The sequence below is a fragment of the Spea bombifrons genome, chromosome 8, assembly GCF_027358695.1.
Source record: "Spea bombifrons isolate aSpeBom1 chromosome 8, aSpeBom1.2.pri, whole genome shotgun sequence".
NCBI classification, from domain to species: domain Eukaryota; kingdom Metazoa; phylum Chordata; class Amphibia; order Anura; family Pelobatidae; genus Spea; species Spea bombifrons.
The window spans coordinates 19518508-19806865 of NC_071094.1; the positions used below are offsets into that span (position 1 = coordinate 19518508).

The window sequence follows — 288358 nt, forward strand, 5'->3', positions numbered from 1 at the left end:
GGAAAAGGTTGATGTAGCCTTTGTACAGGAAACGCATTTTTACGACGGTAGAGCCCCTAAGGCTTTCTGACCGGTTCTATCCTACTGGTTTCTTTAGCTCTAACACTGCCGCGAGGATGAAAGGAGTTGCTATCCTTCTCTCTAAATGTCTCCACTTCCGGGAGCTGGGTGTCTGCGTTGATCCGGACTGGCGTTATTTGTTTCTCAAGGGGACTATCGCGACCCAAACATACACTTTTGCTAACCTTTACCTTCCTAACCAGGGGCAACATCTATCTTTGAAACGGATCCTAGCTAGATTGCAGGCCTTTACTGAGGGCACTCTGGTCTTGGGGGGTGACTTTAACATGGCTCTTCATCCTTTTATGGACACTTCCTCTGGCCATTCCCGTGTTCCACGCCGCGTCCTGCGCTCCCTTCTTTCTCTTCTCTCCACTTATCGTCTTGTTGACTGTTGGAGGGCTCTTCACCCCTCCGATAGGGACTATACTTTCTTCCCCACCCCTCATAATTCCTATTCCCGTATTGACTACTTTTTCCTCCCCTATGATCACGCTGTCCTTCTACGTCGGGCTGCTATTGGGCTGATGACGTGGTCCGACCATGCCCCGGTGATACTCTCCCTGGCCTCGCCTCTGATTCGCCCCACGGAACGCTTGTGGCGCCTGAACGATACTGTCCTTTCTGATGAAGTGGTGTGTGCTGAAACCTCCCAAGCTTTATCCCTTTACTTCAGTGAAAATTTGTCCCCCGATGTCCCAAAACTCACAGTCTGGGAAGCCCATAAAAGCGTGATTAGGGGTCACTACATACGGCTCTGCTCCCAGCGAAAGAGGGCGGCAGGGAAGGAGATCAGCTCCTTGTGCGCACGCATTGCTGAGTTAGAACGGGCCCATAAGGCCTCTCTGGCCGGAGACATCTTGCAGCAGCTTACGCTTCTTCGTGGGGAGCTGGCCAAGATAACGATAAACACCACTACTCATACTTACGCAACAAAGCGCTGTTCCGTGAACACGGCGATAAGCCTGGCAAGTATCTGTCTCGTGCCCTCCGAGGCTCCCGCCACCTCACATATATCCCGAGGGTTCGGTCGGCTGATGGTCATCTGCACCTTCTCCACTCCGGTATTTCGCGGAGTTTCCTTGATTACTTTACGGGCCTCTACAACCTCCCGCCTTTGCACGGTTTCCCCTCTCCGACCGTTGGCCGCTCGGCGTTGCATGATTATCTGGACCGCACAGTCCGTACGGGCGTCTCTTCTGCTGCTGCGGAAGCGCTGGATGCTCCCATCACACTGCCTGAGTTCGCTCAAGCGGTAAAAACCTCTCAAACTGGGAAATGCCCAGGGCCCGATGGTTTCCCTTTGAGGTACTATTCTCGCTTCCGTGACGTCCTTGGCCCGTTCTTTGTCTCTGCCTTCAATTCAATCCTAGAGGGAGGCCAGATTCACGAGCATACTTTGATGGCTTCTATCTCCCTTATACCCAAGGAGGATAAAGATCCGGAACAATGTGGCAGCTACCGCCCCATTTCGCTCCTTAACTCTGATCTGAAGCTCTTTGCAAAGATCCTGGCTACGCGCCTGAAACCGTTGCTGCCCTCCCTGATCCATCCGGATCAAACCGGTTTTGTGCCGGGCCGGGAGGCTCGAGACAGCACCATTCACGCGCTTAATTTGATGCACTATGCGAAACGCACCTCGCTGCCTACCATCTTCCTCTCAACTGATGCGGAGAAAGCTTTCGATAGGGTTGACTGGTCATTTCTGCTGGCTACTCTCCGCCATATGGGTTTTGGTCCTGGGTTCCTCACCTGGGTCCGCTCACTCTATACGCGTCTCCGTATAAACGGCTCTCTATCTGATGCCTTTCCCATTCGCAATGGGACCCGTCAGGGCTGCCCTCTATCGCCAATGCTGTTTGTGATCTCCCTGGAGCCCTTGATGCAAGCAATCAGGTTGAACCCCAATATTATGGGCCTGCAGGTGGGTCGCACATCTCATAAACTTCTGGGGTATGCGGACGACCTCCTTTTTGCGGTTTCCCAGCGGGAGCTCCAGTTGTACGGTTCACTCTCTCATTTTAAGATAAACATGACCAAGTCAGAGATTCTTAATTTCACCTTGCCTCCGCAGGATTGCAGTGCCCTGAGTGCTCTTTTCCCTTTCAAATGGTGTAGCTCGAATCTGGTTGTCTGCTGATCTTCCCCAACTTTATGCTCACAATTTCCTTCCCCTTCTGACATCTTTGCGATCTGATCTGCGGAAATGGTCTGGGCTTGCGATCTCTTGGCTTGGACGGATAAATACCTTGAAAATGACTGTTATGCCCCGACTATTGTACTTATTTCAGACTCTCCCTATTCACGTACCTCTTCCGTTCTTTTCTGCCGTCCGCTCTGCTTTTCTTTGGTTCATGTGGGGGCGACGTTCCCCCCGCATTCGCTTCAGTACTTTGATCCTCCCCAAGACAAGAGGGGGCCTTGCGCTCTCCTGCCCCCGTACTTACTATAGGGCCTACCACCTCCTTCGGATCTTGAAATGGGTGCATAGCCCACCTCAGAAACAGTGCATTGGCGTTGAGGATGCTCTCTTGGGCTTTCCTGCCAGGTCCCTGCCCTGGTTGGCGATTCCTACGGCCAATAAATGGGCCTCCCACCATCCGTTTCTCAAGGCGACGTTACGTGTCTGGCACTCCTTGTTGCGCAGCACTACGCTGTCTACCATCCCGTCGCCGCTCATCCCGGTACGGGATAATCCGGATTTCCCGCCGGGTATGGATGTTGACCTCTTCCCTGTTGTGACCGCAGCGGCTCTGGTATTCGTGCCTACTTGTCTCGTTCCGGTCTAAAGCCTTTGGGGGACTTGGTGGCTCCGGGTCCTCCGACCCTGTTGGCCCGCTTTCGTTGCGCGCAGCTTTGCCACTTTTTCCGGTCTTTGAGACGGCCCCATCATGTCCTCAGGAGCCTCACCGCGTTTGCGCGCCTCTGCGTTACCACCTCACTCCCTGCTCATGGCATCTCCCTTCTCTACGGCCTCCTCCTGACGGTCCTGCACCCTGCCCCACCATCCTTTATGGGCAGATGGGAGTCTTCTCTCCACATGGTCTTCACGGAGGATCAGTGGGAGAAAATGTGTGTTCTTGCACACCGCTGCTCTATCAGCAATAGGGACCAAGAAATGTCCTACAAGCTGTTCGCCCAGTGGTACCTGTCTCCTGCTTCAACTGCGCGCTACACCTCTGCTGGGTCGGATGTGTGCTGGAGATGCGGCTCTTCGCCTTGTTCCATCCTCCACCTTTGGTGGGAATGTCCTAGCATACGCCCTTTTTGGACGTCTGTACACTCCTACCTTCAAACCCTGTCGGACAACACTATCCCCTTTACCCCTGAGTTTCTGCTCCTCAACCACATGCCTTATCCGATCTCTTGGTATAAAACCTCTGTGATCCTCTACTTGGTAACTGCGCCGAAGGCCCTGATCCCCCTGCACTGGGGAGATTCTGCCCCCCCCACGATTCGGGAATGGTTTCAACGTGTTGAGAGGGTGCGGACCCTTGACGAGCTTATATGTTCTGCCTCGGATGCAGCGTCTAGACATCTACGTACTTGGTTCTATTGGATGCAACTCCTTTCTGATTCTCCGGTTAGCTCCTTGTTTGACACGCCGCGTATATGACTGTTATGGACTTATGCTGGGACTTTTGTTTGTTTGTTGCCTGCTCCATCTGCCTCCCTTTCCCCTGATTCTGCTGGTGTGATCCTATGCCTTGTTTCTCTGTCTACTGGGATTCCACCCATTCTGTATTAACGTTGCCTGCCACCACTGGGGGTCACGGTCACGTGACTGTGCTCATTTGGAATGTCTTGGCTGTGCTTTGACTGCTTACTGGTCTCCCAGGTTATTGTGCTATTGTATGTCGCCGGCTGTAACCCCCCTTACGTGGTGTATTGGTGTATGTGTTCCCTAATTTCCCTTCCCTGATTTTTCTTTCTGTACCCATACAAAATTTGAAAAATTTCAATAAATATTGATTTACCCTAAAAAGTGTTCGGACAGGTTATATATTAGCATTACCTCCTGTGTGGAGGGCGTCCCTTGCCTCTGTAATTTACCTGTCCCTTGTCCCCTCCTTGTGCATCTCCTCCTTTTTCTTTTGTTTGGCTCCTGGTTAAGGTGCCGTGTGTGCCTCCCCCCTGTACCCCTAAAAAATCACTAGGAGCCATCTGATTTTCATTTTCCGATGCTGATTCACCAGATGTTACGTCTATGGTAACCACCATAGACGTAACATGGTGGTAACCACCATAGACGTAACATGGTGGTAACCACCATAGACGTAACTCTAGGTTTCATAATGCGTCTCCGGGATCTATTAGGTCTTACCCGGTCGCCTGACAGCCACCTATAGATGCGGTGGTCCTGGTAGTCTTGTTTTACTTTCTCCAATTTCTGTCTCTTAAATCGGATAAGCTCATTTTTATATCTGGTGGCATCATCTGTTATTTTTGTAAAGTGAATAACCCCTCTGTAGATGAAAGTTCTACTGCATGTAGACCCTCCAGTTCAGCTATGTTTTTTCTTGTTACTATGAGATCAGCTCTCACATCCTTTATAATTATAAGCATTAAATCAAATGAACACTTATTGAGAACTGATGTCCACTCTTTGCATACACCAGGCTTTAATCTGCCAATAGTTGGAATGTTATCCACTGTGGAGCCTCTAGGGATTTGTTTGACAAAGGCCCTGTTAGGCCGAAACGTTGCTTTTGTTTGCTTTCTCTTAATAAAGTATCCTAAAGATTGGAAGCTGTTTGGAGTGCTGGGATTCCTTTTCTCTGTTTGTGTGCTTCAAGAGGGTTTATGTTGTCCCTTTTTTTCCTGCTTGCACCCAGCTTCCTGGGAGTTGAGTGCAGAACCATTTTTTATTTTTTCTAGGGATTTGTTTGGCCTTATAGTAATCAGAGAGAAATAAGCCATGCAGATCCAGGTTGATTTCCCTCTTTTTTAACCTAAATAATTACACCCCCACATCTTTAGAGGTGGTGCTATTAGGTAAATCTAGGTTAGTACAATCCCATAAAATTTCTTTAGCCTCTTCCTTTGTAAATTGTTTCATGTCCGCCTGTGAGGCCAATGCCCCTGCTTGTAGCAAAAAGTCCTCCATATTATATCACAGTAACTTTATTTAAAAAAGTTCACAAAATAAGTTACATCTAAAGACAATGTCCCCTTCTGGATTGAATGAAAAGCTCAGGTATACATCTTTTTTATGATTTATCTCATGAACTGTATATAGTTAGTGTCCAATGCCTTCATGCATTAGGCTTTTTGAGTAGGCAATTAGGGAGTAGAACACTGTGTGCGACTTATATGTTGCCCTTTTGTTAAGTTTAGAACATATTAGTGGATACTGTGCAAACTCATACAGTATAATGATTTGTATTATATGGATGGAGTTATACCAGTAGAGATTACCTTGGTCTAATTGTGGTATCTGGTGCTATATTAAATAATAGATACCCATGTATCCTGAATTAAATTGTGTATTATATAGTGTCTTTATGTTGAATTTAGATATATACACGAATAAGGAACTATATTCAATTGCTAATAATGGACATATCAAATTATTAAACATGCCTTATATTTATGCATATTTCAGTAGCGTACCTAGCGGGGGGCGGGGGGGGCGGTCCGCACCGGGTGCCGCTCATCAGGGGGGTGCCAACTTGCCGGCACCCCTCCAGAGACGGACAGTAATGTCCGCCGCTGGAGGAGCAGGCTTGCAAGGGAGCGGTATCGGAGGTCTTTAACAGACCACCGGCTCCCTTGAGTGATTTTAAGCCGGTTCAAGGATCTCCCTTGAACCCGGCTTAAAATCACTCAAGGGAGCCGGAGGTCTGTTAAAGACCTCCGATACCGCTCCCTTGCGATCCGCGCGGCAACAGCTGTTGTGCGCCGGGGTTTGTTGTCAGATCCCGGCGCACAACACTGAAGCCGCGCCCACCGCTGTCCGTGCCCTCTGACCCGGAAGAAGACAGAAGAACTGAAGAAGAGGAGCGAGGAGCAGGAAAAGGAGCTGTAGGAAGAAAAGAGGAAAGGTAGGAAAGCATTCAGTGAGAGTGAAAGTGACAGTCAGAGTGACAGTCAGAGTGACAGTCAGAGTGACAGTGAGAGTGGATTGGTATGTGTGTGTGGATTGGTATGTGTGTGTGGATTGGTATGTGTGTGGATTGGTATGTGTGTGGATTGGTATGTGTGTGTGGATTGGTATATGTGTGGATTGGTATATGTGTGGATTGGTATGTGTGTGTGGATTGTTATGTGTGTGTGGATTGGTATGTGTGTGGATTGGTATGTGTGTGGATTGGTATGTGTGTGTGGATTGGTATATGTGTGGATTGGTATATGTGTGGATTGGTATGTGTGTGTGGATTGGTATGTGTGTGGATTGGTATGTGTGTGGATTGGTATGTGTGTTTGGATTGGTATGTGTGTGTGGATTGGTATGTGTGTGTGGATTGGTATGTGTGTGTGGATTGGTATATGTGTGTGGATTGGTATATGTGTGGATTGGTATGTGTGTGGATTGGTATGTGTGTGTGGATTGGTATATGTGTGGATTGGTATGTGTGTGTGGATTGGTATGTGTGTGGATTGGTATGTGTGTGGATTGGTATGTGTGTGTGGATTGATATATGTGTGTGCATTGGTATATGTGTGTGGATTGGTATGTGTGTGTGGATTGGTATGTGTGTGGATTGGAATGTGTGTGTGGATTGGTATATGTGTGTGGATTGGTATATGTGTGTGGATTGGTATATGTGTGGATTGGTGTATGTGTGTGGATTGGTATATGTGTGGATTGGTATGTGTGTGGATTGGTATGTGTGTGGATTGGTATGTGTGTGGATTGGTATGTGTGTGTGGATTGGTATATGTGTGGATTGGTATATGTGTGGATTGGTGTGTGTGTGGATTGGTATATGTGTGGATTGGTATGTGTGTGGATTGGTAAGTGTGTGAGAGTGATGGGTGTTATGCTGTACCATTTCCAATGTATTTTTCATTATATAATTATGCTCTAAAGTACATCATAACTCCCATCACTCTATACTGTTCCATACAGTGGCAGAGCTGGGAGACAGAGGCCTTGCACCCCCACTGCAGGACTCCTGAAAGGTAAGTGAACTTCAAAGAGGGAGATGGTAGATAGTTAGGAGGGGTAGATAGGGAGAAGGGAGTGAGAAGGGGTAGATAGGGCAGAAGGGAGCGAGAAGGGGTAGATAGGGCAATCATACTCCTATCATGCCAAGTCTGCGAGTGCCTCCTGGAATCTGGGTATGCCTGGGCATGATAGGAATGTGATTGCTGTTAACAATCATATATATATATATATTGTTATTTAATTGTTTTGTCCTATTTTGGTGTGTTACTTACTTTAAATAAAAGTGTTAGATTTTTTTATGGTGTGTGTGGGGGGTCATATTCAGTTTCGGCCAGGTAGTTTTAAAGTGTGTGGGGGGGTGCCACATAGAGGATCCGCCCCGGGTGCCAAATACTCTAGGTACGCCCCTGGCATATTTGAATTAGGGACTTTGGTGGATTGAAATTCAACTGGTTTGTCCATTTAAAAATGAAAATAATACCCAATGGTGATTTAAAGTGAGTTGGTATTGCATGATGCATTTGCAGGCACCTTTTAGTGCTGCATCTGCAGACATGCATGGTTTTTAATGTGATTTGTTTATGCATTTTAATAATAAAAGTATATACCGTATTGGCTCGGATATAGGCCGCCCCCGTATATAGGCCGCACCCTAAAAGTTTGGTGCTTTTTTAAAGAAAAAGTTTTTTTCTTTAAAAAAGCATCAAAAAAAAACATGCTGCCACTCTGTCCCCCCCCGAGATATGCTGCCACTGTCCTCCCTCCCCGAGATATGCTACCGTTGTCCTCCCTCCCCCCCCCCGAGATATGCTGCCACTGTTCTCCCTCCCCGAGATATGCTACCACTGTCCTCCCCCCCGATATGCTACCACTGTCCCCCCCGATATGCTACCACTGTCCTCCCCCCCCGATATGCTACCACTGTCCTCCCCCCCGATATGCTACCACTGTCCCCCCCCGATATGCTACCACTGTCCTCCCCCCCGATATGCTACCACTGTCCTCCTCCCCCCCGATATGCTACCACTGTCCCCCCCCCCGATATGCTACCACTGTCCTCCCCCCCCGATATGCTACCACTGACCTCCTCCTCCCCCCCCGAGATATGCTGCCACTGTCCTCCTCTGCCCCCCCCTCCTCGACTTACCGGAGCAGACTCCCGGGTGTCTTGCGGGGCCGGCGAGGGACATCTACGCAATACGCGTATTGCGTAGATGTCTCCCGCCGGCCCCGCAAGACACCCGGGAGTCTGCTCCGGTAAGTCGGGGGTGGGCAGAGGTAAAACGCTTAGACAACCTCCTGTGCCGGCGCCCCCCCCCCGTGGGAAGTGCTGGCAGGGGAGGCTGTCTGAGCGTATCAGACAGTAGGATACAGGTCCCCTGCACCGCTGCGGGGGATCTGTATCCTAACCCCGCTGCCTGCCCGGCGCCCGGGACTGCATGTCCCGGGCGTCGGGCGCTAGACCCCGAATATAGGCCGCACCCCCACTTTAAAAACTTAAAGTGGGGGAAAAAAGTGCGGCCTATATTCGAGCCAATACGGTAATATTTATGTTAGGGGTTAATACTTAGGAACATACTTGTACTGTCACTTTACATTTTGCACTAGTTTTAATTTTGCACATTTGCCATTGGCGCCATTTGCATTATTTGCACATTTCACTTTAATTGCACATTATCAGCACTCTTTGATACTGTATTTGCTTGATTATAAGACGACCCCCCAAAATCTGAATATTAATTTATAAAAAAAGAAAAACCCTGAATATACGACAACTCTATAAAAAAATTTTTTCTAGTAAATGTTAATTCATGTAAACTATTTTTTTTAATAAAAGCTATGATTGAGAAAAATATTTTTTTTGTTTTTATTTCCTTTTATTTTCCAACCTGCCCTCCAGTTATGCACATCTGCCCCCAGAAATGCCTTATACCCCTATATGCCACTGTGCCCATGATATGCCTTTTAACCCTCTAAATGCCACCGTGCCCAATGATATGCCTTTTAACCCTCTATTTGCCACTGTGCCGCATGATATGCCTTTTGACCTCCTATGTGCCACCCTGCCTCCAGAAATGCCCTATACCCCTATATCCCACTCTGGTATTTAGGGGTTTAAAAGGCATATTACGGGGCAGAGTGGTATATAGAGAGGTATAAGGCATTTCAGGAGGCAGAGTGGCATATAGAGGATTAAAATGCAGATCTGGAGGAAGAGTGACATTAAGGGGGTTAAAAGGCATATCATAGACAGAGCCGGCCTTAGGCGTTGTGGCGCCCTGTGCGGACTACTCCTCTGGCGCCCCCCCTCACTACCCCCCCTCTCTGCCCCTTCAAACTACCCGCCCTCTCTGCCCCTTTAAACTACCCCCACTCAAACTACCCCCCCCTCTGCCCCTTCAAACTACCCCCCCCCTCTGCCCCTTCAAACTACCCCCCCCACTTACCTTGTTGCCGGAGTCCTGCGGTAAGAGCGGGAGGCATCCGTCTTCTCGCTCTGCCGGCATTTCATGTTGAGCGCCGGTATAGTCCGGCGCTCAACATGAGATGCTGGCACCGCGACGGAGTCACGGAGAGTAAGGGGCGCCGAGCGGTTGCCGAGAACTTCACGAGCAACCGCTCGGCGCCCCTGACCGGGACTTAGATTAAAGCATCGTTTTTTTTTTTAAACTTTATTTAACATCAATGATGTTAAATAAAGTTTAAAAAAAAAACAAAAAAAAAAACCGATGCTTTAATCTAAGTCCCGGTCAGGCGCCCCTGCAACTATGGCGCCCTGTGCGGTCGCACAGGTCGCACACCCCTAAGGCCGGCCCTGATCATAGAGCACTCTGCCTACAGAAATGCCTTATGCCCCCCACTTAACACCCCCCCCAAACTTAACCGTGCTTCTGACTCCCCGGTGTGTGTTGTCTGAACAGCGGGTAGACGTCTACGTAGGCAACTTTCGCTGCAGCCGGAAGGAGGTGCCTTTAGCAGCGGGGGTTGTCTGCGTCCATCGCGCATACACCCTCCGACTGTCAGAGAGGATTCCCCGCAGTGGTGTAGGGAACTCTCCTCTCTGACAGTCGGGGAAGGTCTGCGTGATGGACACAGACAACCCTACTACAATGTTACTACACTGCACATTGTAAATATCTATAACATCTAAAGTTAGTCCCCGATCATGTTTGCACATTATAGCAGTTTAAATTTAATACAATGAGCTCTTAGGAGCCTTAGAACATATTTTCTTAATAAACCGTGTTACTATAGTAACCGGAACACAATAATGTTACACTGCACTTCTGGGCATTAATACGCCGATTTCGGCACACACCCACCCACCCACTTCAGATTGGTGAGTTGCTATTTTAATATAAATATGTGTTTGTTTCGTTTCAAATGTATGTCCTGATGAAAGTCAGCAATGAGTGAAACATCGACTTGACTTTGAATAAAGAAAAGTTGTTAACTTGAAGACCTGGAGTGCTAACCATTCTTTAAGAGTGTTTTATATGCTGCCACTCTGCCCCCCCGAGATATGCTGCCACTCTGTCCCCCCCCCCCCCCGACTTACCAGAGTCTCCCGGGTGTCTTGTGGGGCCGTGGGGGACATCTACGCAATATACAACTTCCGTATACAACTTCCGGTGCCGGCACTTCCGTTTTCGCGGCACAACCGCCAAATTTTCAAACAGGAGTGAGCTGATGCTCGTCTGTCCAATCAGCTCGTTCTTGTGATGTCACGCTAAGGGTCTCGTCCAATGCCTGTGCTGCTGTTTTTTGAATTCAGAAACCGCCTTTATAAGACCAGAGCTTGCCTGAGAGATCTATTCATTTTCGCTGTGACTGCTTTGGCAACACTGCTGTGCTGCATCCGAGTGTTACAGAGAGAGATTGTTCTTTGTGAGACTGGTAAGCCTCAGTCTGCCATTTCTCACAGTGTACTCGTCTTCAGTTCTACTGAATAAATAGTTTAGTAATTTTTTTAAATTTTTTTTTTCAGTGCTTCTGTCTGTCATCAACTGTGTAGAGCTGTTCAGTTGACAGTAAACACAGTGCCTCACTGGCACTGGGATGCCCTTGCCCTGGGCTGGCAGTGCGTACTGCCCACCCTGTCTTCATTTAGTTGCTGAATTGTTATTAAATAAATAATAGAATTTATAAATAATAATTTAATATAATCATAAATATATAATAATTTAATACATTAATATTATTATATATATTGTCATATATGATATACTAGTGTAGAGTGTATACAACTACTAGTGTGTAATCTAAAATCATTAATATTTAGTAATAATATTATTATAATATATTTTAACAAGCTTAATAATGTATTAGCTATATTAATATATTAGCTTATTTTGCTTGAGACAGTCTGTCAGGAAAATGTTACTCACCTGTCCTCGGTTCTCCACCGCACGGCCACCTCCGCAGCATCCGCCACGAAGGAGAGGGAGACCCCCCTCCACCGCACGCCCACCTCCGCAGCAGCCACCACGAATGAGAGTGAGACCCCCCTCCACCACACAGCCACTTCCGCTGCCGTCATCTGAAGTGCCGAGCAGGAGAGGCAGACCTCCTGGTGCATGGCATCCTGCTTCAGCTGCAGGTCTTTATGAAGGGAGATTATGCCACACTCAAAAGGGCCGCAATTCCCGGACACCGGAAGTGATGTCATGATGGTTCTGCGGTGCCCTATTTAAGCTCCTCAGTCCAGCTATACCTTGCCTTCTGATCGTTGTCTATGCCTTGTGCTAGTGCCCAGATAGTGTTTATGTTCCTGTTTTCCCGTGTTTTGACCTTGGCTTGTCTGACTATGTTGATCTCCTGAATCCTGACCTCAGCTACGTTTATCGTTTCTCCTGATCTCCTGAATCCTGACCTCGGCTACGTTTATCGTTTATCCTGCTCTCCGGAATCCTGACCTCGGCTTTTCTGAACTTGTTCTGTCCTGGAGTCCTACCTGACCACAGTGTCTCCTACTACTTGTACGTGACAGTAGAAGGGTTAATAATTTATCCCACATAAAGATTAACCAGTCCACTACTACCATTAAGATCAATCTAGAATTTGATAATTAATTTTATTATTAATTATATTAATATAAGAACCCTAATTAACCCTAATTATTAATTACTTACTTAGTTAATAATTTAATAATTTTATAGTTAAGCTAATCTTATTAGTACTGGTGCTGCAGCTCTTTAGTTTGTGCTTTGTTTTAGCAAAAGCAAGAGACCAAGTCAATTTTTCTTAATTAATATTTAATTTAATTTGTTTTGCTCACCTCAGTCCATCAGTGAAGTGAACTTGTTGGGCTAGTGAGTGCAGCCGCAGAAGTGCTGTGCTCTTTTTTGTTCAGCAAGCAGCTAACTGTTTTGCTGTTACATTTTATTTTCTAATTTATTTTCAAGAAAGATTGATGAATTCTAATTTATAATCTATAACCTATAACATAATATAATAAGTAATTCTAATTTATAATCTATTAATATTATATAAATTCATATTAATTAATAAATCATATACTGATCTAACCTCACTTTAGCTTAGTGGGCTTGAGAGTGTCTGCGTTTGCCTAGAGGTAGACTTAGAATAGTAAGGAAATATAGCTTTTGCATAGTAGTAGGCTCTTAGGCCCGTGTAAAATTAAAATAAAAATAAAATACAGCTAGTTAATAGTTAATCTTGAGTTGATAATTTAAATAACTTGAACACTTTGGCAGATTGCACACAACAGCACAGTGCAGTTGTGCATATTTTTCAGCAGTAGCACTGAAGAGAAACTTCCTCTAATTGTTTTGTCTTTACCAAGCAGAGCAAAATTAAAAGACTCAGAGGGGTTTTCCCAAACCAAAGCGATGTCATTCCTTCGTAGGGAAAACCACCACCTCTACCACCACTAGTGCTGCGCCTACTGTTCCCACCGGTACCGCCATGCCATGTCCTCCTAGCACCTCTAGCAAGCAACCAAGTCCTTACAATATTTTTGTAAAGACAGTTAGAGAGAGGGCTACACATAGTGGAACTCCACCTAGCAAGGTACCAGAGGAGCCTGAGACTGAGAGGCCAAGTGCAGAGTTAGGCTCTGTTCTTCCTGCTCGCACTACTACTAGTCATGATATCAGTCTTAGCTCCAGCCTAGCAGGAATTCCATTTGATCTGGCTAATGAAGAACTTGACTATGAGCCAGAGGAAGTAGAGGAGATGAGTGGTCAGGAATCAGATTCCTCAGGTAGCAGTGTACAAAAGACTAGTGCACAATTTTTCCCTGAGCCTCCACCTTCTCCGCTACGATCATCACCACCACCAGCAGCAAAACCTACCAAATCTTCTAGAGTTAAAGCAATTAGCAGTCCCACTATGGCCAGTACTGGTACCACCAGTGCCACCACCCGTTCTGTAACTGTGCCAATAAGACTAACCACTAGTTCTGCCGCTGTTCATCCACCACGAGCAGTAGAAGCAGCACCCAAGGCACAGTCCAAGGCTTTCCGCGCCCCAATTTGGGAGCACTTTAAAAATGTAGAAGAAGGGCGCTATGGAAAGTGCAAACATTGTGAGAAGCTAATAAGCAGAGGGAAAGTGTCTGGGCATTTTACCTGTGCTAGCATGAAGTATCACCTCAGCACACAACGCTGTGCTATTGGGGAAAGATGCAGAAAAACGTAGTGCAGGCAGCATATTTGGTGGCCGTGGTACTAAAACAACTAGTACCATCTCCAGAGAGAGCGGAAAAATCCCAGCAGCTGCTTCTGAGCCAATAGCAGCAACAGCTAATGCTGGCAGCCAGAGACCAAGGCAGGTTGGAGCACTGCATGTCCAGCCCACCCTGGAAGAATTTGGGGCATTCCACTCCAAGAGGTCAATGTCCAAACAGCAGGCCAATAAAGTAACCGGACTTATTGGTCAGTTCGTTGCTGTTGGAGGGGCATCCTTCTCCATGATTGAAGGAGAGCCTTTCAAACAATTGATGGCGGCTGTGGCTCCACAATACACAGTTCCGTCACGTTCCACTTTCAGTAGGAACATTGTCCCCTCACTGTATCGGTCCTGTGTTTCAGCAGTGAAAGCGGAGCTTTCCAAGGCTGCTGGTCAGTGTGTTCATTTCACAACAGATTTGTGGAGTGCACCTAGTGGGCAGCATGCCTTTCTTTCTTTGACAGCACACTGGTGGCAGCCCGGTGTGTCTAAGGAAGCTGCTGCAGCAGGCTACCGATCATTCCTTCTCCATGCATAAGTGATGGATGAAAAGCACACTTCCGAAAATATTCTGCGTGCAATGAGGACAATGTTTAGCCTTTAGGTGGGAGCAGAGGCGGGCACCAATGTTAAAGTTGGTTTTGTGGTAACTGACGGAGGTGCTAATATGGTGAAAGCGCTGCGAGATGGTCATATTGTTGGTGTGCGCTGTGCAGCCCACATCATCCATCTTGTAGTCAAGCAGCAATGGCAGAAGGAACTAATGTAGCAGCAGTAGTTCTGTCATGCTGCAGAAAGATCGCTGGGCACTTCCACCATAGTGTTAACTTTTGAGGGAAGAGCAAGAGAGGGCAGGTCTTCTCGTATACTGCCTACGACAGGATGTCAGTACGCGGTGGAACTCCAATTTAGAGCTGCTGGAGAGGAGCAGCAGAGGGCAATCCATAATCTTGCCTCAGAGCATAATATTGGGATTACAGCTAGTGGCAGAATTTAAACCATCCAGGGATGCCACAGAAAATGTAAGATCAAACACTGCCAGTCTGGCCCAGGTAATCCCAGTGTTCTCCCATCTAGGCAGCAAGATGGATGTGTTCCTTGAAAACCGTGAGGCTGTTCAAGGTGGCACTCTACATCCTGACGTAGCAGCCATAGTCAGGAAGCTGAAGGATCTGCTAAAAGTATGCCTTCGCAAACGCATGGAAGAAAGTGCCGAAATGATGCTAGCGTGCAGGAGGAGGAAGAGATGATGATGTCTGCTACTCCTAGCAGCAGCATCAGCAGCAGTGCCACAAGCAGCACAACACAGCGGAGTGGAGCAGCTGCTTTTGGGAAGAGGCACTTGGGAGTATAGTTGGACCATCTGACAGAGCTAGCAGCAGGAAGGAGAGTAGTGCTGCTGAAATGGTCAAACTTTACCTCTGTGAAGTTCCTTCTGCACCTAATGTTGATCCTCTTAGCTACTGGGATGAAAAGAAGAGTGTGTGGCCTGCACTCTCATGGGTTGCTCAGCAGCTACTATCATGTCCGCCAACCACTGTTCAAAGTGAGCGCGTGTTTTCGATGACTGCAAACATACTGAGTCCACAGCGCTCACGCATGGCACCTCGTCTGATGGAGCAGATTGCCTTTCTTAAATTCAATTTCCCCAAGTTAGGGTACCCAGCTCTTAGCTTGGAAAGTTAATTTTCCCTAATGGTCAAGGTAGTTTCTCCCCCTGGCTGCCTCTGTTTGCGGTGTGGCAACGCCTGCTACCTCCCTGCCGGAGTCGCCAGCTTACGCTAGGGCCTATTGTCTGAGCTCTGAATGTCCTCTGCCAAACGTCTAGGACTGACAGTGTTTGGATGCTTTGCCCTGGGGTGAAACAGGTGAGTGGGTCGCCAATTGCCCACTCATTCACCTTTTCCATTTGCAATGCTGCTGGTGGTGGTGCCAGCGTCTCTTCTCTGCCAGTTCACTTCCTGGCTAGAGTCATGCCCAAAATGTCCCTAATGGTAAGGGTAGTTTCTCCCCCCTGGCTGTGTCTGTTTGCGGTGTGGCAACACCTTCTACCTCCGCTGGAGTACCCAGCTTACGATTGGGCCTAGTGTCTGAGCTCTGGAAGTCCGCTGCCAAACGTCTAGGACTGACAGTGTTTGGATTCTTTGCCCTGGGGTGAAACAGGTGAGTGGGTCGCCAATTGCCCACTCATTTTTATTATGAGGAGCGATGTTATTTTAAAATTAGAAAGTTTCCGGTAATCAGAAAGCTCCTTCAGGACGACCGGCAAGGACAGACGAGGCCGGGTGATGGTGAACAGAAGGTCGTCGGCATAGCCCAAGACCTTGTGGCTTGACCCCCCTGCCGTCAGACCCTGGATGTCCGGGTTTAACCGAACGGCCTGGAGCAGGGGCTACAAGGAGAGCACAAACAGCAGGGGCGACAGGGGGCACCCCTGCCTAGTGCCGTTAGATATAGGAAAAGGGTCCGATAGAGATCCATTGATACAAAGGCAAGCCGTAGGAGATGCGTAGAGCGACTGGATCCAAGTCAACAGGCCGGGGCCAAAGCCCATATGCCGGAGGGTAGCTAACATAAAGGTCTAGTCGACCCTATCAAAGGCCTTCTCGGCGTCCATGGAGAGGAGGATAGTGGGTAGGTTTGAGCGCTTGGCAAAATGGAGGAGATTCACAGCGCGAATGGTGCTGTCCCTTGCCTCATGACCCGGGACGAACCCCGTCTGGTCAGGGTGCACAAGCTTCGGCATATAAGGTTTGAGACGGTTGGCTAGAATTTTGGCAAAAAGCTTGAGGTCCTGGAGTGTTGGTAGGCCTGTTGGTGTTTGGCGTTCAAGATCGAAGCCCCCTGCAATGACACAAGCAGCTGCAGGTCTTCCCCCGAGAGAGAGTCCTTGTGGGCCTTTTCCGTGTCCGCAATGCGCAGGCAGAGAGAGGCTATCTTCTGTGCGTCACGTTTCTTGCGCTGCGAGCAAATGCGGATAAAGTGACCCTGAAGCACACTCTTGTGGGCCTCCCATACCGTAAGGCTGGGAACGTCACCCGTGAGGTTCTCGTCAAAATAACTGGTGATAGCCCAAATCGTGTCGGCACACACCAAATCGTCAGATAGCAGAGATTCATTGAGGCACCAAGAGCGCTGAGAAGGATGGGCGAGATAGGAGCACCGGGGCATGGTCCGACTAAGTGGTGATGCCGATGTGGGCACGACAGACGAGCGCTGTATAGCGGTAGGGTAGGAAAAAGTAGTCGATACGGGAGTAGGAGCCATGCGGCGTCAAGAAAAATGTGTAGTCTCTAGTCGTAGGGTGGAAGGCTCGTCAGCAGTCTACCAGGCGGTGTGGTGACAGCAAGGAAGAGATTTTTCCCAGTATATGTCGAGGGATACGGGAAAGTCCCGTAGAGGTGTCGAGAGCAGGGTGTAGAGGAACGTTAAAGTCCCCACCTAGGACCAGGATGCCCTCCTGAAAGTCTTGTAGTTTAGAAAGCACCTGTCGGAGGAGAACGTGTTGTCGCCTGTTGTGGAGGTATAGGTTAGCGAAAGTGTATTTTTGATTGGCAATGACCCCTTTTAACAGAAGGCAACGCCCCTCGGGTTCAGAACAGACGCCAACCTCCGAGAAGGGAAGATATTTGGAGAGGAGAACAGCCACGCTCCTAGTTTTGGTGGAGGGATTGTTGCTGAAATAGCCGGTAGGGTAGAAGCGATCTGAGAGCCTGGGGGACTGCCGGAGAGGAAGTGGGTCTCTTGAAGGAACCCTACGTCAACTCTGTCGCGACGTAAGTCTCGGAGCAGGTGAGAACGCTTCTCAGGGATATTAAGTCCACGGGCGTTAAGGGACAGGAAGGTGAGGGGGGAAAGCGTGTGGTGGGGGCGACATGCCCGAGGGGGGAGGATGGGAGGAGGAGAGAGGGAGAAAAAAAAAAAAGGGGACAGACAGTGGGGAGGGGGAGACGGGGAGATGTACGAGGGAGGGGAAACCTGAAGGGTAAAAGGGCCGGGAACAAAACGGTCAGTAAAGACCGTGAGACGCACTGACACGCCAGCCAATAGGGCACTAGGTTGCCCAAAACGACCCTAACAGACAGGGAGGTCGATGGCAGAACGAAGGCGTGAGCGTGAGGGAGCCGAGGCAACCAAACAAGGAAGAACAGCGAAGTGACAACAATTAGAACAACGAGAACAACTGCCGCCCGTAGCAGGAGCATTAATAGAGTAACATACACTAGCCGGCTAAACTAGATCGAAGGAGAGGGAGGGATGGCCTAAGTTATTTTTAGTTCTTGTCCCACATTTTTCCATCCGCATACCTGCCAACAGACCCAACTTTTCCAGTCCTGTCCCGTAAAAGTTGGGTTGTTGGAAAGTATGCCATTGTAAATAGGTAGCAAATGTTAGGCATGTACCGTATTTGCTCGATTATAAGACGAGGTTTTTTTCAGAGCAAATGCTCTGAAAAATACCCCTCGTCTTATAATCGAGGTCGTCTTCTAATTAGACCTCAAAAAAATGTCTGCTGGGGCCAGGCTGCTTACCAGTGCTTTGGTCCCGAGCAGCGTCTCTTCTATTAGCAGCAGGAAGCTAGCAGAGTGTCACATAATTCTGCCTCCCCCTCCTTCCTCTGGGGGCGGGGCCAGAGAAGTTGCTCGCACAGCCGGGCCCCTGCAGAAGTGTGCGAGTGGGAGATCTGCAGTTCAGGTAAGGGGGTGGGGGGTTTGAGTGTGTGTGTGTGTGTATATGTGTGATTAATGGAATGAATGAGTATTTAAATGTTTGTGAATGAGTGTGTGTGTGATAGCATGGATGTGTAAGGGGGGGGTGGTAGCATGGCATAGGGAAGCTGTACTCAAACTCCTATCATCCCCAGGTTCCAGCATGTACTGGCTGCCTTGGCTTGATAGGAGTTTGATTGCTGTTAGCAGTTTTATATATATATATATATATATATATATATACCTCCAGAAATGCCTTTTAACCCCCTATATGCCACTCTGGCATATAGGGGGTTAAAAGTCATATCATGGGGCAGAGTGGCATATAGGAGGGCATAAGACATTTCTGGAGGCAGAGTGGCATATAGAGGGTTAAAAGGCACATCATGGGGCAGAGTGGCAAATAAAGGGGGATTAAGGCATTTCTGGGGCAGAGTGGCAACCTTGGGGGCAGATGTGCATAACTGGGGGGGGCAGGTTGGCAAATAAAAGGAAATAAAAAAATATATATTTTTCTCAATCATAGCTTTTATTAAATATGAAAAAATTGTTTACATGAATTAATATTTACTAGTAAAACCTTTTTTCCTATAGGGTAGTCTTATATTCAGGCTTTTTGTTTTTTTCCTAAATTAATATTTAGATTTTGGGGGGTCGTCTTATAATCAGGGTCGTCTTATAATCGAGCAAATACGGTATTTAAAAGTGGTCTAAAATCAAATTAAAAATGTAAAATCCCTATTCTTTTATTAAACATCTATGGATGTGTGTGTATGATGAATAAATAAGCCCCGTTTGTCCCAGGCCAAGTTCCTCAGAGCGTTTGTCTAAGTCTCAGACAAGACAACTGCTCAGAGCAACTTGGCCCTCAGTTTAGGGCAATGTGTATTGTGTACACCTCGGATTGCACCATGAAGGTATGTGTGTGCGACTGTATTGGTCGTTGCGGCAGGGGGCTCGCCTGCCATCAACTAATTCTGCAGTTCTGCAATTCATTCGTTGATGCCAGACGAGCCCCCTGCCGGCGACCAATAGAGTCGCACACACGTACCTTCATAGCGCCAAAGCATCTGCTGCTGCTGCTGCTGCTCCGATGTGTTTCTTAACCCCGTATTAACCCCTGCTAGGAAAAAAACGAAGATAAAATGAGCACGAAGAATGTCCATGAATATTCGCCCAAAGAGAAGACAGGACCGGGCGAATATTCGCCCAAGGAGAAGACAGGACCGGGCGAATATTCGTGAAATATGAAGATTTTTTTTTCTCCGAAGACGAACACGAAGATGACCCCCCGGCGCCCAAGTCTCATATATATAGTGTATTGCCCGAATATAGGCCACACTTTTTCCCCCCACTTTAAGTCTTTAAAGTGGGGGTGCGGCCTATATTCGGGGACTAGCGCCCGACGCCGAGCAGGCAGCAGGGTTAGGATACAGATCCCCCGCAGCGGTGCAGGGGACCTGTATCCTACTCTTGGATACGCTCAGACAGCCTCTCCTGCCAGCACTTCCCACGGCACGGGAGATTGTCTAAGCGCATCGCGCAGACGTTCACCGGCTGCGGCTATGAGCGTGAACGACCTCCGCTGCCGGCACGTCTGCTCGATGTGCTTTAACAATCTCCCTTGCCGGGAAGGGAGAATTTAAACCACATCTTGTGAACGTCTGGGCGAACAATCTTCCTTGCCGGTACTTCCCACGGCGGAAGTGCCGGCACCGGAAGTTGAATACGCGTTATGCGTAGATGTCCCCTGCCGGCCCTGCAAGACCCCGTGGAGTCTGCACCGGTAAGTCTGGTGGGGGGGGACATCTTGGGGACAGAGTGGCAGCATATCTCGGGGGGGGTAGAGTGGCAGCATATCTCGGGGGGGGTAGAGTGGCAGCATATCTCAGAGGGGGCATAGCGTGGCAGCATATCTCGGGGGGGTACATCTTCGGGACAGAGTGGCAGCATATCTCGGGGGGGGTTGAGTGCCAGCATATCTCGGGGGGGTAGAGTGGCAGCATATCTCGGAGGGGGCATAGCGTGGCAGCATATCTCGGGGGGGGTACATCTTCGGGACAGAGTGGCAGCATATCTCGGGGGGGTAGAGTGCCAGCATATCTCGGGGGGGTAGAGTGGCAGCATATCTCAGAGGGGGGATAGCGTGGCAGCATATCTCGGGGGGGTACATCTTCGGGACAGAGTGGCAGCATATCTCGGGGGGGGCAGAAACTTTTTTCTTTAAAAAAGCACCTAGCTTTTAGGGTACGGCCTATATTCGGGTGCGGCCTATATCCGAGCCAATACGGTATATAACATTATTTTTTTTTTTGTACAATTTTGGTGTGTTACTTACTTTTATTAAAAGTGTGGTCTTTTTCAGTTTCGACTAAGTGAACCCTGAATTTTCGGTTACGGTCCAGAACTTTAATTTCGGTGCATGCCTAGAATAAATAGAACTATTTAATTTTTACTTATCCAGAATCCTGAATCTGTAGTCACTTCAGAGGATAAAACTTTCTAGGCCCAGAAATCAGTGAAAGGAAAAGTAAAAGTTTTGTGTCATATACTTTATTTCAATCTGCATATCTTATTAAAGGCCATATTTTCTCCCAGTGAAAAATGAGTGCGGCCCACGCACGTATACAATACTGACGAGGTGGCCCACTGCCGAAAAAACGTGGACACCCCTGGTCTAAGGCAAAGGAAAGGGCTTTTACAGTAAGAACAATAAGGATGTGGAATTCTCTGCTTGCAAAGGTAGTTTTATCAGAGTCTGTACAGATGTTTAAACAACAACTAGATGAATACTTCCAAAAACAATAGCCAGGGATATAATTTTTGAAATTATGAGGCAATAGCTTCTTGATCCAAGGAGAGATCTGACTGCTATTCTGGGGTCAAGACAGATTTCTTCTCCCTATTGTGTTGCAAAATTGGAAAGAGCTACAAACTGGATTTTTTTTTTAAAATAATTTATTGATTTTTAAATATATAAAACACATACCAATAACATACAAAGTATGAAAAATATGTACATCAATTCCGATCCATTATGAATCCGAAAAACAAATTTGTACTTATAACTTCAATTTCATATATCAAGAATTAAAATACCTACTTATACAATAGCCTAATAATTGAGCCATAAAGTTTACCAATCAAACCTAATTTCGAAATGGATCAAGACTAATTTCCTTATTCAGTTATAAATCATACTTACTGATACACTAAATTCATACAGGACACATACATTCAAGGGTGGTGGTAGGAGGAAGGAGTAAGAAGTTAATTATCAGTGACTGAGATATATTTCAAAGACACTATACCCATTGGGGTCTTACATTGTGTGGGTAACAGGTACAATCTGGTATAAGAAAACTCAAGGAAGTTAAGATTTATACCAAAATGAAAGGATATCTAAATGGTAGAATCAAAGTTATTTGGCTAAATATTTAAACTACATTGGATGGGTAACAAGTGCAAGCTGGTATAAAAAGACTCAAGGAAGTTAAGATTTATACCAGAATAAAAGGATATCTAAGTAGTAGAATCAAAGTTATTTGAATGAGTATCCTTAATATATTTAAACCACAGAGACCATATGTGATTATATTTGGAAAGATTTTGATTCACCAAATAAAAATATTTTTCCATTTTAGCTTGATGCGTTATTTGATCTGTTATCTCTTTCCAAGTAGGAGCTTCATCTTTCCTCCAAGCTCTTGCCATGCATATTTTTATAGCTAATAAGATGTTAACTGCCAATAGTTGACATGCGCTATCTGAGGGAGGTAGGGTCAGATGAAAAAGCCAAGTATGAGAGTAGATGGAAAAGTTGCATTTAAATATATATATGAGAGAAGCTTAGAAGTTTCCAGCTTAATATTATCCAGTTTGCAGCAAGCCCACCAAATATGGAATTGGGTCCCCTCATCATAACCACATCTCCAACATAAGTTAGAGTTTAAATTAGAAAATTTACTGAGGCGGGAAGGAACTAAATACCAGTGGTGTAACAATTTAAAGAACATCTCTTGAATATTAATTGCATGCACCGCGCTCCTGACTTATGACCAAGTGTCAGCCCAACTTTCCATAGGAAATGTAACCTCGCAATCTCTTTGCCATTTTTCTACAGAAAAAGGTATTATATCATTTTTTTGCGTATCAAGATAACATGATATCAAAGAGATTAGTTTTTTTGTGATGTTTATTAATAATAAGTCTAGTTCTAAGGGTGGGTGGACTATCTGGAGGTTCAAGAAATGTTTCAATCTAAAGTAGGAAAACAATTCTTTGTCAGGAAGCTTAAATTTAGATTGTAACTCTGAAAAACTGAGAAGTGAATCATTTGGTTTTAAATCTCCAAGTGTCCAAATGTTATTTGAAGTCCAATTTATTAAGTCAATGTTCTGCATATCGTATTTAAGGGCCTTCAAAGGTGTAAAGGCTGTAAATTCCACATCTAAGCCTTCTACTATTCTAAACTTATGACTTGTTTTTAATGCATCCGCTATAATTGGATTCATAAAGTTTAATTGTTTCGAAATAGAAGGCCTAAGCCAAAAAAGGTTAAATAAATCATACTCATTTGCCTGAATACGTTCGCAATACAACCAACCCAAATTTATATCCTTTTTTAATGTCCCAGTATAAGACGTGTGTAAGCATTACAGCTTCATATAACATTCTGATGTCTGGAAACCCCAGACCCAGATATCTATCTAACTTCTTTTAATTGTTTTCTGACTTATTCTTGATTTACCTGATTTCCAAACAAAGGAAAGAAACAATTTTGAAAATGTATCCAATATATAACCCGAAACTCGGAGAGGTATTGTCCTAAAAAGATATAAGATTTTAGGATTTAAATAAGATTTTACCATATTAACTCTACCAAGCCAAGATAACTCTATTGATTTCAATTTTTCTATTAAAGAGGCAAGGTTATTCAATACAGTTTCATCATTCAAAAAAACTATTTTTTTTTAAGTTAAACAATAATTTGATCCCAAGATAGTCCACCGACTCTTTTGAGCAATCAAGATGGTAATGCTCAGCGAAGTAGGTCTTTTGCACAGGGGAAATAAATGCTGACATCGCCTGTGTCTTTGGAAGATTTAATTTGTAGTTGGAATATAAACTAAATTCTCGAATAGCTGACTTCTTATCAGGGACTGATACCTCTGGATTTGTCAAAGTGAGGATAATGTCATCTGCGTATAATGTTATTTTAAAAGATTGTTCCTTAATATTAATCCCTTCAATATCTTGCAGTGATCTAATTTGGATCGCCAAAGGTTCAATTGTTAACGTGTAAACCAAGGGGGCCAACGGACACCCCTGTCGAGTGCCATTGGCGATATCAAAAAATGTAGAATTCAAGGTGGGCCCTGTGACCTTAGCAGTAGGAGTAGTGTATAAAGCCATTGTACTTGATTTAAAGAATCCCATAATCCCTACCGCATCCAAAGTCGCACTCAAGAAGTTCCAGCTAACCCTATTGAAGGCCTCTCGGCGTCTATAGCCATGAAGACAGAGGGGGTGAGAGTATAATGCACCTGCGAGATCAGGTCTAATAATTTCCGAGTATTATCGTCTCCATTTCTGCCGCTAATGAATCCTGATTGATCTGGATGAATCAAATCTGTTATTACTTTACTCAATCTCTTTGCTTAAATTTTAGAATAGATCTTTGCATCTACGTTTATCAAAGAAATTGGTCTGTAATTAGAAAGGAAACAGGGATCTTTCCCTGGTTTTGGGATTTGACAGATGGACGTTTGGAGAAAATCTTTAGTGGCAACACCTTGTTCTCTGATCTTTTTAAAGACCCTCAACAAAAGAGGAGAAATCAAAGGATCTAATATCTTATAAAATAATGCTGTGTACCCATCTGGGCCAGGTGATTTCCCATTCTTTAGATTTGAAATAGTTTCTCTTATTTTACTCAGTGAAAAGGTCTATTAATATAGTCTACTTTTTCTCTAGATAACTTTGCGAAGAAAACAATGCGAAGAAAACATTCAATACGGGAGAGCGAAATATCTCTTGATCTAAGATTAAAGGCTTCTGCAATTTCTTAAGGATCCAAAAGTACTTTATTGTTTAATATTAATTTCTTTATTCTATGTCTTTGGTGTGTTGACTTAATTTTATTAGTTATCCACTTATTCGGACGGTTTCTTTCATAATACCATCTCTGCTTAGAATAGGAAATGGCTTGCTCTAATTTCTCGTCAAGTTTTGATTTAATCTCCGTCTGAATTGTTGCTATTTCTTTTATAAGATCCGGAATGGGGTTTAATTTATTAATACGTTCGACCAAACTGGATTTTTTTTGCCTTCTTTTGGATCAACAGGAACAGCAATTAACAGATGTGGGAAAGGCTGAACTTGATGGCTTTTTTTCAGCCTAACTATTTATGTGTTCTGCAGCAAAGTAACATAAGTATTCAAAGTGCCCGTAACGGCTTCGGAAAGCAGACTAGATTGTTGGCCCCTCAAAGATCAATTTTAGTGAAGATATGAGCCTGTCCAACAATTCAGGGATAATAGGTAATGGTTATCTGTTTTTTATAGTAAATTTTGTTAAATTCACGATAATCTACACAGGGTCATAGACTTCCATCTTTTTTTTCCCACAAAGAAAATCCCCGCACCAGCTGGAGATGCGGATGGGCAAATGAAGCCTTTAGCCAGATTCTCCTGAATGTATTCTTTAAGGTAACAAAGTTCAGGTTCGGAGAATGCGAATATTCTCCCAAATTGAATAAGAGCCCCAGGAAGAAGGTCAATGGGACATTCATAGGTTCGTGGAAGTGGTAGAACGTAAGATCCTTTTTTGGCTAAAACATTGCTGAATTCCATATACTGCATGGGAAGTTGCTGGTTAGAGTGGGGATGAGGTCTCCAGAAGTAGCAGGAGTGATTAATGGTCTTGGAGGCACCGACTGCAGCAGAAGAGTGACTTGAAGGAGATGTTCTGTGATTATATATAGCGATGTGACATCCACAGTAGCGCATATTATTTCAAGGGACCATTTAATACCTTTAAGTGTATTTAAAATATGTGTGGCGTCCTTTATGTATGCAGGGCATCTAGGGGCATATTTCCGTAAGAAATGGTTCACGTACTCTGATGTTTTCACAAATTAGTGAGTCAATCTCACTGATAACAGGCCTGCCAAGGGGGTTGTTTTAGGTTCTTACGTATTTTTGGGAGAAAATAAAAAACTGGAGTCTTTGGATGCTTCATATTTATATAAATTCATTTTTATTTAAAATACTTTAAAGCATTTAAGTAAGAATCAAAATTTCACTATACTCTTTGGTAGGATTTTGTATAAGCTTTTTATAAGTGATTTAATTCTTTAATATTCTATTTGCTTTCTTTAAATAGTACATTTGCTTTTTTAAGTTTAAGTTCTTTTAAGGCTTTTTGTTCCTGTCTCGTAAAATTTTTGTTCGTTTGCTCTAATTTTTCAAACTCTTTGAATACCAGTAATTATCTGTAAATACTGCACTCCTATCATTCGCTGAAACATTTTTTGAGAATGGCTTTAATGTTGTATGATTGTATTCTTCATTTATATCTTGTTTATCTTCCAACTAATTTGATTTGACAAAAAAATCTTTTTACCATTAAGTCCCAAATTACTTCTGTGCATCCACAAACAAATTAAATGTGTTAGGGCCTCTATTTGGAGCACATTTAGGACCTTGTATTTCCATTTCTTTTAGCCCCCAAACAACCCAACAAACCCATGCATGGGGATATCATTGTACTCAGGAGATGTTGCCAAACACATATCTTTATGTTGTTTGGCAACGGCATATACCAGTAAATTCATACCTGAAGTAAAATGTGTGTGAAAAAACACAAAAAATACTAACACAATTTGACAAAGGCTGGTGGTAGAATTAGTGCATGGAAAGCATTAAAATACTAGCATGCGTCAAAAATATCAGGTTTGATGGGGTAAAATCCATTGGACGGCTTCAAAGATGTTCCAAATAGCACATGGAAGCAGAAAGACCAGATTTGGGAAAAAATGGTTTTGAAATAGCAGAAGGCTACTTGTACTTATTGCCCTATAACGTGCAAAAAACCATTGGGTATTTCATTAAAACATTGTGTAAAAGATTTCTCAAGTAAAAGTCAGAAAAGGTCCTTTTTTCCCCAATTTTCACCATATTTTATACTTTTTATAGTAAATTATATGATACGATCACAATAATGGTATCTAAAGAAAGTCCTTCTTGTCCTGAAAAGAACAATGAGCAAAACATGAGCACTGCAGAAATGTTAAAACAGCCATTGTCAAAAAGGGTACAAAAAATACACGTGTGCATTCGGTTTTGTATAAACCTTATTCTTAACAGGAATTGCCCGTTTTGTGTATTCGTACAAATCAACAAAAGGGCAACCTCCGACTAAACCAAAGAAAACGAACTGCAAAAAGTTCCGAAAATGTGTTTTATTTGTCCATTTGTTGTCATCTGTAGCCTCCATTACAAGCCATTTTGGTGCTCCTTGATGAGGTAAAATTAGGGACTGTGTCTAGGAGGATACATCTTAACGACTGATAGGTAGCCAAAAAATAGCGGGTGGTCTCATTGATTGTTATGGCTGTGATTAATGGGTCCAACAACCTTGGCTAATCAGGATTTGCAAAGTAAAATACAAGCATTAGAAATTAGACATGTGCATGGCAAGCAAAATCGCTTCAGACAAAATTTTTGTTTTGCTTTTGCTGTGTTCCTTTTTGGGAACCGAATTTAATTTTGCGGTCGTTTGTTTAGGATGGAATTCGGAGGTCAGGTCCCTGACACCTTCTGGACTCACTTTTTTATTATAAAAATTTTAAAAGGTCCCCCCAGAGTTAGGACAGTCAACAAGGTGCAGCAGAAGTAGTAGAACACAAGCCCAATATTATAGAAAATGTAAAAAAAATAAAAAAATTCATTTAAAATAATTTAATAAACAAACAGGATGTTAAAAACAAACAGCAGAATAAAAAAAAAGTTTGATAAAAATGCATTTCTTGTTTCCCAACCTGCCCCCCCAGTTATGAACATTTGAGCCCAGGCTTGCCACACTGCCTCCCAGATATGCCACATACCCCCAGATATTCGACCCCATCCTCCCCTGATAAGCCTTACATAACCTATATGCCGTATACCCCCTGATATGCCACAAAGCTACAAGATATGCCATAGTGCCCTCATAGATTTACAGACTCATTCACAGCACACAGACAATACTTTTATAAATAAATACAGTATTAATCTTCACCACCCCCAGGATTTAGATTCCCTTCAGGTTGCACCCCGTTACCTCTAACTGTAAATTAAGTTAACCTTAGTCCTCAGCATTAAATTAACCCTAAAGACCCCATAAACCATAACTGCCCCTAAATTAACCCTAAAGACCCCAACCATAAAGACCCCATTAACCATAACTGCCCCTAAATTAACCCTAAAGACCCCATCAACCACAACTGCCCCTAAATTAACCCTGAACACCCCATCAACCATAACTATCCCTAAATTAACCCTAACGACCCCATTAACCATAACTGCCCTTAAATTAACCCTAAAGACCCCATTAACCATAACTGCCCCTAAAATAACCCTAAAGATCCCTTTAACCATAACTGCCCCTAAGTTAACCCCCACCTCCCCTAACTTTCAGCAGCCCAAATATAAATTTTATATGTACTGTTAGATGAGTCGGAAAGCAGACTAGATTGTTGGCCCCTCAAAGATCAATTTTAGTGAAGATATGAGCCTGTCCAACAATTCAGGGATAATAGGTAATGGTTATCTGTTTTTTATAGTAAATTTTGTTAAATTCACGATAATCTACACAGGGTCATAGACTTCCATCTTTTTTTTCCCACAAAGAAAATCCCCGCACCAGCTGGAGATGCGGATGGGCAAATGAAGCCTTTAGCCAGATTCTCCTGAATGTATTCTTTAAGGTAACAAAGTTCAGGTTCGGAGAATGCGAATATTCTCCCAAATTGAATAAGAGCCCCAGGAAGAAGGTCAATGGGACATTCATAGGTTCGTGGAAGTGGTAGAACGTAAGATCCTTTTTTGGCTAAAACATTGCTGAATTCCATATACTGCATGGGAAGTTGCTGGTTAGAGTGGGGATGAGGTCTCCAGAAGTAGCAGGAGTGATTAATGGTCTTGGAGGCACCGACTGCAGCAGAAGAGTGACTTGAAGGAGATGTTCTGTGATTATATATAGCGATGTGACATCCACAGTAGCGCATATTATTTCAAGGGACCATTTAATACCTTTAAGTGTATTTAAAATATGTGTGGCGTCCTTTATGTATGCAGGGCATCTAGGGGCATATTTCCGTAAGAAATGGTTCACGTACTCTGATGTTTTCACAAATTAGTGAGTCAATCTCACTGATAACAGGCCTGCCAAGGGGGTTGTTTTAGGTTCTTACGTATTTTTGGGAGAAAATAAAAAACTGGAGTCTTTGGATGCTTCATATTTATATAAATTCATTTTTATTTAAAATACTTTAAAGCATTTAAGTAAGAATCAAAATTTCACTATACTCTTTGGTAGGATTTTGTATAAGCTTTTTATAAGTGATTTAATTCTTTAATATTCTATTTGCTTTCTTTAAATAGTACATTTGCTTTTTTAAGTTTAAGTTCTTTTAAGGCTTTTTGTTCCTGTCTCGTAAAATTTTTGTTCGTTTGCTCTAATTTTTCAAACTCTTTGAATACCAGTAATTATCTGTAAATACTGCACTCCTATCATTCGCTGAAACATTTTTTGAGAATGGCTTTAATGTTGTATGATTGTATTCTTCATTTATATCTTGTTTATCTTCCAACTAATTTGATTTGACAAAAAAATCTTTTTACCATTAAGTCCCAAATTACTTCTGTGCATCCACAAACAAATTAAATGTGTTAGGGCCTCTATTTGGAGCACATTTAGGACCTTGTATTTCCATTTCTTTTAGCCCCCAAACAACCCAACAAACCCATGCATGGGGATATCATTGTACTCAGGAGATGTTGCCAAACACATATCTTTATGTTGTTTGGCAACGGCATATACCAGTAAATTCATACCTGAAGTAAAATGTGTGTGAAAAAACACAAAAAATACTAACACAATTTGACAAAGGCTGGTGGTAGAATTAGTGCATGGAAAGCATTAAAATACTAGCATGCGTCAAAAATATCAGGTTTGATGGGGTAAAATCCATTGGACGGCTTCAAAGATGTTCCAAATAGCACATGGAAGCAGAAAGACCAGATTTGGGAAAAAATGGTTTTGAAATAGCAGAAGGCTACTTGTACTTATTGCCCTATAACGTGCAAAAAACCATTGGGTATTTCATTAAAACATTGTGTAAAAGATTTCTCAAGTAAAAGTCAGAAAAGGTCCTTTTTTCCCCAATTTTCACCATATTTTATACTTTTTATAGTAAATTATATGATACGATCACAATAATGGTATCTAAAGAAAGTCCTTCTTGTCCTGAAAAGAACAATGAGCAAAACATGAGCACTGCAGAAATGTTAAAACAGCCATTGTCAAAAAGGGTACAAAAAATACACGTGTGCATTCGGTTTTGTATAAACCTTATTCTTAACAGGAATTGCCCGTTTTGTGTATTCGTACAAATCAACAAAAGGGCAACCTCCGACTAAACCAAAGAAAACGAACTGCAAAAAGTTCCGAAAATGTGTTTTATTTGTCCATTTGTTGTCATCTGTAGCCTCCATTACAAGCCATTTTGGTGCTCCTTGATGAGGTAAAATTAGGGACTGTGTCTAGGAGGATACATCTTAACGACTGATAGGTAGCCAAAAAATAGCGGGTGGTCTCATTGATTGTTATGGCTGTGATTAATGGGTCCAACAACCTTGGCTAATCAGGATTTGCAAAGTAAAATACAAGCATTAGAAATTAGACATGTGCATGGCAAGCAAAATCGCTTCAGACAAAATTTTTGTTTTGCTTTTGCTGTGTTCCTTTTTGGGAACCGAATTTAATTTTGCGGTCGTTTGTTTAGGATGGAATTCGGAGGTCAGGTCCCTGACACCTTCTGGACTCACTTTTTTATTATAAAAATTTTAAAAGGTCCCCCCAGAGTTAGGACAGTCAACAAGGTGCAGCAGAAGTAGTAGAACACAAGCCCAATATTATAGAAAATGTAAAAAAAATAAAAAAATTCATTTAAAATAATTTAATAAACAAACAGGATGTTAAAAACAAACAGCAGAATAAAAAAAAAGTTTGATAAAAATGCATTTCTTGTTTCCCAACCTGCCCCCCCAGTTATGAACATTTGAGCCCAGGCTTGCCACACTGCCTCCCAGATATGCCACATACCCCCAGATATTCGACCCCATCCTCCCCTGATAAGCCTTACATAACCTATATGCCGTATACCCCCTGATATGCCACAAAGCTACAAGATATGCCATAGTGCCCTCATAGATTTACAGACTCATTCACAGCACACAGACAATACTTTTATAAATAAATACAGTATTAATCTTCACCACCCCCAGGATTTAGATTCCCTTCAGGTTGCACCCCGTTACCTCTAACTGTAAATTAAGTTAACCTTAGTCCTCAGCATTAAATTAACCCTAAAGACCCCATAAACCATAACTGCCCCTAAATTAACCCTAAAGACCCCAACCATAAAGACCCCATTAACCATAACTGCCCCTAAATTAACCCTAAAGACCCCATCAACCACAACTGCCCCTAAATTAACCCTGAACACCCCATCAACCATAACTATCCCTAAATTAACCCTAACGACCCCATTAACCATAACTGCCCTTAAATTAACCCTAAAGACCCCATTAACCATAACTGCCCCTAAAATAACCCTAAAGATCCCTTTAACCATAACTGCCCCTAAGTTAACCCCCACCTCCCCTAACTTTCAGCAGCCCAAATATAAATTTTATATGTACTGTTAGATGAGTCGCTGAGCAGTGTGGACGCTATAAGGAAGGGGACGGGGCGAATAGTCAGAGTGACTGCAGGGAGGGACTGGGAAGTAGTAACTGCTGTAAGTGACATTGAATAAACCGGATTATAAAACGAGGGGTATTTTTCAGAGCTTTTGCTCTGAAAAAACCCTCATCTTATAATCGATAAAATCGATTCAACTAATCGATAATGAAATTCGTTAGCAACTAATAATTCATTATCGATTAGTTATTGCAGCCCTAATATATATATATAATAATGCCTGGTTTTTGTCACCAATATTGTCACCTGCAGTCCCTTTAATACAATACAGTAGTCACACCACAACAGTACATTTTCTGTACCAAAATAAACAACTTGCAGTATGGTAGGCGAGCAATGCGTATCAATCACAGCCTCTGCTAAACTAACTGTAACAGTGACTGTAACTGTTGGAGTGTGACAGTTAGCTTAGCACTCATTATTCTTATACAATAGTATAGCAATACAGAAAATGTTCTGTTGTGGGGTGGATTGGAGAAGCTGTGGTGACTACTGTAGTGTATTACAGGGACTACAGCAGCCATTTTTCAACCTGTACCTGAGTGGAGTTTAGTCGATTAAGACAGTTGCTCATTTATGTTACTAGCCGAACCTCTAATTTGTGGACAAGTCTTTTTTATTATATTTCTATCATATCATCTATTGTTCTTATTGGTCAGTAAATATTGGTTAGAAAACCAGGCATTATAACACATAATATTGGGGAAATAGTCTTGCTCCACAGGGCTGCATGTGTCTATGATGTACCAGTATCTGCCTGCCCAGGCCCAGTTCTCTAGTATTGCTGCTGCACCTCTTTGGGGGAACCTTTTTAAAAAAAAAAATCTATAATGAAAGGTGAGACAAGAAGGTATCAGGGACCTCCGCTTTTAAGGAACACCCCCTGAATGTATTGAATTAAAAAGACTTCCGAATTTTGTCTGAAACAATGGCCTGTAATTGATTTTGCTCGCTGTGCGCATGTCTAGTGTATATTTACTGTAGTGTCAGTGTGTATGTGTGCTACATGTATAGTGCTACAGCCAGAGTGTGTAAATGTATAGTTCCAAAAGTTGGTATGTCTACTGTATTGTAGTGCCAGATTCAGTGTGTATGGTGTTTATGTTACAGTATGGCATTAGCAAGTGTGTATGTCAGCATATAGTGTTACAGTGTGTGCAATCAATACGTATCCGGAAATTAGACAAACTCGGACACTATTTAAAACGGACTTTTCTGACTGCTAAACGCACATAACCACTGCGGATTGCTTTCCAAATTTCTCCTGAGGAAGCCCCTTAAAGGCGAAACGCATTGAGAAAAGAAGAAGAAAATCGCAGTGCTACATTATTGGAGAGAAGCTGATGAGGACTGTTTCCCTTCTCTGGTCTACGAACTTTTTAAGTTGAACGCTCCATTGACACCTGCTATCCTGTAAGTGCATTCTATTTGCCTATACTAACCACAGGAAGATGCTGCACTATTTGATATGGAGTTATGTGCAGAAAAGTTCATTTATAGTTATATCCCAGGTTTTTTATGGTTGAGTTATAACATAACTTTTGCTTTAATAGAAGTGTTTTGCAACATAATATGTATATTATTGCCATAGTGAGGAAAACTATCCAGGACACAGGTTTCACCAATAAATATTAGAGACAGCTATGTTTTACATGAAATGGAAATGTATGCATTAGTGACAAGTTTGTAAGCTTGCGAGCAGGGCTCTCTCCACCTAATGTATCGGTTTGTCTTAGTCTGTCATTTCTCATCTTGTCATACCCCTTGAATATATGTATTGTATTAAGTGCTGCGTAAATTGTTGGCGCTATATAAATAAAAGATCATTCTAATAATAATAAAGTGAATGACTTTTATGACACCTTAAAATAAACTTAACAGTTATTAATATGTGAAACAAAGACTTTTCTGTTATCCTGACTTTCCAATTATAATTGGTTCTTTGTTGGATTTCTTTTCCAGTCTAGGAAATAGTACCCCACAATCAGGCCCAAGAGGGTGACCCTGAAAGCAACAGTTCTCTCCCCATGCAGCTGCCAGAAAGCTACCTCCTTTGAGTGTCCTGTGAACAGGTGGAACACCAAGGCGTTCCAGGAGAGCTTTAGAGAGACCAGGAACAGCAGGCTGTAGAAGGGTGGCGTAAAGCCTTAGTGCCTCAAGTGTTATATAAAGTACAGAGTCACCCCATTCAGACTCTTCTTTTATTCCTCCGCACAGCTTCCAAGGAGCCTGACTCTGGAAAAAAGCATTAGTCTGACGTACTCTGGCATATATTGCCTCCAAGGCCTTGTTTACGTGAAATGTCTTCACTCGTTGCTCCACTTCTGATGGAAGCTCCTGCAGTGACCTCAGTAAATCATTTAACTGGCCATGAGCAGACAACGGAATACTGTTTGGGTAGTATTTTGGAAAGTGCTGCATGGGATTTATAGCATGTGCTGTACATCGGTTCAGTAGTCCCCCCAGAGCATCTGCAAGTTCGGCATTCAACAGTGCATGGACAGCATGATGATTAAAATCACAATCCCGTTCCGGGGCACCATTGCGCAGCAAGTAATAGCGTAGGCCATCTCTTGTGTAGCGTCTCATGCATTCAATTGGGTCCACAACATTCTGTAGGCTTTTGGACATCTTAACCCCTTTACAGGTCCAGTGTGAATGTACAAATAATGTCCGTGGTGGGGGCAGGCCTGCAGCAAGCAAGAATGCTGGCCAGTATATAGCATGAAAGCGGAGTATATCCTTTCCCAAGATGTGGGTGGATGGGCCCCAAGGTGCCAAATGTGGGTCAGGATATCCTGCAGCAGTCAGGTAATTGACCAGAGCATCCAACCAGACATAGATGACATGTGATGGATCAGAAGGCACAGGGATACCCCATGATAGACGGCTACGGTGGCGAGAGACAGACAGGTCTGGAAGATCATCCTCTAACCAGTGGTGTACCACACGGAGGAATTTGGTAGGGCGTATAGGATCGGACTGCAGCCAACGCAACAGCAAAGGACGTAGGGAAGACAAGCGAAACATATAATTCTCCTCGCTCATCCAATGCACCTAAAGGATAAAACAGAATAAAATAATTACTGCTTCTAAAGGTTCAAGTAAAATGATAAAAACACAATGGGGTGAAACCCCCCCCCCGAATGTTCACCTTTTTAGGTATACTCCGATCTGAAAGAATTCCATCACAACAAAGGGTATATTATGCCTTAGATCTGACCTTATTGTGTTTTTACCCAATCTTGGTTAAAATTACTTTTTCGTGTTTAATGTATCCATGTATCAACTACAGAAACAAAAAGGTAAGGAGGCCTTGCTTAAACAAAACGTGCAAACTGAATGTTTCTTGTTTTTTTTATTTTTAACTTTCAAGTACCTGTGAAACAAAAGTTTTGGGAAGTATATCTTTGATACAATTTTATTTATTGATTTGTTTTTTTGTTTTGCCCCCCCCACAACTTTTTCTTTGAACGCTGTCACTAATTACCTTTGTTATTTCACATTACTTTTGGGGTAACTGGAGTTTTACCTTCAGTGATTCAGCAGCGCTTATTACGTTTGTTCAGCGCTTCAATAAGTCACTTATTAGTAGAATGTGCAGGGGAATATTACACAGAAAGTAAACCTGCCACAGGCTACATAAGTATAGCCTCAGTATAAACACTAGATGAATAAATAAATTAATAAATAAATTAATAATATTGCCAGACATAAGTACAGTTATATTGAAGTATGACACACACACACACCCCACTTCCCTCACGCCCCTGCTTTTACCTGTGGTCCAGGTTGGAAGACCTTTGTAAACCATTTTGAACTGGTACGAGGAGACCCCTGTAGTTATGCCAGAGGCTTTTTGAGACCGGATGTGCGGGGTTAATTTAAGATCTCAGTCAGGGGTGACACCTAGGCAGTTTTTCGTATGAAGATTGCTATAAAAGCTATATATTGCTGTAAAGTTGATAAAAACAACCAACAATATATTGGGTCTTGATTTAGGAGAAACCAGATCACAATTAAAAGGAAATCTCATATCTTACTTAATTACAGGGCTTCTCTTAAATGGCCCATTCCCTCCAGCCTCTCACCCCCACAAACACCTCCACACTGCTGCTGTTTGTTAGGATTACCAGAGCAACATGTGTTCAGTTACACCTCCAGTTTAAAGAAATACCCCACACATGTATTTTGGCTTTGCATAGCAGAGAGAAAACTATTTCTTTATTTGCCTTGACTCCAGTGGTGACCTTAGAGAAATTAAATTAAGAAGATTGTCAGATGAGCAGAGACAGGGAAGGATTGTACACTAAGATTTGTGTTTAACAGCACAGCAAGAAATTTCCTATTCCAATAATGCTCCTTTTCTTCACCCAATCCAACAAAAGCAGACAAATAATTCTGGCAAAGAGGACAGTAATTTAACATAATCATCCTAATCTGTCATGTTTTTTCCTGTCCACATCTGTCAGATTAAAGCTTCTCATATTTATAAACACCCCTTGTCATTTACAGCGACAAAAGAACGTCTCTAAAATATAAAAATCAAAACATTATGGACTATCAATATAAAAAAGGAGGCACATAAAAGATACCCATGGCGGGTGTCTTATGTGCCTCCTTAATCAAGAATTAAGAAAGCACCACCTCTCACAAGTGTCCAAAACCAACAAAAGTAGAATCTTCGGCTGCCAGGGAGCAGAGCAGCGCATAGTTATAAGATATCACTGCATACCATACTGGCATGGTGCTACTTTTACATATTTATAAAAATATAGATGCTGTAAAAAGCCTGAAAATAGAGAAGAACGATACCTTGCTGTGTGGGAACTACTATTCTGAGAACTTTAGATTAAAAAACAAGCACAAAGGTTTTAGAATAGTTTTTATACCGTATTTGCCGGAATATAGGCCGCACTCCCCCCCCCCACTAAAGTCTTTAAAGTGGGGGTGTGGCCTATATTCGGGGTTTAGCGCAAGAATGCACAATTCCTATCGTCCGACGCCCGGGACATGCAGTTCCGGGCTCTGGGCAGACAGCAGGGTTAGGATACAGATCCCCCACAGAGCTGCAGGGGACCTGCATCCTACTCGCCGATACACTCAGACAGCCTCCCCTGCCAGGCGGGGAGTGCCGGCACGGGAGATTGGTAAAGCACATCGCGCAGACGTTCACCGGCTGCGGCGATGCAAGCGTAAACAACCTCCGCTGCCGGCACGTCTGCTCGATGCGCTTTAACAATTTCCCTTGACACACGGAAAGTGGTAAGTCTAGGGGAGGGGGGGGCACATCTTGGGGGCAGAGAGTGGCACAGAGTGGCAGCATATCTTGGGGAAGGGCACAGAGTGGCAGCATACGTATTACAAATGTTTCTTTAAAAAAGCACCTAACTTTTAGGGTGCGGCCTATAATCGAGCCAATACAATAAATAAGGTTGCAATATTTGTTAATGCATATGACACCTCCATTTTTTATATTTTTGTACCCTTCATGACCAAGGCTGTTTTTAACTCCCCCGCAGCGCTGCAGGGGACCTGGACCCTCTCTGGCAGCCGGTGGACGTCTGCACTATGCGCACAGACAACCCCGCTGCTGCCGGCATTGGCATCACATGACCTTGCTGTGCTCATTCATAGAAGCCCCGGCGGAAGTGCTGGCAGCAGCAGCGGAGGATGTCTGCACGCATCCAGAGGAGGCAGAGTGTCAAATAGGGGGTATAAGGCATATCTGGGGGGCAGATGTGCATAACTGGGGCGCAGGTTGGCAAAAAAAAATAAAAACAAAAATGCATTTTTCTCAAATTTTTTATTAAATATGAAAAAATAGTTTGCATGTGAATTCATATTTACTAGTAAAACTTTTTTCTTATAGGGTAGTCTTATATTGAGGCTCAGATTAATATTCAGATTGGGGGGGTCATTTTATAATCGAGTATTTGAATGTTTCCATCATATCCCCGTCATGTCTTTCTTCCAGACTATATATGTTAAGATCCTTTGACCTTTCCTGGTAAGTTTTATCCAGTAATCCACCTTAATATTTTTTATTAGTGATATTGCAGAAGGTCTTGATGGTAAGGTATGTCTTTTTGCTGAGAACACAAAAATGTGCAAAAGGGTTGATGTTCCTGGAGGGATAAGCCAAATGGCAAATGACTTGGGTAAACTGGAAAAATGGTCAGAACTCTCGCAACTGGGATTTACTGTGGATAAATGTAAAGTAATGCACCTGGGGCATAAAAACCCAAGGGTAGAGTATAGAATATTTCATATTGCCCTAACCTTAACATGAGATTAAAAGGATGTAGGAGTAATTATTTCAGATGATTTAAAGGTAGGTAGACAATGCAATAGAGCAGCAATGCTTGGTTGTATAGGGATAGGTATTAGCAGTAAAAATAGGGAAGTGTTTATGCCGTTGTACAGAGCACTGGTGAGACCTCACTTGGAGTATTGTGTACAGTACAGACCGTATCTCCAGAAGGATATTGATACGTTGGAGAATGTACTGGTTAATGTACCCATGTGTATTGCCCTTTGTGTTTTAATATATGTGATGCCCCAACCACCCTGCTGTGTAGTTATACCCCCTAGCCACCCCATTTGTTGTATTTGTTGTCCCAAGGGAGCCCTCCCTTTGAATATACCCATACCCCTTCGACCTATCACTCCAACATTTTTTTTTTAATACTTACTTTTTCGCTGCCTTCCTTCCCCGCAGACTGCTCTCCTCCGAAGTGTCCTATTCACTGTCACGAGGAGCTGTTTCGCGTGAGCCCGCCCGCCTGAGCGTCTTCAAAGGGGCGGGATGAAGAGCCTCAAGGAGGCACTGGGCAGAATTGTGCAGGAACCCAGGCCGCTTAATGATTTTATGAACGATAATGATTTAATTCCCTGCATTAAAGATGAATCGGCCACCACAGTGGACGGCCGCGCGCGTTAAATTTATATTAAGGGTGACCGGAGGGGGAGGCAATTGCCCCCCTGCCCAGTTAACATATATATAGCTTGGAAGAAATACGTGACAGGGAGGATTTGATAGAAACATTTAAATACTTAAAGAGAATCAACATAATAAAGAAAGTTTATAAGTTTATTTAAAAGAAGAAATGCTACCATGACAAGGAGGGCATAGTCTTAAGCTAGAGGGTTCTGCAAGCTAGACTGGAACTTGGCTGAATTCCTCTGGCAGGGCCCAAGGCTGGAACTTCTCGGGCAGGGCACACATCTGGAAGCCCTAGGTAAGGCACACAACAGGAAAACCTTTGGAATCCCACACACAGGTACTGGACTCATGGCAGTGAGTACTGGAATCAGCAGCGGAGATCAAGGTCAGGACGAGCTGGTTCAAAACAGGTAGAATTCTACTTTTTTTTAGAAACTGTTTAACAATGAACCGTAAATCAAGACCGAAGGGAAGTCTAACAGTCAGATTCACAATTCCATTAAAGACATCTGTCCCCTATAGCTGTCAACTGAACTGTAACCTTGCAAGCGGTAACCTGTGTCTCAGCTAGAACCCACAGCTAGAACCCACAGTGTGAGCCATCCAAATGGAGAAATTAATAAAGCACAGTGGTTGTCAGTCAAATCGTCAGCGTATGAGAGCAAAACCATTCCGTAATCGCAAAAAAAAAAACAAATGAATTTGTTGTTGTAAGCTAAGTCTTTGTGTATGGTTTCCAAATTTCAAAAAAAAAAAAAAAAATCCCCCTGTCTTTCTTTATCCTATAAGACTAGGGTCCACTCCAGGAACATGATCCTGGTAATTTTATTTCTCCAGTACTTAAAATGGCCTTTACTGCTATCAGAATTAAATGATCTAGTAAATTAATGTTTGTTCCTCTAATACCCAGTGCATCATATACCCCCAGCATAAAGGTCTACATCGCACCAAGTCTCCCATTATTGGGCCTACTATCTCCCAGAAGGCCAAGACCTTGAGACAGGTGAGTAAGCAATACTCCAGGCCAAGTTGCATTTTGAGCAGAGACTCACTTTTTGGGGAGGCTAAAAGTTGTTTATTTGAAATGTACGCCCTATTAAGAAGCTTGAAAATAGTGTAATGAAACCAAGAAGCTTGCTGGTTCTTTAATCTACATGTATATGCTTGTAGCAAAGATTGGGAGATGTCTTGAGAAAGGTCGTACCATCTCAAAAGGCTCTTTGTACATGTAGAATAGTGTTGGGTTGGTGTTGGGTTGGGTGTATATTGTGTAAAGTTTGGTGTAAATAGAGTTTAGCTTGCATTTATGGCCAGATATGAGGAGGTAGTGAGTATTTCTCCCTAAGGACTGGAAAAGGGTAGTGTAATGTCAATTCATGAATTGGCATTTGGTGTGCAACATAATGTGTTTTGTGTATGTTGTTATAGTCATTATTCTGGGCTTTGATCAGTAAACCTCTGGTTTGTCTAACAGCTTAGGCCATAAAATGTACTTAGACAATAAGGATCACCAGAGCTGAATGTGTGTGTGGGGGGGGGGTCGTAAAGTATATTGGGACATGTCCTCTGAATAACCCAAAAGTCAGCATAACCACATAAAATGTGAACATGTGTATGTACAATGTGTATGTATTGTGAGAGGGTCCAATATGAATGTATATTTGGATTGCCCAGGTTGTATCGTTTTGTTGGGTACCAAACATGCCCAGCTGGTTTATTTCTCCCCTGAGAGATGAGAATGGCTACTTTCCAAACCTAGTGTGTTTGGTGTCTAAAGATTCAAAGATATGAGGAATATGATCATATCAAAATTAAAATGGTATATTGTAAGTTGCTAATTTTTGGAAGACTACTACATTCTCAGGTAGAAGTCTGCACTGGGCTCTTGACAGGTATGATGGAGTGGACCATAAACTGTCAAGGCCAAATCCCTCTGGTCATTTAGGATTCAATATATAAACCAGGGTTCAATATATAAAGATTTTAGATCTTGAGAGTTTTTCTTTTAACAACTGCACAGAGAACCTTTACCATCTGAATCACCCACAAGGATTATATATATTGGTAATTATATATAAGGATTTCATTTACATATAGTTACATAGTTCATAAGGTTGAAAAAAGACCCAAGTCCATCAAGTTCAACCCTTCTACCTAACCTTCCTATTCTTGATCCAAAAGAAGGATCAAGGATGTTTTCTCCTATTTGATTTTATAGACTGTTTTGTAACTTGTACTCTGTATGCCATTTATTTCTGTATGTTTGTACACAGCACTGTGAAGTCTTTTGTCAGATTAAATGTTAAATGTTTAATCAGCTTGTGTCTTTGCTCTCTAATTAATATAAACTCACTCTTCTGCAGAATACATTACCAAAGGGTTAATATATATATATATGTGTATATATATATATATATATATATATGTATATGTATATATATATATGTATATGTATGTATATGTATATATATATATGTATATGTATATATATATATGTATATATATATATATGTATATGTATATGTATATGTATATGTATATGTATATATATATATATATATATATGTATATGTATATATATGTATATATATATATGTATATATATGTATATATATATATGTATATATATGTATATATATATATGTATATATATGTATATATATATATGTATATATATATATATATATATATATATATATATATATATATATATATATATATATATATATATATATATATATATATATATACACACACATATATACATATATATACACACACACGTGTCTCGGGCAAGTGAGAACCAAAACACTTTTATTTAAAGTAAGTAACACACCAAAATAGGACAAAACAATTAAATAACAATAATTATATATATATATATATATATATATATATATATATATATATATATATATATAATTAACAGCAATCACATTCCTATCATGCCCAGATTCCAGGATGTACTCGCAGACTTGGCATGATAGGAGTACAATTGCCCTATCTACCCCTTCTCACTCCCTTCTGTCCTATCTACCCCTTCTCACACCCTTCTCCCTATCTACCCCCTTTCCCCTGTCTCACTCCCTTCTCCATATCTACCCCCTCCTAACTATCTACCCTTTCCCTCTTTGAAGTTCACTTACCTTTCAGGAGTCCTGAGGTGGGGGTGCAAGGGTGATGGGAGTTATGATGTACTTTTAGAGCATAATTAGATCATGAAAAAGACATTGGAAATGGTACAGGATAACACCCATCACTCTCACACACTTACCAATCCACACGCATACATACCAATCCACACGCATACATACCAATCCACACGCATACCAATCCACACGCATACCAATCCACACGCATACCAATCCACACGCATACCAATCCACACGCATACATACCAATCCACTCTCACTGAATGCTTTCCTACCTTTCCTCTTTTCTCCTTACAGCTCCTTTTCCTTCTCTTCGCTCCTCTTCTTCAGTTCTTCTGTCTTCTTCCAGGTCAGAGGGCACGGACAGTGGTGGGCGCGGCTTCAGTGTTGTGCGCCGGGATCTGACAACAAACCCCGGCGCACAGCAGCTGTTGCCGCGCGGATCACAAGGGAGCAGGAGATCCTTGAACCGGCTTAAAATCACTCAAGGGAGCCGGAGGTATGTTAAAGAGCATTACTGTCCGTCTCTGGAGGGGTGCCGGGTGCCCCCCTGATGAGCGCCACCCGGTGCGGACCGCCCCCCCCCCCCGCTAGGTACGCTACTGGCAGCGGCGGACCCCGCAGCGACGTCGTCGGACCGCACGGCGGCGGCAGACCCCGCAGCGGCGCCCCCTGGTGTGTGGCGCCCTTTGCGGTCGCACAGGTCGCACACCCCAAAAGCCGGCCCTGATTTTGGGACAATGGCGCTTAACATTTTTTAGTGTTGTGGTTTAGCTGTGATTTTCTTCTCTCATTTTGCGTACCCACACATATTATATATTGTTTTTTTCAGGACAAACAGGGCTTTCTTTAGATACCATTATTTTTATCATATCATCTCATTTAGTATTAAAAAAAAAAATGATAAAATATGGTGATTTTTTGTTAAAAAAAAAATGACTCACTTTTCTTTGAAACAGGAAGTTCCACTTACCAAGAGCTTCTTTTCCCTGCCAATCCCTGGTGACACTCAGGATAGACTCCTCCTCCGTACCCGAGATAGGGCAGGACTCAAAACTTTAAAAGCCCCTCCCCTCCTACTAACCCCAGTGAATACCAAAGACCACACAGGAAAAACAATCTGATGCAACAAAAGTTTATTGAAAGGAAGGGAGGGAACAAAAACGTGAAAAGAAAAGAAGCTCTCGATAAGCAGAACTTCCTGTTTCCCTGCCATCCCAGATGACACTCAGGATAGATGTACCAGAGAAGAAGGGTGGGTAAACTTAAGGAGACAAAACAGCCTCAAGGACCTTCCGACCGAAAAGAGAGTCCTCCTGAACCATCTGGTCGAGACGGTAATGCTGTACAAAAGCGTGGAGAGTTCGCCAAGTAGCCGCCTTACAGATCTGGTCAGGCGAAATACAACATCTTTTGGTCCAGGAAGTGGAGACTGCCCTAGTAGAGTGGGCACGGATCCCCACAGGAGCAGGTTGGCCGACTGCAGAGTATGCCAAGTTGATGGCCGCAACAATCCACTTAGAAATGGAAGACTTGGAAAACTGGAGAAACTGTTCCTTCATAGACAGAAACCAATAGAAATCGGGGCGCATATGTACATGGGAAGAGAAAATATATATAATAGTGTAGTATGATCAACAAAATGGAAATATATAGATGTGTAAAATGCACTCACAAACGGTGCCAGCACAAGAAGCTCTTCTGAAAAAACTGTTCTTTATTCTTTAAAAGCTCTATAGGTATAAAGCAGAGACAACAACCATATGGTGCAGTATTTTCCTAGGTGATGTATGCGCAAGTCAGAAAACACTTACAGAATGGTTGAGTTCAAACGGGTCAAATATTTAAAATGAAGAGTCCAACGAAGTGGATCAGGAACAGGAACTTCGTTGGACTCTTCATTTTAAATATTTTAAATAAATACAGAGAAATCGACTGAAGAGGCTCAAAAGGAGGTAGTGTGAGTCTTCGAAGGACGAGATTCAGGTCCTGTTGAACCATCCTGGTGACAGAACGAGGACGCATCCAGACGATGGCCTTGGCAAAACGTCTGACCACAGGCAGAGATTTAAGCTCGAACCCCAGGACAGCACTAATGGCAGAATTATGCACCCTGATAGTAGAAGGTTGAAGTCCACTGTCGAATCCCTCCTGGAAGAAGTCCAGACTAGAGGCCGAGGAACAGGAAGACGGCAAAATTCCCTTGGAACAACACCAACCATGAAATCTCTTCCAGATCTTGATGTATCGCAGAGAGGTAACCTTCTTTCTACTCTGCAGAAGAGTCTCAGCCACAGGAAAAGAAAATCTCCAGGCCGTCAGGTGGAACACGGCAGGGTTTGGGTGCAGGAATGAACCCTGACGCAGTAGGTCTCTCCAAGTTTCAGAGGGGGAGAGAGACCTAGAGTGATCAAGTCCGAATACCAGACGCGCTTCGGCCAGTCTGGTGCCATCGAGATCACGGAGGCACGGTCCTTCTTGATCTTCTGTAGGACCCTGGAGAAAAACATAGGCGCAACGAAAATTCCACACCTGGGCGAAGGCATTATCGCCAAGGGATGATCCTGAGGCTTGAGGGAAAAGAAGACAGGAATTTGAGTATTGTCTCTTGATGCCATCAGTCAATCTTGGTTAAGCCCCACTGTTGGACGATGAGGTCGAAGGCTGCCGGATGCAGACCCACTCGCTGCTCAGCACAGGAGTTTTGCTCAGGAAATCCGCTTGAGAATTCAAAGTCCCTCTGAGGTGGACAGCGGACAGAGTCATGACATGGGACTCTGCCCAAAGAAATCCTGAGCGATACACCGAGAAGTCGAGGACTTCTTGTGCCCCCTGTCTGTTGACATAGGCTATGACTGCCTGATTGTCGGAGCAAAGCAAAATGTCCTTGCCGGCGAGCAGATGTTCCCAGTGATGGAGAGCTCTTTCTACTGCAAGCAACTCCAAACAGTTTGAGGGAAAAAAGTTTCGTAGTTGGAGACCAGAGTCCATGCACGAACAGGTTCTGATACGTAGCTCCCCATCCCCTGATGCTGGTGTCGGTGGTAAGAAGTACCTTGGTGACAAGAGACCATCTTCTCCCCGCAGCAAGGATGTTCCGTTGAAGCCACCAGGTGAGGGATGCTCTGACATGCAGTGGAAGACAGACAAGCCTGTCTAGAGCCAATGGGTTGTCTTCTAGTTGGTTGAGGACAAATCTTTGAAAAACTCATGTGGGCCATAGCCCAGGGCACCGCATACCTTGCGGAGACCATCTTGCCCAGGAGAGACATGCATAACCTCAAGGAGCTTCCGTGCGCAGAGCGAACCCTGCGTACTAGGAAACAAATCACCTTAATCCTGGCAGGAGGAAGGAAAGCTTTCCCGGAGCAGGAATCCAGGTGAAGACCCAGAAACACTAGCTGTTAAGAGGGAACGGTGCAGGATCTGTCCCAGTTCAGAATCCAGCCGAGATCTTGTAACGTGTCGACCACTGTGGATAGTGAGCCCGAAGAATCGGCACCGACCGGGCATGGATAAGCTAATCGTCCAGAAAAGGAATGGCTGAAATTCCCTGAACTCGGAAATGGGCCGCCACGACAGCTAAAAGTTTTGTGAAGACTCTGGGGGCCGCCGACAGTCCAAATGGAAGGGCTTGAAACTGAAGATGCTGGACAGCTGAACCCTGAGTTATCGTCAAAAAACGTAAGTCTATCATTAGGCGAGAACCTCCCGGCCTCTTGGGGACCAGAAAAAAACTATAAAAATCCCTGGCCCAGGTCTGGCCAAGGGACAGGAACCAGGACTCTGAGGTCCGTCAACTGCTGAATGGTAGATAACAGGACTAAGCGCCTTGCCTGGAGGAAGGTGGGAGACCATAAAACGGTCTGAAGGTCTGGTCCGAAATTGAAGCCGATAGCCGTGCGAGACAATGGCTCTCACCTAAGGGTCTCGGGCAAGTGAGAACCAACTGTCCCTGAAAAATCGGAAGCCTTCCTCCCACCAGAACGGAGGCGTCATGCAGAGTTCTTGGGGTCTTGAAACGCTTTGGGGAAGGCAAATCTGTCAAATCTCCCCCTTCCTCGAGGGAATCTGCCTCGGAAGCTCTGTTCTCTGGACAAGGGGTTGAATCTAGAACTATGGCCTCTAGATTGTCCCGGGAAGAATGGCCGAAAGGACTGCCGTCTTTTCGAAGGAGGCTTTCGATGGGGCAGCCAATGCTTTTCCTCTGTGGTCTTCTCCAAAAGGGACTCCAGCTCTTCCCTGAATCAAGTCTTACCCTTAAAAAGGGATATTAAGAAGCCTGTTCTTAGAGGCATTATCTGCCACCCAGGCCTTAAGCCACAAGGCCCTTTTAGCTGCAAAAGAAAGCACCAAAGCTGTGGCTGTCATTCTGATGTTTTCAATGGAGGCATCACAGAGAAAATCCACGGCCAATTTCACGGCAGCAACATTCTTGAGGATAGTCTTCCTTGAGGTATTGGCAGCAATATCCTCTTCAATCTGGGAGAGCCAAAGCTTGACTGTTCTGGAAACCGAGGCAAAAGCAATTCCCGGTTTAAGGACAGCAGCAGAAACATAGAAAGTGATGGCAGGTAAGGACCAGTAGGGCCCATCCAGTCTGCCCAACCTCTGAGTACTTTCCTTTAGTACCTGCCCTTATCCTATATCTAGCTTGGCCTTATGCCTATCCCATGCTTGCTTAAATGCTACTGTATTAACATCTACCACCACTGATAAAAGGCTATTCCATGCGTCCACTACCCTTTCCGTAAAGTAATATTTTCTGATGTTACCATTAAACCTTTGCCCCTCTAGCTTATGGCTATGTCCTATTGTTGTGGTAGTATTTCTACTTTTAAATAAACTATCTTCCTTTACCTTGTTGATTCCCTTTAAGTATTTAAATGTTTCTATCATATCCCCCTTATCACGTCTTTCTTCCAGGCTATATAGGTTAAGATCCTTTAACCTGTCCTGGTAACGTTTATCTTGTAATCCATAAACCATTTTAGTAGCCCTTCTCTGAATTTTCTCCAATATTTCTATATCCTTCTGGAGATACAGTCTCCAGTACTGTACACAATACTCCAAGTGAGGTCTCACCAGTGATCTGTACAACGGCATGAGCACTTCCCTCTTTCTACTGCTGATACCACTTGCTATACAACCAAGCATTCTGCTAGCATTACCTGCTGCTCTACTGCATTGTCTGCCTACCTTTAAATCCTCAAAAATAATTACCCCTAAATACCTTTCCTCACACGTTGAGGTTAGGACAGTATCAAATATTCTATAATCTGCCCTTGGGTTTTTATGCCCCAGGTGCATTACTTTGCATTTATCCACATGAAATGCCAATTGCCACAGCTCTGATCATTTTTCCAGTTTACCTAGATCCTTTGCCATTTGGCTTCTTCCTCCAGGAACATCAACCCTGTTGCAAATTTTTGTGTCGTCAGCAAATATATACCTTTCCGTCAAGACCATCTTCAATATCACTAATAAAATATTAAAGAGAATGGGTCCAAGTACAGATCCCAGAGGTATCCCACTGGTAACAAGACCTTGTTCTAAATATACGCCATTGACTACAACCCTCTGTTGTCTGTCACTCAGCCACTCCCTGATCCATTCAACAACATTGGGATCTAAACCCAGAGATTGAAGTTTATTTATAAGTCTTCTATGAGGGACAGTGTCAAAGGCCTTACTGAAATCTAGATACGCAATGTCTACTGCACCACCTTGATCAATTACTTTACCCAATCCAAAAAATCAATAAGATTCGTTTGGCATGATCTTCCTGAGGAAAAGCCATGTTGTTTTTGATCTTGAAACCCATGTAACTTCAGATGTTCAACACTCCTTTCCTTTAACATAGTTTCCATTAATTTCCCCACTACAGATGTAAGACTAATTGGCCTGTAGTTGCCCGACTCCTCCCTACTGCCTTTTTTGTGAATGGGTGCAACATTTGCTACTTTCCAATCCCCTGGGACGACTCCGGTTACCAATGATTCGTTTTCGGTTTTGCTAGTACAGCCCCAATTTCTGCACCGGCACCGGGAACTCTGATCTCTGACAGTCGGGGAAGGTCTGCGCGATGGACGCAGACAACCCCCGCTGCTAGCCACACCTCCTTCCGGCTGCAGCGTAAGTTGTCTACGCGGATCGCGTGGACGTCCAACCGCTGCCCCGGTATACAGCAGGAAATTTGAAACACCGGTGTGTGTGGGGTGGGGAGTGTTAAATGGGCGGGGGGGAGACGGAGAAGGATCCAGGTCCCCTGCAGCGGTGCTGGGGATCTGGATCTTAGTCTCATAGTCAGACCTCTATTTGAGGACCTCTATTAGAAGACAAGGGGTATTTTTCAGAGCATTTGCTCTGAAAAAAACCGTCTTATAATCGAGAAAATACGGTAGATTCTACTATTTGTCCTGAGTTTAGAAATACCCAATGTTTTTATGTTTTTTTCTGCACGTTATGGGGCAATAAGTACCAGTAGCGTTTTGCTATTTCAAAACCATTTTTCCCCAAGTCTGATCATTCTGCCCCATGTGCTATTTCGGGTATTTTTGAAGCCAGCCAATGCAATTTACCCCATCAAACCATATATTTTTAGAAAATAGACACCCCAAGGTATTTCAAATGCTGGTATTTTAACCCTTTACATGCACTAATTCTACCACTAGCCTTTGTCAAACTTTATGGTAGTCAAAATCTTTTGTATTTTTTTTCACACACGTTGTACTCCAGGTATAAATTTACCGCTCCTGGTGTATGTCCCTGTCAAACAACACCCAAATATGTGTTCAGTAACATCACCCAAATATGTGTTCAGTAACATCTCCTGAGCGCAGTGGGTTTGTTGGGTTATTTGGCAGGTAAAAGACCACCTTTTTTTGCCGTTTAGACATCCGGTCAGTCTGTGCCCACGTCTCATATTTGGGACATCTTTGAAGCCGGCCAATTCAATTTAGCCCATCAAATCATATATTTATTAAAACTAGGCACCCTATGGACATTTATAATGCCAATATTTTAACTCTTTCCATGCAGGAATTTTTTGGGAAGATATAACGCTAATTGTAGGACATGCTCGTAAAAAAACGATATACACACACACAATTTGTACTTTTTTGGTGACAGTGGGGAACTATTTTTACATGTATATATATATATATATATATATATATATATATATATATAAACTATATATTATATACCGTATTTGCTCGATTATAAGACGACCCCGATTATAAGACGACCCCCCAAAATCAAAATATTAATTTAGGAAAAAAACAAAAAGCCTGAATATAAGACGACCCTATAGGAAAAAAAGTTTTACCAGTAAATATTAATTCATGTAAATATATTTTTTAAATTTCCTTTTATTTGCCAACCTGCCCCCCCCAGTTATGCCACTCTGCCCCCAGAAATGCTTTATACCCCCCCTATTTGCCACTCTGCCCCATGATATGCCTTATACCCCTATATGCCACTCTGGCATATAGGGGGTTAAAAGGCATATCATGGGGCTGAGTGGCATATAGGGGGTTAAAATGCATTTCTGGAGGTATATATGCATATCATGGGGCTGAGTGGCATATAGGGGGTTAAAATGCATTTCTGGAGGTCCAGAAATGCATTTTAACCCCCTATATGCCACTCAGCCCCATGATATGCCTTTTAACCCAGCATGTACTGGCTGCCTTGGCTTGATAGGAGTGTGATTGCTGCTAACAGCAATCACACTCCTATCAAGCCAAGGCAGCCAGTACATGCTGGAACCTGGGGATGATAGTAGTGGGATTACAGCCTCTCTATGCCATGCTACAACCCCCACCCCCCTTACACATCCATGCTATCACACACAAACACACATTCACAAACATTTAAATACTCATTCATTCCATTAATCACACATACTTCACACATTAATCACACATACTTACCCAAAAACCCTCCCCCACCCCCTTACCTGAACTGCAGATCTCTCACTCGAAGACTTCTGCAGGGGACCGGCTGTACCAGCAACTTCTCTGGCCCCGCCCCCAGAGGAGGGAGGGGGAGATAGAGTTCTGTGAGGAAGCTACAAGCTTCCTGTCCTCCTGCTTCTAACGGAAGAGACGCTGCTCGCGACCGGTAAGCAGCATGGCCCCAGCCATTTTTTTGGGGTCTGATTAGAAGACGACCCCGATTATAAGACGAGGGGTATTTTTCAGAGCATTTGCTCTGGAAAAAACCTCGTCTTATAATCGAGCAAATACGGTATATTATATATATATAAATAAAATCCAAAGTACACGATTGCACACCAACCTTAATTACTCTGCCCGGTGCCTGGTAACTGAAGCAGTAGTGCATATAGATTCCAAAAATAGTTGCGGGCACTCCTGGGACTTGGTTTCAATAAATCTCTCAAAGCTCTGTATTACAATACTTGTATTTTACAGACCAGACCAGTGATTTCAGTCACTGGTCTGTCTTTTAACCCACCGATTTCCACGATTCACTGTGATTCACTGGGATCGGGAGGGTGTGAAGCCTCCTCTGGGGCATTGCAGGCTTGCCTCAATGAAGAGGCAGCCTGGAATAACCCACACCCGGGCTCGGGGGCGTGTTAAACAGACAGATGATTTGCATCACTGGTCTGTTGTTTAAACCGCCGATCGGAAGGCCTGAAAAACTTTCTGGTTTGCCTGGACAGCCTCACTTGAAAACGCTGCGATCAGCGCCAGATAATGACAATGCCCTTACATTTACGCGGTAACGTTATCACATTGCATCGTCACCCCGTACATGTACGTGGATTGTGGTTAAGGGGTTAAATATCACCGGTCTTGGTCTCCCCTGCTCTAATTGAGCAAGATGGTTGATCCTGTGTGCTCTATCTTGAAGCAGTAAGTAGGTTTGCTTGGGAATAATAGCATGGGAGGTGTTTAGAAAAGAAAGTCGGAAAGATCTTTGCCTCTCAAGGACCCCGGAAATCCGATGATTCGTAGGTTATTGCGACGACTCTGGTTTTCAAGGTTGTCCACCTTATCTTCTAGTTGACAATTGTATTTTGGAGGTCTCAGCGTTTGGATTTAATCTGTATGGAGACAGTTTCCTGGTTAGATACTCTCTCCTCCGCTTCATCCAACCTATACGTCGTTAGCTTCAAGTCTTGTCTGACAGCCTCCAGAGTGTTTTTGCTCGTTGAGCTATGGAGTCTCCTTCATCCTGTGTGGCAACATGTTGGAAGATATCTACTGAATTCTCCTGATCTGTATCCATGAGGACTAGTTTGGACTTTTTCGAAGACTTCTCTCTTGTTGGACATTGTCGTTGCCCTATCTAGAAATCTCTCCATGCGTGGATGGACACCGTGTCTTTCCTCCTGCACAAAAGAACACTGTGAAGTTGGGGAAACCCACTTGAAGGCACAGGAGCGCAGACAGGAGTTGTAGTGGGAAAAATAATTAAATAAAGAGAGAAACAAAAAATAACAACAGTACTTTTGGATAGTACAGTAGAGCTAAATTATATAGCAGGATCAGGGGCGTAACTAGACCCCTCAGGGCCCGGGTGCGAGAATCTGTTAAGGGCCCCATAACAGCCCGCCTGTGGCATCTTTGGCCCCATAACAGCCCGCCTGTGGCATCTTTGGCCCCATAAGAGCCCGCCTGTGGCATCTTTGGCCCCATAACAGCCCGCCTGTGGCATCTTTGGCCCCATAACAGCCCGCCTGTGGCATCTTTGGCCCCATAACAGCCCGCCTGTGGCATCTTTGGCCCCATAACAGCCCGCCTGTGGCATCTTTGGCCCCATAACAGCCCGCCTGTGGCATCTTTGGCCCCATAACAGCCCGCCTGTGGCATCTTTGGCCCCATAACAGCCCGCCTGTGGCATCTTTGGCCCCATAACAGCCCTCCTGTGGCATCTTTGGCCCCATAACAGCCCGCCTGTGGCATCTTTGCCACCATAACAGCCCTCCTGTGGCATCTTTGCCACCATAACAGCCCTCCTGTGGCATCTTTCCACCATAACAGCCCTCCTGTGGCATCTTTCCACCAAAACAGCCTGTCTGGGGTATCTTTGCCCCCCCCCTTACACATCCATGCTATCTCTCACACACACACATATTAATTCACAAATATTTACTCACTAATTCACAGAAAATCCATTCAATCATTCAGATATTCATACATTGATACTCATTAATTCCCTCATTCAGATACTCATTTACATATACTCATTCACAAACATTCATTCACTCGCTCCTTCACAGATACTCATTAATTCTCTCACTCAATCTCAAATACTCCTTCATGCAGCCTCCCCTTACCTGAACAACCGAAGATGTAAAAAGTATGTGCCGCTCGGCGCTCGCAGACCAACCTGTTCAGTGCATAGGGGGAAGCAGATGCGCAGCAGGGTCATGTGACATACGTCACGTACGTCACGTACGTCACGTGACTATTGGATTCCTGTGTCCCCCGGCTCGCGCGAGTCTGCCAGTAAGTAGCGGCCCCCCGCGGAATTAATCGTGGGGGTTGCCCGGGCCCCCTAGAGTGGTGGGCCCAGTCGCAGCTGCTGCAGGGTTAAGGGGCAAGTGCCCCTTTTGCCCTGAGTTATAGACGGCCGTAGAGGCCGCATAGGCCCAGTCAGTCCAGTCCTGACTGGGCCTATTTTAAGGTAGGGGGCTGGAGCTTCAGCTCCATCAGCCCCTGCGTGAATCCGGCCCTGGGCTGCCCGGCCCACCGATGGCCAGTCCGGGCCTGACTCTGACCGTGAGGGGGAGGGACGCTGCATCAATGACTAGGCGGCCGTCGCCAGCTCCGTGGCCCGGCTTGCCTTATTTTAAAAAAAAAAAACGGAAAAAATATTTAGGCCGGCCCCTTGGCTTGGGCCCCCCTGCCGCCGTGGCCCGATTTCAGGCGGCCCCTTGGCTTGGGCCCCCTTGCCGCCGGGGCCCGATTTCGGGCGGACCCTTGGCTTGGGCCCCCCTGCCACCGGGGCCCGGTCGCAGTCGTGACCCCTGCGACCCCGGTAGTCCGGCCACTGAGCAGGATTCCAATTACGCAAGACTTTCACAGACTCTGTTGTAGCTACTCTGTTGTAGCTATTCTGGTGATGCTAAAATTTGGTTGTACGCTGCATAATTCCTCTTAACCGTGGTCCTCTGGCCCCTGAACATAGTGTCAACCCAAGATCATTTAAGATGCAGTGCAGATGAGGAAAGCATGTCCCAAGACTCTTATAAAACAGGGGACTAGTACATAAAAAACCCAAAGAAACAAAATATAGAAATTAATAAAAAGTCCACCAGAGCGATTTTACTATTGAAATATTCCTCCAGAAGGAGAGAACAAGGCAGCACACTCTGTGATGAAAAGCTTGTTCCAGATAGATTAGGTGAGTATATGTTTACTGTAAGCAAAAGATAGCTGGGTAATGCTCCACCGTCGTACAGTAGCTTAGGCAGGAACCAGATATAGATCAATATGGCCTTTGCGTGTTCCTGCTCTTACCAAGACCTTTTTGTCAGCAGATGCTATTAAGTGTTGTAAGAATCGGTGTGCTGCTATGGTTGTGTGGAGAAGGTCTCAATAGTCGAAGCTTAGGGCACAACTTGCAGCGTCCCTCAGGAGTGTGATAGGCCAGAGAGGAGCACCAGTTTCAGATAAGATGCCCCGGCAAGCTGTGGGTTTATACCAGTAGTGCTCCAATGACCGTTCTTCCATTGCCTCTAAAGCCCCCCCGGGTACTTTTTATGTCGCGTTTACCATTGTATAGTGCTTTGGAATATAACACCACCATATATATATAATAATAGTCACCGATTATTGAACGGTCTCAGTGGCAGTAGCCTCAAAGATTTTTTTTTTATTTCACAATATTTTTTAAAAAAAATTTAACATAAATTGCCAATACTGATTAATGGCCCTTTAGGTCACTGATCATTTTAGTTGATCAATTGCCAGCAACTTAATCTGATCCTTTCTATTGATAACACTATATGTTGATTATAACTGAACACCAACATCCAACCGTACCTAACACTTATTATCCACAAACAGGACTCCATCGCTACACCTCACGCTATCCCCTAACCTCTAGATATAATTACTAAACTGAGACACAAAACCCTAAACCCAGGGAAGCACAGAGACCAAAAAACACTTACAAAATTGACCGATCGCATTTGGAATGCAAGGTGAGGTGGTGAATACTTGAACCCAGCCACTACCAACAGGGGATCAAATTGTTTGGGAGACAAGTCACCTGGACGCCATACTAGCCATTCACCCCATCACATTATTAATATGTAAGAATTATAAATTAGAACCCTTCTCGGAGGAAACATTAACCTTGTTATAGGGCCATTGTGGACACAGAGATATCAGCGCCACCTTACTACCAATCATTTTCTCATATCATGAAATAAGGGACTGTGCTTGAGCAAAACACATTATATTGCTAATCTGCCATTTGTGTTATAACAGCTTGATATTACATTTGACCAAAGCTTAATTTATTCAAGCCAGGACCCTCGAAGAGCATTCTTTGGTTACTGCAATTGTATCTGGAGTTTCATCCAAGAACAGCTCACAATAGAAGTAATAACTTTTGCAATAGCAAACCTCCAATGATATTGAAGTTGACCCTTACAGGACAGAAAAAAAACACTTGGGCCAGAACCCCCACCAGGTATCATCTATCCTTCTTTACACCACTTGTTGAAGACAATCATTATTGCTCACTCGTACTCACAGTGCCACTTCATGGAAAAAATTTTGGTCAGTCTGTGAGCAAATTTTGCATAACTGACACTGGCTACATCGTCTGCAATTTCCTTTGGTACAACACTTTGTTTCATCAGCCCTAGCTACACCAATGGTCACCAATTCCTTCTCCCATACTGTGAAACTTTTTCCTGAAGACATCACTCCAATGCACCACACTTGCCACTGGAAACAAATCACTCCTCTAATATTGGCACCACTTTGTCTTTTACTCTGAAGGTAAAATTCTCCCTACTCATCAGGTTGCTGAGTGACCTCAACTGATTATACTCTGACTGTGCAAATGGTACATAGGCTTTATTTAATAATAGCATTAAAAGGCTTTCAAATAGCTTTCAAAAGGCCAGCAATGATCTCTTCATAAACGAAACTTCCTATACTGGTACATTTCACTTTGTTTTTCCTTTACACTCTTCTTCATCTACATTTACAACAGATGTTAGTATTTTTGTCTTTTCAGCTACTGCATTGCATTTAGCACATTTTGTTTCCCCACATACCTGATGTCCACTCTCTACAGAGACTCTGATTTGGTTTCCGTTAGGGTCTCTTCCCTCTGCAGTTTGTTCTTCACTCAAGAATGCTTCATCAGAAGTGCAATACCACCCCTGGTATATTCCCTTGTAAATGTACCCCTTTTCTTCGAGGGTCAACCAGAATCTTTTTACAGCTTGTGCATGGTGGGACTCAGAGGTACGCACAAAATCAGTATAAGAGATGTCAAGAGAGTCAAATACCGAACGGAACTGATGAGAGACCGATGAACAGAGAGTGTGCAGGTCTGCACCCAGAGCCACTGCTGTCTGCTGTACCTTCATGCCATGCTCATCTGTACCTGTTAAAGAGAGGATAAGCCTTGTTAATACGTACAATATCAATTGACTTATATGTAGAGACGTATGACTCAGCAGTGCAGAATAAATATTTATCTACAATCGCTTCAATAGTAATTTTTTACCAATTTGCCAGTGCTAGCCTCCTCATCTGGTTTTCCATGTGACCTCTTCTATACTAGATCCTATGTGTTGTAAATACCTTATTTCCCCATGTATAAGACGCACCTTTATTTTGGGGCCCGAAAAAATGTACTATCATAAAATTCATACTCAATCCCATCCAATAACTGCCCCTAAATTCAACCTAAAGACCCCATCAACCATAACTGCCCCTAAATTAACCCTAAAGGCCCCATCAACCATCACTGCCCTGAAATTAACCCCCACCTCCCCTAACTTTCAGCAGCCCAAATATTAATTTTATACTTACTGTTAGATGAGTTGCTGAGCAGTGTGAATGCTATAAGGAAAGGGGCGGGACCAATCATCAGTGTGACTGCAGGGAGGTACTGGTAAGTAGTTACTGCAATCTACAATCTACAACCACTGTATAAGACACACCCAGTTTTTAGACCCCAATTTTTTTTTTAAAAAAAGGTGCTTCTTATACATGGGGAAATACGGTACTTTTTGACTGTACATATTAATTTATCAAAACCACATATAGAATGTTTTTTTTTTGCTATATCGAAAAAAGGCTTTGATTTACAAATAACCTCTGTCATGTCTCTGAAGAACCCCTCATTTCCTGCTTTAAGACCCCTATTATGCTTGGTATTTTGCATTTCCTGCTGGTTTCTATAGCCTGCTGATTTCAAAGTGTTAACTATACCCTCATACCTATACCTGGGAACTCTCTGGGTTTGCCCGGAGATTGCCGGGTCAAGACCCGAATCCTCTGGGTTGCGGGGTCTTGACACGCCCCGCTACCCACCCATTTTCCCTTTAAACAGGGGTATTTCCTGTCGCAGTCGGCAGGACTGCCCCCTGCTCAGTAGTTAGCAACTGGCATTTTTCAACATTCTACAATATATCTACACTACACATATCTCACACACACCCTGCTCTATAATATCTTACAATATCGTGTGATTTTACTGTGAAAACTTAAAGACATAGCACCCCATATATCAGCACAGAAGTTAGCAACTGGCGTTTTTAAAAAATTCTCCCATTGGGCCAGTATATTTAACCCCTTAATGTCCAATGACGGCACAGGCACGTCAGACACAAACGGTCAGGTAACGACCAATCACGTGCCTGGCACGTCATTTCATTAAACCAGGGCTTGACAAATTTGTATTGAATCTAGATGCCAGCTAAAAAAGTTAGGAGCCAGGATTTTTTTTTAAACTAACAGTTGGTCAGGAGTAATCTGATCGTCATCAGCCCACTTACTAAACTCACAGCATTTCACCTGGAAGCACCCTGGACTTTCAGGTCAGTGCTGTTTTTTTTTTTTTAATTATTTTAACTCTTTCAATGCTGATGTTCCATTGGAGCACAGCATTGACTGATATTTAGTCTCCACAAGCTTGTGGGGACAAATGTTAACCCCTGCAATGCCACGAATGTGTCATACACAATTGTGGCATTGAAGGGGTTAACGCTGCACGGTCACTCTCATGGAGCAATCAGGCAGCAAGGGAGGATTGGGGCTGGTCTCCACACTCATGTGGAGACCGAAGTACCCTCTCCCCCTGTCCCTGAATCTGCATCTGGCAGCTGGGACACAGACGGTAGACTGGCATCTGGTGGGAGGAGTCTCTTTGATCACTCCTGTAGGAGTTATCAAAGGGCTTGTTTTTGCCTGGTCTGTCTGGTTCCAGGTAGACCACAGAAGCAGAGCCCTGTACAAAGCTGGTATTAACCCCTAAAATGGATTGAAGGGGTTAATGCTGCACTGTCGCTCTCATGGAGTGATCAGGCAGCAGGGGGATGTTGTGTCAACACACAACCCCCTTCCCTGAAGCTGTCTGTGGCAGCTGAAAATGCAATTGCTGGTTTGCCAGCAATCGTGTTTTCAGCCTACAGAATCACTCGATCAAAGGCTCGGGGTGGCTGTGCTGGTCTGTCTTAGAAAGTAGAAACCTTAGAAAGTGATCTACGAGGCATTCAGCAACACCAAACACTCAGGACGCGCTCTGACCACTTGCAAGATGGCGGTGCGTCCTTTTAGGAAACTTAAGTTGGAAACGTTTGCTAAAGGGTCTTCAGACTCTCTTGAGAACTCTGGCATTCAACTAGGGCTGCAACTAACGATTATTTTCATAATCGATTAGTTGGCCGATTATTTTGTCGATTAATCGATTAAAAAAAATGAATGTAAATTTTTCATTTATTTAAAATAATTTAATAAACAAATGATGTTAAATACAAACAGCAGAATAAAAAAAAAACTTTGATAAAATGCATTTCTTGTCTTTATTTCCCAACCAGCCCCCCCAATTTATGCACATTTGAGCCCAGGCTTGCCACGCTGCCTCCCAGACATGCCACGCTGCCTCCCACATATGCCACTCCACGCTGCCTCCCACATATACCACGCCACCTCCCACATATGCCACTCCACGCTGCCTCCCAGACATGCCACGCTGCCTCCCACATATGCCACTCCACGCTGCCTCCCACACATGCCACTCCACGCTGCCTCCCACACATGCCACTCCACGCTGCCTCCCACATATACCACTCCACGCTGCCTCCCAGATATATAACACCCTCATTTTATAATCGATAATAATCGATTCAACTAATCGATAATGAAATTCGTTGGCAACGAATTTCATTATCGATTATTATCGATTTTTATCGATTAGTTGTTGCAGCCCTACATTCAACCATGCAAGTCATTGGAGCCCAGCTTTAGTAAAATATTTAAAAAAATAATAAAAAAAAAAACAGTCCTAAAAGAATAAAAAAAAATAAAGTTTATTGATATGAGCAAGTGCTAAAATTAGCGCTGTATAATTTAAAAAAAAAAAAAATTAATGGTTTGATGGGGTAAATGGGATTGGCCAGGTTTAAAGATAGGGCATAGGCACAGACTGACCAAAATGGGGAAATATGCGCACATCCCAAATGTGCCACTAAACACCAGGCAAACCTATGCATTGGTGGTATCACTGTACCCGGGAGATGTTGCTGAACACATATTGGGGTAGTGTTTGATAGTGACATATACCTGAAGCTATAAATTTATACCTGAAGTACAATTTGTGTGAAATAAATAAAAAAAATTACTACCACAAACTTTGGCAAAGGCTGGTGGTAGAATCTCATGCATGGAAAGGGTTAAAATATTAGCATTCAAAAACAGGAATTTTATACTCACCGTAAATTCTTTTTTCCTTAATATAGTGGCAGTACAGATGGGTGTTGTTCTTCCTTAGGGACAAGGATCTGAAATACAAAAAGAGTTAAAACCCTCCCCCTTCCCTAACTCCTCCTCCTCCTTACCCATAAGAGCACACCAGACCAAACACAGCCAGTAAGTACCAAGAATACAAATATGCTTGCAAAATATCTTTAATGGTAGACAAAATGAGGGAGGGAAACATGCACTGCCGATATATTAAGGAAAAAAGAATTTACGATGAGTATGAAATTCCTTTTTTTCCTGGCATATAGTGGTAGTACAGATGGGATATAGCAAAACAAGATAACCAATGGGAGGGGAATACTTAAGAGGCCACTGACTGGCGCATCCTGCACCCGAAAAACGCCACAGAGGAGGAGAAGATGTCAAGTCAGTAATGCTGGACAAATGCATCGAAGGAAGACCGGGTAGCTGCCTTACATATATTTTTTCAGGAGATGAGGTCGAATTTTCAACCCTAGACCCAGACATAGCTCTTATGGAGCGAGACGAAATATGGGATGAGATGACTTGCCGGCTGCTTGAGTGAGCTAGTAGAATGGTCTCTGTAAGCCACCTCGAGATGGCCTGCTTGACCTGAAGATCTACCTAAATAAATAAATACATTCGTATTGCGGAAAGCAGCGGTGCGATCTGTAGAAATGTCTTAGAGCTCTTCGGACATCCCATCTGTGCCTCCGGAAATACCCAATCACAATGGGGGAAAAAGGTGAATTCAGCAGCTGAGGACAGAGCTAGTAGTTACCCAGTTGCCTTGCAGAAGTGATAGCCACCAACAATGTCGTCTTCAGTGACAAACACTTGAGAGACTTCTTCCAGAGGTTTGAAGGGTACAGAATAGAGAGCTAGTAAAATCAAGGTACAAAACCCAAGGGGAAAAAAATGAGACTGTCTGGGGGGTTGCCGAATAGTTGCCGATTAAAGAAATGCCCGATCAGAACATACGAAGCCAAATCCGAAAGGAGAAAAATACAGAGGGACGATGCTTGCCCTTTTGAGGTTGGGACATAAAGACCTGCTGAGAATCCGTCTTGCAAAAAACACGAGCACAGAACTAGAAGAAATAAAAAACCATGCATCACCAGGAGAGAAATTTCCTCCAAGCCAGAAACCTCTGAATAAGGAGGACATCAGCTATGTCATGGGAGAGTCCATTATCTCTAAGGATAATCCAAAGCTAGGCCGTCTGAAGGAATTCTGTTCTCCACAAGATGGGCCGAAAATGGCAGCTCCCAAACTCTTGGCCATATTGTTTAGCTCTGAGAACTAAGTCTGTATTGGCCAATACAGATGTTAAGACCCTGGCCTAGTCCGTTAGAATCTTGAGGAGAACACGTGGGATCATCGCCACCGGAGAAAACATGTAAGCCATCCTGAATCTTCATATCACAGACATACTGTCCAGCACCAGAGTGTTGAACCATGAATACAGAGAGGCTAAAAACCAAAAGATTGCGGTTGTCTCTGGTTGCCATAAGATCGATTCTTAGAAGGCCAAAAAAAAGGATGGAGAAAATCCTTTTGTTTAGGGATCAATTCGATCTGCTGAGGTTGTCTGCAATACAATTGTCCCTTCCCCTGAAACGCGTGGCTGACAAATCTTCTTGGTTTTGTTGAGCCCATGCCATGACTTCTTCCGAGAAGGCCTGAAGTTTCGGAATCCGGGCGCCACCCTGTCTGTTGATATATAATATTGTGGTAGCGTAGTCGGATTGGATTCTTACAGCTTTCCCTTTTAGCCAAGGACTGAACTACTTGAGGGCCAGAAAAAAACGATTTCAGTTCTCTATAATTTGAGGACTGGGAAGATTGTTACACAAAAAGAAAGGTTGGAATGCAGCACTCAGCAGTGAAATGGTGCACGAGCCAGGGTACCACCAAGTCCCTCAATAAATCCAAAATAAAGAAGCAGAGGCTCAGCACTCAAATGATAAGGTGAGTTTATTTCACACAGGCAACGTTTCGACGCACAGGTCTTTCTCAAGCCAAGAAACGTTGCCTGTGTGAAATAAACTCACCTTATCATTTGAGTGCTGAGCCTCTGCTTCTTTATTTTGGGAAGATTGTTAGTGACCACTTGCCCTGCCTAAAGAGGTAACCAAAATGCGCTCCCCAGTCTATTTTTGAGGCATCTGTGGTCAGAGTGATCCACTAACATTGGTGAAAGCAAAGACCCTTGCTGAGAAGATCTGTCCTCTTCCACCAGTTCAATTGGGCTTGGAAACTGAAGTTGATGTCCGGATCTTCTTCTTTCTGGGACAAATGCCTAAGGATGTCCCATCGAAGTGGCCTATATGTGCCTTGGAGCAGCTGATACAAGTCGTCAGAATGCCCAAGATGCTCATATAGCTTTTCTGAAGGACCAGATAGGATTTCGTTGTAAAGCTGACACAACCCTTCTTACTTTTCTGATCTTTGATCATGGAATAAAGAGCCGTAAGGAGCTGGAGTCCACTATCAGCCCCAAGCACTGCATTCTTAGAAAGAAATAAAGTTGGACTTTTCAGTTTATGATCAAGAACATGTCTGTATGAACCATTGCAGCCGACCACCAATTCCCTCAGAATTAGCCTAGGCTCTTGTTTCTAAGGATGTTACTGAAACATTTGTCCTGGCCTTGTCTACAAAAATTCTGCACCTTATAAAAATGTTGAAAAGGCCTGGTGTTTTATATGGGCACCTCCTGTTCCATCTGGCCTCCTTATCCTGGGGAAGCGCACTCTTGCATTAGACATGTGCTTGATGAGTGCTGCAAATGGGGAAACACTGCCGTCTTCTTGAGAACAAAGGCCGGAGCTGAAATGGCTTTGATGAGCCAGTCCTCTAGGTATGGGATGACCCTGATTCCTAATACTCTGAAAGTTGAGAGACCCAAACTGGAAATGGAGAACTTTCGCCCCGTTTCTAACAGCGAACCTGAGGAATTTAGTGGATTCAACAGCAATAGGCACATGCACATAAGCATCCGTCAGGTCCATGGTCACCATGCAATCTCCTTGTTCAGTAGTTGGGTGACTGTGAGGATAACGTAACAAAGAACAAAAATAACTCCAGCTCACCATTCAGATGTTTTGCAGAGACGCTTCAAATGGCAGGGAGCACGGGATAGAAATCCGAGCCGTATTCTCGGTTAATCCAAATAACGATATAGATAGAAGATCCCGCTCCACAAATAAGGGTTTAAAACTTCAAAATTTTAATTAGACCAGTTAAAACATGATAGACAAAAAAAAAAAAAGAGAAAAAGAGATGTGCTCAAGTGATTGAAAGAAAATACGCCAACGCGTTTCAAACCTTACGGTTCTTAATCATGGCTTAAACGTATGTAGCCGCTACCGCACCTTATATATAAATGACTTTGTCTAGAGGTTGATCTATGTTCACGCCCCCTCGTTAACCCATAATTAGTCAACACAGGGAGCGGATGCAATTGATAGAACTCATGGCACACATGGAAATCCTACACCAGGTAATAATTACGGTACGTATGACAAATGAGAAACATTCAACTTAATAATAATAATGCATTACATATAATGCTTAATAAATATATGCTAGGTCATTTCTGTAGCTCATGCCCAAAGGAAATCTCGTGTCAAGACATAAAATCCAAAAAAGCTTCCCTTAGGCGAAGAGCACGGGACCAATCTCCTCCCCTTTTGGAGGGGTGAACGCGTTCTATGCATATCACGTCTAAATTTGTTGTGTTACCATTATGTATTTCACAAAAATGTTTGGATAAACCGGACATGGATCGTAGCGAAGAAAGAGCTGTGTCTAAGTTATGTATGTGTTCATATATATGTCTTTTAAACTTTCGGGAAGTGCACACGACATATTGTACATTGCATGAAGTACATGTTGCTAAAGTGTAAGTTGCAAAGCGTAAGTTGTCTATGTGAATCGCGTAGAGCTCTACACGCTGCCCCGGCTACATGACAGGGGAGTCAGAAGCACCGGTACGTTTGGAGGAGGGAGGGGTAAATGGGGGGCATAAGGCATTTCTGGAGGCAGAGTGTTCTATGAAATGCCTTTTAACCCCCTTAATGCCACTCTGCCTCCAGAAATGCCTTTTTTAACTCTCTATACGCCACTCTGCCTCCTGAAATGCCTTAAACCTCCCTATATGCCACTCTGCCCCATAATGTGCTTTTTACTCCCTTAATGCCAGAGTGGCATTTAGGGGTATAAGGCATTTCTGGAGGCAGAGTGGCACATAGGGGTTAAAAGGCATATCATGGGGCACAGTGGCATATAGGGTTAAAAGGCATATCATGGGGCACAGTGGCATTTAGATGGTTAAAAGGCATATCATGGGGCACAGTGGCATGTAGGGGGTATAAGGCATTTCTGGGGCAGATGTGCATAACTGGGGGGGCAGGTTGGAAAATAGAAGGAAATAAAAGCAAAATATTTTTCTCAATCATAGCTTTTATTAAAAGAAAAGTTTACATGAATTAACATTTACTGGTAAAACTTTTTTCCTATAGGGTCGTCTTATATTCAGGCTTTTTCTTTTTTTCCTAAATTAATATTCAGATTTGGGGGGTCGTCTTATAATCAGGGTCGAGCAAATACGGTATTACCTGGTGTAGAATTTCCATGTGTGCCATGATTTCTAACAATTGCATCCGCTCCCTGTGTTGACTAATTATGGGTTAACGAGGGGGCGTGAACATAGATCAACCTCTAGACAGTCATTTATATATAAGGTGCGGTAGCGGCTACATACGTTTAAGCCATGATTAAGAACCGTAAGGTTTGAAACGCGTTGGCGTATTTTCTTTCAATCACTTGAGCACGTCTCTTTTTTTGTCTATCATGTTTTAACTGGTCTAATTAAAATTTTGACGTTTTAAACCCTTATTTGTGGAGCAGGATCTTCTATCTATGACTGTGAGGATAGTTTCCATTCTAAAACGCTTGTATAGAATACAGGCCTAAACCATCTTTAAACTGGACTGAAGGATCCAACTGGTTCGCGACCAGGAACAGCCAGAGTAAACACTCTGAAAACTCCTGATGTTTGGGATTGATTCTTTTAGAAGGATGGAACATGAGACAAAGTTTTAGATATCCCATGTCTGCAGGTTTAAGATGGCTGAACCGGGCAGCTTCCCTCGCAACTCTTTCACGTTCACTAACTGGCTTGAGAAACAAAACGATACCAGGGATGATTTGACTGTCAAAGTTCTAAAAAAATAACGTTTCACAGGAATGTGGCTTGTGTTGGCCATTTAAAAAGCAAATCTGCACTTTGTTAAATCAAACATGGCCGACTAGAATTAGAAAGGCTCAATTTCCTAAATTGACTAGATACTTCTGTATCCGGTTCTCCCGACAGGAAGGCCTCCCATCCAAGTGCTAACCAAGCCCAACCTTGCTTGGCTACTGAGATCAGACGTGATCAGGTGCATACAGGCAGGTATGGCCGTAGGCTCTAATGCCTGTTACCAGATGCCTAGAGCTCTAGCCATTGAAGCGCTAGACAATGCTACTTGCACTGGAATCCTGAAGATTGGAACATAGGCCTACAGGATGTCTTTGCCCTCTTATCCATCGGGCTTTAAGACCAGACACTACTCCTATAGGGATGGATGTTCTCTTTGAAAGCTGAGCTATCAGGTAAAAGGTAAAAAGGTAAACATTTACCTTTGTTCCCATTTCTCTTTACCTTGAAGCTAAACCCCTAAAATGCTCAGAAAAAATCTCTCTCGTCCAGATAGACTATTCCCTATGCATCTGATCCTGTAGCTTAGGCAACATGCAAAATCCTTCGGATGCTTCTCACGGACTACCTCTTGTAACCGCCTGGAGAGTTCTTGGAAAATGTACAAAGCTCTTGTGAGGAAGGGGAGCTTTATCTTCTGAATTCTCACAAGACGAGCCTGAATTAGTAAATTTTTAAAACCTGGTATTCCCAGGTGGAAATTAACCAGGCCCAAGCTTTCTAGCTACCGAGACACGTTAAGGGTGTTATGGCCATAGGCTAACTCCCTGGAAATCTCCCCCGAGGACAACAGATTCAGGAACCAAAGTGAATGAGACTATCAAACTTGGGCTCCACAGCATAAACAAACGCAATCTTAAATGGTTATGTGAAAGGTTGTCTGGAAGCCAACCCCCAAAGACTGCATGTCCTGTTTTCTTTAGCAAAAAGTTAAGCTGAGCAAGGATTACATAACTCCTTTTTGCCGCTGTCCGGCAAGGGGGTGGCACACTCAGTGCACGAAATATATTTGGACTTAAAAGGAGCCTTTATCTTTTTAGAAAAAAATGTTACAGATAAATTAATCTTACCTTAAAACGCCTCAATCTGTGTGGGGGGTTGGTGCCCCGGATATTCAGTACTGACAAGCCCCACTGCTGTCAGACTGGACTGCACAGCTGAAATAACGTTTAAATTTTGTGCCCTGAAGATCGGATCCACGCATGTTCTAACACGATCAGATCTTCGGCGGAATGCAACGCCTCCCGGGTGTGCGTTCCACCGCTGTGCTTATGCTCCTTCCCTTGCCGGCTTGAAGAGAGAGAACTCTCATTCTGTTCCGTAACATCTGCCGATGCGGATGTTCCTACCTCACTCTGCTCACCACCCGGGGAGCAATCGGAGGAGGGATCCCCCTGGACACAACCCGTGTGCCCCATCAAACTACATGTCCGTCCCTGACAAGGGACAAGGAAGTACTGGCTGTGTTTGGTCCGGTGTGCTCTTATGGGTAAGGAGGAGGAGGAGTTAGGGAAGGGGGAGGGTTTTAACTCTTTGTATTTCAGATCCTTGTCCCTAAGGAAGAACAACACCCATCTGTACTGGCACTATACGCCAGGAAAAATATATAGTTTGATGGGGTAAATTGAATTAGCCGGCTTCAAAGACTGCCCTATTAGAACATGGGGGCAGTAGGACCAGATGTAAAAGTTCTAAGTTAAAAAAATGCACACTTCCCAAATGTGGCGTTTTACCTCCCAAAAACCCCAAAAAACCCATGCACTGGGGTATCACTGTACTTGGGAGACATTGCTGAATACATATGGGGGTGGTGTTTGACAGGGACATAAACCAGGATCTGTAAATCCATACCTGAAGCGCAATTTTTGGGATAAAAAAAAGCAAAAACAAAAAAAACACAAAATAAATTACTACCACAAAGCTTGACAAAGGGTGGTAGTAGAATTAGTGCATGGAAAGTGCATGGTAAAATACCAGCATTTGAAATACCTTGGGATGTCTAGTAGGGCTGCAGCAACTAATCGATAAAATCGATAATAAAAAAAACATTGCCAACGAATTTCACTATCGATTAGTTGAATCGATTTTTATCGATTATAAAATGAGGGTTATTTCAGAGCAAATGCTCTGAAAAATACCCCTCGTTTTGTAATCTGTTTCAGTGTGACTCACAGCAGTTCCTAGTTACCAGTCCCTCCCTGCAGTCACTGCCGATTGGCTGCAAGGAGGGAGAGAGAGAAAGAAAGGGGTGGGGCCAATCCTCAGTGACTGCAGGGAGGGACAGGGAGAAATAAAGGGGCGGGGCCAAACTGCTCAGATACTCTAACGGAGTATAAAATTAATATTTGGGCTGCTGAAAGTTAGGGGAGGTGGGGTTAATTTAGGGGCAGTTGTGGTTGATGGGGTCTTCAGGGTTAATTTAGGGGCAGTTGTGGTTCATAGGGTCTTTAGGATTAATTTAGGGGCAGTTATGGTTAATGGGGTCTTCTCTTCAGGGTTAATTTAATGCTGAGGACTGAGGGTTAATTTAATTAATTTAATAAGGTTAATTTAAGGTGCAGTTAGAGGTAAAGGGGGGCAAACTGAGGGGAATCTAAATCCTGGGGGCAGTGAAGATTAACCCTGCATTTATTTATAAAAGTATTGTGTCTGTGAACGAGTCTACAAATCTATGAGTGAACTATGGCATATCAGGGGGGTATACGGCATACCTGGGGAGGACAGAGTGACATATCTGGGGGTATAAGGCATATAGGATATATAAGGCATATATGGGGAGGGTGGTGTGGCATATCTGGGAGGCAGTGTGGCAAGCCTGGGCTCAAATGTGCATAACTGGGGGGGCAGGTTGGGAAATAAAAACAAGAAATGCATTTTTATCAAAGTTTTTTTTTTTCTGCCGTTTGTTTTTAACATCCTACGTTACTTTATTAAATTAGTTTAAATAAATGAAAAATTTAGATTTTTTATCCAATTAATCGAAAAAATAATCGGCCAACTAATCGATTATGAAAATAATCGTTAGTTGCAGCCCTAATGTCTAGAAATATGTGAAATATGTGCAGTGTAACTATATTGGTCCAATGGGGGAATTTTTTTTAACCCCAAGTAGAATGTTGAAAAATGGCAGTTGCTAACTACAGGGCTGATATTTGGGGCTCTATATCTTTAAATTTCCACAGTAAAAATCACACCATATTAGAGCTGAAACAACGAATCGATAAAATCGATAATAATCGATAACGGAAATCATCGATAACGATTTCCGTTATCGATTAATCGAGTGATCAATTCGTTGTTGGAGCACTCGGCTCCTTTTACTTACCTCCGCGAGCGTTCCCCGCTTCTGCTACACGCTCTGCAGTCTCCGCCTTCTTCTAGCTACGTGACGGATGTGACGTGTTCCGGTTCGCTCTGTGCGAGTGGCTCCACTCGCACAGAGCGGTTCGCTCTGTGCGAGTGGCTCCACTCGCACAGAGCGGTTCGCTCTGTGCGAGTGGCTCCATTCGCACAGAGCGGTTCGCTCTGTGCGAGTGGCTCCATTCGCACAGAGCGGTTCGCTCTGTGCGAGTTGCTCCATTCGCACAGAGCGGTTCGCTCTGTGCGAGTGGCTCCATTCGCACAGAGCGGTTCGCTCTGTGCGAGTGGCTCCATTCGCACAGAGCGATTCGCGGGGGTGGGGGTCCACGGCGGGGTGGGAGTGGGGTTTCAGGGGATGCAGGGCAGGGTGTGAGTGTGGGTGCAGGGCAGAGTGGGGGTGGGGGTGCAGGGCAGAGTGGGGGTGGGGGTGCAGGGCAGAGTGGGGGTGGGGGGTGCAGGGCAGGAGACTGGGTGCAGGGCAGAGTGGGGGTGGGGATGCAGGGTGTGAGTGTGGGTGCAGAGCAGAGTGGGAGACTGGGTGCAGGGCAGAGTGGGGGTGGGGATGCAGGGCAGGGTGTGAGTGTGGGTGCAGGGCAGAGTGGGTGCAGGGCAGAGTGGGTGCAGGGCAGAGTGTGAGTGTGGGGGCAGGGCAGAATGTGGGGGCAGGGCTGGGTGCAGGGCAGAGTTGGAGACTGGGTGCAGGGGCACAGTGCAAAGTGCTGGGTGCAAAGTGCCAGTGCTGGGTGCAAAGTGCCAGGGCTGGGTGCAAAGTGCTGGGTGCAAAGTGCCAGGGCTGGGTGCAAAGTGCTGGGTGCAAAGTGCCAGGGCTGGGGCAAAGTGCTGGGCGCAAAGTGCTGAGTGCTGGGTACAAAGTGCTGGGTGCAAAGTGCAAAGTGCTGGTGCAAAGTGCTGGGTGCAAAGTGCTGGGTGCAAAATGCCAGGGCTGGGGCAAAGTGCTGGGTGCTGAGTGCTGGGTACAAAGTGCTGGGTGCAAAGTGCCAGGGCTGGGTGCAAAGTGCTGGTGCAAAGTGCTGAATGCTGGGTGCAAAGTGCTGGATGCAAAGTGCCAGGGCTGGGGCAAAGTGCTGGGGGCAAAGTGCTGGGTGCAAAGTGCCAGGGCTGGGTGCAAAGTGCTGGGTGCAAAGTGCTGGGTGCAAAGTGCTGGGTGCAAAGTGCAAAGTGCTGGGGCAAAGTTTCTTGAACAGTAATAGTCCACCTCTTTTCAGAATGTTTGGGGTTATTTTGTTTCATAAATATTGTGTTTGGGTTCTTGTACTTTGAAAATATTGTTTTTTATTACATCATAACAAAATAAGAATGTTAATGTAAATTTTAAGTTGTTTTTTAACATCCAGTTCATTAAATTCTTTTAAATAAACGAAAAATTTGCATATTGTTTTTTTTATCCGATTAATCGATTAATCGAAAAAATAATCGGCCGATTAATCGATTATTAAAATAATCGTTAGTTGCAGCCCTACACCATATTGTAAGATATTATATATTATAAAGGAGGGTGTGTTGGAGATATGTGCAGCATATATGTGGGTATATGTGACACTACTGCACTTTTATTATTATTATTAATAATTGTTATATATAGCACCATCAAATTCCATAGCGCTCTACAATGGGTAGACAGGACATTACAAATTGACTTACAGAGGTGAGGAGGGCCCGGCTCCAACGATCTTACAATCCAGAGGGATTTTAGGTAAAAAGTGTCGTTGTTGGGGATAGACCAGCCACACTAGTAAAAGTATTGCAGAAGAGGGACTAGGAAAGGTGAGCTAAAGGAACATGGGAGAGCGTTAATGTGCTATGTGGTAAGCGTCCTTAAAGAAGTGGGTCTTGAGGGATTTTTTTTTAAGGAATAAAAGTGGAGTGTAGAATATAACACTGTACATAGGTTAATAATCAAGGTAATGTACTTATCTGCAAACACATTTCACAAGTGAAACACATTTCACAAATGTTTTTTTAATCATATTATAATCATAATTTATGGAAATAAGGTTCCCTTTTCACATATTTATTAATTACTAATAAGTATTGTGGTAACAACCACAGACTTCACTTATAATTTGTTATCCACCGATTTATTTCACTCTTTCTATCCTTATTTGTCTGTTATCACTTTTATCATGTTTAAGAACATAAACACACATTTACATTTTCACTCACCTAAGGAGATCTACATACCGTATTGGCTCGGATATAGGCCGCCCCCGTATATAGGCCGCACCTGAAAAGTTTGGTGCTTTTTAAAGAAAAAGTTTTTTTCTTTAAAAAAGCACCAAATAACAATGCTGCCACTCTGTCCTCCCCCCCCCCCGAGATATGCTGCCACTCTGTCCCTCCCCCCCGAGATATGCTGCCACTCTGTCCTCCCCCCCGAGATATGCTGCCACTCTGTCCCCCCCCCAACCTATGCTGCCACTCTGTCCTCCCCCCCGAGATATGCTGCCACTCTGTCCCCCCCCCGACTTACCAGAGCAGACTCCCGGGTGTCTTGCGGGGCCGGAGGGGGACATCTATGCACATCGTGTATACAACTCCCGGGGGCAAGAACTCAGCGGAAGTGCCGGCACCGGAAGTTGTATACGTATTGCGTAGATGTCTTCCGCCGGCCCTGCAAGACACCCGGGAGTCTGCTCTGGTAAGTCGAGGGGGGGGGTGTAAAATGCATCATGCGGACATTCACCGGCAGCGGTGCATCGCCGCTGCCGGTGAACGTCCACGCGATGCGCTTAGACAACCTCCCGTGCCGGCACTCCCCCCGTGGGAAGTGCTGGCAGGGGAGGCTGTCTGAGCGTATCAGACAGTAGGATACAGGTCCCCTGCACCGCTGCGGGGGATCTGTATCCTGACCCCGCTGCCTGCCCGGCGCCCGGGACTGCATGTCCCGGGCGTCGGGCGCTAGACCCCGAATATAGGCCGCACCCCCACTTTAAAGACTTAAAGTGGGGGGAAAAAGTGCGGCCTATATTCGGGCCAATACGGTATTATACACTGTAACAAGACATTTTTTTTTGTTTTTGTTTTCTCTCTCTTTTTATGGAGGCCCATGTGGTATACGTATATAAATATGGTATAGATTCGAAAATCCTATAGAGACTATTCTAAGATTTCCTCTCCTCCCAATACCTACACAAGGATTTTTATTGGGGGAGACTTTGGAGTGAGCGGAGAGGACACTAAATAGGTATGGCAATTAGATTTGCCTCAATAAACTCCTGTGGCCTTAACTCCCCACATACGTGGGCATTTTTATACGATTTGTTAATAAAAGAAAAAAAACGATATTTGCTTTATTCAAGAGACTCACTGGAATAAAGCATCAGCTAAACTTTGGAAATATAAAAAATATGCGCATGGATTTATTTCATCCTTAGATATTGCTTACAGAAAGTCTGGCTTAAAATACAGACACTTCAAAAGGGACATCTGATTATAGGGGGAGACATGAACCGTGTTCAAGATTATAGATTGGATAAAAGCACTAAGACTGGAACTAAATTAGATCCTAAGATAAAATCGTCTATAGCTTATTCAAGGTTTCTGCATGAGAATGACCTATAGGATCCCTGGAGAGTACAAAACCCAAATGAGAAAGATTACACATTTTATTCTGCAGTACATCACTCGTATTCAAGAATAGACTTGTTTTTAACAGATGGTAAAACTTTAAAAATATGCAAGACTTCTCAGATCACGCTCCAATGTTCCTTTCTGTCTGTAATAACCAGAACAACAAGCCCAGAACAAAATGGAGACTAAATGAATCCTTGTTGAGCTCAAAAGAAAATAAAGCAGAATTAATCAATCATGCTCAGAATTATTTGATAGAAAACGATACTAAGGTCGTGTCAGATGCTACACTATGGTGTGCCATGAAAGCCACTTTACGAGGCCATTTGATTAAATTAGGATCCCAGATCAAAAATAAAAGAGGACTAGATCTTGAAGACCTTTACATAAAGCTTGCACAATTAGAAAAAATAAACCAGATAAACCCACTAACTACTACAACAGAACAAATAAAAGCATTACAAACGTCCATTAAAGCCAAATTAAGATAAAAAATTATAATAGAGCCCTACTAATATTGAAACAAAAGTGGTACTATGGAAACAACAGAGTTGGAATAAATCTAACCAAAAGACTAAAACAAAAAAAATCTTAAAACACGGATAAATAAAATCGTAATAAATAAAGCCTTTTTATCACCTTATGATTTTAGTGTGGCCTTCAAGGGCTATTATAGTTCACTTTACAATCTTCCAGAATCAACTAAAACTAAACCCGAAATGAAAGATTTTTTAGCAAGATTAAATCTTCCAAAAATATCTGGGGATGCATTAACCCGGTTAAATAAACCTGTAAACTTAATAGAAATGAAGGATACTACCCGTAACCTAAAAAAAACCAAAGGCCCCGGGCCCAGATGGATATTCAGCCATTTTTTTCAGATATTAGAGCAGACAATTTCCCTTTTACTTCTTAGAGTATTTTTGGAGATAAATCAGAAGAAGAAATTTCCATTAGAGATGCTTCAAGCAACAATATCACCCATACAAAAACCTGGGAAAGATCCTAGTAACGTGAAAAACTATAGGCCAATTTCATTTATTTACTTAGATATAAAAATATTTTCTAAAATACTCGCTGAAAGATTAAAGAAGGCGTTGCCTGATCTCATCCATCCGGAACAAGCAGGGTTTATTACAGGCAGAAACGGAGAAGACAATACCCGTAAAATTTTTAATCTTATATAGGAGGTACGTCAAGGATCCAATATTCTTGACGTACCTTTGACCGGGTTAGCTGGCCATTTCTAGAAGAATCTCTAAGAGCTTTCAGTATAGAAGGCTCCTTTTTTAACAATACACTGGCCCTATACAATTCCCCTCAAGCTTAAGTATCTGGAAGATACTTGGACTCTAGTCTAAATTTTGATATAAAAAATGGAACTCGACAAGGATGTCCGTTAGCACCAATATTGTATATATTAACTATTGAACCACTTGCTGCAATGGTTCGCACGTCGAACAAGATTGAGAGAATAAAAGTAAATCTTCAGAACTATAAAATTACACTATATGCGGATGATTTTCTTTTAACTCTTACATCTCCACATACTTCAATCCCTGCTTTCGATAAAGAAAAAACTCTGGAGAAGTCGAGCACTATAGTAAAATGGGAACTTGATCTAGGGAAGATTATAGATCAACAGGCTTGGTTTACTGCTTGGTCTTCAACAAGAAAAGCAATACATTGTATCAATCTTCAGGAACTATATTTAAAAATTTTACATCGTTGGTATTTTGTTCCATCTAAGCTTCACAAAATGTATAAAACAACGTCTGATAGATGCTGGAGATGCCTTAGATCCAGAGGAACTTTGATACATATTTGGTGGGACTGTGAGAAACTTGTAACACTTAAACAAAAAACTGAGAATTTATTAAAAGAGATGTTCGGGTCAGAAATTGCCCTCTCTCCACTAACATTTCTCTTTCATTTAGAACTCCCCTATAAATCAAAAATTCAAAGAGATCTAAGTATTAACATCTTATTGGTAGTTAAGATATGTATAGCCAGAGGCTGGAAACAACAAAGCATTTTGAATTGGAGCAATATCATAACAGAAATAAACTATCAATGTAAAATGGAGAAATATTTCTTTATAATGTCAAAAAACTTAATACTTTACGAAAAGATATGGGCCCCATGGATATTATCACAAATAGACAAAACTAGATGTGGAGAGCGACCATAAGCCACAGTTCACTATACTCACTCCAATGATCTCCCTGTTGTATTTAACATCATCCCATTTGTCGATCCCTCCTTTAGGTAAGACATATGACTGCAACTAAATACCCCCCTCCTAGTGACGTGATCAGAATACATGTTGCATGAATGAAGAATGAATGGAAGTGGATAGCTTTACAACATGAACAACAATTTAGATCTAAACTATTATAATACAAATAGGATGTAACCAACGACGTGTTGCTGATATCTCTATTGTGACTGTTATTATAATTGTATATCAAGAAACTTAAAAAAAAAAAAGCCAAAGGATGAGATCAGTTTGCCAAGGGAGGAAGTGTAAAGAGAGAACAGAAGGGGTCCTAAAACTGAGCCTTGGGGTACCCCAACTGAGAGAGGGAGGGGAAGTGTTACTGGAGACAGAGACACTGAAGGTACGTTCAGAGAGGTAGGACGTGAGCCAGGAGAGAGCAGTGTCACGGAGGCCAAGATCATGAAGCATTTGAAGAAGAGGGTGGTCCACAGTGTCAAAAGCAGCAGAAAGGTCCAGTAGGATTAGCATGGAGTAGTGGGCCTTGGATGTAGCAGTGAGTAAGTCATTAGTAACTTTAGTAAGGGCGGTCTCAGTAGAGTGTCGAGGGCGAAAACTAGATCGAAGAGGGTCAAGCAGTAAGTCTGAATATAGAATAGGGCTGCAACAACTAATCGGTAAAATTGATAATCGATAATGAAAATCGTTGCCAACGAATTTCATTATCGATTAGTTGAATCGATTTTTATCGATTATAAAATGAGGGTTTTTTCAGAGCAAACGCTCTGAAAAATACCCCTCATTATATAATCCGTTTAGTCTGACTCACAGCAGCAGCTCCTACTTACCAGTCCCTCCCTGTAATCACTGTGACAACTGGCCCCGCCCCTTCCTTCTCCCAGAAGTAGTGATGGGAAGTTCGGATCATTAAAGTGAATCGGATCATTTCGACTCGTTCACTGAAACGATCCGATTCATGATCCGAATCTTCGGATCACTCAGTGTGACTCACAGGAGTTACCGTTTTCCAGTAACTCCATGCCGGCACACTAACGATTGGCCCCGCCCATTTCATTACTCAATGAATCCTCCCCCCTGCCTACTCCAGTGATGTCAATGAAGGCAGAGAGTCGTTCAAAGATTCGGATCTTACAGGGATCCGAATCTTACAGTCTGCCTTCATTGGGATTCGAATCAGTCAGATAATATCACCATACTGTTATAAATAAATACATTAATAATCACTGCCCCCAGGATTTACATTACCCTTTACCCGCAACTGCACCTTAAGCTAACTTTATTAAATTAATTAAATTAACCCTAAACACCCCATCAACAATGACTGCCCCTAAAATTAACCCTAAACACCCCATTAAGCATAACTGCCCCCAAATTAACCCTAAACACCCCATTAAGCATAACTGCCCTAAATTAACACTAAAGACCCCATTAAGCATAACTGCCCCTAAATTAACCCTAAACACCCCATCAACCATAACTCCCCCTAAATTAACACTAAAGACCCCATCAACCATACCAATTTATTAGGTAATTTATCTGGAGTACATGCAATTAATTTAGGGGCAGTTATGGTTAATGGAGTATTTAGGGTTAATTTCAGGGGCCGTTATGGTTAATGGGGTGTTTAGGGTTAATTTGAGGCAGTTGTGGTTAATGGGGTGTTTAGGGTTAATTTAGGGGCAGTTATGGTTAATGGGATGTTTAGGGGCAGCTATGGTTAATGGGTGTTTAGGGTTAATTTAGGGGCAGTTATGGTTAATAGGGTGTTTAGGGTTAATTTAGGGGCAGCTATGGTTAATGGGGTGTTTAGGGTTAATATAGGAGCAGCTGTGGTTAATGGGGTGTTTGGGGTTACTTTGAGGCAGTTGTGGTTAATGGGATGTTTAGGGGCAGTTATGGTTAATAGGGTGTTTAGGGTTAATTAAGGGGCAGCTATGGTTAATGGGGTGTTTAGGGTTAATTTAGGGGCAGCTATGGTTAATAGGGTGTTTAGGGTTAATTAAGGGGCAGCTATGGTTAATGGGGTGTTTGGGGTTAATTTGAGGCAGTTGTGGTTAATGGGGTGTTTAGGGTTAATTTAGGGGATGCTTTGGTTAATGGGGTGTTTAGGGTTAATTTAGGGTAGTTGTGTTTGATGGGGTATTTAGAGTTAATTTAGGGGTAGTTATGGTTAATGGGGTGTTTAGGGTTAATTTAATGATGAGTTCTGAGGGTTAATTTAATTAATTTAATAAAGTTAACTTAAGGCACAGTTAGAGGTAAAGGGGGGGGCAGACTATGGGGAATCTAAATCCTGGGGGCAGTGAAGATTAACCCAGTACTTATTTATAAAAGTATGGTGTCAGCGTGCTGTGAACAGGTCTGTGACTCTATCAGGGGACTATGAGGTATCTGGGGGGGTATAAGGCATATCTGGGGAGGATGGAGTGACATATCTGGGGGTATAAGGCATATACGGTATATAAGGCATATGTGGGGAGGGCAGTGTGGCATGTCTGGGAGGCAGTGTGGCATGTCTGGGGAGGATGGAGTGGTGTATCAGGGGGTATAAGGCATATCAGAGTGGCGTGGCATATGTGGGAGGCAGCGTGGCATATGTGGGAGGCAGCGTGGCATATGTGGGAGGCAGCGTGGCATATGTGGGAGCAGCGTGGAGTGGAATATGTGGGAGGCAGCGTGGAGTGGAATATGTGGGAGGCAGCGTGGAGTGGAATATGTGGGAGGCAGCGTGGCATATGTGGGCGGCAGCGTGGAGTGGCATATGTGCGAGGCAGCGTGGAGTGGCATATGTGGGAGGCAGCGTGGAGTGGCATATGTGGGAGGCAGCGTGGCAAGCCTGGGCTCAAATGTGCATAAATTGGGGGGGCTGGTTGGGAAATAAAGACAAGAAATGCATTTTATCAAGTTTTTTTTTATTCTGCCGTTTGTATTGAACATAATTTGTTTTTTCATTTATTTAAAATAATGTTATAATGTACATTCATTTTTTTATCCGATTAATCGAAAAAATAATCGGCCAACTAATCGATTATGAAAATAATCGTTAGTTGCAGCCCTAATCTAGAATATTAGTTAAATCGGATATAAACAATTCTTTCAAGAAGCTTGGAGGTTGTCAGATATTTTATCACAGAAAACATGTATTCTTTATATGTATTGTACATGAGCACAAAATGGAGTCAGAGCCATTTTATTTTACTTAATCATATAGTGATTATTTCTTTTTGTCATTGTTCCCTCTATAATTGAGAACAAAGAAGTATTCATGTATATGGATGTTTCAGTGTATATATGATACATTTAGTGTTATCTTCCATGAGAAAGTTAAGGAGTAGACACTGCATATCCTTAGGAATGTAAATTGGAATGGGGGATACATGGGAAGACTACCAAGACCTGAGTTACTATCTAGGAAGTTACACCTGGCGATAAGGGTGACCAAGGATAAATTCCAAACACATAGGTAATGGTTTTAAGTTAATTCTTAGACCAGAGCGTCTCTCACAGGTAAATTAAGAAATTACAACGGTGTAAATATGAGTAGAAATCCTAATTATAATGGGTAAAACCCACCGTTATGATTGGAGAATTCCAATCAAGAGGTGGAGGCTATGATAACAAGCTCCGTCTTTAAAAGCTTATGTCTTTAATAATTAAGAAAACGGACCTTAAAAGAATCGCACCCTGAAATAGACAGACCCTGACGGACTTATTCACCAAATTTACCATAGAGAATTGGAATCTTAAGATCCTGGCACCATATTTTACTCTTAGAGTTACTTTGAGTTCTAACCTATATAACTTGTAGAAAGTTATATTCTTGCCCACTTAATTTCTTGCCAATGAACCTGGATTAATTTCTACAAGGACCAGTTGGACAACAGCAACAAGTGGTGGTAATTATAATTGTTTTATTATTCTGAATAGAGGTGAATTTGGTCTTCTTCGTATAGAATTCCCTGTTTCTGGGAAATAGTATATTACATTATTGTATATGACGGCTTGTGAGACTGCAGCTTATAACCCGTGATAATAACAATAATGAAAAGGTATTTTTACCTATAGATGAAGTTTGACATTATTTGCATCTATTAGGAACTTCACTAATACTCTTAGACACAATGAAATTATTTTAATTTGTCATATTAGTTGAACTAATATTAGAGAGATAGTGATATCTTTATTACTGCCCTGATTATTATCAATTTTTGGTTGCTGAGTGGACTGGAAATTAATTGTGTGTTAGACTCATAAAATACCAATTCATATTGATAACTATCAATAATATACTGTATCTGAATTGATTCATTTTTGACATGTTTTAAGAATTTTGTGTTTTATATTATGCACTGTGTGACTCATATATATTTTATAAATTGTATTTACAATAAAAAATATTTTTGATTGATTATCGTGGTGATATATATCTAATTTGAATTATAATTTTGGCGATCTGAAAGAATGTAGGATCGGAGATAAAATATAGGGTATCTCCTTAAATTAATATTGTGGATGTGGTACTACAATATTTGGTAGCGTCATTATTTTGCGTGTGTGAGAAAATATTGGTTTTGCTTATTTTGTCTCATTAATATCCCTAACAAGGTGAAAGGAAGCAGAGAGATGAGACGGTAATTGTCGAGTCAAGGGAGGACTTTTTCAAGAATATAGAGTAATGGTAGTAGTAGTGAGGGAGAGGTTGAAGATATGAGTTAGAGTAGGGACAAGGGTAGATGAAAGAAACTGGGTGAGATGGAAAGGTATCGGGTCAAGGGGGCATGTGGTTGGACAAGAGGAAAGAAGAAGAGCATGTACATCCTCTTCAGTGATAGCAGAGAAATTAGTTAATGTAGTGAAGGGAGAAGAGGTCAGAGGGTAGGAGGGCGCATGGTCAGAGGGAGGGTGAGGGCAGGGTGGTGACTGGGCGGATATGTAATCTCTGATAGTTTGAATTTTATTATTGAAGAATGTGGCAAAGTCAGATGCATTAAGGTTAGTGGAAGGGGTAGTGGGAATAGGCCAAACGTTGTGAGGAGCGAGTAGTAACCGCTGCTACATGCTCAAGAGCAGATGTGAGAGTGGAGTTATAAACAGACATAGCGTTATTAGGGCACGACTTGTTTGAGATTGGAGAGGGAGTAAATTGATCGAGAAGTTCTGAAGGTTAATAGAGCTGAGGTCTCTGGTTACACTTTTAATGTATTAGTCCAATGAGGGATTTTTGTAAGGTATGCAGAAATGTTAGAAAATGTCATTTGCTGGCAATGGGCTGATATTTACCTTTAAAGGCAGAGGTGTATATAGGGTATGGCAGCCATGGCACGTGCCATGGGCACCATCTCAGGGGGGGTGCCGGTGAGCGGCTTTTAAATGCCGTTTTTTTTTTTTGATGCGGAGGAGAGAGAGGTGCCGGCATTTCGTGATGAGCGCCGCAATATGACATCATATTGCGGCGCTCATCAGTGAAGCAGCGGGCACCAGCGAGCGGCTTTTAAACACTGATGCGGAGGTGAGAGAGGGGCGCCTAGCAACAGCTCGGCGCCTCTCGTTCTCCCCCGCATCAAAAAAACAAACAAAAAAAAAAAGACAGCTTTTAACACCTTGATGACAAAGCCCGTACATGTACAGGCTCAAAATGCATTGTTTTCAATGGGTTTTGGGACCGCCCATTCTCCTTAAGGGGTTAAAAGCCGGTTGCTGGTGCCCACTGCTTCACTGCTGAGGGCCGAAATACGACGTCATATTCCGGCCCTTAGCAGTGAAGCAGCGCCGGGCAAAGTAGCAGACCAGCAGTGCAGGAGGAGGACACAATACTCGTCGTGCTCCCGTCTCTTGGTGAGGGGGAGAGGAAGAGGGTAGTAGGGAAAGGGGTTAGAAAGTGACAAGGGAGGGAGAGAGGGTAGTAAAGAGTGTGTGAAACTGTGAATTAATGTGTGGATGCATTGAGTGAATGAGGGAGAACATGAGTTAATATGATATTAACTCTTGCTCTGCCTCATTCAGACAACTCATGCTCTCACTCATTCAGACAATACATTCACAGTGAATGTATTGTCTGAATGAGTGAGAGCATGAGTTGTCTGAATGAGGGAGAGCATGAGTTAATATGGGGATAAGTGGAAGGGGAAAAATGGCACTAGCAACATGTGTGAGCCTTGGGGACCAAGATGGCACAGGCAGGGTGTATATGAGACAAAGATGGCACAGGCCGGACTGTTTGGGGACAAAGTTGACTTGTGCTGGGCTGTTTGGGGACAAAGATGGCAAATCTTATGTGTGTTATCTGGGTGCTGATCAGGTTCTATGTGGGCAGTGTGGACACCAGGGCTGGCTTTGGGGTGTGCAACCTGTGATCTATGCCTGTAGTTTAGGGGGTTTTAAATATACCCTTTAATGCCGTGTTTTTATGTAAATTCCAATTGATCTATACCTGCAAAGCTGGGTTTTTGTGTTATTCTGTAGATCCATATTTGCTATGCTATGTTTCCATACATTATTTATGTATACCTGCAAATAAAGGGTTAATATGTCTTATTCAGTTGATTAATACCTGCAATGCTGTTTCCATGTATTTATTTGATCTATACCTGCGATGCTACGTTTCATATATTATTATTGTATACCTGGAAATACAGGATTTGTATGTCTGATTCTGTTTATTTGATATATACCTTCAGTGCTGAGATCACAAGTGAATTTCAATTGATCTTGCGTGTTGATCTATACCTGCTTTTGGCAGCATGGTCTAATATATATATATATATATATATATATATATATATATATATATATATATATATATATATATATATATATATATATAGGCAGCAGGGGCTACTAGTAAATGGGTTTTAGATATTTGGACAGGGGTGCAATTTCAGTGCTTGCCATAGGCGCTATTTTCAGTAGATACGCCTCTGTTTAAAGGTGTTTAATAAAATTATATACATTTTGTAGGGACGTACTAAACAGCATATATCCCATCATCCCCAATATGCTGTTTAGTACGTCCCCATTTTGTATGGATAGAGAGGTGTGTGTGTGTGTGTGTGTGTGGTTATACACCTAATGCTAATCTGAAAACAAAAAGCGTCTGATGGCTTAACCACTGATTTGAAACTGTCTGATAGTTTGACTTCAGTGTCACGAAGGGATCATTGATATAACACCTAAAAAACTTTTTAAACAACAACACTGTTACACTAAACTACTATTATGTGGCAGTATACTATATACATAGGCACATCCACGCGAGTACTCAACTTGAAAGAGAAGGCAATTCCGGTGAAACAAGATATACAGATAATGCGAAAACGGACTTCACAAGAGACCGCCAAGAGCAGAATTTTGCTTACCTGTGCTCAACCGGGCGTCCTCTCCGCAAAGAGTTGCATACCGATATTGCACATCAGCTTGAACAGCAGAATACACATGTCCTAAATGTGGACCGGCATTAACGTAAAATATCGGCGTAGTAAATAGATGAGATCGTGACTGCGAGGCCTCTCCAAACATCGAGCTAGGCACCACAGACGTGGATCTTAAACTTAAGATCCTTTGAAAATAATTCAGAGTTCTTTGTAACCCCATTACGCAGATAAGCATTTGTGTTTTCAAGAACCGAAATAAGATTTTGCCTTCACACACACCACCGGAAGCTGTCGTATGAAAAGCAAAAAAAAAAAAAAAAAAAAAAACATACAAATGACATACTTCCGCTATTTCTTGGGGTCAACTTTTATGAGCCGCATGTTTTTTTTTGTTTCGACCGGACTATGAAGAAAAAACATTTCTTTCCCTGAATCAGTACATATTTCCATACATGTTTGCACCCATGGAAACCACTATGTATTACCCTTAGCAAACGTGGCCGCTTTTGCGCAAGTCAGAATCATTCAAAAAACGTGATCGAGGAGGAGGGGTGCGTGATCTGTAAACAATCATGGCGCTGTGCAGAGTGTCTGTTCAGGGGCTGCTTGCGGTCAGATGGGGTTGTGCGATCAGACACAAACTGCAGGGCAAAAGTGGTGAGAGGGACACGCTCTTTTAGTTGTTTTTTTGTGTAGCCCGTTGTGGTCCTTTTTAGCTTGCAGTAATTGACCTCATGTTTTTTAGGATGTGTATTCAAATCGTGGCTTCCAAACGCACATCACCGATTAAGTTCTGGGATTGCTAATGATGGCTCTCGACAAGGAAGGAATAGAACATTTTATGCACTCTTTGTGGGAATGAGTACATTTGGAGCTGGACTTTATGTAAGTGTTGGATTATTATAATTGTTTCATTAAAAACTCCTTGTGGCATGCTTATTTTCCAGAATCTAGGAAATCTTACCACACGTTATCACAGGCAATAATGTCAAATAGGTAGATCAATTTTTCTTATTCTATAAAATTAAGATACAACGACAGAAGAATCAGGAAGCATTGGTTATCTTTAATTAAATAAAATTAAAGATAGCCAATGCTTCCTGATCCTTCTTTTGTTGTATAATAAATGTTTTAGGCTAAAACAAGAGTAGAAAATAAATACAATTTAGTTATTGATAATATCCAGTGATATAACTGCAAGTATAAAAACTTGCATAAAACATAACATATCCTTTTAATATCTATCGGTCTGAAGGTCGCTAGAATGTCCTCCATCTTTCCTTCTCTGTATCTAATTGCTGATAAGCACATCTTTATTCTTCATCTCTTGTTTATTTTATAAAATGTCATAATTTGTTATTCTACTTTAGATATCTTTTTATCCAATTATTTATTTTTCGCAACGCCCATTTGTTGTTTACAAGCAAACCATCATGGGACAACCTGCCAAATCGTGCTTCCTGTTGGTTCTAGACTTTGTGGTTAGCCCCTTAAGCGCTAGACTAGCCTCGGGGACTAAGCAAGACAGCAATGCAATGGAGCCCTGTTGGCACTGTGGCTAGCCAGAGCATAGATACACTGTGCTAATATTGTCCTAAAAGGGACAATAAGTTATCATAGTAGCCCACCCCAAGCATCACAGAACTAATGTTGAGGTGAAAACAGTAGCTGAGATTATAGGGAGTAGCACAGATATTTATACATACAACATAATTAAATCAGGAGTGTTATCCCATCAACTACCAGATAGCACCATCGCCTCCAGCAATGCCCACCCGACACAGAGTCACCATTTCGGGGTGATTATGAGGGAGTAGCGTAAATCCCGCATTATACGAGTGACTGTGTTTGGAATGTCCATGGGAATAGTCCGTACGGTAGTTGAGCCAGAGTTCCAGAGCTTTATTAAATGCCCATCGGGTGTCTACTTTTAGAAAATGTATGAGTTTATGGGGTAAGTTAAATTGGCCGGGTTCAACAATGTACCAATTGACACAGGGGGAAGGATGGCCACCCATCTAATTTCCAATTAGAAAAATGCACACATCCCAAATGTGGCCTTTTAGTTCCCAAAAACCAGACAAACCCATGCATGTGGGGTATCGCTGTACTCAGCAGATGTTGCTGAACACATATTGGGATTTTGTGTGACAGCAACATATACCAGAAGCTGTAAATTCATACCTAAAGTAGGTGTGTGGGGGGGAAATGCTGGTGGTAAAATGCAAAAGAGTTAAAACACCAGCATTTGAAATACCATGGGCTGTCTTGTTTTCAAAAATATATGGTTTTATTGGGCACACTGAAATGGCCGGGCTCAGATATACCAAATAGGGCATGGGCAGTGGATCACCAAATACCAAAGTTCAGCATTGAAAAATGCGCATGCCCCAAATGTGGCCCTTTTGCCCCCAAACAGCCAGGCAAACCCATTCATGTGGGATATCGCTGTACTTGGGAGATGTTTCTCAACACATATTGGTGTTTTATGACAGTGACATATACCAGGACCTGTTAATTCATACCTGAAGTAAAATGTGTGAAAAAAAGACTGGTGGTAAAATTAGTGCAGGGAAATGGTTAAAATACTAGCATTTGAAATTAGGGCTGCAACTAACGATTTTAATAATCGATTAGTTGGCCGATTATTTTTTCGATTAATCGATTAATCGGATAAAAAAAATGAATGTAAATTTTTCATTTATTTAAAATAATTTACTAAACAAATGATGTTAAATACAAACAGCAGAATAAAAAAACTTTGATAATAAAATTCTTGTCTTTATTTCCCAACCAGCCCCCCAATATATGCACATTTGAGCCCAGGCTTGCTACGCTGCCTCCCAGACATGCCATGCTGCCTCCCCACATATGCCACGCTGCCTACCACAGCACTCCACGCTGCCTCCCACATATACCACACCACGCTGCCTCCCACATATGCCACTCCACGCTGCCTCCCACATATGCCACTCCACGCTGCCTCCCACATATGCCACTCCACGCTGCCTCCCACATATGCCACGCCACGCTGCCTCCCACATCTGCCACGCCACGCTGCCTCCCACATCTGCCACGCCACGCTGCCTCCCACATCTGCCACTCCACTCTACCCCCCACATGCCACTGTGCCTGATACGCCTTATACCCCCTGAAACACCACTCCATCCTCCCCAGACATGCCACCCTGCCCTCCCCACATATGCCACGCCATGCTGCCTCCCACATCTGCCACTCCACAATGCCTCCCACATCTGCCACTCCACGCTGCCTCCCACATCTGCCACTCCACGCTGCCTCCCACATCTGCCACTGTGCCTGATACGCCTTATATCCCCTGATACCCCACTCCATCCTCCCCAGACATGCCACCCTGCCTCCCAGACATGCCACTTCTCTACCCCCAGATATGCCACTCTACCCCCAGATATGCCTTATACACCCTGATACACCACTCCGTCCTCTGCAGACATGCCACACTGCCCTCCCCACATATGCCTTATATACTGTATATGCCTTATACCCCCAGATATGTCACTTCACTGCCCCCAGGATTTAGATTCCCCTAAATTAACCCTAAACTCCCCATTAACCATAACTGCCCCTAAATTAACCCTTAACACCCCCTTAACCACAGCATCCCCTAAATTAACCCTAAAGACCCCATCAACCACAGCATCCCCTAAATTAACCCTAAACACACCATTAACCACAACTGCCTCAAATTAACCCCAAACACCCCATTAACCACAGCTGCTCCTAAACACCCTATTAACATAACTGCCCCTAAATTAACCCTAAACACCCAATTAACCATAACTGCCCCTAAATTAACCCTAAACACCCCACTACTTTCAGTAGCCCAAATATATATATATATATATATATATTACATAAATATATACATACACATTATATATATATATATATATATATATATATATATATATATATATATATATATATATATATATATATATATATATATATATATATATATATACACACACACACACACACATTATATATATATATATATATACACACACACACACACACATTATATATATATATATATATATATACACACACACACACACACATTATATATATATATATATATATATATATATATACACACACACACACACACATATACTTACAGTTAGATGAGTGTCACAGCCATGTGGTTCTGGCCTGGAGAAGGAAGGGGGCGGGGCCAGTTGTCACAGTGATTACAGGGAGGGGGAGTAAGTAGGAGCTGCTGCTGTGAGACGGTGAGTCAGACTAAACTATTATATAATGAGGGGGATTTTTCAGAGCGTTTGCTCTGAAAAAACCCTCATTTTATAATCGATAATAATCGATTCAACTAATCGATAATGAAATTCGTTGCCAACGAATTTCATTATCGATTATTATCGATTTTATCGATTAGTTGTTGCAGCCCTATTTGAAATACCCTGGGGTGTCTGGTTTTCAAAAATATATGATTTGATGGGGTAAATTGAATTGGCCGGCTTCAAAGATACCCTAATTGGCACATGGGGGGGGGGGGATTACCAAAAAAGCGCACTTCCTAAATGTGGCATTATACCTCCCAAACAACTCGACAAACCCATGCACGGGGGGTATCACTGTACTTGGGAGATATTGCTGAACACATATTGGGGTGTTTGGCAGTGACTTATACCAGGAGCTGTAATTCCATACCTGAAGCACAATTTTAGTGATTAAAAAAAAAAAAAAACACAAAATAAATTACTACCATAAAGTTTGACAAAGGGTGGTAGTAGAATTAGTGCATGGAAAGGGTTAAAAAAACAGCATTTGAAATACCCTGGGGTGTCTTGTTTTCAAAAATATATGATTTGATGGGGTAAATTGAATTGGCCGGCTTCAAAGATACCCTAATTGGCACAAGAGGAAGAATTACCAGATTTGGAAAAAATGGTTTTGAAATAGCAAAATGCTACCAGTACTTATTGCCTCATAACATGCAGAAAAAAAGAACATTGGGCATTTCTAAACTCAGGACGAATAGTAGAATCTATTTAGCAGTTTTTTTTCATTACCTTTTTATAGATGAGTAAAAGATTTTTCAACTAAAAGTTAGAAAAAGTAATTTTTTTCTAAAGTTTTCACCATATTTTATACTTTTTTAAATAGTAAATAATATGATGCAATCAAAACAACGTCATCTAAAGAAAGCGGTTTTCTTGCCCTGAAAAAAGTATTTGTCACGATGGGGTTAAACATGTCAAAATGAGTCAAGCCAAAAATACAGTGTATTATTGATTAGTTATCAATTATTAATCAATGTCTAACACATACAAAATGCAACAGGTGAAAAAGCACATTGCATAAACATTTTAGCTTGATCAATTATCACCTTTATATAAACACCATTTGTTAACTTAAAACCAATTAGTTTCCAATCCACTCAGCAACCAAAAATGAAACACAAAAAAAATAATAATAATCAGGGCGGTATCAAAAAGATCACTCTATCTCTGTATGAGTCTGTATCGGTGTTACTAATACGCCCATTAAAAATAATTTAATGTCTAAGAGTATTAGTGAAACTTTTAATAGATGCAAATAATGTCAAACTTTAGTTACAGGTAAAAATACCTTTTACATCATTGTCATTATTAAGGGTTATAAGCTTCAGTCTCACAAGCCGTCATTTACAATAATGTCATATACTGTTTCCCCAAAGAAGGGAATAAATTCTTCTATATTGAAGTAGACAAAATGTATCTCTATTCATAGTTGCATAGTTACATAGTTCGTAAGGTTGAAAAAGACCTAAGTCCATCAAGTTCAACCCTTCTACCTAACCTTCCTATTCTTGATCAAATAACCCTAATTAAGCTAGTTCGAATTCTGCCATCAGGGGAAAAAAAATCCTTCTTGACGCCAAGAGGCAATTAGATTTCTCCTTGGATCAAGAAGCGCCAACATATTAGTGTTATTCTTTTTATATCCCTGTATTTAATGCCTTTCTAAGAAAATATCGAGGCCCCTTTTGAAGGTATCTGATGTATTGGATAACACCACCTCTCTTGGAAGTGAATTCCATACCTTTATTGTCCTCACTGTAAAGAATCCCTTCCTTTGTCATCTATGAAACCTGCGCTCTTCTAGTCTCAGATGGTGACCTCTTGTTCTTTGTATATTTCTGTTAATGAATAGGTCATATATATAGGGCATATATTTATATAATGTTATCATATCCCCTCTGAGACGCTGTTTTTCTAGCGTATATAATTTTAACTTTTTTAGTCTCTCTTCATAACTAGTATCTCCCAGTCAGGATATTGAGGATAGTAAAATCATTATATTTACCACCACTTGTTGCTTTGGTCCAACTGGTCCTTATAGATCAATCCAGGTTCAGTGGAAAGAAAAATAATTTTTAAAAGTTCTATATGTTAGATACTCAAAGTGATTATGAGAGTGAAATATGGTGCCAAGATTTTGTGATGTTCAAAATTCCAATTGTCTGGGGTAGGGCTGCAACTAACGATTATTTTCATAATAGATTAGTTGGCCGATTTATTTTTTCGATTAATTGGATAAAAAAATGAATGTAAATTTTTCATTTATTTAAAATAATTTAATAAACAAATGATGTTAAATACAAACAGCAGAATAAAAAAAACTTTGATAAAATGATTTCTTGTCTTTATTTCCCAACCAGGCCCCCCCCCCCAATTTATGCACATTTGAGCTTGCCACGCTGCTTCCCAGACATGTTGCGTTGCCTCCCAGACATGCCACTCCACTCTACCCCCATATGTCACTCCGCTCTATCCCCAGATATGCCACTGTGGCCCCTGATATGCCTTATACCCCCTGATACACCACTCCATGCTCCCTAGACATGCCATTCTGCCTCCCCACATATGCCATTCCACTCTACCCCCAGAAATGCCACTGTGGCCCCAGATATGCCTTATACCCCCTGATACAACACTCCGTCCTCCCCAGACATGCCACACTGCCCTCCCCACATATGCCTTATATACCGTATAAATGCCTTATACCCCCGGATGTCTCTCCGTCCTCCCCAGATATGCCTTATACCCCCCACATATCTCATAGTGCCCTCATAGAGTCAGAGACCCATTCACAGCACACTGACACCATACTTTTATAAAAAAAGTACTGGTCTAAGAAATAACTTTTAAGACAATTAGATATACATCTGAAATTTGTCCTTGATCACACAAATCTCTAGAAGTTACCTCCTAGGTAGTAAATCAGTTTTGGTGGTATTGCAATGTATCCCCCATTACAATTTACATTCCTAGACTAGCTTCCACTCCTTAAATTTTCTCATAGAAGATACACTAATTAGGAAATATTTTGCTGAAACAGCTATATTCATAAAATCTTCTTTGTTCTCAATATAGAGATTACAAGGACAAAAAAATCATTCATATGGTTGTAGAACACAGAATGGCTCTGACTCCATTTTATGTTCAAGTAAAATACTGAGATATAAAATACTTTATTCTCCAACCGAAAATATCCGACAATGCCTTTTAACCACCTATATGCTACTCTTCCTACGGAAATGCCCTTTAACCCCCTATATGCTACTCAGCCTATAGTAATGCCTTTTAACCCCCTATACGTAATTCTTCCTACAGAAATGCCTTTTAACCCCCTATATGCCACTCTGCCTAAAGTAATCCTTTTTAACCCACTATATGCCGCCACTCCTACAGAAATGCCCTTTAACCCCCTATATACCACTCTTCCTATAGTAATTCCTTTTAACGCACTACACTCCACTCTGCCTATAGTAATGCCTTTTAACCCGCTATATGCCACTCTGCGCCCATGGGGTGCCTAGTTAAAAAATATTTATAATTTGATGAGGTAAATCGAATTGGCCAGCTTCAAAGATGTCCCAAAATAGGACATGGGCACAGACTGACTGTACTCAGGATATGTACGATCACTTTGCTTAAACGGTGTTGCTGTAATGCCTCGACGTTGAGGCATTCAGCAACACTGAGATTGGCATCAGGGACCATGTCTGGCCCCGCCCGTTTTAAAAGAGTTTAGGAGGCGATCGTTAATCACGATCACGAGGCATTCCGCGACACCGAACGCTCACCTCAGGTGACCGCTCCGGACAGTCGTAAGTGGTGTCCCTCAGGGACATATTTATAAATGGTCTGCAATGTGTATTGAAATTCATGTTTATGTGTATTGCAGATTACACTAAACTATATAAAGTTATACAACATGAGCAGGATATTACTTTTCTGCAGAGGGTTTTAGATAGACTAGGCGACTGGCACGCAAATGGCAGAGGAAATGTAATGTAGATAAATGTAAAGTTATGCACAAACAACTTACACCCTTAATGTTAGTGAATTAAGGATAACAACAAATATAAAGGATTTGGGAATTGTTACAGACAAACAAACTAGGCAACAATGTGCAATGTCAGTCAGCTGTCGCTAAGGCCAGTAAGGTATTTTTGTGTATAAAAAGGGGCATCAATTCGCAGGATAAAAATATAATTTTGCCTCTTTATAAATCAATGGTAAGACCACACCTTGAATATGCTGTGCAATTTTGGGCACCTATTCTAAAGAAGGATATTATAGCACTAGAAAAAGTGCAGAGGCGGGCTACAAAATTATTAAAAGGAATGAAACAATTTAGTCATGAAGAAAGATTAACAAATTTAAATGTGTTTAGTTAAGAAAAACGTCTCAGAGGGGGATATGATAGCATTATACAAATATATTCGGGCCAATACAAACCATTGTCAGGAAACCTATGCATACAATGCATAGGACACGTGGTCATGCATTTAGACTGGAAGAAAGGATATTTAGTTTAAGGCAAAGGAAAGAGTTTTTTTTTTTTTTTTTTTTTTACAGTAAGGATGTGTAATTCTCTGCTTGCAGAGGTAGTTTTATTAAACAGCAACTGGATGAATACTTGCAAAAACATACTATTCAGGTATATGATTTTTAAATTATAAGGAAACAGCTTTTTCATCCAAGGAGAGATCTGACTGCCATTCTGGGGTCAAGAAGGATTTTTACCCCCTAGTTTGTTGCAAAATTAGAAAGAGCTACAAACTGGATTTTTTGCCTTCTTTTGGATCAACAGCAATTAACAGATGTGGGAAAGGGTGAATTTGATGGACACATGTCTTTTTTTCAGCCTATGTAACTATTAAAAGGCTTCTAATGCAGTCTATGGAGGCTGTGCTGAGTCGGTATCGCCTCTGAATGGAAAAAGTGCAGGGGAGATCAGAGATCTGGAACGTCTGATTAAGCAGCCACTGATGGCCCAGGATACGACACCACATACATAATGTAATCTATCTGTATTAAATATATAAAGTCATATTTGTATGTAAAAATATACACACAAACATACAAAAATAGTAGAGTAAGAGATGTTAACGGATATGGAGCTTTGGAGCTTTTTGGCACGTTTTGTTATGAGATGACACTCGGTATGTTTCCTTTTTATTACAGGTTTACCTAACACTCTCTGGAGACAAACAAAGATTTAAAGAAAGAATTTCATCTTTGTCAACTGGCATACATCATATAGACAGTGAGTGTGATTGTAGTTTATAGCGGAACTGGTTTGCACATATTAGGATGAATAGGGAATTTCCTATACTGTCTTGACAATGCTTCTCTTTCTTTACTACAGGGAAACCGACAATTTCTGAGAACATAGGTGAGTGGAAAATGTATGAGAGTTGGAATAAATTGATTACATGCAGCTGGCATGCTATCTTTTGTTTGCCCAGCATCACAGAACCGAGATAAGTAGAGCAACAAAGTAAGGTGTAAATATGCTGATGGATGTTTTATGTAATAAGCGTGGTTGCAAACAGAATAGTGCTGCCTTTCTGTTTTAACTATCATGAATGTTGAGTCTGTGCACAAACCCCAAAAAGATGGCAAAAATGTTTGCTGGAAAGCTAGAGTTTCATCTCACTGGCTTTACCTTATATTATGAGGGCTAGTGCCGGTGAGCATCAGCTTCAAGAATATCTTATGACGCCCTAAAAACCAGGGAAGCACCGAAATGAAAATTCTGGGCCGAATATTCAGCATTCACTTGGCTGAAACCGAAAATGACCCCCCCCAAAAAAAAAAAATCCCACACTTTTATTAAAAGTAAATAACACACCAAAATTGGACAAAAAAATTCAACAATATATATGTGTGTGTGTGTGTATGTGTATATATATATATATATATCGTTAAAGGCATGTACTGATTGCCTGGGCATGATATGAGTGTGATTGCTGTTAATATTAATCGTTATTGAATTTTTCTGTCCAATTATGTGTGTGTATATATGTGTGTATATATATATATATATATATATATATATATATATATATATATATATATATATATATATATATATATATATATATATATATATATATATATCATTCACAGATACTCATTCATTCCCTTAATCACACATACTAGTTCATACACCCCACCTACCCACTTACCTGAACTGCAGATCTCTCACTCGCAGACTTCTGCAGGGGCCCTGCTGCTTCCCTCTGTGTTGCTCGCACTTCTGGCGAACAACTTCTCTTGTCCCGCCCCCAGGGGAAGAAGGAACGGAGCAGAGTCATGTGACATACATTCACGTGACTCCACTGGGTTCCTGCTTCCCCTGGTTGCAGGAACCCAGTGGAGTACAAGAGACGCTGCTTGCCCAGGTAAGCAGCAGGGCCCCTGCGGACGATTATTTTCGGCCCTTATTTTGGCCTTTTGCCGATATTGCCCTTTCCGGCCGATATATTACGTCCACCGATTTATCGGTGCATCCCTACTAAGAACAGCTTGTTTCATCTAAAGTATGCTGGTAGGGAAGGATGCACCTAAACATAAATAAGGACCCCCCCCCCCCAAGAAACACAAAACAGGAATAGTTTAATAATTCTACTCGCCCTTAGTTTGCCAACGGGGACACTTCACAACGCTACTGGGAAAATGTTTTGAAGACTGAAGAAAATAAAGTTAGATTGTTTGTTTGGAAAAAACATGCAGTACTACGTATGGTTTTATTGAATAAAAAAAAAAAAAAACACCGCACCGCATACCAACATTAACCCCTTAATGACAAAGCCCGTACATGTACGGGGTCAAAATGCATTGTTTTCAATGGGTTTAGGGACCGCCCATTGTCCTTAAGGGGTTAAAACACGGTGAAGCACATTGTGTTTTTGTATATTTGTGACTTAGATGTATGCAAAAAACAGAAAGTTGCAGAATCTTGTAATACCTTTTTTATTGGACTAACAGTATTAAAATAATAGACGAGCTTTCGGGAGTCCTCCCTTTATCAAGTCAAAAGCATTTCTCAAGATTCGTATACACTGGACTAATACGGCTACCCCAAACTACAGTGACTTAGATGTAGATCAGATCACTTTTTACAGAAAGCCAGGTAGTTCCAGAGAGTTCATTTACTTTTTCTTGCCATAGTATGTTAAAGAGAGCTTGATCCAGAACTGGCATCTGAGGTTCCCAACTTGCACTCATAAGAGGGTCTGTGATCCATTTATACCCACTGTCTCATCAATCAGTTTTCAATGCAAGTGCCGTATACTAAACCTACCTCTTTTATTTTAAATGTTTAGCTTTCATAAGTCTGTGGATTTGTATGGCGTTATCTGTGCGGGACAGTAGAGTGGAGTCGATAACCCTAACCCTGCCTGGCACGTCATTTCATCTGCGATCACTTTCTTCACTTAAACAGCATTGCTGTAATGCCTCGATGTTGAGGCATTCAGCAACACAGAGATGGGCATTAAGGGCCATGTCTGCCAATCCCCCCCCCCGGCATCAACATCCGCTATACACTGTATGGCGGCGGACATCCGTTTTAAAAGAGTTTAGGAGGCGATCAATGGCGATCGCTATCGAGGCATTTCAGCGACACCAAACACCCACCTATGACAGCTCTCCACTGCGAAAGACTTTGCCACTCACAAGATGGCGGTGCATTCTTTAAAAAAAAAAATAACCAAATTGCGAAAGTTCGCTAGAGGGTCTCTCTTGAGAACTCTGGCCCCCCTTGCAGGTTGAAGCTCTAAACATCCTCACTTCTTTTGTTGTCTCAGGTCCACTGAAAGACAATATTCCATACAAAGATGTAATCACCAATGTTCCTTACCTTCTGATTGGAGGAGGAACTGCATCCTTTGCTGCTGCCCGCTCCATTCGTGCGAGAGATCCAAGAGCCAGGGTAAGTTAATTTGATTGGTTTAAGACACAACAAATGAGGCTAGGATTTAAAGAGAACTGTTAACTTAAACAGATATTAGCATAAATTATACAAGCTAGCTGTAAATTGTGAGTGCAACTTAGGAAGGGCTGAGAATCTGAATATCTTCTCTTTACTTCTTATATATAATATATATATATTATTGTGGCACGGTAATGGAGTCTGTGTATATCAGTGGCAGGTTGGAACGCTCATTATTCCCAGCATGAGGGGGTTAATTGCTGGAAGTCGGCAGGTGGAACCAATTAACCTGCACTAAGGTGTTTAAAGGGCTGCCGTTAAAGGCATTAGTTGTCTGGAAACGGGGAGAGAGGCAGTCAAGCCAGAGGCCCTCAGATTGTATTTTAGTCAATTTAAGTAGTTACAAGGCTATGAAATCACAATTTCCAAAATAGAAAAAAAAATTTTTTTTTGAGAGACAGTCTATGCCAAACAAAAATATTTCCTTTTTTCTTCATTTTGACACACATTGCAGTATTTCAGTACATTTCTTGTGTGCAAGTACAGAAACTATTGATTTGTAATCAGCAACACTCACGTAGTACAGCAATATCCTTGATGCATAGGTATGTCAAGGTTCAAAATTGGAACATGTGCATTTCAGTTTTCCAACTTGAAGCTTTGACAGATAATTGTATTAGGTCAGTGTTTCACTTGAGGCACCTTAATTTCAGCTTAACCCTGTATTTTTCAAATCTTGACAACCCAAGGTATTTTTCCAATGGATTCATGGACACGTTTCATGATGCCATATCCCTATCAATACATACTAGTTATGTTTGATAGGGCATGTTTGTCTTTTTTTGCATATTGAGTATTGTACTTTTATTAATATTTTTATTTACCACAATTATCACATAAGTACAAAAATACCATTTACCTTTCATGATATTTACGTTTTCACACTTTACCCATAGAACTAAGAATGAATCCGCAGTTTGAAAACAAAATCCAGTAAAATACGTGGAAGATGTAATAGCTAAGCTAGAAGTTGTAGGAACAGCAAAGAAAGAAAGGGAAAAAAGAAATTTGCCATATAAAAAAAAAAGCCCTAGGAGTGGAGCACCAAATCAACTAACCAACTGATTTGTTACATATCATCTGATCTGTCTCACCTACTTAAGGAATTTTTTTTACGTCAAGTACTTTGTCCTACATCTGCAGTTCCAGCCTCTCCCCTTCTATCTTGCCTCAGCTTCTAGGGTGTTTACCAAGGGTGTTTACCATGTCAGACATATTAGCCTTTTTTAGAAAGGAATAAGTAATGGTTATCCCGAATATGGACAACATTTGGGATCACATTTGGGATCAAGTTCTTCAGAATTTATAACTCTTCATATTGGGGCTGCAAAAACCGATAAAATTGATAATGAAAAACACCCCTCTTTTTATAATCAGTTTGTGACTCACAGCAGCAGTTCCTACTTACCAGTCCCTCCCTACAATCACTACCAGAGAAAGAAAGGGGTGTGGCCAATCGGCAGTGACTGCAGGGAGGAACAGGGAGGAAGAAAGGGGTGGGGCCGAATGACTGGCTCCTCCCATTTCCTGTAGCCTCCACATGGCTGTGACACTCATCTAACTGTGAGTAGAAAATTAAGGGGCAGTTATAGTTAATGGGGTCTTCAGGGTTAAATTAGGGGCAGTTATAGTTAATGAGTTAATTTAGGGGCAGTTGTGGTTCATGGGGTCTTCAGGGTTAATTTAGGGGCAGTTATGGTTAATGGGGTCTTCTCTGCATGATTAATTTAATGCTGAGGACTGAGGGTTAATTTAATTAATTTAATAAGGTTAACTTAAGGTGCAGTTAGAGACAAAGGGGGGCAAACTAAGGGGGATCTAAATCCTGGGGGCAGTGAATATTAACCCTGTATTTATTTATAAAAGTATTGTGTCTGTGAACGAGTCTGCAAATCTATGAGTGCACTATGGCATATCAGGGGGGTATATGGCATACCTGGGGAGGACGGAGTGACATATCAGGGGGTATAAGGCACACTGGGGTATATAAGGCAAATGTGGGGAGGGCAGTGTGGCAAGCCTGGGCTCAAATGTGCATAACTGTGGGGCAGGTTGGGAAATAAAAACAAGAAATGCATTTTTATCAAAGTTTTTTTATTCTGCCATTTGTTTTTAACATCCTACGTTACTTTATTAAATTATTTTAAATAAATTAAAAATTTACATTTTTTTTATCTGATAAATCGAAAAAATAATCGGCCAACTAATCGATTATGAAAATAATCGTTAGTTGCCGCCCTACTTCATATCCTGAAAACAGTCTATTCTGCAGATCCTATGCTGGATTGTCAACTTCCAAAAAATAATGTCTGTGACCAGCCAGACGTGAGATTTTTAAGTAATATGCCTTATACCCCCTCTAATTTTTCTTAGGTCGTGTGCGCAGAAAATTTCTCTTGTGCAAAAATGTTCCCAGAGCCAAAATTTTGTGTGCACAATGTTAAATTTAACCCCTTGGCTGCTAAGCTATTTCCCACCCTGGTGCTAAGCTGGTTTTCTGCATTTTGGTGCATCTCACGTTTAAACGCGTTTAGAAGTAAATTTCTTGGGAATATATATATATATTGTTTTTTTCAGCACACCCAGCAGATTCTAAATATACCATTTTTATATGTTTATGTCTCATTAAGGTTTGCAAAATAAAGCCAAAAATGGGAAAAAGTGTAATTTTCCCGGCGTATAGTGGCAGTACCGGCGGGCTTTGCTCTATCCCGGGACAAGCACTAAAGAAGATAAAGGGTTAAACTCCGCCCCCCCTTACCCTATAACCACACTCACCGGCGCCCGCAAGCCAGTTCTTTTTTGTCCCGCACAGGGACGAGCACGGGTAGTCTCCGGATCCGAGGAAGACGTTCAGCACACGGGTTGTGGCTGATAGGGGGTCCCAGGCAGTCCGTTCGCTGCCCGGGTGGAAGCTCGGCTGCCGCATCTTCACCGCGTTTACAGATTGAATCTGTAGCGGTTGTTTAAAGATGTCCGGGGGAGGAGCACGCGCAGTACAGTGGAACGCAAGCCCGGGTGGTTATGCGTTCCACTGATGATCCGACCGTGCTTCAACGCATGCGCGGCGCGGATCATCCGATTTTGGCGCCAAATTTGAAATTTGGATGCCTATTTAAACTGTGCAAACCTGTCTGACCACAAGAGTGTGTGTCAGGACTAGGGCTGAAACAACTAATCGATAAAATCGATAATAATCGATAATGAAAATCGTTGTCAACGAATTTCATCATCGATTAATCGGATCGATTTTTATCGATTATAAAAAGAGGTTTTTTTCAGAGCAAATGCTCTGAAAAACTCCTCTCCTTATATAATCCGACCTCAAACAGAGATCGGATTATAACACCGGAATCCAGATCCCCCGCTACACTGCAGGGGACCTGGATTCCCCTCACTGTCGGCCGGTCTCTCACTTCCGTCTCTCTCCCCCTCCCATCTGCCTCCTCCCCCCTCCCATCTGCCTCCTCCCCCCTCCCATACATCACTCTGCCTCTCTACCCGGCACCGTTACTGACAGCCACTTTCCCTGCAGCTTCATAGAAGCCTCAGTGTAAGTGAAGGTGAGTAACGGAGTCTGTCTGTGCGATGCAGACCCTCACCGGCTGACAGAGAATCATCCTCTCTGTCAGCCGGTGGGGGTCTGCATCGCACAGACAGACTCCGTTACTGCCCTTCACTTACACTGTGGCTTCTATGAAGCTGCAGTGAAAGTGCCTTCAGTAACGGAGCCGGGTAGAGAGGCAGAGCGGTGTATGGGAGGGGGAGGAGTCAGAGGGGTGTATAGGAGCCCCCCTCCAATACACCACTCTGGCTCCTCCCCCTCTCATACGCTACTCTGCCTTTCTACCCGGCTCCCTGGTGTCTTGTCAGAAACGGAGGTTCACAGGAGGCAGAGTGGAGTATGGGAGGGGGAGGAGGCAGAGTGGAGTATGGGAGGGGGGAGGAGGCAAAGTGATGTATGGGAGGGGGAGGAGGCAGAGTGGAGAATGGGAGGGGCCAGAGTGGAGTATAGGAAGGGGAGGAGCCAAAGTGATGTATGGGAGGGGAGGAGGCAGAGTGGTATATGGGAGGGGGAGGAGGCAAAGTGATGTATGGGAGGGGAGGAGCCAAAGCGATGTATGGGCGGGGGAGGAGGCAGAGTGGTGTATGGGAGGGGGGAGGAGGCAGAGTGGAGTATGAGAGGGGGAAGGAGCCAGAGTGGTGTATGGGTGAGTTATAGTGGTGTATGGGGGATATTATGAATTTCAGAGCATATAGGGGGTATAAGGCATATCAATATTAGGCATATCAGGGTGTAAAAGGTATATCAGGGGGCTCAGTTGCATATCACTGGCATATAAGGAGTATAAGGCATATCAGGGGCACAGTGGCATATCAGGGGGCACAGTGGAATCTGGCATATAAGAAGTATAAGGCATATATGGGGGCAGAGTGGCAAGCTGGGGGTCAGATGTGCATAACTGGGGGCAGTTTGGTAAATAAAAAAATTTAAACAAGGCTTTTTTCTCAGTTTTTATTAAATATGAAAAATAGTTCACATATGAATTAATATTTACTAATAACTTTGTATTAAAACCTAGTTTGAGAAGCACTGTGTTTGGGTTCTTGTAGCTTTTATTATTATGTCAGTAAAATAAGAAGGTGAATAGAGAGAGGCCATTGCAATAAAGAGATGAAAGTGTAAATTGTACGTTTTTTATTGCAATTTTTCTTCAATTTAAAATAATGTATTTTTTATCCGATTAATCGAAAAAATAATCGGCCAACTAATCGATTATTTAAATAATCGTTAGTTGCAGCCCTAGACAGGACAGGTTTCCGTGTTGTCTGACCCCCCACACGATTTTTGGTGATCCTTATCAACGGATACACCAGAATGTTAACCCCTTCATCACCTGACAAGGAGAAAATGCCTCCTGCTCCTCCCAAAAAGGCTTCATGTAAATCCAAACACTTAGCCTGCCTAGAGTGTAATACTCCTCTTCCAGACGGCTACAGGAGAAAGACGTGCCAGCAGTGTTTAGCGGATATCCTGGCTAAAGAGAAGCAGAAGGACATGCAGTCCTTTCTGTCCTGGTTCCAAGACAATTTATCCCAGACTTTTTCGGCATTTAAAGAGGCTGCCAAACCAACAGTTCAGGACAAGCCAAGTAATAAGCGTAAAAGAGAGAGGAATTCATCTATATCAGATTGTTCATCTGGAGAATGTTCTCGCCCTTCTATGGATTCAACTACTTCTGAAGATTCAGATTTTGAATCGGGGTTCCCACCTCAAGAGCTGGAAAAATTCGTTAAGGAAGTGAACCAGATATTGCTTAATCCAGAAGCAAAGAGAAAAGGTTTTCCCATTTTGCCGCAAATACTGGAGTTTATGCAGCCTGAGTGGGAAATATCCAACTAAAAGAGCATTTATTTCAAAACATTTTAAACAACTTTTTAAACTACAAGATGATGCCATGTGGGAGGAACTGCCTAAAGTGGATGTCCAGATTGCGCAGTTATCTAAAAAAACCATGTTGCCGATTGGAGAGGTGTCCGGTTTAAAAGATACCATGGACAAAAGAGCAGAGACTGCTAATAGACGGATGTTCCAAGCGTCAGGGTTTCAATGCAAAGCAGCATCAGCTGGAGCAGCTGTAGCTAGAGCTCAAGGCCTATGGATCCAGAAATTGGAAGATCAGGTTCTGGAGGAGGCAGATAAAGATGTTTCTCAGCTTTTAAAGAATTTTAAACTATCAAATGAATTCCTGATTGACACGGTGGATGAAGTGGTCAAACTCGCTGCTCGTAACATGGGGCTGTCAACAGTTGCTAGAAGAGCTATCTGGCTTAGATCTTGGAATGCTGACTCCGCATCAAAGTCTTCGTTATGTGAACTACCATTTGAAAGAAAGAAGCTTTTTGGTTCTCCACTAGAAGAACTGTTAAAACAAATGTCTGACACTAAGAAAGCTCTTTCTCAAGACATTAAGCCTAAGTGGAATCGGAGATACCCCTATAATAGGCAACGATATTCAAGACCTTCGGATAAATCTTCCTTTCGGAAGCATAATAAAGAATCCAGATTTCAATTTAAAACTACAAGACAAGAAAGGACGAGGAGATTCTGACAAAGTAGGAGGTCGCCTTCAGAGGTATCGGGAAACATGGTTCCACACTACCAACAACCCATGGATACGTCAGATAATCTCGGAAGGCTACACCATCACGTTCTCCAAGACCCCAAACGATTATTTCCTGATCTCCTCATACCCGTCAAGAACAAAGAATACGACACTGGGCAAGGCAGCATCAAAACTCCTAAAAAAGGGAGTGATAGAACACGTTCCGAAAAAACATCTATGTAGGGGAGTTTACTCTCGCTTGTTCCTGGTTCCGAAGCCAGACGGCTCCTTTCGTCCAGTTTTGGATCTGAAATCGGTCAATCAACATATTCCATACCAACATTTTCGGATGGAAACCATCTCGTCAGTGACTCACATGATTCACAAAGGAGATTTTATGGCGTCTCTAGACTTCCAGGACGCCTATCTGCACGTGCCAATAGCAGAAAGATCAAGAAGATTTCTCAGATTTGCGATAGAAACAAACAAAGGCTTAAAACATTTCCAATTCAGAGCACTACCTTTTGGACTCTCTACCGCCCCGAGGGTCTTCACCAAGATCCTTACTCCTTTAGCAGATTGAAAGGGATAGTGGTGGTGCCATATCTGGACGACTGGCTAATAAAAGTGTCTTCTTCGGCAAAGCTTTTAACGGATCTTCAGGACACGATTACTCTCATCAGAAACCACGGTTGGATTCTCAACGTAGCCAAATCAAACTTAATTCCAACTACGGAGATCCGATTTCTAGGTTTTCTGGTGGACTCACTGTCTCTACGTCTGTACCTTCCAGAGGACAAAGCCAAACGTATTCAGCGAAGCATTACACAGCTACAAACATACCCTCTCTGCACCAAAGGCTATGAGCATCCTGGGATTACTGACATCTACCATTCCTGCGGTAGCCTGGGCGCAAGCGCAAATGAGACCTCTACAATGGTACATTCTATCCCAATGGTCAGGAAGAGACGAACACCTAGACACAAACATTCTTCTGCCTCAGGATGTACTTCAACACCTGGAGTGGTGGAAGGTCAAAATAAACTTAACAAGCGGTCTATCGTTCCAGCCAAAGGAGTGGCTTGTAGTCACCACGGACGCGTCCAAAACCGGTTGGGGAGCACATTTCCAGTTTCGCACAGCCCAAGGACAGTGGTCGACACAGGAGGCACGTCAATCCTCCAATTTCAGGGAGTTGAATGCAGTCTTCAAGGCGCTGACATTCTTCAAACCGTGGATATCGGGCAAACCGGTGAAGATTCAGTCCGACAACGCCACTACGGTAGCATATATCAACAGACAAGGAGGCACGAGAATATCCAGCCTTCAAAACCTCTGTTCAAAAATTATGCGATGGGCGCAAGAGAATCTGGAAGCAATTTCGGCTGTCCATATCAGAGGGCGGAATAATATACTCGCAGACGACCTCAGCAGAAACAGATGCTCCCAGGCAGAATGGTCACTTCACCCGTCTATCTTTCAGGAGTTGGTTGCGAAAGTAGGCTTACCAGAAGTCGATCTTATGGCGACAAGATTAAATCGAAAAGTATCCCTTTTTGCCTCTCTGTACAAGATGGACTACCCTCCGTTTCTGGATGGTCTGGAGATCAAATGGAGGTTCAATCTGGCGTACATTTTTCCACCAATCTCTATGATTCCTCGAGTGATACTGAAGATCAAGACGAACAAAGCGAGGGTACTGGCAGTTCTCCCTTTCTGGCCAAACCGCAGTTGGTTTTCAGACCTTTGCCAACTTTCGATAAATCATTGGGAGCTTCCGGTATCTCCAGACATCTTGGAGAACAAGGGGATTCCACTCCACGCTCTTCAAATGTTCAAATTGACGGCTTGGCTGCTGCAAGGCTAATCCTGAAAAATCAGGGTATGGACTCCATCATGGCCAATCTTCTTTTAGGTCAGACCTTCCACGGCTACTATTTACCTAAGAACTTGGAGGAAATTTCTAGAATGGTGTCAGTCTCATGACGTTCAAGTTTCACCTCCCTCCATGCCGGTCATCCTGCACTTTTTAAATCAAGGATTTGAAGCAGGCCTCAAGGTGGCAACGCTTAAAGGTCAGATTTCTGCTCTCAGCCATTTTTTACTTGTCGATTTAGCATCAAATCGTTTCATTCGAAGATTTGTGAAGGCCATCATGATTAAAAGACCCCCGGTTAGATCCTTTTTTCCACCATGGGATCTCACCTTAGTTCTCAAAGCTATGTGTTCTGCGCCATTTGAACCTCTTCAAGAAGTCTCCATTAAGTTCCTCTCCTTAAAAACGGCGTTTTTGGTTGCTATCACATCAGCATGTCGTATTGGGGAACTCCAGGCTCTCTCAGCCTTGGAAGATTTTCTCATTTTTCATCAGGACAAGGTAGTTCTGTATCCCAGGCCATCCTTCCTTCCAAAGGTGTTGTCGCAAGCTAATATTAATCAACCTATAGTCCTTCCAACGTTTTACCCGAATCCTACGTCATCACTAGAAAAGGACTGGCACTCGCTGGATGTTAAGAGGGCTCTTTCTGTTTATTTGCAGCGCACTTCTGCCTTTCGTTCATCTGATCATCTCTTTCTTCAGTTCCATGGCAGGTCTGCAGGCCGCACAGTGTCAAAATCTACGTTAGCCAGATGGCTCACGGACGCCATCCGTCTGGCCTATGAATCCTGTGATATGGTTCTTCCGTCCCAAATTAAGGCACATTCCACGAGATCCATGGCGGTTTCCTGGGCTTCCAGATAATCAGTCTCTCCGGAAGAGATTTGCAGGGCGGCTACTTGGTCCTCCTGGAATACTTTCATTAGACATTACAGACTGGACATTTCCTCTGCCTCAGAAGCGGAGTTTGGGCGGCAGGTTCTTCACACCGTTAATCGCTAATTCCCTCCCTTTTTTGTTTTGGGGGATCTTGATATATCCCGCCGGTACTGCCACTATACGCCGGGAAAAACAGTAATTTTTACTTACCGTAAATTCTCTTTTCCCAAGTATAGTGGCAGTACGTGTTTCCCTCCCAAGTTGTGTTAATAAAGTAAGTTTTTTTGCTACTGAATGGTCCTCTTGTTATTAACTGGCTTGTGGGCGCCGGTGAGTGTGGTTATAGGGTAAGGGGGGGCGGAGTTTAACCCTTTATCTTCTTTAGTGCTTGTCCCGGGAGAGAGCAAAGCCCGCCGGTACTGCCACTATACTTGGGAAAAGAGAATTTACGGTAAGTAAAAATTACTGTTTTTTCACTTCCGACTTAATAAAAACTAGTTCGTAATGTTATTTTTCTAAACTCTAATATCAAAAGCTGTGTTGCTAAATATTTGTAGTAGGTAACCGGTCTAAAATAAACAGAAATTGAGAACAGTAGACTGTTTTTCTAATATTTTATAGCTAAAAGTTAAATTTATTAGACTATCACAAAAGACATCTTTAAATGTAATGCATGGCTGCCATCAATTAATCAGCTCTAGCTGCCTGGGATGTTAAAATATGCCAACAAAACTATATATTTTTGGAAACTACACCCCCAGCTGCAGCAAATGAGGTCTTAGTTGTATTTGTATCACAAATCTGACGTGCACAACAAATAAGTGAATATCACACTTCTAAAAAAAAAAAAAAAAAAAAAAAAAAAAAAAATACAATTAAATTAAAAGCGACAAGTTCATTTGTCTTGCGCACTCCAGTCTTGTTCTACGAATACATGCAGCCCCTCGTTTGATGCGCCAAGGGGTGTAGTTTCTGAAAATATATAAGTTAAATTAGGGTACATAAAGTATACATTTCAAGAAACTACACCCCTTGGCGTTTCAAATGATGGGCTACATGTATTTCTAGGACAAAAGTTGAGTGCACAAATGATGGAATATGTCGCTTTGGCTAGAAAATATGTTTTTTCTAACCATAGCTACATGTTCATTTGTGTCTTGTGCACTCCAGTTTTGTACTAGAAACACATGCAGCCCCTCATTTGATGCGCCAAGGGGTGTAGTTTTTGCAAATATGTACTTTTTGTGCCATAATTTAACTTCTTACGTGAGCAGTAATGCCACGTCAAGGCTTCAACCCTAATTACTGACCATTCACACGCCTTTCATATCTCCATTCACTCGCAGAAGCACACACTATACTTTCCATACATTCACTCACAGAAGCACACACCATTCTTTCCCCTTACAATCCCAAAGAAATGATTGTAAAGGGAGAAAAAAAATCACTTTTACAGCAAAAATAAATTTTGCAGTAAAAATGCAAGGCGCTCCAGCGATGAGATGGTTACTCACGTACCACACAGGCTAAATGGCTGATTTTAATAATATTTGCAGTTCATCAGGATTTCAAAAATTGTCTTCCTCTACCATTGGCTAAATTTAACCCCATGATCAAAGGGATCATGGGGTTAAAATTTAGTATTGGCCATTTTTAAAAAGGGAATGTGACTTTTTCATAGCTACATGATCACTGTGGTAACATTGGCTACCACAGTGATCATTTAGGTAGAATACTTAAACTTTTTTTTTTTTTATATAGTTAAACTAGTTTGTTTAGATAATTTAATTTGGGGGTCTCTAGGCAATTTTGATCTTTATTTATCTGCCTTTAGAGACCCCCAAATAATTTTTTTTACTTTTTTTGTATATTTTTATTTTTTTAACTTAATATTTTTTATTCTTTTTTCACAAGCATTATACCTTTGGAAAGGTGAGGAGTATATGTTGGGGGGCTGTAGCTGCTTAGATGACTGAGATACAGGCCCCCATAATCATCCTCTCTGTCAGCCGGTGAGGGTCTGCATCGCACAGACAGACTCCGTTACTGCCCTTCACTTACACTGAGGCTTCTATGAAGCTGCAGTGAAAGTGCCTTCAGTAACGGAGCCGGGTAGAGAGGCAGAGCGGTGTATGGGAGGGGGGAGGAGTCAGAGGGGTGTATGGGAGCCACCCTCCAATACACCACTCTGGCTCCTCCCCCTCTCATACGCCACTCTGCCTCTCTACCCGGCTCCCTGGTGTCTTGTCAGAAACGGAGGTTCACAGGAGGTAGAGTGGAGTATGGGAGGGGGGAGGAGGCAAAGTGATGTATGGGAGGGGGAGGAGGCAGAGTGGAGTATGGGAGGAGCCAGAGTGGTGTATGGGAGGGGAGGAGCCAGAGTGGTGTATGGGAGGAGGCAGAGTGGAGTATGGGAGGGGGAGGAGCCAAAGTGATGTATGGGAGGGGAGGAGGCAGAGTGGTATATGGGAGGGGGAGGAGGCAAAGTGATGTATGGGAGGGGAGGAGGCAAAGTGATGTATGGGAGGGGAGGAGGCAAAGTGATGTATGGGAGGGGAGGAGGCAAAGTGATGTATGGGCGGGGAGGAGGCAAAGTGATGTATGGGAGGGGAGGAGGCAAAGTGATGTATGGGCGGGGAGGAGGCAAAGTGATGTATGGGAGGGGAGGAGCCAAAGTGATGTATGGGAGGGGAGGAGCCAAAGTGATGTATGGGCGGGGAGGAGCCAAAGTGATGTATGGGCGGGGGAGGAGGCAAAGTGATGTATGGGAGGGGAGGAGGCAAAGTGATGTATGGGAGGGGAGGAGCCAAAGTGATGTATGGACGGGGGAGGAGGCAGAGTGGTGTATGGGAGGGGGAGGAGCCAGAGTGATGTATGGGTGAGTTATAGTGGTGTATGGGGGTTATAATGAATTGTTAGGGCATATAGGGGGTATAAGGCATATGGATATTAGGCATATCAGGGGGGCATAAAACAAATCTGGGGGTAAAAGGTATATCAGGGGGCTCAGTGGCATATAGGGGGTATAAGACATATCGATATTAGGCATATCAGGGGGGCATAAAACAAATCTGGGGGTAAAAGGTATATCAGGGGGCTCAGTTGCATATCACAGGCATATGAGGAGTATAAGGCATATCAGGGGGCACAGTGGAATCTGGCATATAAGAGGTATAAGGCATATATGGGGGCAGAGTGGCAAGCTGGGGGTCAGATGTGCATAACTGGGGGCAGTTTGGTAAAAAAAAAAATTTAAACAAGGCTTTTTTCTCAGTTTTTATTAAATATGAAAAATAGTTAACATATGAATTAATATTTACTAATAACTTTGTATTAAAACCTAGTTTGAGAAACACAGTGTTTAGGTTCTTGTAGCTTTTATTATTATGTCAGTAAAATAAGAAGGTGAATAGAGAGAGGCCATTGCAATAAAGAGATGAAAGTGTAAATTGTACGTTTTTTATTGCAATTTTTCTTCAATTTAAAATAATGGTTTTTTTTATTCGATTAATCGAAAAAATAATCGGCCAACTAATCGATTATTAAAATACTCGTTAGTTGCAGCCCTACATTATTTTAAATTAAATTTTTTTTTATTTTTTATCCGATTAATCGAAAAATGTTTCGTTTATTTAAAATAAAAACTTATAATTTACATTAAGATGTGCCATTAACACTTTTATCTCTTTATCACAATGGCATTTCACGATTTGCCTTCTTATTTTACTGACATAATAATTAAAGCTATATTTTAACAAGAACCCCAAAATAGCAAAAAAGCTTTACTAGTAAATATTCATGTAAACTATTTTTGCCCAGTTATGCACATCTCACCCCCAGCTTGCGCCTCTGCCCCAGAAATGCCTTATACCCCCTATATGCTACTCTGCCCCATATATGCCTTATACCCTCCTATATGTCAGAGATGCCACTGTGCCCCCTTATACCACCTATATGCCACTCTGTCCCCTGATATGCCTTATAGCCCCCTATATGCCACTGTGCCCCCCTGATATGCCTTATAGCCCCGTATATGCCACTGTGCCCCCCGATATGCCTTTTAGCCCCCTATATGCCTTTTAACCTTGATATGCCACCATGCCCCCTGATATGCCTTTTACCCCTATATGCCACTGAGATGCCACTGTGCCCCCTGATATGCCTTATAGACCCTTTATGCCACTGTGCCCCCTGATATGCCTTATAGACCCTTTATGCCACTGTGCCCCCTGATATGCCTTATAGCCCCTTAATGCCACCGTGCCCCCTGATATGTCTTATCCCCCCCCCGATATGAGAAAAACTGACATTGCTAAAATAGGTATAAAAATATATGCTTTAACCCCTTCAATCCCCTATAGACGTACCGGGACGTCCATAAAACGCCTATTAAGAAACCCCTTTGGGCGTCCCGGTACGTCCAGCCTTTCTTGCAGAGTCAGGGACACATCCCTGCCGCTGCACGGGAGACCAAGCTGTCGTTTGACAGCCTGGACTCCCCACTGACAGCAGAAGCCGGCATTGCCAGCTTTCTGCTGTCCGATCTGCTGTAACAGCTTCCGGCATGAAAGCCGGAAAGCTGTTACATTTCAAACCGCACAATCGGGCATTCCCTTCCGGGTTGCGTCACTGCTGACGTAACCTGGAAGGTCATCGGAAGACAGGATATCCCCTGCAGGGGATATCCTGTCTTCCGATGAGGCACAGACGCTGCGATTTCTGTGCAGGTCTGTGAGGACCTGCATAGAGATCACAGTGTGATCGGTGCAGGGGGATCGCGGGGAGGGGAGTGAGAAACCATGTCTCTCACTCCCCCTCCCGTCCTGAAACAGAAAAGCAGAAAAAAAAGTTTATTTAAAAAATAGTCAAAAAATCATTAAAATAATAATATAAATAATACTAAAAAAAATAATAATGTGAGCTGTGATGTCATTGTGACATCACTGGCATGTTCAGGAGGTCCCTAAGAGGGATATATATATATATATATATATATATATATATATATATATATATATATATATATATATAAAAAAAAATAACAAATAAATAAAAATAAAATAATATAAAAAAATATATAAAAACAAATATAATAAAAAAAAATATTAAAAAACCTTACATCCCATTGCCCTAGCATAACATCTAGCCAGTATAACCCTCCATTTATTGTACCCACACAAGTTATATATTGGTTTTTTTTTCAGGACAAGAACTGCTTTCTTCAGATACCATTTTTTGATCATATCTAATTTCCTATAAAAAATTTATAAAATATGATGAAAAATTGAAAAAAATAACTAACTCACTTTTATTTGAAAAATCTTTTACTCATCAAACAATTTTTTTTCCCCCAAAGCTGGTCATTCTGCCCCATGTACTATTTCAGTTATCTTTGAAGCTGGCCAATGCAATTTACCCCATCAAACCAAATATTTTTGAAAACGAGACACTTCAAGGTATTTCAAATGCTGTTTTTTAACCCTTTCCATGCACTAATTCTACTACCACCCTTTGTCAAACTTTATGGTAGTAATTTATTTTGTGTTTTTTATCACTAAAATTGCGCTTCAGGTATGGATTTACAGCTCCTGGTATACGTCACTGCCAAACACCCCAATATGTGTTCAGCAATATCTCCCAAGTACAGTGATACCCCCCATGCATGGGTTTGTCGTGTTGTTTGGGAGGTAAAACGCCACATTTAGTGCGCATTTATTAACTTGGAACTTTTACATCTGGTCCTACTGCTCCCATGTCCTAACAGGGCTATCTTTGAAGCCGGCTAATTCAGTTTACCAAACCATATATTTTTGGAAAACTTGACACCTCAAGGTATATCAAGTGCTAGTATTTTAACCCTTTCCATGCATGAGATTCTACCACCAGCCTTTGCCAAAGTTTGTGGTAGTAATTGTTTGGTATTTTTTCACACAAATTGTACTTCAGGTATAAATTTATAGCTCCAGGTATACGTCACTATCAAACACCCCAATGCGTGTTCAGCAACATCTCCCAAGTACAGTGATACCACCCATGCATGGGTTTGTCTGGTGTTTGCGGGTTAAAAGGCCACAACTGGGAATGTGCTTTTTCCCCATTTCGGTCATGTGCCTATGTCCTATCTATATATCTGTGAGTCCGGCCACTCCAATTTACCCCATCAAACCATTCATTTTTTTTAAAAATCCGACACCTATTTGAAATGCTTTTACTTTAACTTTTTCCATGTCACGAATTTTTGGGAAGATACAGCGCTAATTTAATAAACTTTATTTTATTCTTTTTGGACTTTTTTTTTTTTTTTTTTTACATTTTGCTGGAACTGGATGGTTCCTATGATGCATAATTATTTTTAAATGTTACCACTTTTTTTTTTTATTTTATTAAGTATTTTACTAATCACATTGTGATTAGAAAGCTGGGCTCCATTGCCTTGCATGGTTGAGTGCAGTACCTGTATTCAACCTGCAAGTGGAGCCAGAGTTCTCTAGATGGTCTGGAGACCCTCTGCTGAACTTTCCCAACTTTATATTTTTTTAAAGGACGCGCTGCCATCTTGCGAGTGAGTGTTCACTTAATTTCAGCGGCACCATTGAAGTTTAGGAGGCGATCATGACATTGAAGCAGTTGCTAGGAATGTTATTCCCTACAAGAAAGAGCATCAATCAATTCACCTGATCTAATTTCTAATGGTCTAACATCTGTTGAGCAGAGATTATGCGTCTCAGTTGTAGGAACTGACTGTGAGGTAAGTGTCGTAGCATACCAGTCGGATGAAATGATGAAGCATGGAGAAGAAGACACATGGTCCGTCGGCTTCCTAAAAGGTCAAAAATCTGTTCATGATCAGTCAGCTGCACTGTTACATCCAAGAAATGTATGCCACTGTTATTATACTCTAACGTAAACGAGATGGTTCCTGGCTGTCACCACTCCACGTAAAGAAGGTGTAATTGATATAGCATAGCCATATTCTTGTGTTTGTGTGTGGAAAATCTCGGATCACTGTATACAAAATCATTTTCAAATCTATCCCTTAATAAATTAGTTCTCCAGCATTAGCATATGATGTGGCCACGTTTGAGCCCATGGTCGTACCTACGGCATGCTTTAGGAGGGGAACCTTATTTAAATTTTCTCATGGATAAACTATTGTTTGTTACATATCCCTTTTAAATGGGTGTGATTCATGACTGTGAGTGTCAGTGCAGTCTTCCCTCCTTCTGACCCTACTGTGGCATTCAGAGGTCTTCTCATCCCCAGAGTCCCTTTGTCCCCCTCATTCAACAAAACATACCTCTATTTTACTTACTCCCTGTAGTTCAGGTATAAATAAATTAAACAACGCATGTAAACAGCACTTGTCCGTATATATAAACTGAATAATACATACAAACCCTATATTTCCAGGTATACATAAATAATGTACGAAAATATATCAAAGCAGCTATAGATCAACAGAATAACACACAAACCCAGCTTCGCACGTACAGATCAATTGAAATTTACATGTGAACTCGGCATTGAAAGTATACATCACATAAACAGAATCAGACATACAAATCCAGTTTTTGCAGGTATACATAAAGTATGGATACATACCATAGCAGAAGCAGATATAGATCTACAGAACACACAAACTTAGCACTGCAGGTATTGATCAACTGAATAAGACATACAAACCCTGTATTTGCAGGTATACATAATATATGTGAAAATAGCATATCAGATATAGATCAACTGAATAACACACAAAGCGAGGTTTGCAGGTGTGGATCAACTGGAATTCACATACAAACTCGGCATTAAAGATATAGATATAATCCTCTAAATTACAGGCATAGATGACAGGTTGAACACTCCTGGCGTCCACAATGCCAACATAGAATATGACAAGCACCAAGATTACACACATAGGACTTGCCATCTTTGTCCCCACGCAGCCCAGCCTACATCAACTTTGTCCACAAACAGCCCAGCATAAGAAATCTTTGTCTGCCCTGTACCATCTTTGTGCCATAAACATCCTGCCTGTGACATCTTGGCCCCCAAGGCCCAAGCACCTGCCTGTGCCATCTTTGCCTTTCCACAAAACAATTATACATCTGATACACACAAACATACAGTCACTCACTAATTCACACTTTCATTCACACAATCATTTTCTCACCCATTCATACAAATCATTTACATATATTCATTAATGCATTCTCACAAATCATTCAAGCAATTCATCCACACAGTTATTCTCTCACTCATTGATACAATCCATCCACACATTAATCATACTCATTCATTCACACTAATTCTTTCATTCTATCACTCATTCATACAATTCGTCCACACATTTTATTCTCTCACTTATTCTCACTCTTTATTTCAATATTCTAACTAACCCATTCCCACTATCTTCCCCCTCCCCCTTTGTAGTTTACTTACCTTGCTGAAGTCCTGTGGTGGGAGCCCGAGGTCTCTGTGTTGCTGCTGAGTGTCTGGACATGACGTCATATTCTGGTGGTCGGCATGAAGCACCGGCACCAAGACAGAGGCCTTGTGGAGGAGACGGAGGTTGCACCGAGTGGTTGCTGAAAACGTATTCGTAAGTGACTGCTTGGTTCCCCTCTTTCTCCTCTGCGTTAATCAGTGCTCCCTTGCGGCTGCACAAGAAAAAAACAAAGTATGGTGTTTCAATTTGGAGGGCACAGCATGACGTGTGGCAATGCCCCCCTGCCCGGCCCTTCCTTGCCGATGCCACTGCGAGTTGTATGCTCACATATGGTGGTCGTGCACTCTTAATTTGGTATCCAGTACTCTACCTTTTTTAGATTTAGTAAACCTATCCCTTTGTAGATATTGTTGTTCTCGAATCCCATGACTCTTACTAAAACTAAACTTTTAGTGCAGTTTAGCTTATTGTCCCTTTCTTTTTCTCTTTTTCTTTTGTTTACATATTTCCATGTATTTTTTTATTTAGATATACATTAATTTCTGTAAATGCACTATTAGAGATAGGATGCATTTTTTAATAAATATATATGTAAAAAATATTTGTAAAATATTAAATTATAGAATATAATAGGGCTGCAACAACTAATCGATAATGAAATTCGTTGGCAACAAATTTCATTATCGATTAGTTGAATCGATTTTTATCGATTATAAAATGAGGGTTTTTTCAGAGCAAATGCTCTGAAAAATACCCCTTGTTTTATAATCCGTTTCACTCAGTGTGACTCACAGCAGCAGTTACTACTTACCAGTCCCTCCATGCAGTCACTGCCGATTGGCCCCGCCCATTTCCTTATAGCATCCACACGGCTACTGTATAGAGTATAGAATTAATATTTGGGCTGCTGAAAGTTAGGGGAAGTGGGGGTTGTGGTTGATGGGCTAGTTAGGGTTAATTTATGGGCAGTTATGGTAATGGAGTCTTTAGGGTTAATTTAGGAGCAGTTATGGTCATTGGGGTCTTTAGGGTTAATTTAATACTGAGGACTGAGGGTTAAATTAATTAATTTAATAAGGTTAACTTAAGGTGCAGTTAGAGGTAAAGGGGGACAAACTAAAGGAGGAGGAGTGAAGATTAACCCCGTATTTATTTATAAAAGTATTGTGTCGTCTGCAAACGAGTCTGTGAATCTATGAGGGCACTATGGGATATCTTGGGGGTATAAGGCATATCAGGGGGTATAATCAGGGGGTTTAAGGCATATAGGGTATGTGACGGAAGCCTCCATCACTGGGGCCACTGGAGAAGCCTGACTGCCAGCCTCCTCCCTATTGACTATGGGCCCTGGGTTTCTAAAGACTTCTGTGGCTACCCCCAGCAGTATCATCTCATCACTAGCTGAGGGGATTATCTCCAGCAGACAGCCAGGATCTGCCACCAGGGAGTGACCACCATTGTTTTAGTCTAATGTATAAATCAGTCTCCCCCACCTATTGTATTGTTAATCCCGTTACTGCCCCTGTTGTCTCTGGGAGGCAGATTAAGGGGGCGGTTTGTGTCCCAATATCTTGTTTTATGTAAATATGTGTTTTGCTGGATATATCCAGCTCTGTGTGTGAGAAATAAATCAGTCTTCGTTTGGTTTTACCCTACACTGAGTCTCGGCTAGTGACTGGGGAACCGGGGAAAGTGTGTTGTCCCAGGCTAAGGGAGCACAAGACAGCGGAGGCAGTCGGTCGGACTAGCCAGCTCCGTGACATTGGTGGCAAGCGGCGGGATTTCTTCTTAGTCCGAGGGACGCTTACTTTCTACCGGGATTGACCGACAGGACGGCAGACTTCGGTCGCCTTGACGAGGACATGGATGTGGTATCAGAATTCCAGGGGCTGCTGCGGGTCATCCTCTCATGCTACACCACTGCTCTGCCTACAGAACAATACCAGAACCTGAGGCAAGTGGTTCGACGGTCAGTTTGGCAGAGGGCTGTTATATGCCGGTGTCAGTGTCTTCCAAGCTCCGAACAAAAGATTAGAGACCAGCGGGAACTACGGATGTCATTCCTGGGACAGCAAGCCCAGGAGCAATGGGTATCCGAAGTGGACAAGCTGGTCCAACAGGAGGTAGAGCTGGAAGATCACTACAGAGCTCTGCAGTGGTATACAGAGCAAGCATATTGGGGAACTGCGAAAGAATGTTCTCCAGAGGGCTATGATTTCGGTGGCCTGGGATTATTATGGGATAGTCTTCAGGAGGATCCGGACTTCGGCAGTACAGCGGAGTGGCGGATTGAGGATATCCGGGATTTCAGGGAGTGGGACCTCCCAGATGCACTAGGACTTAAAGGTGATTTAGACTTTTTAATTACACAGGAGTGGGAACTGGAGAAGGCATATAAAAAAACTGTTCGAACGCGTTCAACAGAATGCCCCAGTGTCCAGGGATTGTTTGGATTTTGTGGATGTGATTGAGTGGTCAGATGAGGATGTTGACCCAGGCGGGGTGGATGGGACTGTGGTCTCCACCCCTGAGTCACAGGGATACTGGGCAGCTAATCCAGATCCGATACTGGAGCTGTGCGACTTTACACCACAACCAGATCCAGAGACTGGGGATTTATTTGATTTATTGTCTGAGGATGTTAACCCAAGAGGGGTGGATAACACTGCGGTCTCCACACCTGAGTCCTCAGAATGCTGGGCAGTCTGCCCAGATCCCTTAGCCCCAGCTGAAGAGCTGGCAACAGGGCAGAGTGCTGCTGGCTTCTGCCCCACACCTGCAATGACTACAGGGATCCAGGGAGATGCGGCAGTCGGCCCATCTCCCCAGCGGCAGCTCACATGTCCGGGAGCGGAGGAACTTGTTTTTCCTCCCCTGCGGCATTGGGAGGAACCGAGAGATGTGACAGCCTTTCCATCTTCCCAGCAGCAGCTCACCAGCCCGGGAGCGGAGGAACCGGCCTTCCCTGCCAGGCGGCAGGCCGACCCACAAGATGCCCTAACCCCATCTGAAGTGCTGGCAACCGGGCAGAGCATCGCTGGCCTCTGCCCAGCACCTTCCGGGACTGCAGGAATTCAGGGAGATCCAGCAGCCGACCCGCATCCCCAGCTGAAGCAGGGAGGTGGAACAGCCGGTCCATCTCCCCAGCGGCAGAACCTAATTCCGGGACCGGATCAACCTGAACTCCCTCCTCAACGGCAGCAGGAGCACCCGGGAGGGGATGCAGGAGTTATCCCTCCCCAGCGGTACCCGGGAGATGGCGCAGCCGACCCATCTCCCCAGCAGCAGCAGGAGCACCAATTTTGGGAGGGCATTAATGGGCCAACTAAACTGACTACGGAGTCAACCCGTTTGGGGTCTCATCCTATGTAAGTCCAATTCGAAGGGGGAAGAGTTGTGATGGAAGCCTCCATCACTGGGGCCACTGGAGAAGCCTGACTGCCAGCCTCCTCCCTATTGACTATGGGCCCTGGGTTTCTAAAGACTTCTGTGGCTACCCCCAGCAGTATCATCTCATCACTAGCTGAGGGGATTATCTCCAGCAGACAGCCAGGATCTGCCACCAGGGAGTGACCACCATTGTTTTAGTCTAATGTATAAATCAGTCTCCCCCACCTATTGTATTGTTAATCCCGTTACTGCCCCTGTTGTCTCTGGGAGGCAGATTAAGGGGGCGGTTTGTGTCCCAATATCTTGTTTTATGTAAATATGTGTTTTGCTGGATATATCCAGCTCTGTGTGGGAGAAATAAATCAGTCTTCGTTTGGTTTTACCCTACACTGAGTCTCTGCTAGTGACTGGGGAACCGGGGAAAGTGTGTTGTCCCAGGCTAAGGGAGCACAAGACAGCGGAGGCAGTCGGTCGGACTAGCCAGCTCCGTGACATGGTATATAAGGCATATGTGGGGAGGTGGAGTGGCATATCTGGGAGGTAGTGTGGCATATCTGGGAGGTAGTGTGGCATATCTGGGAGGTAGTGTGGCAAGCCTGGGCTCAAATGTGCATAACTGGGGGGGGGGCAGGTTGGGAAATAAAAACAGGAAATGCATTTTTATCAAAGTTTTTTTTATTTTGCTGTTTGTTTTTAGCATCCTGTTTGTTTATTAAATTATTTTAAATAAATGAAAATTGTACATCTATTTTTTTATCCGATTAATCGAAAAAATTATCGGCCAACTAATCGATTATGAAAATAATCGTTAGCTGCAGCCCTAGAATATAATCAATTTCCATTGTTCCTTCATCCTATCTGTTGCAAGCATTGGTTGATAAACAGTTGTATATTATTATTATTTATTTATATTCTTCTAATCCTAAACAATCTACTGTTTGTTAAACTGGTAATGAGGCTGTTCCATTGGATGATCCTTTGTTGGGTGGTAGATGCAATCACTTTTCTGTGTCATGTGATATTTTGGTGTACATTGTGATCCCTTACATATTCTCCCTCATCAATTACTTTTTGACTTCTTCCCATTTTAGAGATTCTTATTTCCTTTTTTATGCTTTGAGACTGGAATGGGTCATCCTGTGACATATTTATTAAAGGTTTCAGCATCTCCAAATCCAATATGACCACTTTGAGAATATTTTCTACTTTAATTGTGCACCTTCCTTTCCTGTGGGTCTAGGGATATAGATACTTTTTGAAGGGTGGCATTTATGAAAGCTTTTGTAGTGTGTCAGGAGAAGGATATTCTTAATCGAGGGCAAATCTTCCCTCGTTAAACAAAGGTATGATGCCCTTGTTTAAGAGTTGCTAATAGTGACCTTCAGAGTTCCATCAGAAGGTGGGGCATACGGTATAGTCAATCCTGATTGTCCTCTTCCAATTATTTCAGTTAGGGTATTTAATTAATGCATTTCTTCCCTCAACATTTTTTTTTTTTGCATAATTTATTTTCCTCACAAGGCGAATACAGTAAGGATCTAGCTCATCCCCGTGCGGGTTTATATATCAGATGTGTTTGTGTCTATTATTGTTTCAAAGAATTATGGATGGTCATAGTTGCATAGATTTGAGAATATTGACAGATCTACTTTATATTTACTGTAGAAATGCTGTGTTTTCATGTTTTGTTCACCTTTTTTTGTAGGTCTTGATAGTATCAGAAGAGTTAGATCTTCCATACATGCGCCCACCCCTTTCCAAAGAGCTTTGGTTCTCCCAAGATCCTGATGTGGCTCAAACCCTGAATTTCAAGCAATGGAATGGCAAGGAGAGGAGGTGGGAGATATTACTTAGGACAAAAGACAATTCGTATGGGTTATTTATATACTGTGAAATACTCACGTATTACAAAGGGCCAATCCAGTTGAAATGGACAAATGTACTTCCAAACATATGACCTGTGAAAAGCACCCATGTCATTTGTGAAAGAACAGATAGAAAGTGTTAAGTAGGTAAAGTCATAAGAATTTTGCACTGCAAAAAAACTTGTTTTGGGGTTGTTGATTCCTGTTTTTTTTATAGTATCTTTTTCCAGCCCCCTTCCTTTTATGTGGCCCCAGACGAGCTGACGTCTGCTGAAAATGGAGGTGTTTCAGTGCTTACTGGAAAAAAAGTAAGGCCAGTAATCTAAAAATTGTATGCAAAATAATCGCTTTCTCAAAGCTATTAACCTATCAACTGTGGGAGACACAATGATATGTAGGATAAGATAGACTATTACGATGTACCAGAACTTCTTAACGTTTTATCTTCAAGCATGCCCAATAAATTATTATGGGGTATACCAGGGAAGTGAGAAAGCATTGATTTTCTTGTCTTGATGTCTTTATGCAGGTTATACACATGGATGTTCGAGAGAATAAAGTGAGACTAGATGATGGAACTTTTATCTCCTATGAAAAGTGCCTTATTGCCACAGGTAGGTAACTAAATTAATTAAAATGACTTTCTTCGCTCAGCTGGTGTTGCTGCAATGCCTCTATATAGAGGCAGTCAGCAACACCAAAACAAAATGGAGGGGCCCTAACGACGGCTTATAGGAGCGATCGTACTCACCATATTGAATGGAAGTATGCCTTTCAAATATAGCAGCGCCCGGCTGCTATAAAGTGCTTTGGATACGATCAAGTGATGTCTCCTAAGCTCATCTGGTGTCCTCAATATAGAGGCATTCAGCAACACAAAAAAGGAGACCCGTTTGATCTCTCCTAGGGGTGTTTCAAAAGGCCACCTGTTAGAGACATGCTGCCTCTAACAAGATGGCAGTGCCCTTTCAAAATAAGAGTTCCCATAGGGTCTGTCTCCCCTTGCAGGTTGACTGCAGGTACTGTAGCCAACCATGCAGTTCAATGAAGCCCAGTTTACTAATCACTATGTGATCAGTAAAGTAAACAAAAAAAAAAGACAATTAAAAATGCAAAATAGTAAAAAAATAGTGTATAAAATGTAAAAATAAAAAACACAGTGATGCCACCATGACATCCTAAGGGGAACCTTTATGAGCAAATCTTGAAATGGAAAGAGTTAAAATACTAGCATTTGAATACCATGGGGTGTGTAATTTTTCAAAAATGTATGGTTTGATGGAGATAAATTTAACTGGCCAATTCAAAGATGTCTCAAAAAAAAGGTATGGGCACAAGATGACCAATTGTCAAAATTTGGCATTGAAAAATACTCCTCCCAGTGAGGCCCTTTAGCCCCAAAACAAGGCTGGTCGTAGATTAGTGTATGAAAATAGTTAAAATACCAGAATTTTAAATACCAGCGGGTGTCAAGTTTTAAAAAAATATGTGGTTTGATGGGGTAAATGGAATTGGTCGACTTCAGAGATGTCCCAAATAGGATGTGGGTGTAGGCTGATCCGATTTCAAACCCCCCTCCCCCCAAAAAATAAAAATGCGTGACCTTTTAGCCCCTAAATAACCAGACAAACCCATGCATGGGTGGTATCATTGTACTCGGAGGATGCTGAACACATATTGGGGTGTTTTGAAGTGACATATACAAGAAGTTGTAAATTCACACCTAGCGTACAATGTGTGTGTGAAAAAAACACACACACAAAATTACTACCACTAACTTTGACAAAGGCTGTTACCACAATTTGAAATACCCTGTCATTGTCTAGTTAAAAAAATATATGATTTGAATTGTCCAGCTTCAAATAGGACATGGGACAGAATGACCAGATTAAGATAAATGGTTTTGAAAATGGTTTATGACCCAGGAGTCTGGGCAGACAGCACAGCCACTCAGAGCCCGCCCCGAGCCTGAGATCACTCCCACGGAGTGATCCTGTAGGCTGAAACCGTGATTGCAGGAAAACCTGCAATAGCGTTTTCAGCTGCCACAGGCAGCTTCAGGAAAGGGGGTTCAGTGTTGATTGGGTCCCCACACGAGTGTGGGGACCTGACACAACATCCCCCTGCTGTCTGATCGCTCCATGAGAGCGACAGGGCAGCGTTAACCCCTTCAATGCCGCGGCATTTAGGGGTTAATTCCCGTTTTGTACGGGGCTCTGCTGCTGGTGGTCTGCCTGGAAGTCCAGGCAGGCCAGCAACAGCAAAAACGAGCCCCCCCCACAAGCCCTTTGATGACTCCTGTAGGCATGGAAGCCTACAGCAGTCATCAGAGAGACTCCCCGCTGCAATGGCTGGTCTATTGCGTCCCAGCTGCCAGAGGCAGCTTCAGGGGGAGAGGGTTCTTCGGTCTTCACATGAGTGTGGGGACCTGATACCACACCCCTGCTGCCTGATCGCTCCATGAGAGCGACAGTGCAGTGTTAACCCCTTCAATTCCACAATTGTGTATAACACATTCGTGGCATTGCAGGGGTTAACATTTGTACCCACAAGCTTGTGGGGACTAAATATCAGGCAATGCTGTGCTCCAATGGAACATTTTTAAAAAAAATCAACAAAAAACAGCACTGACCTGAAAGTCCAGGGTGCTTCCAGGTCAAACGCTGTGAGTTTAGTAAGTGGGCTGATGATGATCAGATCACTCCTAACCGTTAGTTTAAAAAAAAAATCCTGGCTCCTGACTTTTTTAGCTGGCGCCTAGATTCACAACAAATTTGTCAAGCCCTGGTGTAAGAAAAGCAAAAAACCCACCAAAAATAATAAAACATATTTTTTTAAATGAGAGCAGAATGTTTTTACCATATTTTTTTATAAAATAAATTAGATGATATTGTGATGGAAACCTCCATCACTGGGGCCACTGGAGAGGCCTGACAGCCAGCCTCCTCCCTACTGACTATGGGCCCTGACTTTGTAAAGACTTCTGTGGCTACCCCCAGCAGTATATCATCCCATCACTTGCTGAGAGGATTATCTCCGGCAGACAGCCAGAATCTGCAAGCTGGGAGTGACCAACATTGTTTCAGTTTAATATCATATCCCCCCCACCCCATGGTGCATTAATGTGTATAAATCAGTCCCCCCCCAGTTCCTCCACTACAGACATTTACCCCGGCCATCCCTGGAACTGATTTGGGCCAGTAATAGATAGTGGAGTTTGGGACCCTATTGTATTGTTAATCCCGTTACTGCCCCTGTTGTCTCTGGGAGGCAGTTTAAAGGGGCGGTTTGTATCCCAATATCTTGTTTTTATGTGAATGTGTGTTTTGCTGGATATATCCAGCCCTGTGTGTCTAAAATAAATCAGTCTTTGTTTTGGTTTATACCCTGCAACAGGGGTGTCCAAGTTTTTTCTGCAGTGGGCCACTTCATCAAAATTGTATACGTGCGAGGGCCGCACTCATTTTTCACTGTAATTTTTAGCCTTTAATAAAATATGCAGATTAAAATAAAGTACCGTATTTGCTTGATTATAAGACGAGGTTTTTTCCAGAGCAAATGCTCTGAAAAATACCCCTCGTCTTATAATCGAGGTCGTCTTATAATCAGACCTCATTCTGCTGGGGCCATGCTGCTTACCAGGCTTTGGTCACAAGCAGCGTCTGTGCTACTAGCAGCAGGAGATCAGGAAGCTAGCACAGTCCTCACATAACTCTACCTCCCCCCTCCTTCCTCTGGGGGCGGGGCCAGAGAAGTTGCTCGCACAGCCGGGCCCCTGCAGAAGTCTGCGAGTGGGAGATCTGCAATTCAGGTAAGGGGGTGGGGGAGGGTTTTTGAGCAAGTATGTGTGATTAATGGAATGAATGAGTATTTAAATGTTTGTGAATGAGTGTGTGATAGCATGGATGTGTAAGGGGGTTGGTGGTGGCAGCATGGCATAGGGAGGCTGTAATCACACTACTATCATCCCTGGGTTCTAGCATGTACTGGCTGCCTTGGCTTGATAGGAGTGTGATTGCTGTTAGCAGTTATATATATATATATATATATATATATATATATATATATACCTCCAGAAATGCCTTTTATACCTCCAGAAATGCCTTTTAACCCCCTATATGCCACTCAGCCTCATGATATGCCTTTTAACCCCCTAAGGCATATCATGGGACAGAGGGGCATATAGGGGGTTAAAAGGCATATCATGGGGCACAGTGGCATATAGGAGGGTATAAGACATTTCTGGAGGCAGAGTGGCATATAGAGGGTTAAAAGGCACATCATGGGGCAGATTGGCAAATAGGGGGGTATAAGCCATTTCTGGGGGCAGAGTGGCAAGCCTGGGGGCAGATGTGCATAACTGGGGGGGCAGGTTGGCAAATAAAAGGAAAAAATATATATATATTTCTCAATCATAGCTTTTATTAAATATGAAAATTAGTTTACATGAATTAATATTTACTAGTAAAACTTTTTTTTTCCTATAGGGTAGTCTTATATTCAGGCTTTTTGTTTTTTCCCCAAATACGGTAAATGACACAAAACCTTTACTTTTCCTCTCACTGATTTCTGGGCCTAGAAAGTTTTGTGACTACAAATTCAGGATTCTGGATAAGTAAAAATGAAATAGTTCTATTTATTCTAGGGATGCACCAAAATGAAAATTCTGGACCGAAACTGAAAATTCAGGGTTCACTTAGCTGAAGCTGAAAAGGACCCCACAACTTAAAAAATAATTAAAAAAATCCCACACTTTTAATAAAAGTAAGTTACACACCAAAATTGTACAAAAAATGTCATGTTAATAATATATATATATATATATATATATATTATTATGATGATTAACAGCAATCTCAGGCATACCCAGATTCCAGCATGTACTGGCTGGCTAGGCATGATAGGAGTGTGATTGCTGTCAACAATCATATATAAATTAATATTGTTATTGTATTTTTTTTTTGTCCAATTTTGGTGTGTTAACCACACTTTTATTAAAAGTAAGTAACACACCAAAATTGGACAAAAAATTCAACAATATGACTTGGCATGATAGGAACTGTTAGCAAATGCTGGAACCTAGGCATGATGGGGCTGTGATTGCTGTTAGCAATCACACACCTATCGTGCCAAGTCATTCAGTACATGCTGAAACCTGGCTAGCTGTCCCCCTTGTGTATTGATGCTGCCAGCAGTATGGGGTCTGCACATCACTTACAGCCACCCTGTACGATGCCCCCCACCTACACATCCATGCTATCACACACACACACATTCATTCATATACTCATTCATTCACAGATTAATTCCCTCAATCACGCATACTCATTCAAACACCCTCCCCCTTACCTGCACTGCAGCTCTCTCGATGCCGCTCACAGACTTCAGCAGGGGGGCGCGGCCTCCCTCTGCGTTCTCTTGCTCCGTGACAGATTTGATCAACAAAAGGTATCTAAAAAAAAAAACAAAAACTTATCTTGTCCTGGAAAAAACTATGTATAAATTTTGTGAATAACCTAAATGAGAGAGAAGGAAATTACAGCTAAACAACAACACTTCATAATTTTAAACAGCCTTTGTCACAAAGTGTGTCACTTTTCTGCTTTCACCTATTAAAGGTTTTCACTGCCACCTTCATTGTACTATGTCCAAGTAAGTCTACTCCTCCAGGGAAAATGTCTCCCAAATGAAATCTATGTTCAGCCGAGCATTAAATGTAACAGGTAAGGGACTTTTCAGTGTAACCTGCTTTGAACTAGGGGACAGAATGACCTGTCATAATACCTCTACCCATTTTAAAAATAAATAAAAAAAAAATATACATCCCATTGCCCTAGCATAACATCTACCCAGTATAACTCTTCTGCCCCGTTCACAAACCCCTTAAGCCATAAGAAAAAAAAAATTCTACAAAAAATTTACACCTTATAGTATGTTCCTTGGTGCTGGGAAAGTATGGAAAATCTATAGAAATTAGGTATTTCTGAAATCAAGACACCTGAATTGATAAACTAGGAGGGGATTTTCCATCACTTTACCTAATTTTGTGAGGATTCAGAGGGAACATTTTTAAAAAATTTGTTTTTTTTTCTTTCTAATTTTCGATAGTTTTTACTAAATTTCTCATTCTAAATTTTCAGCTAATCATCCAACTATGGTATCAAAAGAAAGCTCTATCTCTCCTTGAAAAAACAGTATATAGTTTACATGGGTACACTATTCACAGGAAAGGAGAATAACATAGCGCAAAAATGGCAAAATTGCTTCAGGACTTGAGGTACCAAAAAACCCTGCGATTGAAGGGGTTAACCAGAGGCGTATCTACTGAAAATAGCGCCTATTGCAAGCACTGAAATTGCATGCCTGTCCAAATATCTAAAACCCATTTATTAGCCCCTGCTGCCCATATATATTTAAATATTAGTCCCTGCTGCCCATATATATATATATATTATATATTATATTATATGTATATTATTTATATATATATAAATATTAGACCCTACTGCCGATAGCAGGTATAGATCAACACACAAACCCAGATCAATTGAAATTCACTTGTGATCTCAGCACTGAAGGTATATATCAAATAACCAGAATCAGACATACAAATCCTGTATTTGCAGATATACAATAATAATATATGAAACGTAGCATCGCAGGTATATATCAAATAAATACATGGAAACAGCATTGTAGGTATTGATCAACTGAATAAGACATATTAACCCTGTATGTGCAGGCAGGGCCCGCCTTTGGGGTGTGCGACCTGTGCTACCGCACAGGGCGCCACACTCCAGGGGGTGCCGACGCAGGGTCCTCCTCCATGTTAAAGAAAGCTTTTTTTTTTTTTTTTTTTTTTTTTTTTTTTTTTTATAACTTTATTTAACATGGTTTGAAGGGCCAGAGGGGGGGGTAGTTTGATGGGGCAGGGGGGATAGTTTGAAGGCACAGGGGGTGTAGTTTGAAGGGGCAGAGGGGGGTAGTTTGAAGGGGCGGGGGGGGTAGTTTGAAGGGGCGGGGGGGTAGTTTGAAGGGGCACGGGGGGGTAGTGAGGGGGGGCGCCAGAGGAGTAGTTCGCACAGGGCGCCGGAACACCTAAGGCCGGCTCTGTGTGCAGGTATACATAAATAATATATGGAAACATAGCAGATATGGATCTACAGAATAACACAAAAACCCAGCTTTGCAGGTATAGATCAATTGGAATTCACATAAAAACACGACATTAAAAGGTATATTTAAAACCCCCTAAATTACAGGCATAGATCACAGGTTGCACACCCCAAAACCAGCCCTGGCATCCACACTGCCCACATAGAACCTGACCAGCACCCAGGTAACACACATAAGATTTGCCATCTTTGTCCCCAAGTAGCCCAGCACTAGTCAACTTTGTCCCCAAACAGTCCGGCCTGTGCCATGTTTGTCCCATATACACCCTGCCTGTGCCATCTTGGTCCCCAAGGCTCAAACCTCCTGCTAGTGCCATCTTTGGTTACACGATCTAAGAAAGAGGGAGAGAGATCAGGTGAGGATAGATAGATCTGGGTGTCATCAGCGTACAGGTGGTATTGAAAGCCAAAGGATGAGATCAGTTTGCCAAGGGAGGAGGTGTAGAGAGATCACAGAAGGAGTCCTAGAACTGAGCCTTGGGGTACCCCAACTGAGCAAGAGAGGGGAAGTGTTACTGGAAACTGAGACGCTGAAGGTACGATCAGAGAGGTAGGAAGTGAACCAGGAGAGAGCAGTGTCATGGAGGCCAAGATCATGAAGCATTTGAAGGAGAAGAGGGTGGTCCACAGTGTCAAAAGCAGCAGAAAGGTCCAGTAGGATTAGCATGGAGTAGTGGCCCTTGGATTTAGCAGTGAGTAAGTAAATAGTAACTTTAGTAAGGGCGGTCTCAGTAGAGTGTCGAGGGTGAAAACCAGATTGAAGAGGGTCAAGCAGGAAGTTGAAATCTAGAAACTTAATTGGATATAAACAATTCTTTCAAGAAGCTTGGAGGTAAAAGGAAGCAGAGAGATGGGACGGTAATTGGAGAGATCAGTCGGGTCGAGGGAGGACTTTTTCAAGATATGAGTAATGTTAGCATGCTTGAAGGAGGATGGGACAGATCCAGTAGTGAGGGAGAGGTTGAAGATATGAGTTAGAGCAGGGACAAGGGTAGATGAAAGAGACTGGGTGAGATTGGAAGGGATCAGGTCAAGGGGGCATGTGGTTGGACAAGAGGAAATAAGAAGAGCATGTACATCCTCTTCAGTGACAGCAGAGAAATGAGTCAGAGGGGAGGGCAGGGTGGTGACTGTGCAGAAACGTCATCTCTGATTGTGGCAAAGTCAGATGCATTAAGGTTAGTGGAAGGGGTAGTAGGGATCAGTTGAAGCAGGGAATTGAAAGTATTAAAGAGTCGTTTAGGGTTATGAGACAGGAAGGAGATGAGGGAGGTGAAGTAGGTTTCTTTAGCAAGGTTGAGAGCAGAGTAATAGGAACGTAGCATTAATTTATAGTGCAGAAAGTCAGACATGGAATGAGACTTTCGCCAACTACGTTCAGCAGGGCAGGAACATCGTCGTAGGTGTCGGGTTTACAGTCATGTGCCTGGGTTGGAAACGTGAACATCGTGAGGACCGAGTAGTAACTGGGGCTACATGCTCAAGAGCAGATGTGAGAGTGGAGTTATAGACAGGTATTGTTGTTAGGGCATGACATGTTTGAGATTGGAGAGAAGATAGGGAGTAAATTGATTGAGAAGTTCTGAAGGTTAATAGAGCTGATGTCTCTGGTTAGGCGGGGTTGGAGTGCAAGAGAGCGAGTATGAGGCAAGGTTAGAGAGCAGGAAAGGAAGTGGTGGTCAGAGAGGGGGCAAAGGGGAATTAGGTTAGTGAGAGAGCACATGCTAGAAAAAATAAGGTCCAGGGTCTTACCATGATCATGAGTAGGGGAGTTAATATGTTGTTGGAGATCAAAAGAGGAAGTAATAGAAAGAAATTTTGAAGCCATGGGACTTAATGGTGTGTCAACAGGGATGTTGAAATCCCCAAGGACAACAGAAGGAACATCAGAGGAGAGGGAGAGAGGAAGCCATGAGGAGAAGTGATCAAGAAAGATGTTAGCCGGGCCGGGGGGGGCGATATATAACAGCAATGCGTATGGAGATGGGATGAAATAATCGGATAGCATGGATTTCAAATGAGGAGAAAGAGAGTGATGGGGCAGAGGGAATAGGCAGGGTATGTGGACAAGATTATTGAGGTTTCTGGAATGTTGACTGGGAGAGGATGAGGAAGAGAGCACCAAAGGAGGCCCAGTGTTTGGGGATATATCCCCAGCAGCTAGAAGAAGTAGAAGAGAGAGTGAGAGGAGGTGGGAATAGGACTTGTGTGAGCGGAGAGATTTCTGGGAGTGAAGGGAGGTGGGGAAAGGGAGGAGGTGAAGTTGAGAATTGCTTGGGATGAGAGAAGGGGAGAAGAAAGTAATGATGGTGCAATACAGACATAGAGTGGGGTAGCTGGTGGCTGGAGAGAGATAATGATTTTACAAACAATAGAGGAAAGAGAAAGGAGGAACAAGAGGATTCTGAACATGGAATTGAAGAAAAATGGTGATGGGAATGGAGTGGAAGTGGAGCAAACACAGTGAGCAGTAGGTAGCACTTGATAAATCAGGTTGTTCTGTGGAGTATTGATTGCAGGGAGTCTGCAGGTTTCGGTATGTCCTTCCTTGTTGTCCTTCCTTGGTCAACTCCCAGATAGAGGCACTTAGTAAAAATTGGCACTTGGATGGAAAGTGATGCACAGAAGGAATGTGGCTTGTGCCTCCAATGTCATTACTGATATAGGGATGACTGCTTGTTAGGTATTTACCAATTGATTAATTACCCCGCAGTAAAATCAGACGTGGGGGAGAGGGGGGTTATAACTAAAAGGGTACTAAATGATGTGTTTTGGCTCCTGCCAACTGCTCAGAGAATAATACACCACATGGAATGCCAGCACTTTTACCTACCTTTTGTTACTGTGCTTTTTTGGATATATATATATAAATAACTATTGAATTAATATTTTGCATGTAAAATGAAGCTAGCTAACATAAAAGCTAGACCTATATACCCCAGCTGATTTGCATGCGTGTTTACGTGGCTTCCTGTTATGGACTGGCTGCTTTTCTGCTCACGGCCAGGGACACACTGCTAAAGCTAATTGCAGCCTGTCTGGGTTGCTATGGCTACACTCCTGTGACTCAGTCCATTGCCCAGCCCACAGCCAGACCCTTCTGGCTGTTTAAGCAGCTAAGTTCACTTCCACCTGGCCCTTGTGTTGCTTCCGGCTGCAAGTGCAATCTTTGTGTTCCTGAGTTCCTATGCATGACCTGGCTTTCTCTGACGTCCCTCCCGACACCTGATTCCTGGCTTGCTCCTGACTTTGCTGATCTCTGTATTCCCCACCTCGGCTTGTCTGAGTACCCATCTTGGTCCCTGACTCCAGCTTGTCTTTTGATATTTGTTATTACAATAAAGGTGTTTTGCATTTTATGTTTTGTGTACTTCTGGTCCCAGGGCCGATTCAAGGCTCTGGTGGGACCCGGGACTTAAAGTCCCATTGCTGGACTGTCCTGGGCAATCCAGGACATGTGGTCACCCTAGCCCTAAACCGGCAGTATGGCTGCCAGTGGGACCCTGAAGGTTAGTGGGCCCTGGGCAAATGCCCACTTTGCCAGTTGAATAAACTGGCCTTGCCTGGTCCCTAACACTTCCCTCCTTGTTTCAAAGACAGTCCAGTGATTATTCAGTCTACTTACTTTAACACCATACATTTTACATATACATACGGACACACAATTTCTCTCCTCCACTCCCAGATACCACTGGGTTAGGCTCACCCATGACAATCTATGCGGTAACATGTATTTACACACACTAACTTGTTACAGTAACACATAGGTGGGCACAAACACTCTTTTAAATACCACACGCTTACACATACATATGCACATTCTTTCTCCCACTTTTCTTTCTCTGGTCGCATTTACTAATTGCAGAGAAAACCTTCCTATAGTGTAGTAGGTCATCTGACCTTCCCTTCTCTGGACTGAGATCGCTTGAGTTATCAGAGGATAGCCACAAATTTACTGTTAAAAATGTACTGCTTCAGAGGAATGGCACACAATCAGAGAGACTTTCACTTCAATTCCTATGACTTTCAGCTAGGTTATTGATGTAAGAGGAACAGCCTCCCAGCAAAAGTGGTAGAGGTTGAAACTGTAAGTGAATTTAAATACGCGCAGGATAGCTGTATGGCAATTGCCCCCCCCCCCCCAGGCCGCCATAAATCTAAGATCAACGGCCATTGCACAAGGCCGGATTAACAAAGGGACTGATGGAGCTGCAGCTCCAGACACCTGCCTTAAAATAGGCTCAGTCAGCACCAGGCTGTCTTTAATGCGGGGCAAAAGCCCGCAGCAACCTCGTTGCTAACAGCCATCACACTCCTATCATGCCCATGTTCCAGCATGTACTGGTTGCCTGGGCATGATAGAAACGTGATTGCTGTAAGCAATATTGTGTGTGTGTATATATATATATATATGTGTGTATATATATATATATATATATATATATATATATATATATATATATATATATATATATATATATATATAATTTCATGTACATGGTGTCTTTTTTTGAAAAAGGTGGGGGGGGTCATTTTTGGTTTCGGCCAAGTGCATCCTGAATTTCCGTTTTGGTGCATCCCTACTTTAAAATCTTAAAGCTTCATATTTTGGGCGATCGTATAGGTAATGAGACAGTATGAAGTGGCTACCAGACCAATCAAATGATGGCCTGAGCAGACAGATAAATCCTGTCACATTGCCCTCTCCCCACAGGCAAACTAAAGATCACAGATGGTGCTGTAAAATCATAGCTGTATTGCTATTTTCTCTTAACTTCTACTTTATGTTGAAATTGTTTGGCCGGGGAAGCGACTCCAGTGTTGTAGTAATTGCCCCTTGACCACTGCTGCTTAATTTAGCAGTACCCATGGTTATGATGTTTTGATATCTGTCCCCTGTGTGACTGACTTTTTCTAAGGTGCCAATGATAACTACTTCTACATAGAAATGTAGAAATAAGCCTATTTAAGGAGTATCTCATGCTTGGGCACTATATCAAGCATTTTGGTGTGGCTAAGATACATTGGGATTCCTCTGTTGGAGTAGGGATGGTGGGCATGTCAAGGTCTCTTAGTCTTTTACTTGGCAGGCTCGTGATCCAGTGACAGCTACTTAACCATTTTCAAGAAGTGAGCTGATGGAGGGCAATAACCAAAATGGGGAGATCACTGCTAGAAAGTACTAAATGCCAGGCAGTACACCAACTTCAGGTTTGCCATTTCCAGCACTCAGTACAAAGAGGATAAATAAACCAGATGTGCCACCCTGACAGCAATTTTCTTAAAATTTACCTAAGCATCAGACCTTCTAGTTTTAGATTATGACCTCTTTCCCTCATGTTTTTCTGCCTTTTAAGTAATATTTCCCTGCAATGCTTTAACTTTGTTATATTTAAATGTTTCACATAAATTTCTTGTCTATACATATTAAAATTCAGTAGAATTGGCTGATTATTATCCTGCAAACCATTAACCATTGCAGGTTATGTCTAACTGTTGTACTATAGCAGCATATTTGTTGGCCTGATGTGGCTCTGTAGGCTAAACATTTGGGGGGTGGGCTGGGTCTTAATTGTAAGGTGTTTATTTTATGTTTGTGAAGGTAATATGTGTTCTTGTTGCCATTGTTTTCCCCAGGAGGAAAACCTCGGAATCTTCCAGCCATAGAACGTGCTGGTGAGGATGTAAAGCAAAGAACCACACTTTTCAGAAAGGTAACTACTGGAAACTGTATTCATGTATGGTAGCCTCATAATTTATCTTCAATTGTCTCCTTACTACCTTTACATTTGGTTATGCAGGTGTCTGATTTCCGTTACCTTAATAATCTCTGCTCCTCAGTTGGTTCCATCACCATCATTGGAGGTGGATTCCTTGGCAGTGAGTTGGCTTGTGCTTTGGGACGTAAAGGTAAGAATTTCGATATCACCCTGTGTGTTCATCACTAATTCATACAAACGCAAAACAAAATTTGCCTCTTTAACCACAGGAAAGCAAACTGGTCTTGAAGTTATACAGATGTTTCCCGAAAGTGGTAATATGGGAAAAGTTCTTCCTGAATATCTTAGCCACTGGACCACTGAGAAGGTGCGAAGAGGTGAGAATTAGATTTGTTTTTAACCTATTGTTCATGCAGGCCACCTAGGAAATTGTGAACTCTTACCTGGGAACTTATTTTCCAAGCACATCCCATTTCCACCCTGTAAAGTTGTGGTGTGTTTCTTTTAATTACATGAAGTAAAAATTTGTTTTTATTGTCCTACCTTTTGGAGGTGGAGTCTTTCTTCTGTAAGAACAAGACTTTATTTGCTATAGATCTTCATGGTGCATGCCGGCTATTGATGCCGAGCACAAGAATATGATGTTATATCGAGGCGCTCAGCACTGACATATGTAGATGCGTTAATGTGACTTAACACACACACAAACACACAACATATCAAGACACACAAAATTAGAATAAAAGCCCACATTTTTTAAAATTTTACTTCCACAAATTAGGTGCCAATGGTTAAAAAGAGAGCCGTTTTTCTTCAGACTTTTTTGACAGGTTATCCCTTTAAGGTCACAAAATAAAACGTATGGCTAGCACTCAAAGGAATACACAGTTGTATAGGGTCAGTCCTTGTAAATATATAGTGGAGCATATTATTTTAAATCTTTTGATGCAAGCAGGCTAATGTTCATGATACACAACCTTTATTGTTAGGTCACTGAGCATCTTGCTTTAATATTCCATTTTTCTGTTGCTATATCTAACTTTTTATCCAGAACTTATATCTTCCTCTTCTGTCTCTAACAGAAGGTGTTAATGTCATGACAGATGCCGTGGTTAAATCAGTCACTTATAATGGAAAACTTTGTATTAATCTAAAGGATGGACGACAGGTAACGAGGATAACAGCTATTTTTGTGTTTGGGTTTTTTTAAACTAGTTTTCATTGCATGTTTCCCAAATTAGGTTCCCCTAAGTGCCTTTTACTTTGCTTTTTCTGCATTTTATGATTCATAAGCAAGTGGATAGCTGTGACGGCCCGGAGTTCATAAGTGCCGTTTATAACAGCTATTATGACCATCCGGGGTTAAATAATGTGTCTGATCAAGTACCGTTTAATAATCAGGGGTTGTGATTGTTATATCTGTGTGAATGTCTTATGTGCTTTTGTTCTCCCTCGTGTGCCGCCCTGTCCGTGTTCCACATGTCCTGCTCACAGACTTTAACCCTTCGTATCCCAGACACCATCAGCCCCTTACCGCACCATTCCCCTGCTATTATGGGTTACGGAGCAGGAACGATTCGGGGAAGAAGCCTACCATGGATGCCTGGTCACTGGGACTTCCGGAGGAGCGGAAAACGACCGGCGCGGCTGCTGAACGTGCGCCGGCTATCTAGAGTCACAGTACCAGCTCCTGAGCCCCGTTCTGCTAGTGTTTGCTAGCGCTAGAAGCGGTTAACCCTTTCGATCCCGGCAGGAAGCATCGCAGGACCGCCGGGCGTACCCAGCTGGGTACAAGGCGTGCCCGTGACATTTGGTGACAGCGGTGGGATGCTTCCTAAGTACTGGGACATCCAAACCACCACCAGGACTACGTTCCAGTGAATGGAGCATCACTACGAGGGCTTGAAGATGCAGACGCTGAAAGACTTACTGGAAGCCCGTGAGCAGACAGCCAGGAACAAGTCCAATGCAACCCTGATCGCAGAGCTAATGGAGGGAGACCAGAACAGCCTCGCCTCGTCAGAGGGCAGTGGAACCTCCGACCTCCAACGACAAATCCAGTGGTGTATCGGCCTCCTGGGACCCGACCCGCCACAAACCCTCATCGGCCAGGTAATCGGTGGGGCCGACCAAGTGCATGCACAGACGGAAGTTCTGGAGCCTCAAACGTCGAGACTAGGAACCCTTTACCAAGTGGGCGCATTGTATGACCCGAGCGGCTGAGGGGTGGATCAACGGGTGTCAAGCCACCTCCGCCTCCGACGTTCTACATCCTCCTGGAGCAATTCTACGACTTAACCCCTACGGCCATAGGAGAATGGGTACGTGACCGGCGGCCCCTCGCTCTGGACCAGGCCGCCGTGCTAGCCGACCAGTATGTCGCCGCCCGAAGGACCACCCCAGTGGAACATCGAATGGTAGCCCGCTACGTGCCACCCCCGCTACGCACGCCGCAACCCTACCGCGCAGCAACTCGTCGCTCATCTGGCGTCCGATGCTACTGCTGTCACCAAGTCGGACACAAGAAGTCTGAGTGCCCCGCCAACCAGGCTCCTCGCCCGGGTGCATCTGCACCTACTGGACCAGTCCGAGCTGCGGCCCACTACCTAGAGGACTTCGGGGTAGAGCATGAGGCTGACCCGGTCCAGGCAGCCATCCTGGACAACCGCCACCATCATCGCCAGGCTGTGTGGGTTAATGGGCGCCCCGCTGAGGGGCTACGGGACAGCGGGGCTACCATCACCTTGATACAGCCCCAGATGGTCGCCCCGACCGAGCAGACCAGCCGTGCCATTGCCGTACGAGTGGCTGGAGGTAGAGTACACCGGATCCCCGGATACATTTATATTGGGGAACTGGAACTGGTGCCCGCTAAGTAGTGTTCGGGGTTATGAAGGATCTACCCGCCGAAGTTCTCCTGGGGAATGATTTGGGACACCTCACCACCATGTTCGAACCGGCTACCAACCCCGAGCATAGCACCCCTTACTACCCCCAGACGAATGGGTTATGTGAGAGGTCTAATGGAACACTGAAGCAACTACTTCGGACGTTCGCTGCCTCTCACCGGGACTGGCAGAAGTACTTGCCGCGCCTCCTGTTCGCGTATCGGGAGGTGCCCAGGAGTCCACTGGGTATTCTCCTTTTGAGTTGTTATATGGGCGACAGGTCCGGGGACCCTTAGACTTGATCAGGAACCACTGTGAGGGGGGGCCCGCTGCCGAGGGTATCCCGGTGATGCAATACGTTTTAACCCTCAGGGAGCGGCTGAAGGACCTAACCAAAACGGTTCGGGAGAATCTTTGCGCCGTGCAGGGAAGGCAAAAACAGTGGTACTATCGCACCACTCGAGACCGCACTCTGCACGTTGGACAAAAGGTCCTCGTTCTCAAGCCAGCTAAGGCCAATAGACTCCAAGCTGCCTGGCAGGGCCCCTATCAGGTCGTGAAAAAGCTGTGTGCCATTACCTACCTAGTAGCCAAATGCTCTAACCGGAGGATTCAATGAGCCTTCCATATAAATATGCTTAAGGCTTACCAGGAACGGCCAGGGGAGGTAGCCGCCATCTGCGCCCAGGCAGCCGAGGATTCGGAGGATCTTCCGCTGCCGAAATAACCCCGACAGGGGCCGAAGGACAATAGAGGCTATTCAGCTTGCGGATCTTTTAGGGGTGACCCAACGGGAGCAGGTCCGGCAGGTATTGTCCAAGCGTCGCCAAATGTTCTCCAATGCCCCTGGGTACACTACTGCCAAAGTGCATCAGGTGGAGACCCCGGGGCAGCCGTCCATGTGGCAGGCAGCTTACTGGGTACCCGAGGCCGTAAGGGAAGGTATGCGGTCCGAGATATGGGAGATGCTCGACCTAGGAGTGATTGAACCCTTTAACAGCCCCTGGGCTTCCCCGGTAGTGCTAGTGCCGAAGCTGGACGGCACGACTTGCTTCTACGTAGACTACCGCCGACTAAACGACAGGACCACGACTGGTGCGTACCCCATGCCCCTAGTAGACGAACTATTAGATCGCATTGCTCGGGGGAATTTCCTTACCACCCTCGACCTATGTAAGGGCTATTGGCGAATTCCGCTGGCCCCGTCAGCCGTTCCGAAGTCTGCCTTCATCACCCCCTTCGGCTTGTACCAGTTTAAGGTTATGCCGTTCGATGAAGAATGCGCTGGCGACCTTCCAGCGGATGATCGACCGGCTCCTCGATGGCCTCCAGGATTTTGCTTGCACATATCTGGGCGACATCGCGATGTACAGCCATATCTGGGACGAACACCTTGTTAACCTAGGGGCTGTACTAGACCGCATCAGGGCTGCGGGTCTAACCCTGAAGCCAGACAAATGCACGATGGGTGTTTCCGAAGTGTCCTACCTAGGCCACCGGGTGGGCAGCGGGCGACAACGACCCGAACCTGCGAAGGTAGAGGCAGTTGCCAACTGGCCCACCCCTACAACCAAGACACAGGTACTAGCTTTTCTAGGCACAGCGGGTTATTACCGACAATTCCTTCCTGTCTATAGCGCCATTGCCAAACCCCTGATGGACCTGACCAAAAAGAAATTACCCCGACAGGTCCTGTGGTCCCCCGAGTGCGAAGCCGCTTTCCAGCACTTAAAGAGTGCCTTAGTTTCTGCTCGGGTACGTGCCGCTTCTGCAGCTATAGAAAAGGAATGCCTAGCGCTGGTGTGGGCTCTCAAAAAGCTCCAACCGTACCTATACGGACAATCGTTCACGGTACTCACCGACCACAACCCCCTCGTTTGGCTAAACCGAGTCTCCGGGGACAACCGACGCTTATTACGGTGGCCTTGCAATTCTACAATTTCACAGTCCAGTACCGCCCAGGAAAGTAAAATGGGAACGCGGATGGTCCCATCGAGGATCTAGCCCGGTCTGCCGGGGTTATATAATGCTGTGTCTGATCAAGTACCGTTTAATAATCAGGGGTTGTGATTGTTATATCTGTGTGAATGTTCCTTTGTTCTCCCTCATGTGCCGCCCTGTCCATGTTCCACATGTCCTGCCCACAGACGTTCCTTCGTGATCAACCCGAGAACGACGACCAAAGTATACAGGCATTGCGGGGCACGGTGGCCTAAGCAGGGCAGGAAGATGTGTCCTGATTTATGACCTTTTTATCATCTAACCTGTGTAGAAGCCTGTGTGTTTCCCAATAAAGCGTGTTACTTCCCTGGAACATTAGTTTCGTCTAATGCTTCAGGGGCCTGCTGGATCACAAGTTGTCCTTGTCCGGACAACTACAGCACTGTACTCGGCTACGCCTCGGCGGCTGCGGTACCGTGAAGTTAGAGTCTCAGTACCAGCTTGTGAGCCCTGTTCCACTAGTATCGGCTAGCGCTAGAAGCGGTTAACCCTTTCGATCCCGGCAGGAAGCATCGCAGGACCGACGGGTGTACCCAGCCGGGGTACAAGGTGTGGCCGTGACAATAACACTTTATCCTATTGAATTGCGTCCTGGTTTTTCCTGTTAGGAGGTAATTATAGTTCCAAAAATGTATATTATGAACCACTTTCTCACCAAACTCTAATTGTATTTGATCTAGGTACACACAGACCACATTGTAGCTGCGGTTGGATTAGAACCAAACACTGATTTGGGAAAATCAGCAGGATTGGAACTGGATGGTGACTTTGGCGGATACAGGGTTAATGCTGAGCTGCAAGCTCGCAACAATGTATGGGTGGTAAGTTTACTGTGCATGTGTGCTGTCTACTTTAGAACAAATAAGGTAAATTATGACCTGGGACCATATAACGACACGGTCTTATGTTTGAAACACCACACAAGTTTGTATTTCTGATGAAATCTCAGCTTTTATTGTTCTGGCAAACAAAAACTCACAATTACCTGGTTGTATAAGTGTGCACACCGTTAAACTAATACTTTGAAGCACCTTTTGATTTTATTACAGTAATCAGTCTTTTGGGGTAGGAGTTTATTAGCATGGCACATCTTGACGTGGCAATATTTGCCCACTCTTCTTTGCAAAAGTGCTCCAAATCAGTCGGACTGCGAGGGCATCTCCTGTGCACAGCCCTCTTCAGATCACCCCACAGATGTTCAATTGGATTCAGGTCTGGGCTCTGGCTGGGCCATTCTAAAACGTTAATATTCTTCTGGTGAAGCCATGCTTTTGTGGATTTGGATGTGTGCTTTGGGTCTTGTGTTGCTGAAAGGTAAACTTCAGCTTCCTAAAGGATGCATGAAGGTTTTGTTTATAATTTTATTTATAATTTTTTTATAATTTCCTCCACCCTGTCTAAGGCCCCGGTTCCCGCTGAAGAAAAACAGCCCCAAAGCATGATGCTGCCACCATCATGCTTCACTGTGGGTATGGTGTTCTTTGGGTGATGTGCAGTGTTGTTTTTGCGCCAAACATACCTTTTGGCCAAAAAGGTCAGCTTTTGTTTTATCAGACCATAACACATTTTCCCAGGTGCTTTTTGGGGGACTTGATGTTTGTTTTTGCAAATGTCAGCTGGGCTTGGATGTTTTTTATTTGTAAGAAAATGATTCGGTCTTGCCACCCTACTCCATAGCCCATTCATATGAGGAATACAAGAGATTGTTGTCACATGTAGCACACAGCCAGTACTTGCCAGAAATTACTGCAGTTCCTTTAACCCCTTCAATCCCAGGGGTTTTTGGTACCTCAAGTCCCAGAGCAATTTAGCCATTTTTGCATGTTGGTTCAACGATTATTATCTTTTCCTGTGAATAGTGTACCCATGTAAACTATATATTGATTCATTTGAGTTTGGATGATTAGCTGAAAATTTTGAATGAGAAATTTAGTAAAAACTAGCGAAAATTAGAAAAAAATTTACCTCTGAATCCTCACAAAATTAGGTAAAATGATTAAGTTTATCAATTCAGGTGTCCTGATTTCAGAAATACCTAATTTATATGGATTTTCCATACTTTCCCAGCACTTATAGGGAACATACTATAAGGTGTAAATTTTTTGTAGAATTTTTATGCTTATGGCTTAACGGGTTTGGGGGTTGTGAACGGGGGCAGGAGGGTTATACTGGGTAGATGTTGTGCTAGGGCAGTGGGATGTAAGGTTTTTTAAAATTTTTATTATTTTCATCTTTTTTATATATATATATTTTAATTTTTTTATTTTTTTGTATTTTTTTTGTATTTTTGATATATTGTTTTTAAAAAATGGTTAGAGGTCCTCTTTGGGACCTCTTGAACATGTTATTAATGCCAGTGATGTCACTTTTATTGTTTTTTTTTAATTATTATTTATTGTATTTTTTTTTTTTAATTGTTCTTTTTATAAATTTTTAACAATCATCCACATCACAAAACATATCAACATGACGTCACATAGACAAAAAAAAAAATATATACCAGCTGGTGATATTTTTTTAAACCCTTTGCGTACCAGTTATTTATATCTAAGTCTCTAATATTTGTCTGAAAAATTTTTAGGGAGGCGGATGGTATCATAATGCATCCTACCTTTTTTAATTTTCTAAAACCTCCCCAAAATTTTAACAAATTCAATAAAATTAAATTATTTTCAACATCATTAATTTGTAAATTAGACGACAATAAAAAACTTAGGTCTTCCATATTTAATATTGAGGACTCTATACTCTATACCAAACCTCATCTTGATTTAAATCTATTAACCATTTTGAACAGTGGTAAATCATAGCTGTGTCATGATATTTTTTAATATCCGGGAAAGCTATTCCACCCAGATTTAAATCTTTCTTAAGTGTCTTCATGTAGATTCTTGGGGTTTAACACCCCCAAATAAATTTAGTGAAAACCCTTTGTGCCTCCATTAACCACGATTTAGAAAACGAAAGAGGAACCAATCTAAACAAATAGATCCATTTTGGAAGAATATAAGACTTAATGCTGTTTAACCTGCCCCACCAAGAAATCTCTAAATTAGACCAAGACCTCAAAATTTCTGAAGTATGGGTTAATAAGAATTTAAAGTTAGTTTCTATTAATTTATTAGGGTTTACTGTTATTTTAATACCTAAATACGTTATTTCCTTGGAAACCCACTCAAATGTATATCCATAAGGGGGGTATAATCATAAGGGGTGATTTCTTATATTTTGAGCAAGTGGCTCCAGAGAAAGAATATATAAAAGAGGAGATAGCGGGCACCCTTGCCTGGTTCCATTCATAATCGGGAACCACTGAGATGATATGCCTTGACCAATAATCCTCGCCGTAGGGGAAACATATAATGCCATTATCTAATTTAATATGTTGCCAATAAATCCATATTTTTCTAATGATGCTTTCATAAATTTCCAGTTAACCCTATCAAATGCTTTCTCAGCATCTAGAAACAAGGTCATCATGGGTTCACCACTCTTCTTATTTATATCCTTAATATGAATCAAACGTCTAATATTACTGCTGGAAGATCTTCCAGCCACAAAACCCACCTGATCTCTACTCACTAGGAAGCGAATTACCGTATTTGCTCGATTATAAGACTAGTTTTTTTCCAGAGCAAATGCTCTGAAAAATACCCCTCGTCTTATAATCGAGGTCGTCTTCTAATTAGACCTCATTCTGCTTCGGCTGTGCTGCTTACCGGGCTTTGATCGTGAGCGGCGTCTCTGCTATAAGCAGCAGGAAACAGGAAGCTAGCACAGTCCTCACATAACTCAACTTCCCCCCTCCTTCCTCTGGGGGCGGGGCCAGAGAAGTTGCTCGCACAGCCGGGCCCCTGCAGAAGTCTGCGAGTGGGAGATCTGCAGTTCAGGTAAGGGGGTGGGGGGTTTGAGCGTGTGTGTGTATGTGTGATTAATGGAATGAATGAGTATTTAAATGTTTGTGAATGAGTGTCTGTGTGATAGCATGGATGTGTAAGAGGGGTGGGGGTGGTAGCATGGCATAGGGAGGCTGTAATCACACTTCTAACATCCCCAGGTTCCAGCATGTACTGGCTGCCTTGGCTTGATAGGAGTTTTATTGCTGTTAGCAGTATATATACCGTATTTGCTCGATTATAAGACGAGGTTTTTTTCAGAGCAAATGCTCTGAAAAATACCCCTCGTCTTATAATCGGGGTCGTCTTCTAATCAGACCTCAAATAGAGGTCTGATTAGGAGACTAAGATCCAGATCCCCCGCACCGCTGCAGGGGACCTGGATCCTCCTATCGTCGCCCCCCCCCCCGCACGCACGCACGCACGCACTTACCGGTGCTTCCGGAGGTGAAGTTGGCAGCGGGGGTTTGTATGCGTCCGTCGCAAATACCTTCCCCGACTGTCAGAGATCAGAGTTCCAGAGTTCCTGATCGCTGACAGCCGGGGAAGGTATTTGCGACGGACGCATACAAACCCCCGCTGCCAACTCCACCTCCTCCCGGCTGCCGCGGAATGAGACGTCAACCCGCTGCCCCGGCAATACACCAGGAAATTGGAAGCACCGGTAAGTAAGTGTGTTTGTGTGTGTGTGTGTGTGTGTGTGTGTGTGTGTGTGTGTGTGTGTGTAGGTAGGGCATTTCTGGAATGCCTTACACCCCTATATGCCACTCTGGCACTTAGGGGGTTAAAAGGCATATTATGGGGCAGAGTGGCATATAGGGAGGTATAAGGCATTTCAGGAGGCAGAGTGGCGTTAAGGGGGCATTTAATAGAGCACTCTGCCTCCTGAAATGCCTTATACCTCCCTATATGCCACTCTGCCCCATAATATGCCTTTTAACCCCCTAAATGCCAGAGTGGCATATAGGGGTATAAGGCATTTCTGGAGGCAGAGTGCTCTATATAATGCCTTTTAACTCCCTTAATGCCACTCTGCCTCCTGGAATGCCTTATACCTCCCTATATGCCACTCTGCCCCATAATATGCATTTTAACCCCCTAAATGCCAGAATGGGATATAGGGGTATAAGGCATTTCTGGAGGCAGAGTGGCACATAGGGGGTCAAAAGGCATACCATGGGGCACAGTGGCATATAGAGGGTTAAAAGGCATATCATGGGCCACAGTGCCATATTGGTGTGGCAAGCCTGGGGGCAGATGTGCGTAACTGGGGGCAGGTTGGAAAATACAAGGAAATAAAAACAAAAAAAATATTTTTCTCAATCATAGCTTTTATTAAAAAAAATAGTTTACATGAATTAACATTTACTGGTAAAACTTTTTTCCTTTAGGGTCGTCTTATATTCAGGCTTTTTCTTTTTTTCCTAAGTTAATATTCAGATTTTGGGGGGTCGTCTTATAATCAGGGTCGTCTTATAATCGAGCAAATACGGTATATAGCTCTCCAGAAATGCATTTTAACCCCCTATATGCCACTCAGCCCCATGATATGCCTTTTAATAAGGCATATCATGGGGCAGAGGGGCATATAGGGGGTTAAAAGGCATATCATGGGGCACAGTGGCATAAAGGAGGGTATAAGACATTTCTGATATGCCTTTTAACCCCCTATATGCCCCTCTGCCCCATGATATGCCTTTTAACCCCCTATATACCAGAGTGGCATATATAGAGGTATAAGACATTTCTGGAGGCAGAGTGGCATATAGAGGGTTAAAAGGCACATCATGGGGCAGAGTGGCAAATAGGAGGCATAAGGCATTTCTGGGGGCAGATGTGCATAACTGGGGGGGCAAGGTTGGCAAGTAAAAGGAAATAAAAAAAATATTTTTCTCAATCATAGCTTTTATTAAATATGAAATTAATATTTACTGGTAAAACTTTTTTCCTATAGGGTAGTCTTATATTCAGGCTTTTTGTTTTTTTCCTAAATTAATATTTTGATTTTGGGGGATCGTCTTATAATCAGGGTCGTCTTATAATCGAGCAAATACGGTATATTTTTTAATCTTGCAGCTAACAGTGAGGCATATATTTTAGTATCTGTATTAGTCAAATAAATTGGTCTATAATTTGAGATCTTTTCTGGATCCTTATCCTGTTTTAAGATAGCAACTATGTTCGCTTGCATCATTTCCTGAGGAAAGTGGGACTGATTTCCTATTGTATTAAAGATCTTACACAGCCTCTGTGCCAATTTCTCCTTTAATATTTTAAAAAACAAATTTGTAAATCCATCTGGGCCAGGGGCTACATTCTTCCTCAATTTATCAATTATTAGTCTCACTTCTTCTGGGTTAAATGGGGAGTTTAATTCATCTAGCTGTTCTTTAGAAAGTTTAGGCAAATTAGATTTCTTTAGATAATTTTGTATAGAAGGACTTTCTGCCTGATCTGGAATGTTATATAAATCTTGGTAGAATCTTCCAAAAGCCTCGCCTATATCCTGCTGTTTATAAAAGGACTTATCCTTTTCTATTATTTTATAAATTCGTTGAGACGCTGTTTTCTTCTTTAATTTTGCTGTAAGAAGTCTATCAGTCTTATTATTCTTATAATACCACAACTGGTTTAACTTTTTAAGATTTTCTTTTATTTTGGACATATGCTGAGCGTTAATTAAATTTGTAATATTTATAAGTTTCTCTGTGGTTTCTCTAGTTGGAGATTGTTTATTTTCTCTTGAAAGTTGATTTAAATCTAAATAGAGGTCTGATAGAGAAAAGGAAAGTGTTTTTTTCTCCCTAGCACTCAGCATTATTAAATGCCCTCGCATGACACACTTATACGTACACCATATATTTAACAACGAAACTTCTGGTGTATCGTTCTCCTTAAAAAACAGATCTGTCATTTTTGCTAAATATTCATGATTGGCCTCATTATATAAGATATTATTATTCAATCTCTAGTCTCTACTGGGAATTTTAGAATTCCTTCCATAAGTTGACATTACTACCGCATTATGGTCCGACCACGTTATATCCAAAATAAAAATTTTATCTATATCCACATCAATGTGCTCTCTCGTTAAAGTTTTAGATAATATCTCTCTTTTATAGTTTGTGTTTAGCCCTTGGACATTAATAGTCATCCATTTAACCATAAATTAACACAATCTCTTAGTACCTTAGTATGGCGACACTGCCTATCATTAACACAAATATCAAAACACCACATTAATTGGACGACATGCAACATAAATACTTGAGGAGAAGAACCTCTCGTACTCCTCAATGATCGCGCCTTCTCCCACAACATGGCGCGAGTATATAGACTCTATCAAAGTCTAAAATGAGGAGGGTTGTACTCATCAGGCCTATTCATAATTCTATATTTATTGTATTATTTTAATGATTTTTTAAAAAAATAAAAAATCACTAACCGCTTTTTTCGCCATTTCTTTTTTAAGCATGGGAGGAGGGCGAGAAACTCCTCCCCACGATCCCCCTGCACCGATCACACTGTGATCTCTATGTAAGTCCCCGCAGACTTGCATAGAGATCGCAGCGTCTGTGCCTCAGGGGATATCCTGCCGGGGGATATCCTGTCCTCCGATGAACTTCCGGGTAACGTCAGCAGTAATGCAACCCGGAAGGGAATGCCCGATCGCGCAATTTAAAAATGTAACAGCTTTCCGACTTTCATCCCAGAAGCTGTTATATCAGATCGGACAGCAGAAAGCTGGCGATGCATCCCTGATGCTGCAAAAAGGGCAGGGCGTACCGATGTGTCCATAGAGGATTCTTGGGATGCATTTTTTGGACATAGCGGTACGTCCATAGGGGACTGAAGGGGTTGATGTTGCAGTAGGCCTCTTGTAAGCCTCCCTGACCAGTTTTCTTCTAGTCTTTTCATCAATTAAGGGGGGGGGGACCAGTTCTTGGTAATGTCTCTGTTTGGCCATATTTTCTTCAATATTCACACATTCACTGTGTTCCGTGGTATATCTAATGCTTTGGAAATTCTTTTGGACCCTTCTTCTGACTGATATCTTTCAACAATGAGATCCCTCTGATGCTTTGGAAGCTCTCTGCGGACCATGGCTTTTGCTCTGAGATGCAACTAAGCAAATGTCAGGTAAATCCTACTAGAACAGCTGAACTGTGATGAATCCGAGTCACTTTAAATGATGGCAGATGTGTAAAGACTTCTATGTAACATGAGTTTTAATGTGATTGGTTAATTCTGAACACAGCCCCAGTTATAAGAGGGTGTGCACAACCTGGTATGCAACCAGGTTATTTTGTGTCGCCCCCCCTTTCAAAGATTTCAGTTTGTTTTGCAGTTGAATTGTTCATGTTATAGGTCACACTAACCCCTTAACGACAAAGCCCATACATGTACGGGCTTGCAGTGCAATGTGATAACGACAAAGCCTGTTATCCATGCACAAGTGAGGCTGACCGTGGATCCGGGGAGGAAAGCCCTCCTCACAGGAAAAGATTACGGTGGCAGGCTAAACCAGCATTAACGGTGTTGCTGACATGCCTCGATATCAAGGCATGTAGCAACACAACCCCCTACCCCGATAGCCTTGTGATTACTCCGAAGAGCAACCACAAGTGCCATCATGTAAATGACGTTACCGCCTTTCACAAGATGTCATCAACAATAGAAAAATGAATGAGTTCACAGAGGGTCTATCCAGACCCTCTATAGAACTCTCGAGCTCCTCCTGCAGGTTGAATTCTGGTACTGCATTCAACCATGCAAAGTCAATGGAGCCCAGCTCACTAATCAGTAAGATTAGTAAAAAAAAAAAAAGTTAAAAAATGTTGAATTTTTTTTTTTTTTTTAAAAGATGGTAACGTGTAAAAATTCCCCACTGTCACCAAAAAGATAAACAAAAATAAGTTTTTTTTTTTATGAGCAAGACCTACAATTCACACTATATCTTCACAAAAATCCCCACATAGAAAGAGTTAAAATATTGGCATTATAAATGCCCATAGGGTGCCTAGTTTTAAAAAAATGTATGATTCGATGGGGTAAATTGAATTGGCCGGCTTCAAAGATGTCCCAAATATGGGACGTAGGCACAGGCTGACCAGATGTCTACATGGCAAAAAAAATACACACCTCACAAAGGTGGCCTTTTACCTCCCAAATAACCCAACAAACCCATGCATGTGGGCAGTGGCGACTCTAGAAACAATATATAGGGGGGGCACACAAGATACCACAGTCAAACTGGGGGGGCATAGTTTTTTTTTATAGTAAATTAGATGATACAATAAAAATAATGGTATCTAAAGAAAGCCATACTTTCTACAAGGTGCTGGAAACATTCCTCAGAGATTTTGGTCCATATGGACATGATTGTATTATGCAGTTGTTGCAGATTTGTCGGCTACACATCCATGATACGACTCTCCTGTTCCACCACATTTATTTATTTATTGTTTTATATAGTGCCATCAAATTCCAAATTCCACCCATTACAATGGGTGGACAGGACATAAAAAGTAGTATGTAACATGACAATTTGACTTACAGAGACAACAGGTGAGGAGGGCCCTGTTCAGACGAGTTTACAATCTAGAGGTGCTCTATTGGATTGAGATCTTGTGACTGTTTAGGCCATTGGAGTACAGTGAACTCATTGTCATGTTCAAGAAACCAGTTTGAGATGATGTGAGCTTTGTGACATGGTACATTATCCTACTGGAAATAGCCATCAGAAGATGGGTACACTCTGATCAATATGGGATGAACATGGTCAACAACAATACTCAGGTAGACTGTCGTTTTTAAACAATGCTCAATTGGTACTAAGGGGCCAAAAGTGCCCCCCCACACAATAACACCACCACCAGCCTGAACCGTTGATACAAGGCAGGATGGATCCGTGCTTTCATGTTATTTATGCCAAAGTCTGACCCTGCCATCTGAATGTGATAGCTGGAATCGAGACTCATCAATCCAGGCAACGTTCTTCCAGTCTTTCATTGTCCATTTTTGGTGAGTGTGGGAATTTTAGCCCCAGTTTCCTGTTCTTAGCTTAGTGGCACCCGGTGTGGTCTTCTGCTGCATTAGCCCATCTGCTTCAAGGTTTGATGTGTTGTGCATTCAGAGATGGTGAGTTACTGTTGCCTTTCTGTCATCTCCAACCAGTTTGCCTGTTCTTATCTGACAAAAACAAGGCATTTTCGTCCACATAACTGCCGCTCACTGGATATTTACTCTTTTTCAGACCATTATCTGTAAACCCTAGTATACATGGTTGTGCGTGAAAATCCCTGTAGATCAGCAGTTTCTGAAATATTTAGACCAGCCTGTCTGGCACCAACACCCATGTCACGTTCAAAGTCACTTAAATCCCCTTTCTTCACCATTCTGAGGCTCGGTTTGAACTTCAGCAAGTTGTCTTGACTATGTCTACATGCCTAAATGCATTGAGTTGTTGCTATGTGATTGGCAACTGGTACCTTGCCACCTGTATGCTTGTGGTTGTGGAAGCCTGGCTGTTGGAGGCAAATACAATCTGAAATGCTAGCACAAGGACACTCAAATGTTCCTAACATTCTACATCGTTGGCACAAGGTCACCTCCGATCCTAGGCCTAAAAGGAACCTCATCAACCTGGTACTATTTGTTGCAACCGTCCAAGTAATGTACCAATCATGGCGGCATTCACAAAGGAATTATTTTACTCCCTGATACATTTAAACCTACGAGCAACCCTAGTAGTACATCTACCAAGGCGCATCCCTCTAGCGTTACACTTTAAAGAAGAACTCAAGAGCATGGAGAGACATGATGTCATCATTAAGGTTACTTAGCCTACCAATTGGGTTAACTCCATGGTCATTACTGAAAAGACATGTACAGGCAAACTACAGTTATGTCTAGACCCAAGAGATCTCAATAAGGCAATTAAATGACATTATCCTTTAGCTACTCTCAGATATCATGCCCAATCTACGAGGGGCTTCAGTATCTTAGATGATAGATCTAGATATTGGGCTATTAGGCTCACTGAAGAATCCTCCAGACTCACTATTTTCAACACGATCTTCGGGCAATACAGGTTCAAACGTCTTCCTTTCGGGATAATATTAGCCCAAGATGAATTCCAGTGGAAAATAGATGAAACTTATGAATAATGTAACAGCCATAGTCGATGACATCCTCATCTACGGGAAAACCAAGGCAGTTTTCCAGAGATAGGAGTTTTTACAGCGTTCCAGAGATAGGAGTGTCAAGGTTATCCACTCCCTTGTAATAGTCCGCCTGGATTATTGCAACTCTCTACTAACCGGTACTAACCCTCTGGCGCCTTTCACCGCTTCAATCCATCCTGAACACTGCAGCTAGATTCATTTTTCTCTGCCGCTGTTCCTCATCTGCTGCTCCACTATGCCAGTCACTTAATTGGCTCCTCATACCCTTCAGAATCAAATTTAAACTTCTGACCCTTACCAAATCGGCACCACCTTACATCTCTATCCGTCTATCCAAATACACCCCTACCCGCCCTCTTCGCTCCTCTCACGACCTGCGGCTTTCTTCTACTGTTGTTACCTATTCCCACTCCCTTATTCAGGATTTCACCCGTGCTGCTCCCCTCCTGTGGAATTCCCTTCCCCGTTCCGTCAGACTTTCTGCCTCGTACGCGACTTTCAAAACCTCTCTGAAAACCCACTTGTTCAGGGAAGCGTGCAACATTCCTTTACAGTGCTCCCTACCATCATCCTAATCAAGCAATCTGAACAAACAGCTTCAACACATCATCGCAACCAGATAAACTCATCCCTATCCAAGCAGTCCTCTCTTATTGTCTCACTGCCTTCAACCACCGACTAGATTGTAAGCTCGCAAGAGCAGGGCCCTCTTCTCCCTTGCGCCAGTTTGTTATTGTGTTGTTAGTGTATGTGTTTGTGTTTATATATTGTTCTAATGAATGTAACAGTGCTGCGGAATCGGCTGGCGCTTTATAAATGAATGTAATTTAACCCAGAAAAAAGCATTATTTGCACCAAAGAGGTCAGTTACTTTGGGCATTTCGTCATAACTGAAGGAATAAAACCTGATCCTGCTAAAATCATTGCTGTGAAAAACAAGGGGCAACTGAAAGACAAATGCGACATTACTAGGTATGATCAACTACCTCATTTTGCACCCAACCTTTCCGATTTCACTAGATTCCTTAAGGTGACTTTACCTTGCGAGCAGGGCTCTCTCCACCTAATGTATCGGTTTGTCTTAGTCTATCAATTTTCGTCTTGTCATACCCCTTGAATATATGTATTGTGTTAAGCGCTGCGTAAATTGTTGGCGCTATATAAATAAAAGATAATTTGTTTGGGACGATGTACAGCAGGACGAAGTTTTCAACAAAATAAAACAGTTGCTCACATATAAGCCAGGACCAGTATTAGGATATTTTGATCCACAAAAAGAACTAAAACTACATGCTGATGCTTTCAAGTATGGACTTGGAGTGGAGTTGTTGCATGATGAAGACCTATAGCGTATGCATCAAAATCACTCACCGAAAATGAAATTAACTGTGCAAATCGGAAAAGAGCTTTTTTTTCCCATATTGTTTGGCTGTAAGCATCTTCATCAATGTATCTATGGCCACCATATCCTCATTGAAAGTGCACGCTGTATATAGCAGTCTTACTGTCCGTGACCCAAAAATAAATGAAATCAAAGCTCAGACTGAAAGGGACTTAGTATCAAACCCTAAAGGACATTATACAAAATGCTTGGCCTGATGACTGAAGAAAATGGGCCCAAAATGTCTTCCAATTCTGGAATCACCGAGATAAACTATCATACCTACATAGCATAATTGTGAAATGCTGTCATGCATACACGACACCCACTTAGGCATTGAAAAGTGCAAACATAGAGCCCATGATATTTTGTCTTGGCCTGGAATGGGAAAGGAAATAGAAATTGTCAGTAAGTGCTCTATATGCCTTACATACTGTGCTTCTAACCTTAGAAAGCCACAGAGTACCAGACAGAAAGTGGCAAATAGCTACTGACTTATTCATCTGGCACAATATGGATTATCTCATAACTGTTCACTATAGCAGATATAATAGAATTGTAAGATTGTAAGGTCGTTTGAGCAGGGCTCTCCTCACCTGTTGTCTCTGTAAGTCAATTTGTTATGTTACATACTACTTGTTATGTCCTGTCTACCCATTGTACAGCGCTATGGAATTTGATGGCGCTATATAAAACAAATTATAATAATAAAATTTCGAGCTGAATAGACTTCACAGCACAACAACCACTGTTATAATACACAAGATAAAGGCTGCCAGCGATAACGGGCCCAATGTCTATCCAACGAATTGAAAGCATTTGCCAACGCATGGAGTTTTCCCTCACATAACTTCGAGTCCATACTATCCACAAAGCAATGGATGAGCTGCAAAACTCGTACAGACAGCAAAATCACTAATGGAAAAAGCCAGTGCGGACAAAGACCCATATCTCAGTATCCTGGAATAACCCCCCATATCGATAATTTCAAGTCACCAGCACAGCTGCTGATATACAGTCAGCACCTTCATAGGAACTACTACAACAGGGCAGCTAGGCCATTGTCACAACTCTGAAGGACAGACAATTTGTGTACAGGAACACGGTCAATGGCACGCAGCTGTCTCCACCAAAGCACCCAATACTAACAGATCCTACTATGTATGCACAAGTAACGGACTATTAATGGTAGGAATTGCTTGCCTCAATACAGAGTGATGTGACCATGACGTGAGACACAAGCTATGTTAACCTAGAGATGGGAAGGCCTGGAAAGAAACCAGAGTTTTTTTTTCCCTTTTTTTTTTTACAGTAGTTGATTTTCTCTGTCTTCCCAGTTGGGCCTTAAATATGGGAACAGGGCCGGCCCAAGGCAAAATGCTGCCTGGGGCGAATTTTAAAATGCTGCCCCCCACCCCTTATCTACCCTTCCTCTCCCTCCGTCCCTGCCAGTCCTGTGGTGAGTCTCCCTGTTCGGTCTCGGTGCCGGCTTGTAATGCTGAGCGCCGGAAATCTTCCGGCATTCAGCATTACAAGCCGGCGCCGAGACCGAACAGGGAGACTCGTCGCAGAGGAGAGCGAGAGGGGCGCCGAGCGGGTACTGACAGCTTGGTAAGTGAAAACCACTCGGCGCCTCTTTCTCTCTCTTTTCTTTTTACTCCTCTCTGTAAAATGGTGAGACCTTCTTCCATTTGTAACAAATAAAGCAAATTTAGTTCATTATTTACTGAATAAGAAAAGTTCCAGAAATTTTACATCTCCGGGTTGACCTGATCCGCTAAATGAGACCAAGCTGAATAAAGCTATATTATTTATCTTTTCTCTTTTTTATTGGGGAATTAAACTTGGTTCATCTAATTAAATGTGACATGTCAATTGCCTTTTTGACAGGCAGGTGATGCTGCCTGTTTCTATGACATCAAGCTTGGCCGTCGACGTGTTGAGCACCATGATCATGCAGTTGTGAGTGGAAGACTTGCTGGGGAGAATATGACTGGAGCAGCTAAACCATATTGGCATCAGTCCATGTTCTGGTAAGTTAACAATTTAATTTTCGGCCTGTGCATTACTGTTAAACCATGCAGCCAGACATTAAAACATTCCTTTATTTTAGGCAAAACTGTTTGGCTCTTAAAAAGTCGCTATAGTAGAAACATATGTTTGTTGCTACAATAAGGGAAAATGCCTATTCCTTGCCATTCTATCAGTTTATGTAATTAAAAAATAAATTCCTGTGATTGATCAAACTTGCGTTAATAAACCTAAACGGGGGGCTAAACAAAGCATTGCTGGAGTACGGGCCGCCGACTACAGAACTGACTTCTCTGTCTTGGGGCCATTCTCTCTACCTGGTTCCATATTAAAACCATTATTATTGAGTCTGGGAGCTTGGTCTGTACAGGTAATAGGGAGAAGCATGTATTTTGCTCCCCGAAACAGAAGGTGGCATGTGTAGCATGTGTGTTAATTACAACTATGTTCATATCTACAAAAGTTTGCAGTTTAGGGAGTTAGATCCATGGACTTGTGACAGTGGTGGTATTCTCTGGAATGTAGCAATACCGTGTTACTGTTTTATATAAAAGACAGGAAGGGCAAGAAAGGGAGAGGGGTGGCGCTATATGTGAAAGATAACATCTAACCTAACACAAGTTAGTGAGGAGAACATAGATTCGGTTTGGGTTACATTACAATTTGTTAAATGTACAGTAACCTTAAAGGTTATGATCATGGGCGACTTTAATGTCAACTGGAAAACCAAAGTAGTTGGTTGTACCCGGGGTACAGATATTCTTAATTCCCTGCTGGGATTATGTTTAAAACAAGTAGTCGAGGAGCCAATTTGTAAGGAGATCAGATTTAGTCTTCACAAATGGAGATTTGATATCTGATATTGCTATAGGTGAGAGTTTGGGATCTAGAGATCATCGGTCTGTGTGGTTTAATGTACAAACGGTGACTGAGTCACACCACACACAAACAAAAGTTTTAGATTTTAGAAAAGTGGACTTTTCTAAAATGGGAATATGTGTAAAGGAGTCATTATCAGGCTGGGGCTATTTAAATGAAATCCAGGAGAAATGGGATTAGTTAGAAGTTCAATTATTGAAGGCAACAGTAAATTGCATTAGGCTTGTAAGTAAGAACAAATATGGCCAGAATATATAAAAAAAAATTGTTAGCATTTAGTATACAAAAACCCAAATTGAAAAAGATAGATCTATAAGATTACGCAGAAAGAGGCAAATAAAGTTTATAAGTGCTGCCAAAGCACACACAGAAGAGAGAGAATTGCCCAGTCCGTAAAAAAGGGGAGATAAAACATTTTTTTGATACATAAATGAGAAAATGGAAAAAAAGCATGGATTTGTTCGATTACAAAGAAAAGGAAGGTATGTAGATGAGGATAAAGGTCTAGCTGACTACCTCAATGAATATTTCTGTTCAGTTTTTACAGATAAAAATGAAGAAAATTGATCTCTTGGGGAAAAAATGCTAATGATTCATTTTATACATGTCAAGGAATACAGGAAAATACAGACATATGTTGATGGGGTCTGATGGGATAGACCCCAAGTTATAAAATGAGCTTAGTGGTGTATCTAGGGAAAACAGTTAACAGATTTATTTAACAGAAGCAGTCCCAGAAGTTTGTAAATTAGTGAAAGTTGTGCCTTTTTGGTTGGATGACTAAAGTAATCGATCAAGGTGCGGTAGACATTGTGCATCTAGGTTTTAACAAGGCTTTTGACATTGTCCCACATAGAAGACTTATACATAAACTGTAATCTCTGGGTTTGGATTCCAATATTGTTGAATTGATTAGACAGTGGCTAAATGACAGACAACAGAGGGTTGTAGTTAATGGAGTATAATTGGAGCAAGGTCTTGATACCTGAGGGATCTGTACTTGGACCCATTCTATTTAATATCTTCATTAGTGATATTGCAGAAGGTATTGATGGTAAGGTATGTCTTTTTGCTAATAAAAAAAAGAGTTGCACCAGGGCTGATGCTCCTGGAGGGATAAGACAAATGACTGGAAAAATCATCAGAGCTGTGGCAACTGACATTTAATATGCATAAGTGCAAGATAATGCACCTAGGGCATAAAAACCCAAAGGCAGAGTATATAGTATTTGGTACTCTCCCAACCTCAACATCTGAGGAAAGGTCAGTCATTATTTTAGAGGACTTAAAGGTAGGTAGACAATGCAATAGAGCAGGAGGAAATGTTAGCATAGCGCTTGGTTGTATAGGGAGAGGTATTAGCAGTAGAAAGAGGGAAGTGCTCGTGTAGTTGTACAGAGTACTGGTGACACGTATGTGCAGTATTGGAGCCTGTATCTCCAGAAGGAGACAGTTCAGAGAACGGATACTAAAATGACTTGCAGAATAAAACTTACCAGGAAAGGTTAAAGGATGTTAAAACATATATTCAGAAAAGGAGGCTCAAACAAGATAATAACCACAGGGTTCTAAATGCGAGTGCCTTTGCCAATATAAAAACAGTTGAATTCAGCAAGGGACCTGTAACCTTTTACACTAGGGTTATTATAGAGAGACATAAAGCTTTACTTGAAACCACCGGTAAGTTTGGGGGGGGGCGGGGAAGTGTTAAATGGGGGGCATAGGGCATTTCTGTAGGCAGAGTGCTCTATGAAATACCTTTAACCCCCTTAATGCCAATCTGCCTACAGAAATGCCTTTTTAACCCTCTATACGCCACTCTGCCAGATAATAAGGCATTTCTGGAGGCAGAGTGGCACATAGTGGGTCAAAAGGCATATCATGGGGCACAGTGGCATTTAGAGGGTTAAAAGGCATATCATGAGGCACAGTGGCATATAGGGGGTATAAGGCATAACTGGTGGGGCAGGTTGGAAAATAGAAGGAAATAAAACCAAAATATTTTTCTCAATCATAGCTTTTATTAAAAAAAAATAGTTTACGTGAATTAACATTTACTGGTAAAACTTTTTTCCTATAGGGTTGTCTTATATTCAGGCTTTTTCTTTTTTCCTAAATTGATATTCAGATTTGGGGGGTTGTCTTATAATCGAGCAAATGCGGTAGTGGTATAATGATAATACTTCCCTTTTGCCCGCAGCTTCCCAAATAACACTATTCCTCAGAGTGTGGAAACATCGATATACAAAACAGTTGGGGCGCAGAACATAAAAGGGGGAAAAATTAAAAAAATAATAGTGCAATATTGCAATCAGACACGAGTGTATAGAAAATAAATCCACTCACAAACAAATTGATAATATCAAGCCATCCACAAATTTCAGTGTAAAATTGTGTTTAATCGCGTCATAAAATCTGGAAGACAAACAGACTAAAATGGTGTGGCATCTCAGGTATGTTGGAATAAAGAATCAGGATACACTTACAGTTATGTCTGGCACAGTATCGATCTCTGTGCACATAAGCATGTAAAGTTCCAAAGTTCACCAATGTCCGAAGTAGTCCAATAAAAACTTGGTAAAAACGATAAAACTCTTGTCCTTCTCGCCGCGTTTCGCTTATAGCTTCCTCGGGAGGAGTGAAGAGATAATCGATGTGCCTCTCCGTTGTGTGGTCGGCTTTTATCCGTGTGTAGTTTCCGGGTTTGGGACATCATTACGTGAAACGTGGAGTATCACCGCGGCGTGGTGGTGCCCTTACGTGTAATGTAGGGCGGGATCGCGGAAACGTTTTTCATGTAGACCAGCTATCGGACCATATACGAAGATGGGGCGGAGTAAGAGCAGAGCGAGAGATGTCAACTGTGCTCGGCTGTGTCCCGAATGTAATTTAAGTACTGCCCGAATATCTTTGTGTCCTCAAACAGGATGTCCTCCGATCCACATACATACAGCGCCCATTAATGGGCAAAGAAAACAAACTGACAATATTATACATCTTATGTATGGATGAGGCAAGAGAATAAATAAAAATTAAATTAAAAGTGAGTGGTTGAATGTGAAGAGTATTGATCTACATTCATAGATCTTAATTGTGATAATTGTGCATATATTCCACAGGGAATACGTATTAATATTCCTAATTTGTGTGATCATTCTTTATTTTGTATGTGTACATTCATAGATCTTGATTTATGTGATCGTGCATATATTCCACAAAATTAAATATTAATGTTCCTAATTTATTTGTGTGTAATCATTCGTGATCCTTCTGTGTTTTGTATGTATGTAGATAAAACCTATACATAATATTCAGAAGAGAAGAAGAAAGGAGGAGTTTGCACTTCATGGCTTTTTTTTTGTTAATTTTTTTTTTTTGAATTTGTTTTAGCACCTGAGAATCGTATAAGATTGATGTTATACCTGTCTTTAATCCATAAATGCTACAATGTCAAGCTCAGTATTTAGACCATCTTTTCTATGAGTCTGGAATTTGTAAATCCATTCTGTTTCTTTTTTAGCTAGTGTTTGTTTAATATTACCTCCCCGCCAGTGTGGAATTGTTACGGAGAGCAGTCACAACCGCCACTGCGAGTGATTTTCACCAGCAGCAAGATGGCGGCCGTCCTGTAAAAAAAAACAATCAAGTTGAAAAAGTTTGCTACATGGTCTCCAGACCCTCTAGAGAACTCTGGCTCCACTTGCAGGTTGAATACATGTACTGCATTCAACCATGCAAGTCAAGTGAGCCCAGCTTTCTAATCACAGTGTGATTAGTAAAAATAAATTAAAAAATAATAATTAGAAGAAAGTAGTTAAAAAAACAGTAAAATGTAAAAATAATTTCCCACTGATGTTTATATATATATATATATATATATATATATATATATATATATATATATATTTGTGAGCAAGTCCTAAAATTAGCACATTAGCTTAAAACAATTCTCGCATGGAAAGAGTTAAAATACTGGTATATTAAATGCCCATGGGGTGTCTACTTTAAAAAAATTTATGATTTTGATGGGGTAAATTGAATTGGCCGGGTTCAACAATGTCCCAATTAACACGGGGGAAGGATGGCCGCACATCTAATTTCCAATTAGAAAAATGCACACGTCCCAAATGTGGCCTTTTAGTTCCCCTGCATGTGGGGTATCACTGTACTCAGGAGATGTTGCTGAACACATATTGAGGTGACATATACAGCAACATATACCAGGAGCTGTAAATTCATACATAAGTTAGGTGTGTGGGGGAAAATACACGCAAAAACACTACTGCAAACTTTGAAGAAATGCTGGTGGTAAAATGTGTGCATGCAAAGAGTTAAAATACCAGCATTTAAAATACCCTGGGTGTCTAGTTTTCAAAAATATATGGTTTTATCGGGCACACTGAAATGGCCCGGCTCAAAGATGTACCAAATAGGGCATGGGCTGTGGATCACCAAATGCCAAAGTTCAACATTGAAAAATGTGCATGCCCCAAATGTGGCCCTTTTTCCCCCCAGGCAAAACCATTCATGTGGGGTATTGCTGTACTCAGGAGATGTTGCTGAACACATATTGGGGTGTTTTATTATGTGACATATACCAGAACCTGTTCGTTCATACCTGAACTAAAATGTGTGTGAAAAACAAAATGCAAAAAAATGACTACCAAAAAGTTTGACAAAGACTGGTGGTAGATACAGTGCATGGAAAGAGTTAAAATACTAGCATTTGAAATACCCTGGGGTGTCTAGTTTTCAAAAATATATGATTTCATGGGGTAAATTGCATTAGCCGGCTTCAAAGATACCGGAAATGGCACATGGGGAAGAATTACTAGATTTGGAAAAAATGGCTTTGAAATAGTAAAACGCTATTGCCCCATGACGTGCAGAAAAAAGCAAAAAAACATAAAAACATTGGGTATTTCTAAACTCAGGACGAATAGTAGAATCTATTTAGCAGGTTTTTTCATTACCTTTTATAGATGAGTAAAAGATTTTTCAACTAAAAGTTAGAAACAGTCATTTTTTTCTAAATTTTTCACCATATTTTATACTTTTTTTTAATAGTAAATAATATGATACAATCAAAACAATGTCATCTAAAGAAAGCCCTTCTTGTCCTGAAAAAAACAATATATAACTTGTGTGGGTTCAGTAAACTGAAAAGAAGAAAATTATAGCTAAACACGAGCAGCGCAGAAATGTTAAAACGGCCATTGTCACGAAGGGTACAAAAAGTCAAATCAGCCTTTGTCACGAAGGGGTTAAACACAATTTTACACTGAAATTTGTGGATGGGCTTGATACTATCAATTCGTTTGTGAGTGGATTTATTTTCTATACAGAATATTGTCTGATTGCAATATTGCATTTTTTCCCCTTTTATGTTCTGCGCCCCAACTGTTTTGTATATCATGGCTTCTGCGATGCCTGAAGGATCTAAAAGTATTTTATCATTAAATATAAGCTTTTTAATTATATGCCTTTTACTTGTTTTTGTCGATAAGCGTTTTGTTTACCTGGCTTATCTCATAATACCATTTCTGTTTGGCAAAGAAGATGTTCCTTTCTTATTTTTCATTTAGTTTAATCGTAATTTATTGTTGTATCTTATTGATTTCCTTTGTAACTGTAAAGTTAGGATCCAGTTTAGGGCTGCAACAACTAATCGATAAAATCGATGATAATGAAAATCGTTGCCAACGAATTTCATTATCGATTAGTTGAATCGATTTTTATCAGTTATAAAATGAGGGATTATAAAATGAGGGCTCTGAAAAATACTCCTCATTTTGTAATCCGTTTCAATGTCTCACAGCAGCAGTTCCTACTTACCATTCCCTCCCTGCAATCACTGCCGGAGAAAGAAAGGGGCGGGGCCAATCAGCAGTGACTGCAGGGAAGGACAGGGATGAAGAAATGGGCGGGGCAAATTATCGATTGGCTCCGCCCATTTCATGTAGCGTTCACATGGCTGTGACACTCATCAAACTTAGTATAAAATTAATACTTGGGCTGCTGAAAGTTAGGGGAGGTGGGGGTTAATTTAGGGGCTTTATGGTTAAAGGCGTCTTCAGGGTTAAATTAGGGACCGTTGTGGTTGATGGGGGTGTTTAGGGTTAATTTAGGGACAGTTGTGGTTGATGGGTCTTCAGGATGAATTTAGGGCAGTTGTGGTTGATGGGGTCTTCAGGGTTAATTTAGGGGCAGTTATGGTGAATGGGGGTCTTCTCTTCAGGATTAATTTAATGCTGAGGACTGAGGGTTAATTTAATTAATTTAATAAGGCTAACTTAAGGTGTAGTTAGAGGTAAAGAGGGGCAAACTAAGGGGAATCTAAATCCTGGGGGCAGTGAATATTAACCCTATATTTATTTATAAAAGTATTGAGTCTGCAAATCTATGAGTGCACTATGGCATATCAGGGGGGTATACGGCATACCTGGGGAGGACGGAGTGACATATCAGGGGGTATAAGGCACACTGGGGTATATAAGGCATATGTGGGGAGGGCAGTGTGGCAAGCCTGGGCTCAAATGTGCATAACTGGGGGTAGGTTGGGAAATAAAAACAAGAAATGCATTTTTATCAAAGTTTTTTTTATTCTGCCATTTGTTTTTAACATGCTACGTTACTTTATTAAATTATTTTAAATAAATTTAAAATTTACATTTTTTTTATCAGATTAATGGAAAAAATAATCGGCCAACTAATAGATTATGAAATTAATCGTTAGTTGTAGCCCTAATCCAGTTTATTTTTACGTTCTAGTTTTGCTAGGTCAATATATAGATCTGCTTTGTTTTCTAAGAAAAGCATCCAGTTTAATCAAATGGCCTCTAAGTGAACGCTTAAGGGCCTCCCAGCCCATATTGCTGTCGTTTTAGATGGATACACTGCTCAGCCTCTTTATATAGATCTTGTTTGACAAACTCTGATTTTAAATTGTATTCATCCAATCTCCTGTTTGGTCTAGTATTGTAAGCTTAACACAAAAAACTGGGGCTCTCCTGTTTTTATGGCGTATGTCTCTTCATGCATATTGTCAGTGTATGCTGATGACTGTTCTGAATGTACATTGTCATTGCTTGTCAATAAACGGAGATTTGACTAAAAAAACTGGGGCTCTCCGGAGTAATAGCGCATTCTAGGGTGGGTGAATGCCTCACTATCGATGCATTTCAGCGACACCGTTGAAGTTTAGAAGGCAATACGGTGTATGGCGGACGTTGTGGGTGTTGCTGAATGCCTCAACATTGAGGCATTACAGCAACACTATTTAAGTTTGTTTAATGCTCTGTGCGTTTTTGCGTGACGTCCCTGGCATGTCATTGGTCATTAACTGGTTAATAGGGATAAATTGAACTGCCGCTCACACTAGATTTAGTCAACATGTTTTTAATGTTATCCCCTGGTTTTTTTTCTTTTCTTTTTTTTTTCTTTTGTGTTTGCTGCTGTACTCCTCTACTGGAAGTTTCTGCAAGTAAACCTTCTTGTTCTTCTATTTGCACCTTTTCCAGGAGTGACCTTGGTCCTGAGGTTGGTTATGAAGCTATTGGCATTGTTGACAGCTCCTTGCCAACTGTGGGTGTGTTTTCCCGAGCCTCTGAGAAAGACACCCCCAAAAGTGCAGCTGAACAAAGTGGTGAGCAACAAAGCATATTGAAGAGATGAAGTACCAAATGAGCATTGTGACTGCCCAGGGTTAATAGGTGCCGTCTGTATTCGTATTTGCTTGATTTCTGTATTTTCTCAATGTATGTGGTGTTTATTATTTGAGCGTCGTTCTCCCTCACGTCCTACCCTGTCCATGGGCCACATGCCCTGCCCACCGACTTTAACCCCTTGTAGCCCGGACACCATTAACCCAACCACAGCGCTCTTTCATAGAGATAACCTACGGGTGGTGGGATACAGACAAGGGGTGGTTCGGAGAGGGAGCCTCCAGTAGATTCCCGGTCGCTGGGACTGCCAAGAGAACGGAGATCGGCCAGCACGGTTATCGTAAGCACGCCGGCTATCTTGCGGTCTGTCCCAGGGAAACTTTGAACTGTTGCCACTCGGTGTCCCTTCGGCCAATCGCGTCACTTTTTGGACAGGATAGCCTCAGGACACCGAGCTATCCATCGGCACCCCGGGATCGCCGCCAGTCCTTCGGGATCACCACAAGAATGGTGGCTAAAGTTATACGAACATTGCGGGGCTCGTTTCTGTCAGTTTCTGAACTCTACCTCGCTAGTATCGTCTACTGCTGGTAGCGCTTGACCATTTTGGTCCCGGGAGGAAGCATCGGAGAACCGACGGACGTACCCAGCCGGGGTACAGGTCGTACCGTCAAAAGCATCTTCAGCAGTGTTTTTAGAAATATGGAAATTGCTTTGCTAAAGAGCAGGAAAAAAAGGAGAGCGGCAAATAATGACATATGGCAATTCTCTTGCAAATATGGCATTTGAAATCAGTAGCATTTCCTTACTAAAGATGAACAGAATCTGAATGACCACTCTCCTTTAACCTCCACCCCACTTTACTCCCACATAGATAATGACATCTTTTTATTTCTTCCGCCTTCTCATTTTACCCTATTCCTTTTTGGTTTCCAGGGCTGACAAACCTGGAGCCAAGAATCCAAGTAGGAGTGGCTTCTAAGATGTTGCGTTGGCATTGTAACTTTTCTGCCATGTCTGTCTTGTTTTGTCACTGTTCCAATACATATTCTCTATTCTGTAGAAAAAAATAAGATAAAAGGAGAGGCGTTTTAATGTGTTTTGTGTGCTGTCTATCAGTATTTATAATATCTGATGTATTCAGTTGGGGGCTTTTGCACTCAGAGTGCAGATTTAAATGGCTCTTTGTGTGCTAAATGTCACGGGCACACCTTGTACCCCGGCTGGGTATGCCCGTTGGTTCTGCGATGCTTCCTGCCGGGATCGAAATGGTTAACCGCTTCTAGCGCTATCCGATACTAGCGGAACAGGGCTCACAAGCTGGTCCAGTGACACTAGCTTCACAGCACCTCAGCCCGCCGAGGCGTAGCTGAGTACAGTGCCGTCAGTGCTGACAAGGACAATTAGTGATCCAGCGGGCACCTGAAGCATTAGATGAAACTAATGTTCCAGGAAAGTAACAGACTTTATTGGGGAAGTACACAGGCTTATATACAGGTTACGTGATTAAAAGGTCATAAATCAGGCACGCATCTACCCGCCCTGCCCAGACAGTCCGGCGCCACGATTAGGCCACCGAGCCCCGCAATAGCCGGATAACTTTGGTCGTCGGGGTGATCCCAAAGGAGCGGCGGCGATCCCGGGGTGCCGATGGATAGCTCGGGGTCCATGGGACATCTGGTCCAAAAAGCGATGTGATCGGTCGAAGGCCCCCCCCAGCGCCTCCAGCGATTCCCCCGTCCCTATGGGGGGGGTGTCTGGGCTACGAGAGCGGAATTCCGGGGGTAGGGCAGGTGATACATAGATGAGGTAGGACGGGAAGGGGAACGGAGTAAGGACAATACACAGCACACATATGGAAATATAATACATCATGCAAACAGTAACTGGTCAGACGGCAGTATTTAACCCCGGATGGTCATAATAACTGTTATGGACGGCACTTATTATCCCAGGGCCGTCACAGTCTGCACTTCTCTGTACTTTTGAGGTTGAGTGACACCTGTATTTATCTAGCTGTTAGATCCAACACTCTTTATTTAGTATATTCTTCACTCATGGTGTAAAGTGATGCCAAATAGTACACATCCTCCACATAGAAATTATGACGCATGGCTTGTGACTGGGCTGTGCACTCCTGTGTCTGTACCCACAATGTACTACTGTGTTTTGATTGAAAGAGGATGAATAAACTAAAGCCCACTATGTTTTGAAAGGTCACAGAAGTGAATATATCTGCTATTTTACTCTGTAAACACATTAGTGTGTTGAATCACTAGACAGGAAAACTAAATTTTACAATGGTGTCATGGAGTTGCATATCATTGTTTTCACTGTAGTCCTTTCCATTGTTTAGCCATTGTAGGGGTTGAATTAGTTTTTTTGTACCATTTTACCAATTACCGGGTCTACAAAAAGTTATGAGTTAGGCTCAGTGCTAAGGGGCAGTGAAATAAAGTAAAACGCCAAGGACAGTTCCAGCTGGAGCTTCTTGCACATTAACTGTAACTTCTTGATCAGTGGAATGAAGTGTAGGCCATATACCATTGTACCAAGATGGAAATACATTAATAACAAGATGTAGCAAGTCGTGGTTTAACCCACTTGGGATAAATAATGTACCGGATAAGTAACAGACAGCTTCAGGCACAATGCCCAGGATTCTTCAGTCCAGCCCCGATCCTTCCATGCTGTTGCTCCTTGAAAACGATCATGCAGTGTTAACCCTTTTAATACCGCAATCTTGTATGACGCAATAGCGGTATTTTAGGGGTTAATGTTGGTGTCGTCAGTCCCCACCAAGGATGTGTTTAAGATTAAAAAAAATTACATCTCTAGTGGGGGGGTGCATAATGATATAGAACGCAAGACGTGCTATGCAAGTTGCTGTGTCCTGAACAAGTGAGGATGGCAATACACAGAATGCCTGATCTCTCATAACAACAGACCATGATTCCAATTTTTGGGTCTGCCAGTTTTAATGAGGTGAGGCAGGGTATCCAGAGATGCTCTCTGGAACTAGCATAACTGCAAGATTTTGAGTTAGGATTTTGGCTATGTGAGATGAAAGAAGATGGAGGAGCTGTAACTGGAGCACCCTGTATCTAGTAATTGACCATCTACGTGTTTTTAAAGCATTCCCAACAGTCTAGATAACACAACATATATATAATACTTAATACTGGTTGCACATTTATAATATTTCACTGGAATTCTCAAACTACCAAAAGACTTGCTCCTCTTGGCACAGCAAAACCTATTGAGACATTGTTCAAAAATCATAATAGCTTATAATACATATTGGTGTCATATTTATTGCACAAACTGCTTTATGCGTAGACTGCTTACTATAATTAATGGGGCATTCTAAGCGGCAGTATAATTCTTAGATTTCTGTACCCTGCATATGACCACAATTCCCTATCAGCTACATACAAGTGTTGGCCTTACCTTTATTTTACAATCGAGACTTGATACAGCTTTCTTCCCAAAATTAAATTGTATCATTAGATACTTGCGATGCTCTTATGTTTAAAGCAATATATACATTTAGCAGTCTACAGCTGTATTTAACTCCAGAGAGGTGCTGTTAGTAAAGTTAGCCCATACACTATAATTGGTCATTGTGATTCTGACTCTTAAGGCTATGTAGCACGTGTGTCCAAGTTTTTTTCTGCAGTGGGCCACTTCATCAGAAATGTATGTGTGCATGGGCCGCACTCATTTTTCACTCAGATAAAATATGGCCTTTTAGCTTTATAATGCATATTAATGCAGGGTTAATTTGGCGATAACGAACAAAGCGGTGAAAACTTTTTTTTTTTTATCATCTTTTATATGTAATTCTATCAATACTAAATTACTTAAACAGTAAAACAAAGTAAGTCCACAAACCATTTAAAATAAAACTGCACAAGGCTCTGGAGCACACTGTGGTTACAAGCTGGATTTGATGGCTGACGCACACTGGAGGCAGGACCAGATTAAGAGCATCACGGGCCTGGTGCTGAGGATTTTTGGTGGCCATTTTATGGAAAAAATAAAATAGAATCTTAACTCATTGGCAGAGGCGTATCTACCGAAAATAGCGCCTATGGCAAGCACTGAAATTGTGCCCCTGTCCAAATATCTAAAACCCATTTACTAGCCCCTGCTGCCCATATATATATAAATATTAGTCCCTGCTGCCGATAGCAGGTATAGATCAACACACAAACCCAGATCAATTGAAATTCACTTGTGATCTCAGCACTGAAGGAATATATACCCTCTCCCCCCTACCCACAATATATCCTCTCCCCCCACCCACTATATATCCTCCCCCCTACCCACTATATATCCTCCCCCCTACCCACTATATACCCTCTCCCCCCACCCACTATATATCCTCTCCCCCCACCCACTATATACCCTCTCCCCCTCAGCCACTAAATACCCTCTCCCCCCTTGCCACTAAATACCCTCTCCCCCCTTGCCACTATATACCCTCTCCCCCCCCTAGCCACTATATACCCTCTCCCCCCCCTAGCCACTATATACCCTCTCCCCCCCTAGCCACTATATACCCTCCCCCCCCCCCCTAGCCACTATATGCCCTCTCACCTTGAAGTCCAGCGACGGGAGCACGATGCTGCTGTCATCCTGTACCCCTCGCTGGTGCCCGCTGCTTCACTGCTGAGCGCCGTAATATGACGTCATATTTCGGAGCCCAGCAGTGAAGCAGAGGGCACCAGCGAGCGGCTTTCAAACGCTGTCTTCTTTTTTTTGATGCGGGGGAGAACGAGGGGCGCCGAGCGGTTGCTAGGCGCCCCTCTCTCTCCTCCGCATCAAAAAAAAAGACAGCGTTTAAAAGCCGCTCGCTGTGCCCGCTGCTTCACTGCTGGGCGCCGAAATATGATGTCATATTACGACGCTCAGCATGAAATGCCGGCGCTGGGACCGGGACGGAGGTAGAGGCCTCGTGGAGGAGAATGAGGGGCGCCGAGCGGTTGCTAGGCGCCCCTCTCTCTCCTATGCATCAAAAAAAAAAAAAAAAAAGACGGCGTTTGAAAGCCTCTCACTGGCGCCCCCTTCAAATGGCGCCTATGGCACGATCATACACAGGACGCCTGAAGCCACAATTTAGTGCCCCTAATCCTTTTTTATAAAATATGCAGATTGAAACAGTAAATAACAACACAAAACCTTTACTTTTCCTCTCACTGATTTCTGGGCCAAGAAAGTTTTGTCCTCTGAAGTAACTACAAATTCAGGAGGGCATTTTATCTCTGGATAAGTAAAAATTAAATAGTTCTATTTATTCCTGCAGTAAGTAAAGTGCCAGGAAACAGACAACCAAATACACACCAGGACAGGCTCTGCCACACCGACCCCCAAACAAACACACCAGGACAGGCTCTGCCACACAGACCCCCAAACACACGCACCAGGACAGGCTCTGCCATACCGACACCCAAACACACACACCAGGACAGGCTTTGCCACACCAACCCCCAAACACACACACAGCAGGACAGGCTCTGTCACGCCGACACCCAAACACACACATGCCAGGATAGGCTCTGCCACACCGACACCCAAACACCAACAGACATCAGGACAGGCACTGACACCCGGACACACACACACCAAGGCATTAACTGCCCCAGCCCGTGCATTTATACTCCCACACCCTTGTATATTGATTTATGTGATGCCCCAGCCAATTTCCTCCCTTGTGTATTGATGCCCCCACCCTTTTTGTATTGGCTAATGTGATGCCCAACCAACCTCTTGTCTATTGATGCCCCCACTGCCATGTGTATTACCCCCACCCCCCATTGATATTTTTGTCCCAAGGGAAACCACCCCCCTGAATATGGGTCCACTTTCCTATAACCCTTATTTTTTTTGAATACTTACATTTTTGTGGGTTTTTTTTCCCTGCTGTCCTCCAACGTGACGATCCTCTCCCTGTCAGGAGGAACTCTTCTGTGAGCTGAGGCACTGCTGCCACTGGGCGGCACGGTGTGTGCACGCCGGCCGGTTTAATTTCATTAGGGGGCCGTCTTACCGCCGCACGACGGCTGCTTTGAATGACGTCTGCCAGCCCATGGAATGGCCGGCCCACCGGGAAATCTTGAAGTACCTCGAAGTCCAGCAGACCGCGCGTTGGACACCCCTGACATATAGCTTTATGCCTATCCCTTCCATGCAAACTTTTTCACTGTATTGGCCTCCACTACCCTCTCAGTAAAGTAATATTTCCTGCAATTACTTTTAAACCTTTGCCTCTCAAATTGAAGACGGTCCTCTTGTTGTGGTAGTTTTTTGGCTTTATTTAATTGCACTTTAAAATGTCACGCTTGCATCGCCACTTAAAACACGCTTCATTTTTGTCAGCACAGTCATGCATGTTAAAAATAACCAACACATTGAATTTAATTCCCATATGGCTCAGCCAGACATACTACTTCCATGATACTGGCTGAGCGTCATGGGAAGTGCAGCGACAGTAAAGCTGCAGGTGCTAGCTGTGAACCAAAATTCCTATGATTCTCAGCTAGCTAGGTGTGCACCATAATGCTGGCTGAACATCTTTGGAAGAGTAGTCCACAGCAGCAGAGATCTTTTTTTTTTTTTAATTAAAAAAGTCTAATGTTAGCCTCCCTCCCAGGACCCCTACACACTGCCTTTACACACACCTGCCCGTACACGCACACAAACACGTACACTGCCCTTACACACACACATACACTGCTCTCACACATACACGGACACTGCCCTTTCTTGTAAGAAACTTTTATTTATTAATTAATGTAAACTATTTTTTAATATTTAATAAAAGCTATGATTGAGAATTTTTTGTTTTTATTTCCTTTTATTTGCCACTCTGCCCCCAGAAATACCTTTTAACCCCCTATATGCCACTCTGCCTCCGGAGGGAGTTAGGGTGTATCATACAAAAGGTAAAAGTGTCGTTGTTAGGGATGGACCAGCCACACTAGTATTGCAGGAAAGGCACTTGGAAAGGTGAGCTTAAGAAATATAGGAGGAAAGGTATTAAGGCATAAGTTCATAGGCATCCTTAAAAAAGATGCGCGTTCAGGGATTTTTAAAGGACCAGAGGCAGGGGAAAGACAGATAGGCCGGGGAGGGCATTCCAGAGGATTGGGGCCGTCCTTGAGAAGTCTGGTAATCGTGCACAAGAGCTAGAAATCAGAAGAGAGGACAGATGGAGATCATTGGATGAGCTGAGAGACCAGTTAGTGTATTTAGAAATTAGTGTCATACCGTGTGTGTATGAGTATTATACTGTGTCATGACCACCTATTTTAAAGTCAAGGTTTTAGCAGTTTGCTGGTGTGGAACATTCAGGTGTGTGTTAACAAATTGCCAAGGAGAGAAGACATAATAAATGATCTTAGAGAAGCGATTGTTGCTGACCATCAATCTGGCAAGTATCATAAGGCTACATCCAAACAAATTAAGTCCTATATTTGCTCTGCTACTTCTGTCCCCCACGTATTCTTTCCTATTCCTGTCACTGGCAACCACTACACTCAACCAACATGGGCAACCTAAACAATCACATTCCTATCTCTCCAACCATAAACTCCCTCCCGTCTTTAACTGTGCCCTATGGAAAGCCCGCTCCATTCTCCAGATCATGCTACCTTTCAGATTTCTCTATCGCTCCCTTCCCTCTGTCTGACCACCACCTTCTAACCTTTTCTCCAGTGCTAACCCAAAGATGCAGCTCTGCCCTCGTATCTGTAGGCCATTACCAAATAATACCTATACCCAACTGTCAGCTTCACTAGAACCTCTCTTATCTTCTATATTAACCCTTTCCTATACAGACGCAGCAGCCTCTTTTTATAACAATACACTTGCCACATTTCTTGATAGCATAGCTCCAGTTACTATGTTACCACGGACAATTAAAACACCAACCATGGCATACCAAAATCACATGTTGCTGCACAGCGGGATACTACTTCAGAAAACCCAAATCCAGTGAAGACCTTACTCACTATAAATTTGTGCTTTGCACCTATAACTTTGCCCTCTCTCTCGCCAAACAGCTCTACTTCTCTACTCTCATATCCTCCCCTTCTTCCAACCCGCAACGCCTTTTTTCTACCTTCAACTCCCTTCTCTGTCTCCCCATACACACAACACAAACCTCTCTCTCACTGCCCAAGATCTTGTTACCCACTTCAAAGACAAGATTGAAACTATTAGACAAGACCTCTCTTCTTTGCAACCCCCTCCTACACTACACACCACCACTCTCTCCACTCATTCCATAGTTAACTGCCTTTTCCCCTACAACTGAAGAAGAGATAGCCACTCTTCTTTCTTCCTCTCACCCAACAACCTGTCCCCTTGACCCCATCCCATCACATCTAGTAAAGGCTCTATGTCCATCACTTGGTTCATCACTAACCCACTTATTTAATCTTTCTCTATAATCTGAAACTGTACCAACAGCCTTCAAGCATGCGCTAATCGCACCCATTCTAAACAATCCTTCGTTAGATCCCATCTGTCTGACTAACGCCCTATCTCTCTGCTTTCTTTTACCTCTAAGTGGCTTGAACGGATTGTGTACAATCACCATACTGACTTCCTCTCCTCTAATTCCCTTCTTAACCCTCTACAGTCTGGTTTCAAACCCCTTCACTCTACTGAAATGCTCTAACAAAAGTCTCCAATGACTTGTTCTCTGCAAAAGGTCACTTCTCCATTCTAATACTCTTGGATCTCTCTGTTGCTTTTAATACTGTTGATCACCACCTTCTTCTTGACTCACTTGCTTCTACAGGCATTCGAGATGCAGCTCTCTCCTGGATCTCCTCATATCTGTCTAACCATTCTGTCTCTGTCAGCTTCTTTGGCAATACATCATCACCCCTTCCACTTTCGGTTAGTGTCCCCAAAGGTTCAGTCCTTGGCACTCTGCTGTTCTCTCTTTATACTTCATCTCTTGGCAAACTAAGCAACTCATTTGGCCTCCAGTATCATCTATATGCAGAGGATACCCAAAATCTTCTCCTGATCTCTCGCCTTCTTTCATGTCTCGTATTACCAACTGCTTGTCTGCTATTTCTTCATGGATGTCATAACGCTACCTGAAACATAATCTTTCTAAAACTGAACTTGGTATCTTCCCTCCTTCCATCTCCACTCCACTACCTTAATTCTCTATCACCATTAACAACACGACTATCTCTACTGCTAACCAGGCCTGATGCGTTGGGGTCATCCTAGACTAAAACCTCTCCTTCATCCCTCACATTCAGTCCCTCGCAAGATACTGCCACTTGCACCTAAAACACATCTCTCGCATCCGCCCATTCCTCACCCAAGAATCCACAAAAACTCTGGTTCATTCACTTATCATTTCCCGTCTTGACTACTGCAATACTCTTCTGGTTGGCATTCTCTTCTCTCTCCTCTGCAGTCTGTCCTAAATGGTGCTTCTAGGCTTATCTTAGTTGCACACCACTCCTCTTCTGCTTCCCCACTCTGTGAAATCCTCCACTGGCTCCCTATTACCTAGAATTACCTATTAGAATTACATTTAAAATCCTGGTACTAACATATAAGGCCCACCATAACACTGCTCCTCCATACATTTCTGTCCTCATAAACAAATACTCTCCTACTCAATCCTTACGTTCTTCCCATGGGCTAAGGCTCTCCTCCTCACTTATCACCTCTTCCTTTTCCTGTCTACAAGATTTCATTTGGGCTGCCCCATATCTCTGGAATCTACTTCCACCGAACCTTCCAGCATTCGCCCTCCCACCCAACATTCAAGAAACATCTCAAAACTCACTTCTTCAGAGAAGCATACCATCTTTGCTGCTAGAACTTCCTTGTCACAGCCACTACACTACCTCTCACCCTTTCTCTGTGCCTTATGTTTGTCACTCCATTCCCTCAAGATTGTTAACTTGCAGGCTCTCTCCACCTAATGTATCAGTTTGTCTTAGTCTGTCAATTCTCATCTTGTCATACTCCTTGAATATGTGTATTGTATTAAGTGCTGTGTAAATTGTTGGCACTGTATAAATAAAAGATAATAATAATAATGATTCTGCAGTAAGAAAGGCTATTCAAATGTGGAAAACATCCAAGATGGTTGCCAGTCTTACCAGGAGTAGATAATCCAGCAATAATCGATTAGTTGGCCGATTATTTCTTCGATTAATCGGATAAAAAAAATATTTTGTTTTATTTATTTAAAATAATTTAATGAACAAACTGGATGTTAAAAATAATCAGCAGAATAAAAAAAAACTTTTGAGAAAAATGCATTTCTTGTTTTTTTCCCCAACCTGCCCCCCCCCCAGTTATGCACATTTGAGCCCAGGCTTGCCACACTGCCTCCCAGATGTGCCTTATATCCCCTATATGCCTTATACCCGCCCTGATATGCCACTGTGCCCTCTGATATGCGTTATACCCCCAAATATGCCACTCTGCCCCCCCAGGTATGCCTTATACCCCCAGATATGCCACTCTGCCCCCCAGGTATGCCTTATACCCACAGATATGCCACTCTGCCCCCCCAGGTATGCCTTATACCCACAGATATGCCACTCTGCCCCCCAGATATGCCTTATACCCCAGAAATGCCACTGTGCCCTCCAGATATGCCACTCTGCCCCCTAGATATGCCTTGTACCCCAAACTTGTCACTCTGCTCCCCCAAATATGCCTTATACCCCCTATATGCCACTCAGCCCCTAATATGCCACTCTGCACACCCCAGACTTCCCCCCCAGACTTCTCCCCCAGACTTCTCCCCCAGACTTCTCCCCCAGACTTCTCCCCCAGACTTCTCCCCCAGACTTCTCCCCCAGACTTCTCCCCCAGACTTCTCCCCCAGACTTCTCCCCCGTGCTCCGGATTCCTTGGTGTCTAGTAGGAGCAGCCAGCGAACGTCTGTGTGATGTGCGTAGACAAAACTCTGCTGCCGGCACTTTTGCTGGAGCTTCTATGACTGAGCACCGGAAGATCATGTGACTCCGGTGCTTCATCATAGAAGCCCCAGTGGAAGTGCCAACAAAAGCGGAAAATGTCTGCGCGCGTCACACAGATGCCCAACGGCTGCCAGAGAGGAAGATCCAGGTCCCCTGCAGCCCTGTGGCTGATCCTCCTCTCTGACAGCCGGCGAACATTGTGCAATGCGCACAGACAACCTCTGCTGCTACAGGCCAGTACTTCCGCCAGGGCTTCTATGGTGGAGCACCAGAAGGTCATATCACGCTGTTGCTCCATCATAGAAGCCCTGGCCGAAGTGGAGGACAGTAGCGGAGGATGTATGCGCGGATCGCAAAGACACCCGCCGGCTGTCAGAGAGGAGGATCCGGGTCCCCGGCAGCGCTGTGGGGGATGTGGATCTTAATGTTATAGTCTGACCTCTGTTTGAGGTCGGATTATAAAATGAAGGGTATTTTTCAAAGCATTTGCACTGAAAAAAACCTTATCTTATATTCGATAAAATCGATTCAAGTAATCCCTAATGAAATTCGTTGGCAACAATTTTCATTATCGATTAGTTGTGGTGGTTGTACAACGAGCATGTTTACGTTTCTTTTGGTGTGATAGAAGAGGCAGGGCAGGTTCAGAGGCGGAGTGCCGTCCCAACCGATTGTCTATCATTGAGGAACGTATCTCATCAGGAAAAATACGGCATGTGTAGCGAAAAGTCAAAAAAACATTTAAATAATTGTCAGATGAAGTATCTATTATGTATTTTGAGTGTTGTGTGTGTGTGTGTGTATAGCCGAAAAGAGTACATGGCTGTAACGGGTTCACCAAGAGAGCTGTAGTAACTCCCAGAGATCACCCACATGTATCCTCCTGTTGTCCCCGGAATCACTTCTAGCACCAGTCAGCATGCACACCTTGGAACCCTGCTATGTGTACCCAATAAGTAGACACAACTACCTTGAATTGAGTACAACAGGAATGAACAGTTTATTCTTGTAAAACATAGACTCATATAACCACAGAACTTCATTAACATAAATCAACATTGATAAACAGGTACATGTAGACAACCCAACCTTTAATCCCCTTTAGCTACTGAATCTCCCCCCTGGCAGCCATCCTATTAATGGGATTAGTTTACACAATGGAGTTCCTGCCTGTTTGGCAGCCAGGCTGGAGCCATCTTTGAGTACCTTGCAGCCCTGTATGACAGGTCATTCTGTCACATATCTCCCTTTTTAAAAAGAAGACTGAACTGGGGCCAGACCCCAACCGGGTCTGCAACCAGTTCAGTCAAGGAGCACAGCTCCGTCGCTCTTAGAGTTGTGGATGCAGGGGGCTGGCAAGAGGCACCTGTCCCACTAACCAGTACTGGGGTGCACTCAATGACTGGGGAGTTTGGGTCCCAGACGAGGACAACAGTCCCACTCGCCAGGGCAGGGAGGCAGGGTCCATAATCTGCGGGTAGCAGGCCTGCTTTCAGTCCTCTCCAGGGGACTTTCCTCAATGATGGACGATCGGTTGGGACGCCCCTCCGCCTCTGAACCCGCCCTGCCTCTTCTGTCACACCGAAAGAAACGTAAACAGGTTTTTTTACAACCTCCACTGCTCAGTAAGGGGCGGGGAATCTTAGGGAATATGGAGGATCGGGAGGCGCGTCATGACGTCACACGTAAAGGATGAACCCAGAGGGTTTTTAAACGAACGGCGGAGAGACGGTTCTTTACAAGCTGAGCTCCGTACGGACTTTCTTCAAAATTCGTGGATTTTTTTTATTTTGAGTTTACGGATATTTTTTACCTCACAAAGAACTATTCTCCTGAGGAAGCCCACCGAGCGAAATGCGTTGAGAGATTTGTTTTTTGTTCCTTGGCTAGACTGGGAGTACCTATCCTCGTATTGTCTCACAAACGCTTATGCATAACACTTCAGTTATGCCAACCATTCTGTAAGTGCATTCTCTTTTACTGATGTGCCATACCTGAGGATACTGCACTATTTTTTGCTTTTTGTTTTATCCATAGACCATATAGAAGAATAAAGATGTTTTTTACAGATATTCCTGACGAGCCTCTTTTATCCTTATCGTTTGTGAGTGCAGCTATATATACTTATATGCCAATTTTAAACTCTCAGGATTACACTATTGTTTTTCCCATTTTTTTTCCCCCTATAAGCACATGCACCCCTGTTTTTCCGCTGTATTTGTCTCGTGAACATTGTGAGGAGTGTTCTGAGGGTTGATGCAGTGTTTATTGTGGGAAGTATATTTTTTATATATATATTATATATTTTTTGATTTCTTTCACTATTGACACGTGATTGGTGACACTTTTTTTTTTTTTTTTTTTTTTTAGTTGTTGCAGCCCTAAATTCATCCCAAACTCTGAAAACTTATTTACCTAAACCATATGTCATTTTGCTTTTTCCTCCAAGACATCAACCCTGTTGCAAATCTTTGTGTTAACAGCAAAAAGACACCTTACCATGAAGAATTGCAATATCGCTAATAAAATATTAATCACTGAATGAAAAAAAATCAATAAGTTCAGTTAGGCATAATCTCCCTGAAGTGAACCTATGTTGTTTCTGATCTTGAAATCCACATGATTTTAGATGTTCAACAATCCTATGTAAGACTTAGGGGCCTATAGTTGTCTGACTCCACCCCACTACCTTTCTTGTGAATGAGCACAAAAATTCACTAACTTCCAGTCTCTCGAGACTATTCCTATTAACAGTGATTAACAGATACCTTCCTTCTTTTATTTTTAACCAAGTAATCCTTGCTTTACGTTCCTTTTCTCTGTATCTAAAATGTCTTATTTCTATTTTTACTGACAATGGCGATCTTATAGATCTGCCCATCATTCTCACTTTTTTATTATTTTATAATTATTAAATGCTGATTTTTTTTTTTTTTTTTTTTTTTTTGCTATTTTGACAACTTCTGTGGAGTGCCACAGTGGACAGCCAGCTACTTTGGTTTTCCAGTTGACACCAGGAAGATTAAAGTCACCCATGATTATAACTTCCCCTTCAATGACGTGTTAGCTGCTTTATCAATTAATAGATCATCTAACTCTTTCTACTTGTCCAGACAGTCTACAAATTACAAAGTCCACAGTAAAAACAAACAAAAGACAAGGCATGTTCAAATCAAATATTAATCCGAAAAAATATAAAATACAAGAGTGCATAACATGCAATACAAAAAAATTAAATTAATTTAATTAATTAATACTGGAGGCCCATGTGGCCTCCAGTATGTAGGTATGACAACTAGGTGTTTAAAAATAAGAATTATGGAACATTGTCGAAATATTAAAAAAGGTATTACTACACATAGTGTTTCTAAGCATTTCCTAAGTCACCAACAAAACCCTAAAGTATTAAAATTTACCGCCATTAAAAAACTGTCTACTAGAGGCGGTGATGTAACAAAATTGCTTGGGCAAACCGAAGTGCTTTGGATATTTAATCTAAAAACACTATCACCACAAGGGTTAAATGTTGACTTTGATTTGCACCTCTTCCTTTAATGGCTGTAATAATTTTGGTAAGAATTTTATTAAAATTTGCATTAATATTATTTTACTATTTTTGGCCATATTACTATTTTTTATGTGGTCCTCTAACCTTTTCATCGTACTATGACTTTGTTTTTATTACTATTTCTGCTCTTATTACAATTAGCTGATTCTTAATGCATTATAATCAATGGATTCATGTTTTAAATTATATGTATACGTGCATTTCCCTTTCTATTTATATCCCCTGATATGTTTCTTTTTATTGTTAGATTTATGCTAAGGATTGCCTTGGCTTTTTAGAGATATTTAATCCACCAAAAACTTGTAATTCTATTTATTATATGAGGGTATTATGAGTTCCAATTGAACTTTAGCTCCCATAATGCATTGGAACTATTTTACCTACAATGCACTGCTTTGTTTATATATAAAACAGTGTTTTTTTGCGCTATGTCGGTTCAGAGATTATTCTCTTTTCCTGTGAATAGTGTACCCATGTAAACTATATATTGTTTTTGTCAAGGAGAGATAGAGCTTTCTTTTGATACCATAGTTGGATAATTAGCTGAAAATTTAGAATGAGAAATTTAGTAAAAACTAGAATTAGAAAAAAAAAATGATTTTTTTACATTTTCCCTCTGAATCCATACTTCCCCAGCACCAGGGAGCATACAATAAGGTGTATAATTTTTATGCCTATGCTTAATGGGTTTGGGGGTTGTGAACGGGGGCAGGAGGGTTATACTGGCTAGATGTTATGCTAGGGCAATGGGATGTAAGGTTTTTTAATTATTTTTTTATTTTTTTTATATTTAATTTTTTTTTTGTATATTTTTTTATATATATTTTTTTTTACACAAAAATGGTTAGAGGTCCTCTTAGGGACCTCCTGAACATGCCAGTGATGTCACAATGACATCACAGCTCACATTATTATTTTTTTTTATTATTTATATTATTATTTTAATGATTTTTTTACTTTTTTTTTTCTGCTGTCTGTTTCAGGACGGGAGGGGGAGTGAGAGACATGGTTTCTCACTCCCCTCCCCGCGATCCCCCTGCACCGATCACACTGTGATCTCTATGCAGGTCCTCACAGACTGCATAGAGATCGCAGGGTCTGTGCCTCATCGTAGGACAAGATTTCCCCTGCAGGGAAATGACAGCCTGGTCTCCCGTGCAGCGGCAGAGATGTGTCCCTGACGTTGCTCGAAGGGCTGGACGTACCGGGACGTCCATAGGGGTTTCTTAATAGGCGTTTTTTGGACGTCCCGGTACGTCTAGGGGATTTAAGGGGTAATCTTACTCGTAGTACATTTTGGGACAATGGCTCTTTTAACATTTTTTCAGTGTTGCTGTTTAGCTGTGATTTTCTTCTTTCTCATTTCGTGCTCCCACACATATTATATATTGTTTTTTTCAGGAGAAACAGGGCTTTCTTTAGATACCATTATTTTTATGATATCTAATTTACTATATAAAAAAAAAAAAAGATAAAATATGGTTATTTTTTGTAAAAAAAAAAAAAAAATGACCTTTTCTCACTTAAAAAAACAAACAAAACGCTTTTACTCATCTGCAAAAACTAATGAAAAAACCTTCTACTATTTGTCCTGAGTTTAGAAATACCAAATGTTTTAGTTTTTTTGCTTTTTTCTGCACGTTATGGGGCAATAAGTACCAGTAGCGTTTTGCTATTTGAAAACCAATTTTTCCCCAAATCTGGTCATTCTGCCCCATGTGCTATTTCGGGTATCTTTGAAGCCGGCCAATGCAATTTACCCCATCAAACCATATATTTTTACAAACTACACCCCCAAGGTATTTTAACCGTTTCCATGCACTAATTTTACCACTAGCCTTTGTCAAACTTTATGGTAGTAATTTTTTTTTGTATTTTTTTCAACACCTGTACTTCAGGTATGAATTTATGATATATGTCCATGTCAAACAACACCCCAATATGTGTTCATCTCCTGAGTGCAGTGATACCCCACATGCATGGGTTTGTTGGGTTATTTGGGAGGTAAAAGGCCACCTTTTGTGAGGTGTTTTTTTTTTTTTGCCATATAGACATCTGGTCAGTCTGTGCCCATGTCCCATATTTGGGACATCTTTGAAGCTGGCCAATTCAATAAACCCCATCAAATCATACATTTTTTAAACCTAGGCACCCTATGGGCATTTATAATGCCAATATTTTAACTCTTTCCATGTAGGAATTTTTATGAAGATATAGAATTTTAGGACTTATTTTTGTTTATTTTTTTGTTGACAGTGGGGAATTTTTACGTTATCATAGTTTTCTTTTTTTTTTTTTTTTTTTTTTTACTCTAATCTGGAAAAAGAAACACGTCCATCAAGTTCAGCCTTTCCCATATCTGTTAATTGCTTTTGATCCAAAAGTGATTCATGTCTCAGTAGCAGCCACTTGATCTACATTCTTAGTTGCCATTATTATCACAACTTCATGGATCTTCTAAACTGAGCATTTGTAGACATTTCATAAGTCAATTCATAACCACTCCATTATTAATGTAAATGATTCCATATATCAGCATGCTTTATGTATCAGAAAAATACTGCGTTGGCAAACAATTAGACACAATACCAAACTCACTTTACACTATACATTACATCGGGCAGTGAATTCTGTGGATCTATTGTATGTAGTCTGCTTGGAGTTAAGTGACACCTGTTAACATGGCTGCCATCAGGGGGGTATAGCCATTACAGTTGCAAGGGGCCTGTCTGTCCTGGGGGGGCTTAAAAAAAAAATGATCAAAAGCCACCATAAGATGTTACTTTTTAAGCACATAGATCCAGCCTCTTTCAATGTTGCTTTTACCCCTTTTAGTATGCATCCATAACAGATTCTCTAGGTTCTTTATGTCCGATAATGTCTGTTCAATTTGATACCAGTCATCCGAACAAGTGAGACTTGAAGTTTAATCGTGTGCATAAAGTCCTGTCCCTCCCTGTCCGGCAGAATTTTTCTGTCGTAAGTTGAAATTGTTTGAAATACTCATTGTCAGAAGGTATAAAAACAAAGACATAGCTCCAAATAATAATCATTTTCCCCATCCATGACACATTGAAATCTTTACATTCAGAAAGTTATTTATGCATTGATTTAAGGAGACGGAAATAATTAACTGGTACCATTGATTTAATGTTAAGAGTGACTGTCAAAACAAGGATGCCAATACCCTCTCTTAGCCACTGTAGAGAAACACTTGTAAGTGTTCCTGCGGTTCTCTGGGGAGGCGATGCACATAGCTTGAGATTGATGAAGGTTTATTTTATAGTCAGAACAAGTGCTGTATTCCATCTATCTCTTTCAATACAGAGTTAGGGGATGCTTCGGGGTCTGTTAGTGGCATCTCAGGTTTCCAACCGAGGCTCCCCTAATGTTGGTCTCTAATTACTAATGGTTCAAGTGTGAGAATGTACAGCAGAGGTGCCAAAGGGCATCCCTGTCATGTACCGTTTCTCTACTCGAACCTTTCAGAATTTATACCTTGGCCAATAATCTTTGTTGCTGGCCCTATGTAAAGGGATAATGTTCCCGTTCTGTTTCCATAACCCTAGGAAATCCCATCTGACGCTGTCAAAAGCCTTCTCTGCATCGTGTGTCAGGTTCCATCCAGGCTGCATATCTCCGGTTTTTCCTGTCTGGCTACAGTTCCCCTGTCTGGCTACAATCCATTCCTGGATTATCTTGTGCTCTGCCATTGGCTTCTGATTCTTGTATGTCGGTCCTGCTCTTAGCTTCAGCTTCTGTTTCCTTTATAAGTTGTGTCCCACCCGTTTGTTATGTTTGTTTCAGTCTACAGTCTATAGGTATGTTTTTATCTTTGTCCTTGTTTTGATTTAATGTTTCGTTTCAGCTTATTAGTAATTTACATAGTTAGGCTGAAAGAAGACGTGTCCATCAAGTTCAGCCTTTCCCATATCTGTTTATTTCTTGCTGTTGACCCAAAAGAAGGCAAAAAACCCAGTTGTGGCTCCTTCCATTTTGCACAAACTAGGGAAAAAATCCTTCTTGACCCCAGAATGACAGTCAGATCTCTCCTTGGATCAAGAAGCTCTTTTAAAAATGATATCCCTGAATATAATTTTTTTGCAAGTATGCATCCAATTGTTGTTTAAATCCATTGTTTAAATGTCTCTACAGACTCTGATAAAACTATCTCTGCAGGCAGAGAATTCCACATCCTTATTGTCCTAACTGTAAAAAAAAAAGAAAACCCTTTCCTTTGCCTTAGACTAAATCTCCTTTCTTCCAGTCTAAAGGCGTGACCACGTGTCCTATGCATACTCCTGTTTATGAATAGATTTCCACACAGTGGTTTGTATTGGCCCTGAATATATTTATAAAATGCTATCTGAGGCGCCGTTTTTCGAAACTAAACAGATTTAAATTAATTAACCCTTCTTCATAACTAAAGTGTTTCATTCCTTTTATTAATTTTGTTGCCCGCCTCTGCGCTTTTTCCAGTGCTGTAATATCCTTCTTTAGAATAGGTACCCAAAAATGCACAGCATATTCAAGGTGTGGTCTTACCATTGATTTATAAAGGGGTAAAATTGTATTTTTATCCAGTGAATTGATGCCCCTTTTCATACATGACAATACCTTACTGGCCTTAGCAACTGCTGACTGACATTGCACATTGTTTCCTAGTTTGTTGTCTATAACAATTCCCAAATCCTTCTCATTTGTTGTTATCCCCAATTCACTACCATTTAGGGTGTAAGTTGCTTGTGCATTCCTTTCCCCGAAGTGCATGACTTTGCATTTATCTACATTAAATTTCATCTGCCTTTTGTCAGCCCAGTCCTCCAGTCTATTTAAATCCCGCTGCAGCAAAGTAATATCCTGCTCACATTGTATTGCTTTACAGAGTTTAGTGTCATCTGCAAACACCGAAACATGACTTTCAACGCCTATTGCAAGGTCATTTACAAATATGTTGAATAAAATTGGTCCCAGAACAGAACCCTGATGAACACCACCTGCCACTTTTGTCCAGCTTGAAGATTTATCATTTATAACAACTCTCTGTACTCTATCACTAAGCCAATGTTCAACCCAAGAATTTGCATCTACACCAATTTCTCCAATTTCTCAGTTTGAATACTAACCTATTGTTTGGAACCGTGTCAAACGCCTTAACAAACGCCAAGTAGATTACATACACTGCAACACCCTGATCTACACTTATACTTACTTCTTCGTAGAATGCAATTAAATTAGTTTGACATGACCTATGTTTCATAAAACCATGCAAAATTTTGCTAATAACACTGTTCTTCCCAATTAATTCCTGAATATTATCCCTAAACAGTCCTTCAAATACTTTCCTAGCCACAAAAGTTAAGATCACAGGTCTATAATTTGCAGACAAAGAGTTTGAACCCTTTTTGAATATAGGAACCACATCTGCCTTCCTCCGATCCTCTGGTACAATTCCTGAAAGAAAAGAATCCCAGAAAATTAGAAACAGAGGTTCACTTATTTCCAGACTCAGCTCTTTAAGTACTCGTGTGTGAATACCGTCAGGCCCCGGAGCTTTGTTGACATTAACTTTCTTTAGTTGCTGCAGCACCTTGTCCTGAGTCATCCAATCACAATTTGTTTGCAATTTTTTTGCAGTAGTCATTTGCATTACTATTGCCATAGGTTCCTCCTTAATATATACTGAGGAAAAAGTTATTTAAAGTTTCTGCTTTTTCCTGGTCCTCGTTAACTAACAGACACACACCCATTTAGTGTACCTACACTTTCCTTTTTTTTGTAGAATTTATGTACTTATCCACTTCAGTCCCCTATGGACGTACCGGTAAGTCCAAAAAATGCATCCCAAGAATCCCCTATGGAAGTACCAGTATGTCCTGCCCTGCACTCCCAGCCTGCACTCCCCCCTGACAGCAGAAGCCGGCATCGCAGAAGTCCGATCTGATGTAACAGCTTCCGGCATGAAAGCCGGAAAGCTGTTACATTTTTAAATGATGATCGGGCGGTTTAAAATGCACGATCGGGCATTCCCTTCCGGGTTGCGTCACTGACGTCACCCGGAAGTTCATCGGAGTTAATGTCCTCCGATGAGGCACAGTGTGATCGCTACAGGGGGATTGCAGGAGGAGAGTGAGAAACCATGTTTCTCACCCTCCTCCCATGCTGAAACGAAGAGGGAAAAAAACGGTTAGACATTTTAAAAAATAAAAAAAAAAAATCGTTAAAAGAATACAATAAATAATAAAAAAAAAAAAAAAAGTGAGCCTAGTTAGGTCATTGTAACATCACTGGCATTAATAACACGTTCAAGAGGTCTGTAAGAGAACCTCTAACCATTTGTTTTAAATATATATATATATATATAATACAAAAAAATACAACAAATTAAATAAAAAAATGTAAAAAAAATATATAAAAAAGATAATTTTTTTTTAAAAAACTTACATCCCATTGCCCTAGCATAACATCTACCCAGTATAACCCTCCTGCCCTCGTTCACAACCCCCAAATCCGTTAAGCCATAAGCAAAAAAATTCTACAAAAAATGTACACCTCATAGTATGTTCCCTATGAGTGCTGGGAAAGAATGGAAAATCTATATAAATTAGGTATTTCTGAAATCAGGACACCTGAATTGATAAACTTGGAGGGGACTTTCCATCACTTTACCTAATTTTGTGAGGATTCCGAGGGAATTTTTTTAAAAAAAAATTTGGTGTTTTTTTCTTATTTTTGCTAGTTTTTACTAAATTTCTCATTCTACATTTTCAGCTAATCATCCAACTATGGTATCAAAAGAAACCTCTATCTCTCCAAAAAAAATAAACAATATATAGTTTACATGGGTACATTAATTACAGGAAACGAGAATAATCGCTGAACGGACGCAGCGCAAAAATGGCAAAATTGCCCTGGGATTGAAGGGGTTAAAGATTTTTGGGGGGTTGGTTTTGCTCTCTTTGGCTATCCCTCTCTCATTTTCTAGTTTAGACAATCTAATCACCTTGTTGCATGCATTATTGGATTACTTATATCTTTATTTTATAATCATTTTTATTTCTTTTATAAGAAGATAGAAAAAGGTTACAGATAACATCTGCTTAGAAAAGTAAACAAACGGTCGGACAGCATAGAATCCACTGGTATTATCACTTAAAATAAATTTCTATGGTTGAAATCACTGACCAGAACTAACATCAGAACAACACAAAAAAAAGAAAAAGAAACAAACAAAAAAAACATCACAAAACAACAATCCCAGTTGGAGATAGGAACATGCAGAAAGCTAATGTTAGTAAACTAGCGTCGTCTTTACTTAGGAGGTAAGTCTATTCTGTACTGGTTTGCCTGTGTTCAAGTTAGATATTTTTTGTAGGCATAAACCCAAGAAAGTTGCTTTTTAAAATTTGAGGAGAGGAGTATAGCCGAGAAACTTATTTTTCCATTATAAGTTGATATATCAATTGACTCTCTACTTGAGACCAAATAAAGTCTTTATCTTGTTTCGGCTTCCTTATATCTTTTATAACAGGGGCGTCCAACATGCGGCCCGCGGGCCAAATGCGGCCCGCGAGACCTCGAGGTGCTGCCCGCGTAAGATCGGCAGCCAGGGCAACCGATCTTACGCGAGCCGCACCTCAAGCCCAGCTACTTACTTGTGGGAGGGTCTTCTGGACTGCACACAGAGGAAGCGGAGTTCACGTGACATCCTACTTCCTCTGTGCTTTAGCAGAGAAGGCAGAGGGAGGCCGCGCCCCCTGCTGAAGTCTGTAAGCGGCATCGAGGAGCTGCCTTGCAGGTAAGGAGGTGGGGAGGGTGTTTGAATGAGTGTGTGTGATTGAGGGAATGAATCTGTGAATGAATGATTATATGAATAAATGAGTGTGTGTGTGTGTGTGTGTGTGTGTGATAGCATGGATGTGTAAGTGCTGGAACCTAGGCATGATGGGACTGTGATGGCTGTTAGCAATCACACTCCTATCATGCCAAGTCAGCCAGTACATGCTGAAACCTGGCCAGCTGCCCCCCTTGTGTATTGATGCTGCCAGCAGTATGGGGTCTGCACTTACAGCCACCCTGTACCAGCATGTACTGGCTGACTTGGCATGATAGGAGTGTGATTGCTAACAGCAATCACAGTCTCATAATGCCTAGGTTCCAGTATTTACTGGATGGATGTGTAAGTGCTGGAACCTAGGCATGATGGGACTGTGACTACTGTTAGCAATCACACTCCTATCATGCCAAGTCAGCCAGTACATGCTGAAACCTAGCTAGCTGCCCCCCTTGTGTAGTGATGCTGCCAGCAGTATGGGGTCTGCACATCACTTACAGCCACCCTGTACCAGCATGTACTGGCTGACTTGGCATGATAGGAGTGTGATTGCTAACAGCAATCACAGCGAGCACAGTCCCATCATGCCTAGGTATCAGCATTTACTGGTTGCATGGGTTGCCAGCATTTACTGGTTGCCAAGTCATATTGCTAATTTTGTCCAATTGTGTGTTATCTACTTTTATTAAAAATGTGAGTTTTTATTATTATTTTTAAAGGTGGGGGTCATTTTCGGTTTTGGCTAAGTGAACCCTGAATGTTTTGGTCCAGAATTTTCATTTTAGTTCATCCCTAGAATAAATCTAGGGAATCCTGAATTTGTAGTCGCAAAACTTTCTAGGCCCAGAAATCAGTGAGAGGAAGAGTTAAGGTTTTGTGTTATTTACTTTATTTTAATCTGCATATTTTATTAAAGGCCATATTTTTTGTCACAGTGAAAAATGAGTGCGGCCCGCGCACGTATACAATTCTGATGAAGTGGCCCACTGCAGAAAAAACTTGGACACCCCTGTTTTATAAGATGCTTCTGATTTGTTTGATTTAAAGGCTTTAAAAGCCCTTTTCTTATTTTTAATTTGTTGGTTTACTTCCCTGCTAAGCCACATTGGTTTCAATCTGTTTCTTTTATATTTATTACCCAGTGGTACATACTGAGAAGTGCACCTTTCTAATATTTGTTTTAAGATACTCCATTTTTCCTCAGTGTTTTTATCACTAAAGGGTTTATGCCAGTCAATATGTTGTAAAGCCGCCCTTATCGTATGGAATTTTTTTTTTTTAGTTTATTTCAAAAGACACCATATCGTGATCACTATTACCCAAGTTCTCCCCCACTTGAATGTTTGACAGTAGATCAACATTGTTTGTTATAACAAGATCCAGACAAGAATAATTTCTAGTTGGTGCTTGTACCAGTTGTGACATGAAGGTGTCATTTAACAGGTTCAAAAACCTGAATCCCCTTGCAGAACTACTAGTCCCTCTATTCCAATTTATGTCCGGGTAATTAAAATCTCCAATAATTAACGTGTTACCCAGATGTGCCGCTTTCTCAATTTGCTCTAACAACTGTTCTTCCTCATCAGTATTAACATTAGGTGGTTCATAACATATCCCAACCAGTAGTTGATTTCCTTTTTTTTGCCCCAAGCTGATATCTACCCATAAAGCTTCCACATTTTCCTTGTCACATTCTAGTTGCTTAATATTAGAATTTAGCTCATTGTTAACATACAAACATACTCCACTACCCTTCTTGCTTTTTCTATCTTTCCTAAATAACGTGTAACCATTTAAGTTTACTGCCCAGTCATGCATATAGCCATATGATGTGACTGAATCTCCAATTGTTGTTATATAGTCCTAGGCTAGTCCTGTATCTTTGTGTGTCTGTATGTTATGTACCTTTGCCCTCTTTTCCCTTAATCATCCGAGGATCTCAGTTCATCTCTCCTCTCCCCATGTCCCAGTTAAAATATCCTATCCTTGCTTAAAGGAGACCCGTCTGAGGATCTCGGCTCCCCACTCCATCACTTGTTTTCCTTGATTTGTTCCCTGTCCTCTGTTGTGTCCTGTACCATGTATGTCTTGTCTGGTCTGTGTTCTGTGTATTCTTTGTTTGGCTTTGTTGGTTATGCTTTATTCAGTTTCCCATGTTTTCTCGCTTGCTATGTTTCTTGCCCGGTCTCCGTGTTTCTTGCTCTGCCCCCTTGCTCACTGAGTCCCCTTGCTTGTTATGTTTCTCTTTTCCCAGTGCTATTACTCTGCTTAGCTTCCCTACTCCCAGCCTGCAGCATCCTGCACATTTCTCTGTAGAGCTATGTCTCATGCCTGCTCCAGGGTGCTTGCAGGATATTACCAAGTTCTGTTTTCTTCTGGAAAACATCCGCTGCTGTGTCAGGGCCCTGGTATGTGGCCCCACAACCCTGATGTTTATTTCTTGTTCGGAGAAGTCGGATTTAAGGAGATCTTTCTGATCTTGTGTTAATTTCTGAAAGTTTATGTTTGCTAAGTATACTTTTATCTGAGAAACCTTATTTACTTTTGCGATTTTGTATAAACTAGAGTCTTTAGTTATTATCTTAAATATTCCTAGATTGGAGATTTCTTTTTTCAGTGGACTCATTAGAAATCTGTCAGGTCTCATTCCAGAGAGATATCATCCTTGCGACATTGGCTCGTGTTTAGCTGTAATTTTCTTCAGGACAAGAAGGGCTTTCTTTAGATATCATTGTTTTGTTTGTATCATATAATTTACTGTTAAGAAAAAGTATAGAATATGGTGAAAAATTGAGGAAAAAAGGTTTTTTTCTGACTTTACTTATTTTACTTATCTATAAAAGTCAATGAAACTTCTATTGTTTGTCCATCCTGAGTTTAAAATACCTAATTTTCTTATGAGTTTTTTTAGTTTTTGTTTTTCATTCTGGGTCATTCTGCCCCCATGTGCTACTTGGGACACCTTTGAAGCTGGTCAGAGCAATTTACCTCATCAAACCATCAGTGATGGGATTTCAACACTTTCCATGCACTAATTCTACCACCAGTCTTTGGGGTAGTATTTTTTTTTAAACACATTTTACAGCTCCTGGTACATTTTGCTGCCAAACACCCCAATATGTGTTCAATCTCATGAGTACAGTAATACCCATGTATGGGTTTGCTGGGTAGTTTTGGGGCTAAAAGGCAACATTTGGAAAGTGTGCGGTTTGTAAATTTTGACTTGTAGTCATCGTGCCCCCATGTACTTTTTGGGACGTCTTTGAAGCTGGCCAATTCAATTTAACCCATCAAACCATATATGTTTGAACACTAGACACCCTAGGGTATTTTATCCCTTTCCATGAGCTAATTTTACCACCAGCCTTTGTTAAAATTTGTGGTGGTATTTTTTTTATTTTTTTTTTCACACAAATTGTATTTTAGGTATGAATTTACCACTCTTGGTATATGTCACACAACACCCCAATATGTGTTCAGCAACACCCGAGTACAGTGATACCCCCACACACATGGATTTGTCAGGTTATTTAAGATGTAAAAGGCCACCTTGCAAGGTATGCATTTTTTAGATATTTGGACATCTGGTCAGTCTGTGAGTATGTCTGGCCAATTCGATTTGCCCGATCAAATCATACATGATGACCTCCCATGAGCATTTAAAATGTCAGTTTTTTTTTAACTCTTTCCATGAGAGAATTTTTGTAAACATATAACACTAATTTTAGGACTTGCTCATAAAAATAAACTTTTCTTTATTTTTTTTACTTATTTTACTAATCACATTGTGATTAGCAGGCTGGGCTCCATTGACTTGCATGATTGGATGCAGTACCTGTATTCAACCTACAGAGTTCTAAGAATAAACTTGTTTAATTTTTTTTAAAGGACTCCCCCATCTTGGGTGAGGCAAAATCTCTTGCAGTTGCGCTTATGACCGCTGTATGATGGAGCACCGAAAGGTTATGTCACGCCGGCCTGGAAGCAGCAATCTGCATTTATCAAAAACTAATTTCCACACAAACATTTCCTCATGCTACCTTTCTCAGGGCAGATCTGGGGCAATCCCCACTCCACTCTGCACAAGCAAAATCCCATAGCCAAAATGTCAGGAAGTTCAACAAGCCTTTCTGCAGAAAAAAAAAAAATCATAAGCTTTATCATCCTTTTAACCCCTTAACAACAAAGCCCATACATGTACGGGCTTGCAGTGCAACGTGGTAACGTCAAAGCCCGTACATGCACAAGTGAGGCTGACCGTGGATCCGGGGAGGAAAGCCCTCTCGGAAGAAAGATGGCCGCTAAAACAGCTTAGGAAGTGATCGGAATCAATCCTAAGCATAAACGGTGTTGCTGACATGCGTTGGTATCAAGGCATGTAGCAACACAACCCCCCTACCCAGATAGCCTTGTGATTGCTCCGAAGAGTAACCACAAGTGCCATCATGCAAATAACGTTGCTGTCACAAGATGGCGTCAACAATAGAAAAATGAATGAGTTCACAGAGGGTCTATCCAGACCCTCTTGAGAACCCTCGAGCTCCTCCTGCAGGTTGAACGCAGGTACTGCACTCAACCATGCAAGGTCAATGGAGCCCAGCTCACTAATCAGCGAGATAAGTAAAAAAAAATTAAATAAAAAAAAAAGTTTAAAAAAAATATGGTAACATGTACAAATTCCCCACTGTCACCAAAAAATAAACAAGAATACGTTTTTTTATGAGCAAGTCCTATAATTCACGCTATAGCTTCACAAAAATTTCCGCATGGAAAGAGTTAAAATATTGGCATTATAAATGCCCATAGGGTGCCTAGTTTTAAAAAATATGATTTGATGGGGTAAATTGAATTGGCCGACTTCAAAGATGTCCCAAATATGGGACGTGGGCACAGACTGACCAGATGCTAGATGTCAAAAAAATACATACCTCACAAAGGTGGCCTTTTACCTTCCAAATAACCCAACAAACCCATGCATGTGGGGTATCACCACGCTCAGGAGATGTTACTGAACACATATTGGGGTGTTGTTTGACACGGACATATACAAACATTTACTACCATAAAGTTTGACAAAGGCTGGTAGTAAAATTAGTACATGGAAAGGGTTAAAACACCAGCATTTCAAATACCTTGGGGTGTCTAGTTTTCAAAAATATTTGGTTTCAGGCCCGGACTGGCCATCGGGCACACCGGGCATTTGCCCGGTGGGCCGGGCCACGGCAGGGCCGCATTGACTTAGGGGCTGATGGAGCTGCAGCTCCAGGCCCCTACCCTACCAACTGCGACCGGGTCCGCCACTCTAAGGGGCCGGGAAGTCCCCACCAAGGCCGGCCTTACGGGTCTGCGGCCGCACAGGGCTTAAATTAAAACATCGGGTTTTTTTTTACTTTATTTAACATGGAGGATGTTAAATAAAGTTGGAAAAAAAAACCCCGATGTTTTAATTTAAATCCTGTGCGGCCGCAGACCCCTAAGGACGGCCCTGGTGGGGGCTTCCCGGCCCCTTAGGGCAGGGCCGACCTTTGGGGTGTGCGACCGCACAGGGCGCAGCCGCCACACTCCAGGGGGCGGCCGCTCATCAGGGGGTGCCAACTTGCGGCACCCGGCACCCCTCCAGAGACGGACAGTAATGTCCGCCGCTGGAGGAGCAGGCTCGCAAGGGAGCGGTATCGGAGGTCTTTAACAGACCTCCGGTTCCCTTGAGTGATTTTAAGCCGGGTTCAACCCGGCTTAAAATCACTCAAGGGAGCCGGAGGTCTGTTAAAAACCTCCGATACCGCTCCCTTGTGATCCGCGCGGCAACAGCTGTTGTGCGCCGGGGTTTGTTTTCAGATCCCGGCGCACAACACTGAAGCCGCGCCCACCGCTGTCCGTGCCCTCTGAACCAGGAAGAAGACAGAAGAACTGAAGAAGAGGAAAAGAAGCTGAAAGAAGAAAGGAAAGGTAGGAAAGCATTAAGTGAGAGTGGATTGGTATGTGTGTGGATCAGTATATATATGTGTGGATCAGTATATATGTGTGGATCAGTATATATGTGTGGATTGGTATATATGTGTGGATTGGTATGTGTGTGTGGATTGGTATATGTGTGTGGATTGGTATATGTGTGTGGATTGGTGTATGTGTGTGGATTGGTATGTGTGTGTGGATTGGTATATGTGTGTGGATTGGTATATGTGTGTGGATTGGTGTATGTGTGTGGATTGGTGTATGTGTGTGGATTGGTATGTGTGTGTGGATTGGTATGTGTGTGTGGATTGGTATATGTGTGTGGATTGGTATACGTGTGGATTGGTGTGTATGTGTGGATTGGTGTATGTGTGGATTGGTGTATGTGTGGATTGGTGTATGTGTGGATTGGTATATGTGTGTGGATTGGTATATGTGTGTGGATTGGTGTATGTGTGTGGATTGGTGTATGTGTGTGGATTGGCGTATGTGTGTGGATTGGCGTATGTGTGCATTGGTAAGTGCGTGAGAGTGATGGGTGTTATGCTGTACCATTTCCAATGTCTTTTTCATGATCTAATTATGCTCTAAAAGTACATCATAACCCCCATCACTCTATACTGTTCCATACAGTGGCAGAGCTGGGAGGCAGAGGCCTTGCACCCCCACCACAGGACTCCTGAAAGGTAAGTGAACTTCAAAGAGGGAGAGGGTAGATAGTTAGGAGGGGGGGTAGTTGCGGCGGGCTTAAGGGGCTCTGCGTTAATGCGGCCATATAGGACCAGTCAGTCCGGTCCTGACTGGGCCTATTTTAAGGTGGGGGCCTGGAGCTGCAGCTACATCAGCCCCTAAGTCAATCCTGCCCTGCCGCGGGCCCGGTCGCAGTTGCTGCTTGCTCCGGCAACAAGGTAAGTAGGGTGAGGGAGGGGGGTGCAGTGAAAAGGGGCAGATGGGGGTTAGATAGTGAGAAAGGGGGAGAGGGGATAGATAGAGGCAGTACATATTGAGAAGTGGGGAAGGGGGTTACATAGTGAGAAGGGGCAGATAAGATGAAGAGAGGGGGTAGTGTGAATGCGTATGAGAATTAATGAATAAATGTGTGGATGAATTGTGTGAATGCGTATGACAATGAATTCATGTGAGGATGAATTGCTTGATTTGTGAGACTGCATTAATGAATGTGTTAATGATTTGTCTGAATGATTAAATGCAAAGATGGTACATGAAGGGTGGGCTTTAACAATAAATAAATAAATATGGGCTGCTCAGGCTTAAATGCCCGGGCCTATTTTTTGTCCCAGTCCGGGCCTGTTTGGTTTGATGGGGTAAGTTGTATTGGCCGGCTTCAGACACCTGAAATAGGATATGTACTACGAGTAAGAAACAGTCTTGTCATTAAGGGGTTAATTTAGGTAAAAGAAGGACCTTGTTCCACATAATGCAAATCCAGATCCTTACAGTATAGGGTGACATTAATTGTTCTGATTCCAAGACCAATACACCCATAGTTCATGTATAGCAAATAGTTTACAATACAGAGCAGTTATATTAACCCCTTAACGACAATCCCCGTACATGTACGGGGTTGCCGTGCAACGGGTTAACGACAATGCCCGTACATGTACGGGCTGCCGTTATATAGCTGCATCGCCGCGATCGCGGCGTTATCGCCGCGATCGGCGGCTTTGCAGCGTCCACGGAAGCCTCACAAGTGAGGCTGACCGTGGATCCGGGGAGGGCAGCCCTTGGCTAAAACGATTTTGATCTCTTCCTAAGCTGTTTAAGCCGGGCGCCGCCGCGATCTTTGATGATCGGTGCGGCATCGGCAATTTTTCTTCCGGGGAGGGCTTTCCTCCCCGAATCCATGGTCATCCTCACTTGTGAGGCTTCCGTGGATGCTGCAAAGCCGCTGCTCGCTTTGTCATTATCACTTGAAAATACATTGGAAATATGAAAATTTGAAACAAAGCTTACGAAACTTAAATAAAATGGCCAACTGAAAGGACAAATGCAGTAGAAAAAAATCAGGGGTATCCCTAAAACTGTACTTAATTCACATTTAGCCAAATTCCTTAAAGGCTTCCTGTGTAGATATGTAGAGAAACAACCGGGCCTCTAGCTCTTTGAAAGAATTTACGAATTATATAAATTAACAGATCCAAAATACGCTGACGGGCCTAGAAATGATGTTTCAACATTTAGAAATAAATCTTGTGTAGGAATAGAATTTAAGAAACATCTGGCTAAAGAAGAGATTAAAGAGAAATAAGTCTATGGGGCCTGATGGGATACACCCCAAGTTATTAAAAGAGCTTGGTGGTATACTAGCAAAACCATTAACAGATTTATGTAATGAATCATTGTTAACGTGAGTCGTCCCAGAGGAATGGAAGTAAGCAAATGTTGTGCCAGTTCACAAAAAGGCAGTTGGGAGGAGTTTGGTAACTACAGGCCAGTAAGTCTTACATCTATAGTGGGGAAATTAATGGAAACTATGTTAAAGGATAGGATTGTTGAACATCTGACGTCACCTGGTTTTCAAGATCGAAAACAACATGGATTTACTTTAGGAAGATCGTGCCAAACTAATCTTATAGATTTGCATATCTGGATTTGAGTAAGGCCTTTGACTCCCACATATTCCCACATAGAAGACATAAATAAACTGCAATCTCTGAGTTTATATCCCAATATTGTTGAATGGATTAGGCAGTGGCTGAGTGACAGAAAACAGTGGAGTACCTCAGGGATCTATACTTGGACCCATTCTCTTTAATATTATTTCATATTGCAGGTGGTCTTGATGGCAAGGTATGTCTTTTTGCTGACGACACAAAAATTTGCAACAGGTTGATGTTACTGGAGGAATAAGCCAAATGATTTAGGTAAACTGTTTAAATGGTCAGAGTTGTTGCAACTGGCATTTAATGAGGATACATGCAAAGTAATGTATCTAGGGCACAAATACCCAAGGGCAGAGTATAAAATATGTGATACTGTCCTAACCTCAACATGTGAGAAAAGGGATTTAGGGGTGATTATTTCAGAGGATTTAAAGGTAGGTAGACAATGCGTTAGTGCAGCAGGAAATGCTAGGTTGTATAGTGAGAGGTATTATCAGAATAAAGTGGGAAGTGCTTATGCCTTTGTAGAGAGCACAGGTGACTTAGAGTATTGTGTACAGTAACATAGAAAGCGACGGCAGATAAAAACCATTAGGCCCATCCGGTCTGTCCAACCTCTGAGTACTTTCCTTGGTACCTGCCCTTACTGTATTAACATCTATCACTTCTGCTGGAAGGCTATTCCATGCGTCCACTACCCTTTCCGTAGTAATATTTCCTGATGTTACCATTAAACCTTTGCCCCTCTAGCCAGAGGCGTATCTACTGAAAATAGCGCCTATGGCAAGCACTGAAATTGCGCCCCTGTCCAAATATCTAAAACCCATTTATTAGTTCCTGCTTCCCATATATATATATAAATATTAGTCCCTGCTGCCGATAGCAGGTATAGACACAAACCCAGATCAATTGAAATTCACTTGTGATCTCAGCACTGAAGGTATATATCAAATAAACAGAATCAGACATACAAATCCTGTATTTGCAGGTATACAATAATAATATATGAAACGAAGCATCACAAGTAGAGATCAAATAAATACATGGAAACAGCATTGCAGGTATTAATCAACTGAATAAGACATATTAACCCTGTATCTGCAGGTATACATAAATAATGTATGGAAATATAGCATAGCAGATATGGATCTACAGTATAACACAAAAACCCAGCTTTGCAGGTATAGATCAATTGGAATTCACATAAAAACATGGCATTAAAAGGTATATTTAAAACCCCCTAAATTGCAGACATACATCACAGGTTGCACACCCCAAAGCCAGACCTGGCGTCCACACTGCCCACATAGAACCTGACCAGCACCCAGATAACACACATAAGATTTGCCATCTTTGTCCCCAAACAGTCTGGGCTGTGCCATCTTTGTCCCATATACACCCTGCCTGTGCCATCTTGGTCCCCAAGGCTCAAACCTTCTGCTAGTGCCATCTTTGCCCTTTCACAATTATACATCTATGATACACACAATCACTTTTACAGTCATTCACTAATTCACACTTTTATTCAGACAACTCATCCACACATTAACACATGCTCTCCCTCATTCAGACAACTCATCCACACGTTAACTCATGCTCTCCCTTATTCAGACAGTTCATCCACACATTAACTCATGCTCTCCCTCATTCAGATAATTCATCCCCATATTAACTGGATGGATACCTGGAAAAACATAATATTCGGGGATATAATCTTTAATTATGTGGAAACAGCTTATTGATCCAAGGAGAAATCTGACTGCCATTTTGGGGTCAAGAATGAATTTTTTCCCTGGTTAGTGCAAAATTGGAAAGAGCGAAGCCGGGGTTTTTTGCCTTCTTTTGGATCAAACAGCAACAAATTAACAGATATAGGAAAGGCTGAACTTGATGGACGCATGTCTTTTTTCAGCCTATGTAACTATGTAACTCATGCTCTCCCTCATTCAGACAACTCATCCCCATATTAACTCATGCTCTCCCCCATTCAGACAACTCATGCTCTCCCTCATTCAGACTATTCATCCACATATTAACTCATGCTCTCCCTCATTCACTCACCCTTGTCACTTTCTAACCCCTTTCCCTCCCCTTTCCCTACTACCCTCTTCCTCAATATCTATCCCCTCTCCCCCTTTCTCACTATCTACCCCCTCTAATTCCCTTATCACTTTCTAATCCCTCTCCCTCCCTTATCACTTTCTAACCCCTCCCCGTACTCACTATCGACCCTCTCCCCCTTTGTAGTTCTCTCACCTTGAGGTCCAGCGACAGGAGCACGAGGCTTCTGTCTTCCTACACTGCTGCAGTGCCCGCTGCTTCACTGCTGAGCGCCGTAACATGCTGTCATATTTCGGCGCTCAGCAGTGAAGCAGCGGGCACCAGTGAGCGGCTTTTAAACACTGTCTTTTTTTTTTTTTTTTTGATGCAGGCAAGAACGGCGCCCCTCTCTCTCCTCCGCATCAAAAAAAAAAAAAGACATCATTTAAAAGCCGCTCGCTGGTGCCCGCTGATTCACTGCTGAGTGCCGAAATATGACGTCATATTACGGCGCTCAGCGTGAAATGCCGGCACCGGGACGGAGGTAGAGGCCTCGTGGAGGAGAATGAGGGGCACCGAGCGGTTGCTAGGTGCCCCTCTCCTCCACATCCAAAAAAAAAGACGGCATTTAAAAGCCGCTCACTGGTGCCCCCTTTTCGTATGGTGCCTATGGCACGAGCAATAGGTGCCATACCCTAGATACGCCTCTGCCTCTAGCTTATGACTATGTCCTCTTGTTGTGGTAGTATTTCTCCTTTTAAATAAACTCTCCTTTTATGTTGTTGATTCCCTATAAGTATTTAAATGTTTCTTTCATATCCCCCCCCCCCCGTCACGTCTTTCTTCCAGGTTGTATATGTTAAGATCCTTTAACCTGTCCTGGTAAGGTTTATCCTGTAATCCATGATCCATTTTAGTAGCCCTTCTCTGAACTCTCTCCAACATATCTATATCCTTCTGGAGATACGGTCTCCAGTACTGTACACAATACTCCAAGTGAGGTCTCACCAGTGATCTGTACAACGGCATGAGCACTTTTATGTTTCTATATTGTTTGCCTAAACATGGGGTGAAGATTCATGACTAAGAGATAAAAAAAAATCCATATAAACAAGGATTCCACACTGGGGTTGGTGATGTAATAAATATACTTGTTTACATTTACTTGCATTTAAAATATGAATCAATAGCTAAGTAGCACTGTAAAGAAAGTTTGGTTATGAATCATAATTCATAAGTTATTTTTAGTTTTCTATGAACTGGAAGATATGGATACAATTTACAACTCATCCCAACTTTTTTTAATTTTCACTGGTTTTATTATAGCTCACATAACATTCTGTATTACCGTAGACAAATAACTTTACTTTTACTGAATTATATATTTTCGTAGGGATGCACCAAAATGAAAATTCGGGACCGAAACTGAAATTTCAGGATTCCCTTTAAAAAAACCTTTAAAAAAAGAAAAAATAGCCACACTTTTCTTAAAAGTAACACACCAAAATTAGACAAAAACACAATAACATTAAGATATGTAATATATAATTAACAGCAATCACACTCCTTTCATGCCCAGGCATACCCAGATTCCAGCATGTACTGGCTGACTTGGCATGATAGGAGTGTGATTGCTGTTAATCATATATATATATTGATATTGTTATTGTTTTTTCTGTCCAATTTTGGTGTGTTACTTACTTTTATTAATAGTGTGGTTAACACACCAAATTTGGACCAAAAAAATCATATATATATAATTGCTAACAGCAATCACACTCCTATCATGCCCAGGCAGCCAGTACATGCTAGAACCTGGGCATGATAGCAGTGTGAATACAGGCTCCCTATGCCATGCTATCCCCCCACACTTACACATCCATGCTATCACACACACTCATTTACAAACATTCATATACTCATTCATTCCCTTTATCACACATACTTGCTGATACACCTTCCCCCACCCCCTAACCTGACCTGCAGATCTCTCAGTCACAGACTTCTGCAGGGTCCCGGCTGTACAAGCAACTTCTCTGGCCCCGCCCCCAGTGGAAGAAGGAATGGAGCAGAGTCATGTGATGTGCATTCACATGACTCCGATGAGTTCCTGGTTTTCCTGGCCGGTACAAGAGACGCTGCTCGCACACTGTGCGACCAACGCACAATTAAGCAGCCCAGTCCCTGCAGATGATTATTTTCGGACGTTTTTTTGGTTTCAACATTTTGCCGATAATGCCCTTTTCGGACGATATATTTCGGCCACTTATATATCGGTGCACCTCTATTTTCATGTAAATCCAACGTGATGTGTTAACATAAGTATTGGTCAAATTGAAAGTATTGATTGCATTGATGTTGGGTTTCATAGAATAAGTTTAAACCTTCAACTTCATGAAGAAAGAGATTGAAGCAGAGCAGATTAGAGATAGTTTTTGAGTAATGTATTAAATTTGTTTCAGTAAATTCCCAATTAAAAAATACAATGAAGTTGAAAAGAATCCTCAGGGGAGTCTCTCCAGGCAATGGAGGAGGGTCATTGGAGCCCAGCTTTCTAATGTGATTAGTAAAATATAAAAAAAATAATAATAAAAAAAAATCATGGAAAAAAAATGCTAACATTTAAAAATAATTATGCAGTGATGTCACCAGAGGAACCATCCAGTAACAGCAAAATGTAAAAAAAAAAAAAAAAAAAAAAAGTCCAAAAAAGAATAAAATAACTAAAATAAAAAATAAAATTTATTATTTTGAGCAAGTGCTAAAATTAGCACTTTATCTTCTCAAAAATCTCAACATAGAAAGAGTTAAAATAAAAGCATTTCAAATATCCAAGGGGTGTCTAATTTAATAAAAAATGAATGGTTTGATGGGGTAAATTGGCATAGGCACAGACCAAAATGGAGAGAGAAAGCGCACTTCTCAAATGTAGCATTTTAAATCTCAAACAACCCGACAAAACCCATGCATGTGGGGTATCACTGCACTTGGGAGATGATGCTGAACACATATTGGGGTGGTGTTTGATAGTGATGCATACCAGGAGCTATGAATTCATTCCTGAAGTACAATTTGTGTGAAAAAAATACAAAAAAAAATTACTACCACAAACATTGGCAAAAGCAGGTGGTAGAATCTCATGCATAAAAGGGTTAAAATACCAGCATTTGAAATACTTTGGGGTGTCTAGTTTTAAAAAATATATGGTTTGATGGGGTAAATTACATTGGCCAGCTTCAAAGATGTTTCAAAGAGGAGATAAAGGGTTGCAATTGCAATTACTATTACAAAGTTTGACAAAGTGTGGTTGTATAATTAGTGCATGCAAAGGGTTAAAATACCAGCATTTGAAATACCCTGAGGTGTTTATTTTGATGGGGTAAATTGAAGTAAATTTCCAGATTTGGAAAAAAAAAGGTTTGGAAATCATGAAACTTATTGCCCTATAACTTACAAAAAAACAGCAAAAAAAACCCATAAAAACATTGGGTGTTTCTAAACTCAGGACAAATAGTAGAATCTATTTAGCTAGTTTTTTTACTTCATTTTGTAGGTGAGTAAAAGATTTTTAAAAGAAAAGTCATAAGTTTTTTTTGTTTTTTTTTTTAATTTTCACCGTTTTTTTATATTTATTTTTTATAGTAAGTAAGATGATATGATCAATCTTATTAATAATAATAAGAAAGCCCATCTTGTGCTGAAAAAAACCCCAATATATAACCTGTGTGGGTGAGGAGAAAATTACAGCTGAACACAAGCACCGCAAAAGTGTTCCTCGGTCCCAAAGGGTACAAAAAGAAAAAATAAATCCGGTCCTTAAAGAGTTAATTTTCACTGTATATGGATTAGATTGGAAGATTTAGATACATATAATCTTATTTCAGACCACTTTGAGGCTAGGTTTCCACTTGGGTTTTTGTCCTGCGTTTTTTTTTCTTGATGAAAAACGCCAGGAAAAACGCCAAGAAAACTGCCACTGCATTTACCTGCGTTTTGGCGTTTTTTCTGGAGTTTTTTCTGGCGTTTTAGCCTTTCTGTGGAAATTGCTTTTTTTGACCTTAGGCAGTTTTTCCAGCCTTTACAAGTTAGAAGTTTCACCCAGCTAAAAGGGATTAGGATAAATGGCAAGTATCTGCCCTCTCCTGATGTCATTTACTTGGTAGACCCTTTTGTCTCTTTTCTGTGGTTTGTAAGGCATGCTTTATTCCGAATGTCTGCTCCTCTGGGAAGATTGGCCCGAAATGATGGTGCAAATTGTTTGCTGTTGCTTTTGGCACGCAGGATCCAGTTGATGCGTTGGGTATGTTTGTTTGTAATGGCATGTTTGTTCCAAATGGTGTAAAATTCAATATGAACCAGTCCAGGACTTTGTTTTGTGTGAAACTGTTTGTTTTCAGCCTATTTCTCGTAGGACACACAGATACTGGGTCCATCCTCTGCATTGTAACTGTGGAAAAAACGCCATAAAAAACGCCAAGGCAATAAACCCACATGGCTTTTTCATGGCGTTTTTTCTCTCCCATAGACTTCTATTGGAGAAAAACGCCAAGATTTCTTGCAAAAAACGCCAGAGTGTCAACATGCTGCGATTTTGAAAAACTGCCACAGAGCCCAAAAAAGCAGAAAAACGCCAAAGAGGACTGAAAAAACGCCAAACAGAAAAACGCCAAACAGAAAAACGCCAAGTGGAAATGGCATTTTGCGATTTCCTATTGAAGAACAGCTAACATCTGGCTGCAGCCGTTTTTCACTAAAAAAAACGCCAGGTGGCGCTATTGGCGTTTTTATGGTTTTTAGCAAAAAAAAAAACCAAGTGGAAATCTAGCCTAAATCCATGCTTACATTTAAAAAGCCGATGTCTTCATCACACTCTGACATATTTTACTCCATTAATTTTACTACACTTCTTAATAAGAGAATATTTAAAAAGATGGATTACACTTGGATTACACAAACTCTCTGATTTGGTTTTTTTCCCATTCCGTCTTGAGTTTTGGAAATTTACAGGGAAATTATAGATTTCCTATATTAGAATTAAAAGTTTTCTTGAGGTTAATTTTTTAATGCCTTATACATCATTTGATAGCTTTATAGAATGTCATAATAAGGATGGTTTACTTTATAGGATTTGAAATATTGTAGAGAACAAGGAGGAAATAAGTAAACCTAAAACATTTGAAAAATGGAAATTGGAAATTGGTTGTGTGATTTGTTGGGTTTGTTTATGCATCCAATGTCCTGTTAAGCACAAGGAAAGTGGAGCATTGTATGAATATTTGTGAACTTTATTGTAAGATAATTCATAATTGTTACATGGTTCCAATAAAAATCCATAAAATCTGATAAACTGCATCCAGTAAATGCTGGAGATGCTCATGTATGGCAGGGATTTCATAATTTTTTAAAATGTAAAATTGAATCAAATCTCTCACCTCATGCATTTATCTTTCATGTCGGCCTTCTATTAAAACAAAAAGTTGGCCTGGTTATAGTCTAGTCAGTGGAATTAATTGGACCCTACCAGAACACCAAACCATTCTATGTACAAGTACACCTCTAAATCTAGACTAATGGTTTGTGATGGCAAAATTGTGGACATTTGTGATACTTGCATGCCTTTCCTTATCGCCAAATGATTATATTCAATCTGTTTTTCAATATATTAATGGCAAATATGGTATCTTCTGCCACTGTATTTGTTTAAATTGGCTTCTGTAGCTTTTTTTCAATCAAAAAATTAAGAAAAACCATACCTTTTGGGATATTACATTTTAGTTAAGTCAGTTTTTTGTAATTTCTATTATCGGTCAGAATTAAATTACCTTTCAGTTCAATTTCTTTTATCTACATATCATTAGTACTACAGCATATTAAATCCAGATTGTTATGAGTTCAAAGATTTATAGTTCAATCTCTCTGTTTTGTTGGAGCCCATTGGGCAGATTATCTCCACATTTGATTGCCTAAAACTTTTTTCTAGAATAAAATTGAATAAATCTTCTATAGTTTTTGTTGTAGATTTACACATAACAAAAGTTATGGTGGAGATAGGGGCAACCCGACCCATCAGGCCCAGACCGAGGGCCTGCAAGGGCCGGAGTGAGGTCTGCAGGAGCAGGGAACATTAAGGAGAGATCCTAGATCTCATGCTAACTGGCCCAAACAGTGGCGTAACTACAGTGGTCCTAGAGCAACCGCTTGTTCCTGTCTCCCCGTGGCATTTAGAAATTCTTCAAAAAGGGCCCTTCCGACCTGGTCCAGTTCAACCCAGGTCGGAAGGGCTCTTTTTAAACAATTTTGAGCTGGCATGGGGTGAAATGTATCAGGGTCACGTGACCCTGCTTGAACCAGAGGCTGCTCAGACAGTGTGTGAGCAGCCAGACCTAAAGCTGCAGGAGCAGTAAGGGGGTGCAGGGGGAAGTATGTATCTTTGAATGCATGCATGTTTGAATGCATGTGAGGATTAATGTAAGTGTAATCATGAACGTCCCTGTGTAAGTGCGTGTGAGCATGAACGTCAGATGAGGAGGAGCCAAAACAAACTAAGACAGAATAAAAGGTGGCGGAAGAGGGGCTGCTAGGGGACAGACAGGAAAGATAAGGAAACATTGTGAGAGTGTTAGAAATAATTAAGCACATGTGATGGAAGTGCCTGGTTCAGCCTAAAGTGATGGGAGTTAGCTGCAAAGGAGGGCCTTTATATTAATATATATTTATTTAGAATATAATGCCATTAAAGTCCCTGTTGATTTATTCTTAATGTTTTAATACATTTGTCAAGACCTGGGAGCTGGCTTTTGTCTAGACTTGGGCGTCTTCGGGGGGGGGGGGGAATCTTTGTATTCTGCTTCCCATGTTTGCTTCGGGAGAATATTCATATACGTTCTTCGTATTCATTTTTCTCTTTTCATTTTCTGCCGGTTTTCTAGCAGAGGTTAATACGGGTTAACATTGTAACATCCGTAGGGCTTCAACAACTAATCGATATAAAAGTTAATGAAAATCGTTGTGAACGAATTTCATTATCGATTAGATGAATCTATTTTATCAAATATAATATGAGGGTTTTTTCAAAGCAAATGCTCCGAAAAATACCCCTTGTCTTATAATCTGACCTCAAACAACGGTCGGATAATAACACTAAGATCCAGATCTCCCGCAGCGCTGCAGGGGACCCGGATCCTACTCTTTGACAGCTGGCGGGCGTCTGCGATGCACGCAGACATCCTCTGCTACTGTCCTCCACTTCCCCCGGGGCTTCTCTGATGGAGCACTAGCATGACGTGACTTTCCAGTGCTCCAGCATAGAAGCCCCGGCGGAAGTATCGGCCAGCAGAGCAGAGGTTGTCTGCACACATCGCGTAGAAGTTCACCGGCTGCCCTTACTAGACACCAAGGAATCTGGAGCACGGGGGGGGTAAGTCTGAGGGGGGCATATAAAGGGGTATGGTGGCATATATAGGGGTATAAGGTATATTGGGGGGGCAGAGTAGCATATTTGGGGATATAAGGCATATCAGAGGGGCAGAGTGGCATATAAGGGGGTTATAAGGCATATTTGGGGGGCAGAGGGGCATATCTGGTGGTATAAGCCATATCTGGGGGGGCAGAGTGGCATATAAGAGGTATAAGGCATATTTGGGGGCAGAGTGGCACATCTGGGGTATAAGGCATACCAGAGGGCACTATGGCATATGGGGGGATATAAGGAATATCGGTGGGACAGAGTGGCATATCTGGGAGACGGTGTGGCAAGCCTGGGCTCAAATGTACATAACTGGGAAAAGAAGAACTGCATTATTCTCAAAGATTTTTTTATTCTGCTATCTGTTTTTAACATCCTTTTTGTTTATTAAATTATTTTTAAAGAATTTGTAATCGAAAAAATAATCAGCCAACTAATCGATTATGAAAATAATTGTTAGTTGCAGCCGTAAACATATGTAGGATTGCGCCAAAATTGTAAAGGTCTTTAAGAACGACTCTGTTGGTTGCCAGCTGCTCTTCATTGGTTGATACCAGATGAGCCCCCTGCCGGTGACCAATAGAGTCAATCTTATGGACCTTTAACCCCAGACACGATCCTACGGATGTTGCACTGTTAACCCCTGCCAAAATACAAAGACTTAAGATAGGTTAGAGGCAGTGACTTGTATGGGGGGAAGGGGCCAGAGAGATTAGCTAGGAGATATTTACGAAAAAACAAAGATTATTCGTGTTGTGCATCTTTTTCTTTGTGTACGTTGATCCGCTGTCATATTCGTTTATTCAGTACTCGGTTTGAACAACGAGAACTCAACATTCGTGTTCGTTTTCATATTCTCCCGAATACGAATGAACAAGTCTACTTTTGTCTAAGGGCTACAACACAGAAGTGGTTCGTTTGCTGCATTACTTTAATTTTTATTTGTAATAAGTGCTTGACACCTAATTATACCTTTTTACCGATAGATTGGTATGTATAGGCACAATGAGTAGTGTTTATTGATTTTTTTAATTTTTTCATAAGATAACAGAAGCTAGATGGTAGTTCATTTGTTCACAGAGAGATCTTAGTATTAGTGCTGTATAGATGGTTACAATTTCTTTCAATTTTTTTCTTTGTATCTTCATCACCTTAGGCACTGGAATTCGTTCTGAGAGTGATATACAAGAATTACTGAAGACTGAAAAACCACCATCGATCCCTTATTCCTCACCTTCAGCTCCTACACCACAGCAAGAATCATATGGAAAAGGAGTGGTTTTCTACCTGCGGGACAACATAGTTGTGGGAATTGTGCTGTGGAATATCTTTAATCGAATGCCTATTGCACGCAAGGTGAACAGATGTCTGACATTATGAGGGGTTACCAGAAACCAAAGGTTTCTCCCAAATTTTGGAAGTTGTCATACCAGTTTGGTATGAACAAGCATTTAGCTTCTCAGTATTCGTTATCTGAAATTTAAAAGAGGGCTTTCCACTGAAAACATGTCTCAGACTTTGGATAAAAAAAAAAGATTCTGTGGAAAGCATACGTTTTGGTAATGCTCTTCCTTGACCTCATATAACATTCAAAAATGCTAGTTAAAAACATAATGTAAAAATGAATTATTTAAGTGTCCATAAAAGGACCAGCTTGACTCGTGTTAGAGACGAGCTTTGTACCTAACATGTTTTGTAGTACAAACGGAATCAAGGCTAGATTTAAGGAGCTTTGGGCCCTGAAGCGCTTTACAGAAGGACCCCTTTTCTGGATTTCCTGACTTTTGCAACCTGTTTTTCTCTCTGCTTTCTGCGTACCTTCGATTCTTTCCTCCTTCTTTGGCAGTCTTCCTTTTTCTTTTATCTTGCTTGCCTTTCTTACATTTTTCATCCGCTTTCTTCTATTCTTACAACACATATATAAACTATATGGACAAGAGTATTGGGACACCCCTCCTAATGATTGAATTTAGATGCTTCAGCCACACGTATTGTTAACGGATGTATAAAATCAAGTATATATGCTGTCTCAGTAGACAAAGTTTGTCAGTAGAGTGGGTCGTAGTGAAGAGCTCCATGACTTTAAAGATGACATTGTCATCAGATACCACCTTTGCCGCAAGTCGGTTTCTGTCCTTCCAGATCTGCTCTGGTCCACTGTAAGTGCTGTTATTCTGAACTGAATCTGTGTCTGTGGTAGTAGCAACAGCTTATCAGCAAAGCGATAGACCATGCACACTCAAAGAGCAGGGCTGCTGAGTATAGTGCACACTAGAGATGCACCGAAATTAAAACTCTGAACCGAAAATTCAGGATTCACTTGGCCGAAAATGACCCCCTCCTTAAAACAAAATAAAAAATCATAACCACACTTTTATTAAAAAATAAGCAACACACCAAAATTGGACAGAAAAAATGCAATAACAATATTAATATATATGTAAATATATGATTAACAGCAATCACACTCCTATCATGCCCAGGCATACCCAGATTCCAGCATGTACTGGCAGACTAATCATGATCATGATAGGAGTGTAATTGCTGTTAACAATTATCTATATATATATATATATACATACATACCGTATTTCCCTGAATTTAGGCTGCACTTTTTTTCCCCCACTTTAAAGACTTAAAGTGAGGGAAAAAAGTGCAGCCTATATTCGGGGTCTAGCGCCCAACGCCCGGGTCATGCAGTTCCGGGCGCCGGGCAAGCAGCAGGGTTAGGATGCTAATCCCCCGCAGCGGTGCCGGGGACCTGCATCCTACTCTCTGATATGCTCAGACAGCCTCCCCTGCCAGCACTTCCAATGGGGGGGGGGTCCCGGCACGGGAGATTGTCTAAGCGCATCGCGCAGACGTTCACCGGCTGCGGCGATGCGCGCGTAAACAACCTCCGCTGCCGGTACGTCTGCACGTGCAGACGTGCCGGCAGCGGAGGTTGTTTACGCGCATCGCTGCAGCTGGTGAACGTCTGAGGGGGGCAGAGTGGCAGCATATCTCGGGGGTGGGGGGGACAGAGTGGCAGCATATCTTGTCGGGGGGAGGGCAGAGTGGCAGCAGATCTATTACAAAACTTTTTCTTTAAAAAAGCACCAAACTTTTAGGGTGCGGCCTATATCCGAGCCAATACGGTGTGTGTTTATATATATATAATATATATTAATAAATATATATATATATATATAATATATCTGTGTGTCCAATTTTGGTGTGTTACTTTTAATAAAAGTGTGGTTAACACACCAAAATTGGACCAAAAAAAAGCAATAACATGATAGGAGTGTGATTACATGCTACCTATGCCATCCACCCGACACACACCATTACACATCCATGCTATCACACACACTGATTCATATACTTATTCATTCACAGATACTCATTCATTCCCTTAATCACGCATACTTGCCCATACACCGCCCCCCACCCCTTACCTGAACTGCAGATCTCTCACTCGTAGACTTCTAAAGGGGCCCTGCTGTTTCCCTCTGTATGAACAACTTCTGTTGCCCTGCCCCCAGGGGAAGAAGGAACGGAGCAGAGTCATGTGACATGCATTCACGTGCCTCCGCTGAGCTTCTGCTTTTCCTGGCCGGTACAAGAGACGCACAGGTAAGTAGACTGGCCCTTTTCGGCCGATATATTTCGGCCACCGATATATATTGGTGCATCCTTAGTGCAAATGATATATCCTCTGTAGCATACAATACTAAACTGGCTCTGAAAGCAAAATCAGCATGTGCTAATTTTGGAAGTTGTCATACCACTTTACACTGTGCACTGTGTGTCAGGAGCTTCATGAAATGGGTTTCCATGGCTGCTGCACACAATCCGAAGATCACGATGCGCAATACCAAGCATCGTCTGTAGTTGTCAGGGTTCCACTCTGCCAGCCTGCACTATGCAATAATTATTCATTATTGTCTACCTGCAGCCACTAGTGGCCACCCTTCCCTCACAGGAGCACCCGTTTAATTATTTGGGACAGCTGAGCCACGTTATTAGTATATTAGCCCTGCCTTGTATATACCTGCCCTGCCTTTATATACCTGCTCTGCCCTCCAGTCCGGGCCTTTGCATTAAAGTGTATTCAGCTTTGCTGTTTTTTTTGTTTCCTGGTCCTGTGCTGTTCCTAGCAATTATCTGTTGGATTCTATCTGTTTTGACCTAGATTGTCTTGACCTTGATCTTGGCTTCTGATTTGGCTTTTGTGGTCTCCTGGTACTGACCCAGCTTGTTCTGACCTTGTTCTCGGCTTCCGATTTGGCTTTTGCTCCTGGTATATGTCAAACACCCAAGTATGTGTTAAGCAACATCTCTTGAGTATAGTGATACCACCAATGCATGGGTTTGTCTGGTTGTTTGTAGGCTAAAAGGTCACATTTGGGAAGTGCACTTTTTTCCCCCCATTTTGGTCAGTCTGTGTCTATGCCCTGTCTTCATTTTAACTTTACTTTTCTCCTATGCCCTATCTGTGAACCCAGCCTCTCCAATTTACCCCATCAAACCATTCATATATATATATATATTTTGTTGTTGTTGTTGTTTTTAAGTAGACACCCCTTGGGTATATGAAATGATTTTATTTTAACTCTTTCCATGTCAGGATTTTTGGGAAGATGAAGATTTCAGCCCTTGCTCATAATAATAAACTTTATTTGTTTTTATTTTTATCATTTTTGGACTTTTTTTTTACATTTTGCTGGAACTGAATCGTTCCCCTGATGGGCAACATCACTGCATAATTATTTTTAAATGCAGTAAGGGCCGCTCTAGATCTGAACTCCGTTCACCACCCAAAATTGATGCTCCAGTGGCCAGAGCCACCAGAACATCTGCTATTTCTTTAGAAGATTCCTCTCTTTTTTCAGATCCCATGGCCAGGAAGGCAGAAGGGGCAGCTAAGAGATCTTTTGAATCCTCAGCAGCTGTCTTTAAACCAGGCATTGCAGCGGCCTCAGTAGCTAGGGCTATGTGGCTTCAACAAATTGAAGATGATATCCTATGCGGTACAAGAGAAGAGGATATTCTCAGTGGCATCTCAGATGTGAAAAGCGCTGCTAATTTTTTTATGCGTCTCAGCTATGTAATCCATACACATGGCTGCTAGGGCCTCTGCCTTATCAGTTGTGTCTAGAAGGGCTCTATGGCTCAACGCCTGGTCAGCAGACTCAGCTTCCAAGCAACATTTGTGGGGGATCCCCTTTTCTGGGAAAGATCTGTTTGGGAAGGAACTGGAAACTTTATTGGAAAAGGCTACTGGGGATAAGTACTTCTTGCCTAAACGTAAACCCCTACCACGTCTCTGTCCAAATCCGTTCAAGTCTTCCAAAGGTCAAGATTCCAGACCCCAGGCTCGGTTTCGTGACAGACCTTATGGTTTCAGATTTTGACCCTTCCGTAGTAGAGGCATACCCTCCTCATCTAAAGTACTGATCCCAGTGCCTGCTCTCCAAAGAGGTGTTTACTCCCACATCTTCGTGGTTCTCAAACCATCAGGAGACTTCATGCTTATCATACACCTCAAGTTTCTAAATCGATTCGTGACTTACAGGAAGTTCAGGATGGAATCTATCAAATCCAACATGGCACTTCTTTCTGAAGGGGATTTCCTGGCTACTCTCGATCTTCAAGACGTCTATCTCCATGTTCCCATCAGGCAAGATTCTCAGAGGTTCCTTTGGGTGGCAATTCCGTCTACATTAGGGACTCGTCACTTCCAGTTCCAAGCCCTTCCTTCAGCACCGAGAATTTTCACGAAACTACTATCAGGGGTTGTGACTTTCCTAAGGAAAAAAGGAATCAAGGTGGGCCCATACCTAGACGACTGGCTTCTGGCAGCAGGTCCTCCAGATGTTCTTTCTCAGCAGATCCACAGGACTGTTTCCATGCTTCAAGGTTTGGGATGCATTGTCAATTTTGTCCCATTTGCTTCCCGCAAGAATAATTCCCTTCCTGAGGTTTATCCTAGACATTACGTGTCAAAAGATTTTTCTGCCAGTGGACAAGATTCAGAACATTATCAGCCTTACTCGCTTGATTCTTTCCAGACGTCTTTCCAGTCTGAGGCTTCTCATGCGCCTTCTCGGACTGAGGGTATCTACAAGGCCTGCCGTTGGATGGGCCCTTCTGTATATTCATCCTCTACAGTGTTTCATCCTGAAGTCATGGGATCGATCCATTCCGGCACTCTCAAGAAAGGTCTCTCTTCCTCCCAGCGTTTGTTCTTCCCTCAGATGGTGGCTTCAGGCGAAAAGGCTGGGTTCAGGTCTGGTCTGGACCGAGCCCATTTGGACAGTCGTTTCCACGCCAGTTTATCTAATTGGGAAGCGACGATGGACAAAGAATTCCGTCAAGGTTTTTAGTCCAACCACGAGCGCCATCTTCATATCAATATGCTGGATCTTCTGGCAGTTTGGAAAGCATTCCTCTCATGACAGTCCAGGTTGTGAGGAAAAGCAGTAAGAATTCTGTCGGACAATCGCACGGTAGTGGCTTTCCTGAACAAACAAGGAGGCACAAGAAGTCTTCAGTTGGGAAGTCTTCTTGAGAAGATTGGGAAGTGGGCCGAATTTCATCTTTCTCACCATTCAGCCATCACTGCGGATTTCCTAAGCAGAACTTCTGTTCTTCAAGGAGAGTGGGGCCTGAGCTATGCAACGTTTCAACAGATCACGAAGATCTGGGGGATTCCAGAGATCGACAACAGCCAACAAGAAACTCCCTCTGTTTTATTCCCTGTCAGCAGCAGGCCATCTGGATGCCTTTTCTCGGGTTTGGGCCTTCAATCTGAGTTATATCTTTCCCCCTCTTCCTCTCATCGCCAGAGTTCTCTGGAAAATCAAGAGGGACAGATGTCGGGTGATTCTAAAAGCTCCCGACTGGCCCAAAAGGATTTGGTACCCAGAGTAGATCCGTCTGTCCATAGAGAGCCCACCAAGGTTGGAGAACAAACCAGACCTGCTTTATCAGGGGCCTGTCCTCCACCCAAATCCCTCCTGTTTCAGTTTATCAGCATGGCTCCTGAAAGGGAGAGTTTGATTCAGGCAGGTCTCTCTAAAGAAGTAGCTGAAACCTTGATGAAGAGCCGGAAACAAGTTATCAATCTCCGCTATGATAAAATCCGCAGAGATAGAATGCAGAGGGTTGTTGTGAATGGATGTTTCTCAGCCTGTACCCAGGTATTAAGTGGAGTGCCTCAGGGGTCTTTCCTCGGTCCTCTTCTTTTTAATTTATTTATAAATGATCTCCCAAGCTGCAGTGAGAGCCATGTCACAGTTTTTGCAGATGACACAAAATTAGGCCAGGTAATTCAGACTAATCTTGATGTTTCTTCTTTGCAGGAAGATTTAGACAGAGTTGGGGACTGGGCGTGCAAGTGGCAGATGAGGTTCAATATAGATAAATGCAAAGTTACGCATTATGGTAAAAATAATAAAAATGTGACCTATTCTTTAAATGGAATATCCTTGGGGGAAACTACCAATGAGAAGGATTTAGGAATAACGGTTGACAACAGACTTGACAATGCCAGCAAGCAACTGCGAGGGCCAATAAGGTTTTAGCATGCATAAAAAGAGGTATCGATTCAAGGGAGGAGGTTTATTATCTTGCCTCTTTACAGGTGTAAGGCACTTACCTCGGGAACACGGCGGACGTCCTCCTCTTCTCCCCTGCAGGGACGCCGCCTCATAGATTCCGCTGCGTCGCTATGGTGACGGAGGACGCGGTTATGCTCCCGACGTCCAGGAACGCTCCCCCCCGGGCTATTTAACCCCTTAAGGACAATAGGGGTTTTTACTCGTAGTATATTGCGGGACAATGGCTCTTTTAACGTTTTCCAGTGTTACTGTTTAGCTGTGATTTTCTTCTCTCTCATTTCATGCTCCCACACATATTTTATATTGTTTTTTTCAGGATAAACAGGGCTTTCTTTAGATACCATTCATTTTATCATATCATCTAATTTACTATAAAAAAAAAATGATAAAATATGGGGATTTTTTGTAAAAAAATTACTTTTTCTCACTTTTTAAACAGAAAACTTTTACTCATCTGCAAAAACTAATGAAAAAACCTGCTAAATAGATTCTACTATTTGTCCTGAGTTTAGAAATACCCAATGTTTTTATGTTTTTTTGCTTTTTTCTACACATTATGGGGCAATAAGTACAGGTAGCGTTTTGCTATTTCAAAACCTTTTTTTCCAAATCTGGTCATTATTCCCCCCATGTGCCATTTCAGGTATCTTTGAAGCCGGCCAATGAAATTTACCCCATCAAATCATATATTTTTAAAAACTAGACACCCCAAGGTATTTGAAATGCTGGTTATTTTAACCCTTTCAATGCACTAATTTTACCACTACCCTTTGTGAAACTTTATGGTAGTAATTATTTTTGTATTTTTTTCACACATGTTGTACTTCAGTTATAAATTTATCGCTCCTGGTATATGTCCGTGTCACACAACACCCCAATATGTGTTCAGTAACATCTCCTGAGCGCAGCGATACCCCCCATGCATGGGTTTGTAGGGTTATTTGGGAGGTAAAAGGCCGCCTTTGTGAGGTGTGTATTTTTTTTGCCATTTACACATCTGCCCCATGTCCCATATTTGGGACATCTTTGAACCCGGCCAATTCAATTTACCCCATCAAATCATATATTTTTTAATACTAGACACCCTATGGGCATTTGTAATGCCAATATTTTAACTCTTTCCATGATGGAATTTTTGTAAAGATAAAAAATTTTAGGACTTGCTTATTAAAAACTTTTTTTTTTTTTTTGCTGACAGTGGGGATTTTTACATGTTACCATATTTTTAACATTTTTTTAAACATTTTTGACCATTTTTTAAAAAAAAATTTTAATTTTTTTTTTGTAATTATTTTTTTTTTTTTTTTTTTTTTTTTTTTTTTTTACACTAGTCACTCATTAGTGAGCTGGGCTCCATTGACCTTGCATGGTTGGATGCAGTACCTGCATTCAACCTGCAGGAGGAGCTCGAGAGTTCTCAAGAGGGTCTGGATAGACCCTCTGTGAACTCAAATCTCTTGTTAATGCCATCCTGTGAATGACGGCAACGTCATTCACAGGATGGCACTTGTGGTTGCTCCTCGGAGCAATCACAAGGCGATCGGGGGTCGGGGGGGTTGTGTTGCTACATGCCTCGATACTGAGGCATGTCAGCAACACAGTTTATGCTTAGGAAGCGATTCCGATCGCTTCCTAAGCAGTTTTAGCCGGGCGCCGCCGCGATCTTTGATGATCGGTGCGGCGGCGGCCATTTTTCCTCCGGGGAGGGCTGCCGAGGGCTGCCCTCCCCGGATCCACGGTCAGCCTCACTTGTGAGGCTTCCGTGGATGCTGCAAAGCCGCCGATCGCGGCGAAAACGCCGCGATCGCGGCGATGCAGCTATTTAACGACAGCCCGTACATGTACGGGCTTTGTCGTTAACCCGTTGCACGGCAACCCCGTACATGTACGGGGATTGTCGTTAAGGGGTTAAAGCTCTCTCTCACTGTTATGCCGGTGCTCAGTTGTACTGTGGCTCCCTTGTGGATGTTCCTGTTATTCTCTGAGCCTATCTACGTTCCTGATCTTCTCTGTGACTACTGGTATCATGACCCCAGCTTGCTAAACGACTATTGTGACTTCTGGTATCCTGACCCCGGCTTGCTAAACGACTATCGTGACTTCTGGTATCCTGACCCCGGCTTGCTAAACGACTATTGTGACTTCTGGTATCCTGACCCCGGCTTGCTAAACGGCTATTGTGACTTCTGGTATCCTGACCCCGGCTTGCTAAACGGCTATTGTGACTTCTGGTATCCTGACCCCGGCTTGCTAAACGGCTATTGTGACTTCTGGTATCCTAACCCCGGCTTTGTTCCCGGCCACCCGTGCATACTGTAACACCGCCAGAGTTCCTGTTACCAACTCCAGGCCTCCCAGTGCGTGTTCCGTATTGAGCAAGCGTGTTCAATTCCTGCAGCTTGGATTCCTTCCGGTAAGACATACTATAAATCTCACAACAGGTCATTGGTAAGACCTCAGCTTGAATATGCGGTACAATTCTGGGCACCGGTCCTTAAAAAGGAAATTATGGAATTAGAAAAAGTGCAAAGGAGGGCTACGAAATTAATAAGGGGATTGGGTGATACTAGTTATGAAGAGAGACTAAAAAAGTTAAAATTATATACGCTAGAAAAACGGCATCTCAGAGGGGATATGATAACATTATATAAATATATGCAGGGCCAATATAAAGAGCTCTTCAGTGGCCTGTTCATTAACAGAAATATACAAAGACTGGGCAGGTGGAGGAGGTACTCTATTAGGGAAGGGGTTTGCCACCCATGGTTTTAGCAAGGAAATGTGAAAAACAGGATGAATTCGACAAGTGGCTGGTAATTTCAACTGAACCGCCACTGGGTTAATGATTTTTGTGATGCTGTAGGCACCAATGAATTTAGGGGTTTTTTTCGAAGTTTTTTCGATGGCACTGGCAGGCGTATGTTATTTGTAGATAACCAGACCTGGTCTCCGCAGCGATATTCAGGTGAATCGGATCGATGGCGATCTGCGTATAGCTTATAGGTTTTACGAGCTTTAATCAAGTTCTGTTTCAGGATCTTAAATTGTTTTACCAACGCAGAGACTCAGTCAGTGATCCCAGGGACCGTTAAATCTGTGGGTAGGCCAGGGATCATGGTAGGGTGGTAGCCATAATTCACAAAGATTGGAGACATCTGTATGGAACGCTGTTTTGGTTATTGTAGGTAAATTCGGCGGAGGGAAGAAATTGAAGCCAATCATTCTGGAGGCAAGTGGTGTAGCATCTTAGGTAATGCTCCAGTATCTGATTTAGCCGTTTGGTCTGACCGTTAGCTTGTGGGTGAAATGCTGTGGACAGCGTCGGATCGATATGAAGATTGCGACAAAACACTTTCCAGAAACGCGACGTAAATTGTACTCCGCGGTCTGAAGTAATGGTCTTAGGTAATCCATGAAGCCGAAATACCGTATTAAGGAACAATGAGGCCGTGACCTGATGCTGAGGGAATACCAACAGTGGGGATAAAGTGAGCCATTTTCGTGAATCTGTCGACCACCACCATTATCGTATCGTGTTTCTCTGAGGGTGGTAGATCCACAATAAAGTCCACGGATATTTTGGACCACGGAACAGAAGGAGTGGGTAAAGGGCGGGGTAGTCCCACTGGTCTTTTACGTACAGTCTTCGTTCGGGCGCAGGTAGTACATGAACTGACAAAAGCAGAAACATCCCTATTCAACGACGGCCACCAAAAACGACGCCGAATGAGATCTGCAGTTTTCTTTGTACCTCCATGTCCGGATAGGAGGGAATCATGACAAGTTTGTAAAACTTTTAAACGGGCTGGAGGTGGTACAAAGATCAAACATTAAATTCTTACCTGAGAATTTCCTTTCCTAATTACTTAATTCCTATGGAAGCAGCAGGGGTGTCACATATGGCTTCTCCATTCAGCAACACGGAGTTCGTCATCACGGATCCCGTGTTGCCCCTCCCCCCAGGCGTCAACATCCCCTGATTAAAAAGAGTAAAAAAAAAAAAAACAGTTACATTTAAAAATAATTATCCAGTGATGTCACCATCAGGGGGAACTATCCAGTTCCAACCAAAAAAAAAAATAAAGTTTATTTTTATGAGCAAGTGCTAAAATTAGCACTGTATCTGACGTGGAAAAGGTGAGAATACTAGCCTTTCAAGGAGTGTTTCCATGGGAATTTTTGCCCAGTGATCCAGTAGAGCATTTGGGAGGTCAGGCACTTATATTGGTAGAGAAGGCCTGGCTTGCAATCGCTGTTCCAGTTCATCCCAAAGGTATTCGATGGGTTTGACATCAGGGCCACACTAAACTCATCCAACTATGCTGAAAGTCAGTCATGCTGGAAGGACCTCCTCCAAACTGTTCCCATAAATGTCTTGGTATGTAAACACTTCCATTAAAAAATGTTGGTCACTTAGCTGTTATCGTTAAAAATTCTAGCTGTGCTAACATGATTACAAAAGAGGTTTCTAATGATCAATTAGCTTTTTAAACAAAAACTCGGATTAGCCAACACAATATGCCAATGAAACACAGCTGGTAAAGGGCCTCTGTACGCCTAAGAAGATAATTTATTAAACATCAGCAGTTTCTAGCTAAAATGTTACGTCGGATCAGGCACCACAGGTGATGGACCCACAATGCAGGAATGGCGAGTAAATCCGATAAACAAGCCGGGATCGAGGCAGGCAGCACAGGAGCGTAGTCAAAAACGATAGCCGAGGTCGGGGCAGGCAGCACAGGAGCATAGTCAAAGAACAATAGCCGAGGTCGGGACGGGCAGCACAGGATCGTAGTCAAAGAACAATAGCCGAGGTCTGGTACACATAAATAGCAATCAAAAGGCACAAGAGAAACAAACACCCTGAGAACAAAGATATGGACTCGTTGAACGGGCAAGGAAACACAGGACCAGGAAGTTTAAATAGGGCCAATGGTGGAAGAGCAGGTACGATGACGTCATCGCGACCGGCGCAAGAAAAGCGTCGTCGCGATGGCAACAAAACAAAACAAACCCTCCTGCCAGTGGTACCTCCGTGAATGACGCAGAAGCGCCACACAGGCAGGAGAGGAAAGGAGACAGTCACCGTGGACATGCAGCGGCGATCGAACACTCGATCGCCGCCGACATGCCTGCGGCGGCTTAACCACGATGTTCTCTCTGTCTGTGCTGCCACCGCGAGCGACGTGGCGGTGCCACACAGGCAGAAGAGGTACTGGTCGGGTGCCGCGAGCATGTAGCGGCGGATCGTCTCTCCGATCGCTGCTGACATGCTGCGGCAGCCCGATCAGGACTGTCAGTGGCAGGGAGGCGTGCCTGCTCGACACGCACGCCCCCTCGTGTGCGTGCCGCACGCACGGCAACACACGAGGAGGACGGGCGCGAGGAACGCCGAGGGACCCCAGCCGGACAGGTAGGCATGACATAAAATAGTCATTTACAACATTAACAATGTCTGTGATCTATTTGATGTTATTTTAGCCCCTACAGGACCGGGGGGGGGGGTTACCATGTTTGCGCTAAAAGATCAGAGCCGTTTTTGCTATATCTTTCGTCAACTGTAATTTCTCTCTTTCTCAATTAGCGCACCCACACAAATCATTTTTTTTTCAACACAAAGTAGGGCTTTCTTTTGCATCCCAATAGTTTCAGAAAAAGAAAAACTGCTAAACAAAAGTATATATTTGGGATGTCATCTTTTAAAAAAGTATTTCACTTTAACACTTTTAATTTAACCATTTTAGTGGCAGTCTGTCCTAAACATTGCAGTAAAAAAATTTTTTTTTAATTTTTAACAAACCCATTCTATCAAAACACAGTATTTCATTATTTTACATGCATGGGTAGGGCATGTCTCTTTGGCACTTCTGATTCAAAATTGGAACATGCACATTACAGTTTTCAAACATGGAATTTTGGCAGATCAGTTTGCTGGGTCCAGGTGTCATCTGAGATACGGTAGATGTCTCATATTTCATTTTAACCCCCTAAAACTATATATTTCCAAAAACTAGACAGCTCAAGGAATCTAGTTAGGGGCATATTGGCCTGTCCCATGCAGCTGATTCCACACCGCCACCTTCCAAATTTAGTCTAAAAAAGAAAAATCACATCCACTTTGCACTTTCATGGTTTTTGTGGATTTTGTTTGAAACAAAATGGGTCTTGATTTGTGTTTGGTAACACCCCCCGAGTACAGCGATACCCCACTTGCATAGATAAGTCAGGTTTCTCACATATTGTGAAGTCAAAACTGGAACGTGCTCTTTTTAAACTTTATATTTTTAACTTTAATATTTCTTTATCACATCACTTGTAAGTGACAAGTTTAGGTCACTGACAGCGATCAGGGAGACTGATCAATAATCAACTTGATAAAGACCTCATTGTGAGGTCGAAACGTTGTTGCTGTCTTCCTTTAATAAATCTGCCTGGAACCCTTGAGTGCCTGGAGCCTTTTTATTTATTTTGATCAATAATCAATGACTTAAAATGCCACTTACAAGTGATCAGGTAATAATTATGTATTTTTTTTTATTAATCATTTGTTATTTTTTTCATAATTACACTAGATGACCCTCTCTCTTTCTAGGACAGGTTTATCCAGGGGCTGCCATAACTCCTATTGGCCAGGAGTGATCTGATCATCATCAGCCCACTTTTGATTGGTTCTACAGCAGTTTTTAACTGCTGCAGTTACCAAACTCACAGCATTTGACCTGGAAGCACTCTGGACTTTTGATCAGTCCTGTTATTTTTTTTAAATTATTATATATATTTTTTTAACTCTTTAAATGCTGATGCTCCATTTGAGCAAAGCATTGACTGATATTTAGTCCCCACAAGCTTGTGGAGACAAATATTAACCCCTGCAATGCTGCGATGGTGTATGAAGGGGTTAACACTGCACGATTGCTCTTAACAGAGCAATCAGGCAGCAGGGAAGGGTGGGGCTCGTCTCCTCTGGCAGCTGGGACACAATCGTCGGTACACCGGCAATTGCAGGATCTTTGATCACTCAGCATTCACGCGGCATTGAAGGGGTTAGCGCTGCACTGTCACTCTTATGGAGCGATCAGGCAGCAGGGGAATGTTGTGGCAGGTCCCCCTTCCTTGAAGCTGCCTGTGGCAGCTGAAAACGTGATTACCGGTTTACCGGCGATTGCATTTTGAGCCTACAGAATCGCTCCGTGGGAGTGATTGAAGGCTCGGGGAGGGGCTCGGGTGTCTGTGCTACCACGATCAACACGATAGTGGCGACGGGGCATTTTTGGGGGATGACGTACCTGGTACGTCCCAGTTCGCAGGTACCATGACAAAATTTGATTTTCTGTCAGAAACAATGACATTTCTAACTGACTCTATACCTTTGAATAGTAGTGTACATATACACACAAAAAAAACACATTACATACCACATCCCCCTCCCTTTTGTTCCTTGTGGCCTGTAGTTCCCTCGGTGAGCAGTGATCTGATCAGGTCCCGCTGATTATTATTATTATTATCTTTTATTTATATGGCGCCAACAATTTTATACAGCGTTTAATGCAATACATATATTCAAGAGGAATGACAAGACGAGAATTGACAGATACATTAGGTGGAGAGAGCCCTGCTCGCAAGCTTACAATCTTGAGGGAATGGGGTGACAAACATAAGGCACAGAGAAAGGGTGAGAGAGAGCTCCCTGTGCCATGCTATTTCCCCCAAACTTACACATCTATGCTATCACACACATACTCATTAAATTACTCATTCACAAACATTCATTCATTCACATATACTAATCATTCACAGATTCACTCATTAATTCCCTTAATCACACATCCTTGCTCTGGCGTTGATCAAGCCCTGTTTTCTTGTCATAACATCTTTTTTTGTTCACAGATAATCAAAGATGGTGAAGAACACTCTGATCTGAATGAAGTTGCAAAACTTTTCAATATCCATGAAGAATAATGAAGTTCCACAAGTCACCATAATTCTTCCACTTATCAGTCTGAATTGGAGCCTTTTAGAAAATACTAGTGCGTTTTTGTTCTTACTGCTGCACATATACATTCTACATCCTGCAACTGCAATGGCGCTAAATCTAAGCTCATAATCAATATTCAACATTAATACAAATGGAAATATAGGTCTGATAAGACATTGTGAGTTTGATGTTTTTTTCTCATTTGTATATGCAAACTGCAGACTATTAAAATGGATATGAGCGGTATATATGTATAAAAATCCATGTGCTAAGTTTGAAAAGTGGTCTTATTACCATAGTAGCCAAATAAACAGTCCAGTCAGCAAGAGCATTCCTTTGTAATGGAGACCGCTGAAGGCCACCTATTGGCAGAACTTTTGTACTTTTAAAGTAGGTTTGAAGTGCTTCTATTCAAGGTATCTTATTGTGTGTGTTATACCATTTGACGTTTCAAAGAACCCTTCAGGGTAGCAGGAGGGTTAGTAGTTTCAGGCACACACAGAGTTGCATAGCATGACATTACATAACTCTGCAATAGTGTGTGGGTGTCGTGTATTGAGGTACAGTGTATGTTTGTGATTGCGTATGTGATAGGATATGTGTGTATTACTAGCGTATGAGGTTAGAATATGCCAGCAGATGGTGTTATGTATGTGTGGTAGTTATGGGGGAACAGGGAGCTAGGAGTGCCAAAGAAATCCCGCACACAGCCATCAATAACTCTAGGCTTACCTCGGTTTTGGCTCCAGAAGAGGAAGCTGATGTCATAGCTGGAGTTTGCTCTGCCCCTTCACGTTCACAAAGGAAATTGTAAGACAAGGATGCCTGTGGCTGTATAGACGGGATCTTCAAAGTGTCCATTCACCAGCGGGTTACAAGCATAGGCACTGGAGCTGACCAACTCACACGGCACGTGGTGTGTTCAGGGCCAGCCTTTGGGGTGTGCGACCTGTGCGACCGCGTCGGACCGTGCAGCGGCGCCCCCTGGAGCGTGGCGCTCCAGGGGGCGCCGCCGCGCGGTCCGACGCCACCGTAGCGTACCGCTGCCGCCAGCAGCGTACCTAGCGGGGGCGGTCCGCACCGGGTGCCGCTCATCTGGGGGGGGCCCGGCACCCCTCCAGAGCCGGACAGTAATGTCCGCCGCTGGAGGAGCAGGCTCGCAAGGGAGCGATATCGGAGGTCTTTAATAGACCTCTGGCTCCCTTGAGTGATTTTAAGCCGGTTCAAGGATCTCTGATCGCTGATGAGCGGCACCCGGTGCGGACCGCCCTCCCTTGAACCCAGCTTAAAATCACTCAAGGGAGCCGGAGGTCTGTTAAAGACCTCCGATACCGCTCCCTTGTGATCCGCGCGGCAACATCTGCTGCGCGCTGGGGTTTGTTGTTGTCAGATCCCGGCGCACAACACTGAAGCCGCGCCCACCGCTGTCCGTGCCCTCTGACCTGGAAGAAGACAGAAGAATTGAAGAAGAGGAGCGAAGAGAAGGAAAAGGAGCTGTAAGGAGAAAAGAGGAAAGGTAGGAAAGCATTCTGTGAGAGTGAGAGTGGATTAGTGTATGTGTGGATTAGTGTATGTGTGGATTGGTATGTGTGTGGATTGGTAAATGTGGATTGGTATATAAGTGTGGATTGGTATATATGTGTGGATTAGTGTAAATGTGTGGATTGGTATACGTGTGGATTAGTGTATATGTGTGGATTAGTTTATATGTGTGGATTAGTTTATACGTGTGGATTAGTGTATACGTGTGGATTGGTATATGTGTGGATTAATATATGTGTGGATTGGTAAGTGTGTGAGAGTGATGGGTGTTATGCTGTACCATTTCCAATGTCTTTTTCATGATCTAATTATGCTCTAAAAGTACATCATAACTCCCATCATTCTATACTGTTCCATACAGTGGCAGAGCTGGGAGGCAGAGGCCTTACACCCCCACCACAGGACTCCTGAAAGGTAAGTGAACTTTAAAGAGGGAAAGGGTAGATAGTTAGGAGGGGGTAGATAGGGAGAAGGGAGTGAGACAGGGGAAAGGGGGTAGATATGGAGAAGGGAGTGAGAAGAGGTAGATAGGGCAGAAGAGAGTGAGAAGGGGTAGATAGGGCAATCATACTCCTATCATGCCAAGTCTGCGAGTACATCCTGGAATCTGGGTATGCCTGGGCATGATAGGAATGTGATTGCTGTTAATCATATATATATATATATATATATATATATAATATTATTTAATTGTTTTGTCCTATTTTGGTGTATTACTTACTTTAAATAAAAGTGTTAGATTTTTTTTATGGTGTGGGGGGGTCATATTCGGTTTTGGCCAGGTAAATGCTGCACTTTTGGTTTCAGTCCAGAATTTGTTTTGGTGCATCCCTACTACTAAGCCAGGCAATGAAGTGCTGGGCCTACACCACATCAATGTTTGGCGTAGTATATAGTGATTGGGGTTTTGTTACAAGTTTTGTTACAAGTTTTTATTCCTTTCTTTTTTTGGGATGGGGGGGCGCCAGAGGAGTAGTCCGCACAGGGCGCCAGAACACCTAAGGCCGGCTCTGGGTGTGTTCATGGTGGGGAGAGGAACAAATACAGAAGAAAGAAAGTACACCCTCTTTGAATTATATGTTTTTTACATAGGACATAATCATCTGTTCCTTAGGTGTAAAAAATAAGTAAAAAGAACCTGAGATGAACAACACATGACACTGTCATGATTTATTCAACAAAAATAAAGTACACAGTATGATTCAATAGCTTACACAGGGCGCCAGAACACCTAAGGCCGGCTCTGGGTGTGTTCATGGTGGGGAGAGGAACAAATACAGAAGAAAGAAAGTACACCCTCTTTGAATTATATGTTTTTTACATAGGACATAATCATCTGTTCCTTAGGTGTAAAAAATAAGTAAAAAGAACCTGAGATGAACAACACATGACACTGTCATGATTTATTCAACAAAAATAAAGTACACAGTATGATTCAATAGCTTACAGAACTGTCTTTTGACATTAACTTCAATCTGCCCAAGTTGGAGTACCGGCTCTTTGCTTTGAAAGTTAATTTTCCCAAAAGTAAAGGTAGTTACTCTCACCCCCCCCCAGCTGCATCTGTTTGTGGTGTGGCAATGCCTGCTACCTGCGCCAGAGTAGCCAGCTTACACTAGGGCCTAGTTTTTCAGCTCTGGAAGTCCGCTCCCAAACGTCATGGACTGACAGTGTTTGGACGCTTTGCCCTGGGGATGAAACCGATGAGTGGGTTTTCAATTGCCCACTCATTCACATTTAACATTTTTTCAATCAACTACTTTTTCTTTGCAACTCTTGCTTTTTCCTTCTGATTCACTACCGACCAAACATAACACACACGTACACAATCATTCCAGTTATGTGCCATTTACTTCAACGCTAGTCTACACTTAACCTTATAACTCTGCCAACAGTCTTAAATTTCCCTGGACAGTCCCTTTTTTCAGTCCTGTCCCATCAACTTCGGGTAAAGTAGATATGCAAATATAGGTAGGTAGAAAAAAAATATATAAGTTGTATATTACCTGGCAAAAATAGAAGTGGAGGGGATGAGAACCAGAAGGTAGATTCTTGCCAGAGAAAATGTTTATCTTTGATTTTAAATTTAAAGATGCGTGGATACATTTAAAACCCTCTGACCCTGGATATACATGGTCCAATGGCCAGGTTAGCTCCTGCATTGATTTTATGTTGTCCTCTGCTGGTTTTAATCTCCAGGACATGTTTTTAGAAGATAATGAATGTAAACTAAAAGTGCGAATGGCCTGTGGAAACCTATGTTACTAGAGAACGAGGAAATCAGGAATAATTTTAAAGTCTCTTTTTTGGACTGGTGGGTAACCATCAAGTCCAAGATTAAGATTTTTTTTATTGTTGCTGACAAGAGGAGGAAAAAAGAGAGCAAACAAGTTTTTAAAGAATGCCTAGATGGAGGCTCTCAGAGTGGACCAAGGTGTTCGGGGAATGGTCTTTCTATCCTCCAAGGAATGGTACGTGCTAGAACTAGATTGTCCTGGCCAGATCCCCTAGCCTACCCCTTCTTCTGTCCCTGGAACTGGACACCCCCACAGTAGCCATCCTGGCTACACCATCCATCTTACCTCTGTCCCTGGATTTATTGTGTGAGATTGTTGACCCAGGAGCGGTGGATGGACTGAGGTCTCCACACCGGGTACCCAGAACCCTTTCCTTCTTCCCAGCAACATGCCCCAGAAACTGTAGATTATGTTGATTGCTTTGAGGGGTGCATGGGACATTGGTCTTCACACCCATTCCCCAAGGGGGCTGGGTGGTTGGCCCAGATCCCCCAAACCCCTAGCATGGATGCCCTAGCTGAAGCCCTGGCAAGGAGGCAGATCACCACTGTCCTCTGCCCATCCCTTCCCCTTGTTCCCAAGCCAGACCGCAGCAGCCAAGGAGGGTCCAGTCAGGTAGCCTCAGAGTTGGTGGTGCCCCTGCTTTTAACCAATGCAGCTGAAGTGCTGCCTAAGGGACAGTGTGCCACTGGCCTCTGCCCGCTCCATTCTGTGACCCCAGCTGCATTGGCTTTACTCCCACATTGTTACCCAGAGGCGGTGAATTTTATGGATCCTGTAACCCTAGCAGAAGTCTTGGGAATGGGAGAGAGGCAGGTCGGCAACTCTGCACAGCAGATGGAGTATACAGAAAAGGATACATGTGGCTTCCCTCCCCTTTCAGTGGATCATACAAACATAGCACCTGGGCACCTTTATACCATGCAGGTTGATTGGACTACGGTTGCCACCAGCAGTCCCCGGAGGTGCCGGACAGTCGGCCCAGAAACCCATATGGAAGCCTTTGTCTTCTGCCCAGTGGCTGAAAGGACTCCAGACAGAAGGCACATTTGGTCCTTCTTCCCAGCGGCAGTTAGGTTATTTGGGAGAAGCAGAGTGCGGCTGGGTGAGTACTGCTCTTTTGTTGGGGAGTACCAATTGGTGGCTGGCAGTGGTGGTCCAGATCCACGGACTGACTTTGGAGTCAAACCGTCTGGGGTCTTCTCCAACGTCAGTCTCCCCCCGAATAAAGGAGATATGTGACGTTACTGCTGTCTAATAAATGTTTCCTGGCCTGGAGTTTGTCAGCAAGGGTTGCAGAGGGTTTAGCTGGTTTGAATGGACAACACGATATTCTATGGCCAGTCTCTCAACAATAAAAGGACAAGTTATCCTCCAGTCTTTTCTGTTTTTCCTCTTTGGTGGATGGCTCTCGCTTGAAACTCTTCTTAGAAGCTTTCTTACATTTGGTCTCAATCTTAGCCTTTTTGTCATCAGCGTTGGATTCTAGCACAGTCCTTACACACACATCTGGAGAACACATTCAGCTAGTAATTCCAAAACGTCTGTTATTCCCCAGACTCCTTGGAGTGGCCTTTGACATTCTGTCAGGGCATGGGTAAGCAGGTCTGGTAGGAGCCTAGTTGCAGGGGATATCCAAGGCTCAGTTTGTACTCCACTATGCAGGAAGCCCTCTCAGGCAGGGTGCATGGCAGGAAGCCCTCTCAGGCAGGGCGCACGTCAGGAAGCCCTCTCAGGCAGGGCCCACGGCAGGAAGCCCTCTCAGGCAGGGCAAACGTAGTCAGGAAGGCCAGATCAGAACCAGGAAATCAATGCCAAATCAGAATCCAGGAGAAGAGTCAGAACAAGCCGGGTCAACACGGACAGCGGAAGAGCCAAAACAGGAACCAAGTAATGAAGTCAGAAGCAAGCCGGGTCACAACAGGTTAATCCAAAACAGAACACTGCTAGCAGGTATTTTATTAACTATATGCAACAGTACAATAAATAAATACCGTATTTATCGGCGCATACCACGCACCGGGGTATAACACGCACCCCTGTCCGGACCGGAAGTGAGGGAGACGCGGCTGCAAATCATGCAGCTGTAGGATTTATCGGCGTATAACACGCAGGTAGGGTTTCCTCTTCTTATTTTAGTTATAAATGTGCGTGTTATACGCCGATAAATACGGTACTTTTAAATAAGTTAAAGGATATAATGGAACATTTAAAATGAAAAATTGATTAAAACATTTTACATAAAATTATAATAATTACATAAAACCAGTCTTTGGGACATTCAGTGTATTCCAAGTAAAATGTCCCACATATTAAGGCACCAAAGTCTCTTTGCTTTCATTGAACCCATGCCTTTACGACCATTTAAAAAGTGTGTGTACATGTCACTTAAAGCCATCTTAAGACAAATGGAAGGGTCTATATATTCTTTCTTAAGCAATAAAATATTCCTGGTCTTCCAAATTGCTTCTTTTATATAATCCATAAAACACGTGACTGGTCAGCTGTGGGACAAGTAAAAAGGCCATATAAAACAACTTTATAGTTTAAAAACGTAAGGCCGCAAATCCATTTTTCCTTATGTCCTGTGCATAAAAGCAGTTCCAAAATATATGCAGCACTGTCTCATTTTGTGTACACTGATCTCTGGGGCACTTAGCAGTGGTACCAAGACCTCTCCTGTGCTACAGTTGCCTAGTACCTAGTAGGCAAACATTCATGCACTACCTGCCAACTCTCTGAGAGTTGGCTAGAAAGTGGTGACATACATTCTGCCAAACTCTTCTGGACTCTGTGAGAGAGTATTGTGCCACCTGTTCAGTTTGTTCCTTTGATAAAATAGCAGCAGTCAACTTCTTTGGATTTGATAAAATATCCGGGCTAAAATCTTGGAGGTGATGAAATTGTAGGTGACATACTGCTTTGGCGGATTTAAAAGCACAGGAGAGTTAAGAGAGCGCGAGTAAATATTTTCTAAAAATATGACCAACCGTGTAGTGTAAAAAAGTAAGCACATTCTTTATAAAAGTTTTTAAAACAGATTGTAAAAAACTTTATATATAAAATGCGCTTCACATCCCCTCAGGGGCGTACCTAGAGTATTTGGCACCTGGGGCGGATCCTGTATGTGGCACACCCCCCCACACACACACCTTAAAACTGCATAACCTCTATCGTTATATACTAGCACAGACATTGACAGGGGTACAACATAACTATTATCATTGTATACTGAGGCAAACATTGATGGTGGTACAGCATAACTGTTATTATATACTGAGGCAGACATTGACGGGGGCACAGCATAACACCTATCACTATATACTAAGCCCTAGCATAATCCCTATCACTATACATTGAGCCAGACATTGACAATAATGCAGCATAACCCCTATCACTATATACTAAGACAAACATTGATGTGGTATAGGCCTACCACTTCAGTGTCTGGCTTAGTAGTAGGAATGCACTGAAATGAAGCCAAAAATGACGCCCCCACCTTTATAAAAAATTTTTTTAAATCCCACACTTTTAATAAAATTTGACACATTTTTTTTATAACAATCATATATATTAATATTGTTAACAGCAATCACACTACTATTATGCCCAGGCATACCCAGATTCCAGCATGTAATAGCTGACTTCACACTCCTATCATGCCAAGTCAGCTAGTACATGCTGGAATTTGGGCATGATAGAAGTGTGATTGCTGATGTACATGCTGGAACCTGGGCATGACAGAAGTGAGATTATAGCCTCCCTATGCCATGCTACCCCCCCCCACTTACACATCCATGCTATCACAAATACAAACAACGTCATTCACAAACATTGATGTACTCATTCATATACTCATATTCATTTAATGTCTGGCATAGTATATAGTGATGGGAGTTTTGATGTACTTTAGAGCATAATTCCCATAATTATATACTGAACAAGACATTGGCAATGGTACAGGCTACAGCATAACACTCATCACACTTACTAATCTACATTTATTAATCCACTCTCACTCTCACTGAATGTTTTCCTATCTTTATCTACCGCTCCTTTTCCTCCTCCTCTTCATTCTTCCTCTTGGCTCTTCTTCTTCTGTGTCCTTCCGGCGCAGTGAGTGCGGAAGGCAGTGGGCGCTGCTTTAGTGTTGTGCGCCTGGATATGACGCCAAATCCCGACGCACAGCAACAGTTGCTGCATGGATCACAAGGGAGCAGGATCGGAGGTCTGCATTAACAGACCTCCCACTCCCTTGATTGACTTTAAGCCAGTTTGAGGGAGATCTTTGATCTCCCCAAGCAAGCCTGCTCCTCTAGCGGCGGACATTACTGTCCATCTCTCGCGGGGTGCTGGCGTGGTGGCACCCCCCTGATGAGCGGCACCCCCTGATGAGTGGCTAGGTACCGTGCTGCGTCCCCTTACCACCATTCACGTTTTGTTTGCATCCTTCCTCTCTTTTTAGTTTCTCACGTCTGGAGTTCCAGAAAAACATAAAACAAACAGACATAAGTTTCTTTGCCTACAAATCAGAAGGGGGGAATACCTCTCCTAAATCCATCATAATTGTTAAGAGTATTGCCTTGATTATTAAAATTCTCCCTTCCATTGTCAGCTTTCGGGTTTGCCATAATTAGGGATTACTCTAACCTTGGTGTCAGGGCCGATTCAAGGCTCTGGTGGTCCCTGGGCAAATAATGTAATAGTGGGGAGTACAGGTGCTGTAAGTGGGGGGCACAGGGCTTGTAGTGGGGGGGGCAGGGGGCTTGTAGTGGAGGGCCCACTAGCCCTGTTCCCCCCACTACTACCCTCTATTCCCCCCACTACAGCCACTGCCCCACAACAATGGGGAGACAGGTGCTATAGTGGGGGGGATAGGTAGTGTAGTGGAAGGGACAGGTGCTGTATGGGGGGGATAAAGAATATAGTGGGGGGAAAAGGGACTGAGGGAAAAATAGTTGATGTCAAGGGGCAGGTTTGGATTTCGCAATCCATAAAACCCTTGCACCTACTGTGGTAGGTGCTTGGGTAGTAAGCTCCTACGGATATTCATTCCCTAGTGTAGAATCCCATCTAGTGTTCAGTTTTCTAGTACTACATGCTCTTTTGGTTTCAGACTTCGGCTTGTCTCCTGGATTTTATAGCAAGACAGCAGGCTTCATATTTGCAATTTTAACACTATGAAAGAAAAACTGAAGAAACATGTGAACGAGGACGGTAGTAAAACGTCCTAAAAAGTGGATTCTCTAGACCAGTCAGCTGATATTAATATGTCTGACAAAGAGCTACCTGAATCCAAAGCTGCTGAAGCCGTGGCACCCCTGACTGAATGTGCGCCAAAGGCATTGTCAATACCTGCGAGGCGAAGAAGCCACCTAATCCAAAAAGCTATAGTAGGAGTAGAAACGGGTTTAAAAGGTTGAACGTATGAAATCAAGAGAGGGCTCGGAAGAGAAGAACGATGACACAGCGTCGCAGATAAATACGTCCAGACACGCCATTTCATGCTCGGGATGATCCGGGTAATACAGTATCTCACAAAATTGAGTACACCCCTCACATTTTTAGAAATATTTTATTATATCTTTTCATGTGATAACACTGAAGAAACGACACTCTGCTACAATGTAAAGTAGTGAGTGTACAGCCTGTATAACAGTGTAAATTTGCGGTCCCCTCAAAATAACACACAGCCATTAATGTGTAAACTTTGGCAACAAAAGTGAGTACACCCCTAAGTGGAAATGTTCAAATTGGGCCCAAATTTTGTGTGGCCAACATTTTTAACCCTCTTGGGCATGGTGTTCACCAGAGCTTCACAGGTTGCCAATGGAGTCCTCTTCCACTTCTCCATGACAACATCACGGAACCGGTGGATGTAAGAGACCTTGCCCTCCCCCAACTTCTGTTTGAGAATGCCCCACAGACGCTCAATGGGGTTTAGTTCTGGAGACATGCTTGGCCAGTCCATCACCTTTACCTTCAGCTTCTTTAGCAAGGCAGTGGTCATCTTAGAGGTGTGTTTGGGTCGTTATCATGTTGGATTACTGCCCTACGGCCCATTCTCCGAAGGGAGGGGATCATGCTCTGCTTCAGTATGTCACAGTACATGTTGGCATTCATGGTTCCCACCACAATGCTTCACTGTAGGCAAGACACACTTGGCTTTGTACTTCTCACCTGGTTGCCACCACACACGCTTGACACCATCTGAACCAAATAAGTTTATCATGGTCTCATCGGACCACAGGACATGATTCCAGTAATCCATGTCCTTAGTCTGCTTGTCCTCAGCAAACTGTTTGCAGGCCTTCTTGTGCATCATCTTTAGAAGAGGCTTCCTTCTGGGACGACAGCCATGCAGACCAATTTAATGCAGTGTGTGGCATATGGTCTGAGCACTGACAGGCTAACCCCCACCCTTTCAACCTCTGCAGCAATGGTGGCAGCACTCATACATCTATTTCCCAAAGACAACCTCTGGATATGATGTTGAGCACATGCACCCAACTTCTTTGGTCGACCATGGGGAGGCCTATTCTGAATGGAACGTGTCCTGTGAAACCGCTGTATGGTCGTGCCCAATGTGCTGCAGCTCGGTTTCAGGGTCTTGGCAATCTTCTTATAGCCTAGGCCATTTTTATGTAGAGCAACAATTCTTTTTTTCAGATCCTCCGAAAGTTCTTTGCCATGAGGTGCCATGTTGAGCTTCCAGTGACCAGTATGAGAGAGAGTGTGAGAGCGATAACCAAATTTAACACACCTGCTCTACATTCACACCTGAGACCTTGTAACACTAACAAGTCACATGACACCGGGGAGGAAAAAATGGCTAATTGGGGCCAATTTGGACATTTCCACTTAGGGGTGTACTCACTTTTGTTGCCAAGGTTTAGACATTAATGGTTGTGTGTTGAGTTATTTTGAGTTGAGTTATACAGGCTGTACACTCACTACTTTACATTGTAGCAGAGTGTAATTTCTTCCGTGTTGTCACATGAAAAGATATAATAAAATATTTACAAAAATGTGAGGGGTGTACTCACTTTTGTGAGATCCTGTAAGGGTAGGAAAGCGAAGAAGAAAAAGATTTTGTCCTGCGTGAAATTGAGACCAAAACACCTTCAAGGGAGAAAGTGAAAGAATCTGTATCGAATGCTCTGATGTCCAAAACCCTTCTAAACGATAACAGATACAAGAGAAGTGCCAGCTTTGCGGAAAGCTGACGCAAAGAAAGTGCAGTGTTGTCCAGCCAGTTTTCTAAGAAAGCAAGCACCACAGACCCATCCCAAAAAGAAGAGTATATCGAGGAAGGAGGACGCACTAGCCTAATTCCTCGAAGCAAATGGCACTCCGTAGTGTCTCTACATACACTAACACCCTGACAAGGAACGTGTGCCGCCAAGATAGCATTAATGGTAGAGAAAAAAGATGAGCCAAAAAACCTAAATTGATACCACTGGTGCCATAAAGGGACCAAGATGTTGTTCCATGCAGCAGATGTTCTAAGTTCACTACGCCTGAAGATATGATCTCCTAGTGGCTGGGGCCCAGGGGTCCCAGAGCAGGTCTCAAGCCTTGACAGATAATCCCGACACATCCCAGGAACCCTGGAAACTGACCAAGCCATCAGTACCAGTCGTTGCTGACACACCAGTGGATGCGCATTCCCCTCTGGATCAGAGATCTAGCGATGATGGAAGGACTAGAGGATCGGCACAGGATAGTTCGAACAGAAGAGGAAACCACAGGTGTTTCCTCCACAGTGGGGTGATCAAGAGAATTGTGACTCCCTGTCTGTGAGATGGAGAACCCATAGAATCATGGAGAATGCATACGCCCCTGATGTCGGCCAATTCTGAAGAAACGCGTCCACTGCCAGAGAGGGGGGATCCGGCAACCAACTGAAGAAATCGGTCATCTGACGATTTGACCTGAAGGTGAAGAGGTCCAGCTATACTGGTCCCCACACATGTTTAAGGGCCAGAAAAATCTTTGGAGCTAGACACCAGTCGCTTGCGTCTTGCCAGTTCCTGGAAAACCAGTCCGCCACCAAATTCTCCTTCCCCAGAAGGTATTCTGCTCTGATGGACAGGTGGCGTTACAGGCAGTATCGATAGAGGTCCTTGGTCAACTCTGAAAGAAGTCTTGACTTGGACCCAGAAGGTTGATGTAGCGGACTTGTAGAGAGCAATGGGACTTGTCCTTCGTGAAACTTCAGATAGCGAAAGTACCCGCAATCAATTCTAGACAATTTATGTGTAGAGCTCTTTCCTGCTCTGTCCAGAGACATGCCCTTGCATGTGGCCCCCCAGCCTAAAGAGCTGGCATTGGATTCCAGAATTAAATGGAGCTTCACCAAAGATGGTGCGACCATTCCAAGCTTCCATATTGGTTGAGCCACCAGCGTACTTCTAATCATACCTCGTCTGTAAGATGAATGGGTTGGTCGTGAGATGCAGGTAGGATGTCTTTAAAGGTTGCATCGCTCGGTAGTGAAGAGGACCGCGGAAGATGGCTTGAATCAACACCTATAATAGACCTAATACACGAGCCAGGTCTGTTAAGGAAGACCTAAAAGCCGACAAATATCTTTTCCGATGGCCACTAGCTTGGCATTGGGCACTAGATTGGGATCAGAGCACCGCTGCCACTGAATCCACCGTGAAACCGAGAAACTGCACAGATTGAGTAGGGGTCAATTCCTACTTTCCTTCGTTGATGATGAAACCGCGTGTGAGCACGTAACGTCGATTGGTCCTTCGCCATCAAAAGGATGTCGTCCAAGTATACTATATGAATTCCTTCCATTTTTAAATGTCGGTAGGTGATATGAAAACTGAGGGCCCGGAAGTTGATAACCGGTCGAAATTCACCAGAAAATAATTGCTGAGAAAAACTGGGTCACCCGTGGAGCTTTCTATGGCTCGTTTCTCTTGTAAGGCAGAGAGTTCCACGTGAACAAGAGACTCCGCTTCCCTCGACAGCTGAACCTGATGAATTGGAGAAGGTTGGTTACGGATGGGACACAAATTCTAGACGGAAACCCTGTACTGTTTGAAGGACCCATGGATCCAGAGTAATAACCTCACACTGAGGGGAAAAAATACATTAGTCTGCCTGCTACCGGAATGTGAGGTAAAGAGAGATGATAATCTTACCTGGTGCGTGTCTTGTCTTGAAAGGGGTGATACCCCTGCCTCTTGATGTGCCACTTTATACTGGGGAACAATACTGGAAGCACCATATTGGCCAGCTCTGCCCAAAAACGTTCATAGATGCCTCATAGATGTTTAAGCCTTGGTAAGGGAGGTGAAGATATTCACATGTCTATTTAGGTCTTTAATAAAGCTATCGCCAAGCAAAAGACCTTTGACGTTGGGACCCAATTCGTTGGTTGCGAGTTCCCTCAGCTTCCCATCTGACTTGAAAAGTGACACTTTCCGTCTCTCTGCCGAGATGACCGAATTGGCATTGCCCAACAAACACAAGGTGCGCTGTGCCCACTCACGTGCGGAAAAGGCGTCTATTGGAGAGCCATCGGCGAGGGCCTTTAAGCCCTGTTCCAGGCCCTTATGTGGATCCTTGCCCTTCCATGCCATAAAAGAGGCAAAAGTGGGATAGAATTCTGGTGTACTGGCAACTTTATCAGGAAGAGTAGGGCACAGACATTCTGCTTGAAGCTTCTTCCGCACTTCCTTATCGAGAGGGCGGCGGAGCCAGTAGCGCAAGAATCCGGCTATATGTGCTGGCGGGGTCCATTCTGACGAACGAGGGTGCTTCAGTGTTGAGGGGTCGAACAGAGGGAGTCTCGTCTGGTCCAGGATCTCCACTGCCGTGCTAGGATCCTTCGAGGAGCTTCTGGGACCTTCCAGCACCGTTTCCCTCACATAATGAGAAGGCAAACTAGGAGACCTAGTTCTAGGACTGTCAGCCACATACTCTATGACCTTGTATCGTTATACCGGTCCTCAGGAACCTGGGATTCTTGCGTGGAAAGCAGGGAGATGGTCTGAGCCTTTTTAAGGGGTATCTTCCCCTTAGCTATCACTGATTTGTCTGTCCACAGACGTTTGTGGGAAGATTCACTCTCGGGAACCTGATGGGGGTCACCCATATCTGATCCGTCAGGAACAGAGGCAGCATCAGGTGGTGGTAGCACCTGTGATGGTGTGGTGCGATCCAAAGCATTCAGCGCGCCGGGCAGGGATTTGGCTAGCGCCGTCTGTAACTATGCTTGCAAAGCAGCGGACATAGATAACTCACAGTCCGACATGCTGAATTAATCTCCTTATCTGAAAGACATGGAGAAGAAATATATCTGGGGTCACCCAAAGACTCCAATGGGGATCCCCCAGAGGGTCCGGGTGCAAAATATAATTTTTTCTCCTTTACAGGGGGGTCACAACAGAACACGGTTGTCACAGAGCTGGCTAGTCCAACCGACTACCTCTGCTGACTTGTGCTTCCTTAGCCTGGGACACCACACACTTTCCCTGGTTCCCTAGTCACTAGCCGAGACTCAGTGTAGGGTAAAACCAAACGAAGACTGACTTATACAACACTAAACAGAAACAATGGTGGTCACTCCCTGGTTGCAGATCCTGGCTGTCTGCCAGAGATAATCTCCTCAGCAAGTGATGAGATGATACTGCTGGAGGTGACACAGAAGTCTTTACAAAGTCAGTCTTTACAAAAAATAGGGAGGAGGCTGGCAGTCAGGCCTTTCCAGTGATTTTCGTCACAACGGTAAAAACGGACGGGGAAAAATAAAAATATATACAGTGGAGCGAAAAACCGAAGGAGGGCCTGAAACGGCCTTCAATGGTAACCGCAAACAGGGAAAAAATAATTAAACAAAGACTTGCAAATGCAAGAAAAAACTAAGAATGGGGGTTACTGGTGCCCCATAAAGAACAGAAATAAAAGTCCAGTATTGGGGACATACTAAAACGAATGACAAAATGGAATGCCCATAGACTTTAATGGGGAGGAATGCCCATAGACTATAATGGGGAGGAATGCCCATAGACTATAATGGAAGGGAAAAGAATATTGATTTTGAAATAAAAGTTTAAGACATATCATTTAGATCTTTGGCACACATACTCCCCTAGCACAGACACAAGATCTAAAACTCAGATTATGTGGGATTTTAGCTGTTTTCTATGGAATGACAGGTGAATGACAGTTTTGAGTGAATGCCCATAGGATATAATGGGAGAAAAATCAAACTTGTTTCTTAGAGAAAACCCTCTGACATATCATATAGATCTTTGTCATGTATACTCCCCTAGTACAGTTATAGGTTCTAAACCTCATATTAAGTGGAATTATAGCTGTGTTATATGGAATGACAGGTGAATGGCAGTATTGATGGAATGCCCATAGGATATAATGGGAGAAAAATCAAACCTGTTTTTCAGATAAAACCCTCTGAAATATCATATAGATCTTTGGCACATATACTCCCCTAGTACAGAGACTAAATCTAAAACTCATATTATGTGGGATTAGAGCTGTTTTCTATGGAATGACAGGTGAATGACAGTTTTGAGTGAATGCCCATAGGATATAATGGGAGGAAAATAAAACTTGTATTTCAGACAAAAACCCTCTGACATATCATATAGATCTTTGGCACATATACTCCCCTAGTACAGACACAGGATCTAAAACTCATATTATGTGGGATTATAGCTGTTTTCTATGGAATGACAGGTGAATGACGGTAATGATGGAATGCCCATAGGATATAATGGGAGAAAAATCAAACTTGTTTTTTTAGAGAAAACCCTCTGACATATCATATAGATCTTTGTCATGTATACTCCTCTAGTACAGTTATAGGTTCCAAACCTCATATTAAGTGGAATTATAGCTGTTTTCTATGGAATGACAGGTGAATGACGTTATTGATGTAATGCCCATAGGATATAATGGGAGAAAAATCAAACCTGTTTTTCAGACAAAACCCTCTGACATATCATATAGATCTTTGTCATGTATACTCCTCTAGTACAGGTATAGGTTATAAACCTCATATTAAGTGGAATTATAGCTGTTTTCTATGGAATGACAGGTGAATGACAGTATTGATGGAATGCCCATAGGATATAATGGGAGAAAAATGTAACTTGTTTTTTAGAGAAAACCCTCTGACATATCATATAGATCTTTGTCATGTATACTCCCCTAGTACATTTATAGGTTCCAAACCTCATATTAAGTGGAATTATAGCTGTTTTCTATGGAATGACAGGTGAATGACAGTTTTGAGTGAATGCCCATAGGATATAATGGGAGAAAAATCAAACCTGTTTTTCAGACAAAACCCTCAGACATATCATATAGATCTTTGTCATGTATACTCGTCTAGTACAGGTATAGGTTATAAACCTCATATTAAGTGGAATTATAGCTGTTTTCTATGGAATGACAGGTGAATGACAGTATTGATGGAATGCCCATAGGATATAATGGGAGAAAAATGTAACTTGTTTCTTAGAGAAAACCCTCTGACATATCATATAGATCTTTGTCATGTATACTCCTCTAGTACAGGTATAGGTTATAAACCTCATATTTAGTGGAATTATAGCTGTTTTCTATGGAATGACAGGTGAATGACAGTATTGATGGAATGCCCATAGGATATAATGGGAGAAAAATGTAACTTGTTTTTTAGAGAAAACCCTCTGACATATCATATAGATCTTTGTCATGTATACTCCCCTAGTACAGTTATAGGTTCCAAACCTCATATTAAGTGGAATTATAGCTGTTTTCTATGGAATGACAGGTGAATGACGGTATTGATGGAATGCCCATAGGATATAATGGGAGAAAAATCAAACCTGTTTTTCAGACAAAACCCTCTGAAATATCATTTAGATCTTTTGCACACATACTCCTCTAGTACAGGTATAGGTTCTAAACCTCATATTCAGTGGAATTATAGCTGTGTTCTATGGAATGACAGGTGAATGGCAATATTGATGGAATGCCCATAGGATATAATGGGAGAAAAATCAAACCTGTTTTTCAGACAAAACCCTCTGAAATATCATATAGATCTTTGGCACATATACTCCCCTAGTACAGAGACAGGATCTAAAACTCATATTATGTGGGATTATAGCTGTTTTCTATGGAATGACAGATGAATGACAGTTTTGAGTGAATGCTCATAGGATATAATGGGAGAAAAATCAAACTTGTTTTTTAGAGAAAACCCTCTGACATATCATATAGATTTTTGTCATGTATACTCCCCTAGTACAGTTATAGGTTCCAAACCTCATATTAAGTGGAATTATAGCTGTTTTCTATGGAATGACAGGTGAATGACAGTATTGATGGAATGCCCATAGGATATAATGGGAGAAAAACCAAACCTGTTTTTCAGACAAAACCCTCTGAAATATCATATAGATCTTTGGCACATATACTCCCCTAGTACATAGACAGGATCTAAAACTCATATTATGTGGGATTACAGCTGTTTTCTATGGAATGACAGGTGAATGACAGTTTTGAGTGAATGCCCATAGGATATAATGAGAGAAAAATGAAACTTGTTTCTTAGAGAAAACCCTCTGACATATCATATAGATCTTTGGCACATATACTCTCCTAGTACAGGTATAGGTTATAAACCTCATATTAAGTGGAATTATAGCTGTGTTCTATGGAATGACAGGTGAATGACAGTATTGATGGAATGCCCATAGGATATAATGGGAGAAAAATCAAACCTGTTTTTCAGCCAAAACCCTCAGACATATCATATAGATCTTTGTCATGTATACTCCCCTAGTACAGTTATAGGTTCCAAACCTCATATTAAGTGAAATTATAGCTGTTTTCTATGGAATGACAGGTGAATGACGGTATTGATGGAATGCCCATAGGATATAATAGGAGAAAAATCAAACCTGTTTTTCAGACAAAACCCTCAGACATATCATATAGATCTTTGTCATGTATACTCCCCTAGTACAGTTATAGGTTCCAAACCTCATATTAAGTGGAATTATAGCTGTTTTCTATGGAATGACAGGTGAATGACGGCATTGATGGAATGCCCATAGGATATAATGGGAGAAAAATTAAACCTGTTTTTCAGACAAAACCCTCAGACATATCATATAGATCTTTGTCATGTATACTCCCCTAGTACAGTTATAGGTTCCAAACCTCATATTAAGTGGAATTATAGCTGTTTTCTATGGAATGACAGGTGAATGACGGTATTGATGGAATGCCCATAGGCTATAATGGGAGAAAAATCAAACCTGTTTTTCAGACAAAACCCTCAGACATATCATATAGATCTTTGGCACATATACTCCCCTAGTACAGAGACAGGATCTAAAACTCATATTATGTGGGATTACAGCTGTTTTCTATGGAATGACAGGTGAATGACAGTTTTGAGTGAATGCCCATACGATATAATGGGAGAAAAATCAAACTTGTTTTTTAGAGAAAACCCTCTGACATATCATATAGATCTTTGTCATGTATACTCCTCTAGTACAGGTATAGGTTATAAACCTCATATTAAGTGGAATTATAGCTGTTTTCTATGGAATGACAGGTGAATGACAGTATTGATGGAATGCCCATAGGATATAATGGGAGAAAAATCAAACCTGTTTTTCAGACAAAACCCTCTGACATATCGTATAGATCTTTGTCATGTATACTCCCCTAGTACAGTTATAGGTTCCAGACCTCATATTAAGTGGAATTATAGCTGTGTTATATGGAATGACAGGTGAATGACAGTATTGATGGAATGCCCATAGGATATAATGGGAGAAAAATCAAACCTGTTTTTCAGACAAAACCCTCAGACATATCATATAGATCTTTGTCATGTATACTCCCCTAGTACAGAGACAGGATCTAAAACTCATTATGTGGGATTATAGCTATTTTCTATGGAATGACAGATGAATGACAGTTTTGAGTGAATGCCCATAGGATATAATTGGAGAAAAATCAAACCTGTTTTTCAGACAAAACCCTCTGACATATCATATAGATCTTTGTCATGTATACTCCTCTAGTACAGGTATAGGTTATAAACCTCATATTAAGTGGAATTATAGCTGTTTTCTATGGAATGACAGGTGAATGACAGTATTGATGGAATGCCCATAGGATATAATGGGAGAAAAATGTAACTTGTTTTTTAGAGAAAACCCTCTGACATATCATATAGATCTTTGTCATGTATACTCCCCTAGTACATTTATAGGTTCCAAACCTCATATTAAGTGGAATTATAGCTGTTTTCTATGGAATGACAGGTGAATGACAGTTTTGAGTGAATGCCCATAGGATATAATGGGAGAAAAATCAAACCTGTTTTTCAGACAAAACCCTCAGACATATCATATAGATCTTTGTCATGTATACTCGTCTAGTACAGGTATAGGTTATAAACCTCATATTAAGTGGAATTATAGCTGTTTTCTATGGAATGACAGGTGAATGACAGTATTGATGGAATGCCCATAGGATATAATGGGAGAAAAATGTAACTTGTTTCTTAGAGAAAACCCTCTGACATATCATATAGATCTTTGTCATGTATACTCCTCTAGTACAGGTATAGGTTATAAACCTCATATTAAGTGGAATTATAGCTGTTTTCTATGGAATGACAGGTGAATGACAGTATTGATGGAATGCCCATAGGATATAATGGGAGAAAAATGTAACTTGTTTTTTAGAGAAAACCCTCTGACATATCATATAGATCTTTGTCATGTATACTCCCCTAGTACAGTTATAGGTTCCAAACCTCATATTAAGTGGAATTATAGCTGTTTTCTATGGAATGACAGGTGAATGACAGTATTGATGGAATGCCCATAGGATATAATGGGAGAAAAATCAAACCTGTTTTTCAGAGAAATATATTTTTGTCATGTATACTCCCCTAGTACAGTTATCGGTTCTAAAATGCAGATAGCAGATAAGCAGTACTGCGACGAAGGGCAGGGCAATACACGTTACAGTAAGACTTCAGTTTACGGAAAGCTCGGTAGAAGCAGTGTACAATCGCATTTCCAGACATGGTACATATGGTTAGCACATTAATGGAAACAGCCTGGGGAAATTGGGGAGAGGAGTGGTCGGGGTGGGGGAGGAGTAGAGTAAAGGGGTCCAAGGGAAATGGGGCTAGTCTTCAGCCTCTAGACTGTCCTTGAGAGAGTAGTCTCTCAGCAGGCTGTGGATAAGCCTGCGGCAGTCACGGACAGTGACCTGCTCCCTCCTCAACACCAGGCGATTCCTGGCAAACCATAGACCGCCCTTTACACAGCACATGAGACGCCAAGCATCGTTGGTGGCGCTCTCTGTGTGTCTTCCTGGAAAAAGTCCATAAAGTATAGAGTGGTAGGACAGGTACTTTCTCTCGTTAGAGTCCTCGAGTTCCAGCTCCAGGGCTCTGAACAAAGCCTGTGCAAACGGGCACTCCCAGAACAAGTGAAGGGAAGTCTCTTCCTCCACAATGCACTGTGGGCAGTGTCTATATCTGCACAGATCCCTGGCATACATAAATGTCCTTAGGAGGAGGCCTCCCTGAATGCAATGTCTTTATGCCTGTTGGTTAGCCTGCTCGACGCCACATTAGCCCAAACAGTCCTGACTGTGGCATCGGGGAGCCCTGGCATGTTCTCGATAGTGTCGTTGGCTCTGATGAGTTTGTGGATCACACGGGCGACCACAGGTCTGGTTTAACTCCCTCCAGTTGGTGCTCCCTTACAAATTTGCCCACGTCCGAGTAGAACCAGGGCATAGTCTAATTGTAAGGGACGGAGCTGTCCCACTTTTCCCACTTGAGCTGCCTCCACAGGAGAAGCAGGAAGAAGCGAGACATGGAGTTTCCAGCAGAGCCTTTCACTACGTCTCTGCGAGTCCAGGCACGCCTTTGCCTCCCTTGCCGGGTTCCTTGTACATCTTTGCGCACTTTTCTCTGTCCATTTTGGAGCCCCAGATGAAGTGGAAAACTGCTCGGTTGATGGCTCGGTGAATGACCAGCAAGGGCCAGGCCTGAGCCATGTACTGCAGCACGGGAAGAATCTCGTTGCGCAGCACCAGCACTTTCCCTTCGATGGTAAGGTCTCTGAGGCTCCACAGCCCAAATTTCTGCTTTACTTTTATTGAGTTTCTCCTCCCAGCTTTTCAGGGCCGCGCCGTCTCTGCCGAACCAGACTCCCAGGATCTTTAGGAAGTCGGTTTTCTACTGAGAAGTAGCAGGGCACCATGGAACACTGCTGATGCTCTACCGCTCTATCCGGGAACGCACAGAGCCATCTTGCCGGCTCCAAGAATAGTTCACGGAGCCGGTCCCGATGGAGCCCATAGCGTCCCTTAAGGATGCCTCTTTGGCAATCTCTCTGAGCAGCAGTTAATGTCTCCTCCCATCACTATGGCCCTGGTGGTGGTCATCTGGGTCTGCAGGTTCAACGGTGGGGGCTGGTGGTGGCGCCCCTCTTCTGGACAGAGATCCTGGTAGGGCTCGTCTCAGTCTCGCTGTCCTCTTCCTCCTCCTTTTGTCGATATGTTTCCTTTTTCTGGCTCCGGCTCCCTTTGGCGGCTTCTCCAGGGGGGTGTCTGCAGCGGAAACAAGTGGGGGAAAAGGGTCGGAGTCTGCAGCAGCTGGGGACGGGGTTAGAGCTGCTGCAGTAGAAGGGGGGAGGGAGGGAAGTGGGGGGGTCGGAGGCAACACAGGGGAGGGATGGGTGCTGCCTCTGGGAGGGGAGAGGGAGCCTTGACAGTTGGCGGGGCCACGACTGTCTTGGCAAGGGGGAGCTGCTTTCTTACCTTTCCTGGGGGCCGCTTTCAGGGTTGCCGAAGGGAGTGTCTGTGGTGTCGGTGCCTTGGCTGGAGCCTTAGTCGGGGCCGTTGAGGGGACCATGGCTGGGGCCTTGGCAGCTGCTACCGCTGCATATGACCTCGATCTCTTGGGGCAATCCTTGTAAATGTGGTCAGGATCGCCGCACAGGTTACAGGTCTTTTTTCGTGGACAGTCCTTGGTCTCGTGCCCCACCACTTTGCAGTGCCTGCAGGATTTCTGTTGGCATTCCTCTGCCCTGTGGCCCAGGTGGCTGCATCATCTGCAGGTCATGGGCTGGCCGGGGTAGAAGAGCATGCCTATAGAATTTCCCAGGGTAAAGCTCAGTGGCAGGTGTTGAAACCCGTCTGGTGAGGTGGAGTCTGGCCTCAGACGGATCACGAGGAGAGATTAAAAGCACAAGGGAGAAGGGAGGGAGGGCAAAAATACCGAAGAGGAGCCTGAGTTTGATATTTCCATCAAATCCTTGGGCCAACTGCCTAAACACTCAACACCAAAGAAGGATGGGCATGAAATGAATGAACTTGTTGCATGGGATGACTTAACCCCCTGGAACCTGCCACCAACAGATTCAGATAACAAATTGCTAGAAACAGTAAAAGAACAGATTTTGAAAACACTGGATCCCGGACAATGGCTTTGTGATGAAGCTATTGAAGAAGCCATAAGCAACTTCATCTGCCAGAGAAATCTTACAGAAAAGATTTTGATGTGCCCCACCTACATTTACCAAAGTGTGGTACGAGGAAGAGCAGACATTTTCTACAGCTTCTTGGGGGAAAATGTCGCCTTAAACAAAGACATTTTGTTGGTTTCTTTTAACACGGATTCCTGGGGCTCCGGACAGCACTGGTGCCTTGGTGTAGTCCTTTTTAATACCAGGGAGGTGATAGTCATAGATTCCATGAAGGAAAAAGAAAGAGCAAAAGAAAATTGTGACATATTATTGTCTATTGCAGCTGCTTGTTACCAACTGGCAAACTTATGTTTTATCAGAGAAGAGTGGAAGGCATACTTGTGTGAGGACTCAATAAAACAAAATAACAGTTATATCAACTTGATAAAGACCTCATTGTAAGGTTGAAACGTTGTTGCTGTCTTTCTTTAATAAATCTGCCTGAGCTGGAACCCTTGAGTGCCTGGAGCCTTTATTTATTTTGATCTACTGGGGAGCTGGCCCTTCCTGGCACAGTTAAGCACCAGAGTTCCTTTGGTGTCTGTGCAGATTCCTCATTCTGGTGACCAACATATTACAAGTGTCACCAGTGTTCAAAATGTCAAAAATCTATATGATATGTCAGATAGATTTCTCTGAAAAACAAGTTTGATTTTCCTCCCATTATATCCTATGGGCATTCACTCAATCCTGTCATTCACCTGTCATTCCATAGAAAACAGCTATAATCCCACATAGTATGAGTTTTAGACCCTGTGGAGTATATGTGCCAAATATATATATGATATTTCAGAGGGTTTTGTCTGAAAAACAGGTTTGATTTTTCTCCCATTATATCCTATGGGCATTCACTTAAAATGTAATTCACCTGTCATTCCATAGAACACAGCTATAATTCCACTTAATATGAGTTTTAGAACCTGTAGCTGTACTAGGGGAGTATATGTGCCAAAGATCGATATGATATTTCAGAGGGTTTTGTCTGAAAAACAGGTTTGATCTTTCTCCCATTATATCCTATGGGCATTCCATCAATACCGTCATTCACCTGTCATTCCATAGAGAACAGCTATAATCCCACATAATATGAGTTTTCGATCCTGTCTCTGTACTAGTGGAGTATATGTGCCAAAGATCTATATGATATGTCTGAGGGTTTTGTCTCAAAAACAGGTTTGATTTTTTTCCCATTATATCCTATGGGCATTCCATCAATACTGTCATTCACCTGTCATTCCATAGAGAACAGCTATAATCCCACATAATATGAGTTTTAGATCCTGTCTCTGTACTAGTGGAGTATATGTGCCAAAGATCTATATGATATGTCAGAGGGTTTTCTCTAAAAAAACAAGTTTGATTTTTCTCCTATTATATCCTATGGGCATTCCATCAATACTGTCATTCACCTGTCATTCCATAGAAAACAGCTATAATCCCACATAATATGAGTTTTATATCCTGTCTCTGTATTAGGGGAGTATATGTGCCAAAGATCTATATGATATGACAGAGGGTTTTGTCTGAAAAACAGGTTTGATTTTGCTCCCATTATATCCTATGGGCATTCCATCAATACTGTCATTCACCTGTCATTCCATATAACACAGCTATAATTCCACTTAATATGAGGTTTAGAACCTATAACTGTACTAGGGGAGTATACATGACAAAAATCTATATGATATGTCAGAGGGTTTTGTCCGAAAAACAGGATTGATTTTTCTCCCATTATATCCTATGGGCATTCCATCAATACTGTCATTTACCTGTCATTCCATAGAAAACAGCTATAATTCCACTTAATATGAGGTTTAGAACCTATAACTGTACTAGTGGAGTATACATGACAAAGATCTATATGATATGTCTGAGGGTTTTCTCTGAAAAACAGGTTTGATTTTTCTCCCATTATATCCTATGGGCATTCCATCAATACTGTCATTCACCTGTCATTCCATATAACACAGCTATAATTCCACTTAATATGAGGTTTAGAACCTATAACTGTACTAGGGGAGTATACATGACAAAGATCTATATGATATGTCAGAGGGTTTTGTCCGAAAAACAGGATTGATTTTTCTCCCATTATATCCTATGGGCATTCCATCAATACTGTCATTTACCTGTCATTCCATAGAAAACAGCTATAATTCCACTTAATATGAGGTCTGGAACCTATAACTGTACTAGGGGAGTATACATGACAAAGATCTATATGATATGTCTGAGGGTTTTGTCTGAAAAACAGGTTTAATTTTTCTCCCATTATATCCTATGGGCATTCCATCAATACCGTCATTCACCTGTCATTCCATAGAGAACAGCTATAATCCCACATAATATGAGTTTTCGATCCTGTCTCTGTACTAGTGGAGTATATGTGCCAAAGATCTATATGATATGTCAGAGGGTTTTCTCTAAAAAAACAAGTTTGATTTTTCTCCCATTATATCCTATGGGCATTCACTCAAAACTGTCATTCAACTGTCATTCCATAGAAAACAGCTATAATTCCACTTAATATGAGTTTTAGATCCTGTCTCTGTACTAGAGGAGTATGTGTGCCAAAGATCTATATGATATTTCAGAGGGTTTTGTCTGAAAAACAGGTTTGATTTTTCTCCCATTATATCCTATGGGCATTCCATCACTACTGTCATTCACCTGTCATTCCATAGAAAACAGCTATAATCCCACATAATATGAGTTTTAGATCCTGTCTCTGCACTAGAGGAGTATGTGTGCCAAAGATCTATATGATATTTCAGTGGGTTTTGTCTGAAAAACAGGTTTGATTTTTCTCCCATTATATCCTATGGGCATTCCATCAAAACTGTCATTCACCTGTCATTCCATAGAAAACAGATATAAACCCACTTAATATGAGTTTAAGATCATGTATCTGTACTAGGAGAGTATATGTGCCAAAGATCTATATGATTTTTCAGAGGGGTTTTGTCTGAAAAAAAGGTTTGATTTTTCTCCCGTTATATCCTATGGGCATTCCATCAATACTGTCATTCACCTGTCATTCCATAGAACACAGCTATAATTCCACTTAATATGATGTTTGGAACTTATAACTGTACTAGGGGAGTATACATGACAAATATCTATATGATATGTCAGAGGGTTTACTCTAAAAAACAAGTTTGATTTTTCTCCCATTATATCCTATGGGCATTCCATCAATACTGCCATTCACCTGTCATTCCATAGAACACAGCTATAATTCCACTTAATATGAGGTTTGGAACCTGTAACTGTACTAGGGGAGTATACATGACAAAGATCTATATGATATTTCAGAGGGTTTTCTCTAAAAAAACAAGTTTAATTTTTCTCCCATTATATCCTATGGGCATTCCCTCAAAACTGTCATTCTCCTGTCATTCCATAGAAAACAGCTATAATCCCAAATAATATGAGTTTTAGATCCTGTCTCTGTACTAAGGGAGTATATGTGCCAAAGATCGATATGATATTTCAGAGGGTTTTGTCTGAAAAACAGGTTTGATTTTTCTCCCATTATATCCTATGGGCATTCCCAAAATACTGTCATTCACCTGTCATTCCATAGAAAACAGCTATAATTCCACTTAATATGAGGTTTAGAACCTATACCTGTACTAGAGGAGTATGTGTGCCAAAGATCTATATGATATTTCAGAGGGTTTTGTCTGAAAACAGGTTTAATTTTTCTCCCATTATATCCTATGGGCATTCCATCAATACCGTCATTCACCTGTCATTCCATAGAAAACAGATATAAACCCACTTAATATGAGTTTAAGATCATGTATCTGTACTAGGAGAGTATATGTGCCAAAGATCTATATGATTTTTCAGAGGGTTTTGTCTGAAAAAAGGTTTGATTTTTCTCCCGTTATATCCTATGGGCATTCCATCAATACTGTCATTCACCTGTCATTCCATAGAAAACAGCTATAATTCCACTTAATATGAGGTTTGGAATTTATAACTGTACTAGGGGAGTATACATGACAAATATCTATATGATATGTCAGAGGGTTTTCTCTAAAAAACAAGTTTGATTTTTCTCCCATTATATCCTATGGGCATTCCCTCAAAACTGTCATTCTCCTGTCATTCCATAGAAAACAGCTATAATCCCAAATAATATGAGTTTTAGATCCTGTCTCTGTACTAAGGGAGTATATGTGCCAAAGATCTATATGATATTTCAGAGGGTTTTGTCTGAAAAACAGGTTTGATTTTTCTCCCATTATATCCTATGGGCATTCCCTCAATACTGTCATTCACCTGTCATTCCGTAGAAAACAGCTATAATTCCACTTAATATGAGGTTTAGAACCTATACCTGTACTAGAGGAGCATGTGTGCCAAAGATCTATATGATATTTCAGAGGGTTTTGTCTGAAAAACAGGTTTAATTTTTCTCCCATTATATCCTATGGGCATTCCATCAATACCGTCATTCACCTGTCATTCCATAGAAAACAGCTATAAACCCACTTAATATGAGTTTTAGATCATGTATCTGTACTAGGAGAGTATATGTGCCAAAGATCTATATGATTTTTCAGAGGGTTTTGTCTGAAAAAAAGGTTTGATTTTTCTCCCATTATATCCTATGGGCATTCCATCAATACTGTCATTCACCTGTCATTCCATAGAAAACAGCTATAATCCAACGTAATCTGAGTTTTAGATCACATGTGTGTGCTAGGGGAGTATGTGTGCCAAAGATCTAAATGCTATTTCTTAAGCTTTTATTTCAAAATCAATGATTCTTTTCCCTTCCATTAAAGTCTATGGGCATTCCTCCCCATTATAGTCTATGGGCATTCCTCCCCATTAAAGTCTATGGGCATTCCATTTTGTCATTCGTTTTAGTATGTCCCCAGTATTGCTGGGTAAACTAAGGGCTAAGGGAAGAAAGAGAATTCTGAAAAGGAAAACACAAACACAGCCAAAGCACAAAGGTAACCGCAAAAAAAATGCAAACTACAAATAGTATATAAATATAACAGAATAAATAAATATGACAGAAATGTGAGATAAAATTAAACCAAAGCAGGCCTTTATGCATTTTGCTTTGTTTTGATTGGTTGTTTTATTCTAACATACTGAGGATTTCAGTAAAGACAGAAATGCAAATATGACGCCTCCTGTCTTGCTATTGTTACAGGCCTCAGTAGAAGTTAAGGTTAATGACTGTTACAGGTCTCAGTAGAAGTTAAGGTTAAGGATTTAACTACGCAGTACTAGTAGTTTCTGTTACATAAGATTTTTTTAATGTTTTAAGATTAGAATGTTTTGGCTATTCTGTAAAAATGATCAACAGCTCGGCCTTGGTGATTTTCCTCTCCTGATTCTCTCCTGAGTTTTTTATGACCGTTAGTCATAACGGTAGCGGTAACGGTTTTGAGGTAGCGATACGCAGCTCTAGTTACAAAATCTTATATATATGTAGACCTTTGTTTATACTCTGGGGCAGACCGAGAGACTGAAGCTAGACTTCATATCGAGACTGACTGGTATGTTTATTTTTATTTTTTATGCATATAAGCTTTAACAGGCATTCTATGTTATACTCTGTTTTAATTTTGGATTTCTGTAATTTTTATTATTTTTAAATAAATAATTACTATTTTGAATTCTCAGTCCTTTCTTATAATTGTGCTCACGATTTCATCTATTGAATGTGAGACCTATCCACATGTATAAAATTGAAATTTGGTAACTTATCACTTAGGGTGGAGAATAACCTCTTTTTAAGACATTACATGGGAGGAAAGGTGTGAACCTATCACACTATAAAATTCTATTTTGCTGTTTAATTTTTCTAAAACAATATCCTATGATCTTTAGCCATTATTTGCATAATCAAAAACCACTCCCTGAATTTTAATACTGTTACCTTTGGTCTGGACAGCAGGTGTCTGACTGCCATCCCAATCACCAATAATAAAACATTTGTTAAGATTCAGCTTAAAACCAGAGGCACATGTTTTTAGTTGGTCTAATAGCTCTTTTCAAGGACTCTGGGGTTGTGCAATATACACTAATGTCCATACCTGGGTACTTCTGGGCTCCGGCTACCCGGAGCCTTCCCTTGCGGGACGCGGCCAGGACTGCCCACTGGTGGTCCCATGATGTTGGTGGGAGTTCCCCCTGACGTCGGTGGGAGGTCCTGCTGACGTCGGTGGGAGGTCCCCTGAGGTCAGTGAGAGGTTCAGCTGACGTCAGGGGTGTTCCCGCTGATGTCAGCAGGAAACACCCCCATTGAAATGGAAATTGGGCTTGCGTGACCCGGAGGATTCAGGTCTTGACCCGGGGAACCAGAGAAGCAGTGCTTCACCCGGCAATCTCTGGGCAAACCCAGAGAGTTCCCAGGTATGCTAATGTCATCCATGTAGCCCAGAGCCTTCACCTGTACCCCTGCCCCCACACCTTGGATAAACGTATCCTTTCGTAGAAGGGCTAAAAGTGGTTCAATGGCACAGACAAAAAGAAGGGATGAAAGCGAATAAAATCATCTGGGAATGCCATTTTCTTTAAAACCATTAAGAGATATTCTTTTTTTAAACCAAGAGATGAAATGGCCAGATCACGTATTACATTGAGGTGTTCCCAGATAGCACATCCTGGGATACCACAGATCTGATCTCGGTGAATGACCTTATCTATTACAGCTTTTGTTCTGTTATCTAAAATCTTGGCCATAATTTTATAGTCTACATTCAGAAGGGTGATAGGCCTCCAGTTCTCTAATTTTGATCTATCACCCTTCTTAAAAATTATCGTAATGATGCCTCTTCTCCAGGAAGAGGGTTACTCCTGGGCATTAAAAGCTTCTATGAAAAACATGTATAAAATTCAATAGGGATTCCATCTGCTCCTGGGGACTTTTAATTGCATCATGCAATTCGGTTAACGTCAGCTTTCTGCTTAAACACACTTGATCATCAGATCCTAAAAACATTAGTTATGGCCCCAGAGTATCTTTTAAAAAGGAATGATCTATAACTTTCTCATTAAAAAGGTTTTGTTAAAACTCTGACACTTTTAAAATGCCCGCAATGGAGGACTGGCCTTCCATTTCTAAAAATAAGTCACTCTTTTGAGATATTTGTTTAAAAAAGAAGCGAGTGCACTTCTCCCCTTCATCCAAGTGCTTTACCCGGTTATTAACCCCTTAACGACAATCCACGTACATGTACGGGGTTGCCGTGCAACGGGTTAACGACAATGCCTGTACATGTACGGGCTGCCGTTAAATAGCTGCATTGCCGCGATCGCGGCGTTTTCGCCGCGATCGGCGGCTTTGCAGCATCCACGGAAGCCTCCCAAGTGAGGCTGACCGTGGATCCGGGGAGGGCAGCCCTTGGCAGCCCTCCCCGGAAGAAAAATGGCCGCCGCCGCACCGATCATGAAAGATCGCGGCGGCGCCCGGCTAAAACAGCGATCTGATATCGAGGCATGTCAGTAACACTACCCCCCTACCCCGATCACCTTGTGATTGCTCCGAAGAGCAACCACAAGTGCCATCCTGTGAATGACGTTACCGTCATTCACAGGATGGCATCAACAATAGAAATGAGTTCATAGAGGGTCTATCCAGACCCTCTTGTGAACTCTCGAGCTCCTCCTGCAGGTTGAATGCAGGTACTGCATCCAACCATGCAAGGTCAATGGAGCCCAGCTCACTAATGAGTGATTAGTAAAAAAAAAAAAAAAAAAAAAAAAAGAAAAATTAAAAAAAAAAAATTTTAAAAAAAAAATTAAAAAAATGTTTAATAAAAATAATATGGTAACATATAAAAATCCCCACTGTCACCAAAAAAAAAAAAAAAAAAATTATAAGCAAGTCCTAAAATTCTTTATCTTTACAAAAATTCCAGCATGGAAAGAGTTAAAATATTGGCATTACAAATGCCCATAGGGTGTCTCTTATTAAAAAATGCATGAGTGGATGGGATAAATTGAATTGGCCGGGTTCAAAGGTGTCCCATGGGACATGGGGGCAGTAGGATCAGATGTCTAAATGGTCAAAAAATACACACCTTACAAAGGGGGCCTTTTACCTCCCAAATAACCCAACAAACCCATGCATGTGGGGTATCACTGCGCTCAGGAGATGTTACTGAACACATATTGGGGTGTTGTTTGACACGGACATATACCAGGAGCGATAAATTTATACCTGAGGTACAACGTGTGTGAAAAAAATACAAAAAAAATTACTACCATAAAGTTTCACAAAGGCTGGTGGTAAAATTAGTGCATGGAAAGGGTTAAAATACCAGCATGTGAAATACCTTGGGGTGTCTAGTTTTTAAAAATATATGACTTGATGGGGTAAATTGCATTGGCCGGCTTCAAAGATACCCGAAATGGCACATGGGGGGAAGAATTACCAGATTTGGAAAAAAAGGTTTTGAAATAGCAAAACGCTACCTGTACTTATTGCCCCATAACGTGCAGAAAAAAGCAAAAAAACATGAAAACATTGGGTATTTCTAAACTCAGGACAAATAGTAGAATCTATTTAGCAGGTTTCTTCATTCGTTTTTGCAAATGAGTAAAAGTTTTTTGTTTAAAAAGTGAGAAAAAGTAATTTTTTAACAAAGAATCCCCATATTTTATCATTTTTTTTATAGTAAATTAGATGATATGATAAAATGAATGGTATCTAAAGAAAGCCCTGTTTGTCCTGAAAAAAACTATATATAATATGTGTGGGAGCACGAAATGAGAAAGAAGAAAATCACAGCTAAACAGGAACACCGAAAAATGTTAAAATAGCCATTGTCCCACAATATACTACGAGTAATAACCCCTATTGTCCTTAAGGGGTTAAAAAAAAATTTTTACCCGGCTACTAAAAATAATTTGTTTACCTTTAAAATCTAAAACCTTTTTAACCCCTTAACGACAATTGCCGGTCCTGGCACGACACGGAAAAGCATGTGCTTTACGACAATTGACGTGCCAGGACCGGCACGTCTTTAAACGGGTGCAGAAAGCGATCTGTTTTCGCTTTCTGCACCCAAAAAACGTTGCTGAATGCCTCGACCTCGAGGCATTCAGCAACGCCGCGATCGGAACGAAGGGGCCATCTCTGGCCCCTCCACGGGGCGTCAACATCCGCCATACTTTGTATGGCGGCGGACGCCCGTTTTAAAAGCGTTTAGGAAGCGATCGACGATCGCCTCCTAAACTTAAATGGTGTCGCTGGAATGCCTCGATCAGGAGGCATCCAGCGACACCAAACACTTACCTTTCGATGGGCTGTGACCGCTCCGGAGAGCGGTCACAGCCGCAGCTGCCGATGATCTTCGCCATCAAGCAAGATGGCCGCTGCCCTGTAACAGGAACCAACAAATTTTAAAAGTTCGCTAGATGGTCCAGACCATCTAGAGAACTTTGGCTCCACTTGCAGGTTGAATACAGGTACTGCATTCACCATGCAAGTCAATGGAGCCCAGCTTTCTAATCACAGTGTGATTAGTAAAAAATAAATTAAAAAATAAAATAAAATTTAATAATAATTAGAAAAAAATAGTAAAAAGCTAGTAAAATGTAAAAATCATTTCCCACTGATGTCACTATCAGGGGAACCTCCAAGTTGAAAAAAAATGTTAAATTTTTTTTTAAAAAAAGACAAAAAAAAAAATATATATATAAAAAATATATTTTTGTGAGCAAGTCCTAAAATTAGCATATTGGTTTAAAACAATTCTCGCATGGAAAGAGTTAAAATACTGGCATATTAAATGCCCATGGGGTGTCTACTTTTAAAAAAGGTATGATTTGATGGGGTAAATTGAATTGGCCAGGTTCAACAACGTCCCAATTAACACCGGGGGAAGGATGGCCACATACCTAATTTCCAATTAGAAAAATGCACACGTAGCAAATGTGGCCTTTTAGTTCCCACAAAAATGACACACCCATGCATGTGGGGTATCACCTACCTTGGGGTGTCTAGTTTTTAAAAATATATGACTTGATGGGGTAAATTGCATTGGCCGGCTTCAAAGATACCCGAAATGGCACATGGGGGGAAGAATTACCAGATTTGGAAAAAAAGGTTTTGAAATAGCAAAACGCTACCTGTACTTATTGCCCCATAACGTGCAGAAAAAAGCAAAAAAACATGAAAACATTGGGTATTTCTAAACTCAGGACAAATAGTAGAATCTATTTAGCAGGTTTCTTCATTCGTTTTTGCAAATGAGTAAAAGTTTTTTGTTTAAAAAGTGAGAAAAAGTAATTTTTTAACAAAGAATCCCCATATTTTATCATTTTTTTTATAGTAAATTAGATGATATGATAAAATGAATGGTATCTAAAGAAAGCCCTGTTTGTCCTGAAAAAAACTATATATAATATGTGTGGGAGCACGAAATGAGAAAGAAGAAAATCACAGCTAAACAGGAACACCGAAAAATGTTAAAATAGCCATTGTCCCACAATATACTACGAGTAATAACCCCTATTGTCCTTAAGGGGTTAAAAAAAAATTTTACCCGGCTACTAAAAATAATTTGTTTACCTTTAAAATCTAAAACCTTTTTAACCCCTTAACGACAATTGCCGGTCCTGGCACGACACGGAAAAGCATGTGCTTTACGACAATTGACGTGCCAGGACCGGCACGTCTTTAAACGGGTGCAGAAAGCGATCTGTTTTCGCTTTCTGCACCCAAAAAACATTGCTGAATGCCTCGACCTCGAGGCATTCAGCAACGCCGCGATCGGAACGAAGGGGCCATCTCTGGCCCCTCCACGGGGCGTCAACATCCGCCATACTTTGTATGGCGGCGGACGCCCGTTTTAAAAGCGTTTAGGAAGCGATCGACGATCGCCTCCTAAACTTAAATGGTGTCGCTGGAATGCCTCGATCAGGAGGCATCCAGCGACACCAAACACTTACCTTTCGATGGGCTGTGACCGCTCCGGAGAGCGGTCACAGCCGCAGCTGCCGATGATCTTCGCCATCAAGCAAGATGGCCGCTGCCCTGTAACAGGAACCAACAAATTTTAAAAGTTCGCTAGATGGTCCAGACCATCTAGAGAACTTTGGCTCCACTTGCAGGTTGAATACAGGTACTGCATTCACCATGCAAGTCAATGGAGCCCAGCTTTCTAATCACAGTGTGATTAGTAAAAAATAAATTAAAAAATAAAATAAAATTTAATAATAATTAGAAAAAAATAGTAAAAAGCTAGTAAAATGTAAAAATCATTTCCCACTGATGTCACTATCAGGGGAACCTCCAAGTTGAAAAAAAATGTTAAATTTTTTTTTAAAAAAAGACAAAAAAAAAATATATATATAAAAAATATATTTTTGTGAGCAAGTCCTAAAATTAGCATATTGGTTTAAAACAATTCTCGCATGGAAAGAGTTAAAATACTGGCATATTAAATGCCCGTGGGGTGTCTACTTTTAAAAAAGGTATGATTTGATGGGGTAAATTGAATTGGCCAGGTTCAACAACGTCCCAATTAACACCGGGGGAAGGATGGCCACATACCTAATTTCCAATTAGAAAAATGCACACGTAGCAAATGTGGCCTTTTAGTTCCCACAAAAATGACACACCCATGCATGTGGGGTATCACTGCACTCAGGAGATGTTGCTGAACACATTATGACATACATCGTGTGACAGCGGCATATACCAGGAGCTGTAAATTCATACATAAAGTAGGTGTGTGTGGGAAAAATACACACACAAAAATACTACTGCAAACTTTGAAAACATGCTGGTGGTAAAATGTGTGCATGCAAAGAGTTAAAATACCAGCATTTAAAATACCCTGTGGTGTCTAGTTTTGAAAAATATATGGTTTTGTTGGGCACACTGAAATGGCCCGGCTCAAAGATGTACCAAATAGGGCATGGGCAGTGGATCCCCAAATGCCAAAGTTCAACATTGAAAAATGTGCATGCCCCAAATGTGGCCCTTTTGCCCCCAAACAGCCAGGCAAAATCATTCATGTGAGGTATCGCTGTACTCAGGAGATGTTGCTGAACACATATTGGGGTGTTTTGTGATAGTGACATAAACGAGAACATTTTAATTCATACCTGAAGTAAAATGTGTGCGACAAAACAAATGCAAAAAAATGACTACCACAAAGTTTGACAAAGACTGGTGGTAGATATGGTGCATGGAAAGAGTTAAAATACTAGCATTTGGAATACCCTGGGCTGTCTAGTTTTCAAAAATATATGATTTGATGGGGTAAATTGCATTGGCCGGGTTCAAAGATACCCGAAATGGCACATGGGGGGGAAAAATTACCAGATTTGGAAAAAATGGCTTTGAAATAGCAAAACGCTACCTGTACTTATTGCCCCATAATGGGTAGAAAAAACAAAAAAACATAAAAACATTGGGTATTTCTAAACTCAGGACAAATAGTAGAATCTATTTAGCAGGTTTCTTCATTACCTTTTATAGATGAGTAAAAGATTTTTCAACTAAAAGTTAGAAACAGTCATTTTTTTCTAAATTTTTCACCATATTTTATACTTTTTTTAGTAGTAAATAATATGATACAATCAAAACAATGTCATCTAAAGAAAGCCCTTCTTGTCCTGAAAAAAACAATATCTAATGTGTGTGGGTTCAGTAAACGGGAAAGGAGAAAATTACAGCTAAACACAAGCAACGCAGAAATGTTAAAACGGCCATTGTCACGAAGGGTACAAAAAGTAAAATCAGCCTTTGTCACGAAGGGGTTAATCTCCTTCTTTAAATTTACAATCAGTTCTTCAGCATTGCTTACACCAGCCTCTTTCAAAGAGTTTGCAAATGCACATTAAGATCTTTAAAAACTTGTTTGCTCTCCTTTTTCTTCCTCTTGCCAGCAACAATAAAAATGTTCTTAATTTTATTTCATTTGTTTTGCTCGCCTCAGTCCATCAGAGAAGTGAACTTGTTGGGCTAGTGAGTTAATAATTAATAACCACTACCCCCAGGATTTACATTCCCCTTTACCTGCAACTGCACCTTAAGCTAACTTTATTAAATTAATTAAATTAACCCTCACCATTAAATTAACCCTAAACACCCCATCAACCATGTCTGCCCCTAAAATTAACCCTTAACACCCCATCAACCATGACTGCCCCTAAAATTAACCCTTAACACCCCATTAAGCATAAGTGCCCCCAAATTAACCCTGAATACCCCATTAAGCATAAGTGCCCCAAAGTAACCCTAAACACCCCATTAAGCATAAGTGCCCCCAAATTAACCCTGAATACCCCATTAAGCATAACTGCCCCCAAATTAACACTAAAGACCCCATTAAGCATAACTGCCCCTAAATTAACACTAAAGACCCCATTAAGCATAACTGCCCCTAAATTAACCCTAAACACCCCATTAAGCATAACTGCCCCCAAATTAACCCTAAACACCTCATTAAGCATAACTGCCCCTAAATTAACACTAAAGAACCCATTAAGCATAACTGCCCCCAAATTAACCCTAAACAGCTCATTAAGCATAACTGCCCCTAAATTAACACTAAAGACCCCATTAAGCATAACTGCCCCTAAATTAACCCTAAAACCCCATTAAGCATAACTGCCCCTAAATTAACACTAAAGACCCCATCAACCATACCAATTTATTAGGTAATTTATCTGGAGTACATGCCATTAATTTAGGGGCAGTTATGGTTAATGGAGTATTTAGGGTTAATTTCAGGGGCCGTTATGGTTATTGAGGTCTTTAGGGTTAATTTCAGGGGCTGTTATGGTTAATGGGATCTTTACGGTTAATTTCAGGGGCAGTTATGATTGATGGGGTATAAGGGTTAATTTTATGCTGATGACTGAGGGTTAATTTAATTAATTTAATAAAGTTAACTGTAGGTGCAGTTAGAGGTAAAGGGGGGCAAACTCAGGGGAATCTAAATCCTGGGGGCAGTGTGAACATTATTAATGTATTTATTTATAAAAGTATGGTATCAGTAATATTCTCTGTAAGATCCGGATCCCCGTAAGATTCGAATCATTTGAATCATTGAATCATTCGACTCTTCGGATCATTCGACTCTTCGGATCATTCGAATCTTTGAACGACTCTCTGACTCTATGAGTCATCGTTCCTCTGTGAATTGATGAGCTGTAACCTGACCCCAGAGTCTGTGTCTGAGTGCTCTGCAGATGACTCACAGCTCTAGGATCAGGTTACAGCTGAATGATTCACTGACTGAACCGCTACAAATGAATCGTTCAGTCAACTGAACCGATTCATCCGGATCACTAAAAAGAACCGGATCAAATGAATGATTCGTTCATGATCCGGACATCACTAGCAGCCAGTGCTGGCAGCCAGAGACCAAGGCAGGTTGGAGCACTGCATGTCCAGCCCAACCTGGAACAATTTGGGACATTCCACTCCAAGAGATCAATGCCCAAACAGCAGGCCAATAAAGTAATGCGACTTATTGGTCAGTTCATTGCTGTTGGAGGGGCATCCTTCTCCTTGATTGAAGGGGAACCTTTCAAACAATTGATGGCGGCTGTGGCTCCACAATACACAGTTCCGTCACGTTCCACTTTCAGTAGGAACATTGTCCCCTCATTCAGTGGCGGAACTACCGGGGTCGCAGGGGTCGCGACTGCGACCGGGCCCTGGAGTTCTGCCAGTCAGGGGGGCCCAAGGGGTGCCGAGCGATTGCTGAAAACGACCGCTCGGCAACTCTTGGGCCCCCCTGACTGACAGAAATCCAGGATGCCTCCGCTCCCTGCCGCCATCGCCACCGCTGCCGCCGTCTGCCTCAGCGCTGCCCAGAGTGCCGTGTTGGGAGCGTGAGGCGTTTGTCTCGGGTGCCGGCGCTTCACGCTGGGCGCCGGCATATGACGTCATATGCCAGCGCTCAGCAGTGAAGCGCCTCACGCTCACAACACAGCAGTTGACGGTGAGAAGGGGGTAGGGAGGGAGTGGGTAGATCGTGAGAAGGGGGGGTAGGGAGGGAGTGGGTAGATCGTGAGAAGGGGGGTAGGGAGGGTGTGGGGGTACTGGATATAGGGTACTGGAGCAGCAATGGGTGTCCCACACATTTGATCACATAAATAAGAGATGGGGTCCTCATTACAATGGTCTGTAAAGATCTACAGCTGAACCCGTTGTCATCGGAAGAATTCCTTGCAAGGAGAAGCAGGCATGAATACTGCGGCGTTTTTAGTGATTAGGTGCTATTGTTCTTAATAAAATTGGACCCCCTCTGACACTTTCTAACAAAATTACTATGTAGTAAATAAAAAGTGTGATTGATTTTGCAAATGTAGATAAACACTGTCTAGCATCAGCAAAAAAGCACAACTAATACTGAATGTTAAAGGGGTAGTTCCACTTACTCCGCTTGGAATGATTACGTGTTTCCTGTTTCTTGTAACCTCTTTAGTTTACAAGTTCTGTTATCAATGGGGAAAAAAATCTATTTAATCTATTTTTCTGTGCTATAACCACATGTTTATGTTGGTTGTCTTCTCATTGGAGAAAATCAAGGCACTTTATTTTTCCTTCTTTGATTCAGGCCCCAGAAGGGGGGGGTAGGGAGGGAGAGGGTAGATCGTGAGAAGGGGGGGTAGGGAGGGAGAGGGTAGATCGTGAGAAAGGGATAGATGGGTTGGGGGGGCCCTTAACAGATTCTCGCACCGGGGCCCTGAGGTTTCTAGTTATGCCCCTGCCCTCATTGTATCGGTCCTGTGTTTCAGCAGTGAAAGAGGAGCTTTCCAAGGCTGCTGGTCAGTCTGTTCATTTCACAACAGATTTGTGGAGTGCACCTAGGGCAGCATGCCTTTCTTTCTTTGACAGCACACTGGTGGCAGCCCGGTGTGTCTAAGGAAGCTGCTGCATCAGGCCAACGATCATTCCTTCTCCATGCAGAAGTGATGGATGAAAAGCACACTTCCGAAAATATTCTGCATGCAATGAGGAAAATGTTTAGCCTTTGGGTAGGAGCAGAGGCGGGCACCAATGTTGAAGTTGGTTTTGTGGTAACTGACGGAGGTGCCAATATGGTGAAAGCGCTGCGAGATGGTCATATTGTTGGTGTGCGCTGTGCAGCCCACATCATCCATCTTGTAGTGAAGGCAGCAATGTCAGAAGGAACTAATGTAGCAGCAGTAGTTCTGTCCTGCTGCAGAAAGATCGCTGGGCACTTTCACCATAGTGTTAAGGCTAGCCAACTTTTGAGGGAAGAGCAAGAGAGGGCATGTCCTCCCGTACATTGCCTACCACAGGATGTCAGTACGCGGTGGAACTCCACTTTAGAGATGCTGGAGAGGATTTTGGAGCAGCAGAGGGCAATCCATAATCTTGCCTCAGAGCATAATATTGGGATTACATCTCCATTGAATAGGGAGGATTGGACAGTGATCGCCCAGCTAGTGGCAGTCCTTAAACCATTCAGGGATGCCACTGAAAATTTAAACACTGCCAGTCTGGCCCAGGTAATCCCAGTGTTCTCCCATCTAGGCAGCAAGATGGATGTGTTCCTTGAAAACCGTGAGGCTGTTCAAGGTGGCACTCTACATCCTGACGTAGCAGCCATAGTCAGGAAGCTGAAGGATCTGCTAAAAGTACACCTTCGCAAACACATGGAAGAAAGTCCCGAAATGATGCTAACGTGCCTTTGCGATCCAAAAATTAAGGGAAAGCTAGCAATGAAATTCAATTTTCTCAGTAGCTACCGGGAGCAATTGGTTGAAAAGGTGCGTGACTTTTTTTGATTCTTTAATAACAAAAATAGACATATTTCAAATAGGTAACTTACTTATGGGAGGGGATTTTAACGTGGTTCAGAACCCTAAGATTGACCGTACTCATTCCGAGAAAGGCCGATCTGGTTATTATCAAGGGTTTCAAGATTTTCTCTTAAAGAACTCACTTTATGACCGTTGGAGAGTATTTCATCCAATAGAAAGAGAGTACACTTTCTATTCAAATGCTCACCAATCATACTCTCGAATAGATTATTTTTTGACAAGAGCTAATACTCTGAATATAGTGAGAAACTCTAAGATAGGGAATATTACCTGGTCGGACCACGCTCCCCAATTTTTGGAAGTTAATAATAATATGGAATATAAATTAAGATATAAATGGAGATTAAATGAATCATTACTGATGAACTCTAAAAATCTGCAGGAATTAACTGCAGAGGCTAAAGAATTTTTAGCGATTAATGACAATGGGGAAATCTCAGATGTTACCTTATGGAATGCATTTAAAGCATTTATGAGAGGAGCCCTCATAATGATCGGAGCTAGAGAAAAAAGACTAAGAGGTGCTTCCCTATCAGAATTACATATAAACTTAGCAAAATTAGAGAAAGCTAATAAAATTAGCCAAGATTTAATCCAAATGCAGGAGATAAAACAAATAAGGAAAGAAATAATCGATAAAGAATTGGATATTATTAATGGGAAATTGTTATATCTAAAACAAAGATGGTATTGCTCTAGCAATAAAATTGGGAAAATGTTATCTAATAAGTTAAAATCAAAATGTAAAGCAGATACTATTAAAAAGATTATAATAGGAGATAAACACTATCTTTCCCCTAGGGAAATTTCAAACGCCTTTGCTAATTATTACAAATCACTTTACAATATTACAGAGGTTTGTAACTCTTCGGAAAAGATAGATCAATTTTTACAAAAATTGAATCTCCCAAAGATTTCTGAACTACAAGCTGAGAACTTAAACAATCCTATCAGTATATTTGAAGTTAAGAAAGCTATTGATAACCTAAAACCAGGAAAGGCCCCAGGCCCAGATGGGTTCTCATCTCTTTTTTATACTTCTTTTAAAGAAATTTTAGCCCCAATAATTTTGAGATTATTTATTTCTTTACCTTTACTGGAACATCCTCCAACAGAAACTTTACAAGCAACCATATTACCAATCCTAAAAGAGGGCAAGGATCCGAGCTCAACCTCAAACTATAGGCCTATCTCATTGATAAACTTAGATACTAAATTATACTCGAGTATCTTAGACCAAAGATTAAAGTATATTATTCCCTCTATTGTATATAAAGATCAAACTGGGTTTGTGGAAGGAAGAACCGCAGCCGATAATTCTCGTAAAATTTTGAATATAATTCATAAAGTTAACAACGATCAAATTAAATCTGCAATAATATCGCTCGATGCGGAAAAAGCATTCGACAGAGTCAATTGGTTATACTTAGGCACAGTTTTATCAAACTTTGGTATTAAAGGTATATTTAAAGATTACATTATAATATTATACTCTAATCCAACAGCTAAAGTAATGGGACGAATGCTAGATTCTGACTGGTTTCCTATAAAAAATGGCACACGTCAGGGATGCCCACTGGCTCCCCTATTGTATGTGCTTAGTATTGAGCCTCTTGCAGAAGCAATTAGACAAACCCCAGACATAGCAGGGGTAGAAATAAATTCTGTTCCTTACAAAATCTCTCTTTACGCGGATGATGTACTTCTTACATTATCAAATCCTTTAGTTTCTATTCCTGCTCTATTTAAAATGATAGATCAATACAGTTTAATATCGAATTATAAAATTAATTTAGGAAAAACGCAGATAATTACAATTTCTATGTCTGAGAGAGAAAGAAAGGAACTTACGTCCCTTTATAAATTTAATTTAGAAACCCAGGTAATAGATTATCTAGGAATTAAAATTAAAAGTGATCTGACTTCTTTAATAGATTGGAATTATGCGAATTTAATAGATAAAACTAAAGATTTGATGATAGCCTGGAGAAACCTCGAGATATCGTGGCTTGGTCGCATAAATCTCATTAATGGCTATCTACTCCCAAAAATATTGTACTATTTTCGTGTAATTCCGATGAGGATACATCAGAGTATTGTAAGGAGACTTCAATCTAACATAGATCTATTTATTTGGGCTAGAACAAAACCTAGGATAGCACGTAATATACTAATAAAAAAAAGTATTAGAGGTGGCATTTCGTATCCTTGTATAAATGATCTTTATGAAGTAGCAATGCTCTCACATTTTCTAGCATGGGATAAGAACTCAAATAATCATCCACTATGGTTGCAAATTGAAGAGTTTTATGTGGAGAATACAGATTTATACTCTCTTTTTTGGGTTGATTTCTCTAGATTAAAAGATAAATATATGTGGAATCCTATTATACAAGACACATTAAAAACTGTGGATAGATTTAAACGGAAAGCTAAAATAGGTAAGGCATTGCTAACTTCATTTCCTTTGGATTTGATAAATTACTACATAAGAGATATAGATTTGAGAAAATGGAAAAGTAATGGGATACTTAGATTGGAAAATATTCTGAATCAGGATAATATAATATAATACCATTTGCTGAAATAGTGGAACAGTTCTCGCTTCCATCTTCGGAATTATACACTTATTTAAGGATTAAAAATTTTATGAAACAGATGAGAATAATAAACCATCCAGATATTGATCAATGGTTAGTATTACACAAAAAACGAAAACAAATAATGATCACAAATAATTTAATCCAAAAAATGATCATTGATAAAAAAAGATCCTACTATTGAGAGATGGGAACGAGAACTAAATAAAGAATTTGAATTAAGTCAATGGCGACAACCTCTACAATTATTCAAATTCGGATAGATGTTGGCGCTGTTTTTCCTCTTTGGGGACTTTTTTACATATATGGTGGGATTGCCCATATCTTCATAATTATAAGGAAAATACTGAGATATTACTAAATATAATGCTATATTCTCAGAGAAAATTGGAACCGTGGATGTTCCTTTTTCATATGGGCTTTCAGGATTTACAAGTCTCTCAGAGGAACTTAGTTACCCATGTTCTACTAGCGGTGAAAATCTGTATAGCTAGGGATTGGAAAAAACAAGGTCCGAGTGATTGGAAGAATGTTATCGACCAAATCCAATTCCAATATAGAATGGAAAAAGGGTATTTTCAGAAACAAAACAATTTTAAAAAGTTTATTAAAATATGGGAACCATGGACATTGTATCTAAGAGATAGGAATTAAGTTTGGGGGAAGAGCAAATTCAATAATTTAAGATACCCTGTATGTACAATAGATGTATAATGATGACATATATATATAAATAATTTTATGCCCTGTGCAATTGTCTCTCCCGAGAAAAGATTATGTGGATGAATGAGATGAATGATAGATTAAGAATGCAGCAGCCAGGTGGAGATGGCTACTGAGAGTTTCATATAAAGTATACGATATGAATATTTAATTATATTAAAAATGCATAATTTGATGTATGTTTTAAATCGAAGTATGTAAATTATGATAAATGTATGAATTGTAAATGTTACATTTGCTTAATTATTAAATAAAATATTACAAATAAAAAAAAAGAAAAGGTGCGTGACTGGCAGCGTAAAATGGGAATGCTGTCCGAGGAGGGAGAGGTGCAGGAGGAGGAAGAGATGATGTTGTCTGCTACTCCTAGCAGCAGCATCAGCAGCAGTGCCACAAGCAGCACCCACAGCTGAGTGGAGCAGCTGCGTTTTGGGAAGAGGCACTTGGGAGTATAGTTGGACCATCTGACAGAGCTAGCAGCAGAAAGGAGAGTAGTGCTGCTGAAATGGTCAAACTTTACCTCTGTGAAGTTCCTTCTGCGCCTAATGTTGATCCTCTTAGCTACTGGGATGAAAAGAAGAGTGTGTGGCCTGCACTCTCATGGGTTGCGCAGCAGCTACTATCATGTCCGCCAACCACTGTTCAAATTGAGCGTGTGTTTTCTATGACTGGAAACATAGTGCTCATGCATGGCACCTCATCTCATGGAGCAGATTGCCTTTCTTAAATTCAGTCTGCCCAAGTTGGGGTACCCAATTCTTAGCACGGTCGGATTTGCGCCGGGTCTGTGGGGTCCTGAGGCAGGCTGGAGGAGCCTGAAAAAATTGGAGAGGCAGGAACGATCCCGGAGGAGACAAAATACCTCTCCGGTGCCTCCTCGCACGCGGTCCGTGAAGTGGAGGAGGCCCCAAACCTCCAGTGATGTTTGGCGGTCTTTCGGAGGTCCGAGTCTCTGCCGTGGATAAGATTGGCACTCCGTCTGCGGTAACCTGCACGAATGGCTAAAAATAATTATTCCCTTCTGTTACTTGGAGTCAGGAACTAACTGCACTTTCTATATGAAGAAAAAATCAACAAGATCTTGCACCTGAAATTTCGAATCAGCAAACTGGTAGGACCAGACTTAATTGGCTTATACTGGCTTATACATTTTTTGTTATATAGTGACTTCATAAATTTTTTGGACTCTCTTATGAACTTAATATAATTTTCTCAGGAAAATCTCTGGGAAATAATTTGAATATAGCCATATGAGATTTGATATACACAGAAGAGGCAGTTTTCTCTACACCTCAGCAGGGTTTACAGCTCTCTGATCAAACAATGAGAAGAAGAGTTGAATGTGAACCAATGAATCAACAAATTTATTTGAAATGAGGATAGATTTACATCTTTGATACACACATACCTATTGTTTTTTGCCCACTCTGGATTTTTTTGGTTTGGAGCAACTTCCTTTGATATAAGTATAAATTGTTTGAATATTATATATTGATTATATATTGATGAAATTACTCCCTCTGAGAGAAATCTGCCGTGAAAAGATCTGAACATAGCCACATGAGATTTGATATACACAGAAGAAGAAGGTTTTTTTTAGAACCCAGATAGGTTTACAGCTCTTGGATTAAACAATGAGAAGAGTTGAATGTGAACCAGTGAATTTATGCGACATGAGGACAGATCTATATCTTTGGTATACATACAGTTTAATATAGTTTGAATACAATAAATTGATAACATGTTGATGGAGTAACAAAATTTGCTGTGATACAAGTTGAATACAGCCACATGTGATTTGACATACAAGGGACGGTCCTCTCTATCATTATTATTTTTTTCACTACTAATTGTTTGTTCCCTGATATAAATATAATTTGTTTGTTATACATAGGCGAAGTAACTTCCTCTGAGAGATTTTTGCTTCCAACTTGGTGGCTTGATATTACTATTAGACTTGGGCACCAGGGGGCTCTTCGTGTTCGTCTTCGTACTCGTCTTCGGAGAAAAAAAAACCTTCGTATTCCGCGAATATTCGCCCGTTCCTGTCTTCTTTTTGGGCGAATATTCGTGGCCATTCTTCGTGCTCGTTTCATCTTCGTTTCCTCCCGGCTGCGTAGCAGGGGTTAATACGGGGTTAAGAACACATCGGAGCAGCAGCAGCAGATGCGCTCGCGCCGTGAAGGTACGTGTGTGCGACTCTATTGGTCGCCGGAAGGGGGCTGGTCTGTCATCAACAAATGAATTGCAGAACTGCAGAATGCACCTCATTGGTTGATGGCAGGCGAGCCCCCTGCCGAAACGACCAATAGAGTTGCACACACGTACCGAGGTGTACTGTACACAAAATGACCTAGACAAATGCTCCAAGGAACTTGGCCTCCTTTGCTTTTATCATACACAGTCACACATCCATAGATGTTCAATAAAAGAATAGGGATTATTTTACATTTTTAAATTGATTTTGGACCACTTGTAATACATGCCTAACATTTGCTACCTATTTATAATGGCATACTTTGCAACAACTTTTACTGGACAGGACTGGAAAAAAGCAGGACTGTCCACAAAAATGCTGGGTGCGTTGGCAGGTATGCAAATGGAAAAAATGTTGGACAAGAACTAAAAAATAGCTTAAGGTTAATGTACGGTTATTTTTAAGATTATTAGCAGTGTACTGTTTTGGTTAAAGATGTATTATGTCTAAATAATAATTTAATTTTAATTTTAATAGGTTTATTTAATTTTATTTTAAAGTTATATTTGTTATTATTTACTTTATTATATTTATTTAATGTTGTAGTGCTACCCTACCCAGCTATACCTATGTGCACTAGCTTACCTAGTTTAGCTAAATTTGATGGGACAGGAAAAAAGCAGGACTGTCCCTGAAAAAGTTGGGTCTGTTGGCAGCTATGTGGATGGAAAAATGTTATAGGGTGAAGTGTGAGTTATAGCGTTAATGCTAGTGAGTGTAGAAGTGAAGGCCAGGGCAAATAACAGGAGGAAAGGTCCTTGTGATTTGTGAATTGTACATGTGTGTGTTATGTGTTATGTCACTGTGTTATATGTGTTATTGTGTGTGTTATGTTTGGTAGGTTGTGTATCAGACGGAAAAAAATGAAATGGAAATGGAAAAGGAAATGGAAAACGCGAATGAGTGGGCAATTGGCGACCCACTCACCTGTTTCACCCCAGGGCAAAGCATCCAAACAACTGTCAGTCCTAGACGTTTGGCAGCGGACTTCCAGAGCTCAGACACTAGGCCCTAGCGTAAGCTGGCTACACCGGCGGAGGTAGCAGGCGTTGCCAACACCGCAAACAGACGCAGCCAGGGGGGAGAACTGCCCTTACCATTAGGGAAATTTTGGCCATGACTCTAGCCAGAAAGGGAACTGGCATTAAAGAGACAGCAGCAGCAGCAGCATTGGGAAAGGCGAATGAGTGGGCAATTGGTGACCCGCTCACCTGTTTCACCCCAGGGCAAAGCATCCAAACAACTGTCAGTCCTTGGCGTTTGGGAGCGGACTTCCAGAGCTCAGACACTAGGCCCTAGCGTAAGCTGGCTACTCCGGCGGAGGTAGCAGGCGTTGCCACACCGCAAACAGACGCAGCCAGGGGGGAGAAACTACCCTTACCATTAGGGACATCTCTGCGAACTGGCAGAGAAGAGACGCTGGCACCACCACCAGCAGCAGCATTGGGAAAGTTGAATGAGTGGGCAATTGACGACCCGCTCACCTGTTCCACCCCAGAGCAAAGCATCCAAAGACTGTCAGTCCATGACGTTTGGGAGCGGACTTCCAGAGCTCAGACACTAGGCTCTAGCGTAAATTGGCTACACCGGCGGAGGTAGCAGTCGTTGCCACACCGCAAACAGACGCAGCCAGGGGGAGAAACACCTCCCCCGGGTTAGCCCCCCCATATGAAGAATTTTTATAAAAGATCATTGCATTTGTTAGATTTTTGTTAGATCAGGTTTGATCAACTGTTTTTTTCGTTAGATCTACTCTAAAATAGGCAATATTAACAATCTTTTTCAGGGGGGGCTAACCCGTAGCCAGCCCCCCCTCAACAAAAATTTCAGCAAAATGTTACTGATTATGATAGCTCTGCGTTAGATCAGGTTTGATCAGACAAAATTTTCGTTAGATCTAGTCTAATTAATGAAATATTGCATATTTAATGAGGGGGGCTGCCCCCCTCAACTGAAATTTGGGGAAAAAAAATATGGATTTTGGTAGATATTTGTTAGATCCGGTTAGATCAACTGTTTTTTTCGTTAGATCTATCATGCAGGAGGCGGTATTCACAATCCTATTTTGTGTGCCGCGGGTGGGTATACATATGGGCTGGCCCCCCTCAACTGAAATTTGGAAAAAAAATTATGGATTTTGTTAGATATTCGTTAGATCCGGTTAGATCAACAGTTTTTTGTCGTTAGATCCATCACGCAGGAGGCGGTATTCACAATGCTATTTTGTGTGCCGGGGGTGGGTATACATATGGGCTGCCCCCCCTCAACTGAAATTTGGATTTTTTTTATGGATTTTGGTAGATATTCGTTAGATCCGGTAGATCAACAGTTTTTTTCGTTAGATCTATCACGCAGGAGGCGGTATTCACAATGCTATTTTGTGTGCCGGGGGTGGGTATACATATGGGCTGCCCCCCCCTCAACTGAAATTTTGAATTTTTTTTTATGGATTTTGGTAGATATTCGTTAGATCCGGTTAGATCAACTGTTTTTTTCGTTAGATCTATCACGCAGGAGGCGGTATTAACAATCCTATTTTGTGTGCGGGGGATGGGTATACATACGAGTTGGCCCCCCCTCAACTGAAATTTGGATTTTTTTTATGGATTTTGGTAGATATTCGTCAGATCCGGTTAGATCAACTGTTTTTTTCGTTAGATCTATCACGCAGGAGGCAGTATTCACAATCCTATTTTGTGTGCCGGGGGTGGGTAGACATATGGGCTGGCCCCCCTCAACTGAAATTTGGATTTTTTTTTATGGATTTTGGTAGATGTTCATTAGATCTGGTTAGATCAACTGTTTTTTTTGTTAGATCTATCACGCAGGAGGCGTTATTCACAATCCTATTTTGTGTGCGGGGGATGGGTATACATTCGAGTTGGCCCCCCCTCAACTGAAATTTGGATTTTTTTTTATGGATTTTGGTAGATATTCATTAGATCCGGTTAGCTCAACAGTTTTTTTCGTTAGATCTATAACGCAGGAGGCGGTATTCACAATCATATTTTGTGTGCCGCGTGTGGGTATACATATGGGCTGGCCCCCCTCAACTGAAATTTGGATTTTTTTTAATGGATTTTGGTAGATATTCGTTAGATCCGGTTAGCTCAACAGTTTTTTTCGTTAGATCTATCACGCAGGAGGCGGTATTCACAATCATATTTTGTGTGCCGCGTGTGGGTATACATATGGGCTGGCCCCCCCTCAACTGAAATTTGGAATTTTTTTTAAGGATTTTGGTAGATATTCGTTAGATCCGGTTAGATCAACAGTTTTTTTTTTTTGTTAGATCTATCAAGCAGGATGCGGTATTCACAATCCTATTTTGTGTGCCGGGGGTGGGTATACATATGGGCTGGCCCCCCTCAACTGAAATTTGGATTTTTTTTTATGGATTTTGGTAGATCCAGTAAGATCAACTGTTTTTTTTGTTAGATCTATCACGCAGGAGGCGGTATTCATAATCCTATTTTGTGTGCGGGGGATGAGAATACATACGGGTTGGCCCCCCCTCCTGAAATTTGGAACTTTTTAAATGGATTTTGGTAGATACTCGTTAGATCCGGTAAGATCAATAGTTTTTTAGTTAGATCTATCACGCAGGATTCACAATCCTATTTTGTGTGCAAGGGATGGGAATACATACAGGTTGCCCCCCCTCAACTGAATTTTTTTTTTTTATTGATTTTGGTAGATAATCTTTAGATCCGGTTAGATCAACTGTTTTTTCGTTAGCTCTATCACACAGGAGGTGGTATTCACAGTCCTATTTTGTATGCAGGAGGATGGGAATACATATGGGTTGCCCCTCCAACTGAAATTTGGAATTTATGTCCTGCTGAGCTCTACCTCTGCTCCGTGGAGTTCGCACAGGGCACCTGAACACCTAAGGCCGGCCCTGGAAACGCTATACAAAGCTAAAAGATAGGGAATAAAGCATTTAGGAAATAAAACCTATCCTCCCCGCACACAAAATAGGATTGTGAATACCACCTCCTGCGTGATAGATCTAATGAAAAAAACTATTGATCTTACCGGATCTAACGAATATCTACCAAAATCCATTGAAAAAATAAAAATTTCAGTTGAAGGGGGGCCACCTCATGTGTATTCCCATCCCACCGCACACAATATAGGATTGTCAATACACCCTGTTGTGTGATAGATCTAACAAAAAAAAAAAACAATTAATCTAACCGGATCTAACGAATATCTACCAAAATCCATTGAAAAATTTCCAAATTTCAGTAGAGGGGGGCCAGCCCATATGTATTCCTATCCCCACACATAAAAAAGGATTGTGAATACCGCCTCCTGCGTGATAGATCTAACAAAAAAACAGTTGATCTTACCGGATCTAACGAATATCTACCAAAATCCATAAAAAAAATCCAAATTTCAGTTGAGGGGGGGCCAACTCGTATGTATACCCATCCCCCGCACACAAAATAGCATTGTGAATACCGCCTCCTGCGTGATAGATCTAACAAAAAAAACAGTTGATCTAACCGGATCTAACGAATATCTACCAAAATCCATAAAAAAAATTCCAAATTCCAGTTGAGGGGCGGCCAGCCCATATGTATACCCACACGCAGCACACAAAATAGGATTGTGAATACCGCCTCCTGCGTGATAGATCTAACGAAAAAAAATGTTGATCTAACCGGATCTAACGAATATCTACCAAAATCCATTAAAAAAAATCCAAATTTCAGTTGAGGAGGGGCCAACTCGTATGTATACCCATCCCCCGCACACAAAATAGGATTGTGAATAACGCCTCCTGCGTGATAGATCTAACAAAAAAAACAGTTGATCTAACCAGATCTAATGAACATCTACCAAAATCCATTAAAAAAATCCAAATTTCAGTTGAGGGGTGCCAGCCCATATGTATACCCACCCGCGGCACAAAATAGGATTGTGAATACCGCCTCCTGCGTGATAGATCTAACGAAAAAAACAGTTGATCTAACCGGATCTAACGAATATCTACCAAAATCCATAAAAAAAACATCCAAATTTCAGTTGAGGGGGGGCCAACTCGTATGTATACCCATCCCCCGCACACAAAATAGGATCGTGAATACCGCCTCCTGCTTGATAGATCTAACGAAAAAAACAGTTGATCTAACTGGATCTAACGAATATCTACCAAAATCCATAAAAAAATTTCCACATTTCAGTTGGGGGGGGCAGCCCATATGTATACCCACCCCCGGCACACAAAATAGGATTGTGAATACTGCCTCCTGCGTGATAGATCTAACGAAAAAAACAGTTGATCTAACCGGATCTAACGAATATCTACCAAAATCCATTAAAAAAATTCCAATTTTCAGTTGAGGGGGGCCAACTCGTATGTATACCCATCCCCCGCACACAAAATAGGATTGTGAATACCGCCTCCTGCGTGATAGATCTAACGAAAAAACAGTTGATCTAACCGGATCTAACGAATATCTACCAAAATCCATAAAAAAAAACATCCAAATTTCAGTTGAGGGGGGGCCAACTCGTATGTATACCCATCCCCCGCACACAAAATAGGATTTTGAATACCGCCTCCTGCGTGATAGATCTAACGAAAAAAACAGTTGATCTAACCGGATCTAACGAATATCTACCAAAATCCATAAAAACATTTCCACATTTCAGTTGAGGGGGGGGCAGCTCATATGTATACCCACCCCCGGCACACAAAATAGGATTGTGAATACTGCCTCCTGCGTGATAGATCTAACGAAAAAAACAGTTGATCTAACCGGATCTAACGAATATCTACCAAAATCCATAAAAAAAATTCAAAATTTCAGTTGAGGGGGGGCCAACTCGTATGTATACCCATCCCCCGCACACAAAATAGGATTGTGAATACCCCCTCCTGCGTGATAGATCTAACGAAAAAAACAGTTGATCTAACCGGATCTAGCGAATATCTGCCAAAATCCATTAAAAAAAATCCACATTTCAGTTGAGGGGGGGCCAACTTGTATGAATACTCATCCCCCGCACACAAAATAGGATTGTGAATACCGCCTCCTGCGTGATAGATCTAACAAAAAAAACAGTTGATTTAACCGGATCTAATGAGGGCTGGCTACGGGTTAGCCCCCCCTGAAAAAGATTGTTAATATTGCCTATTTTAGAGTAGATTTAACGAAAAAAACAGTTGATCAAACCTGATCTAACCTGTCCATTTTGGACATTTGAGGCATGACACTAGCCAGGAAGCGAACTGGCAGAGAAGAGACACTGGCACCACCACCACCAGCAGCAGCAGCATTGGGAAAGGCGAATGAGTGGGCAATTGACGACCCGCTCACCTGTTTCACCCCAGGGCAAAGCATCAAAGTCTGTCAGTCCATGGCGTTTGGGAGCAGACTTCCAGAACTCAGACACTAGGCCCTAACGTAAATTGGCTACACCGGCGGAGGTAGCATACGTTGCCACACCACAAACACGTGCAACCAGGGGGAGAAACTACCTTAAACATTAGAGAAAAAAAAATGTCACTTTCCAGGCTAAGAGCTGGGTAACCCAACTTGGGCAGATTGAATTTAAGAAAGGCAATCTGCTCCATCAGATGAGGTGCCATGCATGAACGCTGTGGACTCAGTATGTTTCCAGTCATAGAAAACACGCGCTCACTTTGAACAGTGGTTGGCGGACATGATAGAAGCTGCTGCGCAACCCATGAGAGTGCAGGCCACACACTCTTCTTTTCATCCCAGTAGCTAAGAGGATCAACATTAGGTGCAGAAGGAACTTCACAGTGCCTCTCCCAAGTGCCTCTTCCCAAAACGCAGCTGCTCCACTCAGCTATGTTGTTGTGATTCTTGTGGCACTGCTGCTGATGCTGCTGCTAGGAGTAGCAGACAACATCATCTCTTCCTCCTCCTGCACCTCTCCCTCCTCGGACAGCATTCCCATTTTACGCTGCCAGTCACGCACCTTGTTGACCAATTGCTCCCGGTAGCTACTGAGAACATTGAATTTCAAAGCTAGCTTTCCCTTAATTCTTGGATCGCAAAGGCACGCTAGCATCATTTCGGGACTCTCTTCCATGCGTTTGCGAAGGTGTACTTTTAGCAGATCCTTCAGCTTCCTGACTATGGCTGCTACGTCAGGATGTAGAGTGCCACCTTGAACAGCCTCACGGTTTTCAAGGAACACATCCATCTCGCTGCCTAGATGGGAGAACACTGGGATTACCTGGGCCAGACTGGCAGTGTTTGAGCTTAAATTTTCCGTGGCATCCCTGAATGGTTTAAGGACTGCCACTAGCTGGGCGATCACTGTCCAATCCTCCCTATTCAATGGAGATGTAATCCCAATATTGTGCTCTGAGGCAAGATTATGGATTGCCCTCTGCTGCTCCAAAATCCTCTCCAGCATGTCTAACGTGGAGTTCCACCGTCTACTGACATCCTGACGTAGGCAATGTACGGGAAGATCTGACCTCTCTTGCTCTTCCCTCAAAGTTGGCTAGCCTTAACACTATGGTGAAAGTGCCCAGCGATCTTTCTGCAGCGGGACAGAACTACTGCTGCCACATTAGTTCCTTCTGACATTGCTGCCTTCACTACAAGATGGATGATGTGAGCTGCACAGCGCACACCAACAATATGACCATCTCGCAGCGCTTTCACCATATTGGCACCTCCGTCAGTTACCACAAAACCAACTTCAACATTGGTGCCTGCCTCTGCTCCCACCCAAAGGCTAAACATTTTCCTCATCGCATGCAGAATATTTTGGGAAGTGTGCTTTTCATCCATCACTTCTGCATGGAGAAGGAATGATCGGTAGCCTGCTGCAGCAGCTTCCTTGGGCACACCGGGCTGCCACCAGTGTGCTGCCCACTAGGTGCACTCCACAAATCTGTTGTGAAATGAACAGACTGAGCAGCAGCCTTGGAAAGCTCCTCTTTCACTGCTGCAACAAAGGACCGATACAATGAGGGGACAATGTTCCTGCTGAAAGCGGAACGTGACGGAACTGTATATTGTGGAGCCACACAATATAACAAACCATCAATTGTTTGAAAGGCTCCCCTTCGATCATAGCAATGAACTGACCAATAAGTCACGTTACTTTATTGGCCTGCTGTTTGGGCATTGACCTTTTGGATTGGAATGCCACAAATTGTTCCAGGGTGGGCTGGACATGCAGTGCTCCAACCTGCCTTGGTCTCTGGCTGCCAGCACTAGCTGCTGCTGCTGCTGCTATTGGCTCAGAAGCAGCTGTTGGGGTTTTTCCACGGCCACCAGCTATGCTGCCTGCACTAAGTTTTACTTCTGCATCTTTCCGCAATAGCACAGCGTTGTGTTGAGTGCCTTGGACTGTGCCTTGGGTGCTGCTTCTACTGTTCTGGGTGGATGAACAGCGGCAGAACTAGGGGTTGGTCTTATTGGCACAGTTACAGTACTGGTGGTGGCACTGGTGGTACCAGTACTGGCATAGTGGGACTGCTAATTGCTTTAACTGTAGCAGATTTGGCTGGTTTTGCTGCTGGTGGTGGTGATGATCATAGCGGAGAAGGTGGAGGCTCACTAGTTGTGCACTAGTCTTTTGTACACTGCTCCCTGAGGAATCTGATTCATGACTACTCATCTCCTCTACTTCCTCATAGTCAAGTTCTTCATTAGGCAGGTCAAATTGAATTCCTGCTAGGCTGGAGCTAAGACTGATATCATGACTAGTAGTAGTGCGAGCAGGAAGAACAGACCCTAACTCTGCACTTGGCCTCTCAGTCTCAGGTTCCTCTGGTACCTTGCTAGGTGGAGTTCCACTATGTGTAGCTCTCTCTCTCTAACTGTCTTTACAAAAATATTGTAAGGACTTGGTGGCTTGCTAGAGGTGCTAGGAGGACATGGCGTGGCGGTACCGGTGGGAACAGAAGTACTGGGCTGGTAGAAGTACTAGTTGTGCTACCCTTTAACGTTATCCAAATACGGTACTGCATGTAGCTTCCATATACTGCTTCCCACAACATTACATTTATGTTGGTTGTTATTTGGTGTGCTGAATGTATGATTTAAAGCAGGTTAGGAGAATTTGAAAAAAATATATTTTTTTGGCAAAAAAGTAAGGTCCGAGGTCTAGATAGTTTCATGTTTTCAGCCAAATACGGTACTGCATGTAGCTTCCATATACTGCTTCTGTTAGAAAAATGCTTATGTTATCATAAATATTATTGCTGACAAAGACATAAGAAACCAGAAAATCTGGTCTATGATATATGCACGAGTTTGCGCCAACACATCTACTCTATGTTATTATATATATATATATATATATATATATATATATATATATATATATGTGCAAAGGGTTAAGTATAGGCAGGGGCGTACCTAGAGTATTTGGCACCCGGGGCGGATCCTGTAAGTGGCACCCCCCCCCAAATGTAAAGACATCTACAAAATTATGCTGGCAAGAATATTTATTGCACCAATTTGTATTCTGTATGTCAACTGTAAACAACAAGAAATCTGAAAAAATAAATTAATAACTTATAAGTAAAATAAACACGTTTAAATAACATTTACTGAACATATAATAGTGCTTTCTTTAATAACCCTCCAAAAAAAACGGCGTCCACATTGCCCACATAGAACCTGACCAGCACCCAAATTACACACACATAGGACCAGGGCCGGCCCTATAATGGGGCAGACTGGGGCAATTGCCCCAGGCGGCACTTTAGAAGGGGCGGCACTTTGCCGCCCCAAGCACTTTTTTTTTTTTTTTGAAGCGGAGGAGAGAGAGAGGGGCACCGAGTGGTTTTCGCTTACCCGCTCGGCGCCCCTCTCTCTCTCTCCTCTGCGGCGAGTCTCCCTGTTCGCTCCCGGCTTGTAATGCAGAGCGCCGGAAGTGACGTCAATTTCCGGCGCTCAGCATTACAAGCCGGCACCGTGGCAGAGCAGGGAGACTCGCCGCAGGACTGTTTAAAGGTAAGTACCAGGGGGGGGGCGGGGGTAGATAATGGCGTCGGCGAAGTTTAAAATGACGCCGCCGCCGCCCCCCCCGGCATCGGGGGGGGGCGGCGTTTTAAACTTCGCCCCAGGCGGCGTTAAGTCTTCGGCCGGCCCTGCATAGGACGTGCCATATTTGCCCCCAAACAGCCCAGCATGAGTCAGCATTGTTCCCAAACAGCCGAGTGTTCGCCATCTTTGTCCCATAAACACGCTACCTGTGCCATCTTTGTCCCATAAACACCCTGCCTGTGTCATTTTTGTCCCATAAACACCCTGCTTATACCATCTTTGCCTTTTTGACAAATCAACTATACACCTATGATTAACACAAACACTTTTACAGTCACTCACTAATTCACTTTCATTCACACAATAATTTATTCTTTCACACAAATTATTTACACATATTCATTGATGCATTCTCACAAATTCATTAATTCTCTTATTCACACAATTCATCCACACATTAATCCATTCATTTTCGCTCTCTCATTCTGACTCTTTATTTCAATATTCTTGCTACCCTCCTTTCTCCCTATCTACCCATTCTCACCCCCTTCTGCCCTATCTAGCCCTTCTTACTCCCTTCTCCCTATCTACCCCCTATCCCCCCCGTCTCACTCCCTTCTCCCTATCTACCCCCCCAACTATCTACCCTCTCCCCCCTTTGAAGTTCACTTACCTTTCAGGAGTCCTGGGGTGGGGGTGCAAGGCCTCTGTCTCCCAGCTCTGCCACTGTATGGAACAGCATGGTAAGTGTGGATTGGTAAGTGTGGATTGGTAAATGTGTGAGAGTGATGGGAGTTATGATGTACTTTAGAGCATAATTATATAATGAAAAAGACATTGGAAATGGTACAGCATAACACCCATCACTCTCACACATTTACCAATCCACACTTACCAATCCACACTTACCATTCCAGATGCCACACATACCAATCCACACATACCAATCCACAGATTCCACACATACCAATCCACACTTGCCAATCCACACTTGCCAATCCACACTTACCAATCCACACTTACCAATCCACAGATTCCACACATACCAATCCACATTTACCAATCCACACATACCAATCCACAGATTCCACACATACCAATCCACACTTACCAATCCACAGATTCCACACATACCAATCCACAGATTCCACACATACCAATCCACACATACCAATCCACATTTACCAATCCACAGATTTCACACTTACCAATCCACACATACCAATCCACAGATTCCACACATACCAATCCACACTTACCAATCCACAGATTCCACACATACCAATCCACAGATTCCACACATACCAATCCACACTTACCAATCCACACATACCAATCCACAGATTCCACACATACCAATCCACACATACCAATCCACATTTACCAATCCACAGATTTCACACTTACCAATCCACACATACCAATCCACAGATTCCACACATACCAATCCACATTTACCAATCCACAGATTCCACACATACCAATCCACAGATTCCACACATACCAATCCACACATACCAATCCACAGATTCCACACATACCAATCCACACATACCAATCCACATTTACCAATCCACAGATTTCACACTTACCAATCCACACATACCAATCCACAGATTCCACACATACCAATCCACACTTACCAATCCACAGATTCCACACATACCAATCCACAGATTCCACACATAACAATCCACACATACTAATCCACATTTACCAATCCACAGATTTCACACTTACCAATCCACACATACCAATCCACAGATTTCACACATACCAATCCACAGATTCCACACATACCAATCCACTCTCACTGTCACTCTAACTGAATGATTTCCTACCCTTCCTCTTTTCTTCTTACAGCAGTCAGCTCCTTTTCTTTCTCTTCGCTCCTCTTCTTCTGTCTTCTTCCTGGTTCAGAGGGCACGGACGGCGGTGGGCGCGGCTTCAGTGTTGTGCGCCGGGATCTGACAACAAACCCCGGCGCACAGCAGCAGTTGCCGCGCAAATCGCGAGGGAGCGGTATCGGAGGTCTTTAACAGACCTCCGGCTCCCTTGAGTGATTTTAAGCCGGTCCTAAAATTAGCATATTAGCTTAAAACAATTCTCGCATGGAAAGAGTTAAAATACTGGCATATTAAATGCCCGTGGGGTGTCTACTTTAAAAAAAGGTATGATTTGATGGGGTAAATTGAATCGGTCGGGTTCAACAATGTCCCAATTAACACCGGGGGAAGGATGGCCACACATCTAATTTCCAATTAGAAAAATGCACACGTACCAAATGTGGCCTTTTAGTTCCCCCAAAAAATGACAAACCCATGCATGTGGGGTATCACTGCATTCAGGAGATGTTGCTGAACACATTATGGGGTGTCGTGTGACAGTGGCATATACCAGGAGCTGTAAATTCATACATAAAGTAGGTGTGTGTGGGAAAAATACACACACAAAAATACTACTGCAAACTTTGAAAAAATGCTGGTGGTAAAATGTGTGCATGCAAAGAGTTAAAATACCAGCATTTAAAATACCCTGGGGTGTCTAGTTTTCAAAAATATATGGTTTTGTTGGGCACACTGAAATGGCCCGGCTCAAAGATGTACCAAATAGGGCATGGGCAGTGGATCCCCAAATGCCAAAGTTCAACATTGAAAAATGTGCATGCCCCAAATGTGGCCCTTTTGCCCCCAAACAGCCAGGCACAATCATTAATGTGGGGTATCACTGCGCTCAGGAGATGTTGCTGAACACATATTGGGGTGTTTTGTGACATATACGAGAACCTTTTAATTCATACCTGAAGTAAAATGTGTGTGGCAAAACAAATGCAAAAAAATGACTACCATTAAGTTTGACATAGGCTGCTGGTAGAATAAGTGCATGGAAAGAGTTAAAACACCAGCATTTGGAATACCCTGGGCTGTCTAGTTTTCAAAAATATATGACTTGATGGGGTAAATTGCATTGGCCGGGTTCAAAGATACCCGAAATGGCACATGGGGGGAGAATTACCAGATTTGGAAAAAATGGCTTTGAAATAGCAAAACGCTACCTGTACTTATTGTCCCATAATGGGTAGAAAAAAGCAAAAAAACATAAAAACATTGGGTATTTCCAAACTCAGGACAAATAGTAGAATCTATTTAGCAGGTTTTTTCATTACCTTTTATAGATGAGTAAAAGATTTTTCAACTAAAAGTTAGAAACAGTCATTTTTTTCTAAATTTTTCACCATATTTTATACTTTTTTTAATAGTAAATAATATGATACAATCAAAACAATGTCATCTAAAGAAAGCCCTTCTTGTCCTGAAAAAAACAATATCTAATGTGTGTGGGTTCCGTAAACGGGAAAGAAGAAAATTACAACTAAACACGAGCAGCGCAGAAATGTTAAAAAGGCCATTGTCACGAATGGTACAAAAAGTAAAATCAACCTTTGTCACGAAGGGGTTAAATCATTTGTAAAACTGGACTACCCTTGAATTGAACTTTGATTACCTGTGTGCATTAAAACATTTTTTCCTCTTAAAGTTACAGACGTGCTCTGTTGCCTGGTGAAGAGTATCCCAAGAAGAGGAGAAATGTGTCCAAGCAGTTACGAGATTGCATCATTTGAGAAGTCTGGCTATGTAATGAGTGGTAGTGTATTAGACGTATTAGACGTATTAGACGTATTAGACGCCAACCTCTGGGTTTTAAAGTCTTTGAATTTTAGTCAGCGAAAGAGAATTATTTTTTTATATGTATGTGTCATTTTAAGACAAACTAAAAAAACTAAAGAACATGTGTAACAAAGCTTTTAATGCATATCTTACTAGAAAAAAATTTAATATTAAATAATCATCTATATCCCAAGACTAAACTGCGGTCTTAAAACTAGTGAGGATGGTAGTAAACACAGGGGTCTCCCAGTAACTCTAACTCACCTCAATATAGTCTTGACTAGATTCAACTTGCACGGCCAAGGAACTACTTGTAAGAGGAGGTAGACATGAATTAATAAACCCTGCCTAACTACCCAAACTATTCTCTGGACTGCCACATCTGAGACTCAGTCAGGAATATAAATCATGTGCTTGCCGCGCGTTTCACACTGCTCAGTCTGCTGTCTCATTAGGGGAGCAACAAGCAGCCACAGGCAGACTGTTGCACACTTAAATTACCCGCAATTTAGGTTACCGTTGTATTCGAATGGCTTTCCCCACAGACACCACCCTGAGCTGATTGTTTTTGGTGGCAATTGAAATAAAATCCTTTCCCTTAGATATACTCCTAGTTCCCCAGCGGTTAAATACTCCTATTCTGGCCCTGTCTTTAGAAGCCAAGAAGGCTTTTGACAGGGTCAGATGGGATTTCTTGGGGCATACACTACAGTCATTTGGAATATGCGGGAATATATATATCTATAAGGCTATTATGGCCTTATACACTTGTTCTTCTGCGAGGACGATTGGCCCAGGAATAGAAGCAGAATGGTTTGAAATTAAGAACGGCACGAGACAGGGCTGCCCTTTATAACCGTTGCTTTATATACTGACGATTGAGCCCCTTGCTTATGACATTTGAGAAAATCAGGACATACATGGCTTTAGATTAAAGACACTGGAAAGTAAAATTAGTTTATACGCGGATGACATCTTGGTGTTTTTAGAAGAACCTAAGATATCACTGCGGGAGTTAATGAAAGTAATAGAAGCCTACTCAAATTATGCGTATTATAAATTGAATACCAAAAAACTACCCTGCTTCCATGCAATATGAATCAGATGGATAGAAACTATATAAAAACCAATTTTGACTTCATTTGGGCTAAGGACAGCATAGACTACCTGGGTATTAAGATTACTAAAGATCCGGCGAAAATAATTGAGGCAAATTTCCTTCCTCTCTTGAGATCTACAAATAAAACCTTAAAAGACTGGGTAAAAAGAGAGATTTCCTGGATTGGCAGAATCAATACAATTAGAGCATATATATTACCTAAAGTATGGCTTAGTATGATACAGACGGCCTTTAATAGTAAGAAGCCAAGATTGGGATTGATACTTCTATCCAGGAAAGTAACTGATGGGGGTCTTGGAGTACCAAATATTAAGGAATATCAAGAGGCCTGTATGGTAGCACATGCGATGGCGGCCCAGATTTAGGTTACCGTTTGGTACCAAATTTCTTCTTTTATATCATTATATAAAAGAAGAAATTTGGTACCAAATTGAGGAAATAGCAACAGGTCTGGAAGGGCTAGCAGTATTGCCATGGTCCATCAGAGAGGTAGGAAGAAACTGCGAGGCGGTAACAGGATCTTTGGTTTTAAAAGATATTCTGGGGGTCTGGAAAAGGGTCATGAAGAAGCTAGCCCTTCATAATAGAATAGCGGATTTTCTCCCCCTGGATGTAATAGAGTTTAGTATAGAAGATATTAAACTACATACATGGAAACAGGCCGGAATTCTAACTATTCAGGATCTTTGTTTCGAAGAGAAATTTAAATCTTTCTCCCAGATACAGGAGGAATACTCACTTCCTTCCAAGAAGTTATTTTCCTACCTAAGAATCAAAGGGTTTTTCTCGAAATACGACATATTAAATAATGGAGAAAAATGGATACTACTTAAATCTATATATAACATGACAAACACTAAGGGAATGATCACTAAGTGCCTAAATTTATTTAAAATTAACCATGAATGTCAGTGAGGGCTATTAAGATTTGGGAGAAGGAATTGAATAGGAGTATACCCTGGGGCATTTGGAAAAGCACAATACGATCAGTTAACAGTGTGATACACTGTCTAAATAATCTATAACATTATAGATGGTACCTTGTCCCAGCTAAGTTAGCAATAATGTATGAAGGCATTGAAGCCAACTGTTGGAGGTATGGAAAAGATAAAGGTAGCTTTATACATATCTGGTGGCCATGTTGTTACACAGTGGCTCTTTGGAAAGAGGTCCTCTGCCAGATTGAGAAAATACCGTATTTGCTCGATTATAAGACGAGGTTTTTTTCAGAGCAAATGCTCTGAAAAATACCCCTCGTCTTCTAATCGGGGTCGTCTTCTAATCAGACCTCAAATAGAGGTCTGATTAGGAGACTAAGATCCAGATCCCCCGCACCGCTGCAGGGGACCTGGATCCTCCTGTCTCACCACCCCCCATCATACACACACTTACCGGTGCTTCCTGCTGTATTGCCGGGGCAGCGGGGTGACGTCTACGCGATCCGCGTAGACAACGTCCGCTGCAGCCGGAAGGGTTGTCTGCGTCCGTCGCGTAGACCTTCCCCGACTGTCAGAGATCAGAACTCTGATCTCTGACAGCCGTGGAAAGTATACGCGACGGATGCATACAAACCCCCGCTGCCAACTCCACCTCCTTCCGACTGCAGCGGAAGGCGATGTCAACCCGCTGCCCTGGCTGGAAGCACCGGTAAGAGAGGGGGGAGAGAGGGGGAAGGGGGGTGAGAGAGGGGGGGAGAGAGAGAGAGTGTGTGTGTATGTTAGTTAAATGGGGGTATAGGGGGTGTGTGTGTGTGTGTGTTAAATGGGGGCATAGGGCATTTCTGGAGTGGCGTTAAGGGGGCATTTAATAGAGCACTCTGCCTCCTGAAATGCCTTATACCTCCCTATATGCCACTCTGCCCCATAATATGCCTTTTAACCCCCTAAATGCCAGAGTGGCATATAGGGGTATAAGGCATTTCTGGAGGCAGAGTGCTCTATACAATGCCTTTTAACTCCCTTAATGCCACTCTGCCTCCTGAAATGCCTTATACCTCCCTATATGCCACTCTGCCCCATAATATGCATTTTAAGTTAATATTCAGATTTTGGGGGGTCGTCTTATAATCAGGGTCGTCTTATAATCGAGCAAATACGGTAATTGATATAAAGCTCCCCTTTACACCGGACTGTCTCCTTCTACATTTGGATTGGCCAAAAGTCTCAAACATACATAGTAGTCTAACAGGGCCGGCCGAAGACTTAACGCCGCCTGGGACGAAGTTTAAAATGCCGCCCCCCCCGCCAGCGCTCTGCATTACAAGCCGGCACCGAGACCGAACAGGGAGACTCGCCGCAGAGGAGAGAGAGGGGCGCCGAGCGGGTAAGCGAAAACCACTCGGTGCCCCTCTCCCTCCTCCGCTTAAAAAAAAAAGTCGGCTCCATTGTAGGGCCGGCCCTGTAGTCTAATGACCCATATCCTTCTTTCTACCAAATTAATAATAGCAAAAAATTGGAAAAGTAAAAAAATGCCTAAGTGGGAAGAGATAAGGCTTATTACAATATACCATTGTAAAACGGAATTGGGTGCTACCAGATTAAATGGGTATAGTATAACTAAATTCATAAAATGGGAAAAAATCATACATCTCTTAGAAGCTTAAGTATGTGCGGCTTGGGGCTTTCCTACTTTTTACTGCATCTCAATGTCTTTTTATGTCTATGTTGTGTTTTTGATCTATCATAGAGTAATGTTTCAAACTCTAGGCTTATGTTAAAAATTATTTTTGTAAATTTTATTTCTAATAGGGGTAAACAGGATCAAATCTAATAATTGCATCTGAGGAAAAGTATAAAGAAAGATAATTTGAGAAACAACTCATTGCTTATGTTAAATAAAAGTACTGATACTTAGAATACTTCTCTAGGTATACTCCCCTATGTCTGTTTTTTCTACTTATTTTTCTTCTCTTTCTGTCTTAAAAGTAATTTTTATACACGGACACTGTTTTGGGATGAATTATAATTACAAGGATGTGCCCTGTGAATAAATGGTAATATTTTGGGCCCATACAATAACCTGTTCTCCAATCTCTCTCTTATCTTTCTCTTACATCTTTTCAATTCTACTCTTTCTTCCTCCCTGACTTTTTTTCTCTTTCTTCTTAAATAGATACTTATCTGCAAGAACACTGATATGGTACAAACTATACAAAAAATGTACTACATAACTATAAGGATGTGTCTTGTAACTATAATCTATTACACTTATCTTACTGTATTTATATTTTGTAACGAAAATGTAAAATAAATAAATTTAAAAAAAAAAATTACCCGCAATTTGTCCTGATTGGATGGCTCTGTACACCCCCTGGCCATTGTTTGGATAATGAAGGCTCATTAGCTTCACTAGCAGATGTTTCTCACTGTGAAAGGACCTCATGGGAAGCAGGCTATCATTCTTTTTATTACATTATTTGTATTAAAATGCCAGAAAGGAAAAGTGTTAAAAGGCCCCAATAAATTAAATACATTAGACACAATGTAAAGCAGAAGAATATTAAGGATATGATGGTCAAATATAATACTATGAAGGGCTTCCTTTTAACAAGTCTATTGTACACAGATAAAGGTTATGTGTATATGAGGAAAAATATCTTACTACAGGTGAGGGGTTAAGAAATTCATATTCTATATTACGTGGATAAAAAAGGATGGGGCTGCTTACTAGCAACTGTATTCTATACACCGATATTTGATAAGATAAAGGATGCGGCTATGTGAGAAAAATGTTTTTGCTAAAGTTGTTTGCTAAGGAATTTATATTAGATATTGTGCATAAAAATAATATTCATGGAAAATAATATTCAGGTTGTCTTTGGAGGCAATACTAATGATTTTATGGCATACATGGATAATTGATAAGATAAAGGACGTTAGCATATCAGGAAAAAAGTTTTTCAACAAAGATGGTATACACAGTAATAAGGCAATTATATTGTACACCATTTTGCTTTTTTTAAGGCCATTCACTAACAAACTTATTCTGTACATTCTGATATTGGAAAGGTTAGCTATATAAAAACAATGCTTACATTAAATTGCTAAGGAATTTATAATAATGAGTTTCATATATGGATATTTGATAAGATAAAGGATGTGAGTATATGAGGGGGAAAAGCTCTTTCACTAAAGGTGATGTGTTAAGTAATTTATATTAAACACTATTTAGTTGTTTTGGGTTTTTTTCTGAACGGGTCGATAATCAAGGATCTTATTTTGCAGAAAGATGTCTTGCTAAGAAATCTATATTTGATACTATCTGGAAAAATATTATTTAGGTTGTCTTTGAAAGAGATTTTTATGTCTTATAAGATAAAGGATGGGGATTCATAAGGGAATATTTTTCACTAAAAGAGATGTCCAATGGAATTCCTATTCCACCCTATTTTGAAAGATACACATTTAGGGGTTTTTTCTCCCTCTGGGAGCAATAAGAACGCCAATGCCATCTCACTGTCAGGTTCTCTTACAATGCATAGAGATTGCTGTGTCTATGGGATTTCACACAACAATTGGGAGTTGGCATCCAGCCCATGAGTTTTATGTGACTTATGGATATAGGTAAATGTTATGTTTTATGTGTATATATGATGTTTTAATATGTAAAATTGCCAGGTGAACAGGTTTGAAGGAAATATACTTAGTCAGAAATAAATAAATGTATATTAATCAAGTCCAAGGATTAAATATGCCACAAAAACATGGGATATTATATGAAACTATTAAAAAGAGAACACCGATACATGCTTTAACTAAGAAACCCATTGGAAAAGGTTGATAAAGTGAAGTGGTGGGGTCATTATTTACATAATACATGCATGCTTATCAGATCAATAACAGAGGAGTATCTATAATCTTCTAGAATTCAATAAAGGCTGAAATTGTTGATTACATTGGTAAATGTCTATTTGCCCAAAATATCTCCTATTAATTATGTAAAAGACATGTAAAATAAGTAAAAGTATCCTGTTGATCACTGTATTCTTGATCAGTTAATAGATATAGAGATGGCAAGATATAAGAAGCTAGATGCAAAAATAATCAAACAATCCAGGAACTTTAACAATACTTGTAAAAAAAATCAAGCTTTTCTGCTGGGAGGCTGTTACACATATGCACCACCTCCTCGGTAAAGTAAATCTTCCTTAACTTAGGTAAGACCTTATTCATTAAATAAAACGGGGATGGACGGGACTGGGGAGAGACTTTTTTTGTGTCAACGAATAAAAAAAACCCCCAAATTTGTCCTGAACTAAAAGAGCGGGAAACTGAATGTGAGGTCTGAAAACGAAAGAGCCAAAAATGAAACTAAAAATGTATCCAAAGCAGGGGTGTACCTGGAGTATTTGGCACCTGGGCGGATCCTGTATGTGACACCCCCCCCACACACACTTTAAAACTGCATAGCTTCTATCGTTATATATTGGCGCAGACACTGAAGGTGGTACAGCATTACTGTTATCATTATATACTGAGGCAGACATTGATGGTGGTACAGCATAACACCTATCACTATATATGGAGGCAGACATTGACGGTTGTACAGCATAACACCTACCACTATATACTGAGGCAGACAATGACGGTGGTACAGCATAACACCTATCACTATATACTGAGGCAGACATTGACGGTGGTACAGCGTAATCCCTATCACTATACATTGAGTCAGACATTGACAATAGTGCAGCATAACTCCTATCACTATATACTAAGCCAAACATTGATGTGGTGTAGGCCTACCACTACATTGTTTGGCTTAGTAGTAGGGATGCACAGAAACGAAAATTCTGGACTGAAACCGAAAATGCACCATTTACCTGGCCGAAACCGAATATGACCCCCCCATTAAAAAAAATCTCACACTTAAAGTAAGTAACACACCAAAATAGGACAAAAAAAAAATAACAATGTTAATATATGACACCAGAGATGGCAAGTGGCTAATTGGGCCCAATTTGGACATTTCCACTTAGGGGTGTACTCACTTTTGTTGCCAAGGTTTAGACATTAATGGCTGTGTGTTATTTTCAGGGGACAGCAAATGTACACTGTTATACAGGCTGTACACTCACTACTTTACATTGTAGCAGAATATAATTTCTTAAGTGTTGTCACATGAAAAGATATAATAAAATATTTACAAAAATGTGAGGGGTGTACTCACTTTTGTGAGATACTGTATGCTACTGGATGTGTCTACCCACTGGTGTAGTGCTGTTGGTGGTAGTAGTCCTGCAATGCAAAATCAAGTCCGGATTCCTTCCTAGGTGTCTAGATCATACACTCTTCTTTCATATACAAGAGAAGATCATGAGGGCTGCTTAAGACCCACAGAAGGTACCAGGGCAATACAAATACCTGCTGATTTATTTGCATTTGTCAGCCCTTACCCTCCAAATAAGACAACGTTTGAGAAGTAACTAGATTTTGCAGGCTTAAAATCTCCCCCTACAGATGAGCTTTCCAGCTAAAATTATTTTTCAACACAAGAGTGCTACAGGAGCTTTTACTTTACCATATGAGTGCTCTTGAAAGAGTGGGGACTAAGATAAGATAACAACAGTATTGACAAGATAGTGTTTTCTGTATAATAATCAACAAACTGGGATCAGCCCCTCCAGTCAACCTTAAACTAGGTGAGACGCTCGACATTCAGATTGACTCAATTGGTGGACTCAATACTTTCACTTTCTCTTTATGCAGAGCATGCTTTTACTGGGAGTTTATGGTCGAGGCATTAAGCAATTTAATCTACTGGGACAATACTTACAGGCAGGGTTTGGAACTCCTTAGCATACACCTTAGACACAATGAGATAATATTAGGTTTGAGTGTAAACAAAGTTAACTACAAACTTGGACTCTTTGCAGGAGGCATCCTTGTGACAATTATGGACCTGGCAAAATATCTCTTGAGCACATCCACAGGGAGTTAGATAATTATAGTAAGGTCTCGCAATATACGAATTATACTAACAAGACTCAATCCTTAGCAATAGGATTCAATAGGGAAGAGATCATAGGCTCAGGGAACTGATAGCCAGCTACCTAAATATGTCAAGTTAACAAAATCACTACATTAATTGGTGCAGGCTAACTACCCTAGTATCTGGGCTAATATCTATATGCATTTACAAAGGTGGGAAAGGTGGAGATGTTATAGGTGGGTAAGATAGCAACAATTAAGATGATGTGCCTCCCAAAACGTATGTATCTATTCAGAGCAATATAGACATTTGAGTTTCCACCTACAATTCAACACGTTCTTATGCCAAAAAGTTAGATTTTCCACTTCACATTATGCCTACAGAAATAGGAGGCTGGCACAGGGGCTGCTAATGTCATATTATACTATAATGCAGCCAGGGTTGCACAATTGATATCCACATTGCCACTAGTCAAATCTACACGGGTAGTGTTGGAGAATCAATGTCTATATCTCCTTCCTTGGCTTCCTTAAGACAAAAGGCACCAAACGCCAAAGATATTATTTCTGTATTTATGGGTCAAACAAACTGAACAAGCCTTATTACTAAGGGAGTAAATAATGAGGTCCCTCATGTTTTTGAAAAACTGTCTTAGCGATCTCTCATGTAAATGGGCAGTGTCAATCTTTTTTTAACTTAAAAGTTCTTGTCAATCTAGATTACCGTATTTTTCGCTCCATAAGACGCAGTTTTTTTCCTCCCAAAGTAGGATGAAAAATCAGCCGCGTCTTATGGAGCGAAGATGCAGGCAGGGAGGGGGGGCATATACTCACCAAAAGCGCACCGGGTGCCGCTCATCAGGGGGTGCCAACTTGCCGGCACCCGGCACCCCTCCAGAGACGGACAGTAATGTCCGCCGCTGGAGGAGCAGGCTTGCAAGAGAGCGGTATCGGAGGTCTTTAACAGACCTCCGGCTCCCTTGAGTGATTTTAAGCCGGTTCCCTTGAACCGGCTTAATATCACTCAAGGGAGCCGGAGGTCTGTTAAAGACCTCCGATACTGCTCCCTTGCGATCCGCGCGGCAACTGCTGCTGTGGGCGCGGCTTCAGTGCCGCCGGGATCTGACAACAAACCCCGGCGGCACTGAAGCCGCGCCCACAGTGCCCTCTGACCCGGAAGAAGACAGAAGAAGAGGAGCGAAGAGGAGGATTGCTGTAAGAAGAAGACTGCTGTAAGAAGAAAAGAGGTAGAAAAGAAGGTAGGAAATCATTCAGTAAGACTGAGTGACAGTGACAGTGAGAGTGGATTGGTATGTGTGGAATCTGTGGATTGGTATATGTGTGGATTGGTATGTGTGGAATCTGTGGATTGGTAATGATGGTTCTTAATGCTGCTGTTGGCTATTGTTCATGTTAAGTTATTCAGTTATTGTAATAAATATTTTAGCCCATTTTTTAGCTCAAAATATTTTTTCCTTTTTTTTCTCCTCTAAAATCTAGGTGCGTCTTATCAGCAGGTGCGTCTTATAGAGCGAAAAATACGGTACCATTTATGGGAACTCTGGAGTTTATCAGTGAAACCAGAATCAGGTCAGATAACGAAGGTCAAAACAACAAAAATATTTAAATTAGTATATCCTTAAACTGGGGAAAAAGGGAATATTATAGTTTGAATATATCATTGAATTTCGTCCGCACATTGAAACATGTAAAAAACCTTTTTCTGCGAATATTAGGTAATGATGTACATATTGGTTGCAAGGTAACATAGGTGGTGCAGACATCACCAGATACATTTGTTCTTTGGAGCCAACACCAGATGTTTTGTTAAGAAGGACTGTTAACCAGGAAACGTAGCGTGATGACGTAGTCACGTAGCAGCGTGTGTTTGGGGCGGGTCTTTGGGCCGATGTGTGGAGCAGAGAGCGTGCCGTGACGAGAAGGGTGCCGACCCGATTAGCAGGCTTATTGTGTAGGGAGTCTCGGTATTCCCGATGTTCGGCTGCCCGGTTGCTGACTCGGCTTCGATCGCCTTCACTCCATGTGCTGCGGTTTCCTCGCAGTCGAAGATTGCGCAGCTACTTTGCGGTGAGGGCGGTTTTGCCGCGACCGGCTTTTTCTTCTTCTTTGGGAGAAGCCTTCGAGCTGAGGGTAAAGAAAGCATCCACACACTGCCTTTAAGAAATTCAGCCAGGCGGTGAGTGGCGAATAAAGATCAGCTGTCCCCGCGCAACCACCCCGGCATCATCGTCTGCTTCAATAACTGACTTTTGCACCCACGGTTTTCATGATGTTATATATGGTGACGGCTAAATTTTAATTTGAAGAAGATTGGGATATTCTGCTTTATTTTGGCTTGTTCTCGGTTGATACCCACTCAAACATAAAATTAACATAAAAGGAAAAGACGTACTGCTCCTGAGCACAGAAATATTTGATTAAGTATCTGACTAAGCTACTTGAAGATTAATTTGAAGATCAATTGGAAATCAGCCATATATTTATTGAACTATACTCAAACTTTCTGATAATAATGGGACTCTGTTGGAATTTATAATTAAAAAGAAAATCAAGAAAAAAGGTAAGAAAGAAAGAAGGAGGAAAAAGAAAGAAAAATTAAACAAAAAAGAAAGAATTGTACTGCTAATGAGCAGTAGCGTACCTAGCGGGGGCGGGGGGGGGCGGTCCGCACCGGGTGCCGCTCATCAGGGGGTGCCAACTTGCCGGCACCCGGCACCCCTCCAGAGACGGACAGTAATGTCCGCCGCTGGAGGAGCAGGCTCGCAAGGGAGCGGTATCGGAGGTCTTTAACAGACCACCGGCTCCCTTGAGTGATTTTAAGCTGGTTCAAGGATTTCCCTTGAACCCGGCTTAAAATCACTCAAGGGAGCCGGAGGTCTGTTAAAGACCTCCGATACCGCTCCCTTGTGATCCGTGCGGCAACAGCTGTTGTGTGCCGGGGTTTGTTGTCAGATCCCGGCGCACAACACTGAAGCCGCGCCCACCGCTGTCCGTGCCCTCTGAACCGGAAGAAGACAGAAGAACTGAAGAAGAGGAGCGAAGAGATGGAAAAGGAGCTGTAAGGAGAAAAGAGGAAAGGTAGGAAAGCATACAGTGAGAGTGGATTGGTGTATGTGTGTGGATTGGTATGTGTGTGGATTGGTATGTGTGTGGATTGGTATATGTGTGGATTGGTATGTGTGTGGATTGGTGTGTGTGTGTGGATTGGTGTGTGTGTGTGGATTGGTATGTGTGTGTGGATTGGTATGTGTGTGGATTGGTATATGTGTGGATTGGTATATGTGTGGATTGGTATGTGTGTGGATTGGTGTATGTGTGTGGATTGGTGTGTGTGTGGATTGGTATGTGTGTGTGGATTGGTATGTGTGGATTGGTATGTGTGTGGATTGGTATGTGTGGATTGGTATGTGTGTGGATTAGTATATGTGTGTGGATTAGTGTATATGTGTGGATTGGTATGTGTGTGGATTGGTGTATGTGTGTGGATTGGTATGTGTGTGAATTAGTATATGTGTGGATTGGTGTATGTGTGTGGATTGGTGTATGTGTGTGGATTGGTATGTGTGTGGATTGGTATGTGTGTGGATTGGTATATGTGTGGATTGGTATGTGTGTGTGGATTGGTGTGTGTGTGTGGATTGGTATGTGTGTGTGGATTGGTATGTGTGTGTGGATTGGTGTGTGTGTGTGGATTGGTATGTGTGTGGATTGGTGTTTGTGTGGATTGGTATGTGTGTGTGGATTGGTATGTATGTGGATTGGTATGTGTGGATTGGTATGTATGTGGATTGGTATGTATGTGGATTGGTATGTGTGGATTGGTATCTGTGTGGATTAGTATATGTGTGTGGATTAGTATATGTGTGTGGATTAGTATATGTGTGGATTGGTATGTGTGTGGATTGGTGTATGTGTGTGGATTGGTGTATGTGTGTGGATTGGTATGTGTGTGAATTAGTATAAGTGTGAATTAGTATATGTGTGGATTGGTGTATGTGTGTGGATTGGTATGTGTGTGGATTGGTATGTGTGTGGATTGGTATGTGTGTGGATTGGTATATGTGTGGATTGGTATGTGTGTGTGGATTGGTATGTGTGTGGATTGTGTATATGTGTGGATTGGTGTATGTGTGTGGATTGGTGTATGTGTGTGGATTGGTGTATGTGTGTGGATTGGTATGTGTGTGGATTGTGTATATGTGTGGATTGGTGTATGTGTGTGGATTGGTGTATGTGTGTGGATTGGTATGTATGTGTGGATTAGTATATGTGTGTGGATTAGTATATGTGTGGATTGGTGTATGTGTGTGGATTGGTATGTGTGTGGATTGGTATGTGTGTGGATTAGTATATGTGTGGATTGGTATGTGTGTGGATTGGTATATGTGTGGATTGGTATGTGTGTGGATTGGTGTATATGTGTGGATTGGTGTATATGTGTGGATTGGTATGTGTGTGGATTAGTATATGTGTGTGGATTAGTATGTGTGTGGATTGGTATGTGTGTGGATTGGTATGTGTTTGTGGATTGGTATGTCTGTGGATTGGTAAGTGTGTGCGAGTGATGGGTGTTATGCTGTACCATATCCAATGTATTTTTCATTATATAATTATGCTCTAAAGTACATCATAACTCCCATCACTCTATACTGTTCCATACAGTGGCAGAGCTGGGAGACAGAGGCCTTGCATCCCCACCGCAGGACTCCTGAAAGGTAAGTGAACTTCAAAGAGGGAGAGGGTAGATAGTTAGGAGGGGTAGATAGGGAGAAGGGGTAGATAGGGCAGAAGGGAGCGAGAAGGGGTAGATAGGGCAGAAGGGAGCGAGAAGGGGTAGATAGGGCAATCATACTCCTATCATGCCAAGTCTGCGAGTGCCTCCTGGAATCTGGGTATGCCTGGGCATGTTAGGAATGTGATTGCTGTTAACAATTATATATATATATATATATATATATTGTTATTTAATTGTTTTGTCCTATTTTGGTGTGTTACTTACTTTAAATAAAAGTGTTAGATTTTTTTATGGTGTGTGTGGGGGGGTCATATTCAGTTTCAGCCAGGTAGTTTTAAAGTGTGTGTGTGTGTGTGTGGGGGGGGGGGGGTGCCACATACAGGATCCGCCCCGGGTGCCAAATACTCTAGGTACGCCCCTGCTAATGAGTATAGTATAATGATATAGGGTTTGTTTATCCATCTGAGGATTAATTTGAACACTAATTGAGGAACAGCTATATATTTATTAAGTTATATTTAAACCCTTTCCTGATAATAATGGAACTTTGCTTGAATTGATAATGAGTTTTCTGGGTGACAATCATGTTTGAGGAAGAACACTCTAACTAAAAAAAAAAGAGGAAGAAAATTTTTGAACTAGGAAATCAAGAAAATAGTTTTTTTGATCTATTTGAATTTCACTAGTATACATGATTAAGCTGTGATGCTAATGAACGAACATTTTCAATAACTTCTAACCATATTCTTACAGCAAATTTTTTCTTCTTACATATCCAAGATCTACATCAATGCCTCCTAAAGAAGATAAGACTGGCAAAGGAGGGAAAGATGAGAAATTTAAAACCTCTGCCAATTAGTGCTTATTATTCTCCAAAAAGTTATACTGATACATCTATCATTTCATCTAAATCGTCGCCAGATCCGATACACGAAACTAGTATTAGTAACTCATTGGAGTATATTACAAATACCAACTTAACTACTGCTTTAGATTCTTTATACAACAAAATTAAAGCTGATTTGGCCCAACATCTCAAGGATTATAGAGAAGAAATGATCCATTTGAAAACTTCACTATCGTTACAAGGAAATTATGTCTCTTCAAATAAAATGTAAGGAGCTTTCTTCCCAAAATGAATAGCTCAAGACAGAAATTATAAAACATGATCTTAAATTAGCAGAAATCGAGGACAGATCGCGTAGACAAAACTTGAAAATTCGCGGAATTCCGGAGGAAGTCAAAGACTTAGAAGCTTATTTAAATGATCTTTTATTTACATTTGTTGAGCATGATAAACAAGGCTCTGCACCAATTGGAAGATTTTATAGACTTGCATTTCCGCCTTCCTGGACTCAAAGCAATTCCCCAAGAGATGTCATGGTCTGTTTCAATGATCACCGGATAAAATATATTTTGGTTAAAGAAATGAGGAAGAATCCTACTAAATCAGAAAAATTTCTCTATTAACATTTTCAGATCTTTCACGGGCAACTAGACTTCATAGAAAGAAATTTACAAATATTACTGCTTGTCTCCGAGAGAATAATATCACCTATTCTTGGGGTTTTCCTAAAAAATTACGAATTGCATATAAGGGAAAAAATTATGTTTGCAACGGTTACATACAAGCAGGGGCGTACCTAGAGTATTTGGCACCTGGGGCAGATCCTGTATGTGGCATCCCCCCCCCACACACACTTTAAAACTGCATAGCTGCTATCATTATATACTGGTACAGACATTGAAGGTCGTACAGCATAACACCTATCACTATATACTGAGGCAGACATTTTCTCTCTCTCATTCTGACTCCTTATTTCAATATTCTTGCTACCCTCCTTTCTCCCTATCTACCCATTGTCACCCCCTTCTGCCCTATCTACCCCTTCTCACTCCCTTCTCCCTATCTACCCCCTATCCCCCCGTCTCACTCCCTTCTCCCTATCTACCCCCTCCTATCTATCTACCCTTTCCCCCCTTTGAAGTTCACTTACCTTTCAGGAGTCCTGCGGTGGGGGTGCAAGGCCTCTGTCTCCCAGCTCTGCCACTGTATGGAACAGTATAGAGTGATGGGAGTTATGATGTACTTTAGAGCATAATTATATAATGAAAAAGACATTGGAAATGGTACAGCATAACACCCATCACTCTCACACATTTACCAATCCACACTCACCAATCCACATTTACCAATCCACATTTACCAATCCACAGATTCCACACTTACCATTCCACATTTACCAATCCACAGATTCCACACATACCAATCCACAGATTCCACACATACCAATCCACACATACCAATCCACAGATTCCACACATACCAATCCACTCTCACTGTCACTCTCACTTTTCTTCCTCTTCGTTCTGCTTCTTCTGTCTTCTTCCGGGTTCAGAGGGCACGGACAGCGGTGGCCGCGGCTTCAGTGTTGTGCGCCGGGATCTGACAACAAACCCCGGCGCACAGAAGCAGTTGCCGCGCGGATCGTAAGGGAGCAGTAGCTGTTAAAGACCTCCGATACCGCTCCCTTGCGAGCCTGCTCCTCCAGCGGCGGACATTACTGTCCGTCTCTGGAGGGGTGCCGGCAAGTTGGCACCCCCCTTGTGAGCGGCACCCGGTGTGGACCGCCCCCCCCCTGCCCCCCGCATAGTATTTTTCGACGTTTTTTTGGGGGGTTTGATTGGATAAGCACATAAATTACTATAATTATTTAATATAATTTGAATCTATGTTTTAGTCTATTCACTTATTTATCTTTCCTTAAATATAATAACTAGAGTTTTTTACAGCAAAAGAAAGCTATTATCAATTTCCTCTCCTAGAATGAGACTGTTATTATTAAATAATTTACACATGGTTGAAAAGGAGCTTAAACTCTTTGCATACGAGATATGGGCACATAGTATTTACCACATATTTACATACATATATACCGTATTTGCTCGATTATAAGACGACCCTGATTATAAGACGACCCCCCAAAATCTGAATATTAACTTAGGAAAAAAAGAAAAAGCCTGAATATAAGACGACCCTAAAGGAAAAAAGTTTTACCAGTAAATGTTAATTCATGTAAACTATTTTTTTTAATAAAAGCTATGATTGAGAAAAATATTTTTTTTTTGTTTTTATTTCTTTTATATTTTCTATTGTATTTTCCAACCTGTCCCCCAGTTACGCACATCTGCCCCCAGGCTTGCCACACCAATATGGCACTGTGGCCCATGATATGCCTTTTAACCCTCTATATGCCACTGTGCCCCATGGTATGCCTTTTGACCCCCTATGTGCCACTCTGCCTCCAGAAATGCCTTATACCCCTATATCCCATTCTGGCATTTAGGGGGTTAAAATGCATATTATGGGGCAGAGTGGCATATAGGGAGGTATAAGGCATTCCAGGAGGCAGAGTGGCATTAAGGGAGTTAAAAGGCATTATATAGAGCACTCTGCCTCCAGAAATGCCTTATACCCCTATATGCCACTCTGGCATTTAGGGGGTTAAAAGGCATATTATGGGGCAGAGTGGCATATAGGGAGGTATAAGGCATTTCAGGAGGCAGAGTGCACTATTAAATGCCCCCTTAACGCCACTCTGCCTCCTGAAATGCCTTATACCTCCCTATATGCCACTCTGCCCCATAATATGCCTTTTAACCCCCTAAGTGCCAGAGTGGCATATAGGGGTGTAAGGCATTCCAGAAATGCCCTACACACACACACACACACACACACACACACACACACACACACACACACACACACACACACACACACACACACACACACACTTACTTACTTACCGGTGCTTCCAATTTCCTGCTGTATTGCCGGGGCAGCGGGTTGACGTCTCATTCCGCGGCAGCCGGAAGGAGGTGGAGTTGGCAGCGGGGGTTTGTATGCGTCCGTCGCAAATACCTTCCCCGGCTGTCAGAGATCAGGAACTCTGGAACTCTGATCTCTGACAGTCGGGGAAGGTATTTGCGACGGACGCATACAAACCCCCGCTGCCAACTTCACCTCCGGAAGCACCGGTAAGTGTGTGTGTGTGGGGGGGCGACGACAGGAGGATCCAGGTCCCCTGCAGCGGTGCGGGGGATCTGGATCTTAGTCTCCTAATCAGACCTCTATTTGAGGTCTGATTAGAAGACGACCCCGATTATAAGACGAGGGGTATTTTTCAGAGCATTTGCTCTGAAAAAAACCTCGTCTTATAATCGAGCAAATACGGTATATACATTGATTGAACTTATCTACACTAAGTATTACTGGGTTTTTTCCAAATTTCCTACACACATGACATGGATACATACTATCTTCTATATATATATATATATATATATATATATATATATATATATATATATATATATATATATATATATACACTGATCGAACTCTATTTACATTAAGCACTACTGGGTTTCTATGCACATGAATTGTGACAATCATATAATATATGTGAATTTAATTTTTAGTTTATATATTTACTCTATAAATACACTGATATACACTAAAAGAAAGATAGTATCAAATATTTGTATTTTGATTTAGGTCCTAATAAAGAACGAGATTGTTACCTTTAAATAATTTAGATACGATGGAAAGGGAAAAGGTTATTTTTAAATGTTTTGCACTTACGATACGAACACACAATACCTACATATATTCTTGTATATACATACACGTTAATTAAACTCTATCTATATTATACTGGGCATTGTAAAGTATAACCTATCTATATTGCTTAAATTTATGGTAAATAGAATATGAATAAACTCAGAAAGCTATCAATTTCTTGTATAAGCTATATGCATCTCGGGAGTCAGTAGCTCTGGTACAACAATTAACGTAAAATTTTCATTTATTTAT

At 42.2% G+C, this 288358-nt stretch overlaps 2 protein-coding genes across 3 annotated transcripts; one reads left to right on the top strand and one right to left on the bottom strand.

The window, feature by feature from the left end:
- Positions 1–33447: 33447 nt before the first annotated feature.
- On the bottom strand, positions 33448–80776 carry MARS2 (methionyl-tRNA synthetase 2, mitochondrial). The gene is made up of 3 exons (XM_053473547.1): positions 80465–80776; positions 54975–55309; positions 33448–34660 (listed from the first exon to the last, which is right to left on the bottom strand). Exons 1-3 carry the CDS (start codon positions 80712–80714, stop codon positions 33515–33517), a joined length of 1731 nt encoding a protein of 576 aa, XP_053329522.1. The 5' UTR covers positions 80715–80776; the 3' UTR covers positions 33448–33514.
- A 211-nt stretch (positions 80777–80987) lies between these two features.
- AIFM1 (apoptosis inducing factor mitochondria associated 1) lies at positions 80988–212418 on the top strand. 2 transcript variants are annotated; one of them, XM_053473684.1, is made up of 17 exons: positions 80988–81136; positions 81225–81364; positions 90001–90082; positions 90185–90211; positions 92631–92755; positions 115222–115352; positions 115599–115689; positions 115911–115995; positions 128194–128270; positions 128358–128466; positions 128546–128653; positions 129359–129444; positions 133846–133986; positions 147520–147662; positions 156060–156184; positions 197819–198018; positions 212157–212418. In XM_053473684.1, exons 1-17 carry the CDS (start codon positions 81052–81054, stop codon positions 212226–212228), a joined length of 1827 nt encoding a protein of 608 aa, XP_053329659.1. In that variant the 5' UTR covers positions 80988–81051; the 3' UTR covers positions 212229–212418. The 2 variants fall into 2 exon arrangements, with proteins under 2 accessions (XP_053329659.1, XP_053329660.1); XM_053473685.1 differs by lacking the exons at positions 156060–156184; positions 197819–198018; positions 212157–212418 and adding an exon at positions 151346–151779.
- Positions 212419–288358: the final 75940 nt, after the last annotated feature.

What these genes read in the sequence shown, in the direction of transcription:
- MARS2 (XM_053473547.1), bottom strand. Translation starts at nt 80,714, where the DNA reads ATGCTTATCTGCGTAATGGGGTTACAAAGAACTCTGAATTATTTTCAA. An exon ending in GGACGCCCGGTTGAGCACAG is followed by an intron (nt 55,310 to 80,464) that starts GTAAGCAAAATT and finishes TCTCTTTAACAG; the next exon opens with GTACAGATGAGCATGGCATG. An exon ending in CTGTAGAGAGTGGACATCAG is followed by an intron (nt 34,661 to 54,974) that starts GTATGTGGGGAA and finishes TTTATCCTTTAG; the next exon opens with GTGCATTGGATGAGCGAGGA.
- AIFM1 (XM_053473684.1), top strand. Translation starts at nt 81,052, where the DNA reads ATGGCGCTGTGCAGAGTGTCTGTTCAGGGGCTGCTTGCGGTCAGATGG. An exon ending in GAACCACACTTTTCAGAAAG is followed by an intron (nt 128,271 to 128,357) that starts GTAACTACTGGA and finishes TTGGTTATGCAG; the next exon opens with GTGTCTGATTTCCGTTACCT. An exon ending in TTGTGCTTTGGGACGTAAAG is followed by an intron (nt 128,467 to 128,545) that starts GTAAGAATTTCG and finishes CTTTAACCACAG; the next exon opens with GAAAGCAAACTGGTCTTGAA.